The sequence below is a fragment of the Oncorhynchus clarkii genome, chromosome 16 (assembly GCF_045791955.1).
Source record: "Oncorhynchus clarkii lewisi isolate Uvic-CL-2024 chromosome 16, UVic_Ocla_1.0, whole genome shotgun sequence".
Lineage (NCBI taxonomy): Eukaryota > Metazoa > Chordata > Actinopteri > Salmoniformes > Salmonidae > Oncorhynchus > Oncorhynchus clarkii.
In genome coordinates this window covers 22,156,782-22,445,139 of record NC_092162.1, presented here as the reverse complement: position 1 = coordinate 22,445,139, position 288,358 = coordinate 22,156,782, and the positions used below count along the sequence as shown (strand labels likewise).

General features: G+C 42.7%; 10 protein-coding genes across 16 annotated transcripts in view; 6 read left to right on the top strand and 4 right to left on the bottom strand.

Annotated features, from left to right (window-relative positions):
- The window catches only part of LOC139367522 (gap junction gamma-1 protein-like), a 43,757-nt gene extending 13,220 nt beyond the window's left edge, over positions 1 to 30,537 (top strand). The window contains exon 3 of the mRNA XM_071105767.1: positions 27,251 to 30,537. Within this exon, the coding sequence (XP_070961868.1) occupies positions 27,320 to 28,741 (1,422 nt within the window). The 5' untranslated portion in view covers positions 27,251 to 27,319 and the 3' untranslated portion in view covers positions 28,742 to 30,537. The remainder of the gene's footprint in view (positions 1 to 27,250) is intronic.
- A 26,293-nt stretch (positions 30,538 to 56,830) lies between these two features.
- LOC139368201 (disintegrin and metalloproteinase domain-containing protein 11-like) lies at positions 56,831 to 109,887 on the top strand. Of its 3 annotated transcripts, XM_071106845.1 has the most exons (26): positions 56,853 to 57,240; positions 57,721 to 57,917; positions 70,054 to 70,130; positions 70,696 to 70,762; positions 74,793 to 74,875; positions 75,006 to 75,069; positions 77,789 to 77,855; positions 78,315 to 78,448; positions 83,209 to 83,283; positions 87,691 to 87,762; positions 88,387 to 88,553; positions 89,610 to 89,694; positions 89,886 to 89,976; positions 90,215 to 90,366; positions 90,517 to 90,588; positions 91,436 to 91,528; positions 91,794 to 91,874; positions 94,535 to 94,585; positions 94,761 to 94,824; positions 95,366 to 95,471; positions 95,729 to 95,848; positions 97,798 to 97,957; positions 98,752 to 98,866; positions 104,882 to 104,972; positions 105,257 to 105,274; positions 106,148 to 106,219. In XM_071106845.1, the coding sequence occupies exons 1-26, from the start codon at positions 57,183 to 57,185 to the stop codon at positions 106,161 to 106,163; spliced, it is 2,376 nt and encodes a 791-aa protein (XP_070962946.1). In that variant the 5' UTR covers positions 56,853 to 57,182; the 3' UTR covers positions 106,164 to 106,219. The 3 variants fall into 3 exon arrangements, with proteins under 3 accessions (XP_070962947.1, XP_070962946.1, XP_070962945.1); XM_071106846.1 differs by lacking the exon at positions 105,257 to 105,274 and having other exon boundaries at positions 56,831 to 57,240; positions 104,882 to 104,992; positions 106,148 to 109,887; XM_071106844.1 differs by lacking the exon at positions 106,148 to 106,219 and having other exon boundaries at positions 105,257 to 105,389.
- Positions 109,888 to 109,897: 10 nt separating this feature from the next.
- LOC139368198 (cartilage-associated protein-like) lies at positions 109,898 to 121,019 on the bottom strand. The gene is made up of 7 exons (XM_071106840.1): positions 120,480 to 121,019; positions 113,170 to 113,319; positions 112,327 to 112,504; positions 111,511 to 111,639; positions 111,225 to 111,370; positions 110,310 to 110,390; positions 109,898 to 110,064 (listed from the first exon to the last, which is right to left on the bottom strand). The coding sequence occupies exons 1-7, from the start codon at positions 121,017 to 121,019 to the stop codon at positions 109,930 to 109,932; spliced, it is 1,359 nt and encodes a 452-aa protein (XP_070962941.1). The 3' UTR covers positions 109,898 to 109,929.
- Positions 121,020 to 121,865: 846 nt separating this feature from the next.
- Positions 121,866 to 135,658, top strand: LOC139368197 (FKBP prolyl isomerase 10b). Its single transcript, XM_071106839.1, has 10 exons — positions 121,866 to 122,258; positions 122,831 to 122,976; positions 123,452 to 123,641; positions 126,852 to 126,997; positions 130,117 to 130,306; positions 130,447 to 130,592; positions 131,472 to 131,661; positions 131,909 to 132,051; positions 134,122 to 134,285; positions 134,736 to 135,658. The coding sequence occupies exons 1-10, from the start codon at positions 122,068 to 122,070 to the stop codon at positions 134,919 to 134,921; spliced, it is 1,692 nt and encodes a 563-aa protein (XP_070962940.1). The 5' UTR covers positions 121,866 to 122,067; the 3' UTR covers positions 134,922 to 135,658.
- Positions 135,272 to 154,772, bottom strand: LOC139368199 (7-methylguanosine phosphate-specific 5'-nucleotidase-like). Of its 3 annotated transcripts, none has more exons than XM_071106841.1 (10): positions 154,570 to 154,772; positions 153,400 to 153,474; positions 151,572 to 151,670; positions 146,135 to 146,204; positions 145,850 to 145,896; positions 145,624 to 145,709; positions 145,342 to 145,431; positions 138,017 to 138,179; positions 137,290 to 137,490; positions 135,272 to 136,891 (listed from the first exon to the last, which is right to left on the bottom strand). In XM_071106841.1, exons 1-10 carry the CDS (start codon positions 154,570 to 154,572, stop codon positions 136,775 to 136,777), a joined length of 951 nt encoding a protein of 316 aa, XP_070962942.1. In that variant the 5' UTR covers positions 154,573 to 154,772; the 3' UTR covers positions 135,272 to 136,774. The 3 variants fall into 3 exon arrangements, with proteins under 3 accessions (XP_070962942.1, XP_070962944.1, XP_070962943.1); XM_071106843.1 differs by lacking the exon at positions 154,570 to 154,772 and adding an exon at positions 154,393 to 154,545; XM_071106842.1 differs by lacking the exon at positions 153,400 to 153,474 and having other exon boundaries at positions 154,570 to 154,758.
- Positions 154,773 to 155,262: 490 nt separating this feature from the next.
- On the top strand, positions 155,263 to 158,331 carry LOC139367281 (kelch-like protein 10). The gene is made up of 5 exons (XM_071105508.1): positions 155,263 to 155,387; positions 155,778 to 156,267; positions 156,464 to 157,072; positions 157,264 to 157,413; positions 157,957 to 158,331. The coding sequence occupies exons 1-5, from the start codon at positions 155,263 to 155,265 to the stop codon at positions 158,329 to 158,331; spliced, it is 1,749 nt and encodes a 582-aa protein (XP_070961609.1).
- Positions 158,332 to 158,384: 53 nt separating this feature from the next.
- On the bottom strand, positions 158,385 to 164,062 carry LOC139368196 (kelch-like protein 11). Its single transcript, XM_071106838.1, has 2 exons — positions 163,517 to 164,062; positions 158,385 to 162,952 (listed from the first exon to the last, which is right to left on the bottom strand). The coding sequence occupies exons 1-2, from the start codon at positions 163,975 to 163,977 to the stop codon at positions 161,368 to 161,370; spliced, it is 2,046 nt and encodes a 681-aa protein (XP_070962939.1). The 5' UTR covers positions 163,978 to 164,062; the 3' UTR covers positions 158,385 to 161,367.
- An 18,422-nt stretch (positions 164,063 to 182,484) lies between these two features.
- Positions 182,485 to 197,653, top strand: LOC139368195 (serine/threonine-protein kinase BRSK2-like). Of its 2 annotated transcripts, none has more exons than XM_071106836.1 (19): positions 182,485 to 183,785; positions 184,015 to 184,109; positions 186,743 to 186,828; positions 187,230 to 187,370; positions 187,910 to 188,026; positions 188,279 to 188,312; positions 188,591 to 188,659; positions 189,017 to 189,163; positions 189,564 to 189,595; positions 189,775 to 189,939; positions 190,400 to 190,497; positions 190,924 to 191,077; positions 192,891 to 192,951; positions 193,798 to 194,437; positions 194,531 to 194,579; positions 194,770 to 194,893; positions 195,287 to 195,497; positions 195,868 to 195,951; positions 196,250 to 197,653. In XM_071106836.1, the coding sequence occupies exons 1-19, from the start codon at positions 183,701 to 183,703 to the stop codon at positions 196,471 to 196,473; spliced, it is 2,616 nt and encodes an 871-aa protein (XP_070962937.1). In that variant the 5' UTR covers positions 182,485 to 183,700; the 3' UTR covers positions 196,474 to 197,653. The 2 variants fall into 2 exon arrangements, with proteins under 2 accessions (XP_070962937.1, XP_070962938.1); XM_071106837.1 differs by having other exon boundaries at positions 183,569 to 183,785; positions 194,158 to 194,437; positions 196,250 to 196,550.
- Positions 197,654 to 204,145: 6,492 nt separating this feature from the next.
- On the top strand, positions 204,146 to 244,323 carry LOC139368194 (carnitine O-palmitoyltransferase 1, liver isoform-like). Of its 2 annotated transcripts, none has more exons than XM_071106833.1 (19): positions 204,146 to 204,348; positions 220,083 to 220,225; positions 223,996 to 224,135; positions 224,338 to 224,509; positions 224,922 to 225,023; positions 226,051 to 226,188; positions 226,673 to 226,750; positions 228,609 to 228,716; positions 231,736 to 231,823; positions 234,956 to 235,151; positions 235,407 to 235,595; positions 237,072 to 237,177; positions 239,136 to 239,252; positions 239,591 to 239,755; positions 240,074 to 240,202; positions 240,334 to 240,489; positions 241,227 to 241,340; positions 241,617 to 241,709; positions 241,873 to 244,323. In XM_071106833.1, the coding sequence occupies exons 2-19, from the start codon at positions 220,085 to 220,087 to the stop codon at positions 241,990 to 241,992; spliced, it is 2,352 nt and encodes a 783-aa protein (XP_070962934.1). In that variant the 5' UTR covers positions 204,146 to 204,348; positions 220,083 to 220,084; the 3' UTR covers positions 241,993 to 244,323. The 2 variants fall into 2 exon arrangements, with proteins under 2 accessions (XP_070962934.1, XP_070962935.1); XM_071106834.1 differs by lacking the exon at positions 231,736 to 231,823 and adding an exon at positions 232,470 to 232,554 and having other exon boundaries at positions 204,162 to 204,348.
- Positions 244,324 to 247,763: 3,440 nt separating this feature from the next.
- Positions 247,764 to 252,350, bottom strand: LOC139367521 (scavenger receptor cysteine-rich domain-containing group B protein-like). Its single transcript, XM_071105766.1, has 4 exons — positions 252,328 to 252,350; positions 249,646 to 250,054; positions 248,117 to 248,217; positions 247,764 to 247,901 (listed from the first exon to the last, which is right to left on the bottom strand). Exons 2-4 carry the CDS (start codon positions 250,016 to 250,018, stop codon positions 247,764 to 247,766), a joined length of 612 nt encoding a protein of 203 aa, XP_070961867.1. The 5' UTR covers positions 250,019 to 250,054; positions 252,328 to 252,350.
- Positions 252,351 to 288,358: the final 36,008 nt, after the last annotated feature.

The following is a 288,358-nucleotide window of genomic DNA, read 5'->3' as shown; positions in this document are numbered from 1 at the left end:
GATCTGTCCGCTGGAATGTAGTTCTGTTCAAAGGGCTCAATGGTGACCCTGTTTCAGACCATGGATAGAATGCCATGACTATTGTTTCTGCTCATGTCACCCATGCTGTTTGTGTGTGTGTGTGTGTGTGTGTGTGTGTGTGTGTGTGTGTGTGTGTGTGTGTGTGTGTGTGTGTGTGTGTGTGTGTGTGTGTGTGTGTGTGTGTGTCATGAAATCCACATGGTCCCAGTTTTTCCAGATCTTCATTTCCGCCCCCTTTGGCGATATACAGTAGAGCTTTATTTGGTTGCCAGATTTTGGCCTGTACGGCATTGGTTTGGTTCAACCTGAAGTATCTGGGTGAGAGGCTTAATCTATAATATACATTACTTACTGCTAACCATTCAATTAAGCCTCTTTAACCTCTGTTTGTGACATTTGCTGTAAATGTACATCTGTTCAACACTGATACTACATAGTCATGTATCAACCAAACCACATCATTAGAATCTACCATTAGTGAAGTTCAGAACGAGAAAATAACCTTCAGACGGGCTAAAAAGGAAGTAGATTTAGCCTTTAGTACCCTACAACATGGGGCATGTTCAGTGAAGGCTTTGCTTGGATTTTCCCCACAAACGCTCCAGTTCTGTTGCACCTCTACCAGATGTTCTTCTGACGTTCAATCTCAAAAGAGAAAGCAGAGGGGGAAAAAATGGGAGATTGGAGGCATGGCGAAATACCAGAGCACCTTACTATCACAGCCATCTGTGTTTTAAGAGTCTTTGGTTATTATTATTGTGCGGCAGCAGCAGCCTAGATGATGGTGACCCAAGCCAGATGTGAAGGGTTGCACTGGACAATATCTTTCCTGACGTTTTAGAAAAGGTGTGTGTGTGGCCTAGACTTTTGGAGTCCGCTGTCCACACTCATTCAGACAAAGTCACACACATACACACACTCCTTGTGGGAACCCGAATGCACCCAGTCTGTGCCCCGAACACATGGGACGTTACACAACCCGGCCAGATGGTGCGTTTTTGGCAGGCGGTGTGACTGTTAATGAGACAGGTCATTATAGCGTCCAGGCCCCCATTCATTTCTTTCAGGGTTTAGGTACCATAGACCGCATGAAATAGCAACTAGCCAAGTGTGGTCAGACGAGATCACTTTGTGATCAAAAATGCAAGTGGATCAAAAGCCAATGTTTGTTTATCCAATGCAAAACAATGCGTAGGATAGATCTTTTGAACCATGTGCTCGTTGTAATAATTCCAGATTATTGTTTGTGCAGGGCCACACATAGCAGTTGTTCAAGGGACGGGTCAAGTGTATCCTCAAGCGTGGCCCTCTTCCCCTTTTCCTCTTTGTCTGTCTCTCTATTCCTATCCATCTCACTCATTCTCTTTCTTCCCCAGCACAGGCAATTCAAGGGTACTCACATGTGACACCCTATGAGACTAGACTCTGGAAGGGGGACACACATGAAAACACACACACAATCTCCTCATAAATCAGGACCCTCTCAGTATTCCCGCCTTGCATGAATGACTCAGGGAGACTTCGTTGGCACTTAAGCAGCCGGCCAGGGAGAGATGGATGGATACAGTGAAGTTGGAGGTCGCTTAGGGTTAGCCCAGTAGGTCCGTGGAGTAGGACACGAAAACCTGTGCAAGCCGTTAGTGAGCTAGCATAAGGCTAACCGTAACCCACTTCTCCCTCTTGCAGCTGAGTGTGCAAGCTAACTACTCAAGCCTCCATAGTGTCGACTGTTGTTGTGTTTGCTCCTGCTGCTACTCCACACAGCGAGTGTGTTTTTGCCTCAAGCAACACTTCACCTCAGCCTACACTAACTCGAGTCGCTAATTGCAGCACACAGAAGTGTGTTAGGATGCGGCCAAGCTATATTTAAAAGCTAAAACGATGCGCACTCGCGTTTTAATTCAATTTTCACGAAGGGGAATAAACGCTCATTCTGTCATTTTTTTTCTTCTCTCGTATTTGCTCGTGGGCACGACTAACTGTTCCCTTGATGAGGATTTCGTGGATGTTGTTTGGACAAAGCGACCGATGTCATTTTAGCACTAACGACTGGAGATGAATTAGGGACTTCACAATGAAAAGATTAACCATTCAAGATATAATTTGACTTAACACAAAATAGAAAGCCTATCATTTTCCAAATTATCCCTGAAAGATAAACAAAAACAGTGAGGATAGATATAGTTTCCGTGTGAGGTGAGAGAAGATAATAATATCAAGCCAAGCGAAAAAAGACTAAATTAGCCCTTTGGTGATTGTTAAAGTGTTTGTGGACAGTTTCTTCAAGCCCCAAAGTACTCCCAGGTTGCTTATTTGTGTCGTGTTAAATCTGCACTCAAATGAAAAAATGTACAGCGTAAACAGTATCAAGATAGAAACCCATTCAGTATGTCAAAGTGTGTTACCGTACCGTGTAAATTCCTCAATTGAAAGGCACTCCATGAGATGTCTGAAAGTAAATCATTAAAGTGCTATAATCTATGTGCTAATGCGCTTACCATTATGAACAAGTACATGTAGGTAATGGGGTTACCACAGTCAATCATAGTTTCCATTAAATGCATGACTCGGGTGTGAATCCTATAGGGATTGTAGGCATTTAGACGGATGCCCCTTATAGGGGTTTGAAGGCAGATTCCAAATGCCACGGTGCTTATGGGCTTAAAAAAGGTCTCGCCATTTCCAATTTAGTTTAGAAATAATTGAATAGCCAGGCCTTTCGTGTTTTGAGAGGGGAATGATTTCAGATAATTATCCATATTCATCCAATTTTCTACCTAACCACCACCACTGCTCCCCTTGCTTGGCCAGTTATCTTTACCCCACTTCTACCCCTACCTAACCACAACCACAAACTAACAGTACTTTTTAAGATTGACAATGAAAGCTAGCTTAAATTTGTCCAACATTACATTAGCTTGCTGGCTGAGCTAGTCACGCTTCATATAAAACGAATGGGATGCTGCTAACCAACCAACCAGCTAGCTTGTGCTGCACACACAATGCTAAATACATCCACAAAAAGCAAATAGTCTGGGTAGCCAATTGACTAGATGTTCAGGAGTCTTATGGCTTGAGCGTAGAAGCTGTTTAGAAGCCTCTTGGACCTAGACTTGGCGCTCCGGTACCGCTTGCCGTGCGGTAGCAGAGAGAAGATGACTAGGGTGGCTGGAGTCTTTGAACATTTTTAGGGCCTTCCTCTGACACCACCTGGTATAGAGGTCCTGGATGGCAAGAAGCAAGGCCCCAGTGATGTACTGGGCCGTTCGCACTACCCTCTGTAATGCCTTGCGGTTGGAAGCCGGGCAGTTACCATTCCGGGCAGTGTTGCAACCAGTTAGGATGCTCTCGATGGTGCAGCTGTAGAACCTTTTCACGATCTGAGGACCCATGCCAAATCTTTTCAGTCTCCTGAGGGGGAAGAAGTTTTGTCGTGCCCTCTTCACGACTGTCTTGTTGTGCATGGACCATGTTAGTTTGTTGATGATGTGGACACCAAGGACCTTGAAGCTCTCAACCTGCTCCACTGCAGCCCCGTCGATGAGAATGGGGGTGTGCTCGGTCCTCTTTTTCCTGTAGTCCACAATCATCTCCTTTGTCTTGATCACGTTGAGAGAGAGGTTGTTGTCCTGGCACCACAAGGTCTCTGACCTCCTCCCTATAGGCTGCCTATTCGGTGATCAGGCCTACCACTGTTGTGTCATCAGCAAACTTAATGATGTTGTTGGAGTCGTGCCTGGCTGTGCAGTCATGAGTGAACAGGGAGTACAGGAGGGGACTGAGCACGCACCCCTAAGGGGCCCCCGTGTTGAGGATCAGCATGGTGGATGTGTTGTTACCTACCCTTACCACCTGGGGGCGGCCCGTCAGGAAGTCCAGGATCCAGTTGCAGAGGGAGGTGTTTAGTCCCATGGTCCTTAGCTTATTGATGAGCTTTGAGAACACTATGGTGTTGAACGCTGAGCTGTCGTTGATGAACAGCATTCTCACACAGGTGTTCCTTTTGTCCAGGTGGGAAAGGGCAGTGTGGAGTGCAATAGAGATTGCATCATCTGTGGATCATTAAATGTTGTATTTTTTTCACCTTTATTTAACTAGTAGGCAAGTCACTTAAGAACAAATTCTTATTTTCAATGACGGCCTAGGAACAGTGGGTTAACTGCCTGTTCAGGGGCAGAACGACAGATTTGTACCTTGTCAGCTCGGGGATTCAAACTTGCAACCTTTCGGTTACTAGTCCAACGCTCTAACCACTAGGCTACCCTGCCGCCCCTGTTGGTGCGGTATGCAAACTGGAGTGGGTCTAGGGTTTCTGGGATGATGGTGTTGATGTGAGCCATGACCATTGCTACGGGTCGGTAGTCATTTAGGCAGGTTACCTTGGTGTTCTTGGGCACAGGGACTATGGTGGTCTGCTTAAAACATGCTGGTATTACAGACTCAGACAGGGAGAGGGTGAAAATGTCAGTGAAGACACTTGCCAGTTGGTCAGCACATGCTCGCAGTACATATCCTGGTAATCCGTCTGGCCCTGCGGCCTTGTGAATGTTGACCTGTTTAAAGGTTTTACTCACATCGGCTGCGGAGAGCGTGATCACTCTGTCTTCCAGAACACCTGGTGCTCTCATACATGTTTCAGTGTTATTTGCCTCGAAGCGAGCATAGAAGTAGTTTAGCTAGTCTGGTAGGCTCGTCTGGTAGGCTCATGTCACTGGGCAGCTCTCGGCTGTGCTTCCCTTTGTAGCCTGTAATGGTTTGCAAGCCCTGCCACATCCGACGAGCGTTGGAGCCGGTGTAGTACGACTCGATCTTAGTCCTGTATGGATGCTTTGCCTGTTTGATGGTTCGTCGGAGGGCATAGCGGGATTTCTTATAAGCTTCCGGGTTAGAGTCCTGCTCCTTGAAAGCGGCAGCTCTCGCCTTTAGCTCAGTGCGGATGCTGCCTGTAATCCATGGCTTCTGGTTGGGGTATGTACGTACGGTCACTGTGGGGACGATATCATCGATGCACTTATTGATGAAGCAAATGACTGATGTCGTGTATTCCTCAATGTCATTGGAAGAATCCCGGAACATGTTCCAGTCTGTGATAGCAAAACAGTCCTGTAGTTTAGCATTTGCTTCCTCTGACAATTTTTTTATTGATCTAGCCAATGGTGCTTCCTGCTTTAATTTTTGCTTGTAAGCTGGAATCAGGAGGATAGAATTGTGGTCAGATTTCCCAAATGGAGGTTTAGGGAGAGCTTTGAATAGGTCTCTGTGTGTGGAATACAGCTCATTCAATGCTGTCTTAGTGCCAGGCTCTAACTGTGGTGGTGTGTAAACAGCTACAAAGAATATAGATGAAAACTCTCTCGGTAGGTATTGTGGTCTACAGCTTATCATGAGATACTCTACCTCAGGCGAGCAATAGCTCGAGACTTCTGACAGCCGATGTGCTTGCACATAATTTGTTCTTTTATCTGACAATCGCAAATGATTAAATCACTGTCACAACGTGTAATAATTTAGCTTGCTAAATTTCTATTTCATAGAGAATCAATGGGATAGTAGTGATATCATAAATTAGGGAACTATGTTTTCATTTTTGAATGGCAGATGCTCGGGAATCCTACAGGACAGATGAGGGATGAGCATTTCGTAGGAGTGACGTGATCTCGCGTTAGACAATGGGGTTACCCCTTATATTACCCTTGTATTTCCCATCAGGCATCAGTCAGTCACCCTCAGTTAGCTGCTGGTGTCCTTGGATGTGGGAGGGCGTTATGAAGATCCAACACATGACCCAGTTGTGAACAGCTAGTGTCTGTGCGTGAGTCAAAGGAAGGCAAAACATACTAGTAGTACAAGACAAAATATCGACAGGACAATTCATTTATTTTTGTTGATTGATAATTGTTTTACGGTTTTTAATTCTCTCTTTGTAACATAAGTCTATTTCCTGGCTATGGTTCCGCTCTGTTTGTTTGGGTATGTTTGCACTTCTAGTATGTTTGCCCACTTTGGTTCACCCGTTACGTGGGCTTTTGTATTTGTTTTTGGCTGCTCACCTCTATTGTTTTCCATAACTTTGCTATGGTGTTTGCGATTTTTAAACATTTTCCATTGCTGTGGATAGCCAACCAAGACAAATGGTTTACTTTGAACATCATGTTGTTATAGTAGGCAATTTATTCTGGCCACCTAAAAATGGAAGGGGAAAACCCACTGGTTTCCTGTGAACATTGAGGGAGCGTCATCACACACACAAGTTTTGTTCTTCTCTCCTCATGGGGACCTGACATATATTTCCATTAAAAATCTCAATTTCCCTAACCCCTTAACCTAACCCTAACCTTAACCTGTAAACCAAACTATAAACAAAACTCCTAACCCTAAACCTAACCATTAAGCCCTTACCCCAACCCTAATTGTAACCCTAACCCCTAAACTTAAAATAATCCTTTGTCCTTGTGGGGACTATTGGGGATTTTAGGTCCCCACAAGGACCGAAGAACACCCCCCCCCCCCCCCCCACATACACACTCTTCACTTTGACTGTTGTTTTATGTGTGGGCAGGGTAAGGTCATTTAGGCCATCCAGCCACGCCTGAAGACTTCCCTTCACTAGCATTCACGTCACCACTCCCCAGTTTACCCTCGTCAAGATCCTGTACATTAAAATAGAAAGAAACCCCAAAACACACTTATCTGAAACCAAATTGGTACATAAATTGTGTAAAAGTAGAATAAGGGAATATATAGAAACAAATAATGGCGTGTAAAAAGCCACTCCTGTAAACCAACACAGTAACTTCTCTTTCTTCCTCACTTATCTTGCTCCTGACTATGTATACAATAGCACTGGTGAGGTCCTTTTCAATACATGCCTCCACTCTATATAGGGGGGGAGGGGTGACAGTGAAAAATGTACTGTGGCTTGTGGAAGGATCATGTGTGTGTGTGATTCTGATTCCTTTACACTACTCTACCCTGTGGACATGAAATAATAGCAATTATGGTTAAGCATTCCTTGGTTATCATTACTCTTCCGTTTGTTTACTGTAGTGTGTGTTTAGACATTAGCAGGAAGGTCATACTATTAAAAGGCAACAAGGATAAACTTGTGTTGTTATTGGGATGAACACACCGTGTGAGACAATGACAGGGCATATGTATGCCTGTGTTGTGTTATTGAAGTGTGTGTACATGAAGTGAGTTTGTGTCTGACGGTGTGTCTGAGTGTGTGCTGTGTGTCCCAGATACATTCCTCAGTAAAGTACATTTGAAGATCAATCCAAGCCGTGTGTTTTCACTTTAGGTCTGGCTAAAGAAGTATGTACATGCTCCTTTCCCTTAGCTGCCAGAGAGGAGAGAAAAGCACTGTCAGAACGTACCAGAGGAGAAGGATGTCTTAACCTTTAGTTATAGGTGTGTGTTTGTGTGTGTGTTATTCTGATTCCTTATACAGCGCACCCCTGTGGACATTTTGTAACAATAGCAATTATGGTTAAGCATTCCTTGGTTATCATTGCTTTTACGTTTGTTTACTTGTAGTGTGTGTTTAAACATCAGCAGGAGGGTCATACTATTAAAGACCTGCTGTTTTCAACTCTCTAGAGACAGCAGGAGAAGGTAGAGATACTCTGAATGATCGGCTATGAAAAGCCAACTGACATTTACTCCTAGCTTATTGATAACCGTGATCATTTTTGTCACTATAAACGTGATATGAAATTTTCATACCACTTAATCTCTAATTGTGTCTGTAAAATGTATATAGTATGTATAAACTGGAAGGATTGTGACATTGAGGAGTATACTACCTCAGTCATCGGCTTCATCAAAAGGTGCATCAACAACGTCGTCCCCACAGGGACTGTACGTACATATCTCAACCAGTAGCCATGGATTACAGGCAACATCCACATTGAGCTAAAGGCCGGAGCTGCCGCTTTCAAGGAGCGGGACACTAATCCGGAAGCTTTTAAGAAATCCCGCTATGCCCTCAGACGAACAATCAAACAAGCAAAGCGTCATTACAGGATTAAGATTGAATCCTACTACACCGGCTCTGACACTCGTCGGATGTGGCAGGGCTTGAAAACAATTATGGACATACAAAGTGAAACCCAGCCGCAAGCTGCCCAGTGACGCAAGCCTACCAGACGAGCTAAATGCCTTTTATGCTCGCTTCGAGGCAAGCGACACTCAAGCATGCATGAGAGCACCAGCTGTTCTGGATAACTGTGTGATAACGCTCTCGGAAGCCGATGTGAGCAAGACTTTTAAACAGGTCAACATTCACAAAGCCGCGTGGTTAGACGGATTACTAGGACGTGTACTCAAAGCATGCACCGGTCCAACTGGCAAGTGTCTTCACTGACATTTTCAACCTCTCCCTGACCGAGTCTGTAATACCTACATGCACAGCAAGCGGTACTGGAGCGCCTAGTCTAGGACCAAAGGGTTCCTTAACAGCTTCTACCTCCATGCCATAAGACTGCTGAACAATTAATAAAATGGCCACCGGATTATTTACATTGACACCCCCCCCCATTTGTTTTTTAGACTGCTGCTACTCACTGTTTATTATCTATGCATAGTCACTGCACCCCTACGTACATGTACAAATTACCTCGACTAACCTGTACCTCCGCACATTGACTCGGTATCTCTACGTACATGTACAAATTACCTCGACTAACCTGTACCTCCGCACATTGACTCAGTATCTCTACGTACATGTACAAATTACCTCGACTAACCTGTACCTCCGCACATTGACTCAGTATCTCTACGTACATGTACAAATTACCTCGACTAACCTGTACCTCCGCACATTGACTCAGTATCTCTACGTACATGTACAAATTACCTCGACTAACCTGTACCTCCGCACATTGACTCGGTATCTCTACGTACATGTACAAATTACCTCGACTAACCTGTACCTCCGCACATTGACTCAGTATCTCTACGTACATGTACAAATTACCTCGACTAACCTGTACCTCCGCACATTGACTCAGTATCTCTACGTACATGTACAAATTACCTCGACTAACCTGTACCTCCGCACATTGACTCAGTATCTCTACGTACATGTACAAATTACCTCGACTAACCTGTACCTCCGCACATTGACTCGGTATCTCTACGTACATGTACAAATTACCTCGACTAACCTGTACCTCCGCACATTGACTCAGTATCTCTACGTACATGTACTAATTACCTCGACTAACCTGTACCTCCGCACATTGACTCAGTATCTCTACGTACATGTACAAATTACCTCGACTAACCTGTACCTCCGCACATTGACTCAGTATCTCTACGTACATGTACAAATTACCTCGACCAACCTGTACCTCCGCACATTGACTTATCGGTACCCCCTGTATATAGCTTTGTTATTGTTACATTATTGTGTTACTTTTTATTATTTTTTACTTTAGTTTATTTGATAAATATTTTCTTAACTCTTTCTTGAACTGCACTGTTGGTTGAGCGCTTGTAAGTAAACATTTCACGGTAAGGTCTACCCAAGGAGGCCGAGATACAAAAATAATATCATTAATTTAATCCATGCTCGAAAGAATACAAAAAGTGCAAGGTGCTATATAAAATGTAAAAAGAAAGCGCAGCATATCTTTCAGGCCTTATTTTTACGGGGTTCTTCCTGGGAAGGAGAGGAGGAACAAAACGCAGCGTGGTTGAAATTCATGTTTGTTTTTAATAAGAAAACTATACATGAATAAACTACAAAACCAACAAAAGTGTAAACCCGAAACAGTCCCGTGTTGCACAAACACTGACACAGGAGAAAATCACCCACAAAACCCAACACCAAACAGGCTACCTAAATATGGTTCCCAATCAGAGACAATGACTAACACCTGCCTCTGATTGAGAACCATATCAGGCCAAACACAGAAACAGACAAACTAGACACACAACATAGAATGCCCACTCAGATCACACCCTGACCAAACAAAACATAGAAACATACAAAGCAAACTATGGTCAGGGTGTGACACTTATGTTTTCATCAGTACTGTACAAACAAATGAAGGGTCATCAAATCAAATCAAATTTTATTTGTCACATACACATGGTTAGCAGATGTTAATGCGAGTGTAGCGAAATGCTTGTGCTTCTAGTTCCGACAATGCAGTAATAACCAACGAGTAATCAAACCTAACAATTCCACAACCACTACCTTATACACACAAGTGTAAAGGGATAAAGAATATGTACATAAAGATATATGAATGAGTGATGGTACAGAACGGCATAGGCAAGATGCAGTAGATGATATCGAGTACAGTATATACATATGAGATGAGTAATGTAGGGTATGTAAACATAAAAGTGGCATAGTTTAAAGTGGCTAGTGATACATGTATTACATAAAGATGGCAAGATGAAGTAGATGATATAGAGTACAGTAAATATATATACATATACATATGAGATGAGTAATGTAGGGTATGCAAACATTATATTAAGTGGCATTGTTTAAAGTGGCTAGTGATACAGTTTTTCCATCAATATCCATTATTAAAGTGGCTGGAGTTGAGTCAGTATGTTGGCAGCAGCCACTCAATGTTAGTGGTGGCTGTTTAACAGTCTGATGGCCTTGAGATAGAAGCTGTTTTTCAGTCTCTCGGTCCCTGCTTTGATGCACCTGTACTGACCTCGACTTCTGGATGATAGCGGGGTGAACAGGCAGTGGCTTGGGTGGTTGTTGTCCTTGATGATCTTTATGGCCTTCCTGTGACATCGGGTGGTGTAGGTGTCCTGGAGGGCAGGTAGTTTGCCCCCGGTGATGCGATGTGCAGACCTCACTACCCTCGGGAGAGCCTTACGGTTGTGGGAAGAGCAGTTGCCGTACCAGGCAGTGATACAGCCCGACAGGATCCTCTCGATTGTGCATCTGTAGAAGTTTGTGAGTGCTTTTGGTGACAAGCCAAATTTCTTCAGCCTCTTGAGGTTGAAGAGGCACTGCTGCGCCTTCTTCACAACGCTGTCTGTGTGGATGGACCAATTCAGTTTGTCCGTGATGTGTACGCCGAGGAACTTAAAACTCACTACCCTCTCCACTGCTGTCCCGTCGAAGTGGATAGGGGGGTGCTCCCTCTGCTGTTTCCTGAAGTCCACAATCAACAGCCATTGTTTAATAAATTCAAGTCAGAATTCAACAAAAACATAGACAATACAATACACCTAGGGTTTCAAGCTCCGGTTGATTTAAAATGTAATGATATTTAGTGATATTGAATTGTGTTTGGTTGTAAACACAACCAAATATCAGCATTTGAAGCAGATTTGAAGGAGATCCTCTGCTTGGATAGTTTCCTCTGTGGCACTGACTTGTGCATTGAAAGTTTGATTTGATTTAGTCCTATTCTTTTACTTAGATTTATGGTTGAGATGGAGACGTGAATCCAACATATATACATCATTAATTTGTAGACAAACTGGTATTAAAGCCAGACTCAGTGGCACAGATGGAACTATCCAAGCAGAAGATACATCTCCTTCAAATGTTGATATTTGGTTGCGATGACAACCAAACACAATTCAATATCACGTTTGAAATGAAATAAGTTGTCTATTAACTTGTCAACAAATTATATATTGGATTCACATCTCCAACTCAACCAAAAATAAAAAAGTTAAAGAATGGGAGTAAGAGCACACTAAAGTTCAAAAGGGAATACAGATATTTTGTGTCATCGCTGTGCTTCATCTAATTAGCGGAACTAAATGACCTGGATTGCAGTTAAGATTTCATTAAACGAACATGCCGCAAGTGATCAATGCCGTTTGAGATTCTGCGCAGATTATTACAGTAATTGTGGAGATCTCCACAGTCGTGCGATGACCTATGCGTGCTATCTTGAACATGCACGCCTTAAATGATTACATAAGAAGACATTTATAGTTACAGTAACCTCAAAATGTGGTCATGGATGTGTTAAGATTGAATGTTACATTAGTTTGTAAGATAGCCTTAACTTTAGGTAATTTTTTTTTACTGTATTACAAAATTCAACCAAATATCAGCTTTTAAAGGAGATGTTTCTGGTTGGAATGTTCCATCTGAGTCACTGGCTTAAATGGTTGAAAGTGCAGTGATTGTCATTTAGGTGACAACTAAACCAAAAATCAGACATTTGTTTTTCCGTTGGAATTTGGTTGTGCTTTTAGATGGTTCAAAGAAAGCACAGTGATAACACATTGTAAATTCATCTCATTGATTTATGTCTCAACAAAATATTACCCAATTATGACGTGGTGTGCCCGGTAGGGTCTCTCATTTAAAACGTGTACATATACAAGTGATTAAACCAGTGATTAAACCACCATTTAATGGTAATGTGGCAGCCATATTGGATTCGGAGTCAAATCTGGGCGGGCCCTCTAACATTTTATTTTTTATTTTTTTTTATTTTACCTTTATTTAACCAGGCAAGTCAGTTAAGAACAAATTCTTATTTTCAATGACGGCCTAGGAACAGTGGGTTAACTGCCTGTTCAGGGGCAGAACGACAGATTTGTTCCTTGTCAGCTCGGGGGTTTGAACTTGCAACCTTCCAGTTACTAGTCCAACGCTCTAACCACTAGGCTACCCTGCCGCCCAACATAATTGCAAGTCTAGAGGCTAAACATATCAAATCCACAGTGGAAAAAATGACAGTTTTCAGTGTATGAGTCACAGCATTTAAAAAAAAACATGTGTAACTGTATTTGTTTTTGTCAGGCAGACCATACAGCACTGAGCAGATGTGACTTGTAAAGTTGCCTATTGAACAACAACCAAAAAGTGAAGTTTACATTCATCATAAAAATTCATCGTTGATATTTCCGACTATTGCCTCTGTGTGTTTACAGTTCTATATTTCCAAGACGCATTAAGAGAATGTTGTGTTTTTGTGTATGTACAGTAGGGCAGAAGACAGACTACTTGTATTCCACATTTATGCAATATCAGAGCTTGCAATTATTCTGCACTTTTTGAGTTACAAGAGTGTGTCACAATATCTATCAATTTAACCACTTTTGCAGTAAAATATTTTGAGACAACCACCCATTTCATATGGGAGACCTTAGAGATATGGAAAAACATGGTTGTGCTTTGTTATACATCTGGTAGGGTATCTAAAAAATGAAATACCTTGTTGAGAATTGGCCACTAGCCTATTCACCAGTGTGGTAGACACCAGGGTATGAGTAAAACAACCATTTCTCAAATCCCTCACAGACATTTGCTGGTTTTTCTGGAGCCAAACGAACTTGTCTCCTTTGAATCCTCAGTGCATTGTGACAATCTCTCCTCCATGAATGTGTGTATGAATGCATGGAAGCCTGTGTGTGTGTGTGTGTGTGTGTGTGTGTGTGTGGTTATCCATTGCCTGCTAGTTGCTCAGAGCATCGTGGCGAGGTCGAGGACACAGCCCTGGATTCTCTTCCTCCTTTACCATGCAGACACATTCCATTTCTCTCCTCTGCCCTCCCTTGCCCTCCCTCTCATTATCCTCCATCCTTTCTCTGTTTCTCTCACACTCTCTTTCTCTCCCTTGTGATGTCGTCACTCGTTCTTGTTTTGCCTGTATGGGAAGGAACAAAGTCCTTGACTCTTGATTCAGGCGACTTTGGTCTCTGATGATTATCATGATCGTGATGATGTGTGTTGTCATCTGTCTTGCCTGTTGTGTTGTCACGCTTGCCACTGGCACAGCATTTTGCTTATGCACCAAAACGTGGTCTCGTGTCCTTGTAGATACCCATTCTGTCCTCACCCATCTATCCACACCCTATGGTATGGTTTGGTTCGTTATGATGTTGTGTCACCAATTGGGTACAGTCCCTGGAGGCAATCCAAGCCTCACTGCCCATATCTCTGTGCACACACCTAAGGCTGCTACTGGCATGTCTACCTTCCCCTCTCCCACTGCAACATACAAACACACATCATAGGGGTGTACTCAGGACATGAAGTCAGATATCATTCTCCCCACACTTTGTATCACACCTGTGTACCTAAGGGCCCCATCTGTATATTTTGTCTGAGATGCCTCTTTCATAACTCATCCCACAGGATTAACACAACACTAGAGACTTTATCCAGATAAAGGTTCTTCCCATATATTTTTTTATCACACCTACCATGGTACAAGTTAACTGGCGTCTCGGGGCGATATGTACTGAAAAGTTATTACCAACTCTTTTGACAGACACCTTCATATTCCAGTCCTGAGAGAACCTCCTTTGCGATTTCTCCTGCACCTGAACACAGAGGGTTACACAACATTAAGGTGTTGACTCAGGCATCAGTGTCCTCATCTTTTTAACACACCTGCACTCCCTAGCCCTGAGGTCCCCCTATTTGCCCTTCCTTTCCACAGTAGCTAATCTCTCCACACACTCAGGTTTCACACACGCAGGGCATGCAAGGGCATCCAGCTTCTATTTGCTCGTATTTGCTCTGATTACTTAAAGGGTAGGTGAGTAACTGTACCTGGATAGAAAGGGAGAGGATGAAAAATACAGAGAGAAAAGTGATAGGTCCCACTACCATTGGTCACCACTTATCTGCAACCAGTCTCTCAATTCATCCACTCCCCCTGATCCTAGTGCCTTTTACTACCAGCTGTAACACTAATACTATACTATAGTGACACTAACACTAAACAGTAGCACTGGAACACTCAGTAACAGTTAAAAACAACTTTGTGTACCTCAGGGTTCTGTGCTTGCCCCCCTCTTTTTGTTATTGCAAATGGATCCCTAGGCTGTGTGATTTGTTATTGCAGCTTCTCTCGTCAATATTATGCTGATGTTGTCCAACTCTCTCTCCTTGCCGCAATCTGACAAATGTATTGCCTTTGCATTGGGGCATGCCTCAGTGATGCCAATTTGGCATGTCAAACTCAAAACTAATATGCTCCTACCTCCCAGCCAAGTCCTCACTTCCCCAATATCTTTCCATGACCCCTAACAACACTATTGCATGCAATGCAAAAATATACTTTAAAAAAATATAAACACAACATCTAGTGTTGGTACCATGTTTCATGAGCTGAAATAAAACATCCCAGAAATGTTACATATGCACAAAAAGCTTATTTCTCTCAAATGTTGTGCACAAATTTGTTTACATCCCTGTTATTGAGTATTTCTCCTTTGCCAAGACAAGCCATCCACTTGACAGGAAGCTGATTAAACAGCACAACCATTGCACAGGTGCACCATGTGCTGGGGACAATAAAAGGCCACTCTAAAATGCGCAGCTATGTCACACAACACAATGCCACAGATGTCTCAAGTTTTGAGGGAGCGTGCAATTGGCATGATGACTGCAGGAATGTCCACCAGAGCTATTGCCAGATAATTTAATGTTAATTTCTCTACCATAAGCCACCTCCAACGTCATTTCAGAGAATTTGTCAGTACGTCCAACCAGCCTTACAACCGCAGACCACGTGTAACCACGCTAGCCCAGGACCTCCACATCCGGCTTGTTTACCTCCGGGATCGTCTTGAGACCAGCCACCCGGGCAGCTAATGAAACTGAAGAGTATTTCTGTCTGTAATAAAGCCCTTTTGTGGGGAAAAAAAACTAATTTGGATTGGCTGGGCCTGGTTTCCCAGTGGGTGGGTCTGGCTCCCAAGTGGGTGGGCCTATGCCCTCCTGTGCCCCTGCCCCAGTCATGTGAAATCCATAGATTAGGGCCTAATGAATTTATTTAAATTGACTGGTTTCCTTATATGAACTGTAACTCAGTAGAAATCATTGAAATGGTTGCATATTGCATTTATATTTTTGTTCAGTATATATTTACTGTACTTGCTGGTCTTGAACGAAATGGTCTTGTCAAAAGGCTTTGTCAGCTTCAGACAACTATTCCTCTGCAGACCACAATCCACAAATGACCTGTTTGTTTCCAAGTAGTTACCATTTGAATTCCTTGAATCCAGTTATTTACTGTTTAAATTGCTGCACTGACATCTACACTGTTGCTTAAATACCCCTTTTATTTGGAGTTATTTTGCAAATCACCTTGAAGGACAAAGTCTGATCGAGTTAAAGGATCACCTGAGTGCTTTACATTAGAATAGTAACATAAGAAACTGTAATGTTTTTACTTCACCGAGGTTGAGTGGTGAGGTGATGAACTTGAGAACGATGCCTTTGTAAACAAGCAGATCAGCTGGCCCAGACATTTTGCTGAAACCTTCTAGGCAAGCGGCGCGCTCAATATTTCACCAGTCCAGCTCAGGTTTGAATCGCTCTAATTGGTTGTTAGCGGGATGAAGTGTCTGCAGATTTGAAGCTGCATTAAACCACTACATAGACAGTTAGACACTCAGGGAAATGAATGTAGTTGAAGAAATGGAGAAGCATGTTGGGTGTGTGAAGCTCTGGGGAGCCTTTTGGCAGAACCGGTAGCCATGGTGAAGGTGACAAGTCTGGTCGTCAAGTTCATTTCTCTCTCCTTCGTAATTCCTCCAGATTTTAGGCCTATTCCTCCTGTCCTTCATTCTGCCTCGCATGGTTTATTGTCTTAAAGGTGCTCTGTGTAACAATTCATAGTGATCATTTTGATTTCCTCATGGTTTTTTAAGAATAGCCTCCGGCTTGGAAATACCTGAAATATCATAAAAGCCTATTACCAGAGTGCGAATTATACTGTGACATTCGGGAGGTCTCGTATTTTTTACACGTGACCTATGCAGGTGCAAAAAAAAATGTAGTAAAAATATAATTTAACAGTAAAAAATGTGGCATGACTAAGGCATGTTTTCATGTTATTGTCAAACAATCACTGCAAAACATAGGGTACCTGCATTTGCTTGTCCACTCCAAAATAATTCCAGCATCCAAACAGTGAACCTGCTTCATTTGATGAATGGAAAGAAGACATCTGTTACAAAACACCCCAAAAAAGTGTAATGACATTCGGCGATTGTCATTGGGTCTGCACTTTTGTAGCCTGAATTCATTGAGGTGTCTTGCTTACAAAAGGACCTTTTTTTTGTAGAAAGAAAAGTTTGGACACCTGAAAAGGTCCTGAAATACCGGATGTGCATCCACATGAAGAAGAAAAAATGTCAATCATGAAACAGATGTGAGGGTATTTTGATTTTGTTTAATTTGGAATACCCTTTTTATATTTACCACTGTAGCAGTACAAACTGCATTTTAAGCAAATAGGGGAATAGTTCAATTAGCATTATTTAAAGACCCCCCCCCCCCCCTCCCCCCAAAAGTGTGACTTTGTTGCATTTAGGGGGACTCATGTCTCATTCAGGGGGGTCTGTAATTCGCACTCTGCCTATTACTTTCTCACCGTATAATTTTTTTTCAACAAAAGATATCTGTTGCAGTGACGTGAAGTACAGGGTCTTGTTTACGCTTTGTTTTCAACCTCCAACAACAAACACCAATCCTGAAGCAGAAAGACACTGCTGTTTGTATACACTGAAGTTGGCCAGGGCGGCCAGTCGCTGTACATAAGAAACTTTATAGCTTCCAACAGCATTCCAAAAAATGTACAGCCTATACAGTTTACTACTGTAGATATATCGTTGACATTTAGGGTTATTTACAAGTGTAATTGATAAACAGAGCAACTTTAGCATCCCTTTCATGAAGCCATTTTTGTTCTCTCTCAAAATCTCTATTTTTTTGGGGGATGTTAAATGGCTATGATCCCTAATTGATGTCACTTGTTAAGTCCACTTCAATCAGTGTAGCTGAAGGGGAGGAGACCGGTTAAAGAAGGACTTTTAAGCCTTGAGACAGTCGGATTGTGTATGTGTGCCATTTAGAGGGGAAATGGGCAAGACGGGTGCCAGGAGCACCGGTTTGTGTGAAGAACTGCAACATTGCTGGGTTTTTCATGCTCAATAGTTTCCCGTGTGTATCAAGAATGGTCCACCACCCAAAGGACATCCAGCCGACTTGACACAAGCGTGGGAAACATTGGCGTCAACACGGGCCAGCATCCCTGTGGAACGCTTTCGACGCCTTGTAGAGTCCACGCCCTGGCAAATTGAGGATGTTCTGAGGGCAAAAGAAGAGGAGGGCTGCAACTCAATATCAGGAAGGTGTTCCTAGTGTTTGGCATACCTAGTGTATATGTATCTCTCTATTTATGGATAACTTACATTCTCGGGAATAGGGATGAGAGTGACAAGAGAAATATATTCTCAATGGCGCTCGTTTTCCAAATGGATTTGCCTTTGTCCAAGTGAGCACACAGTGGGGAAGATGTTGTGTTCAGCTTCAGAAATCACAATGTCACATTCCTGCTAGAACACCTGAGGCAAGGAGGAGGCTAACCTGCTGGGGCCTCGCAAGATAACATACAGTACACCTTTCATTTCTGAGTTTACTGAAACTCCAGTAATAGCAGTGCCCCAACCCCCTCTTTCAGGTCTTGATATGATTCAGCCTGCCCAAGGGTCCATTTGTCTATATCCATTCTTATGGATCTGAGCCCAGCAGCCTGAGGTCTTACAAACTAAAGGTTATTTAGATTAGATTTATGTGCCAATTTTTGGGGGGGATTTATTATGGAGAAAAAAAGTTTCAACATGATTTCTAAGAACTTTTTTGCTATTGATGTTAGGATAAGTTACTATCTTTCAACAATGTTCTTTGACATGGTCTTGGCTTTCTCCTGGTGAGCCAGAGTTGTTAAGTCATGTTTCAAACTGCTCTATTAATCCAAACCCTGTCAACATTAAGACTACAGAAGACTGGTGGCAGGCTTCGACTGTAACTGTTTGATTGACACTAGTCTGATATGAATTAAAGGCTGGTTTGTATGTGCATATGTGCATCCCTGCATTTCCCTGTTCGCGCACATGTGTGTGTTTTGATGATTGTGTGCTCTTGTGTGTTAACACAACAAATGTGTTCCAGATCACAACTGGGAAGGCATTTCTGGAGGCATCAAGTGTTAAATATGAAATTCTGTTGGGTGCCTGTTTTCAAAACTTCTGAATTTAGGTCTTATTCTCGTCCATATATTTTAGACCATAAAAAGCCACGTTGGGCAGCTGACTACGGTTCTGTTTTTTTCTACAGACAACATCATCCATAAAAACACTCTGATGTGCAGATCAGAAGGCTCAATTTATATAGTGTGCTTTAGTCCAGAAATTCCTCCCGACGAAGACACTTCGGCATTTTTTGAAATACTCATCTTATCATTGTCTAACGTCAGATGGCGTCACTCCTGGTACCTAAATTGATGACATATGTCGAGTGGAGACCATTAAACTAGGTGAAGAAGAAGAATATTAATTTCAGTCAGTCCTGATGAGCCCTTCCCAGCTTGCTAGATTATGCTGGCAACAACAGCAGCATGGCGCTAGCTAAAACATGTTATTTTGATGGGTGAGGGAGAAATAACTTGTAGTATTGGTCAGCATCTGGATGTCACTGTGACATGCCAATTAGCTAACATTACGATAAGCTGGTGCGAATGACCAGTGCAATGGTGTTTCATTGAGGTGCTGCTTGCCGATGTGAGTCGCTTCCCACGGTGCAGCTGTATCACATGTCAGCGGCAGTAGCTTCCGTAAGTAACGCGGCCAATTTGTTCCATCCCCACTTGCTTTTATTTTGAGTAAGATAGCTCTCGGCAGCCTACATGAGAAATCATGTGTAATGCTGGTAGTAACCATCTGGATGTCACCGTGATACAGTCTAAGGCTCAATGGGGAGAGTTTGCTCTGCAAGTCGGCCATACAACAACACGGGGGCAGTGTTCTTCCTCCCGCCTACCGAGCACTGTTTTCTGGTAAAGCGAGGGAAGTAGCTAGCTAGTGTAGCCAATATCAGGCCAGGGTGACAGCTAAACCATATTGTAGTGATTTTCACCGACAATAACTACGGCAGTAACATATCCATTTTTGTAAAAAAACAACAACAATAATCCAGGCTGTATCACAACCAGCCCATGATTGGGAGTCCCATTGGGTGGCACACAATTGGCCCAGCGTCGTCCGGGTTTGGCCGGTGTAGGCTGGCATTGTAAATAAGAATTTGTTCTTAACTGACTTGCCTAGTTAAATAAACGGAATAATAACACTTTCCCTAGTCCAAACTTTGTAAGACAGGTTTCAAGTTCTCGTTGAAGTTTCTAGCCACACGCATAGCCTACTAACGAGCCTTAACGGGCTCATCAGGACGATTGACTGAACTGAATGTGTTCGTCTCCATTCGACTCTCGCTGCGTGACATACACTACACGACCAAAAGTATGTGGACACTTGCTTGTTGAACATCTCATTCCAAAATCATGGGCATTAATATGGAGTTTTTCCCCTCATTTACTGCTATAACAGAGTCCACTCTTCTGGGAAGGCTTTTCACTAGATGTTGGAACATTGCTACAGGGACTTCCTTCCATTCAGCCACAAGAGCATCACTGAGGTCGGGCACGGATGATGGGCGATTAGGCCTGGCTCATCCCAAAGGTGTTCGATGGGGTTGAGATCAGGGCTCTGTTCAGGCCAGTCAAGTTCTTCCACATTGATCTCGATAAACCATTTCTGTATGGGTCTCGCTTTGTGCACGGGGGCATTGTCATGCTGAAACAGGAAAGGGCTTTCCCCAAACGTTTTCCCCAAGTTGAAAGAACAGAATCGTCTAGAATGTCATTGTATGCAGCAGCATTAAAATTTCCCTTCACTGGAACTAAGGGGCCTAGCCCAAACCATGAAAAACAGCCCCAGACCATTATTCCTCCTCCACCAAACTTTACAGTTTGCACTATGCATTTGGGCAGATAGCATTCTCCTGGCATCTGCCAAACGCCGATTAGTCCGTCAGACTGCCAGATGGTGAGGCATGATTCATCACTCCAGATAACGCGTTTCCACTGCTCCAGAGTCCAATAGCGTCGAGCTTTACACCACTCCAGTCAACACTTGGCATTGCGATCTTAGGCTGCTCGGCCATGGAAACCCATTTCATGAAGCTCCCGACGAACAGTTATTGTGCTGATGTTGCATCCAGAGGCAGTTTGGAACTCTGTAGTGAGTGTTGCACCCAAGGAAAGACAATTTATATGTGCTACGCACTTCAGCACTCTGCGGTCCCGTTCTGTGAGCTTGTGTGGCCTACCACTTCGCGGCTGAGCCGTTCTTGCTACTAGATGTTTCCACTTCACAATAACAGCACTTACAGTTGACTGAGGCAGCTCTAGCAGGGCAGAAATTTTACAAACTGACTTGTTGGAAAGGTAGCATCCTATGACGGTACCACGTTGAATGTCACTGAGCTCTTCAGTAAGGCCATTCTACTGCCAATATTTGTCTATTGAGATTTCATGGTTGTGTGCTTGATTTTATACACCTGTTGTGTGGCTGAAATAGCCAAATACTCTAATTTGAATGGGTGTCCACATACTTTTGTATATATCATGTACGTCATCAATTTGGGCACACGGATGTGGAACTCATCCTAAAGTGTTAGGATTCACAAGCATCCGACATTCAAAAATGAAAATGGTTCTTATTTTATGATATCACTGCGCTCTCACATGACTCTCCCTGAAATAGGCAGAATAACTAGTTAAATTGTTACCAATGTTGCAACAGTGATTTGAGAAAAAACTAACAAAGTGGTGTATTTCTCCTGCAAAAATTATGTGCAAGGACGTCGGTCACCACTTCATCAGGTGCTTAGCTTACTATTGTAGCTAGCTTACTGACATAGCTAATGTTAGTTAGCTAGCTCTACCTGCTGCTTTAGCTTGCTGCTTATACTGTTTAAGTATAAGGAGGCTACTGCAATGACTTGCAGCAGAACAGCTGCTTCATGAAAACTCATAATAATGTTAGCAGCACTACTACAGTAGCTTGCTAGCTGGCTTTTAAGTAGGTAGCTGGTTCCCGGTTAACAGCATCGTTTCAGTGACTGGCTCAGTAGCAAGCTAATGTTAAACAAATGTATGCTAGCTTTTGTGCACATTGTCAAACTTCAGAAATACTGCTCATTGAAGCACACAACTTCTTAGCTAGATGTAAAATGGTGCGACTAAGACTTCCCTAACCAAAACACGGCAAAATTATTTATAGATGTATTGTAAAGTGGTCAGATGAAGCAGATGCTTAACTACAGGACTGTTTTGCTAGCACAGACTGGAATATGTTCCGGGATTCCTCCGATGGCATTGAGGAGTACGCCACATCAGTCACTGGCTTTATCAATAACTGCATCGAGGACGTTATCTCCACAGTGACTGTATGTACATACCCCAAGCAGAAGCCATGGATTACAGACAACATTCGCACTGAGCTAAAGGGTAGAGCTGCCGCTTTCAAGGAGCGGGACTCTAACCCGGAAGCTTATAAGAAATCCCGCTATGTCCTCCGACGAACCATCAAACAGGCAAAGCGTCAATACAGGACTAAGATCGAATCGTACAACACCAACTCTTGACGCTCGTCGGATGTGGCAGTGCTTCTAAACTATTACAGACTACAAAGGGAAGCACAGCCGAGAGCTCAGTGACACGAGCCTACCAGGCAAGCTAAATATCTTCTATGCTCGCTTCGAGGCAAGTAACGCTGAAACATGCATGAGAGCATCAGCTGTTCCGGACGACTGTGACCACGCTCTCCGCAGACGATGTGAGTAAGACCTTTAAACAGGTCAACATTCACAAGGCTACTGGGCCAGACGGATTACCAGGACGTGTACTCCGAGCATGCGCTGACCAACTGGCAAGTGTCTTCACTGACATTTTAACCTCTCCCTGTCCGAGTCTGTAATACCAACATGTTTCAAGCAGACCACCATAGTAACCTGCCTAAATGAGTACCGACCCGTAGCACTCATGTCTGTAGCCATGAAATGCTTTGAAAGGCTGGTCATGGCTCACATCAACACCATTATCCCAGAAACCATAGACCCACTCCAATTTGCATACCGCACCAACAGATTCACAGATGATGCAATCTCTATTGCACTCCACACTGCCCTTTCCCACCTGGACAAAAGGAACAGCTATGTGAGTTTGCTATTCATTAACTAAAGCTCAGCGTTCAACACCATAGTGCCCTCAAAGCTCATCAATAAGCTAATCACTCTGCGACTAAACACCTCCCTCTGCAACTGGATTCTGGACTTCCTGATGGGCCTTTTCTTGCCATAATATGGACTTGGTTAATTGAAATGCATTCCAGGTGACTACCTCATGAACCTGGTTGAGAGAATACCAAGAGTGTGCAAAGCTGTCATCAAGGCAAAGGGTGACTACTATGAAGAATCTGAAATATAAAATATATTTTGATTTATTTAACACTTTTTTGGTTACTACATGATTCCATATGTGTTATTTCATAGTTTTGATTGTCTTCACTATTTTTTTACAATGTAGAAAATAGAAAAAATTAAGAAAAACTCTTGAATGAGTAGGTGTGTCCAAACCTTTGACTGGTACTGTATATTTTTAGCAAACGAGCGAGCAGTGGCACGAATGAGTGCAAAGAGCTCACAGCCACCTCTTGCTCCTCATCATCTCCCTACAGTGCAGTGGCACACATTACTCATATTTAAGATGGTGTCAACATAATTACATTTTCATTAGTCCTTTCAAAAGTCAGCAGAAGTGATCTTCTCATAGTCGTTCGGAGTCTAAAATAATCCTAGGGGAAACACTGGTGTATGCTTGTGGAAAGGAGTAGGTGTGTGTACATACATTTTAGCGGAATGGAATTTCTCTTTATGATTCAGAGGGGCGGACTGTGCATTTTTCCACATGGCCATGACATATGGTGTGCACTCCGCCCTGGGTAATTGTAAGCATGTGTCTATAATGGAAAGGTGCACAATATGCTGCCCCTGTCTTTCGGTTGGTGGTGGGGGGGGGACAGTTGAAAAATGTGGGGCTCCAACGTAGCCTGCAGCACATGCACGCACACACATATACAGAAGAGAACAAAGTGCCAAATCCATCACCACCCTGTCTGGACGCCATACGGGGGGATATGTTCCAGGATTGTTTGTCTTTGTTCTCCGTTTTTATCTCATATCCTTATTTGTAGTGGAAAATTCTGATCCAACCCAACTCACTGAAAAGGTACTGAATTTCACATCACCTGGATGACCACTGTTTCATATGTTTACCTCTGAACACTTCACTTGTGGCAACTAGGACTGTGAGTTTACACGAAGTTGGGATCCTTAACGTTAAGAACACTCCCCCCACTTCATTTAAATTCAGTTCAGTCATCACAAAACATTATTTTTCGTCTTATAGCTGATAGGCTATAAAAGCCTGGGGAAGTTGTGTAATTCAAATAAAAACCACAGAAGAAGAGGTGAACTTTAGGCTACTTGGTGAATTTGCAAGACAAGACATTGCGAAATGCAGATGACCAAAACATATTAGCGCACTTGTGCATGCTTCTGCCTTTCTCTCGTGCTGGACTGCCTTCTCAGTCTCTACATTAATGATGCAAGTATGTGTTCAGTCTTCTGTCTGTTGCAGTCTTGCGAGCACGGGGCAGGCAGTCTCATATAAAATTACAGTAGGCTACCGGTATCGATTAAGCTTATAATGGAATGTGGCCTCTTGAAAGCACCTCGGCTACGGCATGTTTGTCTGTCTGTGAAGGTAGGCTACTCTTAAGCAATAAGGCCCGAGGGGGTGTGGTATATGGCCAACATACCACGGCTAAGGGCTGTTCTTCTGCACGACGCATTGCGGAGTGCCTGGACACAGCTCTTAGCCGTGGTATATTGGCCATATACCACACCCCCCGTGCCTTACTGCTATTATAAACTGGTTACCAATGTAATTAGAGCAGTAAAAATACATGTTTTGTCATGCCTGTGGTATACGTGGTCTGATATACCACGGCTGTCAGCCAATCAGCATTCAGGGCTCAAACCACCCAATTTAATAATACGTTTTTTAAAACGCTGCCGACACAACCATTTCTGGCAGCCTGGTTTCACAGACGTAACATAGTAACACTCAAATTAGTATGATACTGTATGTTACATTTGGTATGGTTACTTAAGGCAAAAACAAAAGTAGGGTGGATGGTCGGAGTGGGGCATATAACGCAAACGTCTAGCAACCCAAAGGTTGCAAGTTTGAGTCTCATCACCGATAACTTTAGCATTTTAGCTAATTAGCAACTTTTCAACTACTTCCCACATGTAAGCTAACCCTTCCCATAAACCTAACCTTAACCCTTTTAGCTAACCTTTCCCCTAATCCTAACATTAACCCTTCCCCTAACAACCCTTTAAGCTAACTCCTAACCTTAACCCCTAGCCTAGCTAACCTTACCCAGCTACCTAAAGTTAGCCACCTAGCTAGAATTGGTAATATATCATAGATTTAGGAAATTCCTATCATACAGTACGTTTTGCAAATTCATAACATATTGTACATTTAGCGAATTCATAAAATATAATTTTAATTGTAATTTGTAAGATATCATACGAAATGGGTGATGGACAAATTAATATACCATACCATACGAAACGTAACATATACGTAACTCATACTAAATGGAGCATCTCGGATTGACGTACATAATAATACAAAATGCTCTGAGAACAGGTTGTCTTTAGTGATATGAAAGGACAGTTTACATGTCTGTAAAGAAATGCTGCTTCTGAACTGGAACTAAAGTCCATCACTAGGCAACCAGAACTGTCAGTCAAATAGTCTCGAGTTTCTAGCAGCATGCTTGGCTGTTGCCTTCACTCAGACCACTCTCTCCTAAAAAAAGTACTTTAAAGTTTTTTTTAAATACAGTGACCTACCAAGACGTTTAGTAGAAATAACCATACCATAAAAACTGCATTAAAAAACAACACAGCAGCACATCAATCAGTGATGTTTATTGTTGTCAGGCAAAAAATACAGAACATTTTAGGCAGAATTCTACTGTCTGAAAAGGTGCCTGATCCAGCACTTTTTGTAATTGTCTGAAAAGTTATACATTCTTGCTAATGACATATTACTGTAGCTGCGTTCTATGTCTGTAAAGGGTTACGGTAGATATAACTTCACTGCACGGCACTAGCAGTCATCAGTAGCTTTCAGGCCAGGGGTACAATGTATGAATTTATGGTTGGGTCAGAATCAACATTTTAATCATTGGTCAGTACGAAGAATTAACTAAAACCAAAAGTCCAAATCCCTATCTCCATCCATGGCTAATATAGGAAAGGGACAATTTTAGCTACCTAGCTAGTCACCGGAGGACAACGAGATGCAACAATTCAAGTTGTTTCTGTCAATGATGTATTGCTCTTGACGTGATGTGATGTGATTGGAGTGAAGCCAAATCCTAACGGGCTTCCCTTGAACCTTTTTTGGTGCACCAGGACCATTCACAGTTGAGCTCACTCAGTTTAGCTCAATGCTGATTGGCTATTATTATTTTAAATATCAAGGGAGACCAAAAATGCTCACTGGATTCCCTTGCATGCAACGCCACGGGCGGCAACAATGTCATACTCTTTTTGACCAAACAGCATCAGTTATATGGCCTACGCATACAGAGACCGGGGAGGTGCTGTTTCACTCGCTTTTTCCGGTAAGATACATTCAGCCTCTTGCGAATTGAAGGAAAATTATGAAACACAGGGATACGATAGATAAATTATTGTATGTTTTAGTATTTTTTGGTTATTGGTCCATTTTTTGAAGCCTGGCTTCCATATATACATACATATATAATAGGGCCATTTTTCTGGATTGTAAATTGACGTGGAATTTTATGATTTTTTTACCTTAGCGTTTTAACAGAAAACTGATGCAAAATTGTCCATGACCACATCCCTAGTGGCAACACCTGTGGCCTGTCAATGTATTTTACATAAATGCTATCCCATCACACCTTATTCCACAAGGCTGATACCTCTCTGAATACTTCACTTGTGCAACACCTGTGGCCTGTCAATGTTCTGTATTTGACATAATGCTATCCCATCGCACCTTATGCCACATGAGGCTGATATGAAAGGAGTAATAGCTTTTGTTGTCCTGATCTTGAATTGCTTTCATGTGTCAATCAATTGTATTTATGGACTGTGTGTGTGTGTGTGTGTGTGTGTGTGTGTGTGTGTGTGTGTGTGTGTGTGTGTGTGTGTGTGTGTGTGTGTGTGTGTGTGTGTGTGCCCGCTATTAACCTGAGCACTATATAAGCACCTGACCCTCCCACCCCCCCCCCTCCTTTTCTACCACAGACGGCAGTGTGTGAGAAGTGAGGAGGAGGGAGGTTCCTCTCTCTCTCTGTCGCCCAGACTCCCATCACAATGAGCTGGAGCTTCCTGACACGCCTGCTGGAGGAAATCCACAACCACTCTACATTCGTGGGCAAGATCTGGCTTACCGTGCTCATCGTCTTCCGCATCGTCCTTACCGCCGTGGGCGGCGAGTCCATCTACTACGACGAACAGAGCAAGTTCGTGTGCAACTCAGGCCAGCCGGGATGCGAGAACGTCTGCTATGATGCATTCGCACCGCTCTCACACGTCCGCTTCTGGGTCTTTCAGATCATCCTTGTGGCCACGCCGTCGCTCATGTACCTGGGCTATGCCGTCAACAAGATTGCCAGGCATGAGGAGAGAGCTGAGGGTGGAGGAGGGGGAGGAGGACTGTCCCAGCGCAAGCCTAGGAAGCTCTACCTCGGGGCCAGAAGGCAACACCGGGGCATGGAGGAGGCCGAGGATGACCAGGAGGAGGACCCCATGATCTATGAGGTTCCCGAGGTGGAGAGCGAGACGGGGGGAGGCGACGGGGGAGGAGGCAGGGGTGGCGGAGGAGCTGGAGGCGGCGGCTGCCAGGGTAAAGGCAAGGTGCGCCATGACGGACGCCAGCGCATCAAGGAGGACGGGCTGATGCGTATCTACGTGCTGCAGCTGCTGGCGCGTTCCATGCTAGAGGTGGCCTTTCTGGGGGGGCAGTACGCCCTCTACGGCCTGGCGGTGCCCTCCATCTACGTGTGCTCGGGCCGGCCGTGCCCGCACAGTGTGGACTGCTTTGTGTCACGCCCCACCGAGAAGACCATCTTCCTGCTCATCATGTATGCCGTGTCGCTGCTCTGCTTGGCGCTCAACGTGTGGGAGATGCTCCACCTGGGCGTTGGCACCATCTGTGACATCCTGCGCTCCCGTCGGAGACCGCTCTCCGAGGAGGACCTGTATGGCCTTGGGGGTGGCGGCGGTCCCGGGGGGCCGCCCACTTTCCGCGACGGAGGAGTAGTGGGGGGCGATGGTTACAGCAGCTACCCCTACTCCTGGAACGCCCCGTCAGCGCCGCCGGGCTACAACATCGCCGTCAAGCCCCCAACACTGATGGTGCCGACTGTGGCGCCCGATGGGCAGCTGCCCTTCACCGACCTCAGCAACGCCAAGATGGCGTGCCGACAGAACCGCGCCAACATCGCCCAGGAGGAGAGGCGGCAGTACGCCAGCAATGAGGATAACTTCCCATCGTCGGGTGGCGTGAGGGACGCTCGTGGCGCCCTCCAAAGGGAGATTCGGCAGGCGCAGGACCGGTTGGAGTCGGCCATCCAGGCCTACAGCCATGAACAGGGCCACAACAACCCCAGCAAGCCCCACCGTGATCGCAAGCACCGGCAAGCCTCCAAGCACACCTCCAGCAAAGCCGAAAGGGGAAACAGCAGCAATAGCAGCAGCAAGTCGGGTGACGGCAAGGGCTCCGAGTGGATTTGACATCTACAATAGATCAGCGGACTTAGTATATGCAGCGTTATCTTCTATAACACATTACGATATAGGAGTTATTGCTCCATTACTGAGTATATAGCTCCTACAGACACAACTGACGCTAGTGCCCCCTGGAGACAGGCTGAAATGAGTTTGTAACTTGAAGTTTGTAACATCACTAAATGCAAATGAGGTAATCAATGTCAGCTGTATCTGATGTTACAACTGTCAGCTGTACGTTGTTATGTTTTATAAGTAATTCTACGTTCAAAAGAAGGAGCAATATGCGAAAAGACACAGTAATTGAGAGTCCATTTATTTTCTTTTTAAATGTGTATCGGTATAAATATGCCATATGTCGGTGCTATGACTTTATCTTTGCTTTCACAAAGAAATGGGAGACTTCTAAGCTGCATTCTTAGAAGAACTATCTGAAGTGCCTTCTTACTACTCCCATGAAAAATATTGTGCGAGTAAAAAGTGTGCTTCCTTTGCCAAGCTGCTCACAAGATGGACGCTTGTATGTGAAATGTTTCCATAGTAAAGAGATTTTTGTGGGTCACGACTGGTACCAAGAACTGGAGTCAGAGGTTTTCTCTGTCTTTCTATCCACCTGTCTCTTTAATGGCTCTTGAGCTTCATCTGGTGGTCAAAACCATGAACAGTGCAGACATGACCACACCATATATTTTACTATGCGTTACTGCTTAAGATATGTTGTTTGAAATGTTTTAAAAAAAAATGTTTTTCAGTGTTGAGTGTTCCAGGACAAGACTTTGAGAGAACCCTTTAACCGTTGAAAGACCAGTCAGTATTTTACGAGGAACTATTTCATTGTTGCTCCATTGTATGTGTGAGGAATACTATTGCCATACTATAGAGAGCATACAGAGAAGGGAGAACATTTTGACAACAATTGTTTATATTTTCATAATGTGTACAAAATTGTTGTTCTGTTTTTATTGTGTTTGGGAGAGACAATTAAGCAGCACTTTGATTGGTTCAGTTACTGTATGTTTTTATATTAATGTTCTTTCATTTCCTCCGTTGATGACAATGTTCCACAGAAGAAGAAATACAATCTATGTTCAGTGTTGCTGAAGTTGTATGGAAAGGCTGCTTCAATGTATTGATTCAAGGGACATTACACACTCCAAAATCAAAAGGTTGTCAGATGATAAAATTGTTCATTTGATGTCCTCGTCCCAGGCCCATCTGTTTTTGTAGATGTCCAGTAGCTATTTGCCACAATCCCCAAAAAATGTCATTTCCAGATTTGCGGTGCTTATCTTTTCCATTTATTTTGGGCGTGGAATGTTTACTCATCTTGACATTAGGCTGCTTTTGTAGTTTGAAAACATGTCTATTTTTTGTATTATTTTGTAGTGGAATGTCCCTTTAATATGCTTTTACATTGACGTCAGGTCAATGTGTCATCTAGTCAGCCTAGTTTCCCTACTATCGATGGTTTGTGTTCGCCTGATGTTCTGGTACATCTCCAACCAGAGACAGTTGGTATCTTGGGGGTGAATGGGGTGGAGAAACAACTATCATTTGTAGTGACATCCATTTTGAGTGTGTGTGCCAAAACATACCACTTACATGTGGGTGGGAAATAAGAGAAGGACACCTGTCTTGGCTACTTAAAAAAAAAAAAAAAATGCTATATGTATATTTTATTTGCCTTTTTTCCTAATTCAAATGTTAAAGTGGAAAGATGAGAGCCCTTGCACTGTGCCAATATTTCCATTTTGGGAAATACTTTTGTGCAAAAAAAGAATGCATGTTCTGAATCATTTTTATAAAGGGAGTATGAATAAACACAAAGTTTCAAATGTTTAAGTATTTGTCTTTTGTGTTGTGTTTTTTTGTTGTTGAGTGGAATGAATTATCCTATTTACTTACTATTTCCCACCCTATGATAAATGTAAGCACAATTATTGTGAAGAGCTTGCATATGAAGTGAAAACAAGTGTTTTACCAATAAATTTATGAGGTCTCTGTGTTACACCAAAGATACTGGATATAATAACGAGATGCTTGTGTCTCTGCCCTAGCAATGGGATTTGTTGTCCACAGAGCAGAACGTTGGGCTATCAAGCTTCCGCCTATTCCTCTGGACGCGTGGATACATCTCGTTATTTGAATACTTTTTTTGAATATTCCATGAGGGGTGTTGATATCAACCGCCTGTATTCAATGGAGAGTGAGATGCTTGCTAGTCTTATGAATATGCATAGGCCATCTCAGGGACAACTCTAATATAGAATGTTTTTTCTGAAAGTAGCTGGGATGTCATGGGCATCACACTATCAGTACACTCATAACAACCTAAGCATTACGGAACTTGTATAAGATCAAATATGCATCACATATCAAAATAGTAATACATTTTTATCTTGACTAAACTCTCTCATTTCCCCCCACACAAAAAAACTTCTCACTTGCTTAATAATTAATGATCTGCTTAAAGTGAACAGATTTTGGGCGGATTAAACTCTCTTGCTTCGCCTCTTCCTCTCTGGTTACACTAACTACCACTATACCACTATAAAGATTATTCTTATTGTTATTATTAATTCTCCCATAAAAAATAACTAATGATGTAGTAAGATGAATTGATAAATGGTTCAAATGTATGATATGACAAATGTATTATTTATTTATTGAATATCTATTCTAGGGTCAGTGGTGCTATAATTTGAAATCGCATAGGCCTATCTAAAACTCTTCGCCTGCATGCCCACACTGTTTGCCCTACTTGACTTGCCGTAGTATGCCCAATTGCCCGGATGACAGCGGAGTTTGAAAAACAATGGACTGTAAAAACCGGCGGTTGTAGCTAAAAGAGCTAACTAGTGTTGTGATATAAATTGGAAACTTAAATTCGGCAAATTACAATACTAGCTAGATAATTCTGCAATGCAAGGTAAGTCAAATAATAAGCCTGTTGCTTACGTCATGTGTTTCCGCCTTTGTAACTAACGTAAAGTTAGCAGCTAGCCACAGATAAAATATAAGGTAACTGACGTTAGCTAACCTCGAATGCTGAATTGAGCCCCTCTAGTTAACGTTAGTTGCCTGATAGACCCAACTGAAAATCACAGATTTCTGGGCTCCAATATTAATTTAAGCAGTACAAAAACGTGGAAAGTGCACTTACAAGCGAGAATGTTGAATACTTAACGTTACATTTGAACTTACTCTTCCGGTTTTTGTGCGGTTGCTCCGACCTTATTTAGGTCGAAATGTGAAACAAATATCCACAGGAAAGTATTGTTAACCCAACTTTTTAGAGCGCCAGCCAGTACTGCTGTTGAAATTTCAACTGGCACATGTGCAAAACCATGTAAACACCTGCAAGACTTCGGTAAGTATAGACAGGTGGGTTGTTTAGCAAAAAAAGATACATGAGCAAAACCGACAGGGTTGGCGTAGAATCAAAGGATCGTTGACAATATGTAAACTTTATGAAATGAAAACAAATACATTTGCACAATGAGCACTTGTCTATCATATACATCGTTAGTTGTTGTTTAGCTAGAGCATTTTAGCCAGGTTAGCATAGACGTGACAGACACAACACAATACTTGAGTTAAAGTAAAGATACCCTCTTAGAAAATGACTCAAGTAAAAGTGAGTCACACAGTAGAATACCACTTGAGTAAAAATATAAAAGTATTTGGTTTTAAATATGCTTATGTACTAAATATATTTAAGTGTATATATACTTAAGCAGTGGTGGAAAAAGTACCCAATTGTCATACATGAGTAAAAGTAAAGATACCCTAATAGAAAATGACTCAAGAAAGTGAAAGTCACCCAGTAAAATACTACTTGAATACACATCTAAAGTATTTGGTTTTAAATATACTAAAGTATCAAAAGTAAAAGTATAAATCATTCCTTATTTAAACAAAACAGGCGCCACCATTTTTTAAATGTTTTTATTTAAAGATAGCTAGGGGCACACTCAGACATAATTTACAAATGAAGCATTGGTGTTAGTGAGTCTGCCAGATCAGAGGCAGTAGAGATGACCAGGGGTGTTTTCTTGATAAGTGTGAAATAGAAAATTGTCCTGTCCTGCTAAGCATTCAAAATGTAACTACTACTTTTGGATTTTAGGGAAAATGGAGTAAAAAGTACATTATTTTCTTTAGAAATGTAGTGAAGTAAAAGTAGTCCAATATAAATAGTAAAATAAAGTACCGATAATCCAAAAAACTACTTAAGTAGTACTTGTTATTAAGTAAAAATACTTTAAACACTGTACTTAAGTATATTCCAGGCTGCATTACATCTGGCCGTGATTGGGAGTCCCATAGTGAGGGGCACAATTGGCAAAGCGTCGTTAGGGTTTGGCCGGGGTAGGCTGCCATTGTACAGTCATGGCCCAAAATTTTGAGAATGACACAAATATTAATTTTCGGTTTGCTGCTTCAGTGTCTTTAGATATTTTTGTCAGATGTTATTATGGACTACTGAAGTATAATTACAAGCATTTCATATGTTTCAGACTTTTATTGAGAATTACATCAGGCCCCTTCCCTTTTTCCACATTTTGTTACGTTACAGCCGTATTCTGAAATGTATCAATTATTTTTGTCCCCTACACACAATACCCCATAATGACAAAGCGAGAAAAGTTTTTTGCTAATTTATTACAAATAAAAAAACTACTTATTTTCATATGTATTCAGACCCTTTGTTATGAGACTCAAAATTGAGCTCAAGTGAGTCCTGTTTCCATTGATCATCCTTGAGATGCTTCTTGATTGGAGTCGACCTGTGGTAAATTAAATTGATTGGACATCATTTGGAAAGGCAAACACCTGTCTATATAAGGACCCACAGTTGACAGTGCATGTCAGAGCAAAAACCAAGCTATGAGGTCGACGGAATTGTCTGTAGAGCTCCTAGACAAGATTGTGTCGAGGCACAGATCTGAGGAAGGGTACCAAAAAATGTCTTCTTCATTGAAGGTCCCTAACAATACTGGCCTCCATCATTCTTAAATGGATGAAGTTTGGAACCACCAAGACTTCCTACAGCTGGCCACCCGGTCAAACTGAGCAATCGGGGGAGAAGGGCCTTGGTCAAGGAGGTGACCAAGAACCCGATTGTCACTCTGACAGAGCTATATAGTTCCTCTGTGGAGATGGGAGAACCTTCCAGAAGGACAACTATCTCTGCAGCACTACACCAATCAGGCCTTAATGGTAGAGTGGCCAGATGAAAGCCACTCCTCAGTAAAAGGCACATGACTGTCCACTTGGAGTTTGCCAAAAGGCACCTAAACGACTCAGACCATGAGAAACAAGATTCTCTGGTCTGATGAAACCAAGATTGAACTCTTTGGCCTGAATGCCAAGTGTCACATCTGGAGGAAACCTGGCACCATCCCTATGGTTGAAGCATGGTGGTGGCAGCACCATGCTGTGGGGATGTTTTTCAGGAGCAGGGACTGGGAGATTAGTCAGGATTGAGGGAAACATGACCGGAACCTACTCCAGAGCGCTCAGGACCTTAGGCTGGGGAGAAGGTTCACATTCCAATGGGACGATGACCCTAAGCACACAGCCAAGACAATGCAGAAGGGGCTTCGAGCAAGTCTCTGAAAGTCCTTGTGTGGCCCAGCCAGAGCACGGACTTGAAAATCTCTGCAGAGACCTGAAAATAGCTTTGCAGTGACGCTCCCCATCCAACCTGACAGAGTTTGAGAGGATTTGCAGAGACGAATGGGAGGAACTCCCCACGTACAGGTGTGCCAAGCTTATAGCATCATACCCACAAAGTCTCAAGGCTGTAATCGCTGCCAAAGGTGCTTAAACAAAGTACTGAGTAGTAAAGGGTCTGAATACTTATGCAAATGTGATATTTCAACCAAAAAACATGTCATACATTTGCAAACCTTTCTAAAATCCTGTAACAAAAGTTTGGAAAAAGTGAAGGTCTGAATACTGGGGCAAACACAACACATTACTGAGTACTTAATGTTGTGAAGCATGGTGGTGGCTGCATCATGTTATGGGTATGCTTGTCATCGGCAAGGACCAGGGAATTATTTAGGATAGAAATAAACATAATAGAAATAAGCACAACCAAAATCCTAGAGGAAATTTCTAACAGACACTGGGAGACAAATTCACCTTTTCAGCAGGAAAATAACCTAAAACACAAGGTCAAATCTATACTGGAGTTGCTTACCAAGGCAACAGTGAATGTGACTGAATGTCCTAGTTACAATTTTGACTTGAATCGGCTTGAAAATCTATGGCAAGACTTGAAAATGGCTGTCTTGCAATGCTCAACAACCAACTTGATAAATATTGAAGAATTTAAAAAATAATATGGGCAAGTATTGTACAATTCAGGTATGCGAAGCTCTTAGAGACTTATCACATTTTTCTTCCACTTTAACATTAGAGTATTGTGTGTGGATCATAGACCAAAAAATGACAATTGATCCATTGAGGGTGAATGGGCAAGACCAAATATTTAAGTTTCCTTGAACGGGGTATGGTGGTAGGTGCCAGGCACACCGGTTTGAACTGCAACGCTGTTGGGCTTTTCACACTCAACAGTTTCCCGTGTGTATCAAGAGTAGTCCACCACCCAAAAGACATCCAGCCAAATTGACGCAACTGTGGTGACTCAACTGTGGGGAAGTATTGTCATCAACATGGGCCAGCATCCCTGTGGAACGCTTCTCCTTGTGGAGCACACTCGTCTTTACCCACTAAATCAAATCAAAGTGTTTTTGTCACGTGCGCCGAATACAACAGGTGTAGTAGACCTTACAGTGAAATGCTTACTTTTAGGCTCTAACCAATAGTGAAAAAAAAAGGTGTGTGTGTAGGTAGGGAAAGAAATAAAACAACAGTAAAAAGACGTTTGAAAATAACAGTAGCAAGGCTATATACAGACACCAGTTAGTCAGGCTTATTGAGGTAGTATGTACATGTAGGTATAGTTAGTGACTATGCATATATGATGAACAGAGAGTAGCAGGAGCGTAAAAAGAGGGGTTGGCGGGTGGTGGGACACAATGCAGATAGCCCGCTAAGCCAATGTGCAGGAGCTATGGTTGGTCGGGCCAATTGAGGTAGTATGTACATGAATGTATAGTTAAAAGTGACTATGCATATATGATAAACAGAGAGTAGCAGCAGTGTAAAAGAGGGGTTGGGGGTGGGGCACAATGCAAGTAGTCCGGGTAACCATTTGGTTACCGGTTCAGGAGTCTTATGGCTCGGCGGTAAAAACTGTTGAGAAGCCTTTTTGTCCTAGACTTGGCACTCCGGTACCACTTGCCATGCGGTAGTAGAGAGAACAGTCTATGACTGGGATGGCTGGGGTCTTTGACAATTTTTAGGGCCTTCCTCTGACACCGCCTGGTGTAGAGGTCCTGGATGGCTGGCAGCTTTGCCCCAGTGATGTACTGGGCCGTACACACTACCCTCTGAAGTGCCTTGCGGTCGGAGGCTGAGCAATTGCCGTACCAGGCAGTGATGCAACCGGTCAGGATGCTCTCGATGTTGCAGCTGTAGAACCTTTTGAGGATCTCAGGACCCATGCCAAATCTTTTTCGTTTCCTGAGGGGGAATAGGCTTTGTCGTGCCCTCGTCACGACTGTCTTGGTGTGTTTGGACCATTCTAGTTTGTTGTTTATGTGGACACCAAGGAACTTGAAGCTCTCAACCTGCTCCACTACAGCCCTGTCGATGAGAATGGGGGCATGCTCGGGGCTCCTTTTCCTGTAGTCCACAATCATCTCCTTAGTCTTGGTTACGTTGAGGGATAGGTCGTTATTCTGGCACCACCCGGCCAGGTCTCTGACCTCCCTATAGGCTGTCTCGTCGTTGTCGGTGATCAGGCCTACCACTGTTGTGTCGTCTGCAAACGTAATGATGGTATTGGAGTCGTGCCTGGCCATGCAGTCGTGGGTGAACAGGGAGTACAGGAGGACGCACCCCTGGGGAGCTCCAGTGTTGAGGATCAGCGTGGCAGATGTGTTGTTACCTACCCTCACCACCTGGGGGCGGCCCGTCAGGAAGTCCAGGATCCAGTTGCAGAGGGAGGTGTTAAGTCCCAGGTTCCTTAGCTTACTGATGAGCTTTGAGGGTACTATGGTGTTGAACGCTGAGCTGTAGTCAATGAATAGCATTCTCACGTAGGTATTCCTTTTGTCCAGGTGGGAAAAGGCAGTATGGAGTACAATAGTGATTGCATCATCTGTGGATCTGTTTGGGCTGTATGCAAATTGGAGTGGGTCTAGGGTTTCTGGGATAATGGTGTTGATGTGAGCCATTACCAGCCTTTCATGGCTACGGACGTGAGTGCTACGTGTCTGTAGTCATTTAGTCAGGTTGCCTTTGTTCTTGGGCACAGGGACTATGGTGGTCTGCTTGAAACATGTTGGTATTACAGACTCAATCAGGGACATGTTGAAAATGTCAGTGAAGACAGCTGCCAGTTGGTCGACACCTGCCAGTTGGTCAGCACAAGCCCTGGTAATCAGTCTTTCCCCACAGCCTTGTGTATGTTGACCTGTTTAAAGGTCTTACTCACGTCAACTACGGAGAGTGTACTCACACAGTCATCCGGAACAGCTGATGCTCTCATGCATGCCTCAGTGTTGCTTGCCTCGAAGTGAGCATAGAAGTGATTTAGTTTGTCTGGTAGGCTCGTGTCACTGGGCAGCTCATGGCTGTGCTTCCCTTTGTAGTGTAACGGTTTGCAAGACCTGCCAAAAAAGACGAGTGTTCAGTCATATCAGTTTTGATATCATTAGATATTTTCTTTACCTGTTTAGACAGTTTATTATTGCCTGTGCGAATTTCTGTTAGTAGTGTCTCTAAACTTTAGACAAGTCGTCAGCTTCTTGGTCCATGGCCGTGTTTCGCTGTGTTTGTTTGTCTCTTTCTAGGTTTAGTATATGCCATAACATGCAGTTGCCAACATAACGTTTCAGTTATTTCTTGATGTTGGTCAAGTTATTTTCTACTTAAGAGGCATACTTTTCATGAAGGAAGGGAATGCCATACGGATCACCTTCACCTGACTACGTTACGGCCGGCATACCGGAAATTGTCTCCAATCTATTCATTTTGGCATTACAGATGGAAGTCCGATTGACTCATGGATACCAATTTTATATCTCTGCGCTAACGCTAGTTAGCAACTTCCTTCAAACTGCATGCAGACACATTAATGTTATCCATGAGTTCATCTGACTCTGGGGAAGTAGATAAAGAGCCTCATTGCCAAAATCCAGAAGGTTCCCTTTAATGCAATCTCATTCCGCTACTGGACGGAAAAGATGGGGTGGGTTTCACAGTGCATAATGCGTCATTCACATTACATCTGAGCTGTCAATGGGAACTGTCCGTAAAGGAGTGATATAGCAGCGTCCCCTTGCTGTTGAAGGCTTCGTTGCAAAACTGCTGTCTGTCAATGGAACAGGAGGTTACCATACCACAGAAAAATATGTTGTTTTGTGCGATTGCTTTATGAGATAGCTAGCAACTTGGAAACAATTAACCATAATAGTAATGTTAAATAATACACATTGGCTGTTAAAATAATATATTATATGGCTGTTTCCTCCCATTTTAGTATATTGTGATGGTTATGACGTTTTGTTTTTTCTTATAATTATTAGGTGGAGGTCGCTAGCTACAGTATCTTCTACCTGGCCTAGCTTTTAGTTAGTAGTGATGCGAACTTGGCTCTTTTTAGTGACTCAGATATTTTTTACTCGTTAAGACTCATTTCGTTAGAGCACATATCTGGAGCCACCGACCCGAAGGAGCGCTTATTAATTCGTCTGCAGCCATTGCTGCCAGCAGGTCAAACGAACAACAAAAATGAACTAGTGGGTCGCTCAGAAAAACGAATCATGACTCTCGAGTCAGTGAAGAACCGTTAAAAAAATAACAATTTCACGAAATAGCTAGCTGCTCCGTAAGCTAGCTTGACTTGATAGAAAGTTAGAGAAACAAGTTGAGGAAAAAGTAACTAAGCAAAACATGTTTTATTATCACCCGAAACAGTGTGTTTCTCCTGTATTGAATGAAAAGGTCATATTTTGAAATCTCCCAAAATAATTTAAATCTCTCCTTACATTGTGAACGCTATATTCACCATCCAGAAACAGAACGAGAGAGCATGAAGATAACATATGGCGTAATGAAATACCCGGGGCATGAGGGATGAGCAAACAAATCGTGATAGCCACACACAGACCTGCGTTTTGAAGTCAGTTAATATTACTTTCCTGTGGATATTTTGTCACACATTTCCAACTGAATAAGGACGTAATCAGCAGATAGGTAGAGTAAGTTCAAATGAAGTTTATTCAACATTGTGACTTGTAAAGGGACGGTTTGGATGTTTTACTGTAAAAGTTAGAGACTAGTGAGAAAATCCGTTTCACTCAGATTAACGTTAGATGGTGCTTTATTTACTTAACCAAAACAGTTAACTCGGGCTACAAGTTGGTTCCACATTCCGCCAACGGAATGGGAGCGAAAAATATTTTTGCTATATCAGATTGTTCTGGCAATTCTCATATAGGAACTTAATTGCGAGGAAAGATGTTTAACATGCTTTTTACATTTGTATCACAAACCATTTTTGTGAAAATCATAATCATTTGGCCCTTTATAGACCCATACATGTAAGACCTTATGAGCTGTGAACCGTACATGATACAGACAACATTTTGGTGCCGTCATACTCCTTATAGTGTGCTGTAACAAATGGAGTATGTCTAGATTCTGAAATGTGCATTTTCATATAAATGTATTCAACATTTTAAAAAATATACTAGTCTTACATAAACATCTCCAGAGTGGTCTTTGAAATTTTTCATGATATGACCCATTTTATAAACGTATAGGTAGGTCATTAACCAATCACATTCGTCCTTTAGGATTGCACATTCATCAAATCACCAGAAGAGGGAGTTCCGTTTGAGTTCCCGTTGGTGGTGCTCATAAAATGTATTATAACTTCATAATTAGTAGAGAGCCCACTGGAAAATGTGATGTACTTGTGAAGTATATTGTTCCAAACAATATGTCTTAAAATGAACCAAATCAAAGAGTGTAGTTTTGAGATATTCATATTAAGATATTTGTTGTTGAATATATTTATGTGAAATGTATATTTCAGAGTCTAGACATACTCCATATGTTACAGCACACTGTAAGGAGTATAATGACGACAAAGATGTTGTCTGTATCATGTACGGTTCAAGGATCATAAGGTCTTACAGGAGGCATGCATAGGTCTAAAATTGCCAATTTCATCATGATTTTTCGAACAAATGGTTTGGTATACAAATATAAAAAGCATGCTAAACATCCCTTCCTCCAAAGGCATTTCCTATGTGAGAATTGCCAGAACAATTTGAGAGAGAATCACCATTCAAATCAACTAAGACCGAGGTTTGTTTGTGTTATCCATATGCCTTGGTTTGTTAGGTTTGTCCCTGCGACCAGCAGTCTAGTCATTTTTGGTGTTCGTGGACCAGGACGGGACCACCATGCAGCAGCACCCACCAGGGGCAGGAGGGTGCTTCTTGGGTATGCTGTCCCCTGGCCATGGGGCAAGAAAGCTGGAAGGGAAATCTTTCTACCTGGACGCTGTGAAGAGTCGCCCTGCAGCCTTTCTTGCGGAGGCCATATCCCATCTCGGCGGGGTAGGAAAGCTGGAAGGAATTGGGGCAAATTGTGTGTGTCAGTCATTAGATCATTACATGCTGGGATTATTCTGTAGTAGACATGAGACCGAGAGACTTCCTATATATTTTCATTTCAGATTTTATAGTGCTAAGCCTCAAGGTGGACTCCAACAATATGACATGAGTATATGATGATACATGCAATGATACTTAGCATTATTTTGTAAAAATGTTTGCAGAGAATTGAGAGTTTCCTGAATAAGGATGTCAGCTTTGTTGTGACTGGGAGCCTAGAGGGACTCCGAAGCGAGAGGTTCGATGTGACCCGAGGTGGGTCAGACGGGATGACCGGGGAGTGTCACAGCTCTCCCCGCTCCACCAAACCGAGAGAGAGCATCATGACCAGCACCAGGCAGCAGCGTCCAGCCACTGGCACTCCCAGACCAATGGTATGGCCTTCCATCCCAGTGCCATATGACTATCCACATATGGCTGTCCTATCCTACTTTGCGGTGCATTAACATCAAACCATCTGTAATATCTATTTTTATTCACAGAATATCATAGCATTTTTTTATATTCTGTCATCCATTCATGGCTTCTTGGATGTAGACCTTACTGTGTTAGAGACCTTCTGCTTGTATTAAAAGTAACTGGTATGGGGATTCTCAACGCTTTGTTTCTGCAGGTGTGTGGCAGCCGCGGGAAGGCCCTGCTAGAGAAAGCCATTAGGAATAATGTGAGTGCTTTTATTAGGTTGTTTATGTGGCCTGATTTCAAACTGTCTCCTACCCTTAGACAGGGTTAGGGCTAGAGGTTGATTTGAAAACGGGTTGTGATAGCCTTGCGGTTGGTTTCCATGTGTGGTAATGGATCTTCATTTTCCCATGCTGTTAGACCTTGTAACACGAAAACACTGTGTCAATGGTTTTATCTTTCAGGAACGGCTTCAGGGGAACAGTGTTTTGGCCAATGCCCGCTCCTGGGGAGTCAAGATCGTGCACGTGGACGGTATCCTTTTCACTATCAAACACCTACCTCTGTAGAACTCATTCTCGTCACTCATACCTTTTTAGGTTGACTAACTACTTTAACTACTCACAGTTTGCCACAGGATCACCTTGTGTTAAGTTGTCCTACTGTTTGCGTGTCAAATGTAGCCCATTCATTTCCATATCCAAGGAACCTCGTTCTTTTGTGCTGTATTGATCCTAAGCTGACAGCAGATGGCGTCAGATCAGTTTCTTAGTCTAGCTTGAGCTATTTGGCTCTTACCAAGACTATGGGCCGTGTTATTAAATGTGATCCTTAATTTAGATAAAGATCTCCTGACGCATGTCCAACTGTTGACAGCGGAGAGCTCCAAGGCCAGACGCAGGAAAACTGAGGTAATGTGGTACACCAACCTGTTAGACCTCGTCTATCCTAATTATTTTTTTTACAAAGAAAGAGATTGGACCTCTGTCTGCACCAGAAGCATGGTTAGGCCTAAATGTTACTTCTGTAATTTGCTTGTTTGAAATACTTGCATTAATAAAGGGTTAACCTTTTCCCATTTTTGGGGTTTAGCTGAAAAATTCCAACAAGTATCCTGCTGTGTCTCGTGTCATCAAAGGTCAGTGAATGTTTAACTATTTTATTATTTTCGACTATGGAAATGTACTGTGATGTCTCGTAACTCCATTGACTTTCATGCTATTGATGCTAAATATATTTTTCTGCATTTTCTTTCTCCCTTGGTCCACAGCTGGTGCCTTGAAGTCCCCCTATCTGAAGGTAGAGGATTCAAGCAGGTGGGTCCCTCTCTCCTCCTCTCCATGCACCCCCTCCACCCTCTTCAGCTGCTTCTAAGCAATAGGCTACATCCCATCTCCTCAGTCTTGGGGGCAAATCAAGGCCAAGTGCAACATGACACTGCAAGATCTTTGTGGCTCCTCAGTGCGAGTTTCCCCTTCAAAAAGCCAACTCCACCTGACCCCCCCCCCCACCCCACCTCCCCATGTAAAGATATCTTTCCCAACCCTTTCCCTCTCATCTCCTCTACTGAAGCTGCCTGGGCCCGCACAGTGTGAGGGCTAAGGCAAGTGGGGAGCTTGGCTAGCATGGGCATTTAACATTTAATCACAACCTCCAAGAGGGTAGAGTGTGGAGGGGTGACTCGCTGCTGTTCTTGTTTAGCCAAATGTCTGAATAACAATGGTGGGTTGCATTCCCATTGCCCTCTTCCCCGAAGTGTGCAAAATAATTGGTACAAGCCAAACAAATATACCAACATCCACCATGTTCCTTACACCAGTCTATTCCTTTGAAATCAATGAGTAAACACTATGGGGAGAAGGATAGTCGAACTGCAACCTTGGTGTTTATCAGGAGGTCAAGGAAGAGGTGGTGGTCTAGGCAGGATCGCTAACTCCTTGTAAGACATTCTGCGTTAGCGTCATAGTAGCTGAGCCTTGGAACAGAAGCAGTCCACAGTATGCCAGCTAATCACTCTGAAACCACAATGTGGGTGGTGATCAGTGATGTGCGGTGAGTTGGATGGCTGGGTCAGCACTGGCTAGTATCAAAGCCAGGTTTACTCACAAATACACCTTGATAAAGGCCAAGTTAACCATACAACAGATGGCTCCAACAACCAGAGTAACATAGGCTATTAACTGAAATTTACAAATATTTTTCACAAAATGTAATTACCAATCTAGCCAAAATACAGTGCCTTTGGAAAGTATTCAGACCCCTTGACCTTTTCCACATTTTGTTACGTTACAGCCTTATTTTAAAATGGATTGTTTTCCCCCCTCATCAATCTACACACAATACACCATAATGACAAAGAAATAAGAGTATTTTTTATTTTTTTGCTAATTTATAATAAAATATCACATTTGAATACTTACGTAAACAAGGTATTTCAGTTTTTTAGCAAAAATGTCTAAACCTGTTTTCACATTTTTCTATTATGGGGTATTGTGTGTAGATTTGCTGAGGATTTATACTTTTTTAAATGTCTTTTTTTACGTCCATTATAGAATAAGGCTGTAACATAGCAAAATGTGGAAAAGGTCTAGGGGTCTGCGTACTTAACGAAGGCACTGTACATGGCGGCATATTTCAATTTAATCCGACAAAATGACACACCGCTAGCTCGGCCATAGACCGATGTACAGTCGTGGCCAAAAGTTTTGAGAATGACACAAATATGAATTTTCACAGCCTGCTGCCTCAGTTTGTATGATGGCAATTTGCATATACTCCAGAATGTTATGAAGAGTGATCAGATGGATTGCAATTAATTGCAAAATCCCTCTTTGCCATGCAAATGAACTGAATCCCCCAAAAACATTTCCACTGCATTTCAGCCCTGCCACAAAAGGACCATCTTGCATCATGTCAGTGATTCTCTCGCTAACACAGGTGTGAATGTTGACGAGGACAAGGCTGGAGATCACTCGGTCATGCTGATTGAGTTCGAATAACAGACTGGAAGCTTCAAAGGGAGGGTGGTGCTTGGAATCATTGTTCTTCCTCTCAACCATGGAGACACGTGCTGTCATAATTGCTTTGCACAAAAAGGGCTTCACAGGCGAGGATATTGCTGCCAGTAAGATTGCACCTAAATCAACCATTTATCGGATCATCAAGAACTTCAAGGAGAGCGGTTCAACTGTTGTGAAGAAGGCTTCAGGGCTCCTAAGAAAGTCCAGCAAGCGCCAAGACCGTCTCCTAAAGTTGATTCAGCTGTGGGATCGGGGCACCACCAGAACAGAGCTTGCTCAGGAATGGCAGCAGGCAGGTGTGAGTGCATCTGCACGCACAGTGAGGCGAAGACTTTTGGAGGATGGCCTGGTGTCAAGAAGGGCAGCAAAGAAGCCACTTCTCTCCAGGAAAAACATCAGGGACGGACTGATATTCTGCAAAAGGTACAGGGATTGGACTGCTGAGAACTGGGGTAAAGCCATTTTCTCTGATGAATCCCCTTTCCGATTGTTTGGGGCATCTGGAAAAAAGCTTGTCCGGAGAAGACAAGGTGAACGCTACCATCAGTCCTGTGTCATAACAGTAAAGCTTCCTGAGACCATTCATGTGTGGGGTTGCTTCTCAGCCAAGGGAGTGGGCTCACTCACAATTTTGCCTAAGAACACAGCCATGAATAAAGAATGGTACCAAGAGAGCAACTTCTCCCAACCATCCAGGAACAGTTTGGTGACGAACAATGCCTTTTCCAGCATGATGGAGCACCTTGTCATAAGTGATAACTAAGTGGCTCGGGGAACAAAACATTGATATTTTGGGTCAATGGCCAGGAAACTCCCCAGACCTTAATCCCATTGAGAACTTGTGGTCAATCCTCAAGAGGTGGGTGGACAAACACAAACCCACAAACTCCAAGCATTGATTATGCAAGAATGGGCTGCCATCAGTCAGGATGTGGCCCAGAAGTTCATTAACAGCACGCCAGGGCAGATTGCAGAGGTCTTGAAAAAGAAGGGTCAATACTGCAAATATTGACTCTGCATCAACTTCATGTAATTGTCAATTAAAGCCTTTGACACTCGTGAAATGCTTGTAATTATACTTCAGTATTCCATAGTAACATCTGACAAAAATATCTAAAGACACTGAAGCAGGAAACCTTTAAAATTAATATTTGTGTCATTCTCAAAATGGCACTAAAAGACCAATATATGGACAAATTTCATCAAAATAATTCGCAACACAAACTCAATAGCATTTCACAATGGATTTACAATTCTTCCAATGCGCAAACACACACGATTATGTGAAATATTACACACACACATATGATAAAATACGGTTGTAATGCCATTTTCATATCAACAATCGAAATCACCGAACAATGCAGTTGAAAATGTCAAAAGTGGCTCATCAAAACAAAATTCTAGCTTCAAAGCGATGTCTGGTTCAACAGTAGTCTAACCTTCAAATTGCCAGGGAAAATGCATTTGGGCCTACCATTACTTGTTAAGTCTGTTCTTCTGGTGAACCTTTCTGTGACAGAGTTGGACAAGTCACAGCAGAACCCCATGTCCATTATTTTATTCTGTATGCGCACAGCAGGCCCACGGTTGCGGGGAGACGCATCCCCAAGGCCCATTATGTCCACAAAGCAAAAGTAAAAGTCTGGATAAAAAGTATGAATTGGTGATGAGGTTTCAGACAAGTAGGCAGTCCAGTACATGGTGATTGCATGTCAGGTCTTGTGTGTTGAGCTCCCGTGTGCTGCCTCTGTCTGGTCTTAACTTTCATTATAGTTGAAGTTCTGCTCTTCCACTCTGATGTTTCAAACGGTACGTTACGTTATTCCAACTTGGAAGATTGTTCCGAGGTGCAATAGTGTCCAGTTGACAGGTTGTTTTTGTAAGCTAGCTAGCTTTGTTCAGTTCAAGGGATGCGAGCGCCAAATTATGTAGACACACAAATGTTGCTCAGCTTACACCAGGCAATACCCACACAACATGTTTAGGCAATACGCATGTGCAAAATATGAAATTGGCAGATTTTTGAAAGGTTTAAGAATAAATACCACCATAATCATTGATATAAAAAAACAGAACAAAAAATGACTTATTTTGATTTCATGACAGCTTTTTAAAAGTAGATTATCACAGGGCACTTGCCTACCATGACTGCACGTCACAGGTGGTGATGCTCTGCCCCTGGCCTTTGTATATCCTCTCCACCACCCCACCCGAGGCTAGTGTTTCAGCCAGGCTGATTTCCTTAATTGAACTTTTAGAACTCCCCTGACTGTTAGGTAATGTGACGAGTGCCATCAGCGAGGCAGGCATTCGGGCTGCTCCCTGGGAGCCCAGGGCTCAAGCAGAGGATACGGTTTCTTCTGTTCCACCTTGCCTTTGCAAGCAGCCCTGCATTGGATTCAGTGGACATGAATGGGGACTCAATGTGCTAAAAGCAATTTTCAGCAGCCCTATCATTTAAGCTAATTACAGGACCATGCCTGCTCAGCTACGGTACTGGGCCCATTCCATGAGAAATTGAGCCCGTGGGCTGTGACCGCTAAACCAATGTGGTTGTTAGCTGGGTCATGTTCATTAGGACACACCGTAGCAAAACATTCAATGGGAATCAAGAATTTCTTATTGGACAGTTGGTACTCTATTTCTGAGCGATTTCTAATATTTTGTACCTACTAAACACAACCCAGGTCTTAGTTGGGGTCTGTTTGATACAAGTCAAGTCTAAGACCTTACTGCAGTGTACAGAATTTACAGTGCATTCGGAACCTTCCAGAAGGACAACCATCCCTGCAGCACTCCACCAATCAGGCCTTTATGGTCGAGTGGCCAGACGGAAGCCACTCCTCAGCCCACTTCAAGTTTGCCAAAAGGCACCTAAATATCTCATAGACCGTGAGAAACAAGATTCTCTGGTCTGATGAATCCAAGATTGAACTCTTTGGCCTGAATACCAAGTGTGACGTCTGGAGGAAACCTGGCACCATCCCTACAGTGACGCATGGTGCTGTGGAGGTGTTTTTCAGCAGCAGGGACTGGGAGACTAGTCAGGATTGAGGGAAAGATCCTTGATGAAAACATGCTCCAGAGAGCTCAGGACCTCATACTGGGGCCTCATACAATGACCCTAAGCACTCAGCCAAGACAATGCAGGAGTGGCTTCTGGACAAGTCCTTGAGTGGCACAGCCAGAGCCTGGACTTGAACCCGATCACATATTTCTGGAGACTTCAAAATAGCTGTGCAGCGACATTCCCCTCCAACCTGACAGAGCTTGAGAAAAATGGGAGAAACTCCCCAAATAAATTTGCAAACATTTGGAAAAAAACTTTTTACTTTGTCATTATGGGGTGTTGTGTGTAGATTGAGTGGGGGGGAAACAATTTTTAATACATTTTTAGAATAAGGCTGTAATAAAATGTGGGAAAATTCGAGGGATCTGAGTACTTTCCGAATGCACTGAATAACTTGTTATAACAGCATGTGGTCATGTACAGTGTAATCAAACCTAGCGTTATCCAAGTGTATATTTTCTGCTGTGCAATGACTTTCACCTTAGATCTAATTGTAGTATCCAATTCTCTCTCCTATTTGTTATGGAACCAGGAAATACAAGGCCCTGCACATGCAGTCCATGACCTTTCCCAATCTGTGCTACTCTGGCCGGTTCAGTCCTTTTGAGCCCCCTGCACCCCCCCAGCCTGAGAGAGTCAAGGAGCAGGAACAAAACAAAGCCAGGTATAACACACTGAATAGGCCACAAGCCTAATCTTACTGGCCTTGAAACTCGGCCATTGCTTGTTTTTATCTCTACGACAGCCCAGCAATGGTGCTCTTTTGATGTTGGTGTACACATTATATGGTTCAGACAATACATTTATGCCTTTTTATACAGAGGGAAGACACTTCTAACTTTTTTCCCCCCATTAAATAGACAGATAATTAAGAGTTTGAGTACAAGCCAGGACAAACCTCGAAGCCCTCTCCCACGCAACCCCTCACTTTGCCGGGCACGCAAAAAGAACCTGGGCTACTGCGAGTGCTGTCGTGAACCCTTTAAGGACCAGGATGAGGTAAGACGTGTATCCGAGTCTTTTTTTATTTTTTCGTCTCTGTTTTGTCTGTTAATGTCAATGTTTTTGTCTCTGTTAATGGTTTGTCTGTAAGCTTGTGTTTTGTATGCGTCTGTTTTTGTCAATGTCAATATTTTTGTCTGTATTCTATTTCTTTCACTCCTCACTACGTTAACTCTTGTCTGGCAGCACTTGCAGTCGGCTCAGCATCGTGGCTTTGTGCAGGACCGCTCCCACTACAGCCTGGTGGACGAGCTGGTGGCTGACATGGAGCCGGGCTTCGCCCCCTGTCCTGCCCCAGAGTCAGCAGCCACAACACTGCTCAGGTAAGAGCCAGGCCTGTCCACTAACATGGCATTGTCTTACGTCTGTTGGCGCCACTCCTACGCAAAGCTCGTCCCTCAACAGACCTGTCTTGTAAGTCATTGAACTAATATGTTGTGGAACTCCTATTCAAAATCTAATATCAGAAAGCATCTGCCATAGAAAATTAAAACGTTATTATTGCGCTCTCCTATGGCTATTTATGAAACAGGCTAAATTACACGTGATAGGGATTCAATCATTTGCAAATCAAAACAAAGCGGTGGCTAGCTGCAAAAAATGATGGCCGCAAGGTATCTTGATCAGCTGCTTAGCTAACTTGTTGTAGCTAGCTTACTGACATAGAACTTTAGTGACAGGCTTAGCTTGTTTTAAAATACCCTGAAGTTGTAGCTAGACACGCTGTCCCAAAATGAAGAGGGACTGTTATCAGAAATTAGTCCGCTTGTTTCTCCTCGTTCGCTTAGCTACTTTGCAACGTTGGGTCAGCTGAGCGCAGCAGCAGTTGACTCCGGAAGCTACTGCACTCACTCACGGCAGAACAGGCAGCTGCTTCATCGTGAAATTGTCAAACTTCAGAAATTCTTCTCCATCCTTGAAGCACTAAACTCCTGAGCTAAAAAAATGTTTAACTAAGACTTCCAAAGAAAAAGCCAACATTACACAGATGTATTGTTTTTAGCTTACATTAATTCAGACTTTTGAGGCAGACATTGGGTTCAGCAGACAATGTTACCAAGGTAATATTTTAGAATATTATGACAGCACATTGTAGACTAACTAATTTTCATCTATCCCATTACTCTTTGCAAGATACGAGACATATCGGTGCAGGCGGAATCGTCACGCTATCTGGCGTAAGACAATGCTAACACGGTTTAGAAGTACCCTGATACTATAATGCAATCCAAATTATAATTGGAGGTTGGATTAAAATCACTTAACATTGTGCCATACCATTCACATGTACCATGGTTATTTCTCAGAAATGTTCTCTTTAAAAAAATTATCTTCTAAAAGTGGTTTTGTGCTTTCTGCTACCCTATCAGGTTGGAGACTCCCCCACTTCTACTACAACTGCCCCACAGCCCCTCTGAGATGCAGACGCACAGTGAGACGGAGCACGCCATCCAGGCCCTGCTTACCCAAGGCTCACCGTCCAACACCCTGGACCCGGATCCAAGCCCTTCCACTCCGAGCGTAGTCCCCCTGTCATCCCATGCCCAGCCTCTCCCCCCCTGCCCTGACACCCTCAGCCTACTCCTCCTGACATCCCTCCCCCAGCCTCTCTCCTCCTGCCCTGACAACCACCCTCCCTCCCCTGACACTCTTTGTCAGTCCCCCACCCTAGCCCCCCTACCAAACCACTCCCAGCCCCTCTCCCCCTGCCCCAACACCCAATGCCAGCCCCCCAGCCCCTACTCCCAGCCTCCTGTACTCAGCCCTAAAACCATGTTTCCCTTTGAGCCCATGTCCCAACCCGACAGCCCCTACTCTCAGCCCCCAGTCCTCAGCCCCCAGGTCCTGCTTCAGCCCACCACTCCTCACCATCCCACAGAGGGGGAAGATATGGAGATTGACAGCCATATGTCAGCATCCGCAGAGGTGGAACCAGTCCCTCAGACTGTCCCAGGTCGGTCTCGCTCCCTTCCTCGCCTCTGGATCACTGCAGCGAACGCAAAGAAACGCAGCCGATCAGTCACTCCTGACGCCAAGGCCTGCAAGAGGATAAGGACCTCCCTGGCCAACCGTCACAAATCAAACCCCATCTGGGGCTTCAACAGTGCTGGTTGGACAAGGAAGGAAAACCAGCCCTTAGTCCCACCCACATATACTGGCAGTGGACATGAGCTTGTGGCTAAGGCCTGCTCCCTGCCCAAAGAACTAGGAACTGCAGAACAAAGACCAACCCCAGATCAGCTGGAAGTGAAGGGAATATCACTGGTGCCAACAATGACACAAGACAGAATAAACAAAGTTGGGAATGGTGTGGGCATCCGAGCAGCCAACCACTGTCACTCTGTGCCCATTTGTGGCCCGGGCCATGCAATATGTCCTTTGTTGAAGGTGGACAAGATAACCAGTTGGCCTCCAGTGGAAGTGTTTGGTACAAACCGCCATTCTTTGGCCACATCCGCTCGCCTTTCTTTGGCCACATTCCCAAGGCTTCCTGTGAAGTCCACAGGCAATCCGTCAGGTCATATGGATCATTCCATCTTCATGGACCGGGGTGTTCTACAGCAGCATGCCACAGCGACTCCAAACATCAGTGCTTCTTTCCCTCCTCAGCTTCTTCACCACCCTTCAGATAGACCAACCCACTGCCCCGCCTCCAGCCAGGACTCAAACCACTGCCACTCCCAGTCCATCACCTCCATCTGTATCGAGTCTGCCCTGCTTCCCGACCTGGCCGTCCCCTCCGACTCGGACTCGGACTGGGAATGCGATCTCATGTCCCGCCTCGGCCCCCCTGCCGCCACCTCCGCCCCTTCCACCCTTTCCCTCCCGCAACCAGCGGGGAGCCACCACCAGCAGCTGGACTTGGAGCTACTACAGAGACCCTGCAGCACCTGGACGCTGCACGACACCAGCTATGAGTCGCATCTGTGCGCTGTGTTGCAGCAGCCCCTCACCCCGCAGCCGGACCCCTCTCTAGTGTTTTCCAGGACAGAAATGCAAAGTCTAGAAGTGACTCAGCACTGACTCGGGAATGACGGGAGAAGGGTTGGTTACTTGACCCATCGAAGTCCCAATATACAAACTTTTTGACTTACCTGGTTTTACATATGAAGTCGTCAAACAAAGTGAACAGACATAACAACAAACATCGCAACGAATAACATTGACGTTGAAGCTTGTATTTGTCAGGGACCTACCCAAAAATCGCTGGATTATTCATGATGTATTACTGCAGAATGCCGCAATTACATCCTTATAACACTGACTTACGAGGACCTGATGAGGATCCTATGGCCTTGTGTTTCTGGGCCCATCCCTGGTCCATTAATAATTAAAGCACCCAGGCCATATTTTGTCTCATGCAGACCTTTGTCTTTCAGCAGCAATCTCTGAGAACAAGCAACGGTATTGAGAATTTAATGAGTCTCTGCTGGAAGGGGCATTACTCAATTAGTTTAAGTGCTGCGTCTGGATCGGCTCCCAGTAGCGCCGGTGTTGATGTTCAGACCGGGCTAAAGAGTTAAGTGAGTGAAGGACTCGACAGGACTCTGCAGTCCCGGCCAGAAACTCTTGATTAATCCTGAAAGGGCTTCTTTGAAGGAGATCCAACAAAAGGGACTGGATGGGTGAAAGAGATATGGGGGCTTGCCACAGTGCACTCACCACTGATGGGATCTCCACCATATATATTCCTCTGACAACTGTTTCATAATATTGTTTGCCGATATAGAGTTCCAGACATATGAGCTGTGCTTGCAAGAACTGTTTTTTTTTTTTTCAGTTAAAAACTACTGATAAGTGAAGTGGGTGTTTGCAACATTTTCTGCCTCGTTGTGGTACTTTAAGCATGTGTCTTTGTCCAAGTGCAACAAAAGACTGACTCCAGCTGAGTATTTTGGGGTTTTTTCTTAACTAATTATGTTGAATATGACGTTATATCTCAAACTGAAGAATGGTTTTATAAAATGTGCTTTATTTCTGAAAGGTTTGTCAGCTTTCAGCCTTTCACAATGTGAATGCATAATGTCTCATGTTGGTTTTAACAAAATGTTTAAAAATTAAAATATATACAGTACCAGTCAAAGGTTTAGACACACTTACTCAATCAAGGGTTTTTCTTTGTTTTTACTGTTTTCTACACTGTAGAATAATTGTGAAGACATCAAAACGATGAAATAACATATGGAATCATATAGTAACCAAAAAAGTGTTAAACAAACCAAATATATTGTATATTTGTAGTTCTTCAAAGTAGACACCCTTTGCCTTGAAGATAGCTTTGCACACTCTTGGCATTCTCTCAACCAGATTCACATGGAATGCTTTTCCAACAGTCTTGAAGGAATTCCCACATATGCTGAGCACTTGTTGGCTGCTTGTCCTTCACTCTGCGGTCCAACTCATCCCAAACCATCTCATTTGGGTTGAGGTTGGGTGATTGTGGAGGCCAGGTCATCTGATGCAGCACTCCGTCACTCTCCTTCTTGGTCAAATAGCCGTTGCACAGCCTGGAGGTGTGTTTTGGGTCATTGTCCTGTTGACAAACAAAATTATTGTCCCACTAAGCACAAACCAGATGGGATGGCGTATTGCTGCAGAATGCTGTGGTAGCCATGCTGGTTTAGTGTGCCTGGAATTCTAAATAAATCACAGTGTCACCATCACATCACCTCTTCCATACTTCAGTGGGAATCACAAGTGCGGAGATCATCCGTTCACCTACTCTGCGTCTCACAAAGACATGGCGGTTGGAACAAAAAATGTCACATTTGTACTCATCAGACCAAGGACAGATTTCCACTGGTCTAATGTCCATTGTTCGTGTTTCTTGGCCCAAGCAAGTCTCTTCTTATTATGGTGGCCTTTAGTGGTGTTTTTTTGCAGCAATTTGACCATGAAGGCCTGATTTCAGACAGTGTCCTCTGAACAGTTGATGTTGAGATGTGTCTGTTACTTGAACGCTGAAGCATATATTTGGGCTGCAATTTCTGAGGCTGGTAACTCTAATGAGCTTATCCTCTGCACCAGAGGTAACTCTGGGTCTTCCTTTCCTGTTGCGGTCCCCATGAGAGCCAGTTTAAGCATAACGCTTGATGTTTTTTTGCGACTGCACTTGAAGAAACTTTCAACTTTCTTTAACTTTTCAGTATTGACTGACCTTCATGTCTTGAAGTAATGATGGACTGTCGTTTCTCTTTGCTTATTTGAGCTGTTCTTGCCATAATATGGATTTGGTCTTTTACCAAATAGGGCTAGCTTATGTATACCATCCCTACCTAGTCACAACACTTGATTTGGCTCAAACGCATTAAGAAGGAAAGAAATTCCACAAATGTACTTTTTAACAAGGCACACCTGTTAATTGAAATGCATTCCAGTTGACTACTTCAGGAAGCTGGTTGAGAGAATTCCAAGAATGTGCAAAGATTGAAGAATCAAAATATATTTTATGTATTGTAGATATGTGTAATATGTCTAATTTCATAGTTTTGATTTCTTCAGTATTATTCTACAATGTAGAAATAAAGAAAAACCCTGAAATGAGTACGTGTGTCCACATTTTTGACTGGTTCTATATATTTGCTATAGTATACTTTTAGACTGGCTTTGCTTACGTGAGTGACTAGATTCAAACCATATGTCAATGGGTCAAACCTGGGTCTCCTGTGTGCCACAACAATTTGTCTGCTTGGGGAGCTAACAAAGTATTTTGATACGCAGGAGACCCAGGTTTGAAACCAGTTAGTCACATTGGTGCTGTGGGTCTCTGCGAGGAACAGGTTGTTCAGTGAATCACATTCTGAATAACCTTGCCTGAGACTTGAAGACTTGCGTTAGCTTCCCGAGGTAATACCTTGGAGGCTTTATCTTGGATATGGCCAACAATTCTAATTTTTGACTGTATGGTAGAATTAATTTGACTGTTATATTTTTAGGAATAATAAAAGTTTAAATATGTTCTATGATGGGATTGACACTAGGATGGCAGCAAATGAATTCTGTCGTTTTAATGGGCTTTCTCCATTCTGATTGTTTTGCACTCAACCAAACTAGGACCGAACTGAAAGCAATGTAGTCCAATTTGTAGAACTAGTTTATGTAGTACTGTATCAACGTATCATTTTAGACGGTATAGTGAAAATCCATACATGAAAATACTATCACGCAGCCCCACTTTCACTCAACGGGCTTACAGTCTTGTGTGCAGGAGACAAGGATTCTAACTCCGTCATACACAATAAGTACACTTCTTGATCAAGAGGTTTACAGCCGGTTACAGCATATGTTGTGGACTGTACTTCCTAAACCCAATATGAATTGATAAAGTAGACCATATACAGTTGAAGTCGGAAGTTTACATACACCTTAGCCAAATACATTTAAACTCAGTTTTTCACAATTCCTGACATTTAATCCAAGTAAAAATTCCCTGTCTTAGGTCAGTATCAGCACTTTATTTTAAGAATGTGAAATGTCAGAATAATAGTAGAGTGATTTATTTCAGCTTTTATTTCTTCACATTACAAGTGGGTCAGAAGTTTACATACACTCAATTAGTATTTGGTAGCATTGCCTTTAAATTGTTTATCTTGGGTCAAACGTTTCGGGTAGCCTTCCACAAGCTTCCCACAATAAGTTTGGTGAATTTTGGCCCATTCCTCCTGACAGAGCTGGTGTAACTGAGTAATTTTTGCAGGCCTCCTTGCTCGCACACACTTTTTCAGTTCTGCCCACAAATTTTCTATAGGATTGAGATCAGGGCTTTGTGATGGCCACTGCAATACCTTGACATTGTTGTCCTTAAGCCATTTTGCCACAACTTTGGAAGTATGCTTGGGGTCATTGTCCATTTGGAAGACCCATTTGCGACCAATCTTTAACTTCCTGACTGATGTCTTGAGATGTTGCATCAATATATCCACATAATTTTCCTGCCTCATGATGCCATCTATTTTGTGAAGTGCACCAGTCCCGTGTGTAGCAAAGCACCCCCACAACATAATGCTGCCACCCCCGTGTTTCACGATTGGGATGGTGTTCTTCGGCTTGCAAGCGCCTCCCTTTTTTCTCTAAACATAACAATGGTCATTATGGCCAAACAGTTCTATTCTTGTTTCATCAGACCAGAGGACATTTCTCCAAAAAGTACGATCTATGTCCCCATGTGCAGTTGCAAACCAGTCTGGCTTTTTTTATGGCAGTTTTGGAGCAGTGGTTTCTTCCTTGCTGAGCGGCCTTTCAGGTTATGTTGATATAGGACTTGTTTTACCTTGGATATAGATACTTTTGTACCTGTTTCCTCCAGCATATTCATAAGGTCCTTTGGTGCTGTTCTGGGATGGATTTTCACTTTTCGCACCAGAGTACATTCATCTCTTGGAGACAGAACGCGTGTCCTTCCTGAGTGGTATGACTGCTGTGTGGTCCCATGGTGTTTGTACTTGCATACTATTGTTTGTACAGATGAACGTGGTACCTTCAGGCGTTTTGAAATTGCTCCTATGGATGAACCAGACTTATGGAGGTCTACAACTTTTTTTTCTGAGGTCTTGGCTGATTTCCTTTGATTTTCCCATGATGTCAAGCAAAGAGGCACTGAGTTTGAAGGTAGGCTTTGAAATACATCCACAGGTACACCTCCAATTGACTCAAATTATGTCAATTATCCTATCAGAAGCTTCTAAAGCCATGACATCATTTTCTGCCATTTTCCAAGCTGTTTAAAGGCACAGTCAACTTAGTGTATGTAAACTTCTGACCCACTGGAATTGAGATACAGTGAAATAATCTGTCTGTAAACAATTGTTGGAAAAATGACTGGTCATGCACAAAGTAGATGTCCTAACCGACTTGCCAAAACTATAGTTTGTTAACAAATGTGTGGAGTGGTTGAAAAACGAGTTTGAATGACTCCAACCTAAGTGTATGTAAACTTCCGACTTCAACTGTTAATGAGTTTCTAGTATTGTGCTCTACCTATTGCAGGTATTTTATGCTGACTGTGGGCTTGTAGGGCAAGGGAGAAGGACTCTGAGGAGATGGATCTAAGTGCTGAGTGTAGACTCGGCTTGGTGAAGGGCAGCGATGGGTCGGTCGATGCATCCTTTTTAGCTCACCGCTACGTCAACCCCTCCTCATACAGTTGACGCAGACAAATCTGATACCTAACCTTGTCTATTCCATTATTAGGATGTAGAATGTTTAACTGAGTGAACAGGTGAACAGTTTACTGCATTAATGTGAATTTTCATTTATTTTGAAAATTAGTTTAAATCTGTTTTGAGAAAGGTGAAGTTGGGGTAAGTATGCTTACTGCAAAAAAAATATATATATATATTTCTTACTACACTACGATGATATGTTGTAGGGAAATGGCATATGCCTATGCTGCCGCTGTTATCATGTCTTGTCTGCCCATACAGGTATCCCTATATGCAATCTAGGGGTTTGTCTAGGGATCTAGGGATTTCAGTACTAGACCGCTGTTCAATGCAACCTAGTCCTTAAATGCAGAACAGTGTCTATGGGGCTCGTCGGACCATTTCAGTACATGGCGTTTTCTGCCAATGCATAGATCGGTGTCAAACTGCACTCACACCTATATTACTTTCCTTAGTACAATGATACTTACAGTGTGCTGGATACAGCTGCCTGACATTAATGTTGCCACTGAATCTGCAGTTTGCGTTTTCTGAAAAAGAGACGGTGCTACCTGACAGGAATATGCAACAATAGGGTAGATGAGGGAGGGAGCACTGAGTCCCACGTGTTCTAGTCAACGCGGATTCGACGCCCCTCGCTTGCAATCGCTCCAGTTCACTTTTTTTCCAGCAACTCCGAGCCAAGGAAGAATGATCACATTTAACCGCTCAGCGTCACTCCCAATAGGTACTAGTATTCGCCTGTAGTCTTCCCCGGCTTCACCAGTAATGATACACATTTGATCCATATTATATTACGGTTTTTCTTAGCCTTTTGTTGGAGGATGAATAACCTTGTCAGAATATATTTTTTCTAGATAGAGAACCCGTTCTTGGTCGTGATGTGGGTACATCGTTAATTAAAGGGGTCCCCCGCGGCTCTCTGTAATTGTCACCTGCAGTTGGTCCACCAATTTGTATATTTATTTATTTTATTCAACGGTGTTGCTCCATGCAAATCCCGGGGACTATGTGAGCATCATGCTGGCGGTGCGATGCCTGGTGTTCGCTGCAGTGAGTGCGCGGTTTGCCGTGACAGGTAAGAGACTGGGGGGGTTAAAGCCGCGCTTTCTTCCCGCAAATTTAACCCTTAACGCTATACGTAGGCCTATAACTTTCCCTTCATTATTAACGGGTTATTTTGAGATTTTCCGAGCTATTTAAGTCCCATTTTGCAGACTCCCTGTCATGAGAACTACGTGGTAAGATTAGCTGCATTAACAATTTCCCTCGTAACGCGCGCCTGCCGCCTTCGAGATGGGGATGGAGTGGGAGCTGTGCTCCGAGGTTCTGTACTGGCAGCCTACGCAGTAAATCGCGTCCATGGGAGACTGCAGCAGACATCCACAACACCACCATCACAATAGTCAATCCCGGCGATAACAGTGTGCCAATCGCTGGTTGTCGCCCGCTGTCAGTGCAGACATTTCATCATTCACGATAACAAAAGCCCTATTGATTGATCACCCTGCTTCTCTTCCCCTTTCTCTGGCTGCCTGCCTTAACCGCTCGGGTGAAGGCTGGAGCAGCTCGGTAAGCAATAGAGGAGACGGAGAGACGTGGGAATGGCAGCCTTCGGAGGAGCAGGGGGACCGGGGACCTGCTGTGGAGGAAGTCACTCAGCCTAAGCGGCTCCTGCAACAGATCGACTCGGAGGGAGAGTTGGTTCACCTCCATCTGGACACTCGAGTCAAGAACCACACCGAGGGAGCACAGGTGAGTCCTATATTTTGTCTCTAGGTGACACACAAGAGAACACAATTTTCCTAGTCATTATCAATATTTGCACAGACCGGTAGGCTACAGAACTAGCAATGTCAAGCTACTTCCAATCAGGCCTAATGGACATTGCTGAAAGGTGGTCACTGTCAGATCCAACTTTTTGGGTGCTTAAATATCCCATTCATCTTCTGTATCCCTGTTTTGACTGCACATGAACAAAAACTATATTGGACATAGATGTGAGTGTTCCTGCCCTCTCTCCACCAAATCTCACTAGTGTAGCTGAAGGTAAACTCTTCCTCAAATTCATAGAAAACGCTATCTCTATCTCTATTGCCTCACCACCTATAAAATCCTAAATTAACCCCTTAGGTACAGCTTTATGACCTAGCTTTACGACTTATTCCTATAGACACTTGGGGCATGTCCAAAATTGTCATTTGGATGCATAGGGATGGGCGATTCTTGAGTTAGTTGATTGTTGCAGATGCATCATTGTTTTCTATCCTTCTGAAGTCTAAGACACCAATTTTATGGCACCAGGTCCTATTTCTTTTTTTAAATTATAAATTTCCTCCAGAATTGTTTAATTTTTCACCCCAAATTCTCATTAACGAAATGCGTGCAGATTGAATTCTCGGGTAATTTCATACAATCTTACTTTAGATAGATCTAACTTATATCAATAAAACACATAATATGTTGCTGTTGTTTGTTCAAATCATACAAATTGTATACTCATTGAAGTTTACATTTACAATAAACTATAATATTTGTTACGTAAAAACAGTGTTTCTCATTATCGTAACACTTTTTCAAGCTGAAGTAAAAACTACCCCCCAAAATTAAATAAAGTTGTAATCCCCATGATGCATGATCTAGAGTAGTCCTTAGATGAGCACAAGTTCATTTAATTGATTCACTTATTTGCCTTCAGAATGAGGATCTTATTCTCAAACACCCCCTTTACAACACTTGACCTTCTCAAGTGGGTTAAATGCAAGGCAGTTAACCCACTGTTCCTAGGCCGTCATTGAAAATAAGAATTTGTTCTTAACTGACTTGCCTAGTTAAATAAAGGTTTATTTTCCTTTACCGAAATGACTAAAAAGCTGAAATTGGGAAAATCTACCGGAGCCATTACCTTTCCAACATGGAGGCATGAATGGGCTTTAGTGATGTGGTCAATTGTTTCCTGACTCATAATGACTGTCTCCTATTACTTGCAGATTCAACTAAGGGCCTCTCATTACCGAAACACATTTCTCATTACCACATATTTTTTTGGGTCAATTTCAGTAAGGAGAAACTTAATTTTGGTGATGATAATAAGCTAATTCTAATGTATAATCAATGGGTGTGCTGTGTTGGTAACTTCAATTATTTACTAGGACCATGCCTACATTGTATCAATTTTATTGTTTTATATTTTTTGGGCGTAACATCAGTAGGGGTTGTCAAGAAATATGGGTGTATAAACCCCATTTAATTGACTTAAAGCCACAATCTGGAGTTTGTGTTTGAGCAAATAGCAACCCTGCCACCTAAAGAAGGATATCCCCCATTTTGACATGTGTACCTGTTTTTAGCGCTTACCTATACAGTTGTTTGACCGTTTTTGGTCCATATCCCACATATTTAGAATTTAATAAATTTATTTATTGTACGTTTTTACCCCTTTTTCTCCCCAATATCGTGATATCCAATTGGTAGTTACAGTTTTGTCCTATCGCGGCAACTCCAGTACGGGGCGAAAGTCGAGAGCCATGCGTCCTCCAAAACACGGTCCCGCCAAGCCACACTGCTTCTTGACACACTACTCGCTTAACTCGGAAGCCAGCCGCACCAATGTGTTGGAGGAAACGCCGTTAAGCTGGCGACCGAAGTCAACGTGCATGCGCCCGGCCCCGCCAAAAGGAGTCGCTAGAGCACGGTGGGACAAGGACATCTCGGCCGGCCAAACCCTCCCCTAACCTGGACGACGCTGGGCCATTTGTGCGTCGCCTCATGGGTGTCCAGGTCTGCGAAACAGCCTGGGATCGAACCCGGGTCTGTAGTGACTCTTCTAGCACTGCGAAGAGTTATTAGGAAATATAAAATGTATGCTATAGTAATTTTGGCTTAATCTTTTGTTCTTTATCCAAATATGTGTACATAAAAATAACATGTACAGTGCATTCGGAAACTATTCAGACCCCTTCACTTTTTCCACATTTTGTTACATTACAGCCTTATTCTAAAATGTATTAAATACATTTAAATCCAATACCCCATCATGACAAAGTGAAAACAGGTTTTTAGACATTTTTGCAAATGTATTACAAATAAACAAACAAAAGACCTTATTTACATAAGTATTTAGACCCTTTGCTATTAGACTCGGAATTGAGCTCAGGTGCATCATGTTTCATTGATCATCCTTGAGATGTTTCTACAATTTGATTGGAGTCCACATGAATTTACCACAATTGATTGGACATGATTTGGAAAGGCACACACCTGTCTATATAAGGTCCCACAGTTGACAGTGCATGTCAGAGCAAAAACCAAGCCATGACGTCAAAGGAATTGTCCGTAGAGCTCCGAGACAGGATTGTGTCGAGGCACAGGTCTGGGAAAGGGTACCAAAAAATGTCGGCAACATTGAAGGTCCCCAAGAACACAGTGGCCTCCATAATTCTTAAATGGAAGAAGTTTGGAACCACCAAGACTCTTCCAAGAGCTGGCTGCCCAGCCAAACTGAGCAATCGGTCTGGGAGGTGACCAAGAACACGATGGTCACTCTGACAGAGCTCCAGAGTTCCTCTGTGGAGATGGGAGAACCTTCCAGAAGAACAGCCATCTCTGCAGTCCTCCACCAATTGGGCCTTTTACGGTAGAGTGGCCAGACGGAAGCCACTCCTCAGTAAAATGCAGTGGTGTAAAGTACTTAAGTAAAAATACTTGAAAGTACTACTTACAGCGTTTTTTAAAAAATTTATATTTATATTTTTGACAACTTGTACTTTTACTTAACTACATTCCTAATGAAAATAATGTACTTTTTACTCCATACATTTTCTCTGACACCCAAAAGTACTTTTTACATTTTGAATGCTTAGCAGGACAGGAAAATTCCCTAATTCATACACTTATCAAGAGGACATCCCTGGTCATCTCTACTGCCCATGATCTGGCAGACTCACTAAACACATGCTTCGTTGGTGAATGATGTCTGAGTGTTGGAGCATACCCCTAGCTATTAGTAAATAAATAAACAAGAAAATTAAGCCATCTTGTTTGCTTTTTGTAAGGAATTTTAAATTATTTATAATTTTACTTGTATTTTTGATACTTAAGTATATTTTAGAAATTACATTTACTTTTGATACTTAAATATATTTAAACCAAATACTTTTACTCAAATAGTATTTCACTGGGTGACTAACTTTTACTTGAGTCATTTTCTATTTATGTATCTTTAGTTTTACTCAAGAATGACAATTGGGTACTTTTTCCACCACTGGTAAAATGTACATGACAGCCCGCATGGAGTTTTCCAAAAGGCACCTTAAGGACTCTCAGAACCTGAGAAATAAGATTATCTGGTCTGATGAATCCAAGATTGAACTCTTTGGCGTGAATGCCAAGCGTCACATCTCGAGGAAACCTTGCACCATCCCTACAGTGAACCATGGTGGTGGCAGAATCTGGCTGTGTTTCAGCAGCGTGGACAGGGAGACTAGTCAGGATCGAGGGGAAAGATGAATGGAGCAAAGTACATAGAGGCCATTGATGAAAACCTGTTCCAGAGCCCTCAGGACCTCAGACTGGGGTGAAGGTTTATCTTCCAACAGGACAACGATCCTAAGCACACAGCCGAGACAAAGCAGGAGTGGCTTCGGGACAAGTCTCAATGTCCTTGAATGGCCCAGCCAGAGCCGGACCTGAACCCGATCGAACATCTCTGGAGAGACCTAAAAATAGCTGTGCAGTGGCGCTCCCCATCCAACCTGACAGCTTGAGAGGATCTGCAGAGAAGAATGGGAGAAACTCTCCAAATACAGGTGTGCCAAGCTTGTAGCGTAATACCCAAGAAGTCTCGAGGCTGTAATCGCTGCCAAAGGTGCTTCAACAAAGTACTGAGTGAAGGGTCTGAATACTTATGTAAATGTGATGTTTCAGTTTTAATTGTTTTATACATTGACAAAAATGTTATGATAAGGCTGTAAAGTAACAAAGTGGTCTGAAAAATATAAAGACAAAATACAAGATTCTGAAAATATTGTGTTAATGAGAAATGACAAAATAAACTCATTTAAACATAACTTAAAACAATTATATTTTAACTCAGGCCTTTTCATTCAGTGAGCAATGTAAAAAATAAATAAAATAGAAATAGTTCTGTTATTTTTCGGGACTTTGAAAACTGTTAGGGTATTGAGAATTTTTGCATTGGTACTGTAGTTGTGGAAAAATGCATAATATCTGGTCAATATACATAACAATCATTTTGAAATACATAACTGCAGATCCTAATTTTAGTGGTCCAATGGGAATTATGGTGGAAAATGTGTTTCTGTTTTGTCAAGTGCCAGTTTTGTGAGAATCACCCCTGGGAACTGGGTGCCATTTGGGATTCAGAACATTATGTGGAGCTGCAGTAGAGATATAACTATTAAGAGGCTTTATCTTCTGAGCAGTAGAATGTAGGCATTGTTCTGCAGATTTTCAGTGTATACTGAAATGTGATATCGGTTAGGTTATTTACAGTTATGGGGAGAATATATGTTGCTTTAAAGAAGGGAGCTATGTGTGGCTTCCTCTTAAATGCAAAATGGAGAAAATAAGATCTAATCAATGAAAGATGCTTCAGGGAAGAATTGTTTTCTTCTCTAAATGAGATGAAATAATCACATTTTTTGCCGACTTGGTCTCAGACCTCCTTCATTAGTCAATGCCAGGCAGAATAATTCTCTCATCAATGATTAAAATCCCATTTGATGTAGAAGAGGGAGACGAAATGGAAAGATATTAGTCTAATAGTGTGTCACAGTGCTGGACCACGACTGATGAGACTCGTATTAATAGTTTAACCTAGAACGAGATCTGCTTGTGCTGTACAGTTGGCAAGATGGCACAAACAGATCTGGGACCAGGCTATTTGGCTACTATAGTTAATAGCTACTAAAGAAGCCACTCTAAGAGGAGACTTGTCTTGTGTGACATAATGCTAGTCAGGTTAGCCTTTATTGCCACTTTTATTGCCTGGTGTATTTTCAAAGAAGCTAATGTAAGGTCAATGGCTTGATATGGTATTGTCAGGTGTTCCCATCTTGGATGGTACAAGATGCTTTTAACGTTACTCTACTTTGGTTGGTAGATCTGTATTAGTTGCCATTTGAAAGCTTACAAATGTGGATTGATGTTTCTCACCCCTGGTTTAAACCGAGGCAGGTGGCATGATACTCCTTGCCCTATCGATGCCCCGAAAAGTGCTAATTTCAGAAGTTTTGACCATGAGTCTTCACTGGCCAGGCCTTCACTGTAAATAATAATTTGTTCTTAATTGACTCGCCTGGTTAAATAAAGCTTAAAATGTATATACAGTACCAGTCAAAAGTTTGGTCACACCTACTCATTCAAGGGTTTTTCTTTTCTTTTTACTATTTTCTACATTGTAGAATAATAGTGAAGACATCAAAACTATGAAATAACACATGGAATCATATCGTATCCAAAAGAGTGTAAAACAAATCAAAATATAGGTTATATTTGAGATTCTTCAATGTAGCCACCCTCAATCAGCTTCACCTAGAATGCTTTTCCAACAGTCTTGAAGGAGTTCCCACATATGCTGAGCACTTGTTGGCTGCTTTTCCTTCACTCTGCGGTACAACTCATCCCAAACCATCTCAATTGGGTTGAAGTTGGGTGATTGTGGAGGCCAGGTCATCTGATGCAGCACTCCAACACTCTCCTTGGTCAAATAGCCCTTACACAGCCTGGAGGTGTGTTTTGGGTCATTGTCCTTTTGGAAAACAAATGATAGTTCCACTAAGCGCCAACCAGATAGGATGGCGTATCGCTGCAGAATGCTGTGGTAGCCATACTGGTTAAGTGTGCCTTAAATTCTAAATAAATCACTGACAGTGTCACCAGCAAAGCACCATCACACCTCCTCCTCCGTGCTTCATGGTGGGAACCACACGTGTGGAGATCATATGTTCACCTACTCTGCGTCTCACAAAGACACGGTGGTTGTAACCTATAATCTCAAATGTGGACTCATCAGACCAAAGGATAGATTTCCACCGGTCTAATGTCCATTGCTCGTGTTTCTTGGCCCAAGCAAGTCTCTTCTTCTTATTAGTGTCCTTTAGTAGTGGTTTCCTAGCAGCAATTCAACCATGAAGGCCTGATTCCCACTGTCTCCTCTGAACAGTTGATGTTGATATGTCTGTTACTTGAAGTCTGGGAAGCATTTATTTGGGCTGCAATTTCTGAGGCTGGTAATTCTAATGAACTTATCCTCTGCAGCAGAGGTAACTCTGGGTCTTCCTTTCCTGTGGCGGTCCTCAAGAGAGCCAGTTTCATCATAGCGCTTTATGGTTTTTGCGACTGCATTTGAAGAAACTTCTTGACATTTTCCGGACTGACTGACCTTCATGTCTTGATGTAATGATGGACTGTTTATTTGAGCTGTTCTTGCCAGAATATGGACTTGGTATTTTACCAAATAGGGCTAGCTTCTGTATACCATCCCTACCTTGTCACAACACAACTGATTGGCTCAAAAGCATTAAGAAGGAAAGAAATTCCACAAATTAACAAAGCACACCTGTTAATTGAAATGCATTCCAGGTGACTACCTCATGAAGCTGGTTGAGAGAATGCCAAGAGTGTGCAAAGCTGTCATTGAGGCAAAGGGTGGCTACTTTGAAGAATCGCAAATATAAAATATACTTTTGGTTTGTTTAACACTTTTTTTTTTTACTACATGATTCCATATGTGTTATTTCATAGTTTTGATGTCTTCACTTCTATTCTACAATGTAGAAAATAGTTAAAAAATAAAGAAAACCCCTTGATGAGTAGGTGTGTCCAAACGTTTGACTGATACTGTATATAATTGCCCATAATTGTGCCCTGACTGTCCAAAACTGACTAGAGCTGAGCTGACATTGACCCCAACTGCCCCAGCCTGCTTGGTCAAAAGGTCATAGCTGTTGTCACCACCAATCATTAAAGGAAATTAAATGACCTTTTTCCCAGGAGGGAGTTCACTGTCAGTCATTTCAATTCTAGTCAGTTTTGGACATCGATAGCTAGTACCCCTGTCCTCCACACACACTCTTTCCATGGTGCTGATTCATCTGACCCCACCTGATACCCCATGGCAGCCACCCGTGGGGCTCCCTCCCTCTCCCGCCTGTCTGCGCCCCTATCACCTTTCTACACCTTTACCTGGTCTCTCCCATTACCCGCTCTATCAATACTATCTGCCAATCATTCAGCGAGGCAGGAAGATTCACCGTTTTGAGGCAACCTTGAGTGCCCTCCACCACCGGGCTGCCCAGCGCTCGTGTGTAACCCAGACGACCTTCCTGAAACTCTGCCTTTGCAGTGTTTCTGTATGAGGCCCTCTTTTACCTCGGTCAAATTGCTGAGCTACGACCCCCCCCTCCCCCTTTCCATGTAATCATTTTCAATATTATCTAGTAGGAAAAACTGATCCTAGATAAGTACTCCCTACTCCAAATCACTTTATAATTATACTAAAGTCTGCTTGCCCTAAAGCTGGTACAGTATTTCGGATAACTTATGCCCATTCCCTAGAAGTTAATGGCAAATAGGAATGATAATTGAGTAACAGGCTCAATGGTTAAAAAATAATAATAATAATCTCCTCCTACCGTTTAATTCCTTAGCTAGATAAATAGCAACTGTCTTTTTAACTTTTTACAGAGAAGACCGTTAAGGTCAGATACAGTACAGCAAAACGACTCGCTGGAGTTATTAGACAGAAAGTCTTTGTGTCAGCACCTCTGCAGCCATTAATATTCAGGTAGCAAGGCTCTCGACTAAGTGGACTGTCACAAACTGGGTTGAGATACAAGCCCGTCTTGATTAGGCTGTCTAGGTTTGGCAGTGCCCCACTGCCGCTGTAAATTGAACTTATTTCTAACGCCTCCTATTTCTAACGCTTTCCACCAGGTAGGCACACACACTCAAACACACACTCTCACCAGCAGCAGCCTCCCGCACAGTATGTCCTTAGCCCCAGCCACCGAGGTGGAGTAAGGGGCTCACTGCAAGACCAGGGGTTGCCAACCGGTTGATCGCAAGCTACCAGTAGCTCGCAGCCCACCTATGAGTAGCTTGCCAAACAATTCTTAATTAAAGAACATGCCAACATGCCAAGTGTTGCATCGCAAACTGTCATAAATACATCTCACAAGTATCCGACAACGCATATCTGATCAACGCAACATTGACATTATCCCACCCATAGTAAGCCACTATTTGCTTAAAAACAAAATATCTGCCAGTTCATTTCCAGCAATATTTCCCCGGTCTTTCTGTGTGGTGCGCGCGTTTGTTTATCACTCCGTGTGTAGCCAGCCAGTTGATGTGATAACGGTCTCGTGGGTTGACAGAAATACTTTCCCCAAAATCTTCTCAATTAAATGTTAACTGCAAAAAAGGCTTGTCTGGCAGAAGTATATCATGAATATCATTTGTACTTATATTAGTTATTTTCAAAGTTTGCCATGAAATGAGCAGCAGCAGTAAAGAACCATCGCTAGACCGGAACATAAGATTGCACGTTCCTCGCTCGCTAGATGCGCAATTAAAGGGCCAGATGTGCAATTGAAGGGGAATTACTCTCAAAATCAACATTTTGTTCGTTTTTCCACAAAACAAAAACCATAAGGTCTTCTGATGTAATTTAAGCATTGACATAGACTCAGAACATCCAATTTCATTGTTTCTCAATGAACAATTGTAAATAAACCTAAAACCCGAGAAAATATAATTGGGGAATATATAAAACAGAATTTGGGAGAAAAAAAATCACAGTTTTTATATGGCCCCACTTAGTTGTCTATTAACTATTTTTTTAACCAGGTATATTGACAGAAAGCATAGTGCACTACTTTCTCTTGTACACTAAGGACCCGGGGAAGAATTGCAGGGGAGATGAGAATAATGTGTCTATCTGAAAGCAAGAAAAAAATGAGTAGCTCCCGACATGTTTTATATTTTTTTTAAAGTAGCTCTCATGCTAGAAAAGGATTGGAGACACCTGGGCTAGACAGTGGTATTGGGTATTGATAGGTAAAGCTGTTTTTCTCTCACTACCTGGAACAGGGTTGGGAGTTGGGACATCAATCTTTATCTGACAGTGTTATTGTGGCTTTGATGGTACTCTGTCCTTCTATTCCTTTTTATTTTTTTGCTCTCTGTCCATCTTTCTCACTGTGTTGCACTCTTTCTTTCTCTTCCTTTCTTTTGCGCTCTCTCGCTTTCTCTCAACCCTCCACAGAGGTACATTTTTGCCAAAACTATAAGGTATTGAATAATTTGTTGAAGACAATGAATGACTTGTGGCATGACAGATTCTGCATCTTGTCATCTAATGGAATGTGAATGAGTGATGATTTTTCAGAAACTATTCACACTGCTTGACATTTTCTACATTTTTTGTTTGTTACAGCCTGGATAAAACATTTATTAAATTGTTATTTTTTTTGTCACTGGCCTACACATAATGTCAGTGGAATGATGTTTTTCGAAATTTTTACAAATTAATAAAAAATGAAAAGCTGAAATGTCTTGAGTCCAATAAGTATTCAACCACTTTTATATGGTATGCCTAAATACGTTTGTGAGTAAAACATTTGCTTAACAAGTCACTTAATAAGTTGCATGGACTCACTGTGTGCAATAATAGTGTTTTAATGTGATTTTTGAATGATTAGCACATCTCGGTACCCCACACATACAATTATCTGTAAGAGCCTTCAGTCGACAGTGAATTTCAAACACAGATTCAACCACAAAGACCAGGAAGGTGTTCCAGTTCCTCGCAAAGACTGATACCTAGTGGTAAGAAATTGCAGACATTGAATATCCCTTTGAGCATGTTGAAGTTATTAACTACACTTTGGATGGTTTATCAATACACCCAGTCACTACAAAGATACAGGCGTCCTTCCTAACTCGGTTGCCAGAGAGGAAGGACACCGCTCAGGGATTTCACCGTGAGGCCAATGGTGACTTTAAAACAGTTACAGAGTTTAATGGCTGTGATATGAGAACTGAGGATGGATCAACAACATTGTACCTACTCCACAATACTATTCTAATTGACAGAGTGAAAAGAAGGAAGCCAGTACAGAATACAAATATTCCAAAACATGCATTCTGTTTGCAACAAGGCGCTAAAGTAATACTGCCAAAAATGTGGCAAAGCAATTCACTTTTTGTCCTGAATACAAAGTGTTATGTTTGAAGCAAATCCAATACAGCACATTGCTGAGTACCACTCTCAATATTTTCAAGCATGGTGGTGGCTGCATCATGTTGTGTTTATGCTTGTAATCGTTAAAGACTCTGGAGTTTTTTCAGGGGGGAAAAAAGCAAAAAGAATGGAAGCAGGCAAAATCCTAGAGGAATACTTGGTTCAATCTGCTTTCCACCAGACACTGGGAGATTAATTCACTGTTCAGCAGGACAGTAACCTGAAACACAAGGACAAATCTACACTGGAGTTGCTTACCAAGAGGACAGTGAATGTTCCTGAGTGGCTGAGTTACAGTTTTGACTTAAATCTGCTTGAAAATCTATGGCAAGACCTGAAAATGGTTGTCGAACAATGATCAACCAAATTGACAGAGCTTGAAGAATTTTAAAAAGAGTAATGGGAAAATGTTGCACAATCCAGGTGTGGAAAGCACTTAGAGGCTTACCCAGACTCAGCTGTAATCGCTGCCAAAGGTGATTCTAACATGCATTGCCTCATGGGGTTGAATATTTATGTAAACAAGATATGTTAGTGTTTTATTTATTTTTACACATTAGCATTTTTCTTCCACTTTGACATTAGAGTTTTTTGTGTAGATTCTTGTAAAAAAAAGTACAATTAAATCAATTTTAACCCCACTTTGTAACACAGCAAAATTTGGAAAAAGTCAAGGGGTGTGAATACTTTCTGAAGGCACTGTACCTTTTAATAACCTTGGCCAGTCTTGCCTCAGTCCTGTCCTTACACCCTGAGTGTACCTGCATTTTCTCCAGTGGTGTAAAGTACTTAAGTAAAAATACTTAAGTATTTACTTATATTACTTAAGTACTACTTAAGTTTTTGGAGGCATCTGTACTTTATTATTTATGTTTGCCAACTTTTTTACTTCACTACATTCCTAAATAATGTACTTTTTACTCCATTCATTTTCCCTGACACCCAAAAATACTCATTACATTTTGACAAGAAAATGGTCCAATTGACGCACTTATCAAGAGGTCATCCCTACGGTCTCTGATTTGGCAGACTCACTAAACACAAATGCTTTGCCTGCAAATTATGTTGGAGTGTGCCCCTGGCTATCGGTAATAAAAAATCTATTAAAAAATGGTGGTGTCTGGTTTGTATATTTGAGCAATTCCATTTACTTTTCATACTTAAGTATATTTAAAACCAAATACTTTTACTCAAGTGTAGTATTTTACTGGATGACTTTTACTTGAGTCATTTTCTATTTAGGTGTCTTTACTTTTACTCAAGTATGACAATTGAGTACTTTTTCCACCACTGATTTTCTCTCCCTATTGTGCTTTTTCTCTCTCTCACTCACTCACTCACTCACTCACTCACTCACTCACTCACTCACTCACTCACACACACACACACACACACACACACACACACACACACACACACACACACACACACACACACACACACACACACACACACACACACACACACACACACACACACACACACACACACACACACATACATACATACATACATACATACATACATACATACATACATACATACATACATACATACATACATACATACATACATACACACTCACACACCTCTCTAACTTTTCTCCCTCCCTCTCTCTCTCAGCCTGTCCATCTAGCCCAGAGCAGTTTCCTGGTGGAAGCCTTTGGCAAGTCTTTCATCCTGGACTTGGAGCTGAACCAGTGAGTTGACACACTGCTCTGACCATCACTAGCATTCTATACAATACAGGATTGTGTTCAATTCAGCTTTCCATTCCGGACATTTTTCATTCAATTAATGAATAAAAACAATGTCGCCTCTGTGGATTTGGCTGAATAAAAAAAAAAAAAGGAATTTACCCCAGCCCCGTTACAATCCATCTAGGGTTTCTTCACTAGAATGGAATGTCTAAAACATTGTAGATGGTAACATTTGAGGCTCATAGACTAAAGCTAAATCATGGCATATACTCTCCTCCTCCTCCTCACCAACACATTGGACACATTATTCTAATGGATTGTGGTCATGTAGCGCTCCTCACTAGCTCTCAAAGCGTCTTCACATGGCGTAGAGATAACTGGGCCCATCCTTCCACCACCCCCTTTCTACTCAATGCCTCCATCAATCCAATTGGAATTGTATAGTGCTTTTAACAAATGTGTTTTGTATGCGCTTGTCTCTTGTAATGATTATGCCTGTATGGGAAATGCCATTGCTCGCTCTCTCTCTCTCTCTCTCTCTCCCTCTCTCATTTTCCCCCCCCAGCAATCTCCTGTCTTCGGATTATGTGGAGCGGCACTTTGACGACGAAGGGAGGCCGTCTCAAAACATGGTAGAACTTGTTTTCGTCCATCCGTTCATCCACTAGGGTGTAGACATGAAGGTTGGCTGATGAGTGTCTAGTATGACCATCAAACGCACACCTAAAGCATTCAAAGATGACTTAATAGTGGCTTATAAGTGTGCTATAACACAACACAGCAAAGATTATGACGCAGGACTAATGATGTGCTGCTCGTTGGCATAGACTTTATAAATGCGTCACACTGATTGTCATTATAATGCTCTATGACCCTTGAGTAGAAAGTGCAATTATGAAGCATTATGTCACTGTACATCATAAGTGATTATGATTATACTTGTAATGCATTACGACTATTGGTATATGGAATTATGAGCCTATACCAGTCTTTATGTGTGTCTATAACTATGCTTATATGTATTATTACGCCTGTGTGTGTGTGTGTGTGTGTGTGTCAGAGGACTTCTTTGGAGGACTGAGAGGTGTCTTGTTCCTGCAGACATGAATAGCTAGTACTGCGGTGCGGAAGTTGAATGAAATTGGAGAGATGCAATTACGCCGGTCGTTTTGCAAGGTCACTGTCTAACCCCTTTTAAGGTGCCCTAGATGGACTTAACCGAGAAATTATTTGCGGCTAGATAGTGCAACGTCATGTACTTGTTTAGTTCTTATTTGGTCTAATCTTAATTTCTCCGTTTGTCCTGTCGTTTTGTCCTTGAGTGTGATGGTAAATAAAAACAGTTTGAGAAACACTTGAGTAGCTTTCTGCCATCTTGAAATTGGCACTTTCCCCTCCTATTTTGGCCACCTCTCTCCCTTAGTTGAGACTTGGTAGCAGTATTTGATAGGGCTGTAACAAAACAGGGCTGTTTTATTCTAGTTTGTCAGTACCAATTAGCATCCTTCATTCTCATTGGCTGTGTCCTTGGATAGGTGTGGCATCTCATTCAACTCCTCCCTTAATGGGGTGTCCCCTCCTCTCTTCTGTTCACGAACAAACAAGCTGTTCTGCAAAGTCAGCAGTGCTGCTGAGTTGCCCTTCATTCAGATATTAGCTACATTTCCACCTTGTTGATCATGCAATGGCAAGTGCATCGCAGGCTCTAGAACAAGAAGTTCCAGGCTGTATCACAACCGGCCGTGATTGGGAGTCCCATAGGGCAGCGCACATTTTGCCCAGTGTCGTTAGGGTTTGGCCGAGGTAGTCGGTCATTGTAAATAAGAATTTGTTCTTAACTGACTTGCCTAGTTAAATAATAAATAAACAAAAACTATTAAATGAGTGAGTGTGTGCATTTCTACTGAGCGTGTCCTCCGCAGAGTCGCCCTCTCCTCAGGGTTCCAGACTGTGACCTTTTAGTTCCATTTTGCGACTATTTGACTTGGCTGTGCGGGTAAACATTTTAGCTGGTTGTATCGGTGCGAGCTGCACCTTCTACATGGTCACCTCACTCAAACCTTCCATTTTTGGGGCTGCTAAAACCATGATTTGGTCAAACAGTAAAATGCGTTATCCTCATGATTCCTGTATTTTACGTGTCTGCCCTGCTGCTGTGCCTGTTTCGGTGGGCTTGCTGATGTGCCTGTTTCGGTGGGCCTGCTGATGTGCCTGTTTCGGTGGGCCTGCTGATGTGCCTGTTTCGGTGGGCCTGCTGATGTGCCTGTTTCGGTGGACCTGCTGATGTGATTAGCGAGCCACTCGCCTCTCCGGGAGAAAGAAATGCGTTTTGATTGTAAAACATTTCAAAATGCAATTGCATTTTACCTACAAACAATTCCATGTTTGTAGGTAAAATATGTATTTCTCAATATTGAGCTCAGTAGCAACTATTTTACAAACAAGATATTTGATATGGCTTTGAGATACATTTCCATTTTTTATTAGGACATTTACTCTTAGATTTGTACATGGCTACTAGCAGTGGGTATTATATTTAGAGTTGGCGATCAAGACGATGTGTGTTGAGTTTTTCTCTTCCTCAAGTGGTGAATTAGCCCCAAATGAATTAGCCTATGATATAAGTGTACAAGAAAATTTGAAATAACATTCTGAAGCCTTATTTTCGACAGTAAAATATAACAACAATGGCCTACTTGTCAAACCAACATTCATGACAATCACTGGATTAGGTTGCACATCAAAGTATTGAATCATGTGGAAATATGCATTCCTGCATGTTAGACGAAACAGATTATTTCTTGAATAGCATCTCAGTAGTCCATTATACCTGAATGACTTGAATGATCCCCCCCCTTCATCCTGCCTCTCCTTTGAAAGTGTGTGTGTGCGTGCGTATGCGTGGATGTGTCCAGCCTCTCCTCCTCTGGAAGGACACTCAATCCACCTCGTTCACTAATGGCCGCGGTAGAGTGTGAGCCAATCTGATTTCCTCCACTTACCCTTGTAATCCTGCCCTTTTATTTATTTATTTATTTATTTTATTTATTTATTTGTTTATTTATCTCAGTCCCGTGCTAAGTGCTCTGACTGGGCTTCCTTTCTAATTGGTATTGAATGGCCCCAGGGTCTCACCCACTAAAGACACAGGAGAAATTAAGCTAACGCTAAGCTAGAGTTTATTATGGCTAGCTCATGCTAAACCGCTACCAATGATACTTTTAACTAAGCCAAGATGGGACATATGGTCCTTTTTACAGTGGAAACCATAGAAGCACAGTTGGCAGGACAAGGAACAACATGGGCAGAGCCAAGCAAGAGCTAACGTGATCCTATTTGTGCATTTTATCATGTATTTGCTCATTCCTGTCAGTGAACGCCTACTCTCTGAAGTGCGCATGTGCAAGCCAAGAACTCTAACTTCCATTGCAATACCTCTGAACAAAGCCCGTTTTTAAAAACTTTTAAAGGGTAAAATCTGCAAAACATATTGCTCTCTGTTCATAACCGGTTTTAGTTTTGGGAACAGAACTGTATTAAGATCAAAAGTTTCATCTGTGAGAAAATGTGAGGAATGTTGGCTCAGTTCCATCTTGCGCCATCTTCTGCCTGCGCACGCACACACGCAGAACCTCATATCATCACCATATTTGGTGGTGAGTGGAAGCCCCCACTGAATGCTTCAGGTTTTTACTGCTTGCACGCTAAACCGCTACAGGAGAGAAATTAAGCAAAGCTAAGGTTCATTATGGCTAGCTCGCACGCTAAGCCACGACAAGAGATAAATTAAGCTAAGCTAAGGTTCATTATGGCTAGCTCGCACGCTAAGCCACGACAAGAGATAAATTAAGCTAAGCTAAGGTTCATTATGGCTAGCTCGCACGCTAAGCCACGACAAGAGATAAATTAAGCTAAGCTACACTAAGGGTCATTATGGCAAGCTCATATAAAATCCTGCCTTCATTCTGGAAAAATAACTGGACGGTTGCATGTTGCTGGAAAGGGATCGACCATGTTGCTTGTGTGTTTCAGACCAGTGCAGGTTAAGGAAAGAGCAGAGGAGAGGAGGCCGCTGTAGTCTATTGAGACGGCGTTGGTCTGTCTGGTTGGTTGGATACAGTTGGAGTAAAGTTTGACCAAGCGGGGAAAAAACACTAGCCCCGGGTTGTTGCTTGAACGGTCTAAATAGTTATAGTTCGCTTCACTTGAATGCAGCTTTTCTTCTGTTGTTTAGCGTGTGAGACGACAGTGGGCTCAGATGACAGTGGTGCATAACTTATTGGTGTTCATTACACTGACTGAGTGACACGCAGTCTAATACACACACACACCACACACACACACACACACACACACACACACTGATTCTCAACCACACCTGTCTGGTGATGAAATATAGTCTCTGCTGTCCTTCACGCATCATTAGCCACTAGGTGTAGGTTCTCTCCTCTGATTTATAGTAGTTACTGATACAGCTTTGTTGACCAAGCAGCTCATTCAGACCCACTCTTGGGGGGTGTTGCTTCACATTTAATCAGTGGTGTTGATTGCATTTTCGTCATTGGTTAGCTCACTCTATTTCATCGACTTGTGCCTTTGTTTCTTTAACTTGGGAGGGCAAAGTAGAATTAATGCTGAGTGAATGGTTGTGTGTGTTTACAGGGAGGGGAACACTGTTATTACCACGGGCGACTGAGGGGGGTACCAGGCTCGTGGGTTGCTCTCTCTACCTGCCATGGATTACGGTGAGTCGAGGCTATACCCACCCTCTGCCCATTCCATGCCTCACTGTTTTGTCTCTATCTGCAAACCCTACCAGAGTTCCCATTTTGTTACTACAAACTCTACTCTTGCTTTCTCTCTCTCTCTCTCCAGTGGGATGTTTTCCGATGGGAACTTCTCCTATGGGATCGAGCCTGTTCTCAATACCGGTGGGGAGGTGAGTATGAATAAGGGAAGAGGATGGAGGGGTGGGATACCCTTAGATGAAAAATGGGGAGCTGCCGGTGGATTCGTCTCGGAAGTGTCTCCAGCCCACTGCTCAGTAGAGTGACCGCGTGTTCTTTCTCTCTCTCTCTCTCTCTCTCTCTCTCTCTCTCTTTCAACTCTCTTCCCTCTCTGTTGTTGACCTCTTTCTCTCTCTCTCCCTCTCTCACTCACTGGCAGCACAGACAGCAATACTCCATCTGTGCTGTGCATTGCCAAAAGTATTGCATTGATACACAGTCCCATGGTGTGTGTGTGAGAGCGAGAGAGAACTAATTAACTATACTAAGACTGGAATTCAATAAAATGCACCATAGCAACGTTTGTGCAGGTGTCGTCCTTTACAAGCTACTGCCTGCACGCGCACGTCTTATTCTGAAACCTGGAAGCCTATAGTAAGTTTGCAAGTGCTCGTGGACTTTTCAACTACCCCCCCCCCCCCAAAAGAACGTTCTGATTATGTTTGTCCATGGGGGAAAAAACGAGTTGCTGTGTAAAAGCGAAGGACACAATGTGGGCTTGATGGAATTGACAGCTGAATCTATTTGTCTTATTCTTTTCTCTCTTCCCGTGTATCTCCAAGACCATTCGGTGTGGACTCGCTGGCGGTCTTTGAATCTATGGCTTTAACCTCTGTCCCGTCTGTCTCCTTCTATTCAGGATGAACTATAACCCCCTGTTTGCCATTCAAGCCAAAGCCCTTGTGTACAGTGCCTTGCGAAAGTATTCGGCCCCCCTTGAACTTTGCGACCTTTTGCCACATTTCAGGCTTCAAACATAAAGATATAAAACTGTATTTTTTTTGTGAAGAATCAACAACAAGTGGGACACAATCATGAAGTGGAATGACATTTATTGGATATTTCAAACTTTTTTAACAAATCAAAAACTGAAAAATTGGGCGTTTGAAGCCTGAAATGTGGCAAAAGGTCGCAAAGTTCAAGGGGGCCGAATACTTTCGCAAGGCACTGTATATACCCATACAGTATACGGTTCTGGTCCCAGCCATTACGAAACCCCACAGAGGACACCATCCTTGATGTCTGTAGACAAATAAGCCATACACTTGGCTCTAACATGATTATGCACTGTGTGTGTATAGTTCATCCCAGAGCCATTTAGTTCAAACGTGAGTAGTGGGGGAAAATACGTTCACTCCCAGCCTTGGATGTTAGGGGCAAGCAGCACCAGTATAGGATGATATAATATGTCAACCGACGTGATATTAGGGCTTTGTCCCAGACTCCACAACATTGTGGACCTCTCCTTTTGAGAGATCCGTTTCGGCTGCGAAACAGAGTGGGAGGAGAGCGGAAAAGTGAGTGTGGAAGAAAAGGAGAGAAAAGCGAGGGGGAGGATAGAAGAGGCTGAAGGCTATTCCATTAGGACGACAGGCAATCGAGGTACGGTACACAGCTCCATTACATGGACTGGAACGATAGATCGATGTGGCCTCTCCCTCCTGAATATCAGATGGCCCCCCACCCCCCCACCCCTTTTCCCCAGATGGGTCATTTTCATGAAGTATTCAGCTCCTCTGCTCAAGTTAGACTCTCCATGCAGCCATGAAATGCTCGATGATGCCATCCTGAAAGCCCAGCAATGGATCAATTATGCATTATGGCGCTTTGCTCTCTTTATTACGTATGCGCTATGTGACCGAAAGTATGTGGACACCTGCTTGTCGACCGTCTCATTCTGAAATCATGGGCATTAATATGGAGTTGGTCCCCCGTTTGCTGCTATATCAGCCTCCACTCTTCTGGGAAGGCTTTCCACCAGACATTGCTGCGGGGACTTCCATTCAGCCACAAGAGCATTAAGTAAGGTCTGATGTTGGGCGATGAGGCCTGGCTCGCAGTCGGCGTTCCAATTCATCCCAAAGTTGTTCGATGGGGTTGAGGTCAGGGCCAGTCAAGTTCTTCCACACTGATCTCGACAAACCATTTCTGTATGGACCTCGCTTGGTGCACGGGGGCTTTGTCATGCTGAAACAAGAAAGGGACTTCCCTAAACTGTTACCACAAAGTTGGAAGCACAGAATCTCTAGCATGACATTGTATGCTGTAGCATTAAGATTTCCCTTCACTGGAACTAAGGGGCCTAGCCCAAACCATGAAAATCAGCCCCAGACCATTATTCCTCCTCCACCAAACTTTAGAGTTGGCACTATGCATTGGGTCAGGTAGCGTTCTCCTGGCATCTGCCAAACCCAGATTCGTCTCTCGGACTGCCAGATGGTGAAGCGTGAGAGAAGGCTTTTCCGCTGCTCCAGAGTCCAACGGCGACGAGCTTTACACCAATCCAACCGACACTTAACATTGCACATGGTGATCTTAGGCTTGCGTCCGCTTGCTCGGACATGGAAACCCATTTCATGAAGCGCCCGACGAACAATTCTTGTGCTGACGTTGCTTCCAGAGGCAGTTTGGAACTCGGTAGCGAGTGTCGTAACTGAAGACAGACTATATGTACGGGCCTCGGCACTCGGCGGTCTCGAGTGCTGGACAGGGTGGCAAAAAGAGAGGGGGGGGGGGTGATCAGTCAATAACAGTTATAGCACTTAACCATTGTCAACCAATATGTCATAAGAATGGTGGGTACTAACCTTTTCTGTATTCACAACTGTAATTGGTTCTAACTCTGTTGTGGCTCTGTGTGTACTACTGTAGAAGCAGAATGATCACGTGGTGTATCGAATGGCTGACCTGGACCTGCTACTGTCACTACAATGTCCAGGTAAAAACCTTTAGCTGACCTTTAATAACCCATCTCTCCTCTGTGTCCGTCATCCCCTACCTTTTGCCTGTGTCTTTTTGGGAGTGCATCTCAATAGTCTAAATTTGAGTTTTCTCCTCGCCGCCTCCTTTCCTCTTGTCTCCAGTTCTAAAGCCTTAAAATACTCTGTTTTTTCCCGTCTGTGTTAGTTTTTGCTCTGCCATAAGCTCCCCTGCTTCGCTCACCTTTCCACCCGGCCTCTCTCCACCACACTGTCTGCAGGATATTGATTTCCTCTGTGGATCATTTGACAAAAATGGACATGGCTTCATTGAGAGAAGGGACTGGTGGGTGTGCACTGCTCATATCACCTCTTCTCCCTCCTACCCTGTTCTCTCTCTCCTCTCATCCTCTTCTCTCTCCCCTTCCGCACTCCTACCCATTTTCCCCCTCCCTTTCTCTTTTTCCCCTCCTTCACAGGTTGCTCATTGAACAGCAGTGACACTGAAGGGAACTCTGTAAATGACAGTGACCCTGCTGGTGATGATGGTATCTTGTCGGAGCCGGAGGAGCCCGTCTTCACAAAGGAAGGGTTGAGCCGTTCAAAGAGACAGGTGAGGAACTGATGTCCTGATAAGCTGGCACATACATACACTCATGCATGTGCGAACACATATATATACACACACACACCTGTAAACACCCACGGTTGCCACACACACACAAAGCTACAGTGTTGCCAAATACACACTGCTTGCAGAGACACTAACTAAAACGGAGAACAAGCCAATAATGTAACGCGACACAATGACACAACACAGTCAATGTTTTACAATGCAACACATTTAATCTCACACGGAACACAATCAATTTATTATCTTTATGTGCTCACAAATATCCCTTGCGTATTGGCTGATGTGTAGCAAGAGTAGAATGCCCGAGTAACCAGAGCCAGCCACCGTTATATCACTTTCAGACACAGCGATTTAATAGCAGATGAATCGAGGCTGAAATCAAAGTGTGGCTGCCCTTCTCAAGGACAAGAACTTGTGCTATAGAGTTTCATCTGCAGTAGCTGCAGTACATTCCAGTATGTTTAGTAAAGGTATGTGTTCTCAACTGAGGTGAATACGGTTGCATCTGAAATGGTACTTTATTCCATATGCAGTGACCAGGGCCCGGTTTCCGAAAAGAATGTTAAGGCTTGGTCCATCTTTAGAAACTTCGTAGGAGCATGGTTAAATCCCGAGACCATCTTGTTAACGCTGAACTTGAAAACACTCATCATCTAACGCCTGCCTCAGACCACTCGCAAGAACAGCTAAGTGCGTCGTCAGATGCTGTTTTTTTTTTCTCCCCCTCCCGCGTCACTTCACACCGGGGAGATCGCTTGGATTGTCGGTCTCTCTGTGACCGCCGACGGCTTCAGAACGACGCTGACTACAAAATACAACGTTGCCATTGTCTTTGCAGTTGACGTATAAAAAGATGCTCCCAATGAAAACCACGATGACTGCAATGAAGTATACATGCGGTAGGCTATAGGCCTATTTCAATCATATTGAAATACATGTCATGTCATTTGCATCTTATTTTGTACGTAATGTTTCTGCAACCGTATCTAATGGCAGAAAAGAGCTTCTGGATATCAGGACAGCGATCACTCACCTCGGATTAGACAAAGAGCTTCTGGATATCAGGACAGAGATCACTCACCTCGGATTAGACAAAGAGCTTCTGGATATCAGGACAGAGATCACTCACCTTGGATTAGACAAAGAGCTTCTGGATATCAGGACAGCGATCACTCACCTCGGATTAGACAAAGAGCTTCTGGATATCAGGACAGCGATCACTCACCTTGGATTAGACAAAGAGCTTCTGGATATCAGGACAGCGATCACTCACCTCGGATTAGACAAAGAGCTTCTGGATATCAGGACAGAGATCACTCACCTCGGATTAGACAAAGAGCTTCTGGATATCAGGACAGAGATCACTCACCTCGGATTAGACAAAGAGCTTCTGGATATCAGGACAGCGATCACTCATCTCGGATTAGACAAAATATTTTTTCAACAACAAACAACAGCATGATATTCTCCAAACACCCGGCAGGGCCGACATCCCAAATATTCGCAAGAGGAAGCGACGCAGGTACAGAGGACGACGAGCCGGATTCCTCGTCAGGACCCGCAGAAGGCGAGTAGGAAAGCTGTCGTTACCGGCAATATTACTCGCCAACGTGCAATCATTGGACAATAAATTAGACGAGGTACGATCACGAATATCCTACCAATGGGACATCAAAAACTGTAATATCCTATGTTTCACTGAATCGTGGCTGAATGACAGCATGGATATTCAGCTAGCGGGATATACGCTGCACCGGCAGGATAGAACAGCACAGTAAGATGAGGGGGGGGCGGTCTGTGCATATTTGTAAACAACAGCTGGTGCACGAAATCTGAGGAAGTCTCTAGATTTTGCTCGCTTGAAGTAGAGTATATTGTGATAAATTGCAGTCCACACTACTTGCCTAGAGAGTTCTCAGCTATACTTTCCGTGGCTGTTTATTTACCACCACAAACAGATGCTGGCACTAAGACCACACTCAGTCAGCTGTATAAGGAAATAAGCAAACAGGAAACCACTCACCCAGAGGCGGCGCTCCTAGTGGCCGGAGACTTTAATGCAGGGAAACTTAAATCAGTTCCACCAAATCTCTATCAACATGTTAAATGTGCAACCAGAGGGAAAAAAAATTCTAGATCACCTGTACTCCACACACAGAGACGCGTACAAAGCTCTCCCTCGCCCTCCATTTGGTAAATCCGACCCCAACTATATCCTCCTGATTCCTGCTTACAGGCAAAAATTAAAGCAGGAAGCAACAGTGACTCGGTCTATAAAAAAGTGGTCAGATGAAGCAGATGCTAAACTACAGGACTGTTTTGCTATCACAGACTGGAACATGTTCTGGGATTCTTCCGATGCCCAGTGACACGAGCCTACCAGACAAGCTAAATCACTTCTATGCTCGCTTCGAGGCAAGCAACACTGAGGCATGCATGAGAGCATCAGCTGTTCCGGACGACTGTGTGATCACGCTCTCCGTAGCCGACGTGAGTAAGACCTTTAAACAGGTCAACATACACAAGGCTATGGGGCCAGACTGATTACCAGGACGTGTGCTCCGGGCATGTGCTGACCAACTGGCAGGTGTCTTCACTGACATTTTCAACATGTCCCTGATTGAGTCTGTAATACCAACATGTTTCAAGCAGACCACCATAGTCCCTGTGCCCAAGAACACAAAGGCAACCTGCCTAAATGACTACAGACCCGTAGCACTCACGTCCGTAGCCATGAAGTGCTTTGAAAGGCTGGTAATGGTTCAAACCAACACCATTATCCCAGAAACCCTAGACCCACTCCAATTTGCATACCGCTCTATTGCACTCCACACTGCCCTTTCCCACCTGGACAAAAGGAATACCTACGTGAGAATGCTGTTCATTGACTACAGCTCAGCGTTCAACACCATAGTACCCTCAAAGCTCATCACTAAGCTAAGGAACCTGGGACTGAACACCTCCCTCTGCAACTGGATCCTGGACTTCCTGACGGTCCGCCCCCAGGTGGTGAGGGTAGGTAGCAACACATCTGCCACGTTGATCCTCAACACTGGAGATCCCCAGGGGTGCGTGCTCAGTCCCCTCCTGTACTCCCTGTTCGCCCACGACTGTATGGCCAGGCACGACTTCAACACCATCATTAAGTTTGCAGACGATACAACAGTGGTAGGCCTGATCACCGACAACGACGAGACAGCCTATAGGGAGGAGGTCAGAGACCTGGCCGGGTGGTGCCAGAATAACGACCTATCCCTCAATGTAACCAAGACTAAGGAGATGATTGTGGACTACAGGAAAAGGAGCACCGAGCACGCCCCCATTCTCATCGACCGGGCTGTAGTGGAGCAGGTTGAGAGCTTCAAGTTCCTTGGTGTCCACATCAACAACAAACTAGAATGGTCCAAACACACCAAGACAGTCGTGACGAGGGCACGACAAAGCCTATTCCCCCTCAGGAAACGAAAAAGATTTGGCATGGGTCCTGAGATCCTCAAAAGGTTCTACAGCTGCAACATCGAGAGCATCCTGACCGGTTGCATCACTGCCTGGTACGGCAATTGCTCAGCCTCCGACCGCAATGCACTTCATAGGGTAGTGTGTACGGCCCAGTACATCACTGGGGCAAAGCTCCCAGCCATCCAGGACCTCTACACCAGGCGATGTCAGAGGAAGGCCCTAAAAATTGTCAAAGACCCCAGCCACCCCAGTCATCGACTGTTCTCTCTACTACCACATGGCAAGTCGTACCGGAGTGCCAAGTCTAGGACAAAAAGGCTTCTCAACAGTTTACACCCCCAAGCCATAAGAACCCTGGGTAACCAAACGGTTACCCAGACTATTTGCATTGTGTGCCCCCCCTATTTTATGCTGCTGCTACTCTCTGTTTATCATATATGCATAGTCACTTTTAACTATACATTCATGTACATACTACCTCAATTGGCCCGACCGACCAGTGCTCCCGCACATTGGCTTAGCGGGCTATCTGCATTGTGTCCCGCCACCTACCACCCGCCAACCCCTCTTTTTACGCTACTGCTACTCTATGTTCATCATATATGCATAGTCACTTTAACTATACCTACATGTACATACTACCTCAATAAGCCTGACTAACCGGTGTCTGTATATAGCCTTGCTACTGTTATTTTCAAACGTCTTTTTACTGTTGTTTTATTTCTTTCCCTACCTACACACACACACCTTTTTATTCACACTATTGGTGAGAGCCTGTAAGTAAGCATTTCACTGTAAGGTCTACTACACCTGTTGTATTCGGCGCACGTGACAAGTAAACTTTGATTTGATTGGTTCTATTTAGCTACTTTGGAGGCTGCTGTCTGTAATGTGTCTCAATATATTTCATGACGTGTAGTCTAACATGTGCGCAATGATGTCCCAAATTGTTGGTAATCTGTTGTTGTTGTTGGTATCTCTCTAGAAGCTGAACTTTCGTCAGTGTTGGGAAATAATTATCGTGGTAAGGTACGTTTTGAATGGATAAAGCTGATCCAAGAGCAGCGCTTCCCTTTCTTTCGATCACTTGAAGACGGTTCTCTCTGCGTTGCGTTTTACATCTTCGGCCGTTGTAGGAAAGATGCTTCGTTAAAACACTCATGTGCCTAAGTTCTATCGCTATTGGGAAACTGGGCCCTAGGGCCCATAGGGTGCCATTTAAGTTGTACCAGACTGAAGTGAAGCAGCACTTTCTCTTCCCCCCCCCCCCCCCCCCACAGGTCAGACGAGGTCAACGCACAGTCCAGACTGAGACCAAGTACATCGAGCTGATGGTGGTGAACGATCATGACCTGGTACGTTCACGTCGACATACAGTGCCTTTGGAAAGTATTCAGACCCCTTGACTTTTTCCACATTTTGTTACATTACAGCCTTATGGATAAAAAAAAAAGAAATCCTCATCAATCTACACACAATACCCCATAATGACAAAGCAATAACAGGTTTTTAGAAATGTTAGCAAATGTATTAAAAGTAAAAAACAGAAATACCTCATTTACATAAGTATTCAGACCCTTTGCTATGAGACTCGAAATTGAGCTCCGGTGCATCCCGTTTCCATTGATCATCCTTGATGTTTCTACAAGTTGATTGGAGTCCACCTGTGGTAAATTCAATTGACAGATCTGGGTAAGGGTACCAAAACATTTCTGCAGCATTGAAGGTCCCCAAGAACACAGTGGCGTCCATCATTCTTAAATGGAAGAAGTTTGGAACCACCAAGACTCTTCCTAGAGCTGTCCACCCAGCCAAACTGAGCAATCAATGTCCTTGAATGGCCCAGCCAGAGCCCGGACTTGAATCCGATCGAAAATCTCTGGAGTGACCTGAAAATAGCTGTGCAGTGACGCACCCCTCCAACATGACAGAGCTTGAGAGGATCTGCAGAGAAGAATGGGAGGAACTCCCCAAATACAGGTGTGCCAAGCTAATAGCGTCATACCCAAGAAGACTCGAGGCTGTAATCGCTGCCAAAGGTGCTTCAAAAAGTACTGAGTAAAGGGTTCGAATACTTATGTAAATGTGATACTTCTGGGTTTTTTTTTATTATACATTTGCATAAATCTAAAAAACAGATGTTTTGTTATTATATGGTATTGTATGTAGATTGATGAAGGTGGGGAAAAAACTATTTAATACATTTTAGAATAAGGCTGTAATGTAACAAAATATGAAAAAAGGGTCTGAATACTTTCAGAATGAACGGTGGGCTAGGCATAAAGAGTACCTTCAGAATGTTTTCACACCAGACTGAATTTAAAATGGATCAAATTGAGATTGTTTCACTGATCTACAAACAATACCCCATAATGTTAAAGTGAAAATATGTTGTTTTTTTAAAGCTGAAATGTTTTGAGTTAATAAGTATTCAACCCCTTTCTTATGGCAATTCTAAATAAGATAAGAAGTAAAAATGTGCTGAAAAGTCACAGAATAACTTGCACAGACTCACTCGTGTACAATAATAGTGTTTAACATTTATTTTTTGATAGGTGGGTAAAAAAACAAAAAAACAGACATTGAATATCACTTTGAGCATGGTGAAGTTATTAATTACACTTTGGAAGGTGTATCAATACACCCAGTCACTACAAAGATACAGGCGTCCTTTCTAACTCAGTTGCCGGAGAGGAAAGAAACCGCTCAGGGATTTCACCATGAGGCCAATGGTGACTTTAAAACTGTTACAGACTTTAATGGCTGTGATGGGAGGAAACTGAAGATGGATCAACTTTGTAGTTACTTCACAGTACTATCCTAAGTGACATAGTAAAAAGAAGGAAGCCTGTACAGAATAAAAATATTCCAAAACATGCATTCTGTTTGCAACAAGGCACTAAAGTAATACTGCAAAAACAAAATGTTCAAAGCAGTTCACTTTTTGGCCTGAATACAAAGTGTTATAGTTTTGTCAAATCCAATATAACACATTACTGAGTACCACTCTCCATATTTTCAAGCATAGTGATGGCTGCATCATGTTATGGGGATGCTAATCATTAAGGACTGGGGCGTTTTTTCAGGATTTAAAAAAATTAACGGATTGGAGCTAAGCACAGGAAAAATCTGAGAGGAAAACCTAGTTGTCTGCTTTTCACCAAACACTGGGAGAATAATTCACATTTTCAGCAGGACAGAAAACCTAAAACACAAGACCAAATCTACACTGGAGTTGCTTACCAAGAAGACAGTGAATGTTTCTGAGTGGCCTGGTTACAGTTTTGACTAAAATTTGCTTTAAAATCTATGGCAAAACCCGAAAATGCTTGTCTAGTAATGATCAACAACTAATTTGACAGAGCTTGAAAAATGTTGAAAAGAGTAATGGGCAAATGTTGCACAATCCATGTGTGGAAATCTCTTAGAGACTTACCCAGAAAGACTGTAATTGCTGCCAACTAACTCGGGGTGTTTTATTTTCCATACATTTTTACAAATGTTAGTATGTTTCTTCCACTTTGACACAGTATTGTGTGTGTTTATTATTGACAAAAAAAAATGACAATGAAATCAATTTTAATCCCACTTTGCAACACAGCAAAATGTGGAAAAAGTCGAGGGGGATGTGAATACTTTCTGAAGGCAATGTACATCATTCTATTTTTATTGGAAATCGAAAAGTTAATCGAATGGCCACAACTTACTCGGTTCATGTTGTCAGAGAGTGCACTGACATGCCCTACATCAGTGATCATCAGCTCCTGGAGAGCAGCACGACCGCATTTTTTTTTTATCACACCTGATTCAACTAATGATGATCTGAATCAGGTGTGTCACTGTTGAGCAAAAAACTTATAGCGGCTATTGTTAGAGAATTTCCAGCCATCTGGTGATTTTCACTACCTATACGGTTCTCTATTTGAAGTAGAAAGAAGAATCAATATAAATTAAAAATTAGACATGTTAGCACAATGAAGGCTGAGCCCATGTGAGTGTACAAAGCTGGATCGACGTCGAGTTAGCCATTAGACATGTAAAAAACAGAACGTAAGCAGAATCCATGTGGATGAGGTAAGGTAGACCAACAAGACATGACTGGTCTGGGCCAAAGCTGATCTTCTGAAGGCTACTGGACATGCTCATGGGTTCATCGTACGTAGACAACAACAGGAACATTAGCTAATCAGTTATAGGCACTATTAGACCTGCAGTAGGAGTGTGCATGTCTGTGTGTCACGCCACCAATATAATCTACAGTTGAAGTCGGAAGTTTACATACACTTAGGTTGGAGTCATTAAAACTTGTTTTTCAACCACTCCACACATTTCTTGTTAACAAACTATAGTTTTGGCAAGTCAGTTAGGATATCTACGTTGTGCATGACACAAGTCATTTTTCCAACAATTGTTTACAGACAGATTATTTCCCTTATAATTCACTGTATCACAATTCCAGTGGGTTAGAAGTTTACATACACTAAGTTGACTGTGCCTGTAAACAGCTTGGAAAATTATGTCATGGCATTAGAAGCTTCTGATAGGCTAATTGACATTATTTGAGTCAATTGGAGGTGTACTTGTGTATGCATTTCAAGGCCTACCTTCAAACTCAGTGCCTCTTTGCTTGACATCATGGGAAAATCAAAAGAAATCAGCCAAGACCTCAGAAAAATTATTGTAGCCCTCCCAAGTCTGGTTCATCCTTGGGAGCAATTTCCAAACGCCTGAAGGCACCACGTTCATCTGTACAAACAATAGTACACAAGTATAAACACCATGGGACCACACAGCCTTCATACCGCTCAGGAAGGACACGCGTTCTGTCTCCTAGAGATGAACGTACTTTGGTGCGAAAAGTGCAAATCAATCCCAGAACAACAGCAAAGGACCTTGTGAAGATACTAGCGGAAACAGGTACAAAAGTATCTATATCCACAGTAAAACGAGTCCTATATCGACATAACCTGAAAGGCCGCTCAGCAAGGAAGAAGCCACTGCTCCAAAGCCGCCATAAAAAAAGCTAGCCTACGGTTTGCAACTGCACATGGAGACAGAGATTGTACTTTTTAGAGGAATGTCCACTGGTCTGATGAAACAAAAATAGAACTGTTTGGCCATAATGACCATCATTATGTTTGGAGGAAAAGGGGGAGGCTTGCAAGCCGAAGAACACCATCCCAACTGTGAAGCACGGGGGTGGCAGCATCATGTTGTAGATGGCATCATGAGGCAGGAAAATTATGTGGATATATTGAAGCAACATCTCAAGACATCAGTCAGGAAGTTAAAGCTTGGTCGCAAATGAATAAATGCATTTGGCTAAGGTGTATGTAAACTTCCGACTTCAACTGTATGCCCTAATGTCTGTGCCAATAAGAAAGGACGCAAGATTATGGTGGCCAAGGCTAGAAGGTATCAATCACTTACATAGAAGTGGGGTGACTATGTTATGTAAGGGTAAGACTGTATTAAAGCAAAGTACTAAGAATGGAGAGTCAGTTCTTCCATGGAGTTGCTCGGCTTTTCTACTTTTTGTAATAAACTCTATTTGAATTCACAAGCTCTGGTATCTGAGAAATATTTGATTCAATATTTCCACAACACTATCCAAGAGCAGGAATAAGGATCACTGTCCTACGTAATTAAATATTTGAGGTTTTGGTTGTTTATTTATTGTAATTGGTCAATATGGATATCTCTGTTTCTCTCCTCCCCACCCACCCTCTGCTCTTGGTCCTTCCCTCTGCCCTGTGCTGTAGTTTGTGCAGCTGCGTCGGTCGTCGTCGCAGACGAGGAACTTTGCCAAAGCGGTCGTCAATATGGCAGACGCGGTGAGAGCCGTCTGCCTCTGCACACATGCAGACACACACACTAGAGGTTGACATTACCTCGCGTTCATGCAGGCTCTGCAGGACTTCCTCAGGAATGGGAATGAAATCCTAATGTCAAGTTTGGGACAGGATCAACAGTCCTCACAGGAACGGGCAGTACAGGAATAATTTTAAACATACTTTTTTTTAGGAGGACATGTCAGGGTTATAGAATTGTTGTTGGATCAGGACAGTCCAGGAAAAAAATGGCACTCCCGTGTCAACTGCTAACACACACACACACACACACACACTCCATATCCACTTTTCCATTGTTATGTTTCCTTGTTACTGTCCGTATTGATCGTCAGGTTTATATCAGTTATGTTGATCATCTATCTAATATACATCATAATCAGTTAAAATTGCGTAGTTGTGAAATTTCTTTCAAATTAACTACTGTTCATTACATCATAGTGTTAGTGAAGTAAATCATGTGTAGTAATCTCTCGTGGCAGCCTTAACATTCAAATGTTGACCAAAACCGAGTAGCTGATTTAGTTCTGGGTGCCAAGATTACATGAATAGTTGTTCTGGCAATGGTTGACTTAGTTGCTCATTGTCATCGTGACTCTTTGACCTCAGATCTACAAGGACCAGCTCAACACGCGGATCGTGCTGGTCGCCATGGAGACGTGGTCATCCCAGAACATGGTGTCTGTGGGCAACGACCCCTTGCTGACCCTGAGGGACTTTATGAAGTACAGGAAGGAGAGCATCAAAGAGCGCAGCGATGCCACACACCTCTTCTCGTGGGTTCTCCCCTCATAACACTTGAACCCATACAGACACAATATAATACACACAATAGTCATATTACCGGAATACCAATGTCCATTCTAGACTTCTATTTCATTCGGTGCTTGATTGATACTGCCTGACGTAAGTGGACAGGGGGAATGTCCAAAGCAACTGTTATAAGCATGTTATTCAGTGGTGTAAAGTACTTAAGTAAAAATACTTTTAAGTACTACTCAAGTAGTGTTTTGGGGTATCTGTACTTTACTTTACTTTACTATTTATATTTTTGACAACTTTTACTTTTATTCCTGAAGAAAATAATGTACTTTTTACTCCTTACATTTTCCCTGACACACAAAAAGTATTGATTACATTTAACAGGACATAATTATGGCACCTATCAATATAACGCTTTGTCATCCCTACTGCCTCTGATCTGGTGGACTCACAAAACACAACTACTGCGTTTGTAAATTATGCCGGAGTGTTGGAGTGTGCCCCTTTCTGTCCGTAATGAAAAATAACTTGAAAATAGTGCCGTCTGGTTTGCTTAATATAAGGAATTTGATGTATAGCATTTACCTTTACTTTGTACTCTTTCTCAAGTATGACAATTTAGTACTTTTTCTACCACTGTACTTAAAGACATTTTAAACCAGATACTTTTACTCAAGTAGTATTTTACTGGGTAACATTTACTTGAGTCATCATCTGTTAAGGCATCTTTACTTCTACTCAAGTATGACAATTGAGTACTTTTTCCACCACTGATGTTATTAGACCCGTCTTAGTACACGTGACATGTACACCTACCTATACAGTATCCCCTGCACATTGTAAATATGGTATTGGGACTGATCCTGTATATAGATTGTTACTTACGTTCTTCTTATTTGTTATTTTTTATTTCTTGTGTGTTTTTGTTCTACCTTATGTTATTTTTAGTACTACATTGCTAATCATTACTGCGTTGTTGGGTTTAGAGCTGGCAAAGGCATTTCACTGTTCTTGTGCACCGTACATTAAAACTTGATGATAGCTCCTGTTAATCCCTGTGTGTCCTGTAGGGGGAGGACCTTCCAGAGCAGCCGCAGTGGCACAGCCTACATTGGGGGTATCTGTTCCCTCACGCGGGGAGGAGGAGTCAACGAGGTCAGGCCTTTTTTGTTTTTACAGTCATTGACTCACCCAACTCCACAAAAGAAGCCTATTAGGGCAGGGCTATTCCAATTCGGAGTACAAGACTCCTGAGGCGTAGCTGAGTGAAACCGCCTGTTTGGAAGAAGCTAAATATACTGCTTGTGTGTGCGTTTTCTCACTTGTCTTGCATGTGTGTGTTTTAGTACGGCAACGTGGGTCCCATGGCCATCACGTTGTGTCAGAGCCTGGGGCAGAACATTGGCATGATGTGGAACAAGGAGCGCCCTACGGCTGGTAAGACCTGTATTCATCCACTTCAATAACTTCTGTACACACTGTCGCAGAAAATAGGACGCAACTCAACCTGGCGCAATGTAAACAGCATAGCAGCTTCTTTTCAAATTCAATCAAATGTTAGTTATTAAGCCATTTTTTAACATCAACAGTTGTCACAATGTGTGTAACAGGAAGTACGAAGACCCTGGTCTTGTCCCCCGTCATGTGACATGTCCTTGATTCTCTGGCCCTATAGGGGACTGCAGGTGTCCCGACCCATGGCTGGGCTGCATCATGGAGGACACCGGCTACTATCTTCCTAGGAAGTTCTCACGCTGCAGTGTGGATGAGTACCTTCGCTTTCTCCAGCAGGGTGGGGGCAGCTGCCTCTTCAATAAGCCCAGCAAGGTAAGCTCTGGCTGCGGTTGGTTGGAAATGGCGCAGGGAAGGTGGTGGTGGAGGATGTTCCATTCTGGGGAATGCCAGAAAACATTCAAACAAAGGCATTGTTTTTGTTTCTCGTGTTGACTCCTGTCCCCCCTGTTGTGTTCCTTGTAGCTGCTGGACTCTCCAGAGTGTGGCAATGGCTTTGTGGAGGTGGGGGAGGAGTGTGATTGTGGATCCCATGTGGTGAGTCCTACAGTAAAAACCCTTAAGGGCTTCTGAATGCTTCGAGTCGGGTGGTGCCTAGCTGAAATCGGTTAGGCGAACCGAACGAGCGTGCTTGCGTACTCCCTTAAAATACCTTCGCTTGGGCCTCCCGCCTGCAAGGCTGACTTAGGTCGTCAGGTGAACAGTGTTTCCTCCGACACATTGGTGCGGCTGGCTTCCGGGTTAAGCAGGCGGGTGTTAAGAGGCGGGTCATTTTTCGGAAGACTCATGACGCGACCTTCGACTCCCGAGCCTGTCAGGAAGTTGCAGCGATGAGACAAGTTCGAAATTGGGGGGGAAGAAAAATACAAAAATAACACTTTCGCTTGAAAAACAAGAAAAAAGCAGCAATAGTACTGTTTGTTTTTTGAGATGCTGTAGCCAGTATACACTTCCTCAAAATAGTCAGAAATAATCTAAGATAACTCAAGAAATCTGTCATTCTTTTTGTAGTTTTTCGGAGGAGATCTTAGTCGTGCAGTTTTATATCCAACTAAGGTGTTTGGTGCATTATATCCCAAGTGAAAAAATTTGCATGAAACCAAATCGTCTATCGTAGAATTACATCACACTTCATTAAAGAATCCCTACTGTTGACCAATGACCAACAAAGGGGCATAGACTTCTGTGACCGAATTATTTTTTATTTTTTGTGTACATGAACAGCCTGAAAAACCATTGCTGAAGACAAATTTTTTATTTTTTTTAATCATCATAATATATGCACAAACTGTTCCGAACTGTTTTGAATGGGAAGCATGGCGACGCCTTTAGCCTCTGCGTGTAGTATTGTGTGTTGCTACAAGAGTGTGTGGTATGGTTGCAGGAGTGTGCGCGGAGCGGAGGAGCCTGCTGTAAGAAGTGCACCTTGACCCACGACGCCATGTGCAGCAATGGCCTCTGCTGTAGAGGTTGCAGGGTGAGTACTTACTCTTAAATACACCAGCATTACACTTGTACATGGGTCCACCACTAAGATGACTGTCTTGTTAACTTGTTGCAACTAGACATTTTCCAATTATTATTATTTTCTTTTAACTTTTAACTTTAATCAGCCACAGTTTGATTGGCATTTCTGACTGAAGTTTTACGTTACTCTATGCAGTTGTAGTTTTCATGTATAATTACCGTCGCCTTTACAATCAAATCGGTGCTGTGAAAATAGTGATGACTTTGTGTGACAGTACGAGCTCAGGGGGGTGATGTGTCGCGAAGTGACCAACGACTGTGACGTCCCGGAGACGTGTCCCGGAGACTCCAGCCAGGTGAGACGGCTAATGCGCTAAGTCAGTGTTCAGGATACCCTCATTTTGTACACTACTATTTTACTCGCAGCGCGAAGCCAACGTGAATAGACTGTACAATCCCACACACTGCTTGGTTGGAAAGTTTTAAGTTTTGCAATAACCCCTAAAAAAAAGTAAGCTCTTAGTGTGGGAACTTTTGTTCTTACTAGATGTGCAAGTATATCCTTTTCAAATCAAATGGTATTGGTCACATACACATGGTTAGCAGATGTTAATGCTAGAGTAGCGAAATGCTTCTAGTTGCCGACAGTGCAGTAATGTCTAACAGGTAATCTAACAATTCCCCAACAGCTACCTAATGCACACAAATCTAAAGGGGTGAATGAGAATATGTACATATAAATACGTATATGGATGAGCGATGGATGGTATAATATACAGTATATAGATATGATATGAGTAATGTAAGATGGAAACATTATTAAAGTGGCATTATTTAGTGGTATTGTTTAAAGTGACTCGTGATCCATTTATTAAAGTGGCCAGTGATTGGGTCTCAATGTAGGCAGCAGCCTCTCTGAGTTAGTGATTGCTGTTTAACAGTCTGATGGCCTTGAGATCGAAGCTGTTTTTCAGTCTCTCGGTCCAGGCTTTGATGCACCTGTACTGACCTCGCCTTCTGGATGGTATCAGTGTGAACAGGCAGTGGCTTGGGTGGTTGTTGTCCTTGATGATCTTTTTGTCCTTCCTGTGACATCGGGTGCTGTAGGTGTCCTGGATGGCAGGTAGGTTCCCCCCCCGGTGATGCATTGTGCAGACCGCACCACCTTCTGGAGAGCCTTGAGGTGTAGGGCGGTGCAGTTGCCGTATCAGGCTGTGATACAGCACGATCTGTAGGAGTTTGTCAGGGTTTCAGCCTCCTGAGCCAAATTTCTTCAGCCTCATGAGGTTGGAGAGGCGCTGTTGTGTCTATGTGGGTGGACCACACTGTCTATGCGGGTGGACCATTTCAGTTTGTCTGATGTGTATGCCGAGGAACTTAAAACTTTCCACCTTCTCCACTGCTGTCCCTTCGATGTGGATAGGAGGGTGCTCCCTCTGCTGTTTCCTGAAGTCCACGATCATCTCCTATGTTTTGTTGACGTTGAGTGAGAGGTTGTTTTCCTGACACCACACTCCGAGTGCCCTCACCTCCTCCCTGTAGGCGGTCTCATTGTTGTTGGCAATCAAGCCCACTACTGTTGTCGTCTGCAAATTTGATGATTGAGTTGGAGGCGTGCATGGCCACGCAGTCGTGGGTGAACAGGGACTACAGGAGGGAGCTGAGCACGCACCCTTGTGGGGCCCCAGTGTTGAGGGTCAGCGAAGTGGAGATGCCTACCTTAACCACCTGAGGGCGGCCAGTCAAAGTCCAGGACCCAATTGCACAGGGTGTGGTTGAGACCCAGGGCCTCCAGCTTGATGATGAGCTTGAAGAGTACTATGGTGTTGAATGCTGAGCTGTAATCAATGAACAGCATTCTTACAAAAGTATTCCTCTTGTCCAGATGGGATAGGACAGTGTGCAGTGTGATGCCGATTGCATCGTCTGTGGACCTGTTGGGGCGGTATGCAAACTGAAGTGGGTCTAGGGTGGCCGGTAAGATGGCGTCGTGGTCGGATTTGCCCGAGGGCAGGGGAGGGCTCTGTATGCATTGCGGAAGTTAAAGTGGCAGTGATCGAGTGTATTACCCTCGCGAGTACTGCAATCAATATGCTGATATAATTTAGGTAGCCTTGTTCTTAAATTTGCTTTGTTAAAATCCCCAGCTACAATAAATGCAGCCTCATGATATATGGTTTCCAGTTTACATAGAGTCCAGTGAAGTTACCGGATGGCCGTGTTGGTGTCTGCTTGATGGGGAATGTACAGAGCTGTGACGATAACTGACAAGAATTCTCTTGGGAGGTAATATGGCCGGCATTTGATTGTAAGGAATTCTAGGTCGGGTGAGCAGAAGGACTTGAGTTCCTGTATGTTGTTATGAAAACAGCATGAATCGTTAATCATATAGCATACACCCCCGCCCTTCCTCTTCCCAGAGAGGTGTTTATCTCTGTCGGCTCGATGCATGGAGAAGACCACTGGCTGAACCGATTCCGACATCTCCCGAGAGAGCCACGTTTTCTTGAAACAGAGAATATTAGTCTCTGATGTTTCTCTGGAAGGTAACCCTTGCTCGAATTTCGTCTACCTTGTTGTCAAGCGAATGGACATTGGCGAGTAGTATACGCCGCTCCGTTTGCCCCTTCTGCAGCGCTGTTGTTTTGGGTCGGCTTCTGTGATTTAGATCCATTGTCCTGGGTGGTGGTCCAAATAGAGGATCTGCTTCGGGAAAGTCGTATTCCTGGTCGTAATGTTGGCAAGTTGCCGTCGCTCTTATATTCAATAGTTCTTCCCGGCTGTATGTAGTAAGGCTTAAGATTTCCTTGGGTAACAATGTAAGAAATAATACCTAAAAAACAAAAAAAATACGGCATAGTATCCTAAGGACTCGAAGCAGGGCGACCATCTCTGTCGGGGGCCATCTTGGTGGTAGGCTGCTCCTTGCTGGGATGTAGCCTACCATACTTTGACTATGTACAATTGAACATGTCAATGAGGCTAATTTATACACTCTGTTGTTCCTCTTCTGCAGTGTCCTCATAATGTCCACAAACTGGATGGTTACATGTGTGAAGCTGGCCAGGTAACTGAATCCAACATAAAGGCTTTTATGACCAAATTTTTGTCTGGATCTGTGTTTTTTGTTGTTGTTGTAGATATACAAATAATACTGTACCTCTAATACATATAATACTCTCTTGTACTCTCTCTCGATCTCTCCTCTCTGTCTATCTCTCTCACTCTCCTCTCTCTCCCAGGGTCGTTGTTTCGGAGGTCGCTGTAAGACCAGAGATGGACAGTGCAGAGGTCTCTGGGGCCACAGTGAGTAATAACAAAGATTATCTATATACTGACGATAAACTGGTCTGACCGCTCTAACAATGGAAATGACCATCCTGGCTGTATCACAAACGGCTGTGATTGGGAGTCCCATCGGGCGGCGCACAATTGGCCCAGCATTGTCCGGGTTTGGCCGGTGTCGGCCGTCATTGTAAAATAATAATTTGTTCTTAACTGACTTGCCTAGTTAAATAAAGGTTGAATATTATATATATATATTTTTTAAATACAATACAATAAAATATTCACCTCCATACAGAAATCTCAACTTGGCTGCTTTTCTACTTTTAATGTTACTGCCCTCTGCAGGATATGTCAGGAATTGCAAGGCAGTGCAATTTATAGGTCCACACTCATTAATATTATAGGTCCTGAAATACTCACAGTTGTCATGTTATAATTCACACCACACATTTATGATGATGATGCCATGACATTGCCATCAGTTAAGTACTGCAATAAAGTATAGTGAAGTGAAATAACATGGTGCTGCAAAACGTGTGTTCTTTTGCGTGTGTTTCAGACTCAGCCGACCGTTTCTGCTATGAGAAGCTGAACTCCGAGGGCACAGAGAAGGGCAACTGTGGCCGTGACGCCAGTGGCCAGGGCTGGGTGCAGTGCAACAAGCAGTGAGTGACCACAGACCTCTTTAAACCTCACACTTTCTTATGTACACCGTGTACCTCACTCTCAAAGCACACGCCATGTTTGACACATTGTCCTGGGCAGAAACTTCTCTCTCTCTCTCCCCCCTCTTTTTCTTTCTCTCGCTCCCTCCCCTCTCTCTCACTCACTCTCTACTCCCTGCCCCTCTATCTCGCTTTCTCTTCTTCTTCCGCTCTCTTTCTCTCCCTCCCTCTGTATCTTTGTGTCCTCCCCCTCTCAGGGATGTGCTCTGTGGGTTCCTGCTGTGTACTAACATGTCTGCTAAGCCGAGGTTTGGAGATCTGCAGGGGGACCTCACTAGCCTAACCATCTACCACCAGAACAGATACCTGGACTGCCGGTGAGCCCGAAAGAGAGAGAGAGAGAGAGAGAGAGAGAAAAAGTGAGAGAGTGTGAAAGGAGGAGAGCAAAAACAAGTGTAAGTGACAGAGGAATGAGGTTGAGGTGAAAGTGAGAAGGGGAGAAGAGGAAGAGTTCCTAAAGAGCGATAAAGGAGAGAGAAAGAGCGAGGTCAACTGATCCTGTAAGGAAGGAAAGGATGTGAGTTAAACAGACACCTCGCTATCTGCCACAGTGATCAAATAGGTTTGATGGACTGTTGTTCAGTAACCTTACCGTGTGTGCGTGTGTGTGTGCTTAAACATTTTTACACTCCTGCAACAGTAAGGATTTCTTGCAGTTGTGTTAATTCACATGATGTTCTCGTACACTGATTGCTTGCAAAGTTACTTTTATATTTCAAAATGCCCTAGTTTTAATATTTTTGAAGTATAAATATGTGATACATAAATATTCTTAAAGTATAATATGATGCCAGTGCTTTTATTTGGGCCGTAGCTGTCAAGAGCGCAGTATCAGCACCTTTAATTTCTGGTGAGTTACGCACCAGTTTCTCTATAAAACAAAGTAGCCTATCGTCGGACTAGATTCACACACCGAGACAAAAAAATGTAGATCAAAGCGGGATCTGCATTGAATAGCGATAGTGAGCGGGCATTAATTTCCTGATAACTGGTTTGCGGCTAGTCTGTCAATCTGTGCGTGACAGTAGACCGTTCGAGATTGTGCCAACCTAAATGCAACATGACGCACTCTTCCAAATTATCAAATTAGGGTTTGTAAGGTCATGGAAATGAGTTTCCTATTTTTTGTTTCATGTAATTCATGAATGCACACTTTTACGTATCAGTCATCATTGGAATGACTCTTCAGTGTCTGTCTGCGTGTGCCAGTCGGAGTGGGCCGTTGCCGGAAGAGCGAGACCTTTCAGCAGCAGGTAAAAAATAATGACAGACAACAGATTATCTCGCAAGTTTTCTATCTCTAACTAAGCATTAATGTGGTTGTCGCCTTTCCACCGGCTCTATAGGAGAGGGCCTAAATAAATCTGGACCATTTGGAAGATAGGGATTCCCCTCAGTTAAACAGTAGGCAGCGATGTAATTGCGGCAACATTACAAATATTCCAATAGCCCAACTGGAAAATAACTTGCTGTGCACAGATCTCCCCTGAAACATGAATATTTGAGCCTTATATATAAACACATCTAGTTAGGCTATCTATCTTACTTTGAAGTAGCCTACCTTTTCCGTTTGATCCCGGATTCATTTCAATTAGGGAATCCTTTTTTATAAAGACCAAAGTATTTGGTTGTAATGTTGCGGTATTTTATATGAAGGGTAGCAACCATCCTCCAGGATAGCTTAAGGGCTTTTGTTCAAGATCTTGTCTAACCACATTGTAGCCTAAACATCAGCTGCTCAACAGGACCTTGGTAAGCAGACTTGGGTGTTTTCAGGGCTGGATCAAAAGCCAGGCTTGCACATCCAGGAGCTGCACAGATAGAGAGTTGACCAACTGTTGACATGTGACTAACAGTGCAGTTCTACTTGGGGGGGTTAAGTGCCTTGATCAATGGCACAACGGCAGGAGATGGAAGGCCTATGTGGGATCAGACACGCAGCCTGCCAGTGTAAAAAAAAAAAAAGCTTACTTTTACATGTAGGCTATAATAACGGTAATACAAATTTGGTTGAAGGTCATGGAGAACTCATGGAAAAGGTGTATGAACCTGTAACAGTGAATAATCAGAGATCTCTATAGCAAAATGTAATTTGCGAATTTCGGTGGGCATAGTCTGATGGACCGACGTGGAGAAAGACAGCTCCTCCACCTCTTTCATCCCAAGTCAACTTCTTTCATCCCAAGTCGAGCACTGAACATACCAATATGATGAGCGTTGTTCAGTTAGTGGCCCATTCTAACCACCTGGTCCTGTGTTGGTTCAGTGGCGGCCACGCGGTGCTGGAGGATGGCTCGGACCTGGGCTATGTGGAAGACGGGACGCCCTGCGGTCCCAACATGATGTGCCTGGACCGCCGCTGCCTCCCCGTGCCCACCTTCAACCTCAGCACCTGCCCCGGATCCAGCATCTGCTCCCACCATGGGGTGAGTTGGCCCGCCATGTTGTGGCGTCACTTGGGGAGGTTTGGATTAACAATGTGTTGACCTGGGTCGTATTCATCAGTCACCAAGCAAAATAAAACAGAGGGACTGTCTGTACTTTAAACATTTTGCTATGGTGTGCCCTACTAAACACACACACCTGAATTCAGAGTTGTTTGGGTTGAGTGTAGGATTTGTATCTCGATACTACTAATATTGGTTGTTGTTCATGAAATGTATTCCAAATCAAATCAAATCAAATGTATTTGTCACATACACATGCTTAGCAGATGTTAATGCGAGTGTAGCGAAATGCTTGTGCTTCTAGTTCCGACAATGCAGTAATAACCAACGAGTAATCTAACCTAACAATTCCAAAACTACTACCTTATACACACACAAGTGTAAAGGGATAAAGAATATGTACATAAATATATATGAATGAGTGATGGTACAGAACGGCACAGGCAAGATGCAGTAGATGGTATTGAGTACAATATATACATATGAGATGAGTAATGTAGAGTATGTAAACAAAGTGGCATAGTTTAAAGTGGCTAGTGATACATGTATTACATAAAGATGCAGTAGATGATAGAGTACAGTATATACATATACATATGAGATGAATAATGTAGGGTATGTAAACATTCCTTAACTGTTCTGATAATACTATTCATGTTAATTCACACAATTCATTCATTGATTGTTGATGAAGTCATGTTCTTGTGGTTTTGAAATGCTGTTAGATTGTGTTGTTAATTTTTATTGACCCCCCCCCCCCTCTCTCTCCCCAGACCTGCAGTAATGAGGTGAGGTGTATTTGTGACGCGGACTACACTGGGAAAGACTGCAGCGTCTATGACCCAATCCCTGACCCCACCCCTCCAGAGGGCCCTGAGAAATATAAGGGTTCGTACCTTGCCACTCCCTACATTAGTATACTATTTCCCTACATTATTATACTATCTCCCTACATTAGTGTACTATGTCTCAAAACATCCCCGAGAATGTCTCAATGTCCATGAGGTGGGGATTATCATTTTTCTCTTTTATTAACAATGTATTGGTTTAAATAGACCTGAAAATCAACACCTGTTGCTTTCATGATTACTGAAGAACACAGAGAAAAAATATATATTTTTTTGAAAGAATGATGTTTAGCAATAACAGTTTACCAATGCAAATGAATAGTGACTGTTCTATTATTCTAGTGCAGGACTCAATGAAAGTTTTCAATTTGGATAACATGGAGAACTACCTTGAGAAGTGCTGGAAAATGAGCACGAGCACTGGCAACCTCAAGAAAAGGACTTTGGCATTGTGAAATCATGCAGAAGTCCCTTTATGAAACACACAAATGAAATTGGTGCAGTACAGTGGGAAGGACAGTAGATACACATTTGGAATGAACATGTTTTGTTTATTGGACAATTATAGAAGCCCCAGTGAGGTTTTGGGATCAAGACATTGTTTCCTTCTCTGACTGAGGCAATTGAAAAAAGTTAGCGCAACATTTGAAAAGAGAGGAGCAATTAAATAAAGAAATCAAATGACATTGAGAGTGGATTTTAATTAGCTCGACTGGAATTGCAAATGACCTTTTCAATTCCACTTTCAACAAATGAAACAAGAAGCAGACAGTTTGATAGACGTCTTCCATACATACCCATTTGATCAGACATTTTGATGTATAATTTAGATAGAAAATAAGTCACTGACAACATGGCGGTTATATGTGAGTGCAATTTAAATTGTTGTTGTTAAAATATATACACTGCTCGAAAAAATAAAGGGAACACTAAAATAACACATCCTAAATCTGAATGAATGAAATATTCTTATTAAATCCTTTTTTCTTTACATAGTTGAATGTGCTGACAACAAAATCACACAGAAATGATCAATGGAAATCAAATTTATCAACCCATGGAGGTCTGGATTTGGAGTCACACTCAAAATTAAAGTGGAAAACCACACTACAGGCTGATCCAACTTTGATGTAATGTCCGTAAAACAAGTCAAAATGAGGCTCAGTAGTGTGTGTAGCCTCCGCATGCCTGTATGACCTCCCTACAACGCCTGGGCATGCTCCTGAGGTGGCGGATGGGCTCCTGAGGGATCTCCTCCCAGACCTGGACTAAAGCATCCGCCAACTCCTGGACAGTCTGTGGTGCAACGTGGTGTTGGTGAATGGAAAGAGACATGATGTCCCAGATGTGCTCAATTGGATTCAGGTCTGGGGAACGGGCGGGCCAGTCCGTAGCATCAATGCCTTCCTCTTTCAGGAACTGCTGACACACTCCAGTCACATGAGGTCTAGCATTAGGAGGAACCCAGGGCCAACCGCACCAGCATATGGTCTCACAAGGGGTCTGAGGATCTCATCTCAGCACCTAATGGCAGTCAGGCTACCTCTGGCGAGCACATGGAGGGCTGTGCGGCCCCCCAAAGAAATGCCACCCCACACCATGACTGACCCACCGCCAAACCGGTCATGCTGGAGGATGTTGCAGGCAGCAGAAAGTTCTCCACGGCGTCTCCAGACTCTGTCACGTCTGTCACATGTGCTCAGTGTGAACCTGCTTTCATCTGTGAAGAGCACAGGGCGCCAGTGGCGAATTTGCCAATCTTGGTGTTCTATGGCAAATGCCAAACGTCCTGCACGGTGTTGGGCTGTAAGCACAACCCCCACCTGTGGACGTCGGGCCCTCATACCACCCTCATGGAGTCTGTTTCTGACCGTTTGAGCAGACACATGCACATTTGTGGCCTGCTGGAGGTAATTTTGCAGGGCTCTGGCAGTGCTCCTCCTGCTCCTCCTTGCACAAATGCGGAGGTAGCGGTCCTGCTGCTGGGTTGTTGCCCTCCTACGGCCTCCTCCACATCTCCTGATGTACTGGCCTGTCTCCTGGTAGCGCCTCCATGCTCTGGACACTACGCTGACAGACACAGCAAACCTTCTTGCCACAGCTCGCATTGATGTGCCATCCTGGATGAGCTGCACTACCTGAGCCACTTTTGTGGGTTGTAGACTCCGTCTCATGCTACCACTAGAGTGAAAGCACCACCAGCATTCAAAAGTGACCAAAACATCAGCCAGGAAGCATAGGAACTGAGAAGTGGTCTATGGTCACCACCTGCAGAACCACTCCTTTATTGTGGGTGTCTTGGTAATTGCCTATAATTCCCACCTGTTGTCTATTCCATTTGCACAACAGCATGTGAAATTTTTTGTCAATCAGTGTTGCTTCCTAAGTGGACAGTTTGATTTCACAGAAGTGTGATTGACTTGGAGTTACATTGTGTGGTTTAAGTGTTCCCTTTATTTTTTTGAGCAGTGTATATTTGAGAGAGAGTAGATTAATGTATAGTTGGACTCCAGTACCTATACATTGGACACAGAATATATATTTGTGACAACATTTTTATTCAAAATTGCTAAAAGGAAAATCAAATTTAATAAACCATGAAGAATGGAATAAAAAGCAAAAATCCCTTGCAATCTGAAACTAACATTTTAAATGCCCTCTTTGCTGGGTGGAGATTATTTATGCAGAAATGAAGTAATAGGTGTTTACATGCCACACTTACCACTGTCTCAATGAGATTTTATTTCTATTCGATTGCTTGAGCTGATGACGGGTGCATTCATGTAGTCTCAACCCGGTGCTCGTATGTAAGGTCCACCCGCCTGTCTGTATATGATTGTGATATAAATATTGATTTAAAAGTCCTGAAATGGACAGGATGCTTACCAAACCTGCTATCCAGCTGGCCACTTAGCTCATATCCTTCAGCACAAGGAAAATAAACCAAAAATCATCCGACTTGCAAACTGACTTTAACTGATAGTCAGAATCGATACACAAATATTGATGTACAGTGTCTTCAGAAAGTCATACCCCTTGACCTATTTCACATTTTATATTACAGCCTGAATTCAAAATGAATTACATTATTTTGCCTTCTCATCTATCAACACACAGTACCTTAAAACGACAAAGTGAAAATATGTTAGAAATGTTAGCAAATTTATTGAAAATTAAATTCAGAAATATCAAATGAACATACATTAAGTCTTCACACCCCTGAGTCAATACTTTGTAGGAACACCTTTTGGTAGCGATTACAACTGTGAGTCTTTCTGGGCAAGTCTCTTTTTGAGAGCTTCCCACACCTGGATTGTGCAACATTTGCCCATTTATTATTTTCAAAATTCTTCATGCTCTGTCAAATTGGTTGTTGATCATTGCTAGACAACCATTTGTAGATCTTGCCATAGATTTTCAAGTAGATTTAAGTCAAAACTGTAACTCAGCCACTCAGGAACATTCACTGTCTTCTAGGTAAACAACTCCAGTGTAGATTTGGCCTCATGTTTAGATTATGGTCCTGCTGAAAGGTGAATGCATTTCCCAGTGTCTGGTGTAAAGCAGACTGAACCAGGTTTTCCTCTAGGATTTTGCCTCTGCTTAACTCTATTCAGTTTGTTTTTTTTTATCCTGAAAAACTCCCCAGTCCTTAACAATTACAAGCATACCCATAACATGATGCAGCAACCACTTTACTTGATCATATGGAGAGTGATACTCAGTAATGTGTTGTATTGGATTTTCCCCAAACATAATACTTTGTATTCAGGACAAAAATTGAATTGCTTTGTATTCAGGACAAAAAGGAGGGTGGTGCTTGGAATCATTGTTCTTCCTCTGTCAACCATGGTTACCTGCAAGGAGACACGTGCCGTCATCATTGCTTTGCACAAAAAAGGCTTCACAGGCAAGAATATTGCTGCCAGTAAGATTGCACCTAAATCAACCATTTATCGGATCATCAAGAAGAAGAGAGTGGTTCAAATGTTGTGGAGAAGGCTTCAGGGCACCCAAGAAAGTCCAGCAAGCACCAGGACCATCTCCTAAAGTTGATTCAGTTGCGGGATCGGGGCACTGCCAAAACAGAGCTTGCTCAGGAATGGCATCAGGTAGGTGTGAGTGCATCTGCACGCACAGTGAGGTGAAGACTTTTGGAGGATGGCCTGGTGTCAAGAAGGGCAGCAAAGAAGCCACTTCTCTCCAGGAAAAACATCAGTGAGAGACTGATATTCTGCAGAAGGTACAGGGATTGGACTGCTGAGGACTGGGGTAAAATCATTTTCTCTGATAAATCACCTTTCCGGTTGTTCGGGGCATCCGGAAAAAAGCTTGTCCGGAGAAGACAAGGTGAGCGCTACCATCAGTCCTGTGTCATGCCAACAATAAAGCATCCTGAGACTATTCATGTGTGGGGTTGCTTCTCAGCCAAGGGAGTGGGCTCACTCACAATTTTGCCTAAGAACACAGCCATGAATAAAGAAGGGTACCAACACATCCTCCGAGAGCAACTTCTCCCAACCATCCAGGAACAGTTTGGTGACGAACAATGCCTTTTCCAGCAGGATGGAGCACCTTGCCATAAGGCAAAAGTGATAACTAAGTGGCTCGGGGAACAAAACATTGATATTGTGGCTCCATGGCCAGGAAACTCCCCAGACCTTAATCCCATTGAGAACTTGTGGTCAATCCTCAAGAGGTGGGTGGACAAACAAAGCCCCACAAATTCTGACAAACTCCAAGCATTGATTAGGCAAGAATGGGCTGCCATCAGTGTGGCCCAGAAGTTAATTGACAGCATGTCAGGGCGGATTACAGAGGTCTTGAAAAAGAAGGGTCAACACTGCAAATATTGACTCTTTGCATCAACTTCATGTAATTGTCAATGAAAGCCTTTAACACTTATGAAATGCTTGTAATTATACTTCAGTATTCCATAGTAACATCTGACAAAAAATATCTAAAGACATTGAAGCAGCAAACTTTGTGGAAATTAATATTTGTGTCATTCTCAAAACTTTTGGCCACAACTGTACAATGTTGTTGATCCATCCTCAGTTTTTTCCTATCAAAGCCATTAAACTCTTAACTGTTTTAAAGTCACCATTGGACACATTGAGAAATCCCTGAGCGGTTTCCTTCCTCTCCGGCAACTTAGTTAGGAAGCACGGCTGTACCTTGGAAATGACTGGGTGTATTGATACACCATTCAAAGTGTAATTAATAATTTCAACATGCTCAAAGGGATATTTTATGTCTGCTTTTTTATTTTTTAACCCTTTTTAACCAATAGGTGCCATTTGTGAGGCATGGGAAAACATCCCTGGTCTTTGTGGTTGAATCTGTGTTTGAAATTCACTGCTCGGCTGAGGGACCTTACAGATAATTGTATGTGTGGGTTACAGAGAGGAAGTAGTCAAAAAAATCATGTTAAACACTATTATTGCGCACATAGAGTGAGTCCATGCAACCTATAATGTGACTTATTTAGCACATTTTTCCTCCTGAACATATTTAGGCTTGCCATAACAAAGGGGTTGAATGATATTTCAGCTTTTCGTTATTTTTTTATTAATTTGTAAATATTTTGAAAAACATAATTCCACTTCCAAATTACGGGGTATTATTGTTTGTTGGCCAGTGACAAAAAAACTCAATTGAATACATTTTTAATTCAGGCTGTAACAGAACAAAATGTTGAAAAAGTCAAGGGGTGTGAATACTTTGAAGCCACTGTGAAACTACTAAATACTCCTGTGTTTATAATGGATTAAAAAACGCAGCACCGTTCAGTTTGTGTGTTTTGCCGAGAGAAATTCCCCACCTCGAAACAGCATCTGTTATTTCCTTGTAGTTTGGTCCTGAGACATGCACGTAAGACAGAAAAGGGTTGAACGTTGTCCTCTTCTCCACCTCTTTCTCCCGGCTCTCTAACTGTTCAGAAGGTGTACGGCGTTTCTTCTGGTTCTCTGAAGTCTGCTGGGTGGTCTTCTTTTTTTGTTGTTGGTCCTCCCCCTCTTTTTTAACCCACCCTCTCCCCCCTCCCTCTACGCAGGTCCCAGTGGCACCAATATCATCATAGGCTCCATCGCAGGGGCAATTCTGTTGGCAGCTATAGTCCTAGGGGGGACCGGATGGGGATTTAAGTAAGAGTTCTATCTGGAATGCCTCTGAGTGTTGCAATTGTATGCTATAAGGTTGACATGCTTGTAAGCTATGCCAGCATACTATGCTATCCAAGTGATTTTCTCAAATGGTAGGTTAAGGCAGTCCTGTACTGTTGTCATTAGAATCCTGATTCTTTGCCTGTCTGTTCTTGCGCAAAGTTTCTAGCAAAGCAGGGACTGCATGTGTTCATATCACTACAATATGACCCATAGCCAAAAGGTAAATTTTCTCTCTCTCTCTCTCTGTGTTGCCATGGATACAGGAACATCCGAAGAGGAAGGTATGACCCCGCCCAACAGGCTATGGTCTGATGGGAACTCATCCCAAATTACCCCCCATGTTTCATTCACCCTAGTCCCGAATCCTATAGTCCCTCATCCATATAGGCACCTATCCTGCTATCTCTATCCTAACCCATTTCAATTAGGCTAGTCCCACTATCTCTAGTCTCTTATCCTAGTACCCAAATCCTGGGTGCTAGTTTGTAAAGTTTGCTTAATTTTTGTATTACAATTTAATATAAAAATGTACTTTCCATGTCCTAGTACCCTATCCACGCCTGTTAAATCACATTTCACACCCTAGTTTCTTACATATGTATACTATATAATACCACTATCTCACTGTGCTCCTCCCAATGGACTTCACTACCATTCATATGGACAGTTTTACCAGATACAGGTTGAGGCCTAGTCCTGGACTAAAATGCACTTTCAATGGAGATTTTTTAAATCGAGGACTAGGCTTAATCTGGGTCTGGCAAACCGGTCTATAGTGTTTAGCCGCTATCTGTATAGGCAGTTTGCGTTTTGCGTCCCACAGCCACATATCACACTGTCGTGTCAGCCCACACTGGCTCTGTATGGTTGACTTCGATTGGCTGTCCTGGATACCCAATCAGATGAGGCAAATAAAAGCTGAACAAGTATTTTTGAAGTGAGAGTGTCGGTTGTCAATAGTACATCACACAAATAATTACAAGCATTAAGCCGATGGATCGCCTGGTAGTAACCCTATGGGCAGTGGGCCCTCTCTTTGACACAGCGTATAGGCCTTCTTACACTGTGGTGTATTCCGTTGCTTTTAACTTCTCAAACTCTTTTCCTTTCCTTCTCCCTCGCTTTCTCTTCCCCTCCTCTTTTTTTCTTTCTAGATCTGGAGGGGGATGAAAACATCTGTCCATTTGCTGTCCTGTCTTCCTTGCCCTGTGTCCTGTCCACTTTGAGGAGAGAAATCCAAAAGGTGTCTTCCGTTCTCTTCAACTACAACTCTCACAATTCTCCCTGTCACGGTTCCTTTCCTTTTCCATTTTCTGTATTTCCTGTCAATCTTCCAGCCACAGACGTCTCGCCTTTTTGCCTTCGGTAAAGGTTTAACCTGAAATACATTCCCCGAAACCTTGACCGATAAGGGCCCCACATTGTGTCACATAGAAATAGATACATTTGTGTTTTATCACCATGTTGTGTGTGTCATATCCGAAATGTATGTTTGTCCCCATTGACTCCCCATAGTTTTCTTTTTCTATGAGGATGTTAGACCAAGCTGTCCAGGACATGCATACTCTCCATACAAGTGCTTGTACTGAAGTTATATCCATTTTGACTTAGTCTTTCCTGCCATTTAGACTTTTCTACTGGACTATGGCGCTTTAAAAAAAGATTTCCTGCGACGAGGGAGGAAGGATGAATCTGATATCCTATGTAGGGCTGGCTGCTCGTAAGCTTCTATCTCTAGTTGCAATTTACTCGTGGGGTCGTTCAACAAGCTGACAAATACCATACAGCCTACGACAACCATGTAGGATGTATGGTCAAATAATAATAATAATAATAACAACATATGGGACCCAGCGGGCAAAACGGGTTGAAATTATGTCATTACAACCTGAACAGAAATGTTGACAGTTTTGTCCGCTTTGTAGGTCATACAATACGTCTCGTCTCCAAAGACAGTTATCGTAGCTCTTTGGTTAGTGATGGTGAACTGCAAGCAGTAAATGGAGAAAAAAAACATTTTTTTCCCATTAGACATGACGGCATGGTTGGGTTAATTGCATACTCTGCTTAGCTAGGCATTTCTATTAACATACCAACATAACCATCATTTATATTCTTCTAGTATGTTGCTCTCCAGTATCAAACAGTAATCTAGCGTTAATCAGTTATCCAATCGAACATAATATGTATAAACGTATGAATGTGTAGCTCAACCTTGCGAGTGGGCGAATGCTTGTCGCAATCTCTGTCTCGATATCAAGTGTACGTTTTGCACGGAGACGGCTAGCTAGATGAAATAGTCTATTGCACATACACATCCAGACGTCAAATGTGTATTGTACTTGTATAATATGTAATCCATATAGAGATTGAGTGTGAATACATACATGTATGCTGAATATGGGTGCTTTTAGTACATCATGTATATTCTAGGCGCTCAGATGTTTTCGACAGCTGGGACATAGCCGTAGCTGCTCAAATGAAAGCACATGTTTGTGAGTGGACTCAAATCGTTCCTCTTTTTCAGTATCTTGCATCAATGGGAGATTCCGTATACGCAAGAAGTTTATATATTTGAGCTTCATTACAATGGTATTTGTATTTACATTGACAGACTGTCATTCAATTAAATACTTACAAAGTCAAATCAAGCGGCCCTTTGATTAAAGGGACAGTACACCCAATTTTAGTGAAATTTGCCTTCACCTAGAATCCGTTGACTACTTTCAAAGACCGATGGCTCCTTCCTCTCAGTAACTAATGACTATTGTTTTAGGTTCAGAGTGTATTCTGCGTGTCACCAAACACAGACCTACCTCTCCATTACAGGTTCTGGTCATGTTTAAAGTTACACTGCCAGCCTAAAGTAGCATCAAGTGTACTTGAACTCTTATTTAATCTGTATCTCTATGTGTATTCAAAAATGTTAGTCAAGAATGGACATTTCAGGAAGCTTACCATCACAGTCCATTTACTCTTGTTGTTCGACTCATAGGATATCGCAAGCAATTGTTCGCTTTTAGACTTGAATGTAAATACTTCCGGTGTATAAAACAATGTGTATGACCTTTTAACATTTTTTTAAAACCGTGGCCTGTTGGTGTTTTTGTGGAGGCGTCTCTGTCGTATGTTATTGTATAGTTGCCAGTGACTGAATTCGGGGAGTTGGCTGAATGAAAATTTAAGCCTGAGCCTGTTCTCGGGATCTTCCTCTTGCCTTTTTGTTATTTTATATGTTTAATGTAGGCTGGCTGTTCAAATTCGCGGTTGTTTAATAGGCTACCGTGTCGTTTGTTTTTAATGTAGGTATTTTACATTCCATGGGTAAGATGACAAAATAGCCTTTTAAAAAGTTGAACCGGGGACAATTTACAATGCCACTGTCGATGAAAACACCTAGCGGGTTAGGAACAGACGACATCTTTTAATATCGATCCTCCTGCCTGAAAGAGTAACTGTTGACATGTCTGGTTCTGGCCTCATTTGCTGCTGGCCTTTCGTGTGCCTTGTTCATCCTGACACGGCCTCCTTAAGATCTGCCTTGGAGGCCAGTGAACCTTTTCTCAGTTCAACAGGATACTCGATATGCTCTTTTTTTTTTTGTAGAAATAAGAGAATGCCGGTTGATATTAAAGTTATCCCCTTTGTAAGATTCCTACTAGTCACACCAAGCCTTCCAGGTTAAGTCTGGCTTTACAGTTAAAATGATACCGTATGTGGTCGAGCCAATGGTAATTGGGAGATTGTGATATAATGACGACGAACGTCAACAAATAGGCTTACCAGTTCACATATTTTGCCCTGTTCTTATTCAGGGCACTTGTTCACAATAGTGTTGCTTGGTAACCGTACATCCCTACAAGTGTGTAATGTGTAAACAGGATAGGGATATAGAAAATAAATGAGGAATGATTTTTATTTCCGTTCCACCTTTACACTGACACACAATTACCCTTTTTCTCAGGCTACTGTCCGTTATGCTGTTTGATAGACTAGCTATGAAGATTTAGTGGAGCTTTGTCGAAACTATATTTTGTAAGTGATCAAATATGATGATTCGTTTGTTGTTTTGGGACCATTAATACACTGAGCACTGTGTTATCGGAAATTCTTGAATTTAATAGACCGTTTAGGAGTTGACCAAAAGACTGCTTTGGGGTTGACAAAAAGGTTGTTTCGGGTTGACCAGAAATGTGGAGACGGATTAATACAGGCGATGTGGTAGACCTTAATCAAGAGATAATAGCCAAATGGCCCTCTGTCATCCAAATGTTTGATCTCTTTAGTCTAATTTCTAGTTTTTCATTTGACCCCCACACAGTCTTGGCAGACTTACCAACCCTCCTGAGTGGAGCACTTAACAGCCTTTGTATGAGTGGAATAGCATTGGCTGTACATATAAACATAATCCATGTGTATTTGTACAATATATGCAGAGGTATTCATAAAACCATTTGTATTGGACTGACCTATCAAATACCAGTACTTAGATAACCTGCACTATCTTTAAATAGCAGACTTGAAACCCAACAGTGAAAATGTGTACATTTTGTGTATAATTAACTGTGCATTGCTTCCCGGCCTAGTGATTCCAGGATACGTATTGCATTTCTATAGAATAGCGTCGCTTTGAGGTTATTTACTTTTGGTGTACTGTTTAGGACTTGAGTTCGACTTATCCTTTTTTCCATGTGTGATGTGTGCAAATTCTCTAGTTTTATTTATTTATTTTGACCTCCCTGCAACTGTATATTTGAATTACAATTCTGGAACAGATATCGATTATTGACTTCATATGTTTTTTAAGACCTAATAGGAACAGGTGATAACATTTTAACGATGAGAAATTGGGGAAGAGAATGAAGAGAAATAAAAATTGAAGTGTGAAAACGCATTGTCTTTCTGTTTTTATTCATCATTACTCAAGAACAAACCCTTAGGAATCACCAACGTCCCCTTTAGCTTTGGGTTGTGACCATCTAGCCAGGATTGATTCCTGATAGTCTCCAATCCCTTCAAACTCAACATCAGAGGAGTCCTCCATGGCAGCTTCTTCTGGACCCAAAAAGTCCTGTAAAAACAAGGTCCACACACAACCGATACTGTGAGTCAAGGTCTGTGTCATCAATCGTAAGGATTATAGACAACCTTTTTAAAGGGAAATTCAAAACGCTGTGTTGTGCCTACAACCCTAATGACTCATTGTAAGACATTTAAAGAACGGATAATCTTATGTTATAGCGTTACAGGCACCATATGAAATGACGACTTCTCATTGAAGTTCCCCTTTAATTACCTTAAACTGCATTATCCTACCTCATCAGACTGCAAGTAGTTCTCTGCAAATGCCAGCATCTGTTTCAGCAAGGTGGTATGGTTGTAGTACCTCAATGCTTCCTGTTGAAACGGAGCCAAATTATTCTTTCACGTTCACTTTGGACACGATCTGCAAGTCGAGCTTTACCTTTTCATAAAGCTTGTCAGACTCAATTCCTTGCATTTTTCAATGAATCACTGCCCTAAAAAAGTTAAGTATAACACAACAGAAAATGGAAGTATCTACAGACTGAATTATTTCACATCCTTGTGATTTGGTCTTTTTCCCATAATGCCTGAGTCGAGGCAAACGGTGTTTCTGTGCTTATGTACAGAGTGGAAGCCTGCGCTGAGCATTTGCATTCCTAGATCACCATGGTGATTTTGAACAGAGCAAGGGATTGTCCAAGTCTAGGATTCCTATTACAGGGCCGTGCTAGGTCGGAGACTGAGCAGCGGAAGGCCTAATTCCAAATCAATCCCTAGCTGCCTATGTATTTCCTTCCTGTCTCTGAAGTTACTAGTCCAATTCCGTTTCTCCCCAAAGTGTGCACTCATTTACTCCCACGTTTGGTTTTGGGGAAGCCTAGGAGGAGCACTACAGGTTGTAAGAAAACAAGCGCAAAATCCCATAGTTGAGAAGGCTGGATTAGTGAAAGCAGTTTAATAGAAGAAAACCTTGCTTTCATTTATCCAAATATATACAGATCCGTAAATACCTCCAATGAAGGCTAACAGGAAGGATGCATTGGCTGTCTATTTCAATTGGTCTTTACAGTGATTCCTCGCAATCTATCTCCTCGCCTTTTTTTCAGCCATAGTAGGTTCTTTGTGACTTCCTTTTCCAATGGGTTTAAAGAAAGAGGTGAGAGGATGTGAGGAAAGTTGAAAAGGTGAATAGAGCCATTCTCTCACCACTCTGGGTGTGAAGCTGTGGTCATCCAGGCCCCACTGCTCTCTGTAAGACTGGTAGTATAACATATTCTGCCTCATGACCTTGTCCTCGGGGTCAAAGAGCACGTAGCTGGACGCACAGGGGGCCGCACTGCGGGCATCATTTACTGTATTGAGAGGAGAAGAATATCTTGTCCTTTTAATTTGGACTCTTTCGTTTAGTCCCGATACATAGGCTTGACATTATTGTTAATCAAAGTAAGATGGTGGATAATATCTACATTATATGACTATGGTTGGTACTTACACTTATAATAAGCAAATTGCAGGTAGTGATACATAGTGGCGATGAATTTCTCCACAAAGTAGCCGCCAACATTTGGCATTAGGTTTTCCTCACACTTCACCTCGCATCTCAGTGCGTCAACATAGGCATCTGTGAAAGGTGGCAAAAAAATGAGTTTAGTCCTAATAGTCAGTCAAAGTCATAACATAACTAATTCAACCAGAATTGAGGCTACTCATGGGTTTATATAATCTGGGTCTGTATAGCCAGCCCTGACTGCCAAATATAAGCAACCTTTGACCTTGACCTCCCTGAGGGACCACCATCTCTGGCACCTTAACTAAAAACCACTCTCACATTTATAGACCGAGCTATGGATGCAAGGACTGACCATCCATGATATCAAAATGATACGTCTAGCCATGTTTTGAAGCTATACAGTGTTTTGTTTTCAATTACATTGTATCCAAACAATGGAACGTTACAGGCTAATATGTTGGATTCTGGTGGGTTACGACAATAACCTCATGAGGCATTTAGAAGTTATACTCTTCAAGAATCAATAGGCATATATCATTCATTTAAAAATCCAAAAATCGATGTACCAATCGCAAATTGCCCCCTTTTTTTAAAAGAGCTTTTCTTCCATTTCCAGATTCTAAGATTGCAACTTTGTTTGGCCCAGACTTTGTTTTGGAAAACACTCAGCTTCTCACTATTTCATTATTATTATTATTTTTTTAATCAAACATGTATATTGCACATTCTTCTAAGGAACCCTGGTTTTACCCGGGTCTGCCTTCAGTGTTTTTGGGTCTTAGTGAGGCAGCAGCGTACCTGCCAGTGTGGGGTACAGGTCTTTAGTTTGGGGGAGGTCGGCGTCGCAGGCCCCGTGGCACATGGCCTGACACAGGCTGTACTGCTGGAGGTACTGGCTGAGGGCCTGCTCCATGTGACTGATACTGCTGCTGAAGTCCTCAGAGTTGAACAGGGTGACCGCTTTCAGAAAGCTAACCTTGGGGGTGACAAGGTCGTGTTGATGTCAGGGGTTGGGGGTCAGTTTCATTTCATTTGAGTTCATTCTGGAAGAACACTGAAATTTGCAATTACATGGAATTGATCCCAACCCCCCACCCTGAGTGACAGAGTAATGTGAATATTAGTGAATCTGTAGTGACGGGGTATTGTGAATATTAGTGAATCTGTAGTGACGGGGTATTATGAACCTGTAGTGACGGGGTATTGTGAACCTGTAGTGACGGGGTATTGTGAATATTAGTGAACCTGTAGTGACGGGGTATTGTGAATATTAGTGGACCTGTAGTGACGGGGTAGTGTGAACCTGTAGTGACGGGGTATTGTGAATATTAGTGAACCTGTAGTGACGGGGTATTGTGAATATTAGTGAACCTGTAGTGACGGGGGTATTGTGAATATTAGTGAACCTGTAGTGACGGGGGTATTGTGAATATTAGTGAACCTGTAGTGACGGGGTATTGTGAACCTGTAGTGACGGGGGTATTGTGAACCTGTAGTGACGGGGTATTGTGAACCTGTAGTGACGGGGTATTGTGAATATTAGTGAACCTGTAGTGACGGGGTATTGTGGATTGATATTAGGTTGGGGTCAGATTGTAGTGGATTTTGTAGTACCTTTTCCCACCTCTCCTTTATGCTCACCTCATAGGGGTGTTCCTCGTGGTCAATGAGCGCGCCCTCCAAGTCAAACTCTCTTTTGTATTGGTTCATGTGCCGTGTCATGACCGGGTCCTCTGGGTTTCTCTGTAGATAGGTGTGGGCTGACGCCAACGCCTTCTGGAGGTCATCCGTCTGGGAGAAACATAACACAGGCCAAGTGGTGAAGGCCCTGTTGGAATACTCCGAAAATGCGTCCTTCCTTCAGTTATCACTGATCTAACATTAAGACAATTGGTGATAGCAATGCTGTAGATTAGAACGCTTGCTAGCATCAATCCAGTCATGTCAGATCAATGATGACTTCAAGAAAGGGAGGAAAATACAATTTGATAAGTATTCTGCAGTGGGACAGATGCTGTATGTAGACAGGGGAATCTCAGTTGTTCAAAGCGGTTTCCTCTCTTTGTGTCTTTTCCATCATTGGAACTGATGTGGTGTGTGGCAGGACTTTGGGCTACTTTGAGCTGTCTAGTACTTTTGCTTTAGACCAGTGGTCACCAACCTTTTCTGAGTCAAGATCACTTTCGCAAGTCAAAAAGCATGCTGAGATCTACCGCTCTTTTTTTTTAACACGACTTCAAAAATGGACATTAACCTAATAAAAACAGTTATTTAAAAAAAAAAAATGTAATAGTTTGTTTTTGAGGAACACAAAGAAAGTACAAATAAAGTAAAAGAACAACAAAAGATCTGTCAGTTACAGTGCACATTATACCTTTATCATATTAGTTACATTGACATCTTTGAATTAGACCTTTTTCAAGTAAGAAACCCATTTTTCCCAGTATTCTTGACCTCTCTCCTGTTGAGTTCTTAAAGCAAAGGTCATACGCTCCATGTGGTGTATTTCTTCTATAATGTCTATCCATTGTGTCACTGTGGGAGGGTCTTTTTGTAGCCATTTCCTAGTGACATCCTTTTTACTGGCTGCCAGTAGGACCTTCAAGAGGTACTTTTCTCTATTGTGTAAGTTATCAGGTATTTCACCCAAGTACAAAGAAATGAATGTTTGTTCTATGTCACATCCCATTATTTTTCCAATGTTAGATCTTATTTCTCCCCAGTAAGTGTCGATTGCGGGGCAGGTCCAAAAGATATGAGAGTGATCCACCCTCAATAGACCGCATTCTCTCCAACAAGGTGTAGGGAGCCAGACTGTTTTAATTTCAGTTTAGGTGTTATGAAGAAACGTATAACATTCTTCCAACAGAATTCTCTCCATGACCCTGAGTTGGTGGAGCTTTGTTGAGTCTCTAATATGTTCAACCATGTTTCATCAGTTATTTCAATGTTAAGTTCCTCCTCCCATTTATTTTTAATATAGTTTGTAGAATGTTTCTTTGAGGATTGAATACCCAAGTAGAGATTTGAAATAGGTTTTTTGTTACCCCCCCAAGTTGTATGCGTTAGTGAATACTTGGATTAATTGTTGAGGTGCTCGAGGGTCAATCATTTTTATCTCACTTAAGAAATACTGTCGAACTTGTAGGTATCTGTAAAAATCTTGTTTATACAAGCCATGTTTTTTACTTAGGTCCTGGAAGTTATCTAAGTCCCCATTCCTTATAATTGTACTGAATGATGTGATGCCTTTCTGCGTCCATTGTTTAAACCTGCTGTCCTGAGTTGCAGGGATGAAGCTGGGGTCGTATGCGTGCCAACTCAGCAGTTTGATCTCTCTGTCTAAATTATTTTGCTTAACTACCCTAAACCATGTCTTCAGAGAGAAATTAATCCACTGATTTTGTCTATTGTATATTTCTTTTACCATGTCCTTGTTTCCCAAAACTGACTGTATGGGTATCTCTGTCAAAGTAGTCTCAATGTCTTTCCATTTGGATTCGTATTCTGAATTGCACCAACACACCAGATGTCTCAATTGGGCTGACACAAAAATCATATTTTAGGTTTAGTAAGGCCATACCCCCACAGTTTTTTGGTAATATTAATGTTGCATATCTAATTCTTGGTCAAACTGTCCACTTAGGAAGCAACACTGATTGACAATAAATTTCACATGCTGTTGTGCAAAAGGCATAGACAAAATTATAGGTAATTAGCAAGACACCCCCAATAAAGGAGTGGTTCTGCAGGTGGTGACCACAGACCACTTCTCAGTTCCTATGCTTCCTGGCTGATGTTTTGGTCACTTTTGAATGCTGGCGGTGCTTTCCCTCTAGTGGTAGCATGAGACGGAGTCTACAACCCACACAAGTGGCTCAGGTAGTGCAGCTCATCCAGGATGGCACATCAATGCGAGCTCTGGCAAGAAGGTTTGCTGTGTCTGTCAGCGTAGTGTCCAGAGCATGGAGGCGCTACAAGGAGACAGGCCAGTAGATCAGGAGACGTGGAGGAGGTCGTAGGAGGGCAACAACCCAGCAGAAGGACCGCTACCTCCGCCTTTGTGCAAGGAGGAGCAGGAGGAGCACTGCCAGAGCCCTGCAAAATTACCTCCAGCAGGCCACAAATGTGCATGTGTCTGCTCAAACTCCATGAGAGTGGTATGAGGGCCCGACGTCCACAGGTGGGGGTTGTGCTTACAGCCCAACACCGTGCAGGACGTTTGGCATTTGCCAGAGAACACCAAGATTGGCAAATTTGCCACAGGCGCCCTGTGCTCTTCACAGATGAAAGCAGGTTCACACTGAGCACATGTGACAGACGTGACAGTCTGGAGAACGTTCTGCTGCCTGCAACATCCTCCAGCATGACCGGTTTGGTGGTGGGTCAGTCATGGTGTGGGGTGGCATTTCTTTGGGGGGCCGCACAGCCTTCCATGTGCTCGCCAGAGGTAGCCTGACTGCCATTAGGTACCGAGATGAGATCCTCAGACCCCTTGTGAGACCATATGCTGGTGCAGTTGGCCCTGGGTTCCTCCTAATGCAAGACAATGCTAGACCTCATGTGGCTGGAGTGTGTCAGCAGTTCCTGCAAGAGGAAGGCATTGATGCTACGGACTGGCCCACCCATTCCCCAGACCTAAATCCAATTGAGCACATCTGGGACATCATGTCTCGCTCCATCCACCAACGCCACGTTGCACCACAGACTGTCCAGGAGTTGGCGGATGCTTTAGTCCAGGTCTGGGAGGAGATCCCTCAGGAGACCATCCACCACCTCATCAGGAGCATGCCCAGGCGTTGTAGGGGTGTCATACAGGCACATGGAGGCCATACACACTACCGAGCCTCATTTGGACTAGTTTTAAGGACATTACATCAAAGTTGGATCAGCCTGTAGTGTGGTTTTCCACTTTAATTTTGAGTGTGACTCCAAATCCAGACCTCCATGGGTTGATAAATTTGATTTCCATTGATAATTTGAGTGATTTTGTTGTCAGCACATTCAACTATGTAAAGAAAAAAGTATTTAATAAGAATATTTCATTCATTCAGATCTAGGATGTGTTATTTTAGTGTTCCCATTATTTTTGTTGAGCAGTGTATTTTCTTGTTAATGTGATCGTAATTCATGCAATAAAGTTTGGGTGTATCTTTTGGTAGATATACTCCAAGATATGTAATGGATGAAGAGGTCCAGTGGAAGTTATACCTACTCTTCAGCTCTTCCTGTGGGGCAGATTTATATACTAGGGCTTGGATCTTGTGTACAATAAGCACACACCCTGAATATGTTCCAAATGTTTGTAAAACATCCATCAATCTAGGTACATTTGAGCCTGGGTCTTTAAGAACAAAAACAGTTCTTTAGGAATTAGGTTTTTGTGCAGTAAAGTTTCCGAGTTGGATGACTGTTCAAAACGATTCTTCCCAGTCGGATCTTGTTTTTTTCCCCTCAGAGTTCCCAGTTGCCTTGAACGCACTGAAGTCGGAGATTTCCAAGTTACCAGTTGTTTTGAACACGTCATTAGTCTCAGAGGCGGCAGGGAGAGGGCATCAGAGGGTCCGCCTCTCACGGTCCCTGCACTCTCTTTCCTCTCAGGTGAGACTGACCAGAGAGGGGGAAACTCGAGTCGCACTGCATCCAACTCAGGCACAAAGTCATGTTGTTCCTATGTCCAGAGAAAGTGAAATACCTCGATATAAAATAGACATGACAAGCTGCTAATAATAATTCAAAAACACAGGGCTATTGATACACTTGGCTACTCATTCAGTGGGAGTAGGTGGAGTTTGAACCATTTAATTTGTCTGAAAATACAAAATGGAAACGCATTGCCTGCGCAGGGCTTCTGAATCAAGTGCACCTCCCAGCAACTACACAACACAAAAAAAAGGAGCAACAAGCCTTTATGCCTTTGTCGTTGGCCTTTCTACAGAAATGTTTGGTGATTGACTAGGAATGCCTCGAAGGACTTGTTGGCGACCACTGCTTGAGACTATTGATATGGCAGCAAGGATGGTTTATTTCTGAAATATCACATTTTGAGGGCAAACGGATCAGATAATATTACAACCTTGGCACATCTGTGTTTGGGAAGTTTCTTCCATTCTTCTCTGCAGATCTTCTAAAACTCTTATCAGGTTGGAGTGTCGCTGCACAACTATTTTCAGATATCTCCAGAGAAGTTTGATGGGGTTCAAGTCCGGGTTCTGGCTGGGCCACTCAAAGACTTGTCCCGAAGCCACTCCTGTGTTGACTTGTCTGTGTGCTTAGAGTCATTGTCGTGTTGGAAGGAACCTTCGCCCCAGTCTAAGGCCCTGGGGGCTCTGGAGTAGGTTTTCATCAATGATCTTGCTGTACTTTGCTCTGTTCATCTTTCCCTCGATCCTGACTAGTCTTTCAGTCCCTGCCGCTGAAAAACATCCCCACAGCATGATGCTGTCACCACCATACTTCACCGTAGCGATGGTATTGGCCAGGTGATGAGCGGTGCCTGGTTTCCTCCAGATGTGACGCTTGGCATTCAGGCCAAAGAGTTCAATCTTGGTTTCATCAGACCAGAGAATCTTGTTTCTCATGGTCTGAAAGTCCTTTGGGTGCCTTTTGGCAAACTCCAAGCGGGCTTTCATGTGCCTTTTACTGATCAGTAGCTTCCGTCTGGCCACTCTACCATAAAGGCCTGATTGGTGGAGTGCTGCACAGATGGTTGTTCTCCCATCTCCACAGAGGAACTCTGGAGCTCAGTCAGACTGATCATCGGGTTCTTGGTCACCTCCCTGACCAAGGCCTTTCTCTCCCGATTGCTCAGGTTGGTTGGGGAGTCTGAATACTTTCCGAATGCACTGCATCTTTCCTGCAAATTAATTGTGGTTAACACAACAGGTTCTATTTTATGCTTGCGGTAAGCAGGTGCAAGTGTGAAACGCACGTTAGTTTGACTTTCATCATGTAAAAACTGGCGCATTGGCATTTTCCAGCCCTTTCGCCAGGTTTGTAATTTTACCTTCCTAGCATTAGCTCGCTTGCGCTGAGGTGGAAGGGGTGGAATTATTTTTGGTGTGTCCTTATAAACGTGCGCCAATATGCCAATTTCAGTGAGCCAAGAGAGGATATTTAAGACCGAACAAAAACTGGTCTCAGCAGTAATGCAATTGGTTATGGCATTGATTTTGTAAAAAAAAAAATGACCTTCCACTTTCCTCTATTGGACCTAACTGTCAAATCGCGGGAATTCAGCTGGCTTTCTGGGGTGCTGAATCCACTTGTAGCCTATATTTGCCTGTTTGTTTGTTTACCTTTTCATGTGGCAAAGTCACTACTGACCTTATCAACACCGATAGTAGGTTATTTTTTATTTCACCTTTATGTTACCAGGTAGGCCAGTTGAGAAGAAGTTCTCATTTACAACTGCGACCTGGCCAAGATAAAGCAAAGCAGTGCGACACAAACAACTCTGAGTTACACATGGGATAAACAAACGTACAGTCAATAACACAATAGAAAAATCTATATACAGTGTGTGCAAACGTAGTAAGATTAGGGAGGTAAGGCAATAAATAGGCCTTAGTGGCAAAATAATTGCAATTAAACACTGGAGTGATATATGTGCAGAAGATGAACGTGCAAGTAGAGATAAGACTCCAGCTTCAGTGATTTTTGCAATTCGTTCCAGTCATTGGCAGCAGAGAACTGGAAGGAAAGGCGGCCAAACGAGGAGTTGGCTTTGGGGATGACCAGTGAAATATACCTGCTGGAGCGCGTTTGTGCTGCTATGGTGACCAGTAGGCTGAGATAAGGCGGGGCTTTACCTAGCAAAGACTTATAGATGACCTGGAGCCATTGGCTTTGGCTACGAATATGTAGTGGGGTCCAGCCAACGAGAGCATACCGGTCGCAGTGGTGGGTAGTATATGGGGCTTTGGTGACAAAACGGATGGCACTGTGATAGACTACATCCAATTTGCTGAGTAGAGTGTTGGAGGCTATTTTGTAAATGACATCGCCGAAGTCAAGGATCGGTAGGATAGTCAGTTTTACGAGGGTATGTTTGGCAGCATTGGTGAAGGATGCTTTGTTGCGAAATAGGAAGAGGATTCTAGATTTAATTTTGAATTGGAGGTGCTTAATGTGCGTTTGTTTATCCCATGTATAACTCTGTTTTTGTCGCACTGCTTTGCTTTATTTTGGACTGGTCGCAGTTGTAAATGAGAACTTGTCCTCAACTGGCCTACCTGGTTAAATAAAGGTGAAATCAAAAATGTGAGTCTGGAAAGAGAGTTTACAGTCTAACCAGACACCTAGGTATTTGTAGTTGTCCACATACTCTAAGTCAGAACCGTCTAGAGTAGTGATGCTAGACGGGTGGGCGGATGTGGGCAGCGATCGGTTGAAGAGCATGCATTTAGTTTTACTTGCATTTAAGAGCAGTTGGAGACCACGGAAGGAGTGTTGTATGGCATGGAAGCTCGTCTGGAGGTTTGTTAACACACAGTGTCCAAAGAAGGGCCAGAAGTATACAGAATGGTGAAGTCTGAGTAGAGGTGGATCAGAGAATAACCAGCAGCATGAGCGACATCATTGATGTATACAGCGATATACTGTTATAACGATATACTCTATATTTGGAAGTAGTAATGGTGAGTGGACATTTCCCATTTTTGTTGTTTTTTTAACCTATTTAACACATTAGGTTAATTATGGACTAGTAGGAGTTGATGACAATGCAATGCATAAAATACCATATACACAACTTGAGGCAAACACATATTTAGGTTATAATGGACTAGTAGGAGTTGATTATGATTGGCCAATGAGGGGTTAAGCCTCAACACACAATTTGTTTATTCATCAAAACTCAGGCCTTTTGCGCCACCGCCAGCTACTGCGCTCATAATTCTGGTTGTGAAAATAGCATAAATATATATTTCTGAGCCCAAAATGTGACTTACCTGGACATAAGCAAAGTACATGTAACGGTAGGGCAACCTATTATCGAAATCATCCATAACCTCTTTTCTAGGGTAAGGGAGCGACAGGGCAGGGAAGTGCATCCTGCACTTTTTCAGGCATGATGCTCGCATCAAAATGCGCCAGAAGATCTGCATATCCCCGGTGCTGCTTGCCATGACAGGCTCCTGTAGCTGTACATGACTGGCATTACAGTTTCGTATGCAGTATGTCACGCTGTCTTTCAGAAGTCGATGCAGGCGTAAACTTAATTCAATGAATTTGATACAGTCCGTCCAATTTTCTGAGGCATAATTGTCCAAGCCTTGTGCATACGCAGACTCGATTGGCATGAGCTCCTCTTGTGGGAAATGTTTGAAGTTGTAGTTGTCATACTGCGCGACCACTACAGTGGCAATAAAACACAAAGAGATTGAGAAAATAATTCCTTTTACGCGTTGGAGATTGGCGACCATGATAAATGCATTCATCCAAGTTGCGCATTTGTCTCTGGCCAATAAAACGGGATTGTGTTTTTCCATTTACTTTCAGGGAGAGGTGGGCTGGCAAACCGTTTAGGGGTCTTGGGGAATTCACGAGTTGGACAGTTGTAGCCCGTGGTCTCGGATTTCTAGCTGTCATAACCTCCAGCAGTCATATCGGAACACGTTTAGTTGTTCATTTAAAACGCGTTCCACGTGCGTAAAAATACATTTAGCCTAGTTTACAATTCCAGTAGCTGAATGTGAACGAGGGTCTCTTCAGGCTACTGGGCCACTGGAGAAAATTTTGCCTGAGATCAGCTTGTTGCGTGACAGTAGATAGGTATACATCCTATTTAATCCATCTGTTTAGGATATTTATCAAAGTAATTCAACTCAATCTATCTTTAAGCATACCATTGCCTCTACCAAGAGGTCTGAATGGCTTTCGGAGGTAGTGCACTTCCCTTGACTGTAGAATAGCTGGTTCAGGACCTGGCTATTCCCCCTCAATGAATCACTGCAATGGTTAGTTGCCTTATTAAATAAAGGTTAAATAAAAAATGGTAGCATATCCCTATACCCTATGGGAAAAGTCTATATGAACACTCCTGACCTGAACAACTATATATAATTTCAGAATTGGTTAAACATTAGATTTTGGTCATTTGTTTTACTGGTCAAGAGTGTCGTTACAGCCTCTCCCTAGCCAATAACTTTCAAAATGTCTTTATGCTTCGAGCCACATGCTCTGACAATGCTCATTGCACATGCGTTTGGCATTGATTGTTTGCATAGGAGAGACCTATAGGACCACTGACAGTGAAGCCAGTCATAGAACGGCCGCTGCTCATCTACGCGCTGAGTCTGAGCAATCCCACTGCAAACTGGAGACTGTCCACGTTTACAACATTCCTTGCCAAGAGGGAGAGAAGCCCCCCCTCCCTTCTTTAGGAAAAATCCTGTGCAACTCCGTATACAGGGTTTAGTGTAGTGTAGAAACGAGTGAATGAGTGTGTTTCAAGACTGACGCAGGCCTATAAATTACTTGTAAAAATAGTTGAATACTTTTCTATCGAGTTAAAATCAGGATTCGTTCTTATTTATAATGTTTGCAAGCAGTCTTTTACTTTTACTGCTGAAGGCGTGTACGTACATTGGATGCAATCCCACGATTGGAGATGTAGTCGTGGACAGATATTCGATACCAATACTTTGTCCCAGAGAAGTAAAAAGTGGGGATTATGTTCGTTATCACTACAATGTGACATTCCAAGATGGAAAAACATTTGATTCGAGGTAAGATACAAATAGTAATCATCTTTGTCAAGATTTTTAAACTCTGAATAATAATGTGTTGATGTCCGTTAAGTTTTGTTGATGTAGCCTTTCTTTTGCAGAAATTGTGTGGCACACAGTGGGTTATTATAATCATCTGTAGTCTAGTATATTGTACAGTACTGGTTCCATAAATGCGTGCATTACTTTGTAGCCATCTATCCTAAAATAAAGACAATTATGTTATTATGTGTCCGGCTATTGTGTATCGTACATATTATATATGCAATAAAGCTAAATAATTATATGCAAAACATGGAAATTATTTGACTGCAGCTTGCCTTTCGTATAGCATAGGTAGGCTACAGGCTTTGCAGAATGGAACGCAATCACGGCCATCTTTTTAAAAGGTTACAAACTAAACGCAGTTGAATGAACTAAGGTACTCATTCGCAAAAGGAATAGCAATTATTTTAATGCATCAACTTCATTACAAATGAATGCCAAGAAATAGCCTACTGCCCTATTCTTTTTGCATAGGCCTACTATTTGCTGTCTAACGCTGTCATCCTTTCATGTCCTGGCCTGCTCAGCTATGAGAGGGGAGCTGCGTCGGTAGGACAGACAGGCCAGGGCCGGCTCATCGCTGGCATCGACAAAGGGATCCTGGGCATGTGCGTCAACGAGAAGAGAAAAGTCACCGTGCCCCCACACCTTGCCTATGGCAGCCTTGGAGCAGGTACTCTACACCGAGTTATATTGTTTACTTTACCCTGTAATGGCCTTAATTCAACAGAAAGAGAGCTAAAATGGCCACCACAGTGGAATTTGGTGATTTCAATTTGACAAAATTGGTATATACTTGTCATAAGTGTTTATGAACTGCTTCTAATGCCTTGGTGCCTAATGTCTTATAATGAACTTGCGTTATTAGCCATTGTATTGCCATATAGGAAAATAAATAACTTGATTTAACATTATAAAGCCTTACAAATGGTTATAACAAGGACGAGTAATGTTACAATATTAAATTCACTGGTTGACAATTACAGCACCCTCATATTGAGGCATTATCAAAAAAATAAAAAATAAAAAGTCAATAGACATTCAAAACATATTTATGCATCTAAAAGGCATATAAACATTTAGACTTTTTTTAATCCAATTGTCTATTTGAATGTATTATCGTACTTTTACTACTTATCCACTGTCAGGTGATGTGGTCCCTCCCGACAGCACACTGGTGTTTGACTTGATGCTGTTGGACATGTGGAACAAGGCTGACCTGGTTGTGACTGAAACCGTCAGCAGTCCCCGGGACTGCAAACGCTCTGTGAAGCGCACAGACTTTGTGCGATACCATTTCAATGGTACCCTTCTGGATGGGACGCCCTTCGACTCCAGGTGAGTCCACTCCTGGACAGGGAGTGAAAGCATGAGGGTCTGGGTGGACAGATGCTAAGGGACCCAGTGGTAGTGTGGGCTGAATTTTGACCCATTGTATTTATTTTATGAATAAATGCATTGTGAAATCAGGGTGACATCTTATTTAAAGGGTACAGACATAAGGACTTCATAACTCATCCATAAGCCATACATAACACATGTCAACAACCACAAGTTGACATAGGATGTTTTACGTAGACCGACAGAAGTGCCTTCAGAAGGTTTTCACACCCCTTGACTTTTTCCACATTTTGTTACAGCCTGAATTTAAAATGGATTACATGTAGATTTGTTTGACACTGGCCTACACACAATACCCCAAAATGTTACATTTTTTTTATTTTTAAAAGTAATAAAAGTATGAAATGTGAAATGTCTTGAGTCAATAAGTATTCAACCCCTTTGTTATGGCAAGCCTAAATAAGTTCAGGAGTGAACATTTACTGAACACGTCACATAGTAAGTTGGATGGACTCACTCTGTGTGCAATAATAGTGTTTAACATGATTTTTGAACGACTACCTCATCTCTGTACCCCACACATACACATATCTCTACATCATTCAAGTATGTTGCTCCAAGAGGTGTTGAGTGTTCTAGTCTCAGTCCTGACTTAAATTTGCTTGAAAATCAGAGACAAGGTTTGAATATCACTCTCCAATGATTCCCAACCAAATTTAATGAGCTTGAGCAATTTTGACAGAAACAATTGATACACAGTTGAAGTCGGAAGTTTACATACACATAGGTTGGAGTCATTAACTTGTTTTTCAACTACTCCACAAATTTCTTGTTAACAAACTATAGTTTGTGCAAGTCAGTTAGGACATCTACTTTGTGCATGACGCAAGTAATTTTTCCAACAATTGTTTTCAGACAGATTATTTCACTGTATCACATTTCCAGTGGGTCAGAAGTTTACATACACTAAGTTGACTGACGTTAAACAGCTTGGAAAATTCCAGAAAATGATGTCATGGCTTTAGAAGCTTCTGATAGGCTAATTGACATAATTTGAGTCAATTGGAGGTGTACCTGTAGATGTATTTCAAGGCCTACCTTCAAACTCAGTGCCTCTTTGCTTGACATCATGGGAAAATCTAAAGAAATCAGCCAAGAACTCAGAAAAAAATTGTAGACCTCCACAAGTCTGGTTCATCCTTGGGGAGCAATTTTCAAACGCCTGAAGGTACCACGTTCACCTGTACAAACAATAGTACGCAGTATAAACATAATGGGACCACGCAGCCGTCATACCGCTCAGGAAGGAGACGTGTTCTGTCTCCTAGAGATGAACGTACCTTGGTGTGAAAAGTGTAAATCAATCCCAGAACAACAGCAAAGGACCTTGTGAAGATGCTGGAGGAATCCGGTACAAAAGTATCTATATCCACAGTAAAACAAGTCCTATATCGACATAACATGAAAGGCCGCTCAGCGAGGAAGAAGCCACTGCTCCAAAACCGCCATAAAAAAGCCAGACAACAGTTTGCAACTGTACATGGGGACAAAGATCATACATTTTAGAGAAATGTCCTCTAGTCTGATGAAACAAAAATAGAACTGGTTGGCCATAATGACCATCGTTATGTTTGGAGGAAAAAGGGGGAAGCTTGCAAGCCGAAGAACACCATTCCAACCATGAAGCATGGTGGTGGCAGCATCATGTTGTGGAGGTGCTTTGCTGCAGGAGAGACTGGTGCACTTCACAAAATAGATGGCCTCATGAGGTAGGATATATTGAAGCAACATCTCAAGACATCAGTCAGGAAGTTAAAGCTTGGTCGCAAATGGGTCTTCCAAATGGACAATGGCTTAAAGACTACAAAGGCAAGGTATTAGAGTGGCCATCACAAAGCCCTGACCTCAACCATATAGAAAATTTGTGGCAGAACTGAAAAAGCGTGTGCGAGCAAGGAGGCCTACAAACCTGACTGTCAGGAGGTATGGGCCAAAATTCACCCAACTTATTGTGGGAAGCTTGTGGCAGGCTACCCGGATTGTTTGACCCAGGCTAAACAATTTAAAGGCAATGCTACCAAATATTAATTGAGTGTATGTAAACTTCTGACCCACTGGGAATGTGATGAAAGAAATAAAAGCTGAAATAAATCATTCTCTCAACTATTTTTCTGACTTTGCAAATTCTTAAAATAAAGTGGTGATCCTAACTGACCTAAGATAGGGAATTTATTTACTAGGATTAATTGTCAGGAATTGTGAAAAACTGAGTTTGAATGTATTGGGCTAAGGTGTATGTAAACTTCTGACTTTAACTGTATGTTGCCCCTAAGAGTTGTGAAAAGTTGGTACATCCCTATTCCAAATAATGGTTGCCAAATGTGCCTTCAAGTATTAACTCTGGGGGGTGGAGACTTATCCAATTACGATATTGAACTTTTATACATTTTTTCTTAATTTTATAAAATGTTCTATAACTGTCTTCCACTTTGAAAATGTGGAGTAGGTGGATCTGGTAAAATATAATACAAACAAAAAAACATGCATTTTCATTTATTTATTTCATCATCTTTGAAATGCAAGAGAAAGTCCATAATATAAAATTGTGTTTTGTGTGCCACTAGATGGCAGCAGTGTGTGTGTGTGCAATGTACAGCTCGATCCAGTGAAGCATTGCAATACTGGACAATTTTTTGCATCAAGTCTGCCCAAATGTGCAAAATTGGTCAATTGATACATTTAAGTACAGAACTATAGAGAACATACACAAATCATATGGTAACACAAAATGTAAGTTTACACACTCCCAGGAATGTCATACACGATCTGTAGGATAAAAAAAAAAACATGTAATCCTCTTTTTTGTTGTTGTTGATGTTATTATAAGGCAGCAAAATGTGAAAAAAGCTAGAGGGGGTGTAGACTTTCTATAGGCACTGTACATTGCAATTATGTTGACGTTTGATACTGTGACATAATGAAAACTACAAATTGTGTTTGTCCTTTTGTCGATACCCTTCAAATGAAGTGTTGCTACATTCGACAGTGTCACATTTGGCCACTGCTGAAGCTGACAACAAATAACAGTCCTGTCTGTGTGTGTGTGTGTGTGTGTGTGTGTCTGTACTGTGTTATCCAGGTGTGTGTTAAGAGAAGGAGGAGGAGGATGTGTGTGTTTGACTTTGCGCTTGTGTGAGCCCTACGTAGCTACAACAAGGGGCAGACCCACGACAGCCTGGTGGGGGAGGGCTGGCTGATCAAAGGCATGGACGAGGGCATACTGGGCATGTGCGTGGGGGAGACCAGAAACATAATTATTCCACCCTTCCTGGCATATGGAGAGAAAGGATCTGGTAAGTACAAGAATGGAAGGAGGGGATACAGTTATGCGAGAGGTGGGAGGGTTGTGAGATTATTCATGTTTTCTTTTTACACGGGTCGTATTCATTAGGCAGCGAACGGAAGAAAGCGGGAGAGTCTTAAACGGGGAGGAACTACCTGGACTTGTCCAATAAGAAATGCTCGTTTTCGTTTGCTGTTGCAAACCGTTGTACTACGGTGTGTCCTGATGAACGTAAAGTAAGTAGCCTTGCACGAGCCAAGGGCGGATCACCTCATAGGAGCAGGAGCCCATCTCCTGTTTTTGTTGGGTGAGGAAGCTTGATGTATAGTACACCCCTTGAACGGGACGCTAGTCAATCGCATGTGCAATTTTTAGTATTTTGAATGACTCGGGACGATCGAATGCCAACCTTCCAATCTCAGGGCGGACACTAACCACAAGGCCACAAATGAATATGACCCTGGTTAAATTTACGACCTGTTTTTCCAATCTGGTAAGAAATCATTTAAATAAATAGATTGTGTTGAAGGGTTTAATTGATTGCTCTACCTGTTTTAATCAGCATTGACATCTCTACCTATAGGTCCACATAAATAGACTGAAAAACAGTCTGTAAACAGCAGTCAGATTCAGTGATCCCTCCCATGTTGTATTTGCCACCTGTTTGATTGATTGATCTGGTTGGTTTATTTAGTAACACCCAGTCTATATGTATCCAAAGTCCAGCTTCTATGTAAGCTCTGTTGGAATGCATTTATGCTGCATTTCCAATGAGGATTTACCCCAGTGTTTTACCCAGGGCCTTGCCTTAGCTTGGAGCCAAGGCAAGGCCCTGGTTACTTTTCAGCTGTCATTTACATAACAATTGTGAACTTGTACACCTTCTCACAAAGCAACAGACTTGAATGATGTCGAGGTTGTTGATTCTGTTCGCCACAAATCTATAGTGTCTTTAAAAAAAAATGTTTAAAAAAGGTGTGATTTATGTAAATTCAAAAGGTGTAACTTATGTAAATTATTTCATAAGTGGTCCTTTTTCTCTCTCAATAATATAAATTTTTTTCCTTTCCTTTACATTACAGAAACAAACTTATACATACCAACAATAATTTACAGACACATACAAACAATGACGACGTCTTATATGCCCCGACCTGCATTATTGCTTGCCACTTGGTCTTAAATTGTACCAATTTGTTTTTCTCAGTTGCCCATGCTATTTCAATATTTAAATAATGAATCATTTGATATTTTCCATTGTGTGATGGCTGATTGATTATTTATTTAACTAGGCAAGTCAGTTAAGAACAAATTCTTATTTTCAATGACAGCTGGGTTAACTGCCTTGTTCAGGGGCAGAACGACAGATTGTTACCTTGTCAGCTCGGGGATTTGATCTTGCAACCTTTCGGTTACTAGTCCAACGCTCTAACCACTCGGCTACCCCAAGTTTTTAGTGTCTATTTTTTCAAAATGAGTGAGGAGAAAAGAACCATCCAGCCCATTTGGGTATCTCATTACAGCCCCATATGTCTTGAAATATGCAGACAGATGGATTAAAAGTAAGTTTATATTGTAATACTTCTGACAGCCAACTTTCTAGCTCCACCCACAACTTCCAACGTTCATAGCATTCCCTAAAAGCATGGATTATTGAGTCGTTATTAGTTTTACACTTGAGACATGACTCTGCCGTTGTGCTGTAGAATTTGTGAATTTTGTCTCTTGTATAATACATTCTATATACTGGATTAAGCGTACATCATTACGTTAGCTATTTGTATTTTTTCCACAAATCAAATCAAATTTTATTGGTCACATGCACATGGTTAGCAGATCTTATTGCGAGTGTAGCGAAATGCTTATTCTTCTAGATCTGACAGTGCAGCAGTATCTAACAATTCCACAACAAAACCTAATATACACAATATATTAAAGGAATGGGATAAGAATATATAAAAGATAAGGATGAGCAGTGACAGAGCAGCTAAGATGCAATAGATAGTGTAGGATAAAGTATATACATATAAGTATTGCGAGAAATTTAAACATTCTTAAAGTGGCATCATAAAAGTGACTAGTGTTCCATTTATTAAAGTGGCCAATGATATCAAGTCTGTAGGTAGGCAGCTGCCTTTCTGTGCTAGTGGTGGCTATTTAACAGTCTCTCGGTCCCAGCTTTGATGCACCTGTACTGACCTCGCCTTATGGATGGAAGTGGGTTGAACAGGCAGGGGCTTGGGTGGTTATTGTCCTTGATTATCTTTTTTTCCTTCCTGTGACATCCGGTGTTGTGTGTTGGTGTAGATAGGTGTCCTGGAGAGCAGGTAGTTTGCCCCCGGTGATGCGTTGTGCAGACCGCACCACCCTCTGGAGAGCTCTGCGGTTGTGGGCGGTGCAGTCCGACAGGATGCTCTCGATTGAGCACCTGTAAAATTTAGTGAGGGTTTTAGGTGACAAGCCACATTTTTTCAGCCTCCTGAGGTTGAACAGGCGCTTTTTTTCTTCTAAGAGATTGTCAGTTGGATATGCTCTCTGCAAGGTTTTGTAGATCTTTCCTATCATCTGAATGTACTTTTCTGACTCAAATTAAGATTCCCTCAAGGTTACTCTGATGTCCAAAAGATTTCCAATCATAATTTTGTGATATGTAACTTTTAAGTTGCTTGTATTTGAAACTATCTACATTGGTCAGTCCAAAATGACTTTTTAATTCTGCCTTGAAAATAAATGTATTTCCTGTTACCAAGTCATTTATGGTTTCTATGCGGGCCAATTTAGCGATGAATTCTGAAAAGCTGTGCGAGGTTGTGTTTCTAGGGAGTGATATTGGTTCTTGTAAAAATCAGTTTCATTTTCTACCACATCCTTATAGTGTTGTTAAAGTTAGTTTCACACTCTTGATGGAAACACAAGAACACTAGAGCTAACATTAAACACTGGTGACACCCTGGTGTGGGGGTAAGTCGAATTGGAAAGGCACCATTACCATTTCTGCATGTTCAGTGCTGTTTCATTGTTTGGTGCATTTGCAGCTGTCAATCAGCATGGATCCCTCTTTAGACGACCAGACAGACATAGTGCTTCTCTGTACAGCCTTTTTTGACTGACTGCTTCGATCTCCTTCAGGTAAAGAGATCCCGTCCCAGGCCACCCTGGTGTTTAATGTCCTCCTGGCTGACCTACACAACCCCAAGGATGACATCACCGTGGAGAACCAGGTGGTGCCCGAGGCGTGCGCGCGCAAGTCTGTGGCCGGGGACTACATGCGCTACCACTACAATGGAAGCTTCCTCAACGGGGTCACCTTTGACACCAGGTGAGCAATGTCCAGTTGTCATAGGCTGCGTCTCAGTAGTCTAAAATGGCATAATGAAAGACTGAAAATACTTATTGAATGATTCCTGTTTGACAATGTCTGTCATTGCTTGTCATATCGAATCCTTCCCCTCTCTACAGCTACCAGCGGAACAACACGTACAACACCTACATTGGGATGGGCTACGTGATCTCTGGCATGGACAAGGGCTTGCAGGGGGTGTGCATCGGGGAGAGGAGGAGGGTCACCCTGCCCCCCCACATGGCCTATGGAGAGCAGGGAGCAGGTGTGGCTTAGTCCAGGGCAGATAGAGGGGCATTTTTTATTGGTAGTTACAGTAGGTTAGTTAGCTATCTTTTATTGGTAGTTACAGTAGGTTAGTTAGCTATCTTTTATTGGTAGTTACAGTAGGCTAGTTAGTTAGCTTTTATTGGTAGTTACAGTAGGTTAGTTAAGTAGTTAGCTTTTATTGGTAGTTAGTGGTCAGGGTTGTAAGCTCTCTCATTTGAATGATTTACATGGTAAAGGCCCAATGCAGTCAAAAAAGTTTTTCCGGTGTTTTGTATCATATTGTACAACAGCTGATGAAACTAAAGACTGTAAAAGTGTGATTAAATATGATCATTGTTATTTCCTGGTTGAAAATACAATCTAGACAGGACCTTATAATCGGCAGGTTTGCATGGCGGGAGTTTCGGCTTCCCTGGTGACATCACCAGGCAGTAAATTAGTTAATAGACCAATAACTGATAGTTTTCAGTTTTCTCTTCCCACTTAGACCACTCTGTCAGTCCTAGCATAATTGTTGTTTGAGAAGTAGTTTTTTGCTAAAAAAGCTATTTCTGTACATTTTATTGGAAACTGTTAAAGTAAGGTTCATTGTTACCCAGAAATGATTTGATATTGATATAAAAATGGCTGCATTGGGCCTTTTTAAATCCTATTTGTGTGGGAAGAATACACCTTAAATGTATGATTATGTATAATTATTAAGGTCATACCTGTATAAATATGATTAATTTAGTCTAAAATGTAACAGATAGCCCAATAGCTACCTGTAATTTAGACACAACATTAAATATCGCATTTAACAATACATTATTCTACAGTTTAGTTTATATTACTGACTGAAACCCAGTTTGACCTCTCTGTCTTGCCGTACCAGGTAAGGATATACCAGGCTCGGCCGTGCTGGTCTTCGACATCCATGTCATTGACTTCCACAACCCCAAGGACTCTGTGGAGGTTCATGTGACTCACAAGCCTGAGGTGTGTAACCTGACCAGCGATGTGGACGATCTAATCCACTACCACTACAACTGTTCTCTGCTGGACGGCACACGGCTCTTCTCCTCGTGAGTACATTGACCAGGGTCGTGTTCATTAGGCACCAAACGGAAGAAAACGGATTGAAATCCTCATGTGGATCCTTTTGTATTGACGGTCTAAGTCATTTGTTGTGTACTTCATTTTGATGATATCTTATCTCTAAAACGGCCGTCGTTGGAAAGGAAATACAGATGGAAGACTATGCAGTTGACAGACATGCTCCATATGTTGTTTTTACGTTCCCTTACCTGTGTTTATGTCCCTTGTGCTCAGGAGTGACTATGACAACCTGCAGGACACGGTGCTGGGGGCGGACAAAGTGATTGACGGTCTGGACGAGGGTCTGAGGGGCATGTGTGTGGGTGAGAGGAGGACTGTCATCATCCCCCCCCACCTGGGCCACGGAGAGAAAGGGGGTGAGAAAGACGTTCACATCAGAGGAGGACAGGGCCACAATAAAACACAAACAATACGCTCCCTCAACTAAGAATGCACCTGCTGGAGCACAAACACATACAGTTGAAGTCAAATACATTTAAACTCAGTTTTTCACAATTCCTGACATTTAACCCTAGTAAAAATTCCCTGTCTTAGGTCAGTTAGGATCACCAATGTATTTTAAGAATGTGAAATGTCAGAATAATAGTTGAGGATTTATTTCAGCTTTTATTTATTTCATCACATTCCCAGTGGGTCAGATGTTTACATACACTCAATTAGTATTTGGTAGCATTGTTTAACTTGGGTCAAACGTTTCGGGTAGCCTTCCACAAGCTTCCCACAATAGGTTGGGTGAATTTTGGCCCATTCCTCCTGACAGAGCTGGTGTAACTGAGTCAGGTTTGTAGGCCTCCTTGCTCGCTCGCACACACTTTTTAAGTTCTGCCCACAAATTTTCTATAGGATTGAGGTCAGGGCTTTGTAATGGCCACTCCATTACCTTGACTTTGTTATCCTTAGGACATTTTGCCACAACTTTGTTAGTATGCTTGGGGTCATTGTCCGTTTGGAAGACCCATTTGCGACCAAGCTTTATCTTCCTGACTGATGTCTTGAGATGTTGCTTCAATATATCCACATCATTTTCCTAACTCATGATGCCATCTATTTTGTGAAGTGCACCAGTCCCTGCTGCAGCAAAGCACACCCACAACATGATGCTGCCACCCCCGTGCTTCACAGTTAAGATGGTGCTCTTCAGATTGCAAGCCTCCCCCTTTTTCCTCCAAACATAACGATGGTCATTATGGCCAAACAGTTCTATTTTTGTTTCATCAGACCAGAGGATATTTCTTCAATAAGTACGATTTTTGTCCCCATGTACAGTTGCAAACCGTAGACTGGCTTTTTTATGGCGGCTTTGGAGCAGTGGCTTCTTCCTCGCTGAGCGGCCTTTCAGGTTATGTCGATATAGGACTCGTTTTACTGTGGATATAGATACTTTTGTAAATGTTTCCTCCAACATCTTCACAAGGTCCTTTGCTGTTGTTCTGGGATTGATTTGCACTTTTCGCACCAAAGTACGTTCATCTCTAGGAGGCAGAACGCGTCTCCTGGCTGCGTGGTCCCATGGTGTCTATACTTGCATACTATTGTTTGTACAGATGAACGTGGTACCTTCAGGCGTTTGGAAATTGCTCCCAAAGATGAACCAGACTTATGGAGGTCTACTTTTTTTTCTGAGGTCTTGGCTGATTTATTTTGATTTTCCCATGAATGTCAAGCAAAGAGGCACTGAGGTTGAAGGTAGGCCTTGAGATATATCCACAGGTACACCTCCAAATGACTCAAATTATGTTAATTAGCCTATCAGAAGCTTCTAAAGCCCTGATATCATTTTCTGGAATTTTCCAAGCTGTTTAAAGGCACAGTCAACTTAGTGTATGTAAATTTCTGACCCACTGGAAGTCTGATACAGTGAATTATAAGGTAAATAATCTGTCTGTAAACAATTGTTGGAAAAATTACTTGTGTCATGCACAAAGTAGATGTCCTAACCGACTTGCCAAAACTATAGTTTGTTAACAAGAAATTTGTGGAGTGGTTGAAAAATGAGTTTTAATGACTAAGTGTATGTAAAAAAAAATATTTAAAAAAATTATATTATTTTTGTCTCTGCATGGTTCGGGAAGGGCACGTAAGTAAGCATTTCATTATTAGTCTACACCTGGGTTCCATGTGTTTTATACCGTTCCATTTCAAAGTGACACCATGTTCACTCATTTCTGCACTAGTGAGACACTCATGCATAAAGGCATTTCAGGTGCAGGTCATCATTTACTGTAGCCCCACTTATTTATGTATTCATAAAGCCTCTAACAGCTGCATTGACATTAGAGAAGCGACAGATGTTATGTTTTATGTAGCTGTTATAAAGGCTTTAAGAATGCATACGTAAAGGAGGGCTACAATAAAGTATTACGCAGGTACACATACCGGTGTTGCTCTTTCACACTCACTCACTGCCTCTCCTCCTCTCCTCCCAGCCACTGGTGTGCCAGGCAGTGCAGTGCTTCACTTTGAGCTGGAGCTGATGGACCTGCAGAAGGGCGTGCCGGAGGGCTACCTGTTTGTGTGGGTGGAGGACGCCCCGCTGGAGCTCTTCCAGGCCATGGACATAAACCAGAACGGAGAGGTGCCCATAGAGGAGGTATGCCATCTACCGCACAGCTGGAATAGACTAGTAGAAAATAGATGGATCAGACCATCAATAATATTGATGGGAGTTATAAAGTACTGTCTACTCCATTTAAGTGCAATATATTTTTTCAGTCCCAATTCAATGACATTTGTTTTATAGCTCTTGATAACTGCATACTCTGGACCGCTGGTTTAGTGCCCACCTGCACGGTGTCACACTAGTCCCAAGTGGTTGCATTAATTAGGAGTTGACTGTACACAAAAACCCACCCTTTTGAGGATTACCATATTTGATTGGGATCTCATATGCTATTTAGCTACCTAATTGGCCAAACCAAAGGGCTTCTGCAGACATGTTCATGTAAAACAACGGTCAAGCTGTCATTTGTCATGACTCACACTAAACATGGCTGCTACTCCTCTACACAACGCTCTCGTTTCTCTCTCTCGCTTCATCCAGTTTGGAGAGTTCATCATGCTGCAGGTGGCGGAGGGCAAAGGTCGTATGAAGCCGGGGGTGGACCCTGAAGAGATCATTGCTGACATGTTCAGGAACCAGGACCGCAACAAGGATGGGGTCATTGTCGCCGAGGAGCTCAAATTGAAGGTGGAGGAGGACAAAGAGAGGATGCACGAGGAGTTGTGATGAGGAGAGTGCACACGTTGGTCGTGTTCAAGGACATACATTTTGTGCAGCAATTGGTCACCGACTGAGCAAACTGACTGATCTACAAATAATAATGAGTAATTATTTAGGATACAAAGGGATTTGTAGATCAGTCAGTCTGCATCTAACGCACGCACACACACTAGTTCCAGTTCTCCGCCTTCGCCCCGAAGTGTGCGCTCGTTCACTCCACCTCGTGGATTTATAATATAAAGCATTGGATTGGAGTGAACAAGTGCACAGTTCGGTGACAAGGGTAGATCTACTCGAATATTCGAGAATTGGACCACAGCCTCTCTCTCTCAGGGATGGACCACACACACACCTTAAAATATTCCAAGAGAGACCCTTTTTTATACAGTGATCCCTTAACAGGTGTCATACATTTTAGATGGTGGGTAAAGAGTCTTACAAGAATAATATTTGTGTTGCATGATTTGGTCATGTTTGATAAAGGGATGTGAAGAGAAGAAAAAAATGAATTACGCGTTGACAAATCAACCTACCAAACCAGCACCTAATGTTCCTGATCTGATGTTTACACCAATAAAACCATTTGTAGAAAAATAAACATCTCTTTTTTTTTGCAGGATGTGATTGTCAGAGACTAATCAAATGTTACAAACTACATGCAGGGATACCTTTGGAAATGCCCGCTAGGTGGCAGTATTGGAAAGTATTTAAAACGTAGATTAAAAAAACAGAAAACCACAAAATAACACATCTTGTTTTGTTCACAACTGTCTTCACCCTTCGTTAGGTCAAAAGACAAGTGTTCAATGACATACATTTGAAATGTGAATAATAGTTAAAGCACTATTGTTTTAGGATGCCGGGAAATCTCAGCTTATATAGACATCCAGTTTGAAAGTATCTGCCTACAAGGAAACCAATACCTCTGTAAAAAAATGTGCAAAATAGTGGTTAAAGGGACATTTCTCCCAAATGTCATAATTTGCATGACCATATTACATTTAGGTGAACTATCCCTTTAATTGTCAAGGAAAGCTTTTCTAGCAGCATAAGCATTTGCCACTGACAATGTTCTACTGAACTCCCACAGAGTGACTCGTGAGGTAACCATTTCATCTGTTACAGTACTTGTTCAACCAAATAAATACATTTATATACTACATTTGTTCAAATGTGCATAGGGCAGCATCCACACTTGACAATCACAAAATAATTGCGCCTCACAAATTAGAGGATGGGTATAGATATACATTTAGATTAAGACTAGTCTCATATACACACACACACACACACACTATCACTGATCAACTCTCTCATGTTAGAATACTTACTGGGCGATACAGTGGATGCTCGTTACACAGCCCTGCGCCTTGGAAAATAAAGTGAATAACATTCTCCCATAACAGCGTGGAGACGGCATTCACCTTTAAAAGGCGCATAGCCGACAAAGCGCGATCAGAATACTGGCCTTTAACTTAGTTACAAAATCAACCACTTCTCCAAATGGAAGGAGCTGCTCGTCCTTAGAGTAGAGACACCATAGAAACATACAGTAAATCGGTACAAACATTAGGTTAACAGAATCAAGGGGCTTCAGTGGATGGGATTTGCAGCACCAACCCCACACGTGAAACAAGGTGGTTTCATTTAAAATAATGTCACTGAGGTGTTGAATTGGTTTGAAGGTGCCTGAGGATTATTGTGGTGCATGCAGCTTTGTAAAGGTCAACAAAGGGTCAACTTCCTCTCTTTGTGATGTCGTCCATCGTGGCGGTTGAGTCCTGGCGCCTGTGCAAACGGGAAGTAACCGGACCCTAGGTTAACTTTTGGCCCGTGATTCGTTGCGTCCTCACGGCGGTTCACTTGGCCGGCGCAGTGGTGATGTAGTTGAGGATGGCGTTGGGGACGTCCATGGTTTCATCCTTGACCAGGACGATGTCGTATGAGTTGACGTATGACTCTTTCCTCTCCTCCACCTGACCAAACGGAACAACAGTCAGTCCATTTTTACATTATAGTCTCATCCAGAGCGACTTACAGGAGCAATTAGGGTTAAGTGCCTTGCTCAAGGGCACAGAGATTTTTTTTCACCTAGACGGCTCAGGAATTCGAACCGGCTACCTGACGCCCTAGTATCCAGCCAACACAATCCTTCAACACCTTACATACACGGTTAGGAATACAGGTGAGCAGCAATAACAGATTGAAGGAATATTTCATGAAGTTTAGTACAGTGTACTTTTGGGAAATGTACAACATTTATCGGAAGTCAACGGTATGTCCTTTCAAAGTTCCTATACAAAACGGACTTCCTTTAAATCCTCACCACTTCCAGGTTTGCAAAAGGCAACACAAAGACAAATACAACACCCACCTGGTCATTGAGGAAGCCTATGGTGAGGGCGTGCTGAGTGTGGGCCACCCCATCGGCCATGGTGAGGTCTCCCAGAGAGTCCCCTAGCAGTAGCACGTTGGGCCGCTCTTTGAGCTCCCTGAAGTGGGCCGCGTGGAGCAGAGCGCCCTCTCTCTTGTTGAACGTGTGGATCAACTGGCCTTTGAACGCCCGCAGTACACCCTGCAGGAAGACATGGGTCACACTAGTGGTCAACGGATTGCTGAGCTTGGGGGGAAAAAACATGAGACATTTTGTGAATTTGGGCATAACGTGTACTTGCATTGATTAAAGGCCAAAAATGCTATAAATTGGTTAAAGTGATTAGGTAAACAAAACCAAAGTGTGGATTGCTGTATCTCCCTGTCCATAGACTGCTTTTAGGACATATGTAATTTTGTAATGTGTGTGAACTATCACTTTAGCAGTTCCATAGGCATTAGGCCAGCGTTTCCCAAACTCGGTCCTGGGGACCCCAAGGTGTGCACATTTTGGTTTTTGCCCTTGCACTACACAGCTTTCTCAAATAATCAAAGCTTGATGAGTTTGTTATTTGAATCAGCTCTGTAGTGCGAGGGCAAAATCCAAAACTTGCCCACCCGTGGGAAGTTTGGGAAACGCTGCATTAGGCACACATCATACTACACATAATTAGACTCGATGCTAGACTGGTTTCAAAATGAACCAAACAGTAAAGAAAGAAACGTACGCTCTGGTCAAAGTCCATGTAGTTGGAGATGACGTGGACGTTGGGGTGGAAGACGTGGTTCTGCCTGATCACTTCCTCCAGGATGTCCCCCAAGCCAGCCGAGAAGATCAACAGAGGAACCTGCTGCTCCTGCAGCCGGTCGAAGAACACCTTGTAGCCCTCCCTACAGAGACAGGGAAATATCATCATTGCTAATTCTCCTCATCAGTATCCCATTTTCCTGCCTTATTTACCCCCCACCACTGACGTAACCGATAAGGATAAAGACAATCCGTTTCCACTAGCATTTCTAGTAGCACTAAAAATGCTAACACGAAGATGTTGGATCCAGCTAAATAACCAGCTAATTGACTTAAAACAAACACCTCCACTAGGTAAATGGAATATAAGGTTAACGAGCCACTGAACACGCCGATTTGCATGTGCTTTCCTGTTGCTCATTAGAAAAACTAGATTTCAGTCTTGTAGGTGTGTGTGGTTACTGATATTCGTCCCCCGTGAGACACGGCAGCCTATTTCACTTCCTCAAAATCCCCAGAACGAATCTAAGAAATCTGTCATTCGTTTATACATTTTTAACGCGGATGTTTTAGTTGCACTATTTTACAACTAAAAGGTGTTTGTTTGGTGCAGTATTTCTCAAGTTAAAAAAAATGTGTGATGTGTTGTCTTATGTAAACAAAGTCGAAACTGCTGGGCAGGTCTGTCTCTGTATTGGATAGAGAGCAATCGCCACCGCTTTTCACCCCATGTTAGTGGGCAACTGGACGTTGTCAAATCAAAACCCCAACCTTCGTTAACCCATTGTGACGGCCGACTGTTCCAATATCCGTTTCAGACCAGATTGACTGTATGACCAAAATGATCCTATTTACACTTTGTAGTCAATTCTGACACTAGAAAAACTGTTTGACTTATATAGGCTGTTTTCAAAGGGATTTGTTGCATTTTTTATTCAAGAGCACATAAAGAACATGTACCATACATACACAACATATCCTTGCAAGGGAGCGTAATTACATTCACATGTTAATAAAAGGTACATTTTGGCTATATACAGTGCCTTGAGAAAGTATTCGGCCCCCTTGAACTTTGCGACCTTTTGCCACATTTCAGGCTTCAAACATAAAGATATAAAACTGTATTTTTTTGTGAAGAATCAACAACAAGTGGGACACAATCATGAAGTGGGGTGACATTTATTGGATATTTCAAACTTTTTTAACAAATCAAAAACTGAAAAATTGGGCGTGCAAAATTATTCAGCCCCCTTAAGTTAATACTTTGTAGCGCCACCTTTTGCTGCGATTACAGCTGTAAGTCGCTTGGGGTATGTCTCTATCAGTTTTGCACATCGAGAGACTGACATTTTTTCCCATTCCTCCTTGCAAAACAGCTCGAGCTCAGTGAGGTTGGATGGAGAGCATTTGTGAACAGCAGTTTTCAGTTCTTTCCACAGATTCTCGATTGGATTCAGGTCTGGACTTTGACTTGGCCATTCTAACACCTGGATATGTTTATTTTTGAACCATTCCATTGTAGATTTTGCTTTATGTTTTGGATCATTGTCTTATTGGAAGACAAATCTCCGTCCCAGTCTCAGGTCTTTTGCAGACTCCATCAGGTTTTCTTCCAGAATGGTCCTGTATTTGGCTCCATCCATCTTCCCATCAATTTTAACCATCTTCCCTGTCCCTGCTGAAGAAAAGCAGGCCCAAACCATGATACTGCCACCACCATGTTTGACAGTGGGGATGGTGTGTTCATGGTGATGAGCTGTGTTGCTTTTACGCCAAACATAACGTTTTGCATTGTTGCCAATTTTGGTTTCATCTGACCAGAGCACCTTCTTCCACATGTTTGGTGTGTCTCCCAGGTGGCTTGTGGCAAACTTTAAACAACACTTTTTATGGATATCTTTAAGAAATGGCTTTCTTCTTGCCACTCTTCCATAAAGGCCAGATTTGTGCAATATACGACTGATTGTTGTCCTATGGACAGAGTCTCCCACCTCAGCTGTAGATCTCTGCAGTTCATCCAGAGTGATCATGGGCCTCTTGGCTGCATCTCTGATCAGTCTTCTCCTTGTATGAGCTGAAAGTTTAGAGGGACGGCCAGGTCTTGGTAGATTTGCAGTGGTCTGATACTCCTTCCATTTCAATATTATCGCTTGCACAGTGCTCCTTGGGATGTTTAAAGCTTGGGAAATCTTTTTGTATCCAAATGCGGCTTTAAACTTCTTCACAACAGTATCTCGGACCTGCCTGGTGTGTTCCATGTTCTTCATGATGCTCTCTGCGCTTTTAACGGACCTCTGAGACTATCACAGTGCAGGTGCATTTATACGGAGACTTGATTACACACAGGTGGATTGTATTTATCATCATTAGTCATTTAGGTCAACATTGGATCATTCAGAGATCCTCACTGAACTTCTGGAGAGAGTTTGCTGCACTGAAAGTAAAGGGGCTGAATAATTTTGCTCGCCCAATTTTTCAGTTTTTGATTTGTTAAAAAAGTTTGAAATATCCAATAAATGTCGTTCCACTTCATGATTGTGTCCCACTTGTTGTTGATTCTTCACAAAAAAATACAGTTTTATATCTTTATGTTTGAAGCCTGAAATGTGGCAAAAGGTTGCAAAGTTCAAGGGGGCCGAATACTTTCGCAAGGCACTGTAGAGCAAATATTTCAAGTGTCTGAATAAGAATTCAATTTGGATTAAGCCACAGAAAGACACCAGAAACGACAGAATAAGACCAGTACGATATGTCAGGAACTCTGACCAGACACATTCATACCTATGCTGTCTCTGTTCCAAGATTGATGGAATTCTCTCCATGTCAGCAAGTACCCCGCATAGACCTAACCACATATCTTTTGAGGGTGTAAGTTCATTTTTTTCACACATTTCCTTGCTGCTGCTAAAAGATAATCTATCAATTGAACTGGAGAGGACTGGAGTGTATCCACAGGAACAATACCTAGGAGGAGATGATATGGGTCTGGTTGAATAATAATAGCTGTGATGTCCTGTATAACATGGAGAATTTCAGACCAAAAATACTTGATTTTCAGACATTGCCAAAATATATGTGATCAAGTACCTATTTGTCCACACTGTTTCAAAAACAATCATTTTTTCATTGTATTAAGTTTATCAGGGCTCAAAAAAACGATCTAGTACTTGGAATTGAAACTCCGTTGTTCGGTTACATGTGGCTTTATATAGCGTTTTCCATATTCCCCCAACTCTCCTCTGATATCTGGACCTGTATTTCCACCTGCCACGAGTTCCTAAAATAATCTAAAGATAATATAAGCATGTTAAGGATCTTGTGATAATCATTTGAAACGGTTCCAATGTTTTCCCCTTGATAAAGTAATTCAAATCATCTCGTCAATAGGAGTAATCAGCTCAGTAATTGTTTGTAACAATGAATTGCCTTACTTGAAGGTACATATAAACATTTTGGGGGGATATAATGAATTCCTCCTGGATTTCCTGAAATTATTTCAAAACTGAGCCTTTGAATAGTTGAGACTCTACAAAGCCCTCTTCCCATTCCCTAAATCCTTGGGACATAGTAACAGGAAGAAAAGGCTGGGTTGTGGAATATAGGCGAGTGTCTAGACATGTCATTACTCAGTTTATATTGGCGTTGAACCTCCCTCAATGTAAGAGTAATAATTGGGTTTTGTTTCATCCTGTCAATAGAAATAGGGTCTGCTATAAAGAGAAGACATGTCACAATATTGACTCATTTCAAGCCATGACAAATCCTTTTGGTTGTTGAATCCATGATGCTGTGTGATTAAGTTGGGCCGCCCAGTTATATGATTTAAGGTTAGGGAGGCCAAGCCCACCCAATTCTTTGAACTGCTGTCGTTTTTTATAACTAATACGAGCCTTCTTATTTTACCATAAAAATGTGCCTATTGCTGCATTTAGGCGAGTAAAGGTTTTTACAGGAAGCATTGAACACAGATAAAGCGTTCTTGGTAAGATGTTCATTTTCACTGAAACAACCCGACCTGCTAGAGATACACGGAGGGGAATCCAACGGTCTTGATCTTCAGTGATTTTACTAAATCCCACGGGGGTAGCTCAAAGTCTGACGTAATATTAACACAAGTAATGCATGCTTGTCTTTGATACTTGAGGGTGCATCACCGAATGTCACCATAGCAATAGTTTTACCAACGATCATTTTACAGCCTGATGTAGAACTATTATTCACCTATTAATTTGAATATATTTGGAATCGTCGTCTCAGCCTCTTATGTACGGGATGACATTGTCTGCATATAGAGATATCTTGTGTTCATTTGGCCCCACCTGCAAACCATGAATGTTTATGGCACTTCGAATAGCTTCTCCTTGACGATTTGCTCATTGTAGTTCTAGCAGATGATTTTGGACTTGAATATGTCAACTCTATCCATTTTTTTTTTAAAGCGCTCCCCATAACCAAACTTCTTTAACGTTGCTGAAAGAAAGACCCAGTCAACGTGGTGAAATTCCCTTTCTGCATCTCGAGATAGTATAACTGTTTGTTTGAGTTGGGTTTTAGAGTAATTGATCATATTCAGATGTCGTCTTGTATTCAACGTTGAGCAACGTACTTTAATGAACCCGGTTTGATCTGGATTAATGAATTGTGTTACTACCTCCAACTATTTTTGTTAAAATCTTAATAAGGATTTTAGAGTCACAATTTAGTAAATGTACTGGTCTATGGGAACCACAGTCTAGTGGGTCCTTACCTGGCTTCTTTAATAGGGTGACGGTCGCTTTGATTTGTTGCTTTTTAATGGCAGTCGCTCTTTAAACTTCAAAATTGTGAAAGATCGCTTTTAATACTGAGCATAGTGTGGGTGTGTTGGGAGTAGAGTGAAGTTGCCCCTTGACGCTGACATTGGGTCAGCATTTTCCCAACTTATGTTTAAGGTTAGGATTGGGGGAGAGGAAGCTGATCCCTGTACCTAGGGGAGACTTCAGCCTGTTACCAACCCTTAGTCAATATTTTGGAAGAAAATGTGTTTAACCAGATACAATGCCATTTCACAGTAAACAAATGAACAACAGATTCTCAGCAAGCTTATAGGGAGGGCATTCAACATGTACAGCACTTACACAAATGACTGATGATTGGCTGAGAGAAATTGATAAAAGGATTGTGGAAGCTGTTTTGTTTGACTTCAGTGCAGCTTTTGACATTATCGATTATAATCTGCTGCTGGAAAAACATGTGTGGTGGATCAACAGTTACCTGTCTAACAGAACTCAGAGGGTGTTCTTTAATGGAAGCCTCGTCAACATGAGTCAGGCATTCCCCAGGGCAGCTGTCTGGGCCCCTTACTTTTTTCAATCTTTACTAATGACTTGTCACTAGCTCTGAGTAAAGCCTGTGTGTCTATGTATGCTGATGAGTCCACACTATACACGTCAGATACCACAGAAAGTGAAATCAATGCAACACTTAAGAGCTACAGTCAGTTTCAGAATGGGTGGCAAGACATAAGTTAGTCCTGAATAATAAAAACAAATTAAGTATTGCATTTGGGACAAATCATTCACTAAACCTCAACTACATCTTGTAATAAATCATGTGGAAATTGAGCAAGTTGAGGAGACTAAACTGCTTGGTGTAACCCTGGATTGTAAACGGTCATGGTCAAAACACATTGATGCAACAGTAGCTAAGATGGAGTGAGGTATGTCCATAATAAAGCAATACTCTGCCTTGTTAACAACGCTATCAACAAGGCAGGTCCTACAGACCCTAGTTTTGTCGCACCTGGAATACTGTCCAGTCGTATGATCTTGTGCCACAAAGAGGGATTCAGGAAAAGTATACTGACCAAAAATATAAACTCAACAATCAACAACGAGTTACAGTTCATGTAAGGAAATCAGTCAATTGTAATAAATAAATCCTGATTCTATAGATTTCACATGACTGGGCATAGGCCCACCCACTGGGGACCCAGGCAATCAGAATGAGTTTTTCTTTATTACAGACATAAATACTCCTCAGCAACCCTCCCTCCCCCGACAATCCCGCAGGGGAAGAATGTGGAGGTCTCAGGCTGGCGTGGTTGCATGTGGTCTGCAGTTGAGGCCGGTTGGACGTACTGCCAAATTCTCTAAAACGACTTTAGAGGTGGCTTATGGTAGAGAAATTAACGTTAACTTATCTGCCAACAGCTCTGCTAACTGCATGCTAACTGCACGCTTCTTCAAAACTTGAGACATCTGTGGCATTGTGTTGTGTGACAAAACTGCATATTTTAGAGTGGCCTTTTATTGTCTCCAGTACAAGGTTAATCTGTGTAATTTTATTTTACTAGGCAAGTCAGTTAAGAACAAACTCTTATTTTCAATGATGGCCTAGGAACAGTGGGTTAACTGTCTGTTCAGGGGCAGAATGACAGATTTGTACCTTGTCAGCTAGGGGATTTGAACTTGCAACCTTCCGGTTACTAGTCCAACGCTCTAACCACTAGGCCATTTAATCAGTTTCTTGATATGCCACACCTGTCAAGTGGATGGATTATTTTGGCAAAGGAGAAATGCTCACTAACAGGGATTTAAACAAATTTGTGCACAAAATTTGAGAGAAATAAGGTTTTTGTATGTATGGAACATTTCTGGGATCTTTTATTTCAGGTCATGAAACACAGGACCAGCACTTTACGTTTATATTTTTGTTCAGTGTACAATTGTTCCAGGACAGGGCAGCACGGCTGTACACAGAGATCTAACATGAATAATATGCATGTCAATCTCTTCTGGCTCAAAGTAGTGGAGAGAATGACTTCATCACTACTTGTATTTGTGAGCGGTATTGACATGCTGAATGCACCGAGCTGTCTGTTTAAATTACTACCACACAGCTCGGACAACCATTTATACCCCACAAGACATGGCACCAGTGGTCTTGTCAAAGTCCCCAGGTCCAGAACAGACTACAGGAGGAGCACAGTACTACATAGATCCCTATTCCACATCAAGTAACTTATGCAAGCAGTAAAATTAGATACCATTTTTATTTTATTTTTTAAGGTTAAAAATACACCTTATGGAACAGCGGGGACTGTGGAGACACACACACATATCATAACATACACACTATACACACGTGCACATGGATTTTGTGTTGTAAATATGTGGTAGTAGAGTAGTGGCCTGAGGGGACACATTTCATGTGTTGTGAAATCTGTTGTAATGTTTATAAAATGGTATAACTGCCTTGGCAGCAGCTAATGGGGACTCATAAATACTTCACCCTGGAGTGTTCAGAGTCCTACAGTGATCTGACCTGAGCATGGCACTGGACTGCTTCACTGCCTGAGCCAGCAGGTCCCTCCTGATCTTCTGTTGGATCAGCAGCTCATGGACACTGGTCCACCTGCAATGAAAAACTCAGGATGCTGAGTTAGTGTTCCACTTAAATGACCACTTAGAGACCTAACATACATATGAAAAATGGAAATTAGATTCAACTGTACGGTAGACACTATTTGTCATGAAACCAGAAAGAGAGGCTGAATATGTTTAGGTGTAGTGTGAGGTGGATACTGCCAGTCTGCCAGCCACTAACCACTCCACCATGTGAGGAAGCTTCTCCTCAACGGTGCGAGTTGCGTCGATCTCAATGGGGTAGTAGGTATTCAACAACTCCCTAATCTACATGGAAGGGAAAAGCGTGCGAGAGACACACAACAAAATATCTCAATAGAGAATTGACTTCTTCCTACTGTCTCATCAGAGGAACACAGTACATTAACTTTCTCTGAGTCCTCTCCTGGTTTTGTGATTGTACTCACCATTTTCTTACAGGTGTCATTGATGAGCAAGTCGTTATCCAGTATATCTTAAACAGCGGGAAAGAAAATGGTAAGGGACAATATCTAATTGCACTTCAAAATAACTACTTTTGTAATCACTTGTTATAATGGGATCCAGGGTAGTGTTCATTATGGCACGCAACAGAAAACGTTTTGTAAGGGAAAATGAGTTTCTTATTGGACAAATCTAGGACCCTCAGTTTTCTTCCCTTGGTGCCTAATGAACATGACCCAAGTCTAGGTGATGGGGACCTGTGTACTCACTGTGAGTGGTGGGGCACCTCTTCCCGTTGTGGGCAAATCTGCTGAGGGTCATGTCAAAGTCCGAGATCACCTGTTGATACCAGGCATTGCTAAGAAGGGAGTCCTTTCCACTCATACACATTCACTGAATTATTATTATAGATCAGCTTTAATATTGCAGGGTGGATTGTGGGTTCTATCAATTGAATTGTTTGCATAATTTATAATCCCCCTTGTTTTTTATTTATTTATTTATACCCCCACAACCCTTCCTCCCCTGATGGGAGTAAACTAACGGACAACAATACTTCTACTGCTACTTACAGCTATTTTCACATGTAAAGTACAGGTAATCATGCATATATTCTTAACTTTTTCTGCAAATGCTGGATTTTCACCCACAGCAGCCAATCCACTATTCATTCTGATCTTAACTCCAACCTTAACTCCTATTTCCTTTTGCAATACATCCCTCCATTTTACTTTGATGTCTTACGAGGGTCCTGAACCTCCCTATTTGTAACATTTCTACCGATGTTGCCCTAAAAATATATACTATATACCCAAGAGTATAATGAGTATAATGAGTATAAGAGTATAATGATATTTCCCATTGACTGATCGTAGTTTTTCAGATTCCCTATCAATTCAGTTTGCAGGTCCATCAGAACTCTATTATGACATAACAACCATTCCTGGACCTGACTCCTTAAGCGAGCCACCAAAGGACAGTACCTGAGAAAATGCTCTATTGATTATGTTTCCTTGTGGCAGAGTCTGCACTACGCTGACTGTTAAAATGCCCCATATATTGAGCATTGTGTTTGTAGCAAGTATTTCACATAACAGCTTAAATTGAAACTGATTGATTGATGTGTCAATTGTTGTTTAATATATCAGTTCAGAAATCCGATGCCATGGTATTGGGACATCAAAGACCTGTTCCTAACTGACTTGAACGTTATACGGTATTGCTGTCAATGACTAAGTGGAACTGGTACATTTGATTTATAGTAATTTTAAGCCATTTATGATTTTTAAGAGGTGGCAGAGTCTAATTATTTAGTTTCTTCTTTAAGTTATGGTCTCTTCCAATTTTGTGTCAGAGCCGCTCTGAGTTGGTTATAATTTTGTATTGAGCATACACCTCCATACACTGTTGTTAGTTGCTTGTGTGACATCATTTTACCACCCTTGTTTAAAATATCCTTCATTAATGGGGCGGCAGGTAGCCTAGTGGTTAGAGAGCTGACAAGGTAAAAATCTGTCGTTCTGCCCCTGAACAAGGCAGTTAACCCACTGTTCCTAGGCCGTCATTGTAAATAACAATTTGTTCTTAACTGACTTGCCTAGTTAAATAAATAAAAAAATATCCTTCTGTACATTTTTTCCCCGAAAAAATATTCTGTCAGTACATTGGAGTTTAACCATATAATTTGCTGTAATATTAGATCTGCCATTGTCAATCCACCGTTTTAATGTGTAAAAAGGCGTTTCCCTCTCCATAGTTTCAACCTGATCTATTTTGCTAAGTTTCCTATCAAAGTTAATGATTGCAAGATCGCACAACTTTTCCGGGATATGTACACCAAGCACGTCGACTTCACCATTTAAATCGGGAGACAACATGGCCATTTAAAGTCTATCTTTTAGAGACCCAATCCATTAACAGTACACTTATCATAGTTGGGTTTTAGACTAGAGAAAGTATCCGGGTCCTCAAGAGAACTTGAATCATCGGCGTACATTGATACTTCTGTCTCTAATCCATAAATTTTTACCCCTTAATGTTATCATTAGATCTGATTTTTAAAGCCGTTCAATGGCCATAATAAGTAGGTATGGTAACAGAGGGCAACCTTATTTTACGCCTCTTGACAATTCAAAGTTCTCAGAGAATGAATCGTTACTTATTATTTTACATAAAGGATTGTTGTACATTACCTTTACCAATCTTATGAGAGATTCTCCAAAATGTATCAAATCCAGGCACTTAAACAGATTCTAGACGTAGAGAATCAAATGTTCTCTCAAAACCTACTATAAATATTACGCTTGGTTTCCCTGCATTCTAATAATTTTCATTATTTCTAGGAGGTATCTAATGTTGTCTCCCATATATCTTCCTTGTAAGAATTCTATGAGCAATACATTTAGCCAATATTTTTGTGTCGCTACATTTAATGGTGAGGGGCCTCCCTACTTTAAAAAAAATAAATAATTATAGACGGCGTCTTTGTATTGGCCCTCTGGCTCCTGCTTCAGTAGCAGGGAGATCAGTCTCTCTTTTTGTGTATCCGACAATTTGCCATTTATACAGTGCCTTCGGAAAGTATTCAGACCCCTTTACTTTTTCAAATCAAATGTTATTAGTCACATGCGCCGAATACAACAGGTATAGATAGACCTTACAGTGAAATGCTTACTTACGGGCCCCTAACCAACAGTGCAGTTTAAAAAAATACAGATAAGAATAAGACATAAAAGTAACAAGAAATTAAAGAGCGGCAGTAAAAAAACACAATATGTACATGGGGGTGCCGGTACAGAGTCAATGTGCGGGGGCACCGGTTAGTTGAGGTAGTATGTACATGTAGGTAGAGTTAATTAAAGTGACTGTGCATAGATGACAACAGAGAGTGGTAGTGGTGTGGAGACGGGAGGGTGCAAATAGTCATGGGTAGCCATTTGACTAGATGTTCAGGAGTCTTATGGCTTGGGGGTAGAAGCTGTTTAGAAGCCTCTTGGACCTTATCCACATTTTGTTATGTTAAAGCCTTGATTGATTAAATCATCCCCCCCCTCAATATACACACAATACCCCATAATGACAAACATTTTTTTTGTTGCTAATTTATGAATGTGAAATATCACATTTACATAAGTTTTCAGACCCTTTACTCAGTACTTTGTTGAAGCACCTTTGGCAGCAATTACAGCATTGAGTCTTCTTGGGTATAATGCTACAAGCTTGGCACACCTGTATTTGGGGAATGTCTCCCATTCTTCTATGCAAATCCTCTCAAGCTCTGTGAGGTTGGTTGGGGAGTGTTGCTACAGAGCTATTTTCAGGTCTCTCCAAAAATGTTTGATCAGGTTCAAGTCCGAGCTCTGGCTGGGCCACTCAAGGACATTCAGTGACTTGTCCCAAAGCCACTCCTGCGTTGTCTTGGCTGATGTGCTTATGGTTGTTGTCCTGTTAGAAGGTGAACCTTTGGCCAAATCTGAGGTCCTGTGCACTCTGAAGCAGTTTTTAATCAAGGATCTCTCTGTACTTTGCTCTGTTCATCTTTTCCTCGATCCTGACTAGTCTCCCAGTCCCTGCCGGTGAAAAACATACCCACAGCATGATGCTGCAACCACCATGCGTCACCGTAGGGATGGTGCCAGGTTTCCTCCAAACGTGACACTTGGCATTCAGGCCAAAGAGTTCAATCTTGGTTTCATCAGACCAGAGAATCTTGTTTCTCATCGTCTGAGAGTCTTTAGGTGCCTTTTGGCAAACTCCAAGCGGGCTGTCATGTGTCTTTTACTGAGGAGTGGCTTCCGTCTGGTCACTCTACCATAAAGGCCTATTGGTGGAGTGCTGCAGAGATGGTTGTCCTTCTGGAATGTTCTCCCATCTCCACAGAGGGACTCTGGAGCTCTGTCAGAGTGGCAATCGGGCTCTTGGTTACCTCCCTGACCAAGGTCCTTCTCTCCCGATTGCTCAGTTTGGCTGGGCAGCGAGCTCTCGGAAGAGTCTTGGTGGTTCCAAACTTCTTCCATTTAAGAATGATGGAGGCCACTGTGTCCTTGGGGACCTTCAATGCTGCAGATTTTTGGTACCCTTCCTCAGATGTGTGCCTCAACACAATCCTGTCTCGGAGCTCTACGGACAATTCCTTCGACCTCATGGTTTGGTTTTTGCTCTGACCTTATTGCAGTGTACAGTATTTTGCCCATCTCCGTGACTGCATCACCGCTTGGTATGGAAACTGCTTGGCATCCGACCGCAAGGCGCTACAGAGGGTAATGCGTATGGCCCAGTACATTACTGGGGCCGAGCTCCCTGCTATCCAGGAACTTGATACAAGGCAGTGTCAGAGGAAGGCCCTAAAAATTGTTAAAGACTCCAGCCACACAAGTCATAGACTGCTCTCTCTGCTACGGCATGGCAGATCTGGAACCAACAAGACCCTGAACAGCTTCTAAACCCCGAAGCTATAAAACTGCTAAATAGTTAACTGGAATATCTGCATTGACCCTTTTAACAACTCTTTTGACTGATCACATACGCTGCTGTTACTGTTTATCACTCTGCTGCTACTCTCTGTTAATCATATATGCAGTCACTTTAACTATTCATTCATGTACATACTACCTCAATTAGCCCGACTAACCGGTGCGCCCGCACATTGGCTAACCCAGAGTATCTGCATTGTGTCCCGCCACCCACCACCCCCTCTTTTACGCTACTGCTACTCTCTGTTTATCATATATGCAGTCAGTTTAACCATATCTACATGTACATACTACCTCAATTAGCCCGACTAACCAGTGCCTGTATATAGCCTCGCTACTGTAATTTCTCACTGTCTTTTTACTGTTGTTTTTATTTCTTTACTTATCGATTGTTCACGTAATACCTAGTTTTTACTTATAAATTGCACTGTTGGTTAGGACCTGTAAGTAAGCATTTCACTGTAAGGTCTACCTGTTGTATTCGGCGCATGTGACAAATGAACTTTGATTTGATTTATTATCTCTCCCGTTGCCTAGTCACTTTATCCCTCCCTACATATCTACCTCAATTACCTCGTACCCGAGCACATCGACTTGGTACTGGTACCCCGTGTATATAGCCAAGTTATCATTCATTACTCATTGTGTACTTATTCCTTGTTATTATTTTTACTATTTATTTTTTTCTCTCTGCATTGTTGGGAAGGGCGCGTAAGTAACCATTCCGCTGTTAGTCTACACCTGTCGTATACAAAGCATGTGACAACACTTTTTTTATTTGAACAGTTTTTCCATCCCCGATGCCCAGCTCAAAGACTAGACTTGCTATGTAAATGCGTATACCATTGTAGCTGTTTGCGAGGCGCACCAAAATTGAGCAGGGATGGAAATACTTGATATGCCAATGTCTAGTCCTGGCTGATGGAGCTCGGATACCCCCCTTTCCCCACAACACACACACGCTGGTCCACCGTGGAGACCATTCTTCCCCGGCACCTCGGTGCAGTCAGACCATTATGATTATGCTGTGCCGTCAGGGCCACAGTATTCTGCCCCCTCTGTTATTGTGTGAGTGCGACCCCTCCCCTATCGTCACGGACGGTACTCAGAAGTGTTTGCTAAATTTCTACTCATACACACAAACACTCTTGTGGGGAGCTATTGCAGTGTGCTTTTTTGGGCTAGGTCTAAGTGACCTTTGACCCTGTATACAGTACTTCTGGCCAGTGGTTACCTGGAGGGCATCTGGCCCGGCTCGTTGCATGGCCTGTATGGTCTCCTCCACTCTGATGCGGTCCCTCATCAGCACAGAGGCCTTGGCCAGCTCTGGGATCTGGGGAACAAGGAGAATACAGGCGTTGGATACCTGTACCAGTGGGGACCATTCCATGTGGGGGTTGAGGAAGGAAGGGCCAAGGGACAGCGGGGTGGGGGGACTAGAGTCAGTAGATTATACTACAAGGCTCTACACTGCTAATTCATGAATAAAGTAATGCATTTACTACAGTACCAAAACATTCCTATGATGAAGCTTAAAACAAATCGTCCGGAAGTAAATCAATCACTGGCCAGAAGTAAATCAACACTATTCAATTGGAATGAATGGATTAGTGAAATGTGTTCAGTATGGACAATAAGATGAATGCGGCTCTATAAAATCGCAAACAAATTGTAAGAGGCTATTTCTGAATTAAAAAGCCTGTATTTCAACCTCCCGAAATCTCACACATATATCTTTAGTAGTGTCTGAATCCAAAATAATAATACAAATCCCACACGTGCTATTGGTGCCATTAAACTGTAGGGGGCGCAAAAGGACAAATGTAGAAAACAGGGGACAACGCTAACCCACATTGGCCTACTTGAATACACTGTGGTTAGTTTTGAGATACTACTCCCGCCACCACGTTAACACCTTATGTAGTATCATGCATCACTCTGCATGCTGAGCTAATTACTTTAATTTACTAGTCAACTACGAAGCCTGCATTTCTTAAAATGTATCCGATTTCTTCCAAGTTAGTAATACTAGACTACACACAAAGACCTCTTTTTACTATTACAAAGCTACTACACAGCCTAGGTTGACTTAAAGAGCAAAATAGGAGGGTAGGATACAATTCTTCCAAATCCACACAGTTTGCAGTTATTAACTTATTATAAGGCTAAGTTCACCATTTGAACCTCATAGGCGCATTGTTAAATCTCCAAGCTGTTTCCCAAAACCATCGTTATTAACGTTGCACTTGTAATCTAAAACCTGCCTCTGACCACTCGTAGAATAGCTAGCTAAATGCGTCTTTCGACACTTTTTTTTGCCCTCCCGCGTCACTTTATACACAGAAAATCTCCGCCAAACATAGAATCTCCGTGACCGCCGACAACTTCAGAACAATGTTGACTACAAATACAAATAATGTCTTTGCAATTGATACAAACGACTATATTATATTATGTATTCAAATTAAAACCGAGACGACTGCAATAAAATAAAAATATGGTAGGCTGTAGGCCTATTTCAATCATATTTCATGTTCAATAAATTTAGTTATATTTAGCTAGTTGTAGGCTACTGTCTGTAATCTCAATATATTTAATGATGTGTAGCCTAATATGTGCGCAATGATGTGCCAAATCGGTGATTTAGTGAATTTTTATAGGGTAAGCATTAGAATAAGCCACCTCAATATTTGCAGACGGGGTAATATCTCTCTAGCAGCTGATACGTCGTCAAGTATTGTGAAATAATTCAAATATTAAGGCCTGATTTGAATTGAGGAAGCTGATCCAAGTGCATGACTACCTTTCTTTCGATCCGATCAGTATCGACACATGCTCCAACGACATGCGTTTCCCAAATCACCAAATACAGTGCATTCTAATAGGCTACAAATAGTGTGGAATTCGAACAGTTTAGATGCATTTGTATTTACAAAGGAGAGACTGTCAGACAAAATGCATGCAGTTACTAAATAGCAGAGATGGATTTGGATGAATAAATTGTACTAGGCATGGGTAAAGAGGAGAGCAGTGGACAACAATAGAACAGAAAGCTGTCTGACCTCAGACTTTGTCAGCTGGTGCCAGATTGCTAGGACAGTCCTTACTGGCAAATATATCCAGGGGATGTGGTATATCTGAGCCAAGAACCAGGGAGAGAGGTATTAGCTAATTAATGGAATTCATGGAACAGGAGACATCGTCACCCAGTCACTGATGTCTCAAGGCAGAGCGGAAAAAAACAATGCTTAAGCTTATCCAATTTATATTAAAAGTGCATTTCCGGCACTTTTCAACCTCATTCATCAGCTCCAGCACCAAACCAGTGTCTACATATGTGAAAACAATGTGTTTCTATGATCTGTGTTTAAAAAGATAAGGTAAAAAAAATAATGATTCTCTGTGATAAAGGGTAGGATTAAACGTTTTTTTTAATGATTTTCAAACCTGCAACAGGTTTCTATCCCAAGGGATGGTATTATCTTGCTCCGCACGTCTCCGCGAATCTCAGTTTGAAAATCACTGTTTTAAAACTTAACTTTTGTTGTAGACTAACAGTGAAATGCTTACTTTAAAAAATATATTTTTTACATTTTAACTTTATATATCTTTCTACAAAACGTAGAAATGTACCGTTTTCACATATGTTGACACTGACAATGTTCTGGAGATAATGAAAATGAGGTTGAAACGTGGCGGAGTTACCGTTTAACAGTCATTCTACTCAAGATACCCTGAGTAGAATGACTGTACTCTGTGCCCCAATACAAAACAAACATTTGCCAATATGAATTGAGATAATGTCAATTACTTCTGTAAGTAATAACATGACTACAGGCATGTACATAGCTAGCTAGATGTAATAACTAGCTATGTGTGTTCTCTGTAGTTTGAGAACATTTTTAATCATTTCAATATGTTTGCAATAAATTATATTTCCCTCACTTTTTAACACCCTTCCTTGGTAAATATGGCATTATTACGTTGTGTTCATCATTCCAATTCAAAACAATATAGTAAACAACCGTAGCTAACCTAGCAAAGTGTGTGGTTACCTTGCACTGCTATCCAAAATAACGCAAACCAACGAGATGTTTCTCTCGGTAAGCCATTAGAACTCTTGTGTCCCTTGTTTTTTGTTGTGCAATCTTGCCAGCAGTGCATAGGAATAGCCAATGGCAATGCTATCTATCTAGCTACGTTAGATATTTAACAGGCCAAGAGACACTTACCATTTTCAGACGCTGGCTAGCTAACTAGACAAACTGGTGTGCAGTGAGCAACAAACATACGTATTTGCAATACATCAGTGAAAGGTTGGTTTGAGTAAATGCTACAACTAATCAGAAAAATAATACTGTTAGCTAGCTAGCTTGCCAGCTAGATTTCTTGACATGTCAAAATATTGTTGCACCTGCAGTCCTCCCTCTGAAACAGACTAACGTAAACAGTGGTTCCCATACGTTGATTCAAAAAAAGTAGCTCGATATCGGCGGTTGTTGAGCAAATGGATGTCACCTGAAAACTGAAGCAAATTCCAGAATAATTCAGAATATATACCAAAAAAATGTAATCTGTTTTGACATATTTTATTTTTTAAATATAGAATGTCAGTTGTAAGTTAACAATTTCAATTTAAATATTTTTATTGTACATTATATTTTGGGGCTCTTAACTTTTTTGTTTTAGATTATTTCATTATTGGATCACGTTACCATGGTAAATTGATTGCTTTGTATCAACAGAGAAGTGGAAGAAATGCCATTGTGATATATCAAGGTATGGATGTTCTAGAACTCAACAAGAATGGAAAGCAAAGTTCTCTCTCTAGCACATCAAACATTTCACAAACTAAAAAGTCTGCTGAAGACAGGCAAGAGTCTAGAACCTTAACCAAATTTCAAAAGGAGAAGACTACCGGTGCCATGGCCTGCAACATTTTCAATGAACTACGCCTGGAAGAGAAACTCTGCGATGTGGTCATCAAAGTCGAGGGAGTTGAGTTCAGTGCCCACAAGACTATCCTGTGTGGATGCAGCTCGTATTTCCGGTGAGAGGCTTGTCTGTGGTGATTGTACCATAAACATGAAAACAAAAATAACTTCAACATTCTAAATATGAATTGACACAGATGAAGAATGGAGACTTTAGCTTCAATCCATGCCCAGGAGAGAGTACCAACACTAGCCCAGTTTCCCAACACGATTGAGCCGCCTTCTGTAAATACATTTAATTCAGATTAATCCTAAATGTCTTCATAGACACATCTTCAATTATTTCTGGACTATGGTTAATGCTTAATCAAAAGAGTTTCATAGGCCAGATGTATCCAACTCTGGACAGTTACATTTTTTGAGAATTGGTTTCCTTATTCTGGGTCTGTGATGTGTGAAACTGTCCCTCAGTGAGTTGTCAATGTTTTGCCTTTTCCCCTCTGCAGTGCTCTGTTCACCAGTGGCTGGAACCCCTGCGAGAAACGTATGTACACCATCCCAGGTGTATCTCCTGAGATTATGAGGATGCTCATCGAGTACGCCTACACCCGGACCGTCCCGGTCACGGCGGACAACGTGGAGTTGCTCCTAGAGGCAGCAGACCAGTTCTCCATCCTGGGCATCGTGCAGGCCTGCTGCCACTTCCTGGAGACCCAGCTGTGTCTGGAAAACTGCATCGGCATCTGCAAGTTTGCCGACTTCTACTCCTGCCCGGAGCTGCAGCGCCGAGCACTGTTCTTCATCCTGCACCACTTTGAGGAAATCGTCTGCTGCTCCCAGGAGTTCCTGGAGCTGTCTCTGGCCCAACTCCTCGACCTCATCAAGAAGGACGACCTGAACGTGAGGCAGGAGAACACTGTGTTTGAGGCCATCCTGCGCTGGATCGCCCACACTCCTGCCAGCCGCAGGCACTGGATCTCTGTGCTACTGCCAAAGGTGACGGTCCACTTATAAAATGGTCACTGATCAAAGGCCTACTTTTTTGTTCTCATACTGGGCACCTATGGAGCTAATAACAACCAAGTGAAGAAGACACAAGAAGCGTGTTTTCTTAGTCTTCCATACCTTTCTGGTTTGCTTTGAGTGTTTTTCAACTGTATGAAATCCCTTACATTTAATTCTGTCCATCTAGGTGCGAATGGCTTTGATGAATGCTGACTACTTTATAAACCATGTGAGGAACAACTCCCTGGTGAAGGGCAGCGATGAATGCAAACCCATCATCCTCAACGCCTTAAAGGCCATATACGAACTCAACATGCACGGCCCCTCCATTTCCAGTAATCCGCTGAGGCGACCTCGCCTGCCCTACGCCATCCTACTAGCTATCGGCGGCTGGAGTGGAGGCAACCCGACCAATGTCATCGAAGCATACGACACGAGGGCCGACCGTTGGGCGACCATAGCGCAGGAAGAGAGCCCACGGGCTTACCACGGTTCTGCGTACCTCAACGGCTTCGTCTACTGCTTAGGCGGCTTTGACAGCGTGGAATACTTCAACAGCGTCCGCAAGTTCAACCCCATCACGTGCACCTGGCACCAAGTTGCACCGATGCACTCGCGGCGCTGCTACGTCAGCGTGACAGTGTTGGACGGCTGCATTTATGCCATAGGCGGTTTCGATGGCTACGGGCGTCTTACAAGTGTGGAGCGGTACGAGCCTAAGACAAACCAGTGGACCCTGGTAGCACCGATGCACGAGAAGAGGAGCGATGCCAGTGCCACCACACTGCATGGCAAGGTAGGCAGAAGTTGAAGGGGAATAGATTGTGATGCCTGCCAATACTCGTGTGGCAGTACAAAAGAGTAATTGGTATTAAACCGAAAACAGTAAATGGCAAACTAGACTACTAGATTGCACCTCACAAGTAAAAAAATATATATAAATAACAGTTGTGATGTGTCAATCCTGTGGGGTTCTCTGGCGTTCAGGTGTACGTCTGTGGAGGCTTCAATGGGACCGAGTGCTTGTTCAATGCAGAGAGCTACTGTCCGAAGACTAACCAATGGACCCCGATTGCCAATATGAGTCGCCGCCGCAGTGGGGTCGGCGTCATTGCATTCAAGGAGCACCTCTATGCAGTAAGTTACACACACAACATGAGTCTGAGCAGCACTTCTAGTCGGAACAAACTAAGTAGTCATGTCTGGAGGACTAACACTTGTGTAATGTGTTTTGGTCTGTACATTCAAAACACTTGTCTCAGGACAAGTCCAGGGGTGTGCAGGCGCTTTACTCATGGTACAATTCAGTGGGAGATATTCAGAATTGAGTATTAAAACAAATTGCAGTAACTACCTGGAGCACTGAGATGGCCTTTGGAGACAATGGTGCTTGGCTCCTCAGTGAGATTGATTGCGGTGTAAAAGTACCAGTCTGGAATAGATGGAGACGTCAATTAGCTCAATAGTCTCAGGCTGTCAAGCAAGTTACATTTTGACGGTACAACTTGAATATAAGCAGCTGTTCTTTCATGAAACTTTTCTTTACATGAAATGTAAAGTTTATAATGAATGTATATGTGGCTAATTAAACATACAGATGAATTTCCTCTAGCTTCTGTTTCTTTCTCACAACATTTGAAATCCAATTAGCCTCAGACTCACAAGATTGTTCTACCCTAGGTCGGAGGCTTTGACGGCGCCAACCGTCTGAAGACCGCAGCGGTCTACAACCCACTGGACAACACCTGGAGCGCCTTGCCCACCATGTTCAACCCACGCAGCAACTTTGGCATCGCCGTGGTGGATGACCTGCTCTTCGTGGTGGGCGGCTTCAATGGTTTCAACACCACCTACAACGTGGAGTGCTACGACGGGAAGACAGACGAGTGGTATGACGCCCACGACATGCCCACTTTCCGCAGTGCCCTCGGTTGTTGCGTCGTGCCCGGCCTGCCTAACGTGGCACAGTATGCTGCCCCCCGCGACTCCCCAATGTTGCTCGCTGACGAATGGAACACACCTTCCTCCAAGACCAGGCTGGCCTCAAACCTATAGACAAGTACATCCTTCCCATTCCCCACTCTAAGACTCGAAAAAAATAGAGGATATTTTGCTTAGGAAATAAATATATTAAGATAACTGTTTGGAGTAAAACATTTTAGCTGATTGTTTGCATTATACATCTGACATACCAAAATAAAACATATTCAGCATCTTCACAGACAACAGATATAGGCCGCCTAACTATATGAAATATATATATTTTTTAATTGCAAATGGCGGTATTCTCAGAGCTCGTTCTGCATTTTAAAGCGAATACACACAAAGCAAAATATGTCCTTTACAACTTCAAATTACTGTACAAGAATGAGACCAGAAGGAATATGGGTTCTGGACACCTACAATAACACACAAGCTCAGATTCCCTCTGCATTTATGGAAGAGATTCACTGCTTTCACCATGATAAAGGACTTTCAGTATCAAATAAAAAAACATCCCAACTAGAGACATTTACAAAATCAACACCGACATAGTTAGATTCAGAGTAGTATACTATCCTTGGAGTGCATTTATGAATGTACATGGTAGAACATAATGATGATGAGGATCTGAATCAACAGAACTCTGGATTGTTTTACCTGAAACACGATTGTGAGGTACTGTGAATAAAAATGGTGTTGAGAAATGTAAGTCACTACGTAACACAATGTGCCTCCGGCCACAATGACCTTAAAAGGTTAAGTCTTTGACAATATAAAACACAAAGCAGGAAATACACACAATTACCTGAAAACGTTCACAATGCACCGAGTGAGTAAATACATAATTACAGCTTTTCCCATTTCCAGACAAGTTTCCAGAAAAAAAAAGTTATTAAAGCGCCAGATAACATCACGGCTTGAAGAACATTTCACACACGTCGGTATTGTAAGCACAATGGAATGCTAATAAAGTCTTTGACCTTGGTTTCAGGTTAACGAACGAGACAAATAATGACTGACAGACATTTCATTGAAGACCACCTGAGTGTGTCGTTAAACTTTCCTGTGCAAGTGGGGCAGGTATGTTACCCCAGTAGCTATAATCTGCCTTCCTGTGAGGTAGTTGAGTTCATTATTTCTAAATAGAATTACTTCCAGGTTACGCTTTGGCATTGGGGGAATTATAAAGTGAAATTGTAGCGTAAGGTCTTCACTGCCCTACCAAGCAAAAAGGCAGTAACTGCTCATTTGGTCGAAAACGAGTTAGTAATTTTTTGCTACATTAAATACATGCTTAATTATGTGGACAAGTATCCTGCCTCTTTTGTATTGTGCTCTGGAGAAAGTGGGGGTCATGTTAGCAGTAACTGCATAAGGTTGCTGTGAAACTAAGGTAAATAAAAGCAATTTTTTTCCTCAGTTCCACGCTATGAGCAGTTACTGCTTTTTTGCTTGGTAGTTCAGTTAACCACTTTTGTAAGCGGGCAAAGTAGATAGGCTTACTCAAGTGCAATTAACCGTGCTTTAGGAATGTCACAATTGAATGGAATGGAGAAAGGAGTGCTCTCAACGACTCCCGAGAAAAGGTTAATGTTAAGTTACTGTAGATATCATTTGGACCAAGTTACAGAGGACACTTGTTCCCTTAAAATTATTATTCTGCTCCACCTATAATTTTATAGCTCTCTTTTGCCAAAGAAAACAAAAAACAAAACCAGATCCAACCGGTCAAAAATAGATTGAGACTTTCCAAAATGAAGTGCTTTTTGTTCCTCTCCTATTATTTACAGTGCATATTTAAACAACACAAACAAATCTGGTGTTACGAGTCTCTTTCCAACATTCAAATGGTACAGAACACACTGAGCTATCGTAACACATATATCTAGTGCAAAACAAAGCCATGGAGGAAACAGGCCGAAGATTGTAATGAAGCAAGCGAAAGGAGTAGCCTAAAACTGAAAGGAGTAGCCTGTCTATACAATGCACTCAATAGATGTACATTAAAGCAAGTCTTTAAAAACCTTCCCCTTTGTGTGGGCCGTAGCATCTCACTAAACCCAGCACATAAAAGGTGGTCATGGGAACCATCACAGTGTCAAATGGAATGTCAGTCTTAAGGTCGAGTTCCTGGCCGACTACAAGTGTAAGTGTTGCATTGCATCAACCAATAGGTCCGTGCCACGTCATCGACTGTGCAGTCGGGCATCAGATTGCTATAGCATGTGATGTGGTTAGCAGATGTGTTAAATACCTAATCAGGAGTTGTAAGATCTGACATACATCTTATGTAGTTGGACAGGAACTCCCATTTACAATCTAGAATGGAGCCTTGCTAGCCTGGTCCCAGATCAACTCGTCAGGCATTGACAGCAACTGAGTTGGCATGATAGTACTAACAGGGTGACACTAGAGCATTGCTGCGTCAAGACTTTAAAGCAGTGTTTGCACAAACTCGGTCCTCAGGTGCACATTTTGTACTACACCACAGGAGGTTGTTGGCACTTTAATTGGGGAGGACCAGCTTGTGGTAAAGGCTGGAGTGGAATTAGTGGAATGGTATCAAATAACTCAAACAAGTTTTCCAGGTGTTTGATGCTTATTCCATCGCGCCGCTCCGGCCATTATTATGAGCCGTCCTCCCCTCAGCAGCCTCCACTGCACTACACAACCGATTCAAATAATCAACTCATCATCAAGCTTCGATTATTTGAATCAGCTGTGTAGTGCTAGGGCAAAAACCAAAATGTGCACACTTTGGGTTCATCGGGACCAAGTTTGGGAAACGCTTCTCTAAAGCATATATTAAGAGAGGATTAACAGAAGGCATATTTAAGTAAGGCCAAAAGCATACATAAATAATGTCCTTTTTACATGGCGTATCATTCCATTGTCTAGTCATACGTTTATTCAATGCCAATTGTCACATACAACTGCCACAGACACTTTCTCTCATCGACAAACCTGAGCCCAAAAAATTAAAAGCAACCCCAGAAAAAAGCGTGGCAATATCAACAAACTGCATATTAGACAGGAGGGACAGTACTGAAAGGAGAATGGGAATCGGACACTGAAAACGCTGCCGCTCGTGGGAGGACGGAATGGAGTTCAGCACTCGATCTGCGACTGCAGCTGCCTGCGCAGGGTGAGGGTGCGGCGGTGGAGCTGCTGCATCTGCTGCATGCGGTCCCGCTGCCGCGCCAGGTTCTGTGGCATAGGGTAGCGCTGGCAGCCGTACAGGAAGCGGTAGGGGATGCGTACGTGGCAGGCGGTGGCGCGGCAGCGCGGCTGGGGCATGGGCGGCAGCAGCATCCAGCGCTTCCGCTCGCCGCAGTAGCGGTAGGCCTCCTTGCGGTACTGCTTGTCCACGTCGTCGCTGTTCTTCCAGCCGCCGATCACAAACACGTCCTCGCCCAGGTAGCAGATGGCAGTGCCCTCGATGCTGGTGACCTCAGGCGGCAGGCTCTCCAGGATGTCGTCCGAGATGCGAGCACTGATCTTCTGCTTTGCGGTCTCGTCCTGCACGGCATAGCTCTTGGGGCAGCAGGAGGCAGTGTGGTAGAAGTTGGTGGGCGCCACCGCCATCTGGAACACACAGTAGTTGTCAATGAGTGGCAGGGAGTCCACCTCCTGCCACTGGTGGCTCTCGGTGTCGTAGCGCGTGGTCACAGTCTTCAGCCCGTCCTCGTTGTCCGTGTCCACGGGCGTGCGCGCCGTCACATATACATAGCGATCCTCCACGCTCACCGCCTTCACGTCGCGCAGGATCTTGGGCGCCGACTCAAGGTTGTGCCACTTGTCCTGCTCGGGCTCGTACACGCTCACGTCCTTGAAGCCCGGGCTGAAGTTGCCGTGGCCGCCGATGCTGTACAGGATGTTCTTGATGCAGGTGAGGCCGAAGGAGTGCTTGCGCGTGGTCAGGTTACTCACCTGTTCCCAGGTGTTGCGGTTGGGGTTGTAGCGCTCCACGGTCTTGGCGAAGCCCGGTTCCATGGAGCCTGCTACGTAAACGTGGGAGTCCGTGGTGGCGATGGCATGGCCATCCAGGTGGTTGTGGATGTGGGGCAAGTTGACCCAGCGGTCCTCATACACAAAGTAGCCCACGCACTCACTCAGGTAGTCGCCGCCCTCAGACACCCCGCCCACCACCATGATCACGTCCATGTTCTGTCCGAAGCGCGGCTGGAAGGCTGCCATGTGTGACGCCCAGAACTCTAGGTCGACTGACTTGAGGTTCTCAAAGCGAATGGCGTGGCCCTCCACGGCCTCAGACACCAGCTGCAGGCAGGCGGCGTTGTTGGCCACCAAGGGCTCCTTCTTGACCACCTGGGTCAGGTAGGTGGGCATGATCTGGGGAAGCCGGAGGAGACGAAACAGCTCCTCAAAGTGCTTCTCTCGCTCCTCAGCGTTGCGCTGTACCCATTTGACGATAGCGTCGAAGAGCACCTCCTCCGAGTCCACGGTGATCTCGGCGTCGGACAGCCAGTCCCGCACCAGGTGGAAGGGGAGCGTGTAGAATTCTTCGTCCTGGATGACCTTGTGGAAGTTGCGTCTGATCATGTCAGCAGCACGCAGGGCAAGCTGGTCCAGCGTGTACATGTGGGCCAGGCTGTGCACCGCTACGCAGTTAGCCAGGCTCAGCTTCTTTTTCAGGAACTCACCGCAAAAGTCTTTCAGCTGCACCAGCAGGAACCTGAAACAGTCAATGTACTAATGAAGCATCACATTTATTCAACCTTTATCAATATAGCACTCAGACTACCAGTAGTGGTTAGAGCCATATCAATGTATATATGGATCTGGTAGTGGTTATATTTTTTTTTATTTAAATAAAATCATAATAGCCTAGATATAGATCTATAATAGAGCATTGGAATTGCCAAAGCTTAGAAACTAGAATTTTCCCCAAACCAACGCATCCCACCACTTGTTCTGTTTGGTGAGCCAATCCTGCACCTGCAACGCAGCCTTCATTGCACCCAATACATTTGAAATGGGGTTGGGGCAAGTGTCTTTTCCGGCTTTGACAATTGGCTCAATGTGAAAATAAAATATCTAGCTATGTTTGCTTGTTAGGGCACAAATTGAACAACAATGAAAGGACGGCTTTAGGCATTCACTGTAATAGGAAAAATGTGTGTTTACAGTAAACCACCAATAACAAATGGCGGTTGCCTATTTTGGCGACTACTTTTAGCTATACAAACAGTAAGTTAGTGCTACCCGATAGATGGATAACTAGTGCAATCTGTATTACCTGTCAGCTAGTTCCAATACTTCGTGAACGTTGGCGGTGCTCACTCGTATTTCACCAGTGTACATGAATTGTATGACGCTTTCCACTGTCTCTGGGTCGGGCCCCGTTTCAGAGCTCCATTCTTTCATATCCACCCGCCCGGACAGCGACTCAGAAAATTGCCCACCCAGTAGAGGGGTGAAATAGTCCGTAGATGCAGCCAGAACCGAACGGTGTGCCGTGAACTCGCAACTTTGGACCCTTTCGCTGGCTGCCCCGCTACTGAAGGCCAACGTCACATCGCAGAACAACCCGGTCTTCCTCTGCTCATTCTGCCGACGAGACAGCTCTGAGCAGTGGGTTGAAGATGTAAAATCTTCGGCCTCCTCTGAATCCCCATCCCCCGCGAGTACAGTGGGTGGGCTGGTTCCACTGCCGCTGCTTCTGTTCGAATCGTCCGGGTTCGGTGCTGTGGCTGCCATATCGGCAGAATAAGGTTTAAACCTTAAAACAATGTTATGCAAAAGCCTGGGGAAGCAGTCGCACGCACATACAACGCAAGTAAACAAACACTCCAGAATGGACATGCGTAGTTGATGGCAAGCGGTATAGCGCTTTCAAGACAACTAGGAACTCGGAAAAAAAACGATGTCAGATCGTGACGTCAGTCATCTTTAGGTCAGAGAAGTCGGAGCCCTAGTGGTGCATTCAAAACAACGGGAACTCGAAAAAAACTAGGTTACATTTTTCCGACTTGGAATTCCGAGTTCGACGACCGTTCAAATAAAACATCCATGTGGCAAACTTTATTTGTCACATGCGCCGAATACAACAGGTGAAACAGTGAAATTCTTACTTACACGCCCTTAACCAACAATGCATTCTTAAGAAAATACAACAAAAAAAAGTAAGAGAGTAAGAAAAACAAATAATTAAGGAGCAGCAGTAAATACTAATAGCCGCGCTATATACAGGGGATACCGGTTCAGAGTCAATATGTCAATGTGCAGGGCACCGGTGTTGAGGTAATTATGTACATGCAGGTTGGGTTATTAAAGTGCCTATGCATAGATAATAACAGAGAGTAGCAGCAGTGTAGGGCGGGGTGAAAATAGTCTGGGGAGCCATTTGATTAGCTGTACATGAGTCTTATGGCGTGGGGGTAGAACCTGTTTAGAAGCCTCTTGGCCCTAGACTTTTCGCTCCGGTACCGCTTGCCGTGCTGGAGTCGTTGACAATTTTTAGGGCCTTCCTCTGACCCTGCCTGGTATAGAGGTCCTGGATGGCAGGAAGCTTGGCCCCGGTGATGTACTGGGCCATACTCGCTACCCTCTGTCGTGCCTTGTCGTGCCTGAGCAGTTGCCATACCAGGCAATGATGCAACCTGTCAGGATGCTCTCGATGGTGCAGCAGTAAAACCTTTTGAGAATCTGAGGACCAATTCCAAATCTTTTCCTCCTGAGGGGGAATAGGTTTTGTCGTGCCCTCTTCACGACTGTCTTGATGTGCTTGGACCATGTTAGTTTGTTGGTGATGTGGACGCCAAGGAACTTGAAGCTCTCAACCTGCTCCACTACAGCCCCGTCGATGAGAATTGGGGCGCGCTCGGTCCTCCTTTTCCTGTAGTCCACAATCATCTCCTTTGTCTTGATCACGTTGAGAGAGAGGTTGTTGTCCTTGCACCACACGGTCAGGTCTCTGACCTCCTCCCTATAGGCTCTCATCGTTGTCAGTGATCAGGCTGACACTGTTGTGTCATCAAAAAACTTAATGTTGGTGTTGGAATTGTGCCTGGCTGTGCAGTCATGAGTGAAAAGGGAGTACAAACTGAGCACGTACCCCTGAGGGTGTTGAGGATCAGCGTGGCGGATGTGTTGTTACCTACCCTTACCACCTGGGGGCGGCCCGTCAGGATGTCTAGGATCCAGTTACAGAGAGAGGTGTTTAGTCCTAGGATCCTTAGCTTAGTGATGCGCTTTGAGGCCACTATGGTGTTGAAGCCTTGCCACATCCGACGAGCGTCAGAGCCGGTGTAGTACGATTCGATCTTAGTCTTGTACGCTTTGCTTTGCTTGTTTGATGGTTTGTTGGAGGGCTTAGCGGGATTTCTTATAAGCTTCCGGGTTAGAGTCCCACTCCTTGAAAGCGGCAGCTCTGCCCTTTAGCTCGGTGCAAATGTTGCCTGTAATCCATGGCTTCTGGTTGGGGCATGCACGTACAGTCACTGTGGGGATGACGTCTTCGATGCACTTATTGATTAAGCCAGTGACTGATGTGGTGTACTCCACAATGTCATTGCAAGAATCCCAGAACATATTCCAATATGCGCTAGCATAACAGTCCTGTAGTTTAGCATCTGCTTCGTCTGACCACTTTTTTATAGACACGTTTATAGATGTCTCAAGTTTTGAGGGAGCATGCAATTGGCATGCTGACTGCAGGAATGTCCAACAGAGCTGTTGCCAGACAATGTAATGTTAATTTCATAAGCCATAAGCCACCTCCAACGTCGTTTATGTCCAACCGTCCTCACAACCGCAGACCACGTGTAACCACGCCAGCCCATCACCTCCACATCCAGCTTCTTCACCTGCGGGATCATCTGAGACCAGCCACCCGGACAGCTGATGAAACTGTGGGTTTGTACAACTGAATAATTTCTGCACAAACTGTCAGAAACGCCTCAGGGAAGCTCATCTGCGTGCTCGTTGTCCTCACCAGGGTCTAGACCTGACTGCAGTTTGGCATTGTAACTGACTTCTGTGGGCAAATGCTCACCTTCAATGAGCGTTCTTCAGGGATGAATCCCAGTTTCAACTGTACCGGGCAGATTGCAGATGCCTGCATGGCATTGTGTGGACGAGCAGTTTTCTGATGTCAATGTTGTAAACATAGTGCCCCGTGTGGCAGTGGGGTTATGGTATGGGCAGTTATAAGCTACGGACATTGAACACAACTGCATTTTATCATTGGCAATTTGAATGCACAGAGATACCGTTTCAAGATCCTGAGGCCCATTGTCGTGCCATTCATCCCTTGCCATCACCTTATGTATCAGCATGATAATGCACGACCCCATGTTGCAAGGATCTGTACACAATTCCTGGAAGGTGAAAATGTCCCAGTTCTTCCATGGCCTGCATACTCACCAGACATGTCACCCATTGAGCATGTTTGGAATGCTCTGGATCAACGTGTACGACAGTATGTTCCAGTTCCTGCCAATATCCAGCAACTTCGCACACAGCCATTGAAGAGGAGTGGGTCAACATTCCACAGGCCACAATCAACAGCCTGATCAAATCTATGTGAAGGAGATGTGTTGCGTTGCATGAAGCAAATGGTGGTCACACTAGATACTGACTGGTTTTCTGATCCATGCCCCTACCTTTTTTTTAGGTTTCTGTGACCAACAGATCTGTATCTATATTCCCACTCATATGAAATCCATAGGTTATGGCCTAATTAATTTATTTCAATTTACTATATAATCTGTAACTCAGCATGTTGTGTTTATTTTTGTTCAGTGTAGAATAGACTTCAGAATTTCACTACAGTCAAGCATCAGTCAGCTACTAAGCCTAACCTTAACCACACTGCTAGCCTATGCCTAATCTTAAATGAAGACCAAAAATAAAAATTTTGTAGGCAATTTTTACTTTGTGGCTGTGGAATCTGTCTTTGTCGTTATGGGAGATAATGGAAACCCAGTGAATGAGGTGCTTGTTGCTAGCGCTACTGTTTGCATATACATATTCAAGTTGTTGTGAAAGTGAGAACACAGATACAGCATGTCGAGATTCAATTCTACTGTAGAAATACATGTTTTTTTGTCAGTGCTATCAATTCTGTTCCACTAGAGTCCAAACATTTCCCTCCGTGACGTCAACGGGGAGTTCATGCAATTCTGCGCAGGCACACCGTCAGACAGCCCTTCTTCTTCTTCGATGGGGTTTAACGCCGGTTGGCATCCAATGTTAACGGTGCATTATCGCCACCAGTTGGGTGGGGTATTGAATAGGAAACAAAATTTTAAAAAACAGCACGGGAAAGGGGGAAAACGACATCATACAGAATTAAACATGTCAACTAAGAGAAACTCATCCCACTTCTTCAATCACAGTCCACTCCAATACACATCCCTACGCAAGCTCAAGGGCCTGTGATGGCGGAACGTTCACTGACAGGATTTCTTCCACAGCCTCGGCTGTGAAATCACAAAGACCCCAAAAAAACATTCAGCAGCGTTCACAAATGATTCACATTTTCTTAGACCTCTTCTCCGCTTGTGCTGTACAGTTGATGACCGTTGCAATAAATAATACAAATTGCACCTTTTTAACATGTAGCAATTCACTATCCCTCAGTTGTTGAGAAACCTTCACTGGTCATGGTGGCTGTACTACCATTGTTTCTTCATCGCCACTCGTTCCTTCCCATCTTCTCACCACCTCCAGATAGGAGACACGCTGGACACTCCTTGCCACCTCATTCTCCTTCACACGAACAGGGCACTCCAGGAATTCAGGCGCATGTTCACCTCCACAGTTGCAGCATTTCACTTAATCTGGCGTACGATACTCTTCCCCTCTGCACACACTTGACACATGGCCAAATCTTTTGCATTTATGACACTGAAGGGGCTTGTGCACAAAAGCTCTCACAGGGTATCTCATGAATCCTAACTTTATATGAGAAGGTAAGAGACTCTCCGTCAACAGTAGCATGGATGAAGTTAATTCATTTTCTCCGTCCAACATACAGGTCAGTCGACGTGCACCAACCACTCCATCGATGCCTTCAGTAATATCCTCTGACGTTATTTCTTGAGCCGCCCCAGAAATAACCCCCTTGATAGGCAATTTGCTAGTCTAGTAGTTTCCTATGTTCCACCACAGCTTTACTTCTCCTGTTTCCCCTTTTTCTTCGCCACTGTAACCCACTCGTTCTCACTTTCTGTGCTATTAGCTTCACCCGACTCACCATCGCCTCATCGGACAGCCCTGTTTGTCTAGCACACTTCTAGAGTATGGCGCATGAGATTAAAGGCGCACGCATACTAGGTTCGGTTTGCTCCTAGCAGATGCTAAGCGGAATGTCTGTGCCTGGCATACTCCTTTAAAAGACCTTTGCTGAAAAACTGGAAAAAAAAGCATCAATATTACTGTCTGTCTTGAGACGCCTTAGCAGCAACATACCCAGTATGCACTTCCTCAAAATAGTCCAAATTAATCTAAATTAAATCAAGACGCCTGTAACAAACTGACAGTCTTAACCGCACAATTTTTACATCTAACTAATAACCTTTTCAGACATATGGAATGTGCCGCCTTGAAAGTGCCTTGGCTACGGCATGTTTATTTGTCTGTAAGAGTACAATGTGTCTTTTTAAATAATGACTGGGATCCAACTGAAGTTATTATCTGAGACTGGACATACTTTTGATTTAGCATTGTTCCTTGCTCAAGCAATGGACACTGCCCACAAGGATGTCAAAGAAATCCCAGGGAAAATGTGTGGACAGGGCTAATGTGACTTGGAAACAAGCGACAGGCCAGGGAAGTGTGCACAAGCTAGGCATACGTCAGAGAGAGAAACCAGCATGAGGTGAGTACTTGAAAGTATGTTGCAGATGTCAAGGTGATCACATGGCAAGTGAGTGCTGTTTTCAGGATGAAAAGTGCCAGAAGTGTGGCAAAAAAAGGACATATAAAACGAGCCTGTAGGGTTAAATCCCCTGCAGAAAGGTCCAGACAAAAAAGGGGAGGGAAGCAAAAGCAAGAAAAAGGAGCAAAAAAAAATGGATGAGACACATCACATCAGTGGGGAAGCTGAACAAAACAAAGAGGTAGAAGAGGAAGAGGAAGAAGAGGATACATTTACAATGTACAGCATGTCAGATAACATACCAAAAGTGGCGAGTTTGATGTGGATACAGGGTGCAGTGTAACCATGATCAACAGAGTTGTGGGACAGTGCAAAAGTTCCAGACTTAATGACTTGTTCTGTGCATCTCAAAACGTACACAGGTGAGAGGCTAGACCCAATAGGGGCAGCTAATGTAACTGTGCAGCACAGAGACACAGTGACTCAGCTACCTGTAGTAGTCGTATCAGGCACCGGACCCAAGCTGCTACGTCAGGGCTGGATAAAATAAATGAAAGTAGACTGGGGAACAGTAAATCAGATTGATGAGGGTCAACAGTGGACTGGAAGAGGTGTTGACAAAGCATGAGAATGTGTTCAAAGAGGAACCTGGAACATTGAACGTCTCCCCAGCTAAAATCTATGTCGGCACGAAGGACAATGTCTTACAAACCAACACATGTGCCTTATGCCATGAAGTCAGAGGCAGAGATTGACCGTCTCTTGAAAGAGAACATTATCGAACCAGTCAAATTCTCAGAATGGGCAGCTCCCATAGTGCCTGTTTTGAAACCTAACAATTTTGTGAGAATCTGTGGGCATTACAAACTGACTGTTAACAGACTATCCTCGTCCGAGCAGTATCCAGTTCCAGAAACAGAGGATCTATTTGCAAATCTGGCTGGTGGACAGAAGTTCACAAAGTTAGATATGAGCCATGCATATCAACAGGTCACTCTGGATGAGGAATCTAAGATGTATTGTACAGTAAACACACAAGGGGTTGTTTCTGTATAAACGTTGACCTTTTGGTGTCTCCAGCAGTCCTGCTATTTTTCAGAGGACCATTGAGGGCGTACTTCAAGGGATTCCATATGTTGCCATTTCCTTTGATGACATCCTGGTGACGGGGAGGAATGACCAGGAGCATCTGAGCACGATGACTGAGGCACTACGGGGATTGGAGAGTGCGGGCCTGGCGTCTCAAGCGTAGGAAGTGTACCTTCATGGGGAACGTGACAGTGTTCCTAGGACACAGAGTGAATGCCATGGGTGTCCATCCGATCAATGACGAGGTACAAGCAATCCAGCACGCACCTGCTTCTAAAAAATGGGACTGAGTTTAAAACCTTACCTGGGACTGATAAACTATTATAACAGGTTCTTGCCAAACGTGTCAAGTGTTAGCACCTCTTCTTACACTGCTGCGTAAAGAGACAAAGTGGCAGCGGGGATAGAGCAGGAAGGACTTTGTTTGTAGAATCAAAGAAACTGATGCAGTCATCGGTTGTGTTGGTTCACTTCGATACTCTTGTGTGATGCGTCACCCTACAGGGTAGGGGCAGATCTGTCATACCGTATGCAGGACGGAACTGAGAGACCAATAGGGTTGATGTCGAGAACTCTTAACCCAGCAGAACATAACTATTCCCAATTAGACAAAGAGGGGTTAGCAGTAATGTTTGGGGTTCAGAGGTTCCACAAATACATATATGTCAGGAGGTTTACCGTATGTACAGATCATAAACCTTGACTGTCTCTTTTCAATTAAATGAAGGCAATTCCACAGATGTTGTCAGCGAGAATCCAGAGGTGGAGAGTGACGTGGAGGGCTTACGAGCATGGCCTCGTTTTCAAGGCAGGAAAGTACCATGGGAATGCAGATGCCTTGAGCCGTCTTCCACTGCCATACACGCCCATTATAAACAGCTCAAGAGGACAGAGTGCTGATGTCCGTGGACACAGACACGGCACTCGTCACTGCAGAGTAAGTGATATCCTGGACAGGTAAAGAGACGATACTGTCTAGAGTTAGAGAACATGTGGTAAGGGGATGGCCACAACAAACAGAAGGGACTCAATTCACACCAGTGTCAGGAAAACCAATGTCAGGAAAACAGAGTTGAGCGTACAGGGTAGTTGCGTTTTGTGGGGAGCACCAGTGATTGTCAGGCTATCCTACAGCAGCTACGTCAGGGTCACCCTAGGGTCTCATGTATGAAAGCGTTGGCTAGGAGTTACTTATGGTGGCCACAACTAGATCAGGAGATCTAGTCAAGACATGTAACACGTGTCAGGAACACAGAAAGGCACTAGTAGCAGCTCCACTCCACCCTAGGGAGTTTACAGTGAAAACCTGGAGAATATTGCACATAGATTACGCAGGGCCATTCGTGGGGGAAATGTTCCTGATAATCATTGATGCACATTCCAAATGGATGGATGTGTGTCCTGTTAGTTCTGCTTCATCCACTACTATAGACGGGCTACGACCAAGCTTTAACAACCAAGGGATACCTGAGATGGCGTGGAGCGACAATGCAACCTGTTTCGTGAGTACAGAAACACAATAATTATTCAGAAACAACGGTATCGCTGCTCCACATCATCCATCTTCAAATGGACTGGCGGAATGCGCAGTAGAGACATTTGAAGAAATTATGAAAGATGCAGAAAGGAGCATATCAGCAAAGGTGTCACGTGTTCTGTTCAGCTACAGAATAAGACCTCAAATCCACAACAGGACTTTCTCCGGCTGAGTTGTTATTAGGTCATAGACTACGCTCCACGCTGGACCTATTCTATCCAGACCTGAAAAGGAAAGTTGAACGCAAACAAAACAAACAGAAAGAGAACCGTGACAAACATGCCAAGGGCTGTAGTTTTGGAAAGGGGGACCCTGTCCTTACCGGAAATTTCAGTCATGGGCCAAAATGGCTTCCTGGATTCATAGACTCAGTGACTGGTCCTGTTTCCTACAAGGTAATGTTGGGAGATATGTTGATCAGATTCTTGCCAGACGGGATGGAACAACAAGTGAGTTACCAGTTGTGATGGCGAAGGACAGGCTGTTCTCTAGCTATCCAAGTGGTTCTGTGGTGTACGTTCCAGAGACTGTAACAAAGGAAAAAGTTGACCAAGAGAAAAACCCAGAGTCAGATACTCTGAAACCCGGCTTAGAACCAGCTGGTGGATTTTCCACCGTTGAGACTACCCCTAGTGTTCGTCGTTCACAGGGGCATGCAAAGCTTCCAAGCCGCTTAAAATACTTTGAACTCTGAACAAGAGAAAAAAATAGAACTGTGACAAACTGTTTTTAAAAGACAAAAGACTCACAGGAAAAGAGACTCAAGAGTTAAATACTTAGTTACCCAAGCATGTGAAAAAATAAATGATTGTGAACATGTGAAATGTTATGTTTATTGTTTACACTGACTTGTTTAGATCGTAGAGTACATAAGTTTATAAGGATGTTTCCGTTAAAGTAACTTTATTTCATAATTAGTACATTTATTTTTACTGCTCTATTTACGCTGGTAAAATGTATACCCGTGGTATACGCTCAGATATACCACGGCTGTCAGGCCTCAAACCACCCAGTGTATAATGAAATCTTAAGAGGGGTGGAATGTGGTAATGTGGTATTAACGTCATTACACACCACCAGGTGATATAGCACTGGAGTACCGTTCGGTAACATTGTTTGAGTATTGGAATGTACCCCGATGCACACGTGGAGTGCAGCTGCCTGCCTGTTACACCATGCTCCTAGTTAGTAATAAAGTGATCAGTTCATAAAGAGCTACTCCCTCACTGCTTCCAAGGCATGAAGAGCTCCATGGGTTAATAACCACATTTGGTCATAATATATGGGCAAACCACTGACGGAGAAGCATGCAACAAGCTTTAGCGCATTCGGTGCAAGCATGCAATTACTCTCACTGCCACCGGTGTCAAACATAGTGCCAAAAATCCAAATGACAAATCGTACATTTCTCAATCTCACTGCCTCAAGTCCCCAACAGAACATGGACTAGTGTACTCTACCTGCTACTGCATAGTCATGCGCTAAGAAACAAAATAATTCTGCCACGACAATTAAATTACTCTTCTCGATATCTCACCTCTTGTTCACTTTATTTTTCCGCCCCCTTCATTTCAATGTCTTTGTCCTTAGTTGCCATCTCTTCCTTCACCCAGTCACGGTGCCATTTGTCTCATCCTTCACTCTTTCTTTTAGTCAATGGCATCGAGCCCTTTGGTCAGCCGAGACCCCTCTAAGCTATTAGACTAAGAAAACAAGGGGGAGAATGTCATTATTCACTTAATGGTGAGGAATAATTGTTGACTCCTGTAACGTGTACGCTAGGAGTCAGGAAGCAAGTTCAGGGAGTGTACTTAATTAATAAATTAACACGGAATAAAAACAAGAAACAAGGGTAGCATACAGACATGAACACTGGAATAGAAACAACACCTAGGGAAAGAACCGAAGGGAGTGACATATACAGGGAAGGTAACCAGGCAGGTGATGGCGTCCAGGTGAGTCTGATGAGGTGCTAGTGCACGTAACGATAGTGACAGGTGTGCGTAATAATGAGCAGCCTGGTGACCTTGAGCGCCAGACCCTGACGCGGGGCTACAGCCGCAGGACACCGAGGGACCAGGCCGGGGACCAGGCCGGTCTCTTCTGCTGAGGTGCCGCAGCCTGACGAGCCGGCTGAGGCACCCCCAATAGCGAGCGACACCTGGACTCAAAATTGCCTACACTAACCCCCCAAAAATTCAACACTCCCTGATGCTTCCTTTTGGTGAGGCGTTATTCTGTAACGTGTAAGCTGGAAGTCGGGAAGCAAGTTCAAGGAGTGTATTTAATAAATAAACATAGCCGAAACACAGGTAGCATACAGACATGAACACTGAAATAGAAACAACGCCTAGAGAAAAAACCAAAGAGAGTGACTTATATAGGGAAAGTAATCAGGCAGGTGATGGAGTCCAGGTGAGTCTGATGAGGCGCTGGTGCGCGTAACGATGGTGACAGGTGTGTGTAATAATGAGTAGCCTGGTGACTTTGAGCGCCGGGCGAGGGAGTATACGTGATAGACTCCATGATTGTGGTTTACCTGATACTTCACTCAAAATGTATATCATAATAACGTAAGCCACAACTGTGGTGGGATCTCCTTCTACAATTGTGTAGAAGGAGGAAACACAAACATAACGTCTTAATTGGGCCACCAGAACACCTTCAATGCCAGGGTTGGGGTCAATTCCATTTCAATTCCAGTAAATAAAGTAAACCAAATTTTACTCTTTAAAAAGCACTGAAGAGAATGGGAATTCAAATCAGAATTTCAGTGCACTTCCTGAATTGACTGGAATTGAAATGGAATTGACCTCCACCCTCTTAAATTCACCTTGGCATAGATTATACAAGTGTCTGGAACTCTATTGGAGGGATGTGGCACCATTCCTCCACGAGAAGTCCCACCATTTGGTGTTTTGTTGATGGTGGTGTAAAACGCTGTCTCAGGCACTGCTTTAGAATCTCCCATAAGTGTACAAGCCCCCTAAGCTCCTTTGAGACCCCTCTTTCAAAGTCACCGAGATCTCCTCTTCCAGCCGTGGTAGCCAAAATAATAGGCCGTTGGACATTTTTATACATGACCCTAAGCATGGGACGTTAATTGCTTAATTAACTCAGGACCAACACCTTTGTTGAAGCACCTGATTTCAATATACTTTGTATCCCTCGTTTACTCAAGTGTTTCCTTTATTTTGGCAGTTATTGTACCTGTATGTTTTGCTGTGTTTTGCATTTTTGTTCATTTTCTATTTGTTGTGTGTTTGGGAGTGTCCGGTTTCCCTGGGATATGTGCTGTCACAATGCATATGATGCACCCATCTGTAGGCCAATTTAGAAACGGTCAAATTAGTCCATGAGCCAGACCCCCAAATGTTGACCGTTGGGCTCACACGGGCTGAAAATATCTCTGTGATATATATTTTTTGAATTACTTCAGTACACATAATTGTATCTGCTTCCACGCCATTATGTGATGTTATGAAAATGCATCATAATGGCTGCATCATAATGCTTTTGGTTAAAAAAATCTCAAACTATATGGCTCTGCAAAACGGTTGTTGGAGGTGTCCACTCACATATCAACAACTGCATATCTCAAGGCCCGCTGCCCTTCTGTCTCTTCTGTCTTTCTGTGAGGCTCAGCAGGGACTTTGTTGAGGTTCTACATGATTGGAGAGACACGTTGTTGTCCATTATAATACAACAACTTTGAACACTGAAGGATTAGGAATTCAACGGAAACCTACTGATAAAGGACATTACATCACAGCAATGGCAGAGACATGCTCACCACAGTCCACATACTCCACACCCCCAACCATGAACTTACAGTGAGCTGTTGGGAGCACTTCTCCACTCTCTACTGCTCCATGGTTGCCCACAGCTCCACCATATTCTCCTTCATCTCCCTGCAGTGCTCAATCATCACCTGGACCATGTTGACCAACTCCATCTACCCTTTCCTCCATGGTTCTCCCCTGGACCTCCAGGCTCTCTCTAATCCTCCATCACCCTTGGCGACTCCTCCCTGGCCTTGGTCCACAAGTTCCTGGTGGTTGGGGGGGCTGAGGTTTCTCTGCTCCTGGATTGAAACATTTATAACAGGGTTCGAGGGTCACCCAAAACATTTAGTTTGGCCTGCCAGAGGCTTCCAGGATGATATTAGCCTACACTAATGTTCAAAAGTTTGGGGTCACTGAGAAATGTCCTTGTTTTCCATGAAAACATACAAGAAATGAGTTGCAAAATGAATAGGAAATATAGTCAAGACGTTGACAAGGTTATAAATAATGATTTTTTGTTTAAATAATAATTGTGTCCTTCAAACTTTGCTTTCGTCAAAAATCCTCCATTTGCAGCAATTACAGCCTTGCAGACCTTTGGCATTCTAGTTGGCAATTTGTTGAGGTAATCTGAAGAGATTTCTCCCCATGCTTCCTGAAGCACCTCCCACAAGTTGGATAGGCTTGATGGGCACTTCTTACATACTGTTAGCAGTTGACGTTATTCTTTAATAACACAGACCCCAAAGCAAATCAGGGGGAGGAAAATAGGTTTATTCAAATAGGACAAATCGTGCTTGGAAGTAGATGGTCATTATCCCCTGTCCTCAGTGATGCACTCCAGTGATTCTCTCCTGTGGTTCTCCACTGTGATTATCTCCCAAGAACGAAGGGACAGGATCTAGTTTTATAACCCAGCCCTAGCCTGTGGTTGACCAATTAGAAGTCATTGCGGTACAACTGGGCCAATGGCCAAATAACAAGTATCCTATTTCAGGCTCACTGTATAGACAAATTCCTCCCATGTCTCTGATCCGTTGATAAATAATTCCCTGTTACAGAAAAAACACTATTTCCATTGATCGTTAATTATATTGACTTTTCGTCCTCTTGACCTCTCGTACTCTGTCTCTGCATTGTGTATTTATCTTCAAAATATTCTTATAGTACCATACGGTCAAGCTGCTCCCACAACAGATCGATAGGGTTGAGATCCAGTGACTGTGCTGGCCACTCCATTATAGACAGAATACCAGCGGACTGCTTCATCCCTAAATAGTTCTTGCATAGTTTGGAGCTGTGCATTGGGTCATTGTTCTGTTGTAGGAAGAAATTGGCTCCATTTGGGCCGTTCACAGGGTATGGTATGGCGTTGCAATATGGAGTGATAGCCTTCCTTCTTTAAGATCCCTTTACCTTGTACGAATCTCCCACTTTACAACCACCAAAGCACCCCCAGACCATCACATTGCCTCCACCATGCTTGACAGATGGCATCAAGCACTCCTCCATCATCTTTTCATTTTTTCTGCGTCTCACGAATGTTCTTCTTTGTGATCCGAACACCTCAAACTTAGATTGGAAAAAAGTGTTATGGACAGCCCAATCTTCTTCTGTCCAGTGTCTGTGTTCTTTTGCCCATCTTAATCTTTTCTTTTTATTGGCCAGTCTGAGATGTGGCTTTTTCTTTGCAACGCTGCCTAGAAGGCCAGCATCCCAGAGTTGCCTGTTCACTGTTGACGTTGAGACTGGTGTTTTGCGGGTACTATTTCATGAAACTGCCAGTTGAGGACTTGTGGGGCATCTGTTTCTCAAACTAGACGCTCTAATGTACTTGTCCTCTTGCTCAGTTGTGCACCGGGGCTTCCCACTCCTCTTTCTATTCTGGTTAGAGACGGTTTTTGCTGTTCTGTGAAGGGAGTAGTACACAGCGTTGTACGAGGTCTTCAGTTTCTTAACAATTTCTTGCATGGAATAGCCTTCATTTCTCAGAACAAGAATAGACTGACGAGTTTCAGAAGAAAGTTATTTGTTTCTGGAAATGTTGAGCCTGTAATCAAACCCACAAATGCTGATGCTCCAGGTACTCAACTAGTCTAAAGAAGGACAGTTTTATTGCTTATTTAATCAGTACAACAGTTTTCAGCTGTGCTAACATAATTGCAAAAGGGGTTTCTAATCATCAATTAGCTTTTTAAAATTATCAACTTGGATTAGCTAACACAACGTGCCTTTGGAACACAGGTGTGATGGTTGCTGATAATGGGCCTCTGTACACCTATGTAGACATTCCATAAAAAATCTGCCGTTTCCAGCTACAATAGTCATTTACAACATTAACAATGTCTATACTGAATTTCTGATCAATTTGATGTTATTTTAATGGACAACAAACAAGCTGTTCTTTAAAAAACAAGGACATTTCTAAGTGACCCCAAAACTTTGAATGGTAGTGTATTTATTGATCAACAGATTTTTGGGGAGTCTTTTTGGCCCGTGGCTCAATACTGATATTATATTTTGGTCCAGGAGGTTTCACCACGTTAGGTTTACAAATCATAGGAACGCTGCAATGTTATGTTACAGTAACCCCCTGGCATATGGTGAATCCAATCATAAAACATAACATCAGTTTACCTGTTGCTGAAGGTCACCAGTAGATCTTGGCTCCTCAGTTGGCTCATGACATTCATCAATCATCTGAAAGCAGCACAAAGCAACTCAAAATTGGAAAATGATAATGCTACAGACGTTCAGCTGTTCATACAACATACTGTAGATACTTTTAGATAAATATTGTTTAGAAAATCTTTATTCCACTTCAGTAATGTTAAAGGGGAAATCTGCAGTTCAAACAGTAACAAAGCTTTCACCCTGCCGCTGTTTTGGTAAAAAGCTGAGGGATGGGGCTAAAGAAATTAACCACTCTCAAATTCATAAACAGAGCTATGGATGCAAGGAATGACCATCCATGATATCAAAAGTATATTTTTAACCATGTTATACAGAGCTTGTATACAATTACATTCATATCAAATCTAATTGTATTTGTCACATGCACCGAATGCAACAGGTGTAGACTTTACCGTGAAAGCTTACTTACAAACAACACTGAGTTTTAAGAAATTAGAATTAAGAAAACTATTTACTAAATTAACAAAAAGTAACACAATAAAATAACAATAATGAGACTATTCACAAGGGGGTACCGGTACAGAGTCAATGTGCGGGGGTACAGGTTAGTCGAGGAAATTTGTACATGTAGGTAGGAGAATAGAGACTATGCATAGATAATAAACAGCAAGTAACAGCTGTTTAGTAGCAGCATTTGATTAATTGTTCAGCAGTCTTATGGCTTCGGGGTAGAAGCTGTTAAAACTTCTTAGGGCTAGGCATCCTGCTAGCGGGACAACTTCCGGTGAAACTGGAGGGCACGCAATTCAAATAAATAATCATAACAATTATGGATATTAAACATTTAGGTACATACAAGTGTCTTACATTGGCTGAAAGCTTAAATTGTTGTTAATATAACTGCACTGTCTGATTTACAGTAGCTATTACAGCGAAAACATGCCATGCGGTTGTTTGAGGACGGCGCCCCACGTCAAAATATTTTTCCACTGTCACAAGTTTCATAAATTCACAAATAGCGATTAAATATCCACTTACTTTTTGAAAACCTTCCTCTGATTTGTCATCCAAAGGGTCCCAGCTATAACATGTAGTGTCGTTTTGTTAGATAAAATCCTTCTTTATATCCCAAAAAGTCTTTAGTTGGCGCAATCGATTTGAGTAATCCACTCATTCAACATGCAGAGAAAGGAATCCAAAACTCTACCCCTAAACTTTGTTTCAACAAGTCAAAATACATTTCTATATACTCCTCAGATACCCTAAAATGTAATCAAACTATAATAATTCTTACGGAGAGAAGTATGTTCAATAGGAAACCCATTTTAGCAGGTGTGTCTTGTCTTCATGGCACGCCCAAACATGAATTTCCAAGACTGTGTCCCTGTACTAAAACTGATATTTCTTATTTGTTTTGGAAGTTACAAGCCTGAAACCTTGAATATAGACTGCTGACACCCTGTGGAAGCCATATGAATTGCATCCTGGGAGCTAGAATTCAGTATGCCCCTATACTTTGCATTGTAAGACCATGGTCTCTCTCAAAAAAATCTGGTTGGTTTTTCTTTGGATTTTCTCCTACCATATCTATTGTGTTATAGTCTCCTACATTATTTTAACATTTATACAAACTTCAGTGTTTTCTTTCCAATGGTACCAATTATATGCATATCCTGGCTTCAGGGCCTGAGCAACAGGCAGTTTACTTTGGGCAAGTCAGTCAGAAATTGAGAAAAAAGGGGCCTAGCCCTAAGAAGACCCTTTTTGACCTAGACTTGGCACTCCGGTACCGCTTGCTGTGCGGTAGCAGAGATAACAGTTTATGACTTGGGTGACTGGAGTCTGACAATTTTTTGGGCCTTCCTCTGACACTGCCTAGTATATAGGTCATGGATGGCAGGAAGCTTGGCCCCAGTGATGTACTGGGCCGTACGCACTACCCTCTACGGTCAAATGCAGAGCAGTTGCCATTCCAGGCGGTGATGCAACCAGTCAGGATGCTAGATGGTGCAGCTGTAGAACTTTTTGAGGATCTGGGGACCCATGCCAAGTCTTTACAGTCTCCTGAGGGGGAAAAGGCATTGTCGTGCCCTTTTCACAACTTTCTTTGTGTGGTTAGAGTGTTTTGCCAGTAAGGTTGCTAGATCAAATCCCTGAGCAGAAAGGCAAACATCTGTCGTTCTGCCCCTGAACAAGGCAGTTAACCCACTGTTCCTGGCTGTTATTGTAAATAAGAAGTTGTTCTTATGGGGGCCTCCCGGGTGGCGCAGTGGTTAAGGGCGCTGTACTGCAGCGCCAGCTGTGCCATCAGAGTCCCTGGGTTCGCGCCCAGGCTCTGTCGGGACCCGTGGGGCGACGCACAATTGGCCTAGCGTCGCCCGGGTTAGGGAGGGCTTGGTCGGTAGGGGTGTCCTTGTCTCATCTCGCACCAGCGACTCCTGTGGCGGGCTGGGCGCAGTGTGCGCTAACCAAGGTGGCCAGGTGCACGGTGTTTCCTCCGGCGCATTTATTTTAGCTAGTCAAGTTTTTTTTTTAATGATTTTTTTTGTTGTTTAATTTTACCCCTTTTTTCTCCCCAATTTTGTGGTATCCAATCTTGTCTCATCTACAACTCCCGTACGGGCTCGGGAGAGACGAAGGTTGAAAGTCATGCGTCCTCCGATACACAACCCAACCAAGCCGCACTGCTTCTTAACACAGCACGCAGTCGCTGGTGCGCGATGAGACAAGGACACCCCTACCGACCAAGCCCTCCCTAACCCGGGCGACGCTAGGCCAATTGTGCGTCGCCCCACGGACCTCCCGGCTGGCTTCCGGGTTGGATGCGTGCTGTGTTAAGAAGCAATGCGGCTTGGTTGGGTTGTGTATCGGAGGACGCATGACTTTCGTCTCTCCCGAGGCCGTACGGGAGTTGTAGCGATGAGACAAGATAGTAGCTACTACAACAATTGGATACCACGAAATTGGGGAGAAAAAGGGGTAAAATTCAACAAAAAAAAATCATTAAAAAAAATAATAAAAGAAGTTGTTCTTAACTGACTTTCCTAGTTAAATAAAAAAAAAATATATATATATATATATGTTTAGAGTTAGGGGTGCTGGGTGGGAGTTGATCAAATATTTGTGTAACCTAAATACAGATAGATTATTTTCCGAAGCAGTCATTTTCATTCCAAACTGTTTTCCCTGCTAATTTATTTTTAAATATTGTGAAAGTCCAGGCAATTTTAGCTGCTGTTCAATGAGGCAAACAGTTGTTACATCCTCCATTCAGGCTACAAAGGCGTTGGTTTCCTCCTTAACTCGATTCAATGTCACCTCTGTGGAAAAAAATATGCATACTGTCTTTAATAAAACAAAGTTTTACACCACCATGTTCGGATGTTGCACATTGAGTATATTGTTTACCCCTGGTTGAATGCAGTACACAACAGAAAGTAGCATTAGCCTAGCATGGTGGCAGAAAATGTTGTTTTATTAAGAAAGCACGAATGTCCGTCCCCCCCCCCCCCCCCCCCACCACCACCACCGACGAGCCATTAAATCGAGTAAAGGAGGCAGCCGACGGCTATACAGCCTGAATGGAGGTTGTTTTATGTACCAACCCGTCGTCGGGGGACACTAGTGTATTACTGACTGGGATCTTTAATTCCAGATGATAGTGAGGATCCATAGCGCTCACTAGCGGCTCAAATAAATCCTGTAGACCTATTATATTTGTTTTGCAATGGAATTACACGATTACATTTTAAAATGAATAATATTCTGAATGTGTGTCCGACATGCAATAAAACATTGTAATTGTCCATACAGCTATTGTTGTAGTAGGCTATTTGCGCCCAAATTCGAATCACAGGCCAATGTGTAGGCTATAGCCATTTGACAGAATTTCTGTTAAAAAAAAACAGGCCTAGGCTACATTAAATGTAGCGTGTACCTTACTAAACCTAGCTGTCATTCTAATTTAGAAATCAACCAAAAAAACAGGCAGACTATCAGTTTACATCACTGACTTTCGAATGGTCAGGTAGGCCGGCCAGGGGTAATTTTTAGGCTGCTATTACCAAATTTGCCCAAAACAAACGGTGGGTCAAACGTATTGCAAAAAAATATAATCTTTATAAAAGTTAGATTCATCCTGGTAAGAACTTATTCCATAATTCAAAACAAAATGTGCTTCTGCTTGCAACAGCAGTGCCGCATATGCGATGTATCTGAGGTGAATGCAGAGAGACAAGCGTATTTGAGGAAGATCAAAAGGGAGGGGTAGAAAGAGGGATGGAGAGGGAGTGGGACCCGGATGCTGATGCGAATGAGGCGAAGGAAGACGAGAGAAAATATCGATTTACGGCAAGAAAAAGCAAAGGACTGTAAACGGGGAGGCCCTCTCACGCAATGTGTGCAATTATATGAAAACGTGCCTGTCTAGTATAGTGTGAATACATATGCAGATATTTATTTCTCACTAGCAAATCGTTGATTTCATGAAATTGGAACCGGCGAGGGAGGACACGCCAAAAGGAGAGAGAGAAGATGCTGTGATACGCTTAGCCTACTGGCAGGGCTAGAGCGAGAGGGAGGGGGAGGGTGATACGGTAAAGATGGTTGTTTTGCAAGGGACGCATCTTTCCTCTAAAAAAATCGCAACGATGTGGCTGTTGGACGAAACATATCATTTCGCGTTACAAAGAAACTTCAAAATGATCCGATTTTGACAGACGCTTAAAAGACGTGGATAAACGTAGGCTAGGCTAACCACAGTGTATGGACGCACTTGTGTGGCTAATAACTCGAAGATAACATGCGGCTCCACCTGTGATATAGGCCTGCCACAGTGAATACCATTTACATCTGTCTGCATTGAACTATAAGGACGTTTTTGTGTTGCGATACGTTGTTTGAATGAATTGATGTAGCATCCCAATGATAGTAACCTGTTTGTGATCAGGTTGCAGATAGAAAAAGAATGGTGCAGTCAAAACTAATGTTGATAAATATCTATTGACGGTTGGTGCTGTCAAACAGATAAGATATTGGTACTGATCTCTGTTGATTGACCAATGTATCAAAAGCAAAGCTATTTCAAATCTGAAAACTGTGACACATAGGCCTACCATGTTATCAATCTTGTCATACTTGTTATCATGATAGTTGTCGCTATTTTGAGTTTAGGCTAGTGCATACATAACATGATATGTGTGTCATAGCAATCCATTTACTCAGCTGTTGCCTACCTGTGATAGTTTCAGTTTCAGTATAATACTTGTCTATATCGAATGAAAGCAAAAATACATCCAGAACCACCAACCCAGAAAGAAGTAAAACCACAATTCTTAATTCAGGACTTGTCCGGTCTTTAGCTCTGAATATAGACCTATATTCAACTTCAGTCTATCTCAAAGCAGCGTTGCAATATTTTTTCCTAACCATTACCATTGTTATCCAGGCTTCCTTTTTTTTTTATTCGGGGGCGATAATTCATGAAATCCTCCTAACTATAGAGCTAGTTATCACCATTAGCCGTTGTAAGTCGTAGCCAATAGTTAGAGCAGTATGAGTAAGGAACTGTCACTAAGTCAGTCAGCTCAATATGTTGGGCCATATCGACTGGAAAAAACACTGGGGAAGGGCCAGACAGGTGAGTTTTGAATTTCACCGCTTTTTTTCCCCCTTCTTCATCTTCGTGAAAAATAATGGTGTGTTTATTATGGGATGGAGGGATGGATGGACGGGCGAGTGGTTGCAGTGGATGGGTGGATTGATGGACAGATAGATGGGAGTCATGTCTGTGTTTTGTGAATGTGTTAAGAATGCGTAATACCCTTATGTTGGCCAGTGTATGGTGAGCATGTGACTCGCTCTCTCAGGCCTGGTGAAGCTTGGAGTTCACTGCATTACGGGACAGAAGATAGCCATCAAAATAGTCAACAGGGAGAAACTGTCCGAGTCGGTTCTGATGAAGGTAAGATAATGATGACGCGAATAACGATGTCCCAGTATGATGACTACTTTTCTAAAAAACGGACAACATTACGATTAGCTGGCTGTTTGCAGTAGTTGGGTCTTTCAATAATATGTTTTATTTCACTTAATTTTAACATTGTCGTAATGATCACATGTTCAACTTAATAACAAAACACTTTTTTCCCCATCTTAAGAAGTTAAATAAAAAATGGACAATAGTAAGTGCCAAATAAAGTAACAAGGTTGACCGTAACAGGGTTGACGACGTCCCCTTAAATCAACCATACAGTGGGGCAAAAAAGTATTTAGTCAGCCACCAATTGTGCAAGTTCTCCCACTTAAAAAGATGAGAGAGGCCTGTAATTTTCATCATAGGTACACTTCAACTATGACAGACAAAATGAGAAAAAAAATCCAGAAAATCACATTGTAGGATTTTTACTGAATTTATTTACTAATTATGGTGGAAAATAAGTATTTGGTCACCTACAAACAAGCAAGATTTCTGGCACTCACAGACCTGTAACTTCTTCTTTAAGAGGCTCCTCTGTCCTCCACTCGTTACCTGTATTAATGGCACCTGTTTGAAGTTGTTATCAGTATAAAATACACCTGTCCACAACCTCAAACAGTCACACTCCAAACTCCACTATGGCCAAGACCAAAGAGCTGTCAAAGGACACCAGAAACAAAATTGTAGACCTGCACCAGGCTTGGAAGACTGAATCTGCAATAGGTAAGCAGCTTGGTTTGAAGAAATCAACTGTGGGAGCAATTATTAGGAAATGGAAGACATACAAGACCACTGATCATCTCCCTCGATCTGGGGCTCCACGCAAGATCTCACCCCGTGGGGTCAAAATGATCACAAGAACGGTGAGCAAAAATCCCAGAACCACACGGGGGGACCTAATGAATGACCTGCAGAGAGCTGGGACCAAAGTAACAAAGCCTACCATCAGTAACACACTACCCCGCCAGGGACTCAAATCCTGCAGTGCCAGACGTGTCCCCCTGCTTAAGCCAGTACATGTCCAGGCCCGTCTGAAGTTTGCTAGAGAGCATTTGGATGATCCAGAAGAAGATTGGGAGAATGTCATATGGTCAGATGAAACCAAAATATAACTTTTTGGTAAAAACTCAACTCGTCGTGTTTGGAGGACAAAGAATGCTGAGTTGCATCCAAAGAACGCCATACCTACTGTGAAGCATGGGGTGGAAACATCATGCTTTGGGGCTGTTTTTCTGCAAAGGGACCAGGACGACTGATCCGTGTAAAGGAAAGAATGAATGGGGCCATGTATTGTGAGATTTTGAGTGAAAACCTCCTTCCATCAGCAAGGGCATTGAAGATGAAACGTGGCTGGGTCTTTCAGCATGACAATGATCCCAAACACACCGCCCGGGCAACGAAGGTGTGGCTTCGTAAGAAGCATTTCAAGGTCCAGGAGTGGCCTAGCCAGTCTCCAGATCTCAACCCCATAGAAAATCTTTGGAGGGAGTTGAAAGTCCGTGTTGCCCAGCAACAGCCCCAAAACATCACTGCTCTAGAGGAGATGTGCATGGAGGAATGGGCCAAAATACCAGCAACAGTGTGTGAAAACCTTGTGAAGACTTACAGAAAACGTTTGACCTCTGTCATTGCCAACAAAGGGTATATAACAAAGTATTGAGATAAACTTTTGTTATTGACCAAATACTTATTTTCCACCATAATTTGCAAATAAATTCATTAAAAATCCTACAATGTGATTTTCTGGATTTTTCTTTCTCATTTTGTCTGTCATAGTTGAAGTGTACCTATTTATGAAAATTACAGGCCTTTCTCATCTTTTTAAGTGGGAGAACTTGCACAATTGGTGGCTGACTAAATACTTTTTTGCCCCACTGTATATCCCCTTGTGACAGAGGGAATGGAAGCTTGTGTGTGTAACAGGGAGGGGCAATTGAATGCAAACTTCACAAAAAAGATAAATTGTTTAAACATTTCTAGCCTTTCTATCTATGAGGAACAGGGTTGACGTGTTATGTCCGACCAGCTCAGTTTCCCACCGTAAAAGTAGTTCACCTGCTTTTACACAATTCTTTGACCATTAGACGCTCAATGTCTCCTTTGAAAAATATATTTCGCCATATTAAAACGTCACTTCATGTAACAGGGTTGACCTTAAAATAAGGGACATGTTTTTTTGTTTTTTTTAACCTTAAAATGAATCGCTAATAATGTATTTTGTTGTATTTACTTTCTTACATAGGCGTATGTGTGCTGCAATTCAGCTTTTAGCTGCAAATGTGTACAATTCCAAAAAAAACGTATATATATATATATATAATATGTAACTTTAATGCAATATACATAGTAATTACTGTTAGGAATAGTAATGAAATTACATGCATGCAAAGGCTCTTCAACAAGACATATTTCATCAAGTATGCATTAAGAGTGAACCCTGGAATGTAAATTCCTCTCAAATTACAATTTTATATTGCTCTCTCTTCCCCCCTATCTCTTTCTATCCCCATCTCTTCTCTCCCTCCCTACATCCCCCTCTATCCCCCTCTCTCACTTTCTCTCTCTCGCCCTCACCCTCTCCCCCATCTCTCTTTCCAACCCCCCATGTCTCTGTCAAGGTGGAGAGGGAGATTGCCATCCTGAAGCTAATTGAGCATCCGCATGTGTTGAAGCTGCATGACGTTTACGAGAATAACAAATACCTGTGAGTTCATTCATTGTACATTCAGGTGCGCCCCTCGGCTCTGCCTGTGCCCTGTAGCTCTAGACCCGTGGGTGTCATGTGTAAATATTAATCAAAGGACTGTATTAATCTGCTTCGTCTCTCTCTCTCTCTTGAAGTCTGCAGATTTCTGCCATCAAATCTCCCATTGACTTCAATGCATGTTGTTCACAAATATCAAAATTACACAAGCCTGTCCTCAAATTAGGATTCAACCCTCTTTGAATTCTTGCTCAACTTCTCTCTCTCTCTCTCTCTCTCTCTCTCTCTCTCTCTCGCTCTCTCTCAATATCTCCCCAACCTTTATCCCTATCAATGACTTACCTCCCTCACCCCTTTCTCATGCCCTCTATATATCACCCTCCCTCCCTCCCTCTCTGTAGGTACCTGGTGTTGGAGCATGTGTCAGGTGGGGAGTTATTTGACTATCTGGTGAAGAAGGGCAGACTGACACCTAAAGAGGCCAGGAAGTTCTTCCGACAAATCATATCGGCCCTGGACTTCTGTCACAGTCACTCTATCTGGTAAACGACTCTATTCATGTACAAAACCTATTGTGTGTGTGTGTGAGTGGCTTGTGTCGTCCAGCGGTTAGAGCCTCTACTAACTTTCATGTCTTTCCTCTACTGTCCTATCGTTCAATAAAGGCACAACAAATATGAAATGATTGGGACTGCTCACTTTTTTTAAAATGTATCATTTAAAATAATAAAATAAATGTATAATTTAGCAACGCCTAATTGAGCTTGCCTGGTGCAATGGAAAAACTTGATTAGTCCCAAATATGAAAACCCTGCCCAACTTGCTTTCCAGGTTCAATCAAATGGTCTGGTCTGGTCTCATTGTTTTTATGCTTCCTTATGAGTAATTCCCGTCTATTCACGCCCTCCGTCAATATCTCACTAATAATGCCATTTTATTTGAATCTATTCTTATTTTACTCGCTCAGTGTTTTATTGCTCACTTCCAGTAGATTATTTAAGGTCTCACTAATAAATGACTTCTATTCCATCCTATCCTATCGCACTCAACTCTACGCTGCTCTATTCGCACCGTCACACAGTCACAGAGACCTGAAGCCGGAGAATCTGCTCCTGGATGAGAAGAACAACATCCGCATCGCAGACTTCGGCATGGCCTCCCTACAGGTGGGGGACAGCCTGCTGGAGACCAGCTGTGGGTGAGTATGCTGTGTGTGCATGCGGGTGTTTGTGTGTGTGTGTGTGTGTGTGTGTGTGTGTGTGTGTGTGTGTGTGTGTGTGTGTGTGTGTGTGTGTGTGTGTGTGTGTGTGTGTGTGTGTGTGTGTGTGTGTGTGTGTGTGTGTGTGTGTGTGTGTGTGTGTGCGTGCAGTACGTGTGTGTGTGTGTGTGTGTGTCGTATGTGCTGGTAAAAGCTTGCATCTTCTCAAGGCCTCACTTCTATCCATTTCAGATCCCCACACTATGCCTGTCCAGAAGTGATCCGGGTAGGTTTCCGGCTCGTCTTCCCTTTTCGTTATTTTAAGTGTCTAAGATCACCCAACCAAGTGAGATATAGAAATGTAATGATTGATAAGACATAAGAAATGTAAGTATTTGATAAGGGAAGAGTTTGCTGATACCAACATGTGTATGTAGGGAGGGATACATGTTGCATAGTACACATCTCTTTCTCTCTCTTTCGCTTTCTCTCTCTCTCTCTTTCTCTTTCACTCTCTCGCTCTTTTTCGCTCTTCTTCGTTCTCTCTCTCTTTCTCTCTATCAGGGAGAGAAGTATGATGGTCGACGGGCAGATGTGTGGAGCTGCGGAGTCATCCTCTTTGCTCTGCTGGTGGTGAGAAAGTGTCCCGTTTGCCCTCTTTGCTTACGTCTTACACCTACCCAATCCTTTCAGATCGAGAGGAGGGGCTAGGGGTCCATTTGGAATTGAGTATTTGTGGAATTGGGTTATAACCTTGTGACCCAAAATAACTGGTCGGTTTGCTTGGCACAAATGAAGCCTAGCCCTAGACTAAAGAGTATGTTCAATGGAGATTCTCCATTGAAGGTGCTTCTTTGTCCAAGACTAGGTTTAATCTGTGCCTGGATAACCAGCCCAACATGTGTTTGTGTGTGCAGTCACGCCTCCCATTCCTTGTAAAAAGGCCTATTTATCAGTAACGTCCCTGTTCCCCTGTCCTCTCCTCCGTAGGGGGCCCTACCATTTGACCATGACAACCTGCGTCAGCTCCTTGAGAAGGTGAAGAGTGGGGTGTTCCACATGCCCCACTTCATCCCCCCGGACTGCCAGGCCCTGCTCAAAGGCATGATTGAGGTCGACCCCGACAAGAGGCTCACGGTACGAGAGAGGAGGATAGGCAGGCTGAGCGGTAGTGGGAGAAGGAGGCAGGGAGGGAGAGGTTAACCCCCCGACAAGAGACTCACGGTACGAGAGAGGAGGATAGGCAGGCTGAGCGGTAGTGGGAGAAGGAGGCAGGGAGGGAGAGGTTAACCCCCCGACAAGAGGCTCACGGTACGAGAGAGGAGGATAGGCAGGCTGAGCGGTAGTGGGAGAAGGAGGCAGGGAGGAAGAAGGGATGAGATTGAGATGCCTAAAATGTAGCCAAAAGTGATGAGAGAATCTCTTTCCAATTTCAAAATTCAGGCCCAGCAGGAATTGTTTACACCTTGCGCTAGCAGCCATCTGTGTCTTTGAACAGACTGTACTAATCGTTCCATCTGCCCTCTCGCCCTTCCAGCTAGAGGCCATCCAGAAGCACACCTGGTATCAGTAAGTATGGATTAGTTTGGTCTGCCTTTGAATTATAAATAGGGATGAATTGGGAATTTGAAGTTGATGCCAAACATTGTTTTATGGGGCTCAGTGTTTTGGGTCACTAACATGGGGATGTGTGTCTTTGTGTGTGTGTGGTGCGTGTATCTGTCTGTCTGCGCGCGTGTGTGTCTCAGGTCGGGTCGTAACGAGCCTTGTCCTGAGCAGCCCGCTCCCAGGCGGGTGTGTGTGGGGCGCATCCTGTCGCTGACCGAATTGGACCCGGACGTGTTGGACAGCATGCACTCTCTGGGCTGCTTCAGAGACCGCGGGAAACTCACCCGTGACCTGCAGTGTGAAGAGTACGTGTGTCTGTGTGTGTGTTTGTGTGTGTGTGTCTTCTCTCACATTTCTCTCTTTGTCATCTGTCTCTTTCTTTTGTTGTTTTGTCTAGCTGGGCCCATGTCCACCTTTTGTGTCTTCTTTCTTCTTGTGTTCAACCTGTCTCTCGTCTTGCTACCTTCCTCCAAATTGTATTCCTGAATTGAAATCTTTCTACACAAATCTCCCTCTCTCTCTCTCTCTCTCTCTCCATCCCTCTATCCCTCCCTCCGTCTATCTCTCCGTCCCTCTCTCTCTCTCTCTCTCTCTCTCCATCCCTTTATACCTCCCTCCGTCTCTCTCTCCGTCCCTCTCTCTCTCTCCCTCTCTCCCTCCCTCTCGCCCTCCCTCCCTACTTCCCTGCCTCCCTCCCTCCGTCTCTCCCTCCCTCTCTCTCTCCCTCCCTCCCTCCATCCCTGCCTCTCTCTCTCCGTCCCCCAGAGACAACCAGGAGAAGATGATCTATTATCTCCTGTTGGACAGGAAAGAGCGTTACCCCAGTTACGAGGATGAGGATTTGCCGCCCCGAAATGACGTAGGTGAGTCCCTAGGTGTCAGGAGCGAGCCACTAACCGCACTGACTTGACTCCGTCCCTGTCTGGTCCGCAGTCTTCCTCCTGCCCCTCTGTCTCTGTGTCCCGGTGTGCACCTCGCTCCTGCTTCTCCACGGACCCACCTTTTAAACCTAATTCCTCATTTTGCTGTTCGAATTGCTGTTCGAACTGATGCATATGAGTGTGGGGTAGAAGTGTGTTTGGGGAAAGGTGTGTTGTGTGTGTGTGTTTGGGTTGTGTATCTGTGTGTGTGTGTGTAGGGGGGAGGTTAGGTGTGTGTAGGGGCTGCCTGTGTGTGTGAGTCGGGATATTTTAGTTGTGATAGCCTTACTATATACTATTTATGTTCTGATTGGGGGTTGGGGGGGCTCTTACTGCGTAATGGACTAACTCCACCCTGGTGTCCCTCAGCGGACCCCCCTCGTAAGCGCGTGGACTCTCCCATGCTAACGCGTCATGGCCGCTGCCGCCCGGAGAGGAAGAGCCTAGAGGTGTTGAGTGTGACCGAGCAGGGGTCTCCCACCCCGACCCGCAGGGCCCTGGACACGGCCGCACACAGCCAGAGGTACTGGAGGGGTGTCACACACACGGTCCGCAAACACACAAAAAAAAGCCAAATGCAGGTACACACTCACAAAGACAGACAGGCGCGCACACACACACACACACACACACACACACACATACACACACACACACACACACATACATACACATACACACTTATTACATTCTTACAGGCCAAAAACATTTTGTTAGCCACATACAGTGCATTCAGAAAGTATTCAGACCCCTTGACTTTTTCCACATTTTGCTACGTTACAGCCTTATTCTAAAATTGATTCAATTGTATTTTTTCCTCATCAATCTACACACAATACCCCATAATGACGAAGCAAAAAACAGGTTTTTAGAAATGTTTGCAAATGTATTAAAAATACAAAACTGAAATATACATTTACATAAGTATTCAGACTCTTTACTCAGTACTTTGTTGAAGCACCTTATGCAGCGATTATAGGCACACCTGTATTTGGGGAGTTTTCCCTTTCTTCTCTGCAGATCCTCTCATGCTCTGTCAGGCTGGATGGGGAGCGTCGCTGCCCAGCTATTTTCAGAGTTGTTCGATCGGGTTTAAGTCCGGGTCTGGCTGGGCCACTCAAGGACATTCAGAGATGTTTCCGGATGCCACTCCTACGTTGTCTTGGCTGTGTGCTTACGATCGTTGTCCTGTTGGCAGGTGAACCTTCACCCCAGTCTGAGGTCCTGAGCACTCTGGAGCAGGTTTTCATCAAGGATCTCTCTGTACTTTGCTCTGTTCATCTTTCCCTCTATCCTGACTAGTCTCCCAGTCCCTGCCGCTGAAAAACATCCCCACAGTATGATGCCGCCACCACCATGCTTCACCGTAGGGATGTTGCCAGTTTTCCTTCAGACGTGACGCTTGGCATTCAGGCCAAAGAGTTCAATCTTGGTTTCATCAGACCTGAGAATCTTGTTTCACATGGTCTGACTCCTTTAAGTGCCTTTTGGCAAACTCCAAGCGGGCTGTCATGTGCCTTTTACTGAGGAGTGGCTTCCGTCTGGCCACTCTATCATAAAGGCCTATTGGTGGAGTGCTGCAGAGATGGTTGTCCTTCTGGAAAGTAACTCTGGAGCTCTGTCAGAGTGACCATTGGCTTCTTGGTCACCTCCCTGACCATGGCCCTTCTCTCCCGATTGCTCAGTTTGGCCGGGCGGCCAGCTCTAGGAAGAGTCTTGGTGGTTCCAAACTTTTTCCATTTAAGAATGATGGCCACTGTGTTCTTGGGGACCTTCAATGCAGCAGAAATGTTTTGGTACCCTTCCTCAGATCTGTGCCTTGACACAACCCTGTCTTGGAGCTCTACGGACAATTCTTTCAACCTCATGACTTGTTTTTTGCTGTGATATACACTGTCAACTGTGGGACCTTATATAGACAGGTGTGTGCCTTTCCAAATAATGTCCAATCAATTGAATTTACCACAGTTGGACTCCAATCAAGTTGTAGAAACCTCTCAAGGATAATCAATGGAAACAAGAAGCACCTGAGCTCAATTTCGAGTCTCATAGCAAAGGGTCTGAATACTTATGTAAATAAAGGTATTTCTGTTTTTTCCTTTTAATAAATTAGCAAACATTTCTAAAAACCTGTTTTTGCTTTGTCATTATGGGGTATTTTGTTTAGATTGATGATCACTTTTAGAATATTGATGTTATATGATGATCAATTTTAGAATTAAGGCTGTAGTGTCATTTTATTTGTCACATTTTACTTGAGGGTGACATATTTTTTGTTCTCTTCACCTTTATGATAACAACCTTTAAAATGATGACCTCTTGTGACCCCTCTACAGGTCTCGATCAGTCAGTGGGGCGTCCACCGGCCTCTCCTCCAGCCCTCTCAGCAGTCCCAGGGTAAGAGGCTTGTTGGCCAACACTTTTAACATCCTCTCTGAAATGATAAAGCATACAACGTTGACTCTGAACTGTCTTCTCATATACAGTATATGTCAGATAATGGTTGTCTTTTTTTGCAACGTTCAAAGATTTATTGACGATTTTCACATTGCTTTAACATTGCGTTCATGTTGCCATAACGCTTCCTCTAACTCACCCAAGCTCCTTGGTCATTCCGAGCCATTTTACATGTCATACCACACTATCAGAATAACTCTCACTCATTTGGAGTTTCTTTGGCATTTCTCTTCTTCTTCTTCTTCTTTCTCCACATCCACACTTTCGAGAATATATGGCACAACTTTAAAAACGTGCATATTTTTGAAAAGCAACACAGCACATAAAGTAAAGATAAAACATGTTTGGGTTGCAGAAATGAAAGATATAACTGATATAACTGTAACCGTGAAAATGTCAACATACTAGTTGAATTATTATTTTCCGGATCAGCAAAAGCAGAAACAGAGTCATAATGTATTGCTTGCGCCATTTTGTAGTTTTTGTCTTCCATACTATTTCTGACATGGAGGGATTTTTGCGCGCTGGGTTATCTAAAGTGTTAGCTGAAAGTGATTTGAAAAAAGAAGAGTGAGGTTGGAACATAAATGGTTGAATGCAGGGTCAGAACTAATGATTTTACATTCAGTTATACAAATAGCTCACACTATCAGTGCAGTTTCTTCACCATCATTCAAGAAGCACTCCTTTGTCATAACCCATAACACTCATTTCCATCCCTCTTTTTCCATTTTCCCATCCCTCTCTTTCTCTTCTTCTTTTCCATCCCCCCCCCCCCCCCCCCAGTCCTATCAGAGCCCTGTCTTCACGTTCAGCCAATCAGACGTCACTTCCACCACCGCTCACACTAAGGACCCATCCAAACCAGGAAGTGCTACCACGCCTCGGTCGGCCCGAGCCCACGACAAACCCAAAGCGGCCCAGAACCCCAAAACCCAGACCCTGCCCACCACCACCAAGGGCGGTCCCGCCACCAATCGGCCCCACCTCCAGCCCATCAAGTCTCTCCCCATTCACAACTCACCCTCCCGCTCGCCCTCCCCCCTCCTCTCACCCATCCCCCGCTTCTTCTTCTTCCCCTCGCCCTCTGTGCTCAAGTCGGTCACTAAGAGCTTCTACCCCAACTCTACCCACTCTGTGTCGCAGGTCACCCCCCAGGGCTCGCCGCTGCCCACCCCCATGGGCACCCCCGTCCACCACCCCCACCACCCCTCCTCCTCCACCCCTCCCTCCAACTCCTCCTCGTCCTCCTCCTCACGGGCGGAGGGAGGCGGAGGGGTGGGCTCCCTGTCCCTGACTCCGCCCTCCAGCCCCGGAGGGAGTGGCGGCATGGCGGCTAGCAGCTCCGCCCACTGGAGAACCCGTCTTAACTCGTTCAAGAACAACTTGCTGGGCTCACCCCGCTTCCACCGCCGTAAGATGCAAGGTAACTACATAGCAATGGATTTTAAACAGTTTAAATGGAGTTTTAGCAAATTAGAATACAGAGCTACATGGAACAAATGTCTTGTTTTCTCAGTACCCACATTAGAGGACATGTCCAGCCTGACCCCAGAGTCCAGCCCTGAGTAAGTCATACACACACACACACGCACTCATGAACATGCCTCCCAGATGCCCTGCGTCGAGGACCAACTCATTTGACCTCGCCACAACCTTCTCTTTGTGTGTCTGTCTGTTTGTCCGTCTGTGTCTGTCTGTTTGTCCGTCTGTGTCTGTCTGTTTGTCCGTCTGTGTATGTGCGTCATGCTCCCTCAGGCTGGCTAAGAAGTCGTGGTTTGGGAACTTCATCAGCCTGGAGAAGGAGGAGCAGATCTTCGTGGTGATCAGAGACAAGCCGCTGAGCTCTGTCAAGGCAGACATCGTCCACGCCTTCCTCTCTGTGAGTATCTGACTCTGCGCTGAACATCCTGAGTTAACAATGTCCGAGACTTGTCTTGAGAAAGGCCTACATTCTAGCTTGTTGTTGTTGTTTTTTTAATCACACTTCAGTCCTAGTAATATGGTCATGTTTTTGAAGTGTTAGGAATTCATCTTGTGAGCCTTTATATTTTCAATATAATCCGCTTTATTGACAGACAAATGTGTCGATGTGGCTCAAATGGAAGAGTTCAACTCTCTCTCTATCATTCTCTCCAATACCCCAATCTCACATGGACCCTCTTTATCTGTCTCCCCCTCTTTTACTTTCTCTACCCACCTCTCCTTTCCTTTCTTTTCATTACCCCTCATATTTATCCCTCTCTTTACCCACCCTATCCAACCCCCGGCCCAGATCCCCTCCCTCAGCCACAGCGTCATCTCCCAGACCAGCTTCAGGGCCGAGTATAAGACCTCCGGCGGACCCTCCGTCTTCCAGAAGCCTGTGAAGTTTCAGGTGGACATTGCCTTCTCCGAGGGAGAGAGGGAGCGGGAGAGGGAGAAAGCCGAGCGGGAGGGCAAGAGAGAGGCGGGCATCTACAGCGTGACGTTCAGCCTCATATCAGGCAAGTGGAGCTTGGAATGGGAAGGACCGGTGTTCATTCAAACGCTGTCAGTTGGTGATTTACAGCATCTGGTTTATATGGTGGATTGGATTGTTACAGTTCATGCAAATGAATTAAAGTAGGGCAGGTTTGTTATGGTGGAAGGGAGAGCTTTGGCTGTGCTTCTGGTATATGCCTCCGTGCAGTGTGTGTGTGTGTGTGTGTGTGTGTGTGTGTGTGTGTGTGTGTGTGTGTGTGTGTGTGTGTGTCTTTAGTGCTGGTAAAAGTTTGCATCTTCTCAATGCCCTTGTGTGTTTGTGTGCGCGTGTGCGTGTGTGTGTGTGTGTGTGTGTGTGTGTGTGTGTGTGTGTGTGTGTGTGTGTGTTCGCAGGTCCTAGTCGCAGGTTCAAACGAGTGGTGGAGACCATTCAGGCCCAGCTTCTCAGCTCCCACGATCAGCCCATGGGGGTCTCTGGTGAGTCACACACACTCTCTGTTACTCACACACACCAACCTCACACACCATTTTCCCACATCAAGGTTCACGTCATGATAACTTAAATGAATAATCCATAATTTGCGTTGGAAATGATTGAAATTGTTATAAATGTTTGTATATGTTTACAAATAATGAAATACGAATGTATTAATAGTATGCACATTATTAATAGTTGATTCAATATTTGTGAAGATTATTATAGTGTTTACCCCACATTCTTACACCACTGGTTTCACCTACATGAATGGAGTCACTGTATTCTCTCCCTCTACAGACCCCTTCCCAGACGAGAAGAACAGTCGGCCCCACGGTACCCCCACCCGCCAGAACTCCCGGCGATCCGAGGGCGGGGGCGACCGGTGCGAATGGGGCGAGCGAGGGGATGGAGGAGGTATCGGAGGCGGCATCGGAGGCAGTGGGGGGGTCCTGCAACGCCGAGGCTCCGGGAAGGAGAGGACCCGACTACTGTCCTCCAATGGAACACAGTCCCAACCCTAAATCGGAGAGAGAGAGAGAGAGAGACCAGTCGGGTAGCAGGTGTCCAGACTCCATTGGTGAAAAAAACAAGACAAATTGTCATCAGACGAAACCCAAACCCTTCACAAACCATGAGGTATACAGTATCTCCCATTCAACCCCCAGAAGATGTCTCAACAAGATGCTTTAAGCCTGAACACAAGCTGATATTTTTTTCTGCTTTTCACCTGTGTTAAAATATACATTCATGTTGATTCACTGAATCAAGCAGGGATCCCATTCAAACCAGTAATAAAACAAAAACATTTTTCCAGAGGGGATACAATAGATGAGCCAGACACAGCACAGGTCAAACTAGGAACTTTGAAGAAGCGCTAATTTGCATGCCAATTAGCCAGTCATTACGATTAAAGGGTGTTTGATTTGGATTATAAGATCTGCTAGCATACCATTCCTTTGCAATAACTCAAGCAAAAAGTTAAGAACGGGTTTCAACAATCCTGTGATGGTTCTCAAGAATACACAACGCCCCCTTCCCGTACCTCTACCCCACAGCAGCATAACTGAAAAGGATACCCGATGAATACCTTGATGTGCCCAACATTGTACGTACATTTACTCAAAAGACAATGAAAGGTGATGGAGACACGTAGAGAACCCTCTTGCTTATTATCACAGACCACCCATTCCAGAAGTTAGAACCGGCTGCCAGTTCAATGAATGACTTTGGCGACAACACCTTCAGATCATGTTTTAAAAGGGAGAAATGAGGTCCTTTTAAAAAAAAAAAAAGGCATTTTCAACATCCTCTTCTTTTGCGGTAAAGAAATGCAAATTAAGCTAACTAAGTGAATGTGAAAAATATTTTTTTATTTAGGTTTAGTTAAGATGATGTAGTTATTGATTTTGAGGTTGGCGCTCTCAGCGGAGATACAGGAGAGGAACGACAACAGGAAGATTTGACATCCTCGACATATCTGCTCCAGTATCTGAATGTGGAACCCACGCCGATGGGAATTTGAACGGAAGTCGGAACGAAGTCACCATTGATGTATTAGAAAAAATGTTTTGTTGTATTTTCTTTTTACTCGGAGACAAATACAATGTAACCAGGATGTAAGCGTCGTCGGGAAACCTTTGCTGTGAAGAAAAATATTTTTGATTTGAAGAGAAATATGAAAATATATTGAAGAAAAAAAAACATGGGCAAATAGTTACATGGGTTGGACTTCCACTATCTGTCCCTGACTCAATGAGGAGAGAATTCCAGACCTATGGATTGGACAAACTCCATCTGAGCTTGTCTCATATCACCACACTAATTCACATATTGACTCCAAACATAGATTTCAACACGCATTGATCGATGGACATTCTCGTTAAGCTGTACTCAAAATGCTGACGTATTACTCCTTGTTATCGAAAGACTTCAAAAAAAGGCAAACAAATGATAGCCCTTCTGCCATCACCAATGAGCCAAGTGATCCATCCTCTGCACCCGCGGCGTCACCTTATATCACCGCTCTACAAGCAGACGTAGCTGTTTTGACGATCATGTATTACAACAGTATTATGTGATAGAAACTAGACACATTACCAGCCAGTCTTCCTTATTGCGCAATATGCAACAGATGCAGAACGTTTTGCGATTTTCCATTTCCTTGTTTATGTATTTCCGTATTTATTTACTTATTTATTTACTGTTAATGTATTTATTGATATATTATTTATTTATGTGGGAAATGTATCTTGCACCAACATAAATATATCAGGAGCTAGGGATATAATGTTTTTCTTGTCAACATTATTTTTTTCTTTGATTTCTTTCTCTTTCCCAGGACACTCGTTTTGTTTTTGGATCATGAACTTACAACATTTACATTCATTCCCAGCATTCTGTCTAAATGTTAATGTTTTAGTTTCTATTGTATGAATTTGTTTATATATTTTATGTTCTGTTCGGGGTCGAATTCACTGGGAACGAAACGGAAGCAAACGGACTGAGACAGGGAGGGACTACATGAAGTTGTCCAATGAGATACACAGTTTTTTGTTTGCAACGTGTTACGGTGGGCACTAATGAATACGACCCAGTTCTGATTATTGGATTGTAAGAGTTGAGTCAATGACTGAGTCATGGGTTTATATTTCAGATCTGTTGCACCACCTGTGACCAGGTTACAGGCAAGGGGGTGAGAGGGACTCTCTTTAAGCATTCTGTATAAAGTGACTGAGCACATTGCTCTAGCAAGCTAAACTGTCCACATTCATTGGCAGACACGAGCAAACCACCATCGTACACCTTTCCTCCGACAACATAAAACGCTCATACTGCTCCCATGTCTTTCTTTATGCTTTTCCCCTTGACCTGATGCGTCTGTCATCACCAGTTCCAGCCATCGTTGTGCGGACCACTTGACTTCGAGAGAGACCACGCTGTACACGTCGGGGGCGTCACTGTCGCTATTCACCTTTATGATTGTTCACTGTCATTTTCATCATCATCATCATCACCAAGATCATTATATTCATCATCCTTACTCTAGCTAAGATTGTAAACTATTGTCCATTCCTAAGGGTCAGTAGAATAAGGTGTTAAAAAAAGAAATGTCTGTATCATAATTTAAATATAAAAGTGCACTATTATAACTATTGCCTGTGATAAAAAAAAACATGAAACAATTATGGTTGAATTGATGGTCAAAATAAAGAGACATCCACCTTATTGTTATGATTATAATAATAAACTCTAAAATAGTGTGTCTGTTGTGTCCTTTGGGTTTCCAGCTAGATGTTCCAAAATGAGTTTGTAATACATTGAAACGCACAAATCATTTACAAAATCCATAATAAAGTGTAGGAGTCATGAGTTTTTACTCACCTAAGTAACAACACAGTGCGGTCAAAGACTTATTAACTTAGTTGTAGTCACCATCTGGTTACCTATAACTACAAACAGTTATTTTTTATTTTTTATTTATGAACTTATTTCCAGATACCTTCTAAGCTACCTACAATGCACTATTTATCAACTTCACATGGAGAATTTACTCTGCGTTAGCTAGCTAGCTTGAGATGGCTAACGTTAGCCACTAGCCATGCAGCCTGAGTTTTGGCAGTGGTGAGCTAAAATCCACCAATCATGAGGAGTTGTAATGTAAACAACCAATCAGATTGCCCACAAGTGTGGGCTGCATGATCCTGCTCCGCTACTCCAGGCAGCGCTGAATTCTCCTGCACTGGCAGGCTTGCCTCTGGCTCAAAAGTACCTTGTCTGTTCTTCATTGTTTTTCGTCTTCCAATTTGGTCAACTTTTCAACCTGTTCTCCATGAAGTAGGCTCTCAGAGTTTTTCATCCTTGGTTTAGTACAGTATCCGACTGACTGAGCTGATGGGATCATTTCCATCTGCCTGGAGCCTTCCTCCGATCGCCATTTTGTTGAATATTCTGTCTCCTGTGCCCAATGCTTCCTCTGGAATCCATCTACTTTGGATTTGCCTCCCTATATCGCCATTATATTAGTTGACTCTCCCTCAGCCGGTGAAATGGCCTCTCTCTCAGAAGCGCCTCTCTCGTTGGCTCTTCTTTGGTAGCTAACTCAGCCGTCAATCGGTAAGTCTCTGCTCTTTCTATGTTATATCTGCTGGATTTTTTTTGTGTTCTCTGGGTTCCTGCCTGTGCTAGACTAGTTGGTGTTGTTCTCTGGCTTACTACTACTACTACTGCTACTACTGCTATGTCAACCGTGGTGGCTAGTTAGCTAGCTAGCAGGCTTAAATAACCAACTTTAGCTGGCTGGCTCACTTACAGCCTAAGATAACTGCATATACCAGTAACATGATTTGATAACTGCTTAGATGACTTTATGTATTTCCAAAACTTTGGTTTACTTTAGTGTAGCTGTAAGCTAAGTGTTGATAGCAACTGGCTGATTCATGCAGTGCTAACGTAATGTTAGCATGCTGTTAGGGCTAATGTTAGCAGGCTAGTTGGCTCGCAACCTTGCAAGCTGATTTGTAACAAACAATTCATAAAGTGTTTGCTTGTAAATTGCCATAAAATGTAATTGAAAGCAGTAGTCAATGGTGCAAACGATTTGGTTTAATTTGAAGTTATACATTTAAGTGTACATTAGGAAATAGGCTGGCTTGCTAAGTCCTCCATATTATGTCACACCTTGCATTTTTTTCCTGCATTCTATGGAATTCTGATCAGTTTTATGTCATTTCTAGAAAAAACTGAAAAGTGAGGTGTGTCTTTTCATTGGGACTTTTGATGTGTGCATTAATGCAAATCCATATGTTACATGTGCAGTTATATTTATGCTACCTACCCTTTAATCATTGAACCATGGGCAAAATGGGCATTTCCCCCATTATTGTAGGTGGTCCTGAGTACACCTTTTAGTGGGCTACATATATATCATTGCAGTCTACACAGCAGCCCATAAGTGAAAGAATGACTGTTCTCCTAGCAACAGGATATTATGCTGGCAGCACGATCACTGATTTTTTAAATATATATTTTTTTTTACAAGAGTCAAAATCAAATCACATTTTATTTGTCACATACACATGGTTAGCAGATGTTAATGAGTGTAGTAAAATGCTTGCGCTTCTAGTTCCAACAGTGCTGGAATATCTAACAAGTAATTTAACAATTCCCCAACAACTACGTACCTAATACACACAAATCTAAAGGGGTGAATGAGAATATGTACATGCAAGTATATGGATGAGCGATGTTCGAGCGGCATAGGCGAGGTGCAATAGATAAAATACAGTATATAAATGTGATATGAGTAATGTAAGATATTGTGTTCCCCTACAAAGACAGGCTTAACTTTGGGAATATCGCTTTTATTTTTTGCACTATTATTTACAGCCACATTTGAAAAAATAAATGAATAATTTGATGTATTTTATACCAGCATTTCTTTTGAAAGTTTAACCAAATACTGGTATTTTGAAAGCTATTGTGTAGGCTATATTTAAAGAAATGCCATTTTAATAAAATACAAATATACAGTATGTTGTTGGAATTACTCAATAGAGTCTGCACAACTTAAATGGGTGTTGGGGAATAATCCGAATTAGTTGGGTAACATAGATAAGATGTTTTATTTTCATTATATGCTTGTGAGTTACTTCTCATCAGAATGTCTATTTTTGTATAATACTGTTGGCCGGTTGCAGTTATCTGTTCTCTGTCATGGGGTAAGTTACTTGGGCCGCAGAGAGGGGAGGGGTCAAGCTTGTCTTCATATGTCAACATATCTTTTAAATCAATTATCTCTTGGCTCCACAATGTCTGTGTGCCAGTCACTGTGTCTCTGTGATCTTGTCAAGGAGGGGTGTATTTGATATATGCCTGTTGATAGGTTTTGTTTTATGGTCCTGAGAGCGAGATAAGAACATAGTTTAGGAGACAAAGCTGAACGATAATTTATAGCCAATGCTGTCTGGCTATGTGTGTCTTTGCTATAAAGGATCTCAGTTGCAATGTGTCCTCTCAGAGAATTAATTTATAGACACTGAATTGATCTCAGAGTCACAGGGTTGTGATGGAGCTCATATAATTAAAGATGGATTTTATGATAACTCTGACTTGTGTGTGGTTTGCTCTCATGATTTGGTAAATACAGGAAATTTCCACGACATTGGTCTCTTGTGCTAGGCAGCGGGTTTTATACAGAGTACTGATGACTCCTTACTCCACCCACTAAATTCACTGCATTGCAATAGACAGTATATGGGATGCATAATGACTTGTAGAGAGAACTTTTCTACCTGTCTCAGCTAAAGTGGGGTGGGAAAGACTCAGTAGGGTCTCTACTAACCAAATATGTGCAGCTTTTGAGGGGTACTTTGTTGCACGACTTGCTGCTGGCTTTTCACTCCACCCCCTCCATAGCATATGATAGTGCCTGTGAACTTAAAGTCACACCGGACAGTTATAGCCAAATATATGCAATATATAGTTAGTAGCAGTAATTGCATTGCATTCAATCTTAAAATGATGGATTCCTTAAGTCAGTGTGAAAGAGAATTAAAGGATACACGACTTCCACTTCCAATACCTGGCATTACAGTATCTGGCAAAGCATGGACTTGTGATGGATGTGACAATAAACTCTGAATCTTCTCATCGGTACCCACATTTTAGACAACAGTCAGGTGGTAGTAGCTGTGGTGTTTACGTGTGCTTATTCTCTAAAGCAGTCTTGTTATAGGGCAATGTGAATACAATGGCATGCGAGAGTATGTTTTACATCAGCTGTCAGACAGGAAATGACTACGTGATCCATTTAAAACTCTCCAGAAAAATGCCTTTGCTGAGCGTGATAGATAATACATGGACGTGTTGATTTATCTTTCAATCTTGTCGCTGTTATTGGTTTTGAAAACATGGTTGATAGGACTTTACAGTACACTGCTAACCTTGATAGAAAAGCAACACAGAGGCCTATAACTTGTAAATAATGTTCTCAGTTGCTCTTCTGAAAGCTCAATTAAACTGTACTGTTAGCCTTGTTGAGACCTTACTGAGTATTTCCCACCCCTTCAGCTGAGACAAGTATACAAGTTCTCTCTAAAAGCCAATATGTATCCCATGTACAGTATATTACAGTGTATTGCATTGGGAGCTATAGAGGGGGTGGAGAATGAAGTGCTGCTCATTGTGAACAACACAGTGCCCCTCCAAAACGAACCATATTTGGCTAGTAGAGACCCTACTGAGTATTTTCCACCCCACTTTAGCTGAGACAGATTTTTTTTAAAGTTGTCTCTACAAGCCAATATATATCCCATGAACAGTCTATACCAGTGTATTGCATTTGGGGCTATGGAGGGTGCGGAGTGAAATGCCAGCAGCAGAACGTGTGACACAGTCCACCTCCAAACAAAACATATTTGAATCTTCTCATCGGTGCCCACATTTTAGAAAACAGTCAGGTTTTCCTGAGTATTTTCTACTTCACTTTAGCAGAGACGGGTATAAAAGTTATATTTTTACAAGCCAACATATACAGTGAGTACACCAAATATTAGGAAAAGCTTAATGTTTTGTATACTCAGTGTATATCCTGTGTACAGTCAATTACAGTGTATTGCATTTGGGGCTATAGAGGGGGGTGGAGAACGAATCGCTGATGGGTATCTACGACACAGTCCCCCTCCAAAACTGACTGTATTTGGTGAGTAGGGACCGTACAGAGTATATTCCACCCAACTTGAGCTGAGATAGGTAGAAACATGTTCTCTCTACAGCGCAATCTTCTCAACATGCCTGTGTCAACATTGTGTTTTTTTTCAGAATTGGACTTAACAAATATTTTGTATTTGTTTTCATGAATTACTAATTGTATTTTCTTGTTGGCACAACAAAAGTGGCCATTGATTAAAATCAGTGGAGGCTGCTGAGGGGAAGACGGCTTATAATAATGGCTGGAATGGAGCGAATGGAATGGCATCAAACACATGGAAAGCATGTGTTTAAGTATTTGATACCATTCCACTAATTTCACTCCAGCCATTACCACGAGCCCGTCCTCCCTAATTAAGATGCCACCAACCTCCTGTGATTCAAATTCAATATAGTTTGAATTTCTTATTCATATTGCAATGGTTTGAAATGCGGGCTTTTATTTTGAAGGTATCTTCATTACCATACGAAGTGACGCCATCATTTGTGTTGCTGGAAGAATACTAGTAGAGAAGGAAGGTAGTTAAGTACTTGGATGCGAGCAGAGAAGAGGAGGGTATTGGAGAAGGTCTCGACGTTTGCAACATTTTTTGGATGCCAACCGCTGTTAGATCTCATCAAAGAAGGTATCGACGTCACTACAGGTGCCTGCGGAGTTCTCGAATTTTTGTCTTCCTCATAGATTCCAGGTATGCTAACGAAATGCCTTTACATCTTTAAATATTTTTTTTGTCATACACAGTTCGGAGATCCACGCGTATAACGCGTATAATGGGCAGGGGCTTGCTCTGTCAGCCAACGCTAACATGAATTAGAAATCAATTGCTAACGTTAGCCAGTTAAACCAGAGATGATCCTCTCTGGCTAAACTCGGCTATTTTTGGAGTCCATGACAATTAACAAAGTCAGCTAAGTTTGGTTTAGTTATGATAGACAAGGAGTTCAATGTGTCTTAAAAGGCTATGGCTTTACTGACTGCAGTTTTATTAATTTGTAGGTTAATGGCTAATTTCTGTTAGCTAACAATACGTGTTATTCGGCGTTAGCTATTTAGCTACTCTAGCCAAGTCATTCTGGAAAAATACATGTAAATTATGCGTGTCAGTGTTTCCGTTTTTCGCTCACGACGAACAAGCGCGTGCTAGTATGTAAAAGTAGCATCCATAAAGGAGCTAGCTTGCTAGCCCTGTTAGCTAGCAAACTAGTGGTTCGGCTTGATTACGGTAAACCTGGTTGGATTGCTACTTTCTCCATCCTAATAATGATTTGCATAACTGTAGGTCCCTCTGCAATGTAAGTGGAGTTCCTTGAATGCTTTAGTTACCGTAACGTTAGATCTGGCATTTAGCCAAATAACTAATGTTGCGGATGGGGTATACTACGATCAGGGTTTTCTAAAGCTAGCCAGCTTCAGTTAGCTTCACATTCCGGCTCAGCAGGCTTCATACATACTACGACAGAGGCTTTTGCTCGTCTGCCTGCCGCCACTTTTGGACTTCAATGCAGCCGTTTTTTCTTTCGATATCAATACATTTCTGGGGAACAATTAAGCACCGTACTGTGATATGTTTTCAATTAAAATAGTAAGAATAAACAAATGGTTTCATAGGAAAGAGCCATTTCTCAAGCAAGAATTTTGCTAGGACTTCCTGGGAGTGGTCTCAGTGGGGAGGGGAAACCCAACCTGGACTCAGGGGTAGACAACATAGTAAATGTAAATCCAGGATACTCAATTACCATATGTTATGTATTAATTTGTGGATGTCCATCCAGTTCGTATGATATGTTAGGAATTGCAGTTCGTATGATATGTTACAAATTGCAATTTGTACAGTGTTTATAAATTTCAATATGTTAAGAATTAGCTAAATGTATGTATGATATGTTAAGAATTCCAATTTGTTGTGGCTAACATTATCTAGGCTAAGGGTTAGGAGATACACAAAAGTATGTGGACACCCCTTCAATTTAGTGGAAACGGCTATTTCAGCCATACGGGTATAAAATCAAGCGCACGGCCATGCAATCTCCATAAACAAACATTTGGCAGTAGAATAGCCTTACTGAAGAGCTCAGGGGCACCGTCATAGGATGCCACCTTTCCAACCAGTCAGTTTGTCAAATGTAAGTGCTGTTATTGTGAAGTGGAAACGTCTAGGAGCAACAGCTCTGCCACGACGTGGTAGGCCACACGAGTTCACAGAACTTGACTGCCAGGTGCTGAAGTGCGTAGTGTGTAAAAAAAAATATTAAAAAAATCGCAAGGCTATATACACTGGAAGCAGTGTCGGCACAAGAACTGCTCCGTCGGGAGCGTAATGTCCGAGCAGCCGCACACACTCCTAAGATCACCATGCGCAATGCCAAGCGTCGGCTGGAGTGGTCAAGTTCGTCGCCGTTGGACTCTGGAGCAGTGGAAACGCGTTCTCTGGTGTGATGAATCACGCTTCACCATCTGGCAATCCGACGGATGATTCTGTGTTTGGCGGGTGCCACGAGAACCCTACCTGCCCAGATGCATAGTGCAAACTGTAAAGTTTGGTGCAGGAGAAATATTGTTCTGTGGCTGTTTTCATGGTTTGGGCCCCTTAGTTCCAGTGAAGGGAAATATTAACGCTACAGAAAACAATTATATTCTAGATGATTCTTTGCTTCCAATTTTATGGCAAATGTTTGGGGAAGGCATTTTCCTGTTTCTGCATGACAACGCCCCCGTGCACAAAACGAGGTACACACAGAAATGTTGAGATCGGTGTGGGAGAACTTGACTGGCCTGCACAGAGCCCTGACTTAAATCAACTCCATCGAATACCTTCGGGATGAATTGGAACACTGACTGCGAGCCAGGCCTAATAGCCCAACCTCACTAATGCTCTTGTGGCTGAATGGAAGCAAGTCCCCACAGCAATGTTCCAACATTTAGTGGAAAGCCTTCCTAGAGAAGTGGAGGCTGTTATAGCAGCAAAAGCGGGACCAGCTCCATATTAATTAATGCCCTTGATTTTGGAATGAGATGTTTGACAAGCAGGTGTCCACATACTTTTGGTCATGTAGGTTAAAGGGGAAGGGTTGGCTAACATGCTGTCGTTGCAAAGTTAAAAAGTAGGCTAGTAAGTAGCTGCTAAAGTTGTCCTTGATGAAATTCGAACACCCGTCCACCCTACTTTCGTTTGTGCCTTAAGCAACCAAACGTAACATATCATACAATTTGTGGGTCTCTGATTTACTTTTACTATGTTACAGCTAGTCTGAGACCAGGCTGGGAAAACTAGCTTTTATTGGCAAAGGGGTTTGGAACTCTTTCTTACCTACTTGTGTGTATGTACTGACATGTTAGTGTAACTGATCGATGCGCCAGCACATGTTAATGTTTTAAAATGTATGTCAATTGTAAACTCTTCTCTGGAATGTATTTTTCTTTGTGTCATACTCCTAATTTTATTCTTTTACCTTTATTTAACTAGGCAAGTCAGTTAAGAACAAATTCTTATTTTCAATGACGGCCTAGGGGCAGAACGACCGATTTTGTACCTTGTCAGCTCGGGGATTTGAACTTGCAACCTTTCAGTTACTAGTCCAATGCTCTAACCACTAGGCTACCCTGCCGCCCCTAATAAATAACAATTATTGGTATATTAACTAATTTACTGGTTGGTGATGTCGCAAGGCAGGCCTAAACTCCATCCCACCAAAACTCTTCAAACAGCTCTTACAATAAAAGGGAATTTTCATAATTTTCACAATTTTATTCCAACCTCATAGTGTGGAAATATATAAAACACAGAGAAATCACGTTTTTGACTGCACTCATCCACATTTACTGAATTGGTTGAACAGTGTAGAAGAGAACCGCCCCTGACTGTTCTTTTCTTCGTCATTGGGAACAGAAAGAAATGCTGCTCAGGTGTTTTCCCACAATTATTTTATTAAGTCACAAGTTTTTCTGTGCGTTTCAAATGCATGCTATCATTACTAGATGTGTTAGGTTACGTGATAGGTATTTTAACATGACTATTCTTCCCAATATAATGTTTGATTAATCAAATATTTGAAGGTTAATTAACTGCACCTGCTGATATGGCCTTGTTATTTTGGCTTGCTCCTCAAGAAATGCTGGCGGCCATGACAGACGCAAGGTGTGAGTTGGCTTGGGGGATGTGGTTTGATTTGGGGGTGTCCTTGCCACCACCAAGACACTCATCTGTGTCAAAGGTTCTAACAGTTGGTTCCCCCCTCTCAATCTTTTATTAATTTGTATTATGTCGGAGGAAAAACTGCTCAACTGACGACCGAAGTCAGACTGCAGGCGCCCGGCCCACCACAAGGAGTCTCTAGAGCAGGATGGGCCGGTTAAATCCCCCCCGGCCAAACCCGCCCCTAGTAGTAACAGATCTATGTAGAATAAACCACCCTTTACATAATATCATAGCAGTGTTCTGCTAATATAACAATGTGCACATTTAATCTTTCATTGTCATTCCCACCCAATACAGATACAGTGCTTATCAGCATTTTGTCTAGTGGTAAGGAGCAGAGGTTAAAGCCCCACAAATCCATGACTAACTTGTCTGGGGCCAAGTTAACCTCCACCTTTTTATGTAAGAAAGTCATTACCATCATGCTTTTAGGGAAATGGGCTCATTTTGTACCTCACTTTAAACTGCAAGTTTGACCAATTCCAGTCCCATTGCTTAGGTCTGGGGTCCTCTTTTATATAGGTTTCTCTTCTCGATGCCATGTAGGTCGTTTTTCAAAATAATTAGTTGGTTTTTGGGGCAGTCGTCTTCCTCAAATGAAGGGTTGATGAGGCTATCTTTGCAGAAGGGAGGGAATCTGAGTTCACTGGTCCTTAACTCGCAGCTCAGACACTTCATTCAGAATAAATTTAATTATCCCTGAGTAGCCTGCCCAGGAGCAGGTTAGTTCTGAAATGTACCTGGCTAAAAGGTGAGCCACTTTCTTGGTACCGGTTATCCTGAGTCGAACTAATTTGACCAAAGTTACCTGGTTTGAGGAGTTAGAGAGGTATGTAGTATAGGGACTCTTGCCCATGAATTTGAGACTGAATTTGAGTCGTGACTGAACCGCAGTTGGCCTTCATCTCCCGTGTATTGTGTTCAACTGTCAGTGGTTGTATTCTGTTATAATGCATGTTGTCTGAAAGCTGCTGAAAGTCATAGTTCATTTTTTGTTCAAGTTCAGAATTTTAAATGGCTGTAATTTCTCTGGCTGTCAAAGAAACGCTGTTTTGGAAAATATAATTCAGAGCTAGCCATTGAAGTATTGTCCAGTTATAAGGGAATCTGAACAACCCTTTAATTGGAACAAAATATGGAAAAAATATCCCGTTGGCACCCTGTAATCCGAATCATCAATTTATGTTTCAAGTTTATTCACAGACTGTATTTAACACCAAGGAAACCTTTTGGGAAGAAATTGGCCCCAACTCCCAACTGTTCACTGTGCCCTCTAACTCCGGTAGACCTCATTCCTTCACATGATGTGGGAGTGCCCTGTGCATAAAAACTTCCTGGATAAAGTTACAACATTCATTTCGAAGTGCATGAATGTAAATATTCAATGCTTTGAATCGATCATGTTAACGATGATCGCTTCTCGAGTCTCTGAATAAATCAAACGGCTCCTGCTGACAGGCAACCCTGCGTTTTAGATGGCACACAGCTCCAGAGTTCCTCAGTGGATACAGTTCCTATTAGAAGTTATAACACAAGACTTATTGACTCAATGGTGGCAGTCAAACAATTGAGGCCTGGACACACACTTGACTGTAAAATAGTCTCTGCTAAAGCCCAGCATACAAATATATTTTGTTTGGGCTTTCTAAAATGATTTACCTACGTTCATATTTTTTCTTTTTTTTCTTTCAGGCTAACTGGGAAGGGGTGGTTGGGGCAGGGCAATCGTGCTCAAACATGACTGTACTGGCAGTCGGTGTGTTTCCGGTCCCCTATGTTGACTGTGTCACTGTTTTCTAGCCTGTGGGAACACTCACCTTTTACCTAGTTTACACCACGCCCTCCCCCATCCCTCTCTCCTCCCTGCTGTTCCACTCTGCCTGCTTGTTAGTTTTCCATCTGTGCTGGAGGATAGAGGGGTGAAGTGAAAAAAAGAGGGAGCCTTTTGCTGTTTTGAAGTAGTTCTTGATATAATGGCGTAGAAGAACGAAGTTACACATTTTTCTACTGACTGCGCTTGCATTAAAAATGGGAAACGTACCGCAATTTTGTTTATCATATTCTCTCTGGATCCATTATCCTCTCACATCCGGTGCCAATGTTTTTTTTTCTTTCTGAAGCAGTTGGCTACTGTAATCCATTAAAACCATAAAACAACGTCCCTTAGATCTCTCAGTGACTAAGATATGGAAGGTTAATGTGCTATCACAATAGATTAAGGTCTCATGCCTGCTGCTTTCAGTGCGATCAAACTGATATCAGTGATGAATTGAGCCCGAGCCAACATTTCCTAGTGTTGAAACCCTCCGTGTGCTGGCAGTCAGCGCTGAGCTAAACAGAAGGTGTTTTTTTTGGGGGGGGTGGCACTCACAAAGGGCTGCAGTGAAGTGATCAGAGCTGAAATTCACTGCTGTTAGTCCCTGGCATGGACACTCACTGCTGCATATGCCAGCTCTCTCCTATAGAACAGCAAGTTGGTTGTAATTTTACACATTTTGCCAGTTACTTTTTTTTTGTCACTGGCCTAGGGCAATTTTATAACTCATTTCATTTATCTACTCATTTTGCCTTAGGGTGGAGACACGTTGGACGTTTTTAATATATCTGATCAATGTTCCTGGTCCTATGGGCCCTGGTCAAGAAGTGCACTATAGGGAGTAGTGTGAGGTGAGGGAATGAAAGGCATGGGGGAGGTGTGAGTTTGGAGCATTAATAGATACTGAATGTGACCTATAGGAATGTTTGTCAATGTTCCCTAGGCCATTATCGATATTTGCGGAGAGCAAAATCAATCCCTTTGGTGGAAAAATGGTGATCAGCTCAGAAGAGACACTCGTTCCACCACATCAGTCAACATCCCTATCAACTTTTGTAGCATCAGTCTGAGTCTAGCCAATGTCCACTACGGCGATGGCCTTTGACAAATGACAGCCCACTCATTTATATTTTGTGATATCCAATTGGTACTTTAGTCTTGTCCCATCGCTGCAACTCCCTTACGGACTCGAGAGAGGCAACGGTCGAGACCCGTGCGTCCTCCGAAACACTCCCCCCGCCATGCCGCACTGCTTCTTGACACACTGCTCGCTTAACCTGGAAGCCAGCTGCACCAATGTGTCGAAGACGCACTGTACAGCTGGCAAGTGAAGTCAGCCATAATGACCCGGCAGCCATAATGAGTCGCTTGAGCGCGACGGGACAAGGACATCCCAGCCGGCCAAACACTCCCCTAACCCGGACGGTGCTGGGCCAAATGTGTCCTCCCTCATGGGTGTCAAGGTCGCAACCGGCTGTGACACAGCCCGGGATGGAACCTGGATCTGTAGTGACGCCTCTAGCACTGCGATGTGTTGCCTTAGACCACTGCGCCACTCGGGAGGCCCCAGAAGTTTTCAAGTTTTGTCACTTGCACAAATACAGTGAAATGCCTTTCTTGCAAGCTCTTTCCCATCAATGCTGTAATCAATATCCGTGGTACTATAAAGTGGAGCAAAAGCAGACAATAGAAATAAGAAGTACACGAGAAAGCAATTATATACAGGGTCTGTGCCAATGCCATATGTGACCAACCGGCTCGATTCGGTCTTATGTAGAAAATCTGAAATCGTTTTTTTACATTGGATAAAGTAGAAACTCTGCGCTAGAAAATGGCATATCGCACTCCACAGTTGAAGAACAATGGGAAAGTAATTCTGCTTTGGAAGTTGATAAACTTGTAAACCCTTTTTTGAGAATGTCCCATTGAATGTTTTGGTTGACCTACTGGAGAGCTCTTTGTCTACAACATTCTGTATTGTTCCCACTAGAGGTCGACCGATTAATCGGAATGGGCGACTAATTGGGGCCGATTTCAAGTTTTCATAACAATCGGAAATCTGTATTTTTGGGCACCGATTTTGCTGAATTTTTATTTTAATTTATTTTTTTACACCTTTTTATTTCATGTTTATTTAACTAGGCAAGTCAGTTAGGAACACATTCTTATTTTCAATGACTGCCTAGGAACGGTGGGTTAACTGCCTTGTTCAAGGGCAGAATGACAGATTTTCACCTTGTCAGCTCGGGGGATCCAATCTTGCACCCTTACAGTTAACTAGTCCAACGCAATAACGACCTGCCTCTCTCTCGTTGCACTCCACAAGGAGACTGCCTGTTACGCAAATGCAGTAAGCCAAGGTAAGTTGCTATCTAGCATTAAACTTAACTAGTGATTGTTTTTTAAGAACTACACATGGTTGATGATATTTTTAGATATTATCTAGCGTGTCCTGCGTTGCATACAAGTATCTGACTGAGCAGTGGTAGGCAGAAGCAGGCGCGTAAACGTTCATTCAAACAGCACTTTTGTGCGTTTTGCCAGCACCTCTTCGTTGTGCATCAGGCATTGCGCTGTTTATGGCTTCAAGCCTATCAACTCCCTAGATTAGGCTGGTGTAACCGAAGTGAAATGGCTAGCTAGTTAGCGCGCACTAATAGCGTTTCAAACGTCACTCGCTCTGAGCCTTCTAGTAGTTGTTCCCCTTGCTCTGCATGGGTAACGCTGCTTCGATGGTGGCTGTTGTCGTTGTGCTGCTGGTTCGAGCCCAGGAAGGAGCGAGGAGAGGGACGGAAGCTATACTGTTACACTGGCAATACTAATGTGCCTATAAGAACATCTAATAGTCAAAGGTTAATGAAATACAAATGGTATATAGAGAGAGTCCTATAATTCCTATAATAACGACAACCTAAAACTTCTTACCTGGGAATATTGAAGACTCATGTTAAAAGGAAACACCAGGTTTCATATGTTCTCATGTTCTGAGCAAGGAACTTAAACGTTAGCTTTATTACATAGCACATATTGCACTTTTACTTTCTTCTCCAACACTATGTTTTTGCATTATTTAAACCAAATGGAACATGTTTCATTATTTACTTGAGGCTAAATAGATTTTATTGATGTATTATATTAAGTTAAAATAAGTATACATGGATGAACGCTTATCCCACTTGTCACGGATGCCATGGTTGCCCTTCGTTTGGAAATTAAATCCAGAGACGGGTGTTCTATACAACAGCCTTTGTTCTCTTTTCGACTCCCTCCACGTAATCAAACGCCTGCATTTTCTCCATCTCTTCAAGCTGTCCATGCTCCCACCGGGCGTTCAACTGATTTCAAAACTCGGTCCTCCAGAAAGTGAACGGTAGCGACATCACAGTACTTTGATATCTTTATACAAATAACTGCTTTAGAGAGGATTACTGACACATACAGAGCAGCTCATGTGTCTAGACCGATGTGTGCTACGTGAAAGTTCACATGTTCCAGAAGGCATTTATGCCCCAAAAAAGCATTCGGATAAATGTGGTGTTTGCGTACAATTGCCTCACCTGTGAAGTAGTGATGCGCTACTTACGCCTAGATTCCTGTGTCACATATTTGCAATGTGCAGGGGACACTGGAGTGGTAGGGGTAGATTTGTATAGGGTTAAGGTGACTAGGCATCCGGTAAATGGAGTAGCAGCAGTGCGTGAGTGTAAGCCAATGAAGTGAGTGCCAAGTCAGTGCCAAAACTAACTAAAGAGTCAATGCAGATCCATGTAGCCATTTTGTTAGCTATGGCTTGGGGATAGGAACTGTTCAGGAGCCTGTTGGTGTCAGTCTTGTTGCTCTGGTACCGCTACCTGGCCTTCCTTTCACACCGCACACTACCTAGCATGTTGGCAAAGCGACAGGCGTTCACATGATCCCCCATAATGGATTGGCGCTATCATTTTGACGTTGCTTTAATCCAATCGCTTATCTGAAAATAGCGTGGTGTTTCCATTGGACGAACCAGCCTTCAGTTATTGCACCACACAGTCCTCCCTAACTCATCTGTGGGCATTAATCTATTAGCAGCTGAAGCTGCTTGAATGCCCATCTTGAACCAGTTTCTTTGAAGAGCAAAGCAAAGCCCTTTCCTTGTTTCTTAATGTCTGACAGGGTGCCTGGTTAGTGATGGATGGGCAATACTTACTGTATTAAATGGGTAGGCAACTTCGGGATTTGGGGTAATTTCCTACTTACCCATAGTCAGAGTAACTCAGGGATGCTATTTATGTCTCTGCGTGCAGTTTGAGAAAGTTAAAGGAAACCTATCGTTAGCTTAGTGCAGTTTCTGATAGTCAGCGGTAACTACTTAGCCAGCTCCTCTCAAGAGCAGAGAAATGGACTTTAAAGCTGGATGGTTTGTAATTTATCAATATTTTTGAAGTTCTGACATTTTTACTAATTATTTAAAAAATATTCTCTATCAACTTCCTCATTTTATGGACTACTTTTTGAATTCTGCCTGTGCTTTCTTTTTTTTGTTTCCCTTGAGGCAGCCAGCTGTTGCTTACTCTAGTAGCTAAAGTAGTTAGTTTGCTTATTGGTAAATCTTCATAACATTTTGATAAGTCATGTTGGGCTTTGAGGTAGAAAACATTCCCCCCCCCCCCCCCCCGAGACATTTTTATTAAATCCACAATGCTACGGAGGAACTTCTGCAGTTGGACGCTGAGCGAGCACGGAGGGAGACTGAATCAGTGGAACCAGCTGTCAAGCTTCCTGGAGCGGTGGCTAGGTCTGAGAGGGACTGGGGGATGCCAATCCATGGCAACTGACGTTGAGTGTTTCTGCTACACAGAGTGGGACTTCATACTGCCATTGATTGGGAGGGCTTGATATCTCGGGCGAAAAAACCCAATGACTAACAAACCAGACTTTTCTGCACTCCTCAATTGTTGAGTTAGAGATTCTTCCATGTCCCAAAAATGAACTGGAAGAAGCAACCCAGACACGGCGGACCAAATGGACAGGTGTATATCGAGTAAGTTACATTCTTCTTGTCATAGCACACGTAACAAAATTATATATTGATAACTTTTGTATTTATAATTGCACTCTGATCAAAAAAAAAAAAAGTTTATTGTTATTGGATTCATTTGTTTCTAGCTACTTATTTGTTCTGTCTATGCAGGCTGCTGTCGGACTGGGTGCTGAAGGAGGAGGGACTGGGGACGAGGGAACAGAGTCTTCCCTTCATGTGTTTGTACCATTTGTCGCAAATATCACTCGCCGACAGGAGTTTCCGTGGGATTCAAGGAGGTGGAGAATGTGGTGTAATTACAACAGGCCCATCAATGATTCGGCTTCACAGCCAGACATTGCCTAACCATTTTTTTATTTTTTTATTGTTGCATTGTTGACGGAATCTGCAAGTTAGCATTTCATTGTATACCATGCGTATCCTGTACATATGACTTGAAATTGTTTAAAGTTTTAGTCAATCTAAATGCTTTTTGAAGTGAACCAGTGTGTTTTGTTCTGTCATCAGTAATACATAATTTTTGAAGTGAACCAGTACATTGTGTGTTGCAGTTCTGTCATCACATTAATAAATGCCATTTGCACCATTGATGTCTTTTGTTACTCCACTGTAAGTGATTAATTACAGTATGCCACATGAGATGTAGTTGTGTATAAAATATAGCAGTCAGATCATTGTATCAGTAAAATGAGTACTTTATGTAATTGGTTTATTGGTCAAATGCACATATTTATTTGGTCTTGTCTAGAATAGTGTGTACATATGAAATGAGTAAAACCACTATGTAAATATTATTAAAGTGACCAATGATTCTATGTATATAGGGCAGCAGTGTTGAGTAACCAGATGGTAACTGGCTATTTAAGTCTGACCTTGAGAGCTGTTTTTCCCAGCTTTGATGCACCTGTACTGAACTCTCCTTCTGGATGATAGCGGGGTGAACAGGCCGTGGCTTGGGTGGTTGTTGTCCTTGAGCTTTATGGCCTTCCTGTGACATCGGGTGCAGTAGGTGTCCTGGAGGGCAGGTAGTTTGCCCCCGGTGAGGCGTTGTGCAGACCACACCACCCTCTGAAGAGCTCTGCGGTTTGCTAACTTGAAGCCTTTCACCTTCTCTACTGCGGCCCCGTCGATGTGGGGAAGACCCATCAAAACATGGTCTTCAGTTGATGAACCAGCAAAGATGACAATTATTGATTTTGTTAACAGCACAGGTCGCTGCACATAATGTACCATACACAATATAGACAAGGCATTCGCACAATTCACATGAATTCAAACTTGAATATACAATAAAATAGGTATGGTGGTGCTGTTATGTACAGTAGTAGCATACAGTGAATGGATTTTGATATAGTGATGATAACCAGAAGCTAACAAATTGTTACATTGGAGTGTGTCCCAGGTCTAACCAGGGACTGATTTCGACCTGGGACGCCAGGTGGGTGTAATTAATTATCAGGTGGAACCAAAGTTCCCTTTTAATATTTTCCGGCACAAATTTCAGATCTTGCATGTGCGTTTACTGTGAACACTGAGGTTGTACCTGATTTTAATTGACTGTTTTTACAGTATCCAAGTAGGCTAATGTGGCTATTGATCATAATGTAGGCCTACCAGAGTGGCCCAGCATTTTTTTTTTTTTTACAATGGAGAAAATGAATCGCGTAACATTTTAACATGGAAATAGGGTTTCTATCATTCAGCCAACAGTAACAGCCAAAGTCTGGTGTTTGATTCAGGCGTACATTCCATGAAACACGCAGGGCTTGACATTAACCTGTTTATCCACTTGTCCTTCAGACAAGGTGACTGAAAATGTTGTTTGAATCAGGAAACCACTTTACAAAATAAAATGTATTATTATTCCCATACCATTATTACAGAGAATCAGACAAATTATGCTACCCTCTGCCTATTAACTACTTAGCTTCTTCAAGCCGGTCTCAAAATAGAGCACTGCCCCTTTAAGACGACAAAAAGCTCTTTACCTGACTCGCTTTTCAAAGCGGGCTTTAAAATGTACAGGTTTTGTGCTCTTGTCGTAAGCTATCACACTCACCTTGCTGGCTACAAATGAACTATAACTGGGCAAATAACTCACTAACTAGCAAATAATATGCGCACACGTGGCTATAAGCATTTCTTGCTTTGAACTCAAAACAAGTGCATGAAAACTGACAGCTCATGCTGTAAAACAGTCCAGTTCAAAGTGAATAGAACAAATCCATATATGGCAACGGTCTATTTGCATTTAGGCCTACTGCAGTTCTGATTTGTTTATGGCGCACCGGTCTGTGTAGAGTACGTGCCTGTCAATGCAATAGAATGGTACTCCGATGCGTTCTGTCAACAACAACAGTTTTGTTTTGGTATGTTGCATTGAAAGTGCCTAATATTGCGTTGATTCGATCACAATTCCCACAGTGAAGGGAAACGTTGATAGTGTTAACTAACGGGGAAAACTCTGAACTTCACTCAACTTTTTAATCTTGTGCTTCACTGCGCAGGCTGATTTTTCTTCTGCACGCCAGTCCCTGGCGAGCTGCGCACCCGCAAGCCTCTTAGAGGGAACATTGGGTGTAACCCTTGTCCTATATAGTGCATGAATATGGGTCCTTCTCATAAGTTGTGCACTATAAAGGGAATAGGGTGGCGTTTGGAACCCACTCCAAGTGTCCTAAGTGTCATCTCACCTTAGGTTACAATGCAGCTCATCTGGAAATTCTCGTTTAGGTTTCACCTTGAAGACTGATGCAGGCTGCTAAAACATATTCAGGAATTGGGGGTGGGAACATTATGGTAATTGCCACGTGTAGCAGAGAAATAACAACAAATAAAACTGTTGGTGTAACTAGCTAGCATGCTAGGAAAGTTATGTGAGCACCATTTCAGTTAAAAGTGCAATTTGCAGACATCACTCTGCCATTTCCTGGCTGCTAAAATTCAAATAGTTCGCCTAATTTCAGTTTGTGAAAAAACAAGCCAGTGTAGAGAATCATTGTACCATCTAAACTGCTGTGAAATATTTTTTTAATAACCAACAATATTGTTTGTTCAGATGTTTGAAGCTGGTGTACAAAACCGAAAGTAATTGATGCAAAAAATGAAACACGTGAAAGCATAGAAATGGCGTATATAGAACAGATTTACTGCTTTTTAGACTTGCTTTCAATTAGAATGACATATCTATAACTCACATTTCTATGTGAATTTGGTCAGGTCGCCCAAAAAGTGACATATTGCAGCTTTAAGATGCTGTAAGTCAGGGGAAAATAATTATTTCAGAAAACGACTCCCAGCATACGTGTCAAGAGATGAGTCTCAGCTAAATCATGCCTATACAAGCTGTTGACATGTTGAGGGTTTGTCTGCATTTGTTGAAGTTTGTCTGTGTTTGGATAATTCCAGTGAAACTCTGTCGGATTCTAGACGTCATTAATATTTGGACACGGACATGAACAAATAGCTATATTCGCTCTGTTATCATTTTAGCTAGCTAGCTATATATCAATGCATTATTTAAATTGCGGCTGCGAATCCAGCATAGAAATACCGTAGAAGGAATATAAGCTACGGTTATATATATATATATATATATATATATATATATATATATGTGTGTGTGTGCCTAACTATTGAAGTAATGGGCAAGTTTATTTTGCTCCGGGCCATGCAAAACAAATTTGTCTAAAACCTTAGTGGTCTAAACCATTCTTCTTGGGGGGAGCGGGGCTCTAAAATGCAATCATATGATGCAATTTTACGATTTATAAAATGGCCCCATTTTAATGCAGACAATTTTTAATTTTTTTTCGACAAATTATCCAATGGATTATAATAATTTACTGATAAAGGGGAGGTGGAAAAAAACATTAGTTGTCACCCCCTATTTTAGTTTGCTCCATGGCTCAGGCAGCCAAGTGTCGCTGTAGCCAGAGACTGAAGAGGTAGCGAGGGGGGGAGGTTTAATGAAAGTCAATGAACTAAGTAGACCACACCCAGCTGCTATTACATTGGTGTCTACGGGAGTCCCACCCCGTTAAGTAGACTGAAACTGACAATGTTTTTCAACCGTAAACAGCCTGAGTGAACTCTCTTCATTTAGCCACCATCTTTGCTGTAGGCCAAGATGATTATATTGCTCAGCTCCATTGCAACTCTTTGCAGGTGTTTCTGATTTATAAACAGAGTTCCTCTGTGAAGATGAGAACCTGCAGCAGTCCACCAATCAGGCCTTTATGGTTGAGTGGCCAGATGGAAGCCACTCCTCAGGAGAAGGCACATGACAGCCCTCTTGGAGTTTGCCAAAAGGCACATAAAGGACTCTCAGACTATGAGAAACAAGATTCTCTGGTCTGATGAAACCAGAATTGAACTGTTTGGCCTGAATGCCAAGTGTCATTTCTTAAGGAAACCTACTGTGAAGCATGGTGGCGGCAGCATCATGCTGTTGGGATGTTTTTCAGCGGCAGGGACTGAAAGAGTAGTCTGGATCGAGGGAAAGGTGAACGGCGCAAAGCACAGAGATCCGTGATGAAAACCTGTTCCAGAGCTTTCAGGACCTCCGACTAAGGTGAAGCTTCGTCTTCCAACAGGTCAATGACCTTAAGCAGACAGCCAAGACAACGCAGGAGTGGCTTTGAGACAAGTCTCTGAATGTCCTTGAATGGCCCAGCCAGAGCCCAAACATCTCTGGAGAGAGCTGAAAATAGCTGTGCAGCAACGCTCCCCATCCAACCTGACAGAGCTTGAGAGGATCTGCAGAGAAGAATGGGAGAAACCCCCCAAATACAAGTGTGCCAAGCTTGTGGCGTCATACCCAAGAAGACTCGCTGCCAAAGTACTGAGTAAAGGGCCTAAATACTTATGTAATATTTAGTTTTTTAAATTTAAGTTTGCACACATTTCTAAAAACCTGTTTTTGCTTTGTCATTATGGGGTATTGTGTGGAGATTGATTGATAGATTTTTTAAATAAAATCAATTGTAGAATAAGGCTGCGAAGTAACATTCCATGTAATTGAACTATTTAAGAGCTAGCACGTCTGATTATTTATACTTGTCAACTAATTATCAAGCTCTCGATCGGGTGATCAGCTGAGCTAGTTAAGGACGACATCAGCATTGTGAAATGTTTGGGAGCCCCTCCCGAGGAGAGGTTTGAGAACCACTGCTGTAAACTGTTTTAGCGACGTGAACAAATCAGGCTAAACTCACCCATTTCCTCTCCTCGATTTTAAACTCGGTGTAGTTTTATTGATAATTGTGCGTACACGTGTAGGTTAAGGCGAAAGAGTTGTAGTTGGTATGGAAGATGGTCACTTAATATATATATATTTTTTTCCCCCTGTCTCGATCTGCCCCTTCTCGCTCTCTCCGTCCCTTTTTCCAGGCATGGCTGAAGCCCACCAGGCCGTGGCCTTCCAGTTCACGGTGACTCCGGAAGGCATCGACCTGCAGCTGTCCCACCAGGCCCTCACGGAGATCTACCTCTCGGGCCTGCGCTCCTGGAAAAAGAAGTTAATTCGCCTCAAGGTACTGGACATGTCTGAGGGCCTGGTCTGTCTGTCTTTGATCTGTCTGGCTTTCTCTTTCGTTGGTGTGTGTGTCTCTCTGGCTAGCCCAAATGTACATACTCCCAGACGAGCTTTCTGGGTCATCGCTGTTGGTCTTTATCGCCTGCAAGGGGGACAAATTGCTCTGACTCGCTTAGACCTGACCTCCGCTAAGTGTAGACCCCAGGCTATCCCCTCAGACTATCTCTCCGGGTTATCGCTGTCTATCTTAATTGCCTTTCTGTACACCTGTCTGTCTGCCTCCCTTGTCCATCTATCTGTCGGTAAGCCTGTCTGTTCTACTGCACTGCTACTTGACTACTACCTTTTTCTTCTGTTTGCATGTCTTAAGATTGGTCTGTCTTTGTCTTCCTCTCTATGCCTCCCTGTCTTCCTCTCTATGCCTCCCTGTCTTCCTCTCTATGCCTCCCTGTCTTCCTCTCTATGCCATCCTGTCTTCCTCTCTATGCCATCCTGTCTTACTCTCTATGCCATCCTGTCTTACTCTCTATGCCATCCTGTCTTACTCTCTATGCCATCCTGTCTTACTCTCTATGCCATCCTGTCTTACTCTCTATGCCTCCCTGTCTTTCTCTCTATGCCTCCGTCTTTCTCTCTCTGCCTCCCTGTCTTTCTCTCTCTGCCTCCCTGTCTTTCTCTCTCTGCCCCCCTGTCTACCTCTACCTCTCTCTGCCCCCCTGTCTACCTCTCTCTGCCCCCCTGTCTTCCTCTCTCTGCCTCCCTGTCTTCCTCTCTCTGCCTCCCTGTCTTCCTCTCTATGCCTCCCTGTCTTCCTCTCTATGCCTCCCTGTCTTCCTCTCTATGCCTCCCTGTCTTCCTCTCTATGCCTTCGTCTGTCTTCCTCCCTGTCTGCTTTTCTCTCTGTCTGTCGGTTAGAATTACATCACATGGTTTCTGCACAACAGCGTCCATACGTCATTCTACTGTGATCTACTGTGACATACCTCAGCTGTGTATAATAATCATATCAGCACAAACAGCAGAGGGGGACATACTGCTCTGACACACTTAAACCTGACCTCTGCTGAACAGTATGTCATTTAACGTCACAGTGCTGCTGAACAGTGTCATTTAACATTACAGTGCTGCTGAACAGTGTCATTTAACTTCACAGTGCTGCTGAACAGTATGTCATTTAACGTCACAGTGCTGCTGTACAGTATGTCATTTAACGTCACAGTGCTGCTGAACAGTGTCATTTTACGTCACAGTGCTGCTGAACAGTATGTTATTTAATGTCACAGTGCTGCTGAACAGTTTGTCATTTAACGTTACAGTGCTGCTGAACAGTGTCATTTAACGTTACAGTGCTGCTGAACAGTGTCATTTAACGTTACAGTGCTGCTGAACAGTGTCATTTAACGTTACAGTGCTGCTGAACAGTGTCATTTAACGTCACAGTGCTGCTGAACAGTGTCATTTAACGTTACAGTGCTGCTGAACAGTATGTCATTTAACGTCACAGTGCTGCTGAACAGTGTCATTTAACGTTACAGTGCTGCTGAACAGTATGTCATTTAACGTTACAGTGCTGCTGAACAGTATGTCATTTAACGTCACAGTGCTGCTGAACAGTATGTCATTTAACGTCACAGTACTGCTGAACAGTGTCATTTAACGTCACAGTACTGCTGAACAGTGTCATTTAACGTCACAGTGCTGCTGAACAGTATGTCATTTAACGTCACAGTGCTGCTGAACAGTATGTCATTTAACGTCACAGTGCTGCTGAACAGTATGTCATTTAACGTCACAGTGCTGCTGAACAGTGTCATTTAACGTCACAGTGCTGCTGAACAGTGTCATTTAACGTCACAGTGCTGCTGAACAGTATGTCATTTAACGTCACAGTGCTGCTGAACAGTATGTTATTTAACGTCACAGTGCTGCTGAACAGTGTCATTTAACATCACAGTGCTGCTGAACAGTGTCATTTAACGTCACAGTACTGCTGAACAGTATGTCATTTAACGTTACAGTGCTGCTGAACAGTGTCATTTAACGTCACAGTGCTGCTGAACAGTGTCATTTAACGTCACAGTGCTGCTGAACAGTATGTCATTTAACGTCACAGTGCTGCTGAACAGTGTCATTTAACGTCACAGTGCTGCTGAACAGTGTCATTTAACGTCACAGTGCTGCTGAACAGTATGTTATTTAACGTCACAGTGCTGCTGAACAGTATGTCATTTAACGTTACAGTGCTGCTGAACAGTATGTCATTTACGTCACAGTGCTGCTGAACAGTGTCATTTAACGTCACAGTGCTGCTGTACAGTATGTCATTTAACGTCACAGTGCTGCTGAACAGTGTCATTTAACGTCACAGTGCTGCTGAACAGTGTCATTTAACGTCACAGTGCTGCTGAACAGTGTCATTTAACGTCACAGTGCTGCTGAACAGTGTCATTTAACGTCACAGTGCTGCTGAACAGTGTCATTTAACGTCACAGTGCTGCTGAACAGTGTCATTTAACGTTACAGTGCTGCTGAACAGTATGTCATTTAACGTCACAGTGCTGCTGAACAGTGTCATTTAACGTCACAGTGCTGCTGTACAGTATGTCATTTAACGTCACAGTGCTGCTGTACAGTATGTCATTTAACGTCACAGTGCTGCTGAACAGTTTGTCATTTAACGTCACAGTGCTGCTGTACAGTATGTCATTTAACGTCACAGTGCTGCTGAACAGTATGTCATTTAACGTCACAGTGCTGCTGAACAGTATGTTATTTAACGTCACAGTGCTGCTGAACAGTGTCATTTAACGTCACAGTGCTGCTGAACAGTATGTCATTTAACGTCACAGTGCTGCTGAACAGTATGTCATTTAACGTCACAGTGCTGCTGAACAGTATGTCATTTAACGTCACAGTGCTGCTGTACAGTATGTCATTTAACGTCACAGTGCTGCTGAACAGTATGTCATTTAACGTCACAGTGCTGCTGAACAGTATGTCATTTAACGTCACAGTGCTGCTGAACAGTATGTCATTTAACGTCACAGTGCTGCTGAATAGTGTCATTTAACGTCACAGTGCTGCTGAACAGTGTCATTTAATGTCACAGTGCTGCTGAACAGTGTCATTTAACGTCACAGTGCTGCTGAACAGTGTCATTTAACGTCACAGTGCTGCTGAACAGTATGTCATTTAACGTCACAGTGTTGCTGAACAGTGTCATTTAACGTCACAGTGCTGCTGAACAGTGTCATTTAACATCACAGTGCTGCTGAATAGTAGAGAGCTGGAATATGAACGGCCAGCAGCGTCACCTTTCTCTAATCTGTTTGCGGTAAACATGCCCTCCGGGTGACCTCATTAGTAAACACACACCCGCGCTGTGTTTGTCCCAACTCGATGCCGGCACGCATTCATCCCTGTTCTGTTTTCCCCCGGTCTTAACTTTGGCTGTATCTCTGTCTGTCCCGTCACTCGTGCAGGAGATAAGCTTGGGGAGATTATGGCCTTTTGCTTTTAAAACCAGGCCAAGGTACATGGTAGTAGCTGTGAAGAGCATTATCCAATACTCTCGTTGGATTATATGCCGAGTTGACATGGCTGGGAAGGTGATTGGGTTTTGAATGGGTGACGTATGCCGTTTATTAGGGCACTTAAAACCAAAAAGAATATGTGTTTTTTTAATCCATGTCCCTCCCCTTTTCAGTTTGTTTTCTTCCTGTTGGGTGCCTTAATGATCAATCTCTTTTCCCCCAAATTCTCCAACAGAATGGTGTGATAACGGGGGTGTACCCGGCCAGTCCCTCCTCCTGGCTGTTTGTGGTCATCGCCATCCTGGCCACCATGTACATGCGCTCCGACCCCTCCATGGGTCTCATCGCCAAGATCCAGGAGCACCTACCGGTCAGGTAGCTAGCACCAGTCACCAACCGTGCACAGACACTCCGCTGTCTTCAAAGTCTACGAATATTGCTTAAAGACGGGTATTGAAGTCAAATATTTCCCCCTTTTCTCAGATGTTCTCACCAAATCATTGAAATCCTTCTCTCTCTTTCTCCCCCCCCCTCCTTTAACACTCTTTCATTCACTAATTGAATGAACCCCTCCCAGTCAGTCTCTGAGTGCCCAGTGTCAGACGGTGGTGTCGGCGGTGCTGTTCAGCACGCTGCTCTGGTTCTCCCTCATCTTCACCATGCGCATGTGCCTGAAGCAGCTCCTCTCTTACCACCGTTGGATGTTCGAGCAGCGCGGCAAGATGTCCAACACCACCAAAGTCTGGGTGGTCGGTATTCCCCCCCCCCCCCCCCGCCTCTTGTTCATTACCTTCTCCTGTGTGTGTGTGTGTGTACACCGTGCATCTGTAGAGACTCCTGCCGCGTACCCACTCCTGGGGAGTCGTCAACAATTGAACATCACATCATTGTATTTGTCATATGCACAGAATACGGTGTGGTGTACATCGTACAATGAAATGCTTACTTTCAAGCTCTCCTCTAAAATTGTTGGGAGGGGGGGTGTGTCTAAATGATCTTTCTACCTCCATTGCAATCAGGGTAAAAAGTGATTGGATAGATTGGGAAGAAAATCACCCTGCTAGTTAGATTTAAAAGCTGTAGTATTTCAAGGTGGTCGTAGGAGAGCTGCATTTAGCCCCCACCCGGGACTCGGGCTGACTTTGTTTGTGTGTGTTACAGGCGCTGGTGCGGATCTTCTCGGGCAGACAGCCTCTCCTCTACAGCTACCAGGGCTCTCTGCCAAACCAGCCCGTGCCGGCCGTCAAAGACACGGTCAAGAGGGTGAGGCGCTCTTCAATTCAATCTTTATTGTCCCAACAGGGAAATACATTTCGACAGAAGATGCAGCATATCCGCTCACCAGATATTCACGCTTGACAAAGACTAACCCAACGGCCTGAAGCTATCTCCACTATGTACTGGTCTTGACGAGGAGAAAAAGGGAGGTTCTCTTTTGCACTGTTCAACCAATCCAGTAAATGTGGAGCAGGAGTTAATAAGGAGTTTTTTAACGTCCAAAAGCGGGAAGTTGCATCCCAGGCTCTCTTTCCATTTCCCCTGAAAACCGGAAATTTCGGTTGTTGGGGACTCTGCAGAGGCTAGACAAAGACAAATGCAGGTTGGAAGTTGCCGTCATCTCTCCTTACGCTCGCTTGCTTTCGCTCTACATCTCTCTGCTTCTCTACCTCTCTCTCTACACCTCTCCACCTCTTCTCTCTCTACATCTCTCTGCTTCTCTACCTCTCTCTCTACACCTCTTCTCTCTCTACATCTCTCTGCTTCTCTATCTCTCTCTCTACACCTCTCCACCTCTTCTCTCTCTCTACACCTCTCTCTCTCTACACCTCTCTCTCTCTACACCTCTCTCTCTCTACACGTCTCTCTCTCTACACGTCTCTCTCTCTACATGTCTCTCTCTCTACATGTCTCTCTCTCTACATGTCTCTCTCTACATGTCTCTTTCTCTCCATCTCTTTCTCTACACCTCTCACTCTCTACATGTCTCTTTCTCTACACCTCTCTCTCTCTATACCTCTCTCTATACCTCTCTCTACACCTCTCTCTACACCTCTTCTCTCTCTACATATCTTTCTACATCTCTCTCTCTACATCTCTCTCTCTCTCTGTCTCTCCCTCAGTATTACTGAACCTCTAACACTCCATTGTACCTCCATCACACGTTAGCTCGATTCCCTCTGTGTATTCTGTTTTGTTGTATGTGGGATAATGTTCTGTGTCTACTGCACAATGATGTATTTAATAGAATATTGTTCTGTGTGTTTGTTCTTCTCTCTCTGTTTCTCTGCAGTATCTGGAGTCGGTGCGGCCGCTGATGACCCCTGATGAGTTTGAACGCATGACATCTCTGGCCACTCAGTTTGAGAGCAGCCTGGGGAACCGGCTACAGTGGTACCTCAAACTCAAGGCTCTCTGGGCTTCCAACTACGTAAGTAACCGCTTATATGTCGACTTTGGCTGTGGCTGTGTCCAAAAATGTAACGAGCCGTCAAATCCTTGCTTCCTTGGGCCTTCCTTATTGGAGGATTCTTGGATCCTCTCCTCTAATGAGCTTTAAGAGAGCAGAAGGTGAGACAAAGAAAGGCGCTATGCACACGTAGAAATGACCTATTTTAATAGTCAAATGCTCATGAACAATGTAGATCTTTGTCGCAGGCCATTTTGAATTATTCATTGTAATGGATGTGCTGAGGGTGTGTGAGGGCTGTGGCCCCCTGGCCAGGATGTTGCATGGTTGTGCCACAGAGGATTTCTATGGGGTGTATTCATTAGGGCACTTTGTAACAAAACATTTTGTCACGGATCAAGAAAACAACAATTTTTTATTGGGACAACTTCAGATGGTACCTACCTTACCGTTGTCCATTTTGTGTCGACTGACACGACCCTGGGGGTGTGTTTTTCCCTTTTAGGTGAGCGACTGGTGGGAGGAGTACATCTACCTGAGAGGACGGAGCCCTATCATGGTCAACAGCAACTACTACGGCATGGTACGTATCAACAAATCATTGACTACTCCCCATGTTCTGTCTCCTAATAGCGGAGGTGTGTTCAGTGAGGTGAAACGTTCACAACGTTGCAGGTAGAAATGTAACAAATAGAGCAAACACGATTCCCTATTCTACTTGAACGATGACCGCGGTTTGGTCCATTTAACCTTTAACCCAACAAATGGGTGTTATCATTCTACAGGGGTCCCTGGATCGTACGCTCAAACCGGTTGGATTAGAACGTTTATTTAGAAGGTCCCGTTTCGATTGATGCAACAGTCAGCATTTGAGCTGGCCACGCTGATTTTTCACTGAACTATATTTGCACAAACGCAGTCCTTACAAAGTTATGTCCTGAATGTGCCAAGTTTATTTTTGGATGCAATGATCAGACATTCACAGAAGTAGCGACAGCATAACACAATCATCCAAACTGGAAAATGTAAGCTACATTTGTCCTAGCGCTAACTGAGGAAATGTTGACGTAACACAAGCGGTCATATTTAGAGAACTCTCAGCTGACGGAAACCACAATATGAATGAGCTAATAGCGATTACTATTTATACTTCATCACATCACGGCTGAGCTTAACATCGATTGAATTTTTTTTGTAAAACACTTTCTAGAAATCAAAGGTAATCCGGCGATGGGTAGTTTGTGTGCGCCGCCATGTTTGTTTTTCCCGTCAACCAAAGATGATAAGAGGAGACTAGATGAGTTTGGTCTGTTTGCAGTATGCATGTTGAAGGGGTGTGTAGTTTACGATCATTCACTTCCCTTCATTCACTTCCGGAAGTGTTCCCGAAAGATGAGTGAACCATTCCTTCACCTCATTATAACATCTTTGGTCTGACAGAAGTTTACGTGACACCCAGAATGCATTGTATAATGTCAACAAACATGGCGCCACACGTAGCTGGCAAATAGCTTAGCATTAGCTCATTATAATCAGTACAACCTTCAAAAATGTGTTTTACACACATCATAGGTGTCCATTACAATCTATGCAATTATCGTAATGCATTATTTGTCACCAGTACTTGAAAACATGTGAATAAAACTGTGAAACATTATGCTCCATACATACATACTTCATGCTACAGTAGACACGACAACACGATATACAGAAAATAAGGCACTTACTTTGATAGGAACACACACATGTCCAAAGTTTTTATTTATAAGGAAAGAATGGAGGCAATGCGAGCGCCAGCCAGAAAATGTGCCAGTTCGTGCAAGACTTCGCAAATGTCTGCATACTTGATGTGTGGAAGAAATGGGGAATGGCTCTCCTCGACGAGGGAAGTTTTGTCTGGCTCCGTAAAGCCTCTATCATAAATTGTCTGCAACACTGAACTGGGCTATTTCTATGTGAATTAATGAGGCGAAACAACCCTCAAAATTCAAACTGTCGTTAGAAAATACAACTTGTTAGAAAATAATTAGAAATTGACAAGTTGAAACACAGCCTATAGATAATTAGCAGGCAGCGCGTGTTAACTGTCCCGTTGCGTAACAATGCCATTTTGGAACAGAGTGTGCATTCTGACATCACGTGCATAAAACAACTCGCGCTGGGGGCGACCGTTAGAGATATTTGGAACTCGCGTATGGAAAGGTTAAACAACATGTCTATTTCTCTATGGGTGACATTTTGGAAGCATAACAGCGGCCCTACAGTCCAAAAGCACTTGATAAACTTGAAATGCTCTCAAATAAATCATTACCTACCTTTCGTGGAAAAGGGGAAGGTGTTTCACATACTAATAGTATTCTCTGGTTTGCCACTTAGCAATGCTGATTTGCGTTGTCAAAATGGCACCTCCTCCCTCTCTCACACGCACTCTCTCTCCCCAGGACTTCTTGTATGTGACGCCTACCCCCATCCAGGCTGCCAGAGCAGGCAACACCCTTCATGCCTTCCTCATGTACCGCAGGAAGCTCAACAGAGAGGAGCTCAAGCCTGTGAGTTCAACAACCGGTCAACCTCCACCATTAGCGTGTGATAGGGGCTGAAGTTTAACCTGGGCCATATTCATTAGGGCACGCAATGAAAAATGTTTGAAACCGTTTTATAATATATATATATTTATTTTTTGGGGAAGTCCAGATAGCCCTCCTTACTTCTGTCTGTTTTCATCCATTTTGATGCCCAATGAAAAACCCTGAGCCCTATGCATGAAAATACCATTGGCCTTTGAACATCATGCGTTCAGTGAATACCATGTATAATTCATGAAATTACTGCCTCGATGGCTGCTGTGTGATCGCGATAGGTTTGGTGCACCAATCAGAAAGCTTTATTTGACATCAAAACTAGGGGTGTGCCGAGTAGTCGGACAAAAGAGGTATCGTAACGGATATGGGCAATTATCTGGTTACAATTATGATCCGAGTATTTTTATATATATTTTTTTAAATATCCGTAATCAGAATATATATATTTTTGGAGTTCCCGCAAGCATATTTCTCATGTCAGTCAGTCAGAGTTTCTAAATCATACTGTACTGTCTGAGTCAGTCACGTGCGTAGTCTAAATAACAACGGGCTAGTTTCCCTGTCTGTAAAGATAAGGGCGGGCTGTATGTTGATCCTGCTGCTCTGATTGGATAGAATGAAGCTGTATTCCTCCGCCCACTCGCTTCATCATTTCACCCGATCACTTTTCCTCGCATGTTTTCGGTCTGATCATTTAGATTGCTGCGGCCCGCTACTATGATAAATCCCATGGCGAGGACACTTGCTATCAAGCTATCAATGTACATAATATCTAACCAGATGGGCAAGGGTAGGGGGAATATGAAACGTTAGTGCCCATTCCGACTGAGTGGCCGCAAACTTGAGAACACGCGCACACCTGCTCCTAATCGGCAGGGTTTTTTTTGCAGTGAGAACGTGCAGGGAGGTATTTTGCCAACATCTATTTAGGCATATTAAAACACTTCAGTTTCTTCCGTTCTGACTATCAACTCACAACTTCCGGATTAGATTACGAATGCGAGTATGGCCATGTCGGCACACCCCTAATCAACAAATCCTCTGAACTCATTTTACATATGAGCAGGGGCCCGTACCAAGGTGTTGACATGTTTTCATAATGAGGTGTTTTTATTGCGATTTCCTTTTAAATACGTACCGAAATAGGAGAGATGTGTTGAGTATGAACTCATTCTGTGTGTGTTTGTCTGTGTACATGTTGAGTGTGTTCTGGTGTGGACTGACCATGTTCATGTGTGTAAGCTGCATCAATCCATCCATCCAGTTTTTTTTAGCACCTTCTGTGTGTAGAGGTTTGAAGTGTCCTTTGGTTTAATTTTCCAGTTTGTTTGAAACCCATTCCCTCTCATGGTCTCATACCATCCCCATCTCTCCTCCCTACCCCCACACTCTGTACCTTCCCTTTGCCTTTCTCTCTCTTTTCTTTTCCTGTCCTTCTCCCTCTGGTCTGAACTCTCGCTCTCTCTCGCTCCCTGGTCTGAACTCTCGCTCTCTCTCGCTCCCTGGTCTGAACTCTCGCTCTCTCTCGCTCCCTGGTCTGAACTCTCGCTCTCTTTCGCTCCCTGGTCTGAACTCTCGCTCTCTCTCGCTCCCTGGTCTGAACTCTCGCTCTCTCTCGCTCCCTGGTCTGAACTCTCGCTCTCTTTCGCTCCCTGGTCTGAACTCTCGCTCGCTCCCTGGTCTGAACTCTCGCTCGCTCCCTGGTCTGAACTCTCGCTCGCTCCCTGGTCTGAACTCTCGCTCGCTCCCTGGTCTGAACTCTCGCTCGCTCCCTGGTCTGAACTCTCGCTCGCTCCCTGGTCTGAACTCTCGCTCGCTCCCTGGTCTGAACTCTCGCTCGCTCCCTGGTCTGAACTCTCTCTCGCTCCTTGGTCTGAACTCTCGCGACCCTCTCACTCCCTGGTCTGAACTCTCGCTCACTCCCCGGTCCGAACTCTCGCTCGCTCGCTCCCCGGTCCGAACTCTCGCTCGCTCGCTCCCCGGTCCGAACTCTCGCTCGCTCGCTCCCCGGTCCGAACTCTCGCTCGCTCGCTCCCCGGTCCGAACTCTCGCTCGCTCGCTCCCCGGTCCGAACTCTCGCTCGCTCGCTCCCCGGTCCGAACTCTCGCTCGCTCGCTCCCCGGTCCGAACGCTCGCTCGCTCGCTCCCCGGTCCGAACGCTCGCTCGCTCGCTCCCCGGTCCGAACGCTCGCTCGCTCGCTCCCCGGTCCGAACGCTCGCTCGCTCGCTCCCCGGTCCGAACGCTCGCTCGCTCGCTCCCCGGTCCGAACGCTCGCTCGCTCGGTCCGAACGCTCGCTCGCTCGCTCCCCGGTCCGAACGCTCGCTCGCTCGCTCGCTCCCCGGTCCGAACGCTCGCTCGCTCGCTCGCTCCCCGGTCCGAACGCTCGCTCGCTCCCCGGTCCGAACGCTCGCTCGCTCCCCGGTCCGAACGCTCGCTCGCTCCCCGGTCCGAACGCTCGCTCGCTCCCCGCTCGCTCGCTCGCTCCCCGGTCCGAACTCTCGCTCGCTCGCTCCCCGGTCCGAACTCTCGCTCGCTCGCTCGCTCCCCGGTCCGAACTCTCGCTCGCTCGCTCCCCGGTCCGAACTCTCGCTCGCTCGCTCCCCGGTCCGAACTCTCGCTCGCTCGCTCCCCGGTCCGAACGCTCGCTCGCTCGCTCCCCGGTCCGAACGCTCGCTCGCTCGCTCCCCGGTCCGAACGCTCGCTCGCTCGCTCCCCGGTCCGAACGCTCGCTCGCTCCCCGGTCCGAACGCTCGCTCGCTCGCTCCCCGGTCCGAACGCTCGCTCGCTCCCTGGTCCGAACGCTCGCTCCCCGGTCCGAACGCTCGCTCGCCGGTCCGAAATCTTGCTCGCTCGCTCCCCGGTCCGAACTCTCGCTCGCTCGCTCCCCGATCCGAACTCTCGCTCGCTCTCCGGTCTGCACTCTCGCTCTCTGAACTCTCTCTTGCTCTCCCCCCCTCTCTCCCTCTCCTCCTGTTCCTCCCCAGAGTCGTGTTCCAGGCACTGTCATTCCTCTGTGTGCAGCTCAGTGTGAGAGGATGTTCAACACCACACGCACTCCTGGAGAGGAGACCGGTAAACACACATGTAGAGTCATCTACATCAATACACACTTCTGAACACAGTACCTATATGTACAAAGGAAAATACAATACATGCCTGGCGTTCAAAGCACACATTAACACAGATGTATAGGTTTTACCGTACAAATGTGCAGTAAATATCAGTAGCCATTCAAATAAGACGGTGCTTTCCAAACTTTTTTACTAAAGCCCCCCTTTCGTCATGGAGGAACGGTTATTTGGAGAGGGTTGCCATACTGTACCATAACTGACTGGACATTTGCAGTAATGTGTGTATGGTCTCACTGTCCATTTCGTGAAGAGAGGGGTGTTTGTACTTCACACAGTCACAAAATGTCCGCCACAAAACTGCTCTGTCATCTTTCACTGTCTCTCATCCGTCCTGTTTCCTAGTCTGTTGTCTGTGCCGTCACTCTGGAAAGGGCTTGCCTCTAACGGACTTCTCTTGTATCTATCCACTTTATATTTGTTTTCGTTCACCTCTTTCCTTTTCACTATTCCCACCTGTTCTGTTGTTCCTCCTCTTTTCCCTTTCACTTGGTCCCTTGTTTTTTTTGTCTGTCGTCCCATTGTGTCCTCTCCTCTATCCTCCCCCATATTTCTTTGTTTTTTTCTCCCCCGGTTCCTCTATCGCTCAGTGGTTGTTGATGTCTTCGGTCCCTTGCTGTTCCTATCAGTTTGAGAGGATGTTTGACTCTTGTCGAATCCCCGGGACGATCACAGGTATTAACACTTCCTCAATACATGTAGGATGCGTCTCCTATGGCACCCTTTTCCCTATATAGTTCGCCACTTTTGACCAGGGTCCATGGGGAACAAGGTGCCATTTGGGACACACGTAGTATCCCTGTCCTTGTATCTCCCATGTGTTGTGACATCCCTCTGCTAAGTCCCCGCGGTGACCACCACGCCCTTGCCCGATTACAAACAGGAGCCCTTGTTTTATAAATCGGTCCAGTATTTTATAATTCCCCACCTGTTTGGTTTATGTTGACAATTACAACATATAGCCTGTTTTTATAGTGTTCTTCACTAGGTGTTGCAGCACTTGACTAGGAATTACTCCCCAATTTGTTGTAGCGAAACATTTTAAAAGTTATCAACAAATCACTTGGATATACAGTACCAGTCAAACGTTTGGACACACCTACTCATTCAATGGTTTTTCTTTATTTTTACTCTTTTCTACATTGTAGAATAGAAGTGAAGACATCAAAACTATGAAATAACACATATGGAATCATGTAGTAACCAAAAAGGTGTTAAACAAATCATAATATAGTTTACATTTTGATTCTTCAAAGTAGCCACCCTTTGCCTTGATGACAGCTTTGCACACTATTGGCATTCTCTCAATCAGCTTCATGAGGTAGTCACCTGGAATGCTTTTCCAACAGTCTTGAAGGAGTTCCCACATATGCTGAGCACTTATTGGCTGCTTTTCTTTCACTCTGTGGTCCAACTCATCCCAAACCATCTCAAATGGTTTGAGGTCGGGTGATTGTGGAGGCCAGGTCATCTGATGCAGCACTCCATCACTCGTCTTCTTGGTCAAATAGCCGTTACACAGGCTGGAGGTGTGTTTTGGGTCATTGTCCTGTTGAAAAACAAATGATAGTCCCACTAAGTGCAAACCAGATGGGTTGGTGTATCGCTGCAGAATGCTGTGGTGGCCATGCTGGTTAAGTGTGCCTTGAATTCTAAATAAATCACTAAAACTGTCACCAGCAAAGCACCATCACACCTCCTCTTGCGGAGATCATCCGTTCACCTACTCTGCATCTCACAAAGACACATCTGTGTAACCAACAATCTCAAATTTGGACTCATCAGACCAAAGGACAGATTTCCACCGGTCTAATGTCTATTGCTCGTGTTTCTTGGCCCAAGCAAGTCTCTTATTATTATTGATGTCCTTTAGTAGTGGTTTCTTTGCAGCAATTCGACCATGAAGGCCTGATTCATTCAGTTGATGTTGAGATGTGTCTGTTACTTGAACTCTGTGAAGCATTTATTTGGGCTGCAATCTGAGGTGCAGTTAATTGCCGATTCGCTGAGGCGGGTAACTCTAATGAACTTATCCTCTGCAGCAGAGGTAACTCTGGGTCTTCCTTTCCTGTGGCGGTCTTCATGAGAGCCAGTTTCATCATAGACCATGGACTTTGTCTTTTACTAAATAGGGCTGTCTTCTGTATACCACCCCTACCCTGCCACAACACAACTGATTGGCTCAAACGCATTAAGAAGGAAAGAAATTCCACAAATAAACTTTTAACAAGGCACACCTGTTAATTGAAATGCATTCCAGGTGACTACCTCATGAAGCTGGTTGAGAGAATGCAATTTGTCGTCAAGGCAAAGGGTGGCTACTTTGAAGAATCTAAAATCTAAATTATATTTTGATTTGTTTCACACTTTGTTGGTTACTACATGATTTCATATGTGTTATTTCAGAGTTTTGATGTCTTCACTATTATCCTACAATGTAGAAAATGGTAAAAAAATAAATAAAAACCCTTGAATGAGTAGGTGTGTCAAGTTTTGACTGGTACTGTACTTTAAAGACTTTAATTCATGGTGGGAATTATTTGCTACTGGACGGTTTGGTACCACTTAATTTCCCTTCGCTAAATACACACTCTCAAACCAAATCTTTCTATTGGTTTGAGCTGAAACTACTTTAAGAACTTGCAGATGTAAGCGCCCTTCAATGACCAGCATTTGAGACCTGTATCATTGCTTTGTCGTGACTATAAAATATTGACATGTCCCCTACTCTGGCAATTTTGTTCCCCATATCGTCAATCTTATTTTCCAGCCAGCAAACACTGTGGGCAAGTGGCGCTTTTGACATTGGCATTACTGATATCAACACAGGTCCTGTATTATGGTTACATGGTGGTAATGTTGAAAACTCTCTTGTCTGCAGCTGGTCCTGTAGTTTCTAGTCAGTCACCTCTCCTTCCTCTGTAGGCTGTCAGTCTCCCTCCCTTTCTGTACCCTCTGCCCCTGTCCATCTGCTCCTCCAAGGCATCTGTACCATATTTAACTCTCTCTCTTCCCTCTCTCCCTTCTCTCTCTCTTCCCTCTCTCCCTTCTCTCTCTCCCTCTTTCTGTTGTGTAGACACGGTGCAGCACTGGCAGGACAGTGACTATGTGGCGGTGTACCACCGGGGGCGCTACTTCCGTCTGAGGATGTACTCGTCTAGCCGGCCGCTGTCACCACGCGAGATCGAGTCGCAGCTCCAGAGGATCCTGGATGACCCGTCGCCCCCCTCCCCGGGAGAGGAGAAGCTCGGGGCCCTGACGGCTGGAGACAGGTGAGTCATGGATGTTTTGGTAAAATATACAGTCATCTGATTGATAGCAGGGGCTCAAAAAAAATCCCCAATGGAAAATATCTGGGTTGTGTTCAGTAGGGAACACCGTAGCAAAACCGGAAAATGACAAATCTGTGTTCTGGTTGTACCTCTCCGTTTCACTCCGTCTAGAAATGTTTTCCACCTACTGAACATGACCCAGGTCTGTGTGCCTGGCTGTACCTGTCCTACTAAGCAATACATTTTGTTTCTCAGAATTCCCTGGGCCAAGGCCAGGAAGGAATACTTCAGCTTGGGCGTGAACAAGCGGTCACTCGACTGCATTGAGAAAGCAGCGTTCTTTGTGACCTTGGACGATGACGAGCAAGGCATGATGGGAGAAGACCCAGCTGCTAGTCTGGACCGTTACGCGAAGTCCCTGCTCCACGGGAAGTGTTACGACAGGTAAGTCATCCAGACTAATGGTTGTCACGACATTACGACATACAGTGGGGCAAAAAAGTATTTAGTCAGCCACCAATTGTGCAAGTTCTCCCACTTAAAAAGATGAGAGGCCTGTAATTTTCATCATAGGTACACTTCAACTATGACAGACAAAATGAGAGAAAATAAATCATGAAAATCACATTGTAGGATTTTTTATGAATTTATTTGCAAATTATGGTGGAAAATAAGTATTTAGTCACCTACAAACAAGCAAGATTTCTGGCTCTCACAGACCTGTAACTTTAAGAGGCTCCTCTGTCCTCCACTCGTTACCTGTATTAATGGCACCTGTTTGAAGTTGTTATCAGTATAAAAGACACCTGTCCACAACCTCAAACAGTCACACTCCAAACTCCACTATGGCCAAGACCAAAGAGCTGTCAAAGGACACCAGAAACAAAATTGTAGACCTGCACCAGGCTTGGAAGACTGAATCTGCAATAGGTAAGCAGCTTGGTTTGAAGAAATCAACTGTGGGAGCAATTATTAGGAAATGGAAGACATACAAGACCACTGCATCCAAAGAACACCATACCTACTGTGAAGCATGGGGGTGGAAACATCATGCTTTGGGGCTGTTTTTCTGCAAAGGGACCAGGATGACTGATCCGTGTAAAGGAAAGAATGAATGGGGCCATGTATCATGAGATTTTGAGTGAAAACCTCCTTGCATCAGCAAGGGCATTGAAGATGAAACGTGGCTGGGTCTTTCAGCATGACAATGATCCCAAACACACCGCCCGGGCAACGAAGGAGTGGCTCCGTAAGAAGCATTTCAAGGTCCTGGAGTGGCCTAGCCAGTCTCCAGATCTCAACCCCATAGAAAATCTTTGGAGGGAGTTGAAAGTCTGTGTTGCAAAGCAACAGCCCCAAAACATCACTGCTCTAGAGGAGATCTGCATGGAGGAATGGGCCAAAATACCAGCAACAGTGTGTGAAAACCTTGTGAAGACTTACAGAAAATGTTTGACCTCCGTCATTGCCAACAAAGGATATATAACAAAGTATTGAGATAAACTTTTGTTATTGACCAAATACTTATTTTCCACCATAATTTGCAAATACATTAATTAAAAATCCTACAATGTAATTTTCTGGATTTTTTTTTCTAATTTTGACTGTCATAGTTGAAGTGTACCTATGATGAAAATTACAGGCCTCTCTCATATTTTTAAGTGGGAGAACTTGCACAATTGGTGGCTGACTAAATACTTTTTTGCCCCACTGTAGTTACCTTTAAAAAAAATCAAGCTTATTTCCAACCATAGAGATGCATAGAGGGCACACTTGCCACAAAGCCTGTTTCATTCATTATTTTCCTTTAATACCCCAATGAAATAAGGTCTATCCTCCTCAATCACTCCCATGGTTCTACCTTTGTCGGAGTTAGCGCCGGTTATCAAAGTTGTGCACACTGTCGTCTCTTTTCGCCAGGTGGTTTGACAAGTCTTTCTCCGTTGTGATCTATAAAAACGGGAAGATCGGTCTGAATGCTGAGCACTCATGGGCTGATGCACCGGTGGTAGCACACTTATGGGAGGTAAGACATAACATACAGTGCCTTTGGAAAGTATTCAGACCCCCTTTTTCCACATTTTGTTATGTTATAGCCTTATTCTAAAACTGATTCAGTAGTTTTTTTCCCGTCCGCAATGTACACGAAATACCCCACAACAACAAAGCAAAAACAGGTTTTTAGAAAATGTTGCCAATTTATTACACATAAAAAAGTAAAATATCACATTTACATTATTATTCAGACCCTTTACTCAGTAGTTTGTTGAAGCTCCTTTGGCAGCAATTACAGCCTCGAGTCTTTTTGGGTGGGACTCTACAAGCTTGTCATACCTGTATTTGGGGAGTTTCTCTCATTCTTCTCTGCAGATCCTCTCAAGCTCTGTCAGGTTGAATGGGGAGCGTTGCTGCACAGCTATTTTCAAGTCTCTCCAGAGATGTTCGATCGGTTTCAAGTCCGGGCTCTGGCTGGACCACTCAAGGACATTCAGAGACTTGTCCCGAAGCCACTCCTGCATTGTCTTGGTTGTATGCTTAGGGTCATTGTCCTGTTGGGAGATGAACCTTCGACCCAGTCTGAGGTCCTGAGCGCTCTGGAGCAGATTTTTTTTATCTCTGTGCCTTTGCTCAGTTGATCTTTGCCTCAATCCTGATTAGTCTCCCAGTCCCTGCCGCTGAAAAACATCCTCACAGCATGATGACGCCACCACCATGCTTCACCGTGCGGATGGTGCCAGGTTTCCTCCAAACGTGGCGCTTGGCATTCATGCCAAAGAGTTCAATCTTGGTTTCATCAGACCAGAGACTCTTGTGTCTCATGGTCTGAGAGTCTTTAGGCGCCTTTTGGCACACTCCAAGTGGGCTGTCATGTGCCTTTTACTGAGGAGTGGCTTCCGTCTTGCCGCTCTACCATATACACCTGATTGGTGGAGTGCTGGTTGTCCTTTTGGATGTTTCTCCCATCTCCACAGAGGAACTCTGGAGCTCTGTCAGAGTGACCATCGAATTCTTGGTCACCTCACTGACTAAGGCCCTTCCCCGATTGTTCATTTTGGCAGGGTGGCCAGCTCTAGGAGGCGTCTTAGTGGTTCCAAACTTCTTCCATTTAAGAGTGATGTTCTTGGGACCTTCAATGTTGCAGAAATGTTTTGGTACCCTTCCCCAGATTTGTGCCTCAACACAATCCTGTCTCGGTGCTCTACAGACATTTCCTTCGACCTCATGGCTTGTTGTTGCTCTGACATGCACTGTCAACTGTGGGACCTTATCTAGACAGGTGTGTGCCTTTCCAAATCATGTCCATTCAATTGAATTTACCACAGGTGAACTCCAATTAACTTGTAGAAACATCTCAAGGATGATCATTGGAAACAGGATGCACCTGAGGTCAATGTCGAGTCTCATAGCAAAGGGTCTGAATACTTAAGTAAATAAGGTATGTTTTTTTAATTTTTTTATACATTTGCAAAAAATGTTTAACCTATTATTGCTTTGTCATTATTGGATATTGTGTGTAGATTGCTCAGGAAAAACTTGATTTAATCCATTTCAGAATAAGGCTGTAATGTGACAACGTGGAAAAAGTTAAGGGGTCTGAATACTTTCCGATGGCACTGTATAACTATAAATATATGAATATACAGAAAAATTAGCAGACCTCATAGGGTAAGAGTTTTTTTATTTTTTAATGTATAAAGATATTCCAAATTTATGTACAATGTATATACCAGGGGTATTCAAGTCTTACTCTACGAGGTCCAAAGCCTGCTGGTTTTCTGTTTTACCTGATAATTAATTGCACACACCTGGTGTCCCAGGTCTAAATCAGTCCCTGATAAGAGGGAAACAATAAATAAAATGCAGTGGAACTGGCTTCGAGGTCCAGAGTTGATTTTAAGGGATATATATATATATAAATAACCTGTACTGAGTAAATAAGTGAATTCATGTATTTTTCTCAGCTAATTGTCTGTCTGTTTTCAGTATGTGTTGGCCACAGACAGTTTCCAGCTGGGGTACAATGAAGAGGGCCATTGTAAAGGAGAGGTGGATGCCTCTCTACCCCGACCTCAGAGACTGAGCTGGGACATCACCCCAGAGGTGAACCACCCATCCATCCTTCCTTTCATTTATTCATCCATCCATTTATCTATCTATTATTTGAGTTATCCATTCTCTTCTTTTAATTATCCATTCACCTCATTTGAAAATCTCTCCTTGCCTATTGGAATATGTTCTGGACATTGTAATACCCATGTTTTTAATTGTTCATTTCATAACGCGTCAAGCATGCATAAGACAAATGTGTAATTCCAAATGAGAACACAAGTGATCTTCCCATCAATGTACATCTCAATGGCCATGCGCTAAACTCTTCTTTTGACACCCAGTGGTCTTAAGATCCAGTGTTGCCTTTTCCCCTCCTCTCTCTGTCCCAGTGTCAGGAGCAGATCTCCCAGTCTCTGGCGGTGGCCCAGGCGCTGGCCGACGATGTGGACTTCCACGTCTTCTCTTTCCGGGACTTTGGCAAGGGCATGATCAAGAAGTGCCGCATCAGTCCTGACGCCTACATCCAGCTGGCCCTTCAGCTGGCCTACTACAGGGTGAGGGGACAGCTCAAAGCGGACATGAACATTTATACACCTACACACACACTTGTTCACTTTTTTTGTGGGTGGGTGGGTGGGGGGGACCAGAGCCAGACTCTGGGGCTCTGGGGGGGGGGGGGGATGCACTATGTAGCTTAGTACAGCTTCAATGTAGCAACAATCGGTCAATCAAATTTAACATTGGATGTAAACCAAAGTAAATGACCACAAAACAAAACCCCCCAAAACGTCAGGATCATTGCTCAAACATGATCAATTCTGTTGCCTCCTTACAATCTCTAACCCCATCCTTCTCCCCCACTCCCCTCTCAGGACAGGGGCATGTTCTGTCTGACCTACGAGGCCTCCATGACCCGTCTGTTTAGGGAGGGCCGGACAGAGACTGTACGCTCCTGCTCCAATGAAAGCTGTGCCTTCATCAAAGCCCTGGAGGGAGGAGAGGTAGGGAGCATGTGATCTTACTCGGAATACTTTCTCATAAAACGTACTCATTGCTCTCCCTCATCTCTCTCGCTCTCTTTACCCTTTTCTCTCTCTGTCCCGCTCGCTCTCCCCCCTCTGATGTCCACCAGGGGGTAGAGGTGTGCAGGAGACTTCTCCGCCAAGCCTCAGAGAAGCACCAGAACCTGTACAAACATGCCATGACCGGCGCCGGCATCGACAGGCACCTCTTCTGTCTCTACGTGGTCTCCAAATACCTTGGGGTGGACTCTCCCTTCCTGAAAGAGGTGTGTTTTTTTGGCGTCTTGCTTTTCTGTAATAAAATGTTCTCTGACTCGTGGCTCTGTTCTTTTTTTTTTAAGCAGTTCAGTCTTACACAAGTAAACAATTTATTTGTATATAATAATTCTATCCATTATATATATATATGTATTTATTATTATTATTATAATATATATTTATTTATTTTATATATATATATATATATATATATTATTATTATTATTATTATTATTATATATATATATTATATAAAAATAAGAAGGTAGTCTTTTTCTAAGTAAATAGTTCCGTAAAACCACTGGTATGTATTATAATCAGAGAAATATCTGCGCTGACATATTAATTTGGTAGTAGTCAGAAACACCTTTTGTGCAACCGCCTTCGTTACAACAACGTTGTTTTATGTACAGTATTATAAACCGGGTAGTGTGGTTCCTGGATGCTGATAGGCTTAAACAGCATTTCAGCAGTGTGTATAATGGACAATATATCACAGGTATGACCCAAAAATACTTGTTAACTGTTATATTTATGTTGGAAACCAACCAGTTTTATAATAGCAATAAGGCACCTCAGGGTTTGCGTTGGGCCTAAGAACAGCCCTTAGCTGTGGTATATACCACGCCTCCTCAAGTCTTATTACTTATTACTTAATTATAACATCAGCCATGTTTGATCATCTCTGTGGTGACGTGTCTAGCTTAGTGGAGTAACAACACTGTCCCTGCCTGTGTTGTTCCAGGTGCTGTCCGAGCCATGGCATCTCTCCACCAGTCAGACTCCTGTCCAGCAGGTGGAGTTGTTTGACATGGTCAACCACCCAGAGTACGTCTCCTGTGGCGGAGGCTTTGGCCCGGTCAGTACCTCTCGGTCTCTATCTTCATCTCCAAACACCCTTTAATTGCGTAACTTGGTGGAATAACAGAATGCTTCCAACATAAGAACATCATTTGTCAACGCGCATATCATCTCAACTTGGAGAAAGATTGTGTTCCGTGCAGAAGCCTCCATGCGCAAGGCATGTTATAGCATATGCCAACCTACTCCATGGTAATAGACCGGTATACTGTAGCTGTGTTGTGGTGCAGAGCTGTGCTTCAAGAGAGCGAAGTATGTACTTGTCTTTCCAAAGGTGGCAGACGATGGTTACGGGGTGTCCTACACCATCATGGGAGAGAACATGATGAACTTTCACATCTCCTGCAAGCACTCCTGCCCACAGACTGTGAGTACCACTGATCGGTCCACAGGGAGGATCTTCGCACCACATGTCCAAACCTAAACGATGCCCTCGTTTATTCATTTCCTAAGCTAATGGAGAATATTTGTTTTGAGGTTGATTAACGGGATACATATTTTGGCTAAGCAAACAATTCTGTCTCTCTTAGAGTTCCCACAAGTATGGAGGTCAGATCAGGCAGGCCCTGCGGGACATGCTTCAGCTACTCTGCCCAGACCAAAGAGAACCCTCTAGAACAGACCAGAGCCAGACCAAAAAGGACCTGTAGATCTGGAGAGGAGAATCAGAACCAGGGGGGGAGGAGGAGAGGAGAAGAGAAGGTGGTTGTGATAATTTGATGGTGAGTGTCGGAAGAACGTTGGGATGATGTCAATGAGCGTTATAGGGGGAGACTGCTGTTTTTAGTCTGTGTTTGTGGTTTAAGGTGGATGGGTTAGGTGATTGAAGGATCAGTATCTATGAAAAAAACTAATTGGATGAAAACCTAACTTTTTTTTTTTTATCATGAATTTATAACATAGTGAAGGAGGGATATGGATATATAGTTAAATCCTTAAACCTTTTTATTTGTATTTTTGATTGTATATGATTTCTGGTCTAACTTTACAATGAGTGTCCCTAATAGTATAGCACTTACAAAAACAGTGTAATAAATTACTGTGGGTACACATGGTTAGTGACGTTCTCAATTTCAACGTATTTACAAGTATCTCTCAAATAATTTGCATGAGAGGTTTAGTCACAATTTATTTGCGTTTGTGTAATTACAAATATTACGATTTTTAAATGACCGCAAACAAGCCTGACTTTTGGAAGTACTCTAACAATGCAGTACATAGGCCTGCACTGCAATAACATTGTACCTGCCTATGTAACTACCATAGATGGTCATTAGGGACACTTATTGTAAAGTGGGACCTAACTTCTAAAGCATTAATAATGTTTTACTTGAATGCAGTGCCCGAACCTTGACCATTACTTTGGAACACAAGTTAGAACCACATTGACCAAATGATAAGGCCCTATGTTTTGCGCACTCATGTGTCATAGCGAGATTTGAACCTGTATTTGAAGCCTTATCCAGAAATGAGAATTGCACCAAAAATGAAAGCTATTGTCTGAGGATGATGCTGGATCATCTGACATATAACAAGAAAAAGTGGACAGTTTGATGTTAAAGCTTCAAATAAAAGGCTAAAAATCCAAGCGTGTCACGTTTTTGCAAAACACAGGGCCCTTAAAATAAGCTCTCATTATGACGTGACTATGGTCCATTGTAAAAAAATATATAATACAAACAAAAACATTTGGCATTCGAAGTTGAGTTAACTATTTGTGCAATGTGTCATTTTAATTGCAATATTATGTTTCCTAGTACACAGTGCAAAGTTCACTTTTGATTTCAAAGCGAAGTGTTTTTTATTTTCTGCTCCAATTGGTTCAAAAGGCACAACAATGCAAATAACATGGCATTTGTTTTATACAATATTTCTCATCCATGTTGATGGTAGAGGTTTTCTCCTCAGGTTACAAAATGTCAATATGTAAAAAAGGGTGGAAATGCAAGTCCTGGAACGCTACCGGACTGACGCTATTAACGCACAGCACAGTTTAATTGGCATCATCATGGCAAGTATTGTTTTTAGTGGGACTTTGCTTCTCGCTACGGTCTTTGGGCTGTGAAGCAACTGCTCGTAGAAAATTCAACAATTTTGAACGAAACAAACAAACAAACTCTGTGGACCCGGAAACACCAGGGTCTCCTAGCTAAATCTTCTTCATATTTAACTCTGGTTTGCAGAGTAACACATGATTGTACTATGGTGTATGTTGCTAGATCGTTACTGCACTGTCCAGGAGGCTTTTTACTTTCACACGGTGGTGAAATGACCTAGGTTTATTCTGCTCTCTTCCCCCAATGATTCTAACCCTTTATAAAGCCATTTATAAAGCAATAAGTCCACTTCGACCCCCTGTTATCTTTCTTTTAACAGTAGGAATTCTTATCCTCTAAGAAATAAAACTAGTTTTGTTCGGAGTATCCATTTGAATGATACGGTCCATGCAATGTTGGATTTGTTTGGCAGAACTTAATGTTGTTTTTATATATACAAATATTTGACAGTTAACTTTCCATGACTAGGGTGGGTGTATTACAGTAGCTGGGCTCTTTTCTGAATTCACCAAGTCATTTCACTACCAAATGTAAACCTCTGCTGGGTAATGATGCTTTTTTCTTTGTACATTTAAGTTATGTTTCAGCGAGCCGATTTAATATTTCTTTTGGAGATTTGCGTTAGTGCGTCTTTTTCTCTTTCTGTCCATCGGCCTGATTTAAATAGAATGATTCAGCGGCCAGTACATTTTACCAGTGGCACAATTTTTTTTAAACATTTTTTGCATTCATAATGTATGTGTATGTACATATACATGTATGTACTCGTTTTCCTTGTGTTTGCTGGCTCTTTTCTCACTCCAGATCAACCACTGAACAGCTGAGCGTGTCACAATATTCTTAAGCATTTTTTTCTTTCTTAAATGTAATGGAAAAACAAAAATGTATGAATTTTCTATTTTATTAAAAAGAGATTCAGTCACACTTTTTGTGTCAGTTTCTGTCACAGTTATGCATGTGTTCCTTCCTCTTCCTATTGGGTTATGATTAGTATTTCATTGGTGTTCATCACTGCTGCATATACATATATATTAGTGGCTATTTATGAAGGGCTGAATCCTAATTTGAGATCTGGCGCATATTAACATGAATGGATTTGTGTGAAAAATGTAACATTTCTGTTTTCCATGTAAATGGCATGTTATAGAAGCGTCCAGACACTTTTTGTGATTTCAGTTGCTTTTGAGAAACCTACCTCACCACCAGTAGACTTCCTAGACAATGGGAAACGAGAAGGCACGCACAAGGAAAATTACAATCTCTTTCCCATCCACAGGAGTCTTAGTGAGGGAAGGAGCTGTAACACTTTCTCTTTAGCTATTGGCGACACAAACGGGTAAACCGTCATGCTATCAGTGGGCTATTATCCGACATACTTGTGACTTATTAGTTTGCTTGCTGAAAGCAAAAACACTATTTTTGTTTCATCAGATCAGAGGACATTTCTCCAAAAAGTACGATCTTTGTCCCCATGTGCAGTTGCAAACCGGTCTTGCTTTTTATGGCGGTTTTGGAGCAGTGGCTTCTTCCTTGCTGAGCGGCCTTTCAGGTTATGTCAATATAGGACTCGTTTTACTGTGGATATAGATACTTTTGTACCTGTTTCCTCCAGCATCTTCACAAGGTCCTTTGCTGCTGTTCTGGGATTATTTGCACTTTTCGCACCAAAGTACGTTCATCTCTAGGAGACAGAACGCGTCTCCTTCCTGAGAGGTATGACGGCTGCGTGGTCCCATGGTATTTATACTTGTGTACTATTGTTTGTACAGATGAACGCGGTACCTTCAGGCATTTGGAAATTGCTCCCAAGGATGAACCAGACTTGTGGAGGTCTACAAAAAAAAATTCTGAGGTCTTCGCTGATTTATTTTGATTTTCCCATGATGTCAAGCAAAGAGGCACTGAGTTTGAAGGTATGCCTTGAAATACACTGCTCAAAAAAATAAAGGGAACACTTAACACAATGTAACTCCAAGTCAATCACACTTCTGTGAAATCAAACTGTCCACTTAGGAAGCAACACTGATTGACAATAAATTTCACATGCTGTTGTGCAAATGGAATAGACAACAGGTGGAAATTATAGGCAATTAGCAAGACACCCCCAATAAAGGAGTGGTTCTGCAGGTGGTGACCACAGACCACTTCTCAGTTCCTATGCTTCCTGGCTGATGTTTTGGTCACTTTTGAATGCTGGCGGTGCTTTCACTCTAGTGGTAGCATGAGACGGAGTCTACAACCCACACAGGTGGCTCAGGTAGTGCAGCTCATCCAGGATGGCACATCAATGCGAGCTGTGGCAAGAAGGTCTGCTGTGTCTGTCAGCGTAGTGTCCAGAGCATGGAGGCGCTACCAGGAGACAGGCCAGTACATCAGGAGACGTGGAGGAGGCCGTAGGAGGGCAACAACCCAGCAGCAGGACCGCTACCTCCGCCTTTATGCAAGGAGGAGCAGGAGGAGCACTGCCAGAGCCCTGCAAAATGACCTCCAGCAGGCCACAAATGTGCATGTGTCTGCTCAAACGGTCAGAAACAGACTCCATGAGGGTGGTATGAGGGCCCGACGTCCACAGGTGGGGGTTGTGCTTATAGCCCAACACCGTGCAGGACGTTTGGCATTTTCCAGAGAACACCAAGATTGGCAAATTCGCCACTGGCGCCCTGTGCTCTTCACAGATGAAAGCAGGTTCACACTGAGCACATGTGACAGACGTGACAGTCTGGAGACGCCGTGGAGAACGTTCTGCTGCCTGCAACATCCTCCAGCATGACCGGTTTGGCGGTGGGTCAGTCATGGTGTGGGGTGGCATTTCTTTGGGGGGGCCACACAGCCCTCCATGTGCTCGCCAGAGGTAGCCTGACTGCCATTAGGTACCGAGATGAGATCCTCAGACCCCTTGTGAGACCATATGCTGGTGCGGTTGGCCCTGGGTTTCTCCTAATGCAAGACAATGCTAGACCTCATGTGGCTGGAGTGTGTCAGCAGTTCCTGCAAGAGGAAGGCATTGATGCTATGGACTGGCCCGCCCGTTCCCCAGACCTGAATCCAATTGAGCACATCTGGGACATCATGTCTCGCTCCATCCACCAACGCCACGTTGCACCACAGACTGTCCAGGAGTTGGCAGATGCTTTAGTCCAGGTCTGGGAGGAGATCACTCAGGAGACCATCCGCCACCTCATCAGGAGCATGCCCAGGCGTTGTAGGGAGGTCATACAGGCACGTGGAGGCCACACACACACTACTGAGCCTCATTTTGACTTGTTTTAAGGACATCAAAGTTGGATCAGCCTGTAGTGTGGTTTTCCACTTTAATTTTGAGTGTGACTCCAAATCCAGACCTCCATGGGTTGATAAATTTGATTTCCATTGATAATTTTTGTGTGATTTTGTTGTCAGCACATTCAACTATGTAAAGAAAAAAGTATTTAATAAGAATATTTCATTCGTTCAGATCTAGGATGTGTTATTTTAGTGTTCCCTTTATTTTTTTTAGCAGTGTACATCCACAGGTACACCTCCAATTATGTCAATTAGCCTATCAGAAGCTTCTAAAGCCACGACATCATTTTCCAAGCTGTTTAAAGGCACAGTCAACTTGGTGTATGTAAACTTTTGACCCACTGGAATTGTGATACAGTGAATTATAAGTGAAATAATATGTCTGTAAACAATTGTTGGAAAAATAACTTGTCACGCACAAAGTAGATGTCCTAACCGACTTGCCAAAACTATAGTTTGTTAACAAGAAATTTGTGGAGTGGTTGAAAAACAAGTTTTAATGACTCCAACCTAAGTGTATTTAAACCCGTATACCCATTTTTCAAGTAATTAAATAAAAAATGTAACCTTTATTTAACTAGGCAAGTCAGTTAAGAACAAATTCTTATTTTTCAATGACTGCCTTGGAACAGTGGGTTAACTGCCTTGTTCAGGGGCAGACAAACAGATTTTTACCTTGTCAGATTGGGGATTCGATCCACCAACCTTTCAGTTACTGGCCCAATGCTCTAACCACTAGGCTACCTGCCTCCCCTAAAGTAAGGCTCCATGCTAATTCAAGTTATTCATTATAGGGTAAATTAAAGATAAAAAAAATAGTCCTTTGTCCTTTAAACATTGAACTGTATATCACACATTTACAATAAAACTTGTTTTTTCTGTATTAAAGCAAAGATTATCTTATGGTTATATAAAGAAATTTAATAGGAAGCATTATCGTTCAATATCAAGCATTATAGCAGTTACTATAGGTAATAAAAAAAAACATTTTAATCAATGAATATAGTGCATAGTACCTTTTAATATTGGGAAGGTGTTCTTAATGGTTTGTACACTGTATATTTGTGTTATACTATGTGTATTTAAAATTCTGACCTCTTCCTCCTCTTTTTCGGACTCTTTCCCATCTCCTTCTTGTGGAAAATGTCTTCATCAGGCTGCACTTTCCAACTCAGTTTAACGGTGTCAGACATCCCATGAGCTCTCAGTTTGGCTTTTATCTGAAAAGAAGAGTCATTTATTGAATATATTTTATAGTATTGTAGGGTTCCATAATGTACTCTTAGTTCTACTCCTAATTGATCTCCATGACTGCGTTTTATAACTGAAATATGTTTGTAAAGAATTGCATTGGGCTTTGGGTCTGTTCTTGCTGGGACCGGAGTCTGCCGGTTGAGAAAGCCCAATATACAGTTGAGTAGAGGGTGAGACTCACCTGCTGCAAAATGGCCTCACTCACGGCAGGATCACTTAAGTTCGTAGGTGAATCAGGGGTCAGCTCCACTCTCACCATCTGTATCGTCTTAGTGGGGGACTCTATCAATAGACAGCACAGATGGTAGAACATCACACTATTTATCTGGGGAAAAGGCTGAATTTAGCAGTGGTAACCAAAGCAAGAGTGGTCCACATACACTATATACACAAGTATGTCCTTCAGATTAGTGGATTCGGCTATTTCATGTGGCTGTCCACATACTTTTGTGTATATAGTGTATATTCTACCATTCAAAATATACAGCAATTTTAGAGCAATCTCTCCCGTTACAGTCTGTCTTGGTTGCTTCACATGCACAAACAATCATTATCACACAATAGCGGAGGTGCATAAAGATGGTGGCCTCCATCACTTACCACAAATTCCTAGTTAGCGAACTTCGCCTATTGTACATTGCACTCAATTACTCATTTTTTAAATCATCATTAGTACAGCATACATGATCCCAATTATATCTCAAATACTCCGGCAATTTGAAAAACAAGTGCTGATTTATTGACGTATTATACAACGCCTGGGTCTAATCCTGAATGCTGATTGGTGAAAACCGCATTCCAGCCCGTGTCTGCACAAATGTACCGCTGTCTAAATCGATGACGTCAAATGCCTATTTACTCTGTTCCATCAGACTGCGCAATCCACTGACATTACCTCACATCTCTTTTAGACTGAAATGTTGTTTTCAACGGCGGAGATTTGTATAAACCTTGCTGGCAGGCAGCGTTTCTCAGCCAGTCGAAATCATGAATCAGCTTGCATCATTTTTATGGTATTTAAAAAAATAAATCTATTGAAAAAAGTAAAACGAAACGCAGCTAATTTACAGTCTTTTACAGCTTCATTTTGAAGGGATTGTTTTACTGTAGCTGTGTTGGTAGCTCCTCTGAACAGCAGTGTCCTGGAGTGAGCACATGTTCTATACCAGGCGAAATCGCCACATTAGCTCATTGTTATGGATGCATCCAAATTAATGTTACTAGAAAACAACTTAAACAAATGTAGCTACTTTGCTGATATTCTGACTGCACTTTTTGAAATGACTGTAAATTAGCCGTAGTTGGCTAGCTGCTGTAGCAATCAAGGGATAATAACGTTTCCAGCCAATATAGCAATGGAACATTAAGAACGAACGACTGGGTCGTGTCCATACATACAGAATAAAAAGACTGAACGACTGGGTCGCGTCTCTGGCAACGCTACATTTGTGTCGGGACTATATCTTGTGGAAGGATGAAATAGTATGAATAAAAATAAAGTTTTTAATGAAAATATGTCAATCGTTATTTGAATGTTGGTAACCCCTTGTGTAAAAGTGCTAATGCCCTCGAAGCCGGTATTTGGCGGATGTATTTGCACGGTTTAGTAGCGCTTCTAAAACAATGACGTCATATCTGAATTCCGAAATCTTTATACACGTTCCCATTGATAAGTAAAAGCATACAACTCCTTAGAATCGAATCCCTTACCTGTGCAGATGACTCCAGCGTCCTCATCATGGTTACAGTTGTGCATTCCCCAGCCTAAGTGGGAGCAGTTTGTGAGATCTATCTCGCTTCCATTGCAGTCTACATCATCTAAGAGGATATGGTCCAAGCCGGTGCCGAAGTAGGCCTGAGGATTGGCTGAGATGGCGGTGCCACAGCCCAGCTGCCCACACACCACCTGGGCATCTTGAAGGTCCCAAAAGTCATCACACACCGTGCCCCACTGATTGATGTGGAACACCTCCACACGGCCCTGGCAGCGGTTGTTGCCGTTCACCATGCGGATGGTGGGCATCTCTGGAGAAGACCGAGAGATTGACAGATGGGTCAAAATAGAGGAGAAGAAAGTCTTCATGGTGTGCTTGATGGCAAAAAGGTGTCGTTGCACAATCTATAAATATAAAATAAAGTAGTACATCATTATGAATAGTAAGTATCCCAATGTCGATAAAAGCTGTTGGTCTACCAATTAGCTTCTGGAGTGTTTATTTCATGCTCACTGAAAGTAGTGACGTTCAAAAAGAACAAATTGTTCTCAAACTGCACAACTCTTTTTACTGACTCGAGTCAGGGTTAGTTTTTACGAGTAACTCATTCCTTTTAGTCGTTAAATTTGACCTGCTGGCCGCAATGAATTCTTCAGCAGGATGGATATATTCTTCAGCAGGTTTATATATTATTCAGCAGGATTGATATGCGCTCCTCTGCCTCTGCGGCTCCGAAGACATGCTCCGACCACCAACTGTCTATCATGCAGTATGTGCGCACAGGAAAATAGATCATGCAAACAGTTTAGAGAAGGGAAAATACATGTTTAGAACTGATAACTGATTGCATGGTGTAAAAATGTACCCAATGAATTGATAATTGAAGGTTATCGATGAACACTGCTGTGTAGAACCAAACATTACACAGCCTGCTTCTGCTCAACAAACTCGAGAACGAATTGTTTCGGGGGGTCGCTGCAGTTAATATTAATGATAATGTGCTAATCTCCCGACGGTAGCCAAGCAATTGCAATCCGCCAAGACGAGTCGTTCACAATCTAGTACGGTTGCGGCGGCAACTAAACCTTGTTTTTTTTAAAGGTATCAAGAATAATCTTATTTGTATGCCTAGCAATCCGAAATGTACATTGTTTTGAAGCCCAGTTTTATTAGTCTCAGAACGAGAGTCTTGTAGAATCATGATTCTTTTGAGTTTTGAGTTCATTGTTCGCTGGTAGAGGCCCTGTATGCATTGGCCTCTGGGCATTATTGAATCAAAGGAACGAAGACCCAAACTTCCCATCACCAACTAAAAGTAGGGGAGAGGGCTCTGATTCAGATGCAAGCAGTAGGGGAGCGTGGGATAAATCGTGCCAAAGGGTTAGTTGAGCCAACCCTTGTTTCTAGGAAACTATACACAAAATGAATAATGTGACCAAATATTTAGATAGAGGCCATCGTCATTTCATGGAGTCTGTGAAGGAAGAAACCACATGAAAAAATGTAGGAAGTTTGGTCCAAAAAACAAATTTCCCCAATGTCAAGTGAATTTGTGTTTGCGGTTTCATGATGCGTGTATCAAAACCTAAATAGATAGTTTTAAGACTGTTTTATACATTAGTTGGGTTCTCTATAAGCTACAATACGAGGTCCTAAGCCTAGCATGAAAGTGCATCCTTGTTAGGGTTGCTAAGGGAGGGTATAATACTGGAAACTTCCAAAGTTGACCAGTAAACTACCAGAATGTTGGTATCTTTCAAGGATTTTAGGTAATCATTTATTATTAATTAGGCTATTTTCTCTTGAACCATAAGGTTTATCCACTAGAAACTCATGGACAATGTGGACACATATATAATAAATTAATACTATATATGAATACATAAAAAAAAGTAAATTACCAAAGTTTGGTAAATTATCTGGTAACTATGCAACCCTAATCCTTGTAGCTGTGTGGGCTAATATAATAAATGTTTTGCTTTTGGGTAAATTGTGCCATTTGGCCAGGGCAAGTAGAGCCAAAGGCTGAACATACCCCATACAAATGATGATTACATTTTTTGTCAGTAATTGCATAGTATTTTAGAAAAATGTCATGCATATGAACTCGATATGGGACAGGGAACAATTGTTTTCTTCTTTTGGCTCTATACTCCAAAAGTTTAGATTTGAAATTAAACAATGATTGAGGTTAAAGTGCAGATTTTCAGCGTTAATTTGAGGGTATTTTCATCCCTATCGTGTGAACCGCTATGTATATGGGACCAAATACCTGACTTTTTACTACTTTATTACAATATAAGTGAATTTGTCCCAATACCTTTGTTCTCCTAAAATGAAGGGACCACGTACAAAAAGTGTTGTCATTTCTAAACGGTTTACCCGATAGGATAAATATACCCTAAAATTAAAGTTGACAGTCTGCACTTTAACCTCATAATCATTGTTTGATTTCAAATACAAAGTTTTGAAGTATAGAGACAATTTTGTTTACTTGCTTCACTCTCCCTATAATTACATAGGGCACAGTATCTGTTGATATATTTGTTAGAAAGAATACTATATTTCCTTGACGTAATGATCAGAATTGTAAAAAATGGCTCATTCCCCACTGTCCCCTATAAGGTATTGTACTGTAGGTCTATTTATCATATCACATAGGATGCAGCATTATTACCTCTTGTTGTCATAACAGGTGTAGAGGCAGCCGTCATAGTTCCGTTTACTGGTTCTGTTACGTCTGTCACTAGAGTAGAAAAAGTGAATCAAAATCAGAATACCCTTTTCATAATTTATCCCTCTACATAAGCATGTGAAGCAGATTGGGATCTGTGAAACTCACTCGTCAAGTGTCTCCCCTTACGCAATCAATATAGCAACGGGTAGAGACGCTTCAGGAGGGTGGTCACGAATGTTTGCGAGGCAGAGGTCCCGAGTTCGAGCCTTGTTAATAGCCAAATTAGGGAGAAGCGGTACTTGGTAAGCAAGCAGTGTGACATCATTTACAATGATGCCATGTGACTCGGATCTGCAGTTGTGCTCAGCTCAACGCTGGGGTTTCTGTGGAGTGAATCCACTGTTCAAACCACATCTTCCGACTGTTCGAACCAAAATACTGGGGGGGGGCTCAATAAAACATTAGAAAGTCAATATTACTGCACTTCAGTCAGTAACGCCTTTACTTCCATATGTCACTACTACTACCATTACAGTACATTACTGATGCTGTACTACTACACTCAATACTACTATTGTTACAGTCACCACTACACATAAAAAAGGGTTCTGCGGCTGTCCCTATAGGAGAACCAGTTTTGGTTCCAGGTATAACTATTCTGGGTTCCATGTAGAACCCCTTCCACAGAGGGTTCTACATGGAACCCGAAAGAGTTATACCTGGAACCAAAACTGGTCCTTCAAAGGGTTCTCCTATGGGACAGCAGAATAAACCCTTTTGGTTCTAGATAGAAAAAAAGGTGCTAAGAGTGTACGGTTACGGGAATAAAATAAACTATAACTACTGCTTCCACTACCAATAAAAATGAAGACTGCTGTAGCAAGGACACACATTTTATTTTCAACATTCAGGAAGATGGTCTCTGTTGCTTGAACTATTACACTTTTTTGTGCCCCGAAAAACTTTCCATCTGCTTTTAATGGGATTTCTTCAACATCATAAACATTTCATTGCTAAATATATAATTTAAGAAAATCTGCGATTTTGATCTTTGCGGCTTATACTGATCACAGACTGCAGCTTTTAAGAAACCTCTCGTAACATTAGTTCTTGTACTACCCAATTTTGGGTAGTCCACTAAAGAAAATCAGGAGTCTACTAAACTATCTGCCTGTGTTCAGCTTCAATTCTACAATGACCTTTAAAGGGCAAACTTATTGTTCCATGGTTCCTCACCCTGAAAGAAGTCTATGGGCCAGGAGAAACTGTATGGTTTGGTGTTCTGTAAACAACCACTACAAACTTAAGCTAAGTTCATCCACCGCTAGCTAAACATCTATGGGAGTGATAGGGGCAACTGAGGTTGACGTTATTTGAAGGAGATTTTACTTCATTATTTTTTTTACATTTCACTGTTTCCCCCTAACACTTTGGTTGTGATGCTGGCAGAGGGAGTTCCTACTCTGGTCTGGACATTTTTAGGCTTTGGGAATAGAAAAAATATCCTCTCTGTTCAGGAAACAGAACGATAGGGAAATAATTGTGGCCAGCTGTTTTTATCTCAGTATCAAACCATTTCTGGGTAACAAATAAGTATCTTACTGCAGTGGTGTAAAGTACTTAAGTAAAAATACTTTAAAGTACTACTTAAGTAGTTTTTTTGGGTATCTATACTATTTATTTGTTTAACTTTTACTTCACTATGTTCCTAAATAAAAAAAAATGTACTTTTGACTCCAAACATGTTCCTTGGTAGCCAAAAATACTCGTTACACTTTGGATGCATAGCAGGACAGGAAAATGGTCAAATTCATGCACTTATCAAGAGAAAATCCCAGGTCATTCCTACTGCCTCTGATATGGCGAACTCACTAAAAACAAATACTTAGTTTGAAAAGATGTCTGAGTGTTGGAGTATGCCCCTGGCTATCCGTAAATAACAAAAACAAGAAAATGGTTCAGTCTGGTTTGCTTAATATAAGGAATTTGCTCAAATATACTTAACTATTAGAAGTAAAAGTATAAATAATTTCAGTTACATTTCCTTTTAATACTTAAGTATATTTAAAACCAAATACTTTTAGACTTTTACTCAAGTAGTATTGGGTGACTTTCACTTTTTCTTGAGTAATTTTCTATTAATCTATTAAGGTATCTTTACTTTTACTCAGTGGTTGAAAAAGTACTAAATTGTCATGCTTGAGTAAAAGTAAAGATACCTTAATAGAAAATGACTCAAGTAAAAGTGAAAGTCACCCAGTAAAATACCACTTGAGTAAAAGTCTAAAAGTATTTGGTTTGAAATATACTTAACTATTAAAAGGAAATGGAATTGCTAAAATGTACTTAAGTATCCAAAGTAAAAGTACAAACCATTTCAAATTCCTTATATTCAGCAAACCAGACAGCAAAATATATTTAAAAACAATTATTGACGGATTGCCAAGGGCACACTCCAACACTAATTTACAAGCAAAGCATTTGTATTTAGTGAGTCCACCAGATCAGAGGCAGTAGGGATGACCAGGAATGTTCTCTTGATAACTGTGTAAATCTGACCATTTTCCTGTCAAAATATACTTTTTTCACCCAAAAGTACTTTTTAAAAGCAGTGGTGTAAAGTACTTAAGTATGACAATTGGATACTTTTACCACCACTGCTTTACTGTAATAGTTTTCCATCAAAAAATTTATAAAAGAAAGAAAAACAGCATTTTTGCAACCCCCCCCCCAAAATTCAAGCAAGTATACTGAACTAAAATATTAACACAACATGTAAAGTGTTGGTCCCATGGTTCATGAGCTGAAATAAAAGATCCCAGAAATGTTCAATACGCACAAAACGCTTATTTCGCTCAAATTTTGTGCACAAATTTGTTTACATCTCTGTTTGCTCATCTGCGTGCTCGTCGTCCTCACCAGGGTCTTGACCTGTAGTTCGGTGTGTTAACCGAATTCTGTGGGCAAATGCTCACCTGCAATGGCCACTGGCACGCTGGAGAAATATGCTCTTCACGGATGAATCCCGGTTTCAACTGTATCGGGCAGATGGCGTTGTGTAGGCGAGTGGTTTGCTGATGTCAACGTTGTGAATAGTGTGCCCCATGGTGGCAGTGGGGTTATGGTATAGGCAGGCATAAGCTACGAACAACGAATACATTTACATTTTATCAATGGCAATTTGAATGCACAGAGATACCGTAACAAGATCCTGAGGCCCATTGCTGTGTCATTCATCCGCCGCCATCACCTCATGTTTCAGCATGATAATGCACGGCCCCATGATGCAAGGATCTGTAGACAATTCCTGGGAGCTGAAAATGTCCCAGTTCTTCCATGGCCTGCATACTCACCAAACATGTCACCCATTGAGCATGTTTGGGATGCTCTGGGTCGACGTGTACGACAGCGTGATTTCACCAGGCAAGCTGAAACTCCACCCATGCAAAACCTGCTGATTTAGAAGGTCCTGTGTAGATTGTATTTTCAACCAGCAACTATCAGGAAATTACACTGATCCATTTCTGTCAGACCTTGGTAGTGTTACTTTCATTCAGCTGTTGTACAATTATTTAAATAAACACAGGAAAAAACGTTTTTTTGACGGCCCTTAACCCCTGGTTTTGCGCCTCACACTTGATGATAGTGAATAGACATTGAATAAAGACACTGACCTGAGAACAGCACTAGGAATAACATCCACTGCATGATGGTAGACTGTTTACCCTATGACACAAAGAGAGAACACACTATGATAATGACTTCCATAACAAGGAACAATAATCTGTAGGTTTTATTATCTGTTATCTGATTGGAGTGTCCAGACAAATGCTGAATATTGGTTACGTCTTTGCCATTTAATGTTTTGAGTGATACCCAATGCTTTTATTTAGAATTAATTTGAGATTTGAACGATACCTACATGAAAAAATACTACAGTTTACTATAGAATAATATAGTACTTACTATAGAATTCTGTAGTAAACATTAGTAAACTATAAAATACTGTATAATACTATATTCCACACTAGTGTCCCTCGATCATGTGAAGTACTTACTATAGAATGTTGTAGAATACTATACTACACGCTATAGTATTCCTCCATTACAGTAATTACTATAGTACTGTAAATACTACAGTATACTACAGTCATGTCCTCAAAAACACTGTAGTGAATACTACAGTAAAGTCTGCAAGAACACGACAGTGAATACTATAATATATAAATATAGTAATACAACAGTATTTATGCCATAGTGTACTATAGTATTTTTTCATCTGGCTATCTACAGTTTTCAGTTAGTTAATACAAAATTGTCCCAATGAAAAGCACAATCACAAAGTTAATATCTAAACCTTCTTGTTATTGTGTAGTCAAATCTTTGTTCTGAAATGTTTGATTTAATTATTCAATCAAAAACACCTTTCCTCCTATTGAATAGTACAGTGCCCTCTGTAATTATGGGGACAGTGAAGCCTTTTTTCTTCTTTTGGCTCAATATTCCAAAAGGTTTGAATTTGAAATCAAGCAATGACTATGACGTTAAAGTGCAATATGTCAGCTTTAATTTGAGGGTATTTTCATCCGTATCGGGATGAACCGTTTAGAAATTTCAGCACTTTTTGTACCAAGACCCCCCATTTAGGGGATCAAAAGTATTGGAACAAATTAACTTATGTGTGTATTAAAGTAGTTAGGTATGTGGTCCCATATTTATAGCACGCAATGAATGACTACATCAAGCTTGTGCCTAAACGTTCTACCACAGCGACCATGTTATTTTTTGGAAGCATATTTGATTCTGAGTTCGGACATACAAACTTTATATTTGAAAACTACGTCTTAGACTCATATATTCAGTGTTCGGAACGTACATTACTGGCACTAAAGGGTGTGTTCGGAAATTCAATCTGGAGTGCCAAAGGGCGTTCATAAAATCCGTCAAGCACCCAAGCTAATTTGCTGACATTGGCTAGCTTGCTAGCTACTTCAAGACGCAAATGAGAGAACACCTCACTCTGACCATTTTACATGCCCTAGCAGATCTGGTTTGGCTGTTTTCATGTTATCTAGAGCGTTGGTGACTGTACTGTTGTCATAAATAATTATGTTTTTATGCCGAAATTTACTGACACCGGTCATATTCATGCACGTTCGTAAATTCAGTTATTCTGCGCTCTGGCACACTCAGACGGAGTGCTCTGAAATCGGAGTAGATAGCCAGAGTGAATTTACGAACGCACCCAAAGAGGGAGGCTTGCTCGGCTGGTGCTAGCACACTCGCAGATCAAATACACAGCTGGAACACCGATTTATGATTTAAGACATTTGTTCTTCAGTACTGATTTATTTGCCTATGCATTATCATTTATTTGTCTTATAGGGCAACAAGTTATGACTGAAAAGAAGCTACAGGTAAGCCAGGACTGACTAGACAGGTTGACTAAAATAGCCTATCAAATTTCAGAAATCATAAGCAGGTAAATGTACAAATTTGGCTTAAACTGTATTTTTCCTACACCAATGTGAAAAAGGATGTCCCACCATCTGCCTGTCAAACAAGGAGGCTACCATAGACATATTCATTCGTATTTCTATGGAGGCTACAGTGTCCGCTGCAAACCTCCTAGGTATGGCCTGTTGTTTCTCACCACTATCCAGGTAACCTAATGAAGTAGCCGACGTCCTCTGAAGTCTCTGGCTGGCTAGCTTGCCTCTGACTTTTCCATACGCTGACTAGGCTACATGTAACCCCACTTTTCTGTCTTTATAAGTAGACTTTATTTACTTTTCTGCTTGTAACATGCCCTTCACATGTTGAGTTCTCTTGGGGCAGGGGGCTAACTAGCCGGATGTAAGAGTGGAGCCTCGTGTTCTAAATTAGTTTTTTTTATAGTTTACTTTCCAAAGAAGTCTATACAGTCCTCTGGACACTTTCATGCAGGCTACGGTTGGTTAGATACACAGACGGACAGACCACATAGACCACATGAGAGAGGAATTTACAACACAACAACGTGAGGGACAGACAGTTCGTGAAAGTATTCCTTATTTACTTGGAAGAACTAGTAAAATGATTTTGTCAGACAGCTCTGCAGCATACTTCGGCAGGCTAGGTAAATAGGATGACTAAAGACGGTACAGTATTGGGAGCACGTGATGTAGATGGTCTGTCTGCTACCTGCATGAGCAGAGATGAGATGAGTACTTTAAGGAATGAAAAATAATAAAGTAATCAAAGTAATATACACAACTGATATATTTGACTATTTCTGATATATTTAAATTATATATTCTATTTTTCGATTGATGTCTACCAATGTGGACCTGACAGAGACAATGTAATATTTTCAATGTTTTGGCAATTGAATGTTCACTATCTTTGGAATTTCCTAAAATCATTGTAATGTCAATATTTCATAATGTGTTTAATGTTAAAGTAAATGATCGATACCAAAATCTAAAACCGTGATTATTTTAATAATCTAACTGAAACCAACCTCAAAAAGCTCTAATCGCTCAGCACTATTCACTGGGCACTGTATGTGTATAGGAGGAAGACTTTCTATAGTCTTTCAGTGGAGAGTGTTATTCATTGCCCTTTTACAAGGTTAGAGTTTTTTTTTCTAAATCTCACCGAACCAAACAATTTACTTTTTACAACCACAATCCTTCCTTCCACAAAAACATCCTTGTCCAAACAATTAGCAGTGTCAGTATCATCTGGTGAACCTGCGGAAGACATGGACTGAAGCACAGAGTTATTTCAGAAAGAATTGCTTTGACCTGAGGCTGTGGAAAAAGTAGATTGAAGTGAGTTTGTAAAGCAGGGGTTGGAACCGGTTCAGGGAACAATCGAATCAGAATCATGAATGGAACCAGCATTTTAAAAGCATGGGAACCAGTTAATGACGTTATTTTACATTCCAGCATTTTTTTCCAGTCCCACAATAAAATGCAACAAAGCGCCTATTTAAAGCCCTCACTCTTGTCACTCAAACTTATTCCAGTGTCTGTCTGCCTGCCAGCTAAAAATCTTTGCCAGTTTGTGTGTGTGTGTGTGTGTGTAGGCCCCTCCCCGTCCGAAGCATAGCCTATTAGCCGACTGACATTACAATCGTGATTCAAAAACGGAGAGATTTTTTTTTATTCGAGAAGAATGGATTCATCTTTTCAATGCTTGTTAATGTTACTCTAGTTCTTACGTTTCAATATTGGATTTGTTAACTACAAAAAGGTTAAGACATGTTTTTATTTGAATTCTGATGCCCCTCTGCATACAGGCCATAGTCACGGGAGGTTGGGGTGCTGCAGTACCCCCTGATAAACCCACCCTGTTGACAGCACTCCCTATCTAAAACATCCTTCCCGCAGCTATGACACAGGGTGGAAAGTGATATCAGGGAGACAGAAAATCTAAAATAACAATAAATACAATAATCATTAACAAAAACGTTACTGATGAGAAAGATTTGTATATATTTTGATCATTTGACTGGGCAGTAGTCCAGGTGTGACAAAAAGTGGTAAGGGTAGGCAACAACACATCTGCCACGCTGACCCTCAACATGGGTTCCCCTCAGGGGTGCGTGTTTAGTCTCTTCCTGTACTCCCTGTTCACCCACGACTGCGTGGCAGCGCACGACTCCAACACCATCAAGTTTGCAGACGACACGACGGTGGTACTGTAGACCTGATCACCAACGACGATGAGACAGCTTATAGGGAGGAGGTCAGAGACCTGGCAGTGTGGTGCCAGGACAACAACCTCTCTCTCAACGTCAGCAAGACAAAGGAGCTGATCGTGAACCAACGTCTGTCAATTAGTTGTTTAGTAACATTTTTGGTTAATTGCTCAGCCCTGCTTGTGAAAGTCTTGATTCCCTTTACACAGTTTTACTGCCTTTTATTTAAATATAAAAAGGGAATGCATACCATATTTCATATTTTCAAAGTCTTAAATGCCCATGTAAATCAAATCAAATTGTATTTGTTACATACACATGCTTAGCAGATGTTATTGTGGTGGTAGCAAAATGCTTGTTTTTCTATCTTCAATAGTGCAGTAATATCTAACAAGTAATATCTAACAATAGACGCAATCTAAAGTAAAGGAATGGAATTAATAATATATAAATATTTGGATGAGCAATGTCAGAGCGGCATAGACTAAGATACAGTAGAATAGGATAGAATACATTATATACATATGAGATGAGTAATGCAAAATATGTAAACATTATTAAAGTGGCCAGTGATTTCAAGTGTATGTATATAGGGCAGCAGCCTCTAATGTGGCTACTGATGGCTATTTAATCTTCTGATGGCCTTGAGATCGAAGCTGTTTTTCAGTCTCTCGGTCCCAGCTTTGATGCACCTGTACTGACCTTCTGGATGATAACGGGGTGAACAGGCAGTGGCTCAGGTGGTTGATGTCCTTTGATGATCATTTTGGCCTTCCTGTGACATCGGGCGCTGTAGGTGTCCTGGAGGGCAACACCCTCTGGAGAGCCCTGCAGTTGCGGGTGGTGCAGTTGCCGTAATAGTGTTGGTTATGTTTCCACTTGACACTGCAGAAATATGTATTTGATGTTTATATATTCCTATTGGTTGGTTTAATTTACATACACTATATATATACAAGTATGTGGACACCCCTTCAAATTGCCTAGTTAAATAAAGGTTCAATAAAATCAATTAAAAACATTTGTGGATTCGGCTATTTCAGCCACACCCGTTGCAGACAGATGTATAAAATTGAGCACACAGCCATACAATCTCCATAGACAAACATTGGCAGTAGAATGGCCTTACTGAAGAGCTCAGTGACTTTCAACGTAGCACCATCATAGGATGCCACCTTTCCAACAAGTCAGTTTGTCAAATCTCTGCTCTGCTAGAGCTGCCCCGGTCAACTGTAAGTGCTGTTATTGTGAAGTGGAAATGTCTAGGAGCAACAACGGATCAGCCGCGAAGTGGTAGGCCACACAAGATCACATAATGGGACTGCAGAGTGCTGAAGCACTTAGCACATACAAATGGTCTGTCTTCGGTTGTAACACTCACAACCGAGTTCCAAACTTCTCTGGAAGCAACGTCAGCACAATAACTGTTAGTCCATGTCCGAGCAGCCACACACAAGCCTAAGATCACCATGCGCAATTCCAAGCGTCGGCTGGAGTGCTGTAAAACTTGCCGCCATTGGACTCTGGAGCAGTGGGGACGCGTTCTCTGGAGTAATGAGTCACGCTTCACCACCTGGCAGTCCGATGGAAGAATCTGGGTTTGGCGGATGCCAGAAGAACGCTACCTTCCCCAATGCATGGTGTTAACTGCAAAGATTGGTGGAGGAGGAATAAGGGTCTGGGGCTGTTTTTCATGGTTTGGGCTAGGCCCCTTAGTTCCAGTGAAGGGAAATATTAACGCTACAGCATACAATGACATTCTAGACGGTTTTGTGCTTAAAACTTCTTATGGCTTGGGGGCAGTATTTTGACGTCTGGATGAGAAGCGTGCCCAACGTAAACTGCCTGTTACTCAGGCCCAGAAGCTAGGATATGCATATAATTGGTAGACGTGAATAGAAAACACTCTAAAGTTTCCAAAACTGTTAAAATCATGTCTGTGAGTACAACAGAACTGATATGGCAGGCAAAAACCTGAGGAAAATCCATCCAGGAAGTGGGATTTTTTTTCGATGTGGGTAGTTTTCAATATGAATAGAGTATCTAATTGGTTGGGACCCAGATTGCAGTTCCTATGGCTTCCACTAGATGTCAACAGTCTTTAGCCATTGTTTCATGCTTGTTTTCTGAAAAATGAAGAAGAATGAGACCTTTCTGTCAGTGGACTGAGGAATCATGCAGTGCTGGTTTGCGCGTGTGACCGAGTGCGTGCCCTTCGTTGTTTTTCCTTTCTATTGAATACGCTATTGTCCGGTTGAAATATTATCGATTATTTAGACAATTGACTACCTGAGGATTAATTATAAACATTGTTTGACATGTTTCGACAAACTTTACCGGTACTATTAGGATGTATTCATCTGCATGTTTTGACCACCTTTGAGCCAGTGGATTACTGGACAAAACGTGCCAACAAAACTGAGTTTTTGGGATATAAAGAGGGATGTTATCGAACAAAACACACATTTATTGTGTAGCTGGGACTCTTGTGAATGCAACCAGATGAAGATCTTCAAAGGTAAGTGATTCATTTTATTGCTATTTCTGACTTTCGTGACTCCTCTACTAGGTTGGAAAATGTTTGTATGCTGTTGTAAGCGGGGCGTTGTCCTCAGATAATCGCATGGTATGCTTTCATCGTAAAGTCTTTTTGAAATCTGACAAAGCTGCTGGATTAAAAAGAAGTTCATCTTTAAGCCGATGTATAACACTTGTATTTTTATGAATGTTTATTATGACTATTTCTGTATTTTGAATTTGGCGATCTGCAATTTCATCGGATGTTGTCGAGGTGGGTCACTAGCGGAACGCCTGCACCAGAAAGGTTAAAACTTTGTGGCAACAGTTTGGGGAAGGCCCTTTCCTGTTTCAGCATGACAACTCCCCTGTGCACAAAGCGAGGTCCATACAGAAATGATTTGTCGAGAGCGGTGTGGAAGAACTTGACTGGCCTGCACAGAGCCCTGACCTGAACCCCATCGAACTTTGGGATGAATTGGAACGCCGGCTGCAAGCCAGGCCTAATTGGCCAACATCATTGACTGACCTCACTAATGCTCTTGTGGCTGAATGGAAGCAAGTCCCCGCTGCAATTTCAACATTTAGTGGAAAGCTTTCCAAGAAGAGTGGAAGCTATTCTAGCAGCAAAGGGGGGTCCAAATCCATATTAATGCCCATAATTTTGGAATGAGATGTTCAACAAGCAGGCCTCCATATACTTTTGGTCATGTAGTGTATCTTTGGCTATGAGTGCTAAAAAATTGTTTTTGCCTCAGCGACAATTATTTGAATAATTCAATAGATGATTTGTGCACAAAGGTGATGACTGAAGTGTCTTATAAGGAATTTTCAAATCTGACTTCTCTATGTGGAAATTCTCTACATGGAAATTGTCTATCTGGGCTGGGAGTCAATTAAACTGCAGTACCGAAGCAAAACTGTAGGAGCAGTCAAAACCATGCTTCAAGAAAGGAACCCTGGCTCCTTGGTTACCACCCACCAGCATGGCATTGTTTATTAATCAGAAACACCTGTAAAGTTATTCCTCCTTGTGACTGAGATGAGCCAAACAGCCTTGTGTCCACTTGGCCGCCTGAGCCATGGAGCAAATAAAAATAGCAAATGCATTTAAACTCAGTTTTTCACAATTCCTGACATTTAACCCTAGGAACAATTCCCTGTCTTAGGTCAGTTAGGATCACCACTTTATTTTAAGAATGTGAAATGTCAGAATAATACTAGAGAGAGTGATTTATTTCAGCTTTTATTTTTTCCATCACATTCCCAGTGGCTCAGAAGTTTACATACACTCAATTAGTATTTGGTATCATTGCCTTTAAATTGTTTAACTTGGGTCAAACGTTACGGGTAGCTTTCCACAAGCTTCCCACAATAAGTTTGGTGAATTTTGGCCCATTCCTCGTGACAGTGCTGGTGTAACTGAGTCTGGTTTGTAGGCCTCCTTGCTCGCTCGCACACGCTTTTTCAGTTCTGCCCACACATTTTCTGTGGGATTGAGGTCAGGGCTTTGTGATGGCCACTCTAATACCTTGACTTTGTTGTCCTTAAACCATTTTGCCACAACTTTGGAAGTATGCTTGGGGCCATTGTCCATTTGGAAGACCCATTTGCGACCAAGCATTATCTTCCTGACTGATGTCTTGAGATGTTGCTTCAATATATCCACAGAATTTTCTACCTCATGATGCCATCTATTTTGTGAAGTGCACCAGTCCCTCCTGCAGCAAAGCACCATCACAACATGATGCTTCCACCCCTGTGCTTCATGGTTGGGATGGTGTTCTTCAGCTTGCAAGCCTCTCTCTTTTTCCTCCAAACATAACAATGGTCATTATGGCCGAACAGTTCTATTTTTGTTTCATCAGACCAGAGGACATTTCTCCAAAAAGTATGATCTTTGTCCCCATGTGCAGTTGCAAACCGTAATGTGGCTTTTTAATGGCGGTTTTGGAGCAGTGTTTTTTTTCCTTGCTGAGCGGCCTTTCAGGTTATGTCGATATAGGACCTGTTTTACTGTGGATATAGATGCTTTTGTACCTGTTTCCTCCAGCATCTTCACAAAACCTTTGCTGTTGTTCTGGGATTGATTTGCACTTTTTGCACCAAAGTACGTTCATCTCTAGGAGAGAGAACGCGTCTCCTTCCTGAGAGGTATGATGGCTGCGAGGTCCCATGGTGTTTATACTTGCGTACTATTGTTTGTACAGATGAACGTGGTACCTTCAGGCGTTTGGAAATTGCTCCCAAGGATGAACCAGACTTGTGGAGGTCTACAATTTATTTTCTGAGGTTTTGCCTGATTTCTTTTGATTTTCCCATGATGTCAAGCAAAGAGGCACTGAGTTTGAAGGTAGGCCTTGAAATACATCCACAGGTTAAACCTCAGTCAAAGGATGTCAATTAGCCTATCAGAAGCTTCTAAAGCCATTACATAATTTTCTGGAATTTTCCAAGCTGTTTACAGGCACAGTGAACTTAGTGTATGTAAACTTCTGACTCACTGGAATTGTGACAGTGAATTATAAGTGAAATAATCTGTCTGTAAAACAATTTGTTGGAAAAATGACTCGTGTCATGCACACAGTAGATGTCCTAACCGACTTGCCAAAACTATAGTTTGTTAACAAGGAATGTGTGGAGTGGTTGAAAAACTAGTTTTAATGACTCCAACCTAAGTGTATGTAAACTTCCGACTTCAACTGTAGGTAGCCTTTGTCATTCTTCAGAGGTGGAACCTAAATGTGCATTTTATCTATAGGACAGGAAAATACATCGAAATAGTGGCGGCAACTTACTCTGGGGGCGTCCTTTAATTGATGAAGAATAACACAATTGATTTAATAGCGTCCACCTGTTTGCAAAAGTAGTGGGTCCCATGATTTAAGAATAACTTCCCCTGTTTAAGAATAACTTCCCCTTCCCCTGTAAGGTCCCTTAGTTGGACAGTGAGTTTCAAAGTTTCAAACAATGACTCAACCATAGAGCCACCAATGAGCTTTAAAAACATGTCAGGGATACATTTTTAGGCAGGCACATATCAGGGGAGGTTATAAAACAATTAGACACGGAATATCCCTTTGAGTATGGTCAAGTATGGTAATTCATCCGTGGATGGTGCATCATATCAAACTGGCACTGTGAGTATCTGGCCTCCTTCCTATCTGAGCTGTAGGAAAGAACGGAAACTACAGGAAAAAGAGGACCGAGCACGCACCCATTCTCATCGACGTGGCTGTAGTGGAGCAGGTTGAGAGTTGATGTAAAATATATCACTAGCCACTTTAAACAATGCTACTTAATATAATGTTTACACATCTCATATGTCTACGTATATACTGTACTCTATATCATCTACTGCCTCTTTATGTAATACATGTATCACTAGCCACTTTAAACTATGCCACTTTGTTTACATACTCATCTCATATGTATATACTGTACTCGATACCATCTACTGCATCATGCCTATGCCGCTCTGTACCTCATTCATATATCTTTATGTACATATTCTTTATCCCTTTACACTTGTGTGTATAAGGTAGTAGTTTTGGAATTGTTAGTTAGATTACTCGTTGGTTATTACTGCATTATCGGAACTAGAAGCACAAGCATTTCGCTACACTCACATTAACATCTGCTAACCATGTGTATGTGACAAATAAAATTTGATTTGATTTGAGCTTCAAGTTCCTTGGTGTCCACATCACCAACAAACTAACATGGTCCAAGCACACCAAGACAGTCGTGAAGAGGGCACGACAAAACCTATTCCCCCTCAGGAGACTGAAAAGATTCTCAAAAGGTTCTACAGCTGCACCATTGAGAGCATCCTGACTGGTTGCATCACTGCCTGGTATGGCAGCTGCTCAGCAAGGCACTACAGAGGGTAGTGTAAGGCCCAGTACATCACTGGGGCCAAGCTTCCTGCCATCCAGGACCTCTATACCAGGCGGTGTCAAAGATTCCAGCTACCCTAGTCATAGACTGTTCTCTCTGCTACCGCACAGCAGCGGTACTGGAGCACCAAGTCTAGGTCCAAGAGACTTCTTAACAGCTACTACCCCCAAGCTGTTAGACTCCTGAACATCTAATCAAATGGCCACCCAGACTATTTGCATTGTGCCCCCCCACCTCCCTCTTTTACACCCCTGCTACTCTCTGTTGTTGTCATCTACCTACATGTACATATTACCTCAAATAACCGGTGCCCCCGCACATTGACTCTGTGCTGGTGTCCCCCCGTATATTAGTCTCGCTATTTTTATTTTACTGCTGCTCTTTAATTACTTGTTACTTTTATTTCTTATTTGTATTTTTTAAAACTGAATTGTTGGTTTGGGGCTCGTATGTAAGCATTTCACTGTAAGGTTGTATTCGGCTCATGTGACTAATACAATTTGATTTGATACCAACGGTCAAGAATGGTGGCGGTAGTGTGATGGTTTGGGGATGCTTTGCTGCCTCAGGACCTGGACAACTTGCCATCATTGAAGGAACTATGAATTCTGCTCTGTATCAGAGAATTCTAACAGAGAATGTCAGGCCAACTGTCCATGAGCTGAAGCTGAAGTGCAGCTGGGCCATGCAGCAAGACGGTGATCCAAAACACACAATCAAGTCTACATGTAAATGGTTAAAAAGCAACACATTTGAAGTGGCGTAGTCAAAGTCCAGACCTAATCCCAATTAATATGCTGTGGCAAGACATGTTCGAAAAACCCACCAATGTCCCTGAGTTAAAGCAGTTCTGCATGGAAGACTGGGACAGAATTCCTCCATAGGGATGTGAGACTGATTAACAATCATGTGAAGTGTTTGGTTGCAGTCATTGCAGCTAAAGGTGACACAACCAGTTGTTGAGTGTGAGGTGGCAATTACATTTTTCACACAGGGGCATTGGGTGTTGCAAAAGTTTGTTAATTGAATAAAGGAAATAGTATAAGTATTAACATTGTGTGTCATTTGTTCACTTAGGTTCCCTCCATATAATATTAGGTTTTGGTTGAAGATCTGAAAACATTCAGTGTAAATAAAGAGCAGAAATAGAGAAAATCCGAAAGGGGGCAAATACTTTTTCACAGCACTGCATGTTAGAAGTCTAGTGTTACAAAAAGTACAAAGTGTTTGTTAAGTGTTAAGCCTGTGTTAAAATGATTCAAAAAGTCATTGTGATTATGTTGAACTGTGTTTGGGAAATAAAGATAGACGTGGTTTTAAAGGTTAGAGGGAATAGTTCACTCAGTACAGAAATGTGGAGGTGGCATGTTGCGTTTATTATTTTTGTTCAGTATATGTTAGAAAGAAAACTATTTTTCCCTTGACAGAGTGATGCTGAATGTTAAACATTTCTTAATTTACCCCAATATCCCCTATGACAGAGTAAGAAGAAGGAAGCCTGTTCAAAAAGAAGAAGAATCCAAATCATCCTTCCTGTTTGACTCAAGGACATTAAGTAATACTACAAGGCAGTGGGGTGGCAGGTTAAGAGCATTGGGCCAGTAACCGAAAGGTCGCTGGTTCAAATCCCTGAGCCGACTAGGTGAAAAATCTGTCGCTGTGTCCTTGAGCAAGGCACTTAACCCTAATTGCTCCTGTGAGTCGCTCTGGAAAACAGTGTCTGCTAATAAATAGCATGAATGTAACTTTTTGGCCTAAATTAAAAACGTACGGTTTGGGAACCCATCTCGCAGGTCGCAATTGTAAATGAGAACTTGTTCTCAACTTGCCTACCTGGTTAAATAAAGGTGAAATAAAAATAATTAAAAAATAATTAAAACAAAATAAAAAAATAAAAATCTCTGAGTGAAACCCGTCACATGTATTGTGGTGGCAGCATCATGTTATGGTTATGCTTGTTGTCACTGCTAAGGACTGAGGAGTTTTCTCAGGACCAAAATAAATATAAAAGGGGCATTGACAAGGTACAAACTTAGAGGGAAACCTAACACTGGGATTATTGTATTTTTCTGCAGGCTATTAAATGAATTTGAAGGTCAAAGACGCATCAAAATGGCTTTCGAAGAGGTGTTGCGTGTTCCTGCGTGGTTCAGTCTCAGTCCGGACTTAAGTCCACTTGAGAGACAACACTTGAATATTGCTGTCCATCAATGTTCCCCAACCAAATTGACTGATCTTGAGCAATTTTGACAAAAACAATGGATTTATGTCGCCCCCAAAAGTTGAGCAAAGACGTTGGAATATTATTCAAAATTCTTCACAGCTGTAATTGCCACCAAAGGTGCTTCAGTATTCACCCTGGGGTGTGAAAACCATCGGAATCAAGACATCTTTGTTTTTTATTTACTTCAGAGTAGGTTCTGTAGAACAGTAAAAAAAAATGTAATTGAATGTAGCAAAGGCATGTGAATACCTTCACTAGGCACTCTAACAGCAGGCATGCACACACACACACACACACACACACACACACACACACACACACACACACACGCACACACACGCACACACACACACACACACACACACACACAAAGACGGTTAAAGAAAATAAGACATGATATGATGCAATACCTAATCATCAACCTTAACCTGGGACTTAGTCTGGGTCAATACTGGACAATTTACATTTTACAGGTCTAGTTTAATTTAAATCTGAAATAGTGAGTAATTTAGAAAATACTCTATATTAGTGACTGAGCAAATATAAATATAAACTGGAGATAAGTCAGAGTTGTTGGATCCATATTGAATTGAATCTTTAAGATTAGAAACCTGTTTGAAAAGAACATCCTTAACAAAACGGTTACTGTACTCTTGGGTGATGTTGGTGTCATCCGCATTGATATCAAAATTATACTGTCAGAAATACCAAAATCATGAATTTAATGAATTCATGGAATTGACTCTCCCCATTGGTTCCATATATTCAATTAGAATTTCATGTAGGTAAACAATTTTAGGAAAGAATAACATGGTAGTAATGTCTGATGAAATTACAGCCATTGTTCAGCAATATATAAGAACCAAATGCACTTTACCTGTCAGTGCAGATCAATAGTGATGCTCTCGTGATGGACACACTTGACAGTGTCGAACTCTAACTCTGACTCAGTTTTCTTGTTTTCTCTATTTATTTTCCTCTCCCAATATGTCCTGGAGAGTTATACAATGTGTTGTGCAAAGATATGGCCGCAACTGGGAAAATTCGACATCTGTTATGCAAAGTGTTGTGCAAAGCTATGGCCACAACTGGTCAAATTCGACATCTGTTTCCTTTTCACAAATTAAGGTTTCGTGAGAAGAGTGTAGAGTGCCATGGAATGCTTAAACCTGAATATAACTGAAACATGTTTATAAAGAAAAATAATGGAAGTGGACTTTAGGGTCCGTTGCTGCTGGGTCTCATTTGGATCCGGACCGGAGACCGCCAGTCGAGAAAGTCCAATATACAGACGGTGACATTCACCTGCTTCAAGATGGCCTCCCTCACAGCAGGATCACTGAAGTTCATAGGCGAATCAGGGGTCAGCTCCAATCTCATCCATCTGTTTCTTCTCAACGGGAATCTTAGTGGTGGGGGGGAGGAGCTGTAACACTTTTTTGGATCTGTGTCTACAGACAACACAGACGGGTACACCATCCTGCTGTGGGCTTGGAGAAAACAACAAACGTTTCAGGGGTTCCAAAGCTAATCTGCGTAATCTGTATTTTACCGTTGTTGCAATCAAAAAGGGATTTTATTATCAAATGGCCAATCATCCCACTGTCCTGTCCATTTGTCATAACCAGGACAGTTCTCATTCCCATTTTCCAACAACAAATGAATGTACCAAACACAGACCCCTCAAAGCGTGGTTGGTTGAAGATTATCCTTCTAGTGGTGTGGGGGCTGTGCTTTGGCAAAGTGGGTGGGGTTATATCCTTCCTGTTTAGCCCTGTCCGGGGGTGTCCTCGGATGGGGCCACAGTGTCTCCTGACCCCTCCTGTCTCAGCCTCCAGTATTTATGCTGCAGTAGTTTATGTGTCGGGGGGCTAAGGTCAGTTTGTTATATCTGGAGTACTTCTCCTGTCCTATTCGGTGTCCTGTGTGAATTTAAGTGTGCTCTCTCTAATTCTCTCTTTCTCTCTTTCTTTCTCTCTCTCGGAGGACCTGAGCCCTAGGACCATGCCTCAGGACTACCTGACATGAGGACTCCTTGCTGTCCCCAGTCCACCTGGCCGTGCTGCTGCTCCAGTTTCAACTGTTCTGCCTTATTATTATTGGACCATGCTGGTCATTTATGAACATTTGAACATCTTGGCCATGTTCTGTTATAATCTCCACCCGGCACAGCCAGAAGAGGACTGGCCACCCCACATAGCCTGGTTCCTCTCTAGGTTTCTTCCTAGGTTTTGGCCTTTCTACAGAGTTTTTCCTAGCCACCGTGCTTCTACACCTGCATTGCTTGCTGTTTGGGGTTTTAGGCTGGGTTTCTGTACATCACTTTGAGATATCAGCTGATGTACGAAGGGCTATATAAATAAATTTTATTTGATTTGATTTATCACAACCAACTGTGATTGGGAGTCCCATAGGGCAATGCACAATTGGCCCAGCATCGTCCGGGTTTGGCCGGTGTAATAAAGAATAAGTTCTTAACTGACTTTGCCTAGTTAAATAAAGGTTCAAATAAAAAATACAAATGATGCTTCCCAATATCTGAAGGAGGAGTAACTCTGGTCTGACCACATCTAGATCTTACTGTCTTTATACAGTCCTATCCAACTCTCCACTGGGCTTGACCACAGTGTTCATTATAGCCTTGGCATCTCCTCCATGCTATCTGTGGCCAGGTCAATGAAATTCTTTTTACAGTAACTATGTGCTTTAGTCCAGTTCTTCTCCAGGTTCACCAGATAATACTGGCATTGAGCACAACCAGGGAGCATCGAGAAAGAACCCTGTAAAACACAGACATTTTGGAAAAGTGTTTGGAACCATGTGGAAGTCTATGGACAAGGATTTTGGTGGAAATTAGCTTTGTGTTTGTGGTAAATTATCTTTATGGGAAAGCAATTGATGAATGTACTTAAGTTGTAATTGACAAGAACTTAATCATTGATTGCCCTTCTCCTTGAACAATTATCCAACCTTTTTTATCATATCCAAAATATATGACTAATCCTGTGAAAAAGCACCTGATTCCATTAAACATTTAGTTGTAACAAGTGAAATAAACAACACAGTAATACAAATCAGTACATGGTCATGTTTGATGGAAGTAAACATTACATGTAGCCAACTTGTTTTAAGAGGTAAAGTCCTCTGATAAATAACTTGGCATAAAAAGTCTAATTGGGACAGGGCCCTGTCACATACAGGAATGTCAAACTCAAACATAACCTACCTTTCGGTAGACCAACAAAAATATGCTCTTGTGATGGACCCCTTTGTGTGATGTCAGCCTTTGTGTTGTGTATTATTTATCATCCTCTCATTGTTCTGTCACTCCATTTTTTTCTCTAGATGTATGCAAAACGTGCCAAGCTATGCCCACAAAACCAATTTGTTTATGAGTCATGCATTGTGTAGTGTTACATGCTGAGAGGAAGGACATTATGGGGTTTGTTTTGCATGCAAGGATGTTGCTCCTACCTAAACTCTTCTATGTTACATTTTAATTGTCTCCGGCAATGTTCCATCCCAAAAATGTAGGCACTGAGCAAATTTCATGTCTGCTGAGTGTACATTTGAATGTTGTGAAAATTCGGTGCAACTTCCAGCGCTTCGTTTACTTTGAACACTGAGGCTTGTACCCACTGTATGTTACAGTTTTTACAGTGGCCAAGTATTTGATCATAATGTGGGCCTACCAGAGTGGCCTACCATAAAAAAAATGCATCCCATAACATTTTAACATGGAAATAGCTGTTTTATCAGTCAGCCGACATTAGCAGCCAATGTGTGGTGTTCAATGTAGGCCTAAGACTTTTGAAAAAAACACGCAGGGCTTGACATTAACCTGTTTATCCACTTGTCCTTCAGACAAGGAGGTGACTGAACATTTTGTTGTGTTGTTCGATGCAAGAAACCATTTTACAAAACAAAATGCATTATTTCCATACCATTATTACAGAGAATCAGACAAGTTATGCTACCCTCTGCCTATTGGCTACTTAGCTTATTCACGCCTGTCTCAAAATACAACACTGCCCCTTTAAGAAAAAAAAGCTCTTTACCTGACTCGCTTTTCAAAGATGTCTAGAAATGCACATATTATGCTCTCGTAGGCAGCAATCTCTTCCCTATTGCTGACTACACACTATCTATAACTGGGTTAATAACTCACTACCTAGCAAAGGATATGAAATAAATGTGCGCACGTGGCTACATGCAGTTTTTACTTTGATCTGAAAACAAGCACATCTTCTCACGACCGCTCATGCTATAAACACAGTCCAGTTCCAAGTAAATGGCACAGATCCATATATGGCAATGGTCTATTTGCCGATTGGCCTACTGCAGCACTGATTGGTTATGCCACACCGGTCTGTGTAAAGTACGGGCTGAGTTGTACAGGCTGAGTCTTACATGTCAATTCAATAAAATCATACTCCGATGCGTTCTGCCTACAACAAAATCTCTTGCATAATTTGTTTTGTTTCGGTATGTTGCATTGAAAGTAACTAATATTACATTGATTCGATCCGAATTGCCATAGTAAAGAGAAACGTTGAGAGTGTTAACATTTGAGGTTGGCTATATGATCACACCGGTAATAGGTCCATTGTTGTATTATTGAGAGAGCATACATTTCAATCATTTACTTCTTATTTTACTTGCTCTGATGGTGCCTGCATCTGATGGTCAGTCATAGCTGAGGAGAGATCAGCAGACTGAGGGTCCGCCTCTCAACATCCCTCCTCTCGTCCTTTCCTCCACTGACACTGACCAAAAAGGGACACCGTCTTCCAGTTGATGGCCAAACTCGAGTCCCACTGCACTATTTCTGCCTCATGCACAAATTTGTGTTGTTACTCCTATGAACAGAGAAAGTGAAATATGCCTCGATATTAAAAAGGACCCAAGCTGCTGATAATAACAACAACGCAAGCCTATCGATACACTTTGCTACTCATTCATTACTGCTGCAGTGCGTGTTGTAGTGCTGAGCAGGGACGGACTGGGAGTAAAAAACGGCCCTGGACTTTAATCCGGACCGGCCCACCAGAACCGGCCCCTGAATAATCCACCACGGCCCCCTGCTAAAGCACGCACGTACACACACGACCAGCCCCTAACACAACCAGCTAGCTGCATCACAACCATTGATCACTATTGCAGTACTACTTTAACAAGGCTGCAGAACAAACACACAAACACTGCACATTATTATAAAACATATACAGAACACACACTGAATATGTCATGATTGAACTACCTCATATCACCTGAAGCCTAGAGTGGGGGAAAAAAAAGATGATTAAATACCCACAATTCTCGCTGAGACACAGAACTGTCTAACTGCTGCTCAGGGTCAGCTGGCTGGCTTTGAGTCATGGGAGTACACCTTCTAAAAAAACAATGGTTGAACACCTCTCCGAAAATAGAACGTATCCTGTGACTTAGAGCAGCACAAGCCATCATGAGTCATGATTCATCTACATCACCTGAGGCCTAGAGTAATAAAGAGATGCTACAATATCCACAATAATATCCACAGTACTGTGCGGCCGTCTTCATCAACCTGGACAAGGCATTCGACTCTTGTCAATCACCCTATTCTTATTGGCAGACTCAACGGCCTTGGTTTCTCTAATGACTGCCTCGCCTGGTTCACTAACTACTTCACAGATAGAGTTCAGTGTGTCAAATCGAAGGGCCTGTTGTCCGGACCTCTGACAGTCTCTATGGGGGTGCCCTCTACAGGGTTTTCTCTGAATATATCAATGATGTCGCTCTTGCTGCTGGTGATTCTTTGATCCACCTCTACGCAGACGACACCATTCTGTATACATCTGGCCATTCTTTGGACACTGTGTTAACTAACCTCCAAACGAGCTTCAATGCCATACAAACTCCTTCCGTGGCCTCCAACTGCTCTTAATGCTAGTAAAACGAAATGCATGCTCTTAACTGATCACTCCCCGCACCCGCCTGCCCGACTAGCATCACTATTCTGGACGGCTTTGAATATGTGGACAACTACAAATACCTAGGTGTCTGGCTAGGCTGTAAACTCTCCTTCCAGACTAATCTCCAATCCAAAATTAAATCTAGAATCAGCTTCCTATTTCACAACAAAGCCTCCTTCACTCATGCTGCCAAACATACCCTCGTAAAACTGACTATCCTACCGATCCTTGACTTTGGCAATGTCATTTACAAAATAGCCTCCAACACTCTACTCAGCAAATTAGATGCTGTCTATCACAGTGCCATCCGTTTTGTCACCAAAGCCCCACCACTGCGACCTGTATGCTCTCGTTGGCTGGTCCTCGCTACATATTCGTCGCCAAACCCACTGGCTCCAGGTCATCTATAAGTCTTTGCTAGGTAAAGCTCACCATAGCAACACCCACACGTAGCACGCGCTCCAGCAGGTATATTTCACTGGTCATCCCCAAAGCCAACACCTAATTTTGGCCGCCTTTCCTTCCAGTTCTCTGCTGCCAATGACTGGAACGAATTGCAAAAATCACTTAAGTTGGAGACTTACTGTATATCTCCCTCACTAAGCATCAGCTATCAGAGCAGCTTACTGACCGCTGCAGCTGTAAATAGCCCATCCGACCAACTACCTACCTCATCACCATATTTGCTTTTGTTTTCTGCTCTTTTGCACACCAGTATTTATACTTGTACATCCTCATCTGCACATCTATCACTCCAGTGTTAATTGCTAAATTGTAACTACTTTGCAAATCTGGCCTATTTGTTGGATGTTATTTGGGAGACGTTTCTAGGGTCCAGAAGGGCTAGGTCAGCATATAGAGTGCCATGAGACAGAAACCGCCTGTGGATACTATCTGTGACTGCAACCATAATGTGGACTTGAACTTTATAGGGCACTCTCTGTCTCTGTCAAAGCTTCATCTTGAGCCATCTCTCCAGACATTATTTCCTTCTTTCTTGCCCTTTTCTGTGGCAGAGTGGCTTCCACCTCCTCCAACTCTGTATCCTCATCCTGTTCGTTGATGTTCTTATTTGCAAACTGAACAAATGTGTCTGTAATTGCCTTAATGGTGTCAACGTCTCTTGACGTGCCTTTCAGGGTTTCCTGTGTAGCCACAACCATTCGATGAGCAGACAGGATGTCCCTCCCACTTGTCTGCAGGTATTTGGACAGTGGTGACGTGTTCTCAAATATCAGAAGAAATATTTGCGCTGTCAGTATCGTCTCATACCGGAGAAGAGCCTCAGTAAATCCTCTTGCCTTCACCCGAACAGTTGTCTTCACGTTGGCCTGTCCTTATATGGCTGATGGTGTGAGGAGCACTTCAACATAGAGACCCTGGTCTGGTTTTTCCAAAGGATCCAAAGACCTTCTTCAAAGCACTATCCTTAGCCCACCAGCGTGTTTCTCCGATTGAAGATAGGCGTCTGCGTCGCGTGTCCTGGCTCTTCTTCTCCCGCACATCCCTCCTTTGGTAGGATTTACGGAGTAACACAGCAATGTCGTCAAGGAGATCAAACAGTGACCCACTTGCCAAGACAATTTCAGTTATGTCAAAACCAGATTAAGGACATGTGCATACTACCAATAATGCACTTGATTGGGGGACTTTGAGGATAACAGAGTAGAGGAGCCCTTATATTTGCCCTGTATTTTGGATGCTCCATGTCGAATTTTAGATTATCCACGACGTCTGTCTACAACTGGACAAATTACTGTCCAGTGGATGCCTTACACCTTTCACAACAGCCACAAGCCTCTCTTGTACAACGTCTGTCACATATCTCACAATGACAGAGCACTGGTCTTGAGAAGTTATGTCCTGCGTTATGTCGATCTGGACAGAGAGCATTCCAGCTGGCTCGATTTCACTTGACATGGCCTCTTGGATAATGCTCTGAATTGTGTGAATGACGGAAGAGGACTGGCCACCCCACATAGCCTGGTTCCTCTCTAGGTTTCTTCCTAGGTTTTGGCCTTTCTAGGGAGTTTTTCCTAGCCACCGTGCTTCTACACCTGCATTGCTTGCTGTTTGGGGTTTTAGGCTGGGTTTCTGTACAGCACTTTGAGATATCAGCTGATGTACGAAGGGCTATATAAATACATTTGATTTGATTTGATTTGATTTGAATGTCTGCTCTGGAGGACAATAAAAAAGTAGGCCTCAGCACTACTTCTGTGCAGGTTGCTCTTCTCGTGCTCCTCTATCCTTTGGTGAACATTTTTTTCCAATCCCGTCATTCCACTCCTAAAAATACGGCTGTCGGTGGGCTTCGCAAAATGCCATACAAATTGAACAGTGTAACGCATGGCTTTCTTCATTGTATGACAGCCATTTCCGATTGGTGCCGCCTTTAAAACCGAAAACCTTCTGTACCATTTCTATAAAGGGTGGAAACAAAAAAAATGTTTTTAGGTCATCTGACTTGGGTCTCTTGAAATAGTCAAAAGTTGGTCTGGCATCCTGGCCTTCCCTGACTCTCTTCCACTGACACTGAACTGGACCTATCATCAACCTAGATATGAATCAAATATATAAATTAACTACTGTAATAAAGGCCCAATTTTGAAAAAACGACACAAACCACGGCAACAGCCCCACTGTTTCATATCAAGTGAATGAATGACAACGTTTGACAACGTTTTTTTGTATGGCTGTACTCGCCATTCTCACTGGACTGTTGGCCTAATGATGAGTTTCAATGCATTGTCTAGTAAGAGGCGAAATGGTAGGAACTGTGGCGATGAGGATCATAGCTAGCAAATCACTGTAGCCATATTCTCCCGCACAAAATATGAATTTGAGAGGGAAAGGACTTGATTGGTTTTACAATATGTATACTATTTGCAACCAACGGCTGTATAGACATGAAATAAAATTTGCTAATTAACGTTTGTATATGTCTAATGCAATTTAGCGTTTAGAACGACAAGGAAAAAGCAATTGGAATCAAATGAAAATGCTTATTTTAGCTAAGTAAAATTATACGACAGGAAATCATTGATACTCAAGTGATTGCCATTTCCCACAAAATCCCCACAGGACGGCGAAATCTAGGCATTCAGAGCGTCAAATTTGAGTTTTTCCGCGAGCCGGTTTGAACACCCAGTTACTGTACATCTTTACCTCAATTCTTTCTTTCTGGTACATTTACACAGCAGTAGCTGACCAATAGTATTTGCATTTCACTCATAAATTCTGATATAACATGTTGTATTTGTAACACATTTAGGCACATACAGTGTGTAAACCTGGTCAAGAACTACAGGAAACGTGTGATCTCTGTAATTGCAAACAAAGGTTTCTGTACCAAATATTAAGTTCTGCTTTTCTGATGTATCAAATACTTATGTCATGCAATAAAATGCAAATTAATTACTTAAACATCATACAAAGTGATTTTCTGGATTTTTGTCTTAGATTCCGTCTCTCACAGTTGAAGTGTACCTATGATAACAATTACAGACCTCTACATGCTTTGTAAGTGGGAAAACCTGCAAAATCGGCAGTGTATCAAATACTTGTTCTCCCCACTGTATCTACCGCTTCGGCTGCACTATCTTTGGCTTCGCTGTCCACTCCGTCTACTCTTTTTCCCGTGAACCGGGTTGAGGCATCTTCCTCTAGCACTGGTACTAGTACTACTACTACCGAATAAGTTGTTTAGTTTTTTTACATTTACTTGCATTTGAGTGAAGACTTTTGACTCTTTTGTCTATTAACTTTTCAGCCCCACCCTTACGTTTTTTACTCTGCTTTTCCATTTTCTATTGTAGCTAGTTTTCGAGCTGTCACTGTCAGTGTCAATGTGTGTGTGAGTGTGAGCAAGACAAAGGGGGCTTTAGTTTGGTTTATTCATTCGACCATTTTAAAAAACAAGCACACATAAAACTTAAAAGCCATACATGCACATGGGCGGGGCTACGGGTTGCATAGACGTTCGTTTGGAATAGACCAACGGGCCTGGGGGAAAGGGGGGGTTGACCCGTGTCGCTCAACTTTCTGCCAACCTTTTTATTAGTAGTAAAAAAAAATTAAGGCAGGCGGCCCACCGTCCCAGAGGTTGACCAGCCCACCTGGAATTCTCCCGCTGCTCCCGGTGGCCAGTCCGCTACTGGTGCTGAGTGGAAATAGGAAGAATGCACATAGTATATAAAGGTGTTGAATTACAAGGTGTTGACCGTGTTGAGTCAGAACTTACACATTAACTCCCTCATAGAAACAGCAGCTCTTTGCTGTATTCGTTGACAGTCTTTCTCTAGTCATGAACTGTGTTCGAATACCCATACTAATACACTGTATATTGCATACTTAATGAGTATATACTCCATACTATTAGTTTATTTTAGTATACTGTAAACCAACGTTATCCTTTCAGTTTTTTGTAATGATATGCTATGCGGTTCGTAAGGCTAGCATAGCTAACAAATTGTCAGCCAGTCAGTGTGACGTAACTTATTTGAAAAGTAATTACTTTATTACATTGCTTAACATTTTTTTAACATTAGTCATATTTAGTTAAAGTAATGAATTTGTATCCTCTCTCATCGGACTTCGGCTGCACATTTTCCGCCATTTTCTTCAAATCTGAAAATGTTGTGAAGCCAAGCTCATTTACTGAAGAATTGCATTATGGGCCCTAAAAGCACAGTAATAGTGTCCACTGCTTGTATACTTCGTATTTTGGCAAATGTGCTACGACATCCGGGAACTTTTGGCATACTAACTATATCCATACTATGACCAATAAGCAGTGGTGTAAAGTACTTAAGTAAAAATACTTTCAAGTACTACTTAAGTCATTTTATGGGGTGTCTGTACTTTACTTTACTATTTATATTATTGACAACTTTTGCGTTTACTTCACTACATTCTTGCTCTCCGTTTGGGCAGCCTGATTTGTTGCGAACTGTGTGAAGACCATTTATTCCTAACAAAAACCGTAATTAATTTGCCAGAATTGTACATAATGTAACAGCAATATTTAGACTTAGGTCAGCCACCCAATAGATAAAATATGGAACCGTTCCGTATTTCACTGAAAGAATAAACGTTTTGTTTTCGAAATGATAGTTGATTTGACCATATTAATGACCTAAGGCTCGTATTTCTGTGTGTTATTATGTTATAATTAAGTCTATGATTTGATATTTGAGCAGTCTGAAAGCATTCATTCAAACAGCACTTTAGTGCGTTTGCCAGCAGCTCTTCGCTGTGCTTCAAGCATTGAGCTGTTTATGACTTCAAGCCTATCAACTCCCGAGATAAGGCTGGTGTAACCGATGTGAGATGGCTAGCTAGTTAGCGGGGTGTGAGCTAATAGCATTTCAATCGGTGATGTCACTCGCTCTGAGACCTTGAAGTAGTGGCTTTTGTGGATCGATGGGTAACGATGCTGGGGGTGGCTGTTGTTGGATCGATGGGTAACGATGCTGAGGGTGGCTGTTGTCGATGTGTTCCTGGTTCGAGCCCAGGTAGGGGCGAGGAGAGGGATGGAAGCTATACTGTTACACTGTTTTTGTTTCACTGTCTACTCTCCTCTACCTTCTGTTTTCAGTTCCTCTTCTGTTTGTACCACCATCCTCCCTTTTCTCATCCTCCTTGCGGTCGTCTTGCCTGACTGCTCACCCTGAATTTATTTCCGCTGCTCTGATTCAGAGGGGTTGGGTTACATTTGCGGAGGACAAATTTAGGTTGAATGCATTCAGTTGTGCAACTGACTAGATATCCCCTTTCCCTCTACCAATCGCTACATACATCTAATGTGAAACTGCCATCCTAGATGTCGATTGTGTGACTTCAAAATGAGGGGCATTGTAGAAAACATTGGAATTAGCGATTGAATGGCCTCTAATAAATCGAACCAATCAGAGTATCAAAGCTCTGGCCCAACCCATTGGTTTCTTGGACCAATCAGAACGGTCCGAATGTGTTTGCGTTCTCCAAATCGTCGGGGAGGGAGGCGAATCCAGAATCATTGTGGAGAAGAACGTCAGTTGGCCGGAGCAATGTGGATGGGTAGCCAGGCAAGTGGTCGTACCCTCTGTCTGTCTATCCCCCACCTGTCCCGTTGTCTCTTGTTTCAGATGGGAGCGTTGATCCCTGTGACTCATTATCCTGCCTATCAGACCTCAGTTTGCACCCAAAATCCTCCAATAATCAAGCCAGTCCCCTCTGTCACACACACACACACACACACACACACACACACACACACACACACACACACACACACACACACACACACACACACACACACACACACACACACACACACACACACACACACACACACACACACACACTCTCTCCCCTGGACCCCCTATTCACTATATAAGCCCCAGTCAGTTCTGTGCTCTCCCGCTCGTCTCTCATTGCCAGTAAGCACCATTGTCTTTTCCATCTTTATTCTTGGGGCTGGTAAGACTTCTCACCGTTTTCATTGTTTTCAACATGCTGTGTTTGAATGTTGCTTGATGTCAGGCCATAGCAACTGTAGCTACAGCGACTCTGTCGCTAGAAGTACCTGAGAGTAAGTTATTCCCACAAGAACTGTATACGTCTGAGAAATGTGTCTGGTGTCGTGATTTAATATGTGGTGTTGATGCCGGCAATTGTTTTTTGTGGTTGAGCACTATGTCTTTCCTGAAGTTACTTGGCATGGAAGTAGTTGGATGAGCTAAACAAAATATTGTAGGCCTATTTACGGAATGTTCCTTCAACCTCTAGTATCTGCCAGACTGGAAGCACTGTATGTGCATATGAACTTGTGTTCATGTGTTTTCTATGTTTAACAGTTTGTTACATGTATGTGCACCTAAAACAAAGGCCGGGATTTATTCATGGACGTGTTGCAACAATGTTTGAGCCCGACATCGGGAGCGTTTGCCATTAATGCAATCTCATCGAACGTTGGGGAAATTGCCTTTCAAAGGCACATTGCCAGTAATGCAGTGTGCAGCACTGCAACAACCCTCTGCATGAAACCTGGCACGGGTGTTTTACTGTAATGACATTCAAACCACTGTTGCTCTAAATTAGGGATGGGCAATTCCAGTCCTCGGGGGCCAGATTAGTGTCACACTTTTGCCCCAGCCACAGCTAACACACCTGACTCCAATAATCAACTAATCATGATCTTCAGATTAGAATGCAATTAGTTGAATCAGCTGTGCTTGTTAGGGATGGGGAAAAAGTGTGACACCAGTCCGACCTCCGAGGACTGCAGTTGGCCATCCCTGCTCTAAGTGATTATTCACCTGGCTCTGTCTGTCTGAATGTCTTTCCATCTATCTGTCAGTTTGTCTGTCTGTCAGTCTGTGTGTCTTTAACCGACTTAACACACTGAAATAACGAAGCAATGTGATGTGATCCTTCCCCAATCCTCTGTCTGTCGTTCGTTCCAGCACCATGTTTGTTCAGTCACACATACTGATCCATTGAGGTCAGGGCTAAATGCCAACTATAGAGGGATAGAAATGACTCAACCGGCTTGATTCCTTGATCTTCCAAGTTAATGCTCTCAAAGGAAGTTGGTCTAGGCAGCTCTCCAGTTGTTGACTGTGGGTAATCTGGGGATGGTGTCAAAAAATGGTCTCATTGTTCTGCTGTCTGGTCTGCATTGGTCTGGATGTTTATGAATCATTAAATCTGTATAGGCTAGGCCTATATGAATATGAATCTATTTTTGCATCTGACTACATACAGGATCTCCTACAGTATATAAAGTAGACTTTACATTCAAACCCATTGAAATAACAAATAACTGGGATATGAATTGGCTTCCAAATTGTGTTTAAAAGGGAGAAAATGCATGTGATATACAGTCAGGTCCTAAATTATTGGCAACCTTGATAAAAATTAGCGAAAAAGACTGTATACAACTTAACAATACAAAAACTGAGCTATTTTGTATGCTCCAAAAAATTACAAAATTATATTATTTTATACTAATACAATTTCTCAGAAAAATAGATTTTGTTTAACAAGTATTGATGTTTTGTTTCTCAAAAATATATTGGCACCCCTGTTTTCAATAACTTTCAATACCTTAACTTGCGAGGATAACAGCACTGAGCTTTTTCTAAATTGTTTTATGAGATGGCCAAAGAGCTCTATTTTCATGTCATATGACCAGAGCACTGGTTCCAATCTAAGTGCCAATGTCGTTTAGCAAACTTCAGGCGTTTACATTTAGTGGATGACATGAAAATTCAGCTCTTTGGCCACGCACACCAGCGGTGGGTTTGGTGTCAATATGAGAATGCAAATGCAGAAAAGAAACCCATACATACTCTAAAATATGGTTGGTGGGTCATTGATGGTCCTGGGGCCCTCTTTAAGGTTAACCGCGTCATGAGCTTTACCCAGTACAAGGACACCATTGTAGCCCAAAAAACCTGGCTGAAACTTGGCCGCAAGTGGATTTTCCAGCAAGACAATAACCTCAAGCACACGTAAAAATCCACAAATACAGTGCCTTGCAAAAGTATTCATTTCCCTTGGCGTTTTTTCCTATTTTGTTGCATTACAACCTGTAATTTAAATTGATTTTTATTTGGATTTCATGAAATAGACATACACAAAATAGTCCAAATTGGTGAAGTGAAATGAAAAAACGAACTTGTTTGAAAGAATTATAAAAACTAAAAACCGAAAAGTGGTGTGTGTGTGTGTGTGTGTGTGTGTATGTATTCACCCCCTTTTCTCTGACTCCCCTAAATATGAGCTGGTGCAACCAATTACCTTCAGAAGTCACATAATTAGTTAAATAAAGTCCACCTGTGTGCAATCTAAGTGTCACATGATCTGTCACATGATCTCAGTATACAGTGCCTTGCGAAAGTATTCGGCCCCCTTGAACTTTGCGACCTTTTGCCACATTTCAGGCTTCAAACATAAAGATATAAAACTGTATTTTTTTGTGAAGAATCAACAACAAGTGGGACACAATCATGAAGTGGAACGACATTTATTGGATATTTCAAACTTTTTTAACAAATCAAAAACGGAAAAATTGGGCGTGCAAAATTATTCAGCCCCCTTAAGTTAATACTTTGTAGCGCCACCTTTTGCTGCGATTACAGCTGTAAGTCGCTTGGGGTATGTCTCTATCAGTTTTGCACATCGAGAGACTGAAATTTTTTCCCATTCCTCCTTGCAAAACAGCTCGAGCTCAGTGAGGTTGGATGGAGAGCATTTGTGAACAGCAGTTTTCAGTTCTTTCCACAGATTCTCGATTGGATTCAGGTCTGGACTTTGACTTGGCCATTCTAACACCTGGATATGTTTATTTTTGAACCATTCCATTGTATATTTTGCTTTATGTTTTGGATCATTGTCTTGTTGGAAGACAAATCTCCGTCCCAGTCTCAGGTCTTTTGCAGACTCCATCAGGTTTTCTTCCAGAATGGTCCTGTATTTGGCTCCATCCATCTTCCCATCAATTTTAACCATCTTCCCTGTCCCTGCTGAAGAAAAGCAGGCCCAAACCATGCTGCCACCATCATGTTTGACAGTGGGGATGGTGTGTTCAGTGTGATGAGCTGTGTTGCTTTTACGCCAAACATAACGTTTTGCATTGTTGCCAAAAAGTTCAATTTTGGTTTCATCTGACCAGAGCACCTTCTTCCACATGTTTGGTGTGTCTCCCAGGTGGCTTGTGGCAAACTTTAAACGACACTTTTTATGGATATCTTTAAGAAATGGCTTTCTTCTTGCCACTCTTCCATAAAGGCCAGATTTGTGCAATATACGACTGATTGTTGTCCTATACAGAGTCTCCCACCTCAGCTGTAGATCTCTGCAGTTCATCCAGAGTGATCATGGGCCTCTTGGCTGCATCTCTGATCAGTCTTCTCCTTGTATGAGCTGAAAGTTTAGATGGACGGCCAGGTCTTGGTAGATTTGCAGTGGTCTGATACTCCTTCCATTTCAATATTATCGCTTGCACAGTGCTCCTTGGGATGTTTAAAGCTTGGGAAATATTTTTGTATCCAAATCCGGCTTTAAACTTCTTCACAACAGTATCTCGGACCTGCCTGGTGTGTTCCTTGTTCTTCATGGTGCTCTCTGCGCTTTTAACGGACCTCTGAGACTATCACAGTGCAGGTGCATATATACGGAGACTTGATTACACACAGGTGGATTGTATTTATCATCATTAGTCATTTAGGTCAACATTGGATCATTCAGAGATCCTCACTGAACTTCTGGAGAGAGTTTGCTGCACTGAAAGTAAAGGGGCTGAATAATTTTGCACGCCCAATTTTTCAGTTTTTGATTTGTTAAAAAAGTTTGAAATATCCAATAAATGTCGTTCCACTTCATGATTGTGTCCCACTTGTTGTTGATTCTTCACAAAAAAATACAGTTCAAGGGGGCCGAATACTTTCGCAAGGCACTGTATATACAGCTGTTCTGAAAGGCCCCCGAGTCTGCAACACCACTAAGCAAGGGGCACCACCAAGCATGCGGCAGCATGAAGACCAAGGAGCTCTCCAAACAGGTCAGGGACAAAGTTGTGGAGAAGTACAGATCAGGGTTGGGTTATAAAAAAATATCAGAAACTTTGAACATCCCACAGAGCACAATTAAATGCATTATTAAAAAATGGAAAGAATATGGCACCACAACAAACCTGACAACAGAGGGCTGCCCACCAATACTCATGGACCAGGCAAGGAGGACATTAATCAGAGAGGCTACAAAAAGACAAAAGATAACCCCGAAGGAGCTGCAAAGCTCCACAGCGGAGATTGGAGTATCTGTCCATAGGACCACTTTAAGCCGTACACTCCACAGAGCTGGGCTTTATGGAAGTGGCCAGAAAGTGCCATTGCTTAAAGAATAAAACAAGGAAACACGTTTGGTGTTCACCAAAAGGCATGCAGGAGACTTCCCAAACACATGGAATAAGGTACTCTGGTCAGATGAGACTAAAATTGAGCTGTTTGGCCATCAAGGAAAACGCTATATCTGGCGCAAACACAACACCTCTCATCACCCCGAGAACACCATCCCCACAGTGAAGCATGGTGGTGGCAGCATCATGCTGTGGGGAAGTTTTTCATCAGCAGAGACTGGGAAACTGGTCAGAATTGAAGGAATGATGGATGGCACTAAATACAGGGACATTCTTTAGGGAAACCTGTTTTAGTCTTCCAGAGAATAGTTAGGCACGCTCAAGTTTTTTTTTTTTTTTGCCTTACATAAAACATATTTTGCCTCTTCAAAGTGGTAGGCATGTTGTGTAAAATGTAAAAAAAAATGCCAAGGGGGGAGGAATACTTTCGAAAGCCATAGTAAATGGTTAATTGACCACAAAATTAACATTTTGCAATAGCCATCTCAGTCTCCGGACTTTAACCCCATTGAAATCTTGTGCTTTGAATTGAAGAGGGCAGTCTATAGGTGCATATGAATGATCTGGAAAGATTTTGTATGGAGGATAAGATCCCTCCCAATGTGTCAAGTGTTATTGAAGTGTTGTGGTTGCAGGTTCACTTGGCACGTCTAAAGGCTTTTCTTTTGGGGAGTTGCTATAGTCCACCAAGGGCTAACAGTCAGTATCTAAATAATATGTGTGAAACGCTTGATAGTGTACAGTATGTGATGTAAACAGAGAGGTCTACTTTCTTGGGGAGCTGAATATTGACTGGTTTTCATCAAGCTGTCCGCTCAAGAGGAAGCTTCTCACTGTAACCAGTACCTGTAATCTGGTTCAGAGTATTAATCAACCTACCAGGGTGTTTACAAACACTACAGGAAAAAGGTCATCAACATGTATCGGTCACATTTTCACTAATACTGAAGAACTTTGTTCTAAAGCTGTATCCGTACCCATTGGAGGCAGTGATCACAATGTGGTGGCTATATACAGGAACGCCAAAGTTCCAAACGCTGAGCCTAAAATAGTATATAAGAGATCATACAAAATATTTTGCTGTAACTCTTATGTGGATGGTGTTAAAAATATTTGTTGGTCTGATGTGATTAATAAGGAGCAGCCAGACACTGCACTAAAGAATCTGACTGTTAGAACTGTTAAGGCTCCATGGATTGATGAGGAATTGAAAAACTGTATGGTTGAAAGAGATGGCTAATAAGTCTGGTTGCATATCTGACTGGCTGACCTACTGCAAATTGAGAACAAGAAGAAGAAACTGTATTATGATGCCAAGATCAATGACATAAAAACTGATGTAAAAAAAACGTTGGAGTACTTTAAATGAAATTATGCGTAGAAAGACAAATTCAACTCCATCTTTCAACGAATCAGATGGCTTATTCATCACAAAACCATTTGATGTTGCCAATTATTTGAATGATTACTTCATTGGCAAAGTGGGCAAACTTGGGCAGGAAATGCCAACCACGAACAGTGAGCCATCATATTCATGCATAAAAAAAACAAATAATGAAAGAAAAGCATTGCAAGTTTGAACTGTGGGAGGGAGAGGTGTCAAAAGTATTGTTATCGATCCAATTATTGTTAATGACAAACCTCCTCGCATTGACAACTTAGATGGAAAGCTACTGAGGATGGTAGCTGACTCTATAGCCACTCCTATCTGTCATATCTTTAATCTGAGCCTAGAGGAAAGTCTTTGTCCTCAGGCCTGGAGGGAAGCCAATGCAATTCCGCTACCCAAGAGTGGTAAAGTGTCCTTTACTGGTTCTAACAGCAGACCTATAAGCTTGCTGCCAGCTCTTAGCAAACTGTTGGAAAAAATTGTGTTCGACCAAATGCAATGCTATTTCTCTGTAAACAAATTAACAACAGACTTTCAGCATGCTTATAGAGAAGGGCACTCAACATGTACTGCACTAACACAAATTACTGATGATTGGTTGAAAGAAATTAACAATAAGAAGATTGTGGGAGCTGTACTGTTAGATTTCAGTGCAGCCTTTGATATTATTGATCATAACCTGTTGTTGAAAGAATGTATGTGTTATGGCTTTTCAACCTCAGCTCTGAGGTTGTCTATCTATCTATCTATCTATCTATCTATCTATCTATCTATCTCTATCTCAGTATTTGTAGAATTCATTTTATACAGTATTTTTTGCTCATCTTTATCGAGGGTGTAAATAATTTTGGACCTGACTGTATCATAGCAATACAGGTCTTGTTTACATTGTGACTTTATGTGTTTAAGCTATCTCCACAATCCAGCCCGGTGCAAGGCGATAAAGTTATCATAATTGACTTGGCTAGTGTAAATCGTGGCATGGGGCCCATCCAAATCTCTCCATCTTGCCATCACTCTTGTAAATTAAATCAACTGAGTGGAAATTCAGCGGCTGATGCCCCTCTTATCCCGGGCAACTTGATATCGCCACACCCTCACCCTCTCTGTCCCCTTCTATTCCATTATTTACAGTGGTCTTTCCCTCATCTCGACCTTCGCAATAAAAAACATCTTCCCACGTTTACCTGGCTACTCATTTCACCCACTGCTAAAACAGTTAATTCGGTCACTTTACAGTGAGGTCGTGATCCTTTGCTTAGTTAAATGCTTTAGTTTCTCCCAATGGTCATCTGAGGCTTGTACGTTTTGTTTAATGTGTTTGTGGCACGCATCGCTCTCTCTCTCTCTCTCTCTCTCTCTCTCTCTCTCTCTCTCTCTCTCTCTCTCTCTCTCTCTCTCTCTCTCTCTCTCTCTCTCTCTCTCTCTCTCTCTCTCTCTCTCTCTCTCTCTC

Excerpts from the sequence above, each read along its gene's own strand:
- LOC139368201 (XM_071106844.1), top strand. The coding sequence starts at position 57,183 with ATGCTGGCGGTGCGATGCCTGGTGTTCGCTGCAGTGAGTGCGCGGTTT. Across the intron at positions 77,856-78,314 it reads ACTGTCACTACAATGTCCAG|GTTGCTCATTGAACAGCAGT; the intron begins GTAAAAACCTTT and ends CCTCCTTCACAG. Across the intron at positions 91,529-91,793 it reads TCTGCTGTAGAGGTTGCAGG|TACGAGCTCAGGGGGGTGAT; the intron begins GTGAGTACTTAC and ends TTTGTGTGACAG.
- LOC139368198 (XM_071106840.1), bottom strand. The coding sequence starts at position 121,019 with ATGGAAAAACACAATCCCGTTTTATTGGCCAGAGACAAATGCGCAACT. Across the intron at positions 113,320-120,479 it reads TGTACTTTGCTTATGTCCAG|ACGGATGACCTCCAGAAGGC; the intron begins GTAAGTCACATT and ends TGTTTCTCCCAG. Across the intron at positions 111,640-112,326 it reads CCTGTACCCCACACTGGCAG|ATGCCTATGTTGACGCACTG; the intron begins GTACGCTGCTGC and ends CACCTTTCACAG.
- LOC139368197 (XM_071106839.1), top strand. The coding sequence starts at position 122,068 with ATGTTTGCAAGCAGTCTTTTACTTTTACTGCTGAAGGCGTGTACGTAC. Across the intron at positions 130,307-130,446 it reads GGGGTCACCTTTGACACCAG|CTACCAGCGGAACAACACGT; the intron begins GTGAGCAATGTC and ends CCCTCTCTACAG. Across the intron at positions 130,593-131,471 it reads CTATGGAGAGCAGGGAGCAG|GTAAGGATATACCAGGCTCG; the intron begins GTGTGGCTTAGT and ends TTGCCGTACCAG.
- LOC139368199 (XM_071106841.1), bottom strand. Across the intron at positions 146,205-151,571 it reads CCGGGCCAGATGCCCTCCAG|GTGATCTCGGACTTTGACAT; the intron begins GTAACCACTGGC and ends TGGTATCAACAG. Across the intron at positions 136,892-137,289 it reads TAGGCTTCCTCAATGACCAG|GTGGAGGAGAGGAAAGAGTC; the intron begins GTGGGTGTTGTA and ends CCGTTTGGTCAG.
- LOC139367281 (XM_071105508.1), top strand. The coding sequence starts at position 155,263 with ATGGCCTGCAACATTTTCAATGAACTACGCCTGGAAGAGAAACTCTGC. Across the intron at positions 155,388-155,777 it reads GGATGCAGCTCGTATTTCCG|TGCTCTGTTCACCAGTGGCT; the intron begins GTGAGAGGCTTG and ends TCCCCTCTGCAG. Across the intron at positions 156,268-156,463 it reads TCTCTGTGCTACTGCCAAAG|GTGCGAATGGCTTTGATGAA; the intron begins GTGACGGTCCAC and ends CTGTCCATCTAG.
- LOC139368196 (XM_071106838.1), bottom strand. The coding sequence starts at position 163,977 with ATGGCAGCCACAGCACCGAACCCGGACGATTCGAACAGAAGCAGCGGC. Across the intron at positions 162,953-163,516 it reads GTATTGGAACTAGCTGACAG|GTTCCTGCTGGTGCAGCTGA; the intron begins GTAATACAGATT and ends TGACTGTTTCAG.
- LOC139368195 (XM_071106836.1), top strand. The coding sequence starts at position 183,701 with ATGAGTAAGGAACTGTCACTAAGTCAGTCAGCTCAATATGTTGGGCCA. Across the intron at positions 188,313-188,590 it reads CCTGTCCAGAAGTGATCCGG|GGAGAGAAGTATGATGGTCG; the intron begins GTAGGTTTCCGG and ends TCTCTCTATCAG. Across the intron at positions 189,596-189,774 it reads CAGAAGCACACCTGGTATCA|GTCGGGTCGTAACGAGCCTT; the intron begins GTAAGTATGGAT and ends TGTGTGTCTCAG.
- LOC139368194 (XM_071106833.1), top strand. The coding sequence starts at position 220,085 with ATGGCTGAAGCCCACCAGGCCGTGGCCTTCCAGTTCACGGTGACTCCG. Across the intron at positions 226,751-228,608 it reads ACAGCAACTACTACGGCATG|GACTTCTTGTATGTGACGCC; the intron begins GTACGTATCAAC and ends CTCTCTCCCCAG. Across the intron at positions 240,203-240,333 it reads AAGCCCTGGAGGGAGGAGAG|GGGGTAGAGGTGTGCAGGAG; the intron begins GTAGGGAGCATG and ends GATGTCCACCAG.
- LOC139367521 (XM_071105766.1), bottom strand. The coding sequence starts at position 250,018 with ATGAAGACTTTCTTCTCCTCTATTTTGACCCATCTGTCAATCTCTCGG. Across the intron at positions 248,218-249,645 it reads CGCTGGAGTCATCTGCACAG|AGTCCCCCACTAAGACGATA; the intron begins GTAAGGGATTCG and ends GTCTATTGATAG. Across the intron at positions 247,902-248,116 it reads GTGAGGCCATTTTGCAGCAG|ATAAAAGCCAAACTGAGAGC; the intron begins GTGAGTCTCACC and ends TCTTCTTTTCAG.